This window comes from Pristiophorus japonicus, chromosome 1 (assembly GCF_044704955.1).
Source record: "Pristiophorus japonicus isolate sPriJap1 chromosome 1, sPriJap1.hap1, whole genome shotgun sequence".
Lineage (NCBI taxonomy): Eukaryota > Metazoa > Chordata > Chondrichthyes > Pristiophoridae > Pristiophorus > Pristiophorus japonicus.
The window spans coordinates 26,979,447-27,267,804 of NC_091977.1; positions in this window are offsets into that span (position 1 = coordinate 26,979,447).

Sequence of the window (288,358 nt, forward strand, 5' to 3'; positions counted from 1 at the left end):
CAGCTGAGTGGTCTCCTGGGCCTAGTAGGACTTGAGTTTTATTTTTTATTTATTGATGGTTGTGCTTTGTTTAGTGAGGAAAGTTTTGATGGGGGCGGGGGGAGTGCGGTGGAGGAGGAGAATTTTGATGGGGGGGGGGAAGAATTTTGATCGGGGGGGGAGTGTTTTGATGGGGTGGGGGAAGTTTTGATATGGGGGGGGGGGAGTTTTGATGGGGGTGAGGGGGTGCAGAAAGTTTTGATCCGGAGGGGGGAGAGTGTTTTGATGGCGGGGGGTGGGGGGACGGGTGATATTTGGATATTTTGAAAAAATTATGTAAATATGTTTGTCTCTTTACTTCTTTTATTTTTGTAGTTTAAGCTTCCACGAATGCTTCTGTTCTATAGTAAATTAACTTTGCGAAGTTTGTCAGTCCTGTACAGCTGTTTGATCCCTATTCACATTCTTTAGTCAAGTCACTAAGTACCTACCTGCGCTGATTTCTTAACTCTCCGCAAGGGTTTTCTGTGTGGCCACAAGTGGCCACATACGCTGGCCTAAGTTAGTTTGGAGCAACTATTAGCTGTCTAAACTTGCTTAAATAGCCAAAACAGGTGGCTGATAATGCTCCCTTTTGAGAAAAAAACTAAACTAAAAAAAATCCTAACTAACTCACTTACACTGGCGCAAATTAAATGTGCCGAATGGGGATTTTTAAGGCACTCCAGAAAATTCAAGTTGTTCCAAAAAAAACGGAGCAACTCCTGGGCAAATTTGGGCCCTATAAAGCTACAAAAGCAAACAAAAGAAAAAACAGCATTCTGCTGCAAGAACCGTTGTAACAACTTCATTCATAACCAAAAATTATTTACAGAAGTACTTTATGCATCTCAGGGCATGTGTTCAAGTTTTTTCCAACCCTTAATGGGTCTTCGCCAGTCATTTCCCTCCCCTCCCCTTCATCCCCCTCCCACGCCTGCTGCTCCTCCTCAATAAGGCCTGCAGCAAGGCTGCTTGAGGGCTGCTGTGTTAGTGGGGAAAGACAGTGCAAATGGCCAAGGAGGATGCCCTGGACTAACTCTGGGCCTAGAAGGCCTGGCTACAAACTGCTGCACTTTAGCATTGGCAGAAGTAGTCTCCGATGGCTCGGGTGTGGACCGCATAAGGTGCATGGTCTGAATCAGTAGTGGGATCCGGAATGCGGTCACCTTGAGGAAGGACAGGCCCTTCCACCTCTAGGGAACCACTGACACTCAAACAGGGCTGGGCCTCAGCGTCCGGAGAATGATGTGTCACCACAAATTGCTGGCCTGCTTCGGCACTGTCACTTCCCAGTTGGACAGTGAGGAAGACAGAGAGTATGGCAGCAGTCATCGACCACATTACATCACCAAGCTGCATTGTCGCTTGTGCCTGCGATGCGATTGATTCTGCAACGTCATCAAGGGCACTCACCACACACTCTGGCATGCCACTGTCGCTGCTGGAGGCCACCTGCCTCTGTGAGTGGTTAAGCATGGCCTTGCTGGAGTCAGGAGAGACAGGGACAATACGTGAGGCAACCTCCGCAACACTCACAGCAGGTTTGTTGATGCTCTCGGGGATCCTAACCAATGCACCCATGAGCTCGCGGTGTGGGTTCTCTGTGTGTTTTCACTGGACATTGCTACCAAGTCCAGGTCCTCGATTGCCTGTACTTCAGCAGGACTTCTGTGCTGACTCAGTCTCCGGAGAGCTGTCCTGCGAGCTTCCCCTCCAGGTCAGCATTGCCGTAGGCCACTGGGGCCAGGAGCTTCAGAGCCATCCAAGCCCGGGAAATCGGCCTCTTCCCCAAATGTTGTCTCTGCTTGAGCTTGTGACTGCTGGGCTCTGTGGTTCAGGCTGCAGACCTTCATCACCTCCCTCATCGTCTCCACCGTGCCCAGATATAAAAACATAAGAACATAAGAATTAGGAACAGGAGTAGACCATCTAGCCCCTCGAGCCTGCTCCGCCACTCAACAAGATCATGGCTGATCTGGTCATGGACTCAGCTCCACTTACTCGCCCGCTCCCCATAACCCTTAATTCCCTTATTGGTTAAAAATCTATCCATCTGTGATTTGAATACATTCAATGAGCTAGCCTCAACTGCTTCCCTGGGCAGAGAATTCCACAGATTCACAACCCTCTGGGAGAAGAAATTCCTTCTCAACTCGGTTTTAAATTGGCTCTCCCGTATTTTGAGGCTGTGCCCCCTAGTTCTAGTCTCCCCGACCAGTGGAAACAACCTCTCTGCCTCTATCTTGTCTATCCCTTTCATTATTTTAAATGTTTCTATAAGATCACCCATCATCCTTCTGAACTCCAACGAGTAAAGACCCAATCGACTCAATCTATCATCATAAGGTAACCCCCTCAACTCCGGAATCAGCCTAGTGAATCGTCTCTGTACCCCCTCCAAAGCTAATATATCCTTCCTTAAGTAAGGTGACCAAAACTGCACACAGTACTTCAGGTGCGGCCTCACCAATACCCTGTACAGTTGCAGCAGGACCTCCCTGCTTTTGTACTCCATCCCTCTCGCAATGAAGGCCAATATTCCATTCGCCTTCCTGATTACCTGCTGCACCTGTAAACAAACTTTTTGGGATTCATGCACAAGGACCCCCAGGTCCCTCTGCACCGCAGCATGTTGTAATTTCTCCCCATTCAAATAATATTCCCTTTTACTGTTTTTTTTTCCCAAGGTGGATGACCTCACCTTTTCCGACATTGTATTCCATCTGCCAAACCTTAGACCATTCGCTTAACCTATTTAAATCTCTTTGCAGCCTCTCTGTGTCCTCTACACAACCCGCTTTCCCACTAATCTTTGTGTCATCTGCAAATTTTGTTACATTACACTCTGTCCCCTCTTCCAGGTCATCCATGTATATTGTAAACAGTTGTGGTCCCAGCACCGATCCCTGTGGCACACCACTAACCACCGATTTCCAACCCGAAAAGGACCCATTTATTCCAACTCTCTGCTTTCTGTTAGCAAGCCAATTCTCTATCTATGCTAATACATTTCCTCTGACTCCATGTACCTTTATCTTCTGCAGTACCCTTTTGTGTGGCACCTGATCGAATGCCTTTTGGAAATCTAAATACACCACATCCATCGGTACACCTCTATCCACCATGCTCATTATATCCTCAAAGAATACCAATAAATTAGTTAAACATGATTTCCCCTTCATGAATCCATGTTGCGTCTGCTTGATTGCACTATTCCTATCTAGATGTCCCGCTATTTCTTCCTTAATGATAGCTTCAAGCATTTTCCCTACTACAGATGTTAAACTAAACGGTCTGTAGTTACCTGCCTTTTGTCTGCCCCCTTTTTTAAACAGAGGCGTTATATTAGCTGCTTTCCAATCCAATGGTACCTCCCCAGAGTCCAGAGAATTTTGGTACATTATAACAAATGCATCTGCTATATCTTCCGCATTTCATTAGGACCAGGGGACTTGTCTACCTTGAGAACCATTAGCCTGTCCAGCACTACCCCAGTAGTGATAGTGATTGTCTCAAGGTCCTCCCTTCCCACATTCCCGTGACCAGCAATTTTTGGCATGGTTTTTGTGTCTTCCACTGTGAAGACCGAAGCAAAATAATTGTTTAAGGTCTTAGCCATTTCCACATTTCCCATTATTAAATCCCCCTTCTCATCTTCTAAGGGATCAACATTTACTTTAGTCACTCTTTTCCATTTTATATAATCGGTAAAAACTTTTGCTATCTGTTTTTATGTTTTGCGCAAGTTTACTTTCGTAATCTATCTTTCCTTTCTTTATTGCTTTCTTAGTCATTCTTTGCTGTCATTTAAAATTTTCCCAATCTTCTAGTTTCCCACTAACCTTGGCCACCTTATACGCATTGGTTTTTAATTTGATACTCTCCTTTATTTCCTTGGTTATCCACGGCTGGTATTCCCTTCTCTTACCGTCCTTCTTTTTCACTGGAATATATTTTTGTTGAGCACTATGAAAGAGCTCCTTAAAAGTCCTCCACTGTTCCTCAATTGTGCCACCGTTTAGTCTGTGTTTCCAGTCTACTTTAGCCAACTCTGCCCTCATCCCACTGTAGTCCCCTTTGTTTAAGCATAGTACGCTCGTTTGAGACGTTACTTCCTCACCCTCAATCTGTATTACAAATTCAACCATACTGTGATCACTCATTCCGAGAGGATCTTTTACGAGGAGTTTGTTTATTATTCCTGTCTCATTACACAGGACCAGATCTAAGATAGCTTGCTCCCTTGTAGGTTCTGTAACATACTGTTCTAAGAACCAATCCCGTATGCATTCTATGAATTCCTCCTCAAGGCTAGCCCGTGCGATTTGATTTGACCAATCGTTATGTAGGTTAAAATCCCCAATGATTACTGCCGTTCCTTTTTTCACATGCCTCCATTATTCCCTTGATTATTGTCCGCCCCCCCTTGAAGTTATTATTAGGGGGCCTATAAACTACGCCCACCAGTGACTTTTTCCCCTTACTATCTCTAATCTCCACCCACAATGATTCAACATTTTGTTCATTAGAGCCAATATCGTCTCTCACAACTGCCCTGATATCATCCTTTATTAACAGAGCTACCCCACCTCCTTTCCCTTCTTGTCTATCTTTCCGAATTTTCAGATACCCCTGTATGTTTAATTCCCAGTCTTGGCCACCCTGCAACCACGTTTCTGTAATGGCCACCAAATCATACCCATTTGTAATGATTCATGCCGTCAACTCATTTACTTTGTTTCAAATGCTGCGTGCGTTTAGGTAAAGTGTTTTAATACTAGTTTTTAAACCATGATTTTTAGTTTTGTCCCCTCCTGCAGCCCCTTTATATTCATACATATTGTCCCTTCCTATCACCTTGTGGTTTACACTTACCCCAATGCTACTCTGCTCTGTTGCCTCCTGCCTTTTGCATTCTTTCTTGGGGTTCTGTTCATCTGAGCTCTCACCCACTCTAACTAGCTCAGAGCCCTCTCCTGGGTTCCCATACCCCTGCCAAGCTAGTTTAAAGCCCTCCCAACCACACTATCAAAACCACCCGCGAGAACATTGGTCCCGTCTCTGTTGAGGTGTAACCTGTCCGACTTGTACAGGTCCCACCTACCCTAGAAGCGGTCGCAATTGTTCAGGAAACTAAAGCCCTCCCTCCTACACCAATGCTCTTGCCACGTATTTATCTGACTAGCCTTCCTATTTCTACCCTCACTAGTACGTGGCACTGGCATTAATCCCGAGATTACCACCTTTGAGGTCCTGGCCTTCAATCTTACTCCTAGCTCCCTAAACTCAGCTTTCAGGACCTCACCCCTCTTTCTACCTATGTCGTTGGTACTAATGTGAACCACAACCACTGGCTGTTCTCCTTCCCTCCCCAGAATGCCCTTCAGTCGCTCAGTGACATCATTGACCCTTGCACCAGGGAGGCAACACACCATCCTGATGTCACTTTTGCTGCCGCAGAAGCGCCTATCTGCTCCCCTAACTATTGAATCTCCTATCACTATAGCCCTTCCCGTCTTCTTCCTCCCCCCCTGTGCAGCTGAGCCACCCACGGTGCTGTGGACTTGGCCCTGGCTGCACTCCCCAGAGGCATCACCACCCTCACCAGTAATCAAAATAGAGCACCGGTTGGAGAGCGGGATAGCCTCAGGGGACTCCTGCACTACCTGCCTTGCCATACTCTTGTCTGCGACGGTCACCCTATCCTCCTGTACCCTTTTAATCTGTGGGATGACCAACGCCTGAAACGAGCTATCCACATACCTCTCATTCTCTAGGAAGCTCCTCAGTGCCTCCAGTCCTCGCTCAAGCTCCGAGACTCGCCGCTCGAGTTGGAGGAGCTGGAGACACTTCCTGCACATGTCGTCATCCCTGTTGCGGGAAGCATATAGATAAGCATAATCTGTTGCCTGCCCCCTTTTAAGTCAAACAAGGACTACTGGTCTCCCGCTACCATCATGTCAGAACCTACTTCCGACCAATCTTTGGGGGCCGAACCTAGTCATCGGGTTGATCCTTGAATGGGTCTGTCTAATGAGTGTGCATCGGTGATTACATGCACCGGTAAATGATTTTGCATCCTCCCTGTGGCAATTTGGGTTAGTATGAGGGTTATCGATTGATCCAATCGTTTATCTGTCCCAGAGGGCTTGGATTCATCCCTCGGGAGGTATCTATACATTGCAACATGGTTCGGTGCTGGTCTGGGTCTGCTGCAGTCTTTTGTTAGGTGGCCTACCTTCTTACATTTAAAGCACTGTCCCTTAAAGGGGTAGTTTCGAGATCCCTCCTCCATTGACACTGGTTTATTTGCAAGGGGTGGTGACTTCCCCATTAACTGGTCTTTTACCATCTCCCAGGCTCTTTGAGCGTTGGTCTCTATATCTGTCCACTGATTGGAGGGCCTCATGGCTATTCCCAGGGTGGTTTTAATTAAAGGGTGGAGTTGGGTTAGGAACATCGATTTAAATTGTTCCTGATTCTTTCTACTGTAGCATTTGCGGATGCCTGGTTCTGCGTACGTTGATAGATATCGTACAGTCGATTACTGAAGGCTCTCGGGGTCTCTTCTAGGCGCTGCTTAGTCTGATTAATCAGAGCCACCAAGTTCAAGTTTTGGATTCCTAAATGGTTTAGGTCAAACTTAATCCTACTCACCCAATAGTAGTTGTGGGAACTTAGACCAGGGTGCGGGGAGGGGAGCTGAATCACAGGACCGTAACCTGGATTAGACATACTCAGCGGCTGGCGGACCTGACATGTCTCCCCTGGACCCCGTGCCAGCCCGCTTCTGTCCCGGGCCGAAGGGACTCTGCACCGGGCCCCGGGCCAAAAGGACTCTGCACCAGCGGAGCCCATCAAGGGCTGAAAGGACTCCATACCTGCCTATACCTGTCCCTGTGGTCGCACACCAGGTGTTCATCGTGCTGACAGATTCGGGGGATGTCGAACCGGCCGAAGGGACTCTGTGGACGTCGAACTGGCTGAAGGGACTCCGAGGCCAGCGTTCAACCGGCCGAAGGGATTTCTGGCCGGCGCTCAACCCAACGTCTCATACTCCCAAACAACTTTTAATTAATTTTTAAACTTTTAATCAACTTTTAAACTTATTAAACAATTTGGGAGAACTTTTAAAACTTACATTTTAGATTCTTAATCGTAATACTTTTAAATATCCATTATTAATCTAACTCTTTTGACTTTTTAACAACTTTTAGAAACTTTTTAAATTGGGGAAACTTTAATAATCTATTATTGATTTCCATCTTAGGCTTTTTAATAACTCTTAGAAACTTTTGAAACAAACTGAAAATCTTTATCAACCTTTAACTTTTAAAATAACTTTGGAAGTCACCTTCCTAATTCCTGCCCCCCGAACCAAGCCTCGGGCCATCTACCATCAATGGCGCTACTCGGCGCTGAGCTTGCGGCCAACACTTCGCCATAGGCAATTAGGCTTATAGAGCTGTGCCTGGTCTCCAGTTATCTTGGATCCCCTTGCCACTGAACCAAGACCTTGTTCAGCTAAGCCTGTGTGGTTGCCGGTGAGCAGCGCCCACCCCACGTTAAAAGCACTCACGCACAGGCATCTTCCACTTCGTCAGTATGAAATTCAGGACCTGGAATGTCAGGACCCTCATGGACAGTCCCAACAGCAACAGGCCGGAACGCCGCACTGCGATAGTTGCCCGGGAACTCAGACGTTTTGACATTGACTTCGCCGCCCGAAGCGAGACCCGACGGGCAGGGGAAGGCCAGTTGAAGGAACATGGTGGAGGTTACACCTTCTTCTGGAAAGGGAAACCAGAGGCAGAATGGCGCCTTTGCCGTCAAGAATGAGCTGGTCGACCGCCTCAAAGACTCCCCCTGTGGGGTTAACGAACGCCTCATGACTCTTTGTATTACCCTATCCCGGAACCTATGCGCCACAGTCATCAGTGCGTACGCCCCTACACTTGATGCAGCGGATGAGGCTAAAGGGGGCTTTTACTCCAACCTCGAGACATCCTTGTCCCTCATCCCCACGGGTGACAAATTGATCCTCCTGGGTGATTTTAATGCCAGGGTGAGCAAAGACACAGCCCTCTGGGGAGGTGTGATTGGCAGAGAGTGGGTAGGGAAAGCCAACTCCAGTGGTACCCTACCCCTGACAAAATGTCTAGAACATGAACTCCTTATCACCAACACGCCAGAGGGACAAATACAAGGCATTGTGGCAACACCCTCGCCCTAAACACTGGCACCTGCTTGACTATGTCATCGTCCGAGCCAGTGATCGCAAGGATGTGCGCATCACCCGCGCCATGACAGGAGCCGACGACTGCTGGACAGACCACCGCCTAATCCGATCCATCAACATTAACATTGCCCCAAAGCAGAGGGGACAGCAGAAGCAGTTCCGCAAAAAAGTTAATGCCGGGGCACTTAAAGAGCCCTATACAGCCAGCGCCTCATAGCCAATCTGGCGTGCCTTGATGACCCTGAGATGCTGAATCCCCATAGCGCTTGGTCTGCCCTCCAGGCCTCTATAACCAGTGCCTGTGAACTGGTCACTCAACCAGAAAACATCAGGACTGGTTTGATGAAAATGATCAGGAGATCGAAGAACTAATAGCTCATAAGCGCAAAGCATTTCTGAGCTTCAAGCAACCACCCAACTCGGGAGCTGCAAAACAACATTACAGACGGCTCAAGGCTCAGGTTCAACAAAAAACCCGGGACATAAAGACCAGATGGTGGATGGAGAAAGCACAAGAGATACAACAACTGGTCGACAGCCATGATATACGAGGATTCTTCACTGCAATCAAGGCCACCTGCGGGTCCAAACTCCCAAGGCCCCATCCCACTCCTGGCCAAGAATGGGGAAACACTCATCAAGGACACCGAGGTTGTCAGGGCCCGATGGAAGGAGCACTTTGAAGATCTCCTCAATTGAGACTCTGCCTTTGACTCGAGTGTTCTCAACTCCATCCCGCAGCATGCGATCCGCCACCAACTCAGTGAAACTCCAACGTTGCACGAGATAGGCAAAGCCATAAAACAGCTGAAGATTAACAAAGCTACGGGTGCGGATGGAAACCCTGCTGAGGCGCTAAAGTATGGCAGAGAGGGCTGTTGGCGCGGATACATGACCTCATCTCTCTCATCTGGAGGGAGGAGAGCATGCCAGGAGATCTCAGAGACGCAGTTATTGTGACCATTTTTTAAAATGGGACAAGTCCAACTGCGGCAATTACAGGGGAATCTCCCTGCTATCAGCCACTGGGAAAGTTGTTGCGAGAGTTCTCCTCAATCGACTTCTCTCTGTGGCTGAGGAGCTTCTCCAGGAATCATAATGCGGATTTCGTCCCCTACGGGACACAACAGACATGATCCTTGCAGCGCGATAGCTGCAGGAAAAATGCAGAGAGCAGCGCCAGCCCTTATACATGGCCTTTTTCGATCTTACAAAGGCCTTTGACACTGTCAACCGTGAGGGTCTATGTAGCATTCTCCTCCGTTTCAGATGCCCCCAAAAGTTTGTCAACATCCTTCGCCTGCTTCATGACTACATTCCCTCGACGAATGTCTGCCCACCTGTAACAGGGTCTGTGGCTCTCGTATCGGACTGTTCAGCCATCAAAGAACTCACTTAAGGAGTGGAAGCAAGTCTTCCTCGATTCCGAGGGACTGCCTATGATGATGATGGTGGTTTAGGATCCCGTTCATGAGTGCATCGGCCGCTGCGGCAGGCTGGAGGACTGCTTCTGGCAGATTACATTTTAGGGAAGTGGAACAGGCCAAGAAGAGGATTCATGTTAAGTCTCTCTCTTCCAACTCGGGGTGACCCCTCCTGAAATTTGCCCATCTCCTATTAACTTCCAGTGGGTCATCCCCATCATTAATAGGCCCCAACTCGTGGCACAAGATATGGGGCGTGTGTCAGTATGGTTACTGGTGATGCGACCGTGCGCATTACGTCGTAAAGAAGTGGTTACTACGGCTACAGTTGGCTCTTATGTCTCCAAGGTATCCCATTCTACACCACTCTCCTGGGATTATACTGACTGCCTTCCTCTTCCCAATCTGTCTCCCCCTACTCCCCTTCTGCTGTCTGTGTTATGGCTCCCTGTGTTACTGCAGATACCAGGGCCTGCTGCTCCCCTAACTTACTTTTTAGCCTCGCTATTTCTAGTTGGCACTGGGAGTGATCTGCCTCCCTATGTGGCTTCTTAATTACTTCCCTTAATGTGTCTCTAGCATCTTCTACCTCTTGCTGGAGCCTCAAGTTTTCCAATTTATATTTTTTTAGCTCTAATTTGTTTTCATTTGCTTCAACAACGGCTGCTGTGGCATTTAAGTTTGAGAGACTTTGTTGTTGTAGCAATGAAGCTGCCTGTTCGGCCCCTCTTTCTAATTGCTTAATACTGTGGTTTCATTGATCAATTTCCTGTCTTAAATGCTGTATTTCTCCCTCTTTTAACTGCTTCACAATTTGGAGACCTTCTTCCTTTTGTTGTTTTATACCTTCAATCTCTCTTTCTTTTAGTTGAATCTCTTTTACTTGCAATTCTGTCAAATCTTGTATCACTTTGGCGTCCTGTCTCATTAATTCGTCAGTTCTCCGGGCACAATAAAATGTGCAGAATTCCACGAGACTGCAATTTACCCTGTTTATGGTAGCTCCGGCTTCAGTCCATTGAGCTGTGTTGGGATGTCTGTTTGGAGGCCTGAAACTCACCTACTAACTTTAAATGGGTCTGGAGCCTCAAAACGATTGAGGCCTCTTCACCGCCAGAATGGGCATCTGATGAGAGTGCTCTGCCGGTTGGTCACCCAAAAGTCAAAATCTTCCCCACTGTGTGGAGAAACCTATATCATATAATCGTGCAGCACAGAAAGAGGCCATTTGACCCATCATGCCAGTGCCGGCTCTTTGAACGAGCAATCTAATTACTCCCACTCCCCCTGTTCTTTCCACACAGGCCTGCATTTTTTTTTTTTCCTTTTCAGATATATATCCAATTCCCTTTTGAAAGTTATTATTAAATCGGCTTCCATCATCCTTTCCAGTAGTACGTTGCAGATCATACAACTAGCTGCGTAAAAAAGTTCACCTCATCTCCACCGTGCCCCCCCCGCCCCACCCCACCCCCATCCCTCCCTCCTACCCCGGTTCTTTTGCCAATTATCTTAAATCTGTGTCCTCTGGTTACCGACCCTCCTGCCAGTAGAAAATATTTCTACCTACCTCCTCTGCCCTATATCCCACTGCACTCTCGTAAACTATGTCAGTGCACCAACATTATACATTGCAACGCAGCCAGCGATTGCATCAGTATTGACAGACAAGTCACTTATTTTGGCTGATTAAAGCTGTACCATATTTAGGAACAATGGCAAATGAATTCCTTAGGATCACATAGAGAAGGGAAACTACAAAGTGTCAGTCAAGAAATCTAGAACTCTCTTCCCCCAACAAGCCGTCGAGGCTGGCAGTCAATTGAAAATTTCAAAACTGGGAGATTGATAGATTTTTGTAAGGCAAGGGTATTAACAATTACAGAACCAAGGTGGGTCGATGGAGTTCAGATATCAGTCAGCTATGATCTAATTAAATGGCGGAACAAGCTTGAAGGGCTGAATGGCTGAATGGCCTATGCCAGATAAAACAAGGGCAGATGAAACTCAATGCGGAGAGAAGTGTAAAGTATTGTACACAGGAGGAAAAATGAGCAGGTGTTCAAATAACTGAGGATAAATTTCAAAAAAAGTTATCTCAGTGCTTAATCAGCAATCAAAAAAGTAAATAGGACACTAAACTATATAGCCAAAATAGGAGGAAGTCATAGCGAAACTAAACAGTGTTCTGGTCAGACCGTATATAGCAACAATAGCTTGCATTTAAATAGTGCCTTTAATGTAGTAAAATGTCCCCAGGTGCTTCAGAGGAGTGTTATCAGACAACATTTGACAGATGACCAAAAGCTTGTTCAAAGAAGTAGGTTTTAAGGAGTGACTCAAAGAAGCAGAGAGAGGTAGAGAGGAGGAGAGATTCAGAGAGGGAATTTCAGAAATTAGGACCTCACCAGGTGAAGACAAAACCACCAATGGTAGAGCGAAGGAAATCGAAGATGCACAAGATGCCAGAATTGGAGGAGCCCAGAGATCTCAGAGGGCTCGAAGAGGTTATAGAGATAGGAAGGATTTAAACACACTGATGAGATTTTTAAAATTGAGGCTTTGGTGGCCTGGGAGCCAATGTCAGTTAGCGAGCGCAGGGGCGATGGGTGAACGGGACTTGGTGCGAGTTAGGACATAGGCTGCAGTTTTGGATGAGAAGTTTATGGAGGCTGGCCAGTAGAGCATTGAAATAGTTGAGTCTGGAGGTGACAAAGGCATGGATGAGAGTTTCAGCAGCTGATGGGCGGAGGTGGGCGATGTTATGGAGGTGGAAGTGGGAAGACTTGGTAAGATGGTAAACATTTTGGAAAAAATAGATCGAGAACAAACATTTCAAGTTAAACCATAACAGGGGAAAAAGCTCAAATGATGTCAGGAGATTCTTCACACACAGAATGATTATGTTGAGGAATGCTCTACCCTGGCTGGCAAAAGTCTAGTATAAATTATGAAGCGAGTTGGATACTATGGTGCTGGAATACATCTGGATGGATGAGCTAGCATCGACCTGCTTGTTATTTAAATGCAGAAAGATTGCAAAGTGCCGCAGTACAGCATGAAACACAAAAGGTTAGTATGGAGGTACAGCAAGTGATCAGGAAGGCCAATGGAATCTTGGCCTTTATTGCAAAGGGGATGGAGTATAAAAGCAGGAAAGTCTTGCTACAATTATATAAGGTATTGGTGAGGCCACACCTGAAATACTGCGTGCAGTTTTGGTTTCCATATTTAAGAAAGGATATGCTTGCTTTGGAGGCAGTTCAGAGAAGGCTCACTAGGTTGATTCCGGGGATGAGGGGGTTGACTTATGAGGAAAGGTTGAGTAGGTTGGGCCTCTACTCATTGGAATTCAGAAGAATGAGAGGTGATCTTATCGAAATATATAAGATTATGAGGCGGCTTGACAAAGTGAATGCAGAGAGGATGTTTCCACTGATGGGGGAGACTAGAACTAGAGGGCATGATCTTCGAATAAGGGGTCACCCATTTAAAACGGAGATGAGGAGAAATTTCTTCTCTCAGAGGATTGTTAATCTGTGGAATTCGCTGCCTCAGAGAGCTGTGGAAGCTGGGACATTGAATAAATTTAAGAAAGAAATAGACAGTTTCTTAAACGATAAGGAGATAAAGTTTTATGGGGAGTGGGCGGGGAAGTGGAGCTGAGTCCATGATCAGATCAGCCATGATCTTATTGAATGGCGGAGCAGGCTCGAGGGGCCGTATGGCCTACTCCTGCTCCTATTTCTTATGTTCTTATGTACTTATATAAAAAAATGGAATACCTTCAGTTTCTTAAAACATATATGGTAAAACATACAGGCACCGATATTTACGGGGCGTGAAAATGGCCAAAGAAGCCGGTAAGACCGGGGACGCAGAGATCCTGTCGAACCAAACAGCAGGACCCCATTATCATATGTTACCTCTGTTTCCCATCCGGCAGCCAACCAAATAAACAGCCGGGCCGGTGGGTGGGAATGACAGTGGCAGGCGGCCGCTGCCGAGGACCCTTGGGGATGGTCCATCGTGATTGGGAGGGGGAAGATCCCAGGAGCAGGAGGGGCGGGGGGAGAGAGGCTGGGATTGAGATGGGGAGAGGGGTTGAGATCAGGAGGCGGAGTGGGGGAGGGGAGAAGCCAGGATTGGGAATGGGTGGAGAGAGGCTGAGATCAGGAGGGGGGCGGGGGGGGGGGGAGAGAGCCCATGATCTGGAGGGATGGTGGGAAAAATGCCATGATTGGAGGGGCTGGAGGGGAAAGGAGGTTGGGGCAGGCCATAGGCTTCCTTGAGAGGCGATGGGGGAGCAATTCTGCTCATCCTGGCCCACGAGGAGTGCTGAAAGAGGCTCTTACCTTGTGCAGCCATCAGCTCCCACCTCCCTTTCACTGCCGGATTTCCAGATCCCTGGGAAACCCGTGGAGCATCAGTGAATTTTAAATCGGAAGTTTGATTTAAATATGTTAATTAAGCGTCCCAGCTTTCCACGGTGGGACACCTGGGTGTCCTGATATCTGCCGTGGTAAAAAGGCAGTGGGCCTGTGCACGGTGGGTTGGGTTTATGTTCCCCGTATTTAACTCTTTAACCATCCCTCTCCCCCACCCCCATCCCTCTCTCTCTAATCATGGGATGGTTAATATCGAGGCCAAGATATATACTCTATAACGGCAGAGCTAACCAGGCTAGAAGGGCCAAGGATATTAGTGAGGGTGATTGATGGGAAATGAAGCAGAGCCCGAGTTGGGTGCTGCAGTAAAGTCTCTCCTAGCCCAAATATGGAGAGTGTCTGTATAATATCTGGGTTTCATCCAGCGTTACTATCATCAATACGAGATCTCAAACCCAGATTAATTATCTGTGCAATTTATTCCATCTTGGTAGCTTTGTAAACTTTGTGCCAAACTAATAGCAGCAGCTTTGTCAGAAGATTAAAATGACAAACAAAAAGCATACAGTATTATGTTCTTTAATTAATATTACTTATTAAAAAATACTATGGTAAATATGGATTTGCAATTACTCCTTCAAAAAATAATATTTCACTATTGCCTTCAGACGTTTGGAGGGTCTGACTTAAACCCGCAACCTCTACCACCTAGAAGGACAAGGGCAGCAGGCGCATGGGAACACCATCACTTCCAAGTTCTCCTCCAAGTCACGCACCATCCTGACTTGGAAGTATATCGCCGTTCCTTCATCGTTGCTGGGTCAAAACCTTGAAACTCCCTCCCTAACAGCACTATGGGAAACCTTCACTATGTATGGAGTGCGTGTAATGTGGCAACATGCTTGAGGTAAAAGAGCAGGAAAGAGAATTTGGGTGAATCCTTGCTCAAACTGTTAGTTTAACATTCACAGTGGTCAAGAAAGCAAATATAATGTTGGGCTGTTTATCTCATCTGTTGGGCTCATCGCCACCTTCTCAAGGGCAATTAGGGATGGGCAATAAATGCTGGCCTTGCCGGTGATGCCCACATTCCAAAACTGAACACAATATTACAAGTGTGGTCTCACTGAAGCCCAACATAACTTCAACATCATCTCCTTCGACTTTTCGGTCACTGCCTAGATAAATAACCCAACATTATATTTGCTTTCTTGACCACTGTGAATGTTAAACTGACAGTTTGAGCAAGGTATTCACCCAAATCTCATTCCTGCTCTTTTACCTCAAGCATATTGCCATATTACACGCACTCCACACGCTCACTTATTCTTAGTGTCATCACTTTACAATTGTCAGGGTTGAATTCGAACTTCTACATCTGTGTCCATTGACTAGCCAGTCCAGATCATTTGGAACATCTTGCATTGGTTAGCGAACGTTGGGCACTACACCAGTTAATTGGTCAGATATGACCGGTCCCTTCTGAACCAATGCTGGGTCCTTTTTTTCAGATCCTGTCATTCTAACAATCCTTCTTAAATACTTGCCCCATAATCAAGCTAAGGCTCAAAGATCTATAATTCGAGGGTTAAACCTGCCTCTCTTTTGGTAAAAGAGGAATTCGGGCTGGATTTTCGGTTCTGCTCAGTTTGAGATGGTAATGGCGGTGGGGCGGTAAAGTTTGCGCCCGGGAACAGTTTGCACCTCATTCAGCAAAATTCATCAGCTGGGCCCTGAGTGTAGGGCAGAGCGCTAAGGGAGGCATTGCACACCTCTCTCGCTCTCTCGGGGCACTAGGCTAGCTGAGCAAGTGAAACTCCGAGTTAAACAGCCGGCCTCGGAGCGCTCTAAGAGAGACCTGTGGGATAAAAAAAAAACTGAAAAAAACCCACCAAAAACATTCCCAATGAATAACTGACGCCACCATAACATAAATCGCCAAAAAAATAAAATAAAAAACAGTCACACTTACCTGAGGTTGACATTACTTACCTCACTGCTGCCGCTATAGCTCGGAACGCCCGCTTTTACAGGCGGTCCCAGCAGGGCGCACTACGGATTGGGCGGCAGACAAAAATCAAGCTGGTGTCACAACCAGTTGCATTACACACCGGCTCGCTTCTTCCAGGCGGTAATGCTCCACGCCTCGTCGAAATCGGCACTGAAAGTCTTGGCGGGGCCCTGGAAGTTGGCCGCCCGCCTGGAAGTGTTTACTGCTGCCATTGTCGCCCCTCCGGGGCGCTAACAGGGGCAACAGAAGACCAAAACTCCAGCCCAAAGGGTAACATTTGTCACTTTCCAATCAATTGGGATGTTATTCAATCCCAATGCGCTTCGAAAAGGGATTTGCAATCTCCTCAGTCAACTCCACCCGCACTGTTGGGTGGGAATCGTCAGTGACCAGAGCCTTGGGGCTTCCTAATCTTTTCTAATATACCTTCCCTTGTGATACCCAGAGTTTGCACTGGAAACAAGCTGGCTGGAGGGAGACTTTATTGAGTCGTTCAAGATTTTCATGGGGTGCAGATAAACCACAGCTGATTGTTTGACAGAGTCGCAAACCCAGTCAATGGGGACAGAGATTCGAGATCAGAAGAGGGAAGGTGAGGAGGTTGTTCATATTCAACTCCTCCACATGGAGGATGGTGAATGTTTGGAACAGACTGCCAAGGGAAACGGATAGTGTCAATAAATTTGAGAGAGAACTGGATTATATTGGGGAGAGAAGCAATTGAGGGACGTGAAATTAATTTGGGGGAACTTTTGGACCGGCCAAATGGCCTTTTCTGGTCCTGTACATTCTTACTTTTCTAAATTAAAGGAGGAAATAATTTTGGAGTTGCAGAAAAATGAAGAGCAAACTCTCCTTCCGTTGTCCATATCGCAGTGTTTTATTTTCCTGCTCATGTCTCTGTAGACTTGACCTAGGTAAGAATTCCTCTGAGTCACAATGTGTAGCAAATTCATAAAAGGTGTTTGAGTACATTTGTTATTTCAGGCAAAATATTTTCTTTTTGAAGGGCCTGCAATTACAATCGGGCACCAGAGATTAAATTGGGTACTGTTGCGAGTTCATTTGAGGCAAGGCCCCAGAAGATTAACAGACAAAGGTTGTTGATCCTGGTCATAGTTCTTTGGCCTGGCAAGGGTCTCGAGAACTCATGTGGAGCAGCTACCGGCTGCTACACTTTACTGTGATAGATTGGGAAGGGCATCTCTGAAATGCTCTTGAGTGGCCCACCTGAGCCACTCAAGTATCTCTACAAGTGGGGACAGGGTGGTCATGAAACGTGCTGCACTGAGCTGAGGGGAACCATGGAACTTTTGGACCTAGAGTGTTCATTATTTCAGTGGGAATAGCAAACCGGGGCCAATCTTCATAAACATGGTTTCCTTGGTTGCCCATGTGTCACTCATATGACCCTCGGAAAATTCTCAGTGAAGAAATATTTGGTTCTTTTAAATATTGTAAAATCAGAAGTGTTGTGAATCAATAATATTTCACCTGGTATCAAATTGGATTTTCGGATAAATTTATCGAGATACTGTATTAGCTTTCCGGTGATTGCGATAGCAATGACCACAATTAGTGATATAAATTGGTAGCAGAAGTGTCCCATAGGTACCATTTACAAGTAGTGCTGGAAGGGGTACAGTAGCATAGTGGTTATGTTACTAGACTAATAATCCAGAGATGTGAGTTAAAATCCTACCACAGCAGCTGGGTGAAATTCAGTTCATTAAATACACTGTGGGAGTACCTTCACCACGAGGACTGCAGCGGTTCAAGAAGGGGGCTCACCACCACTTTCTCAAGGGCAATTAGGGATGGGCAATAAACTCTGACCTTGCCCATGACACCCACATCCGGTGAATTAATACATTTTTAAAAATCATGTGAGGCTAAAAGTGCCATTTGACTGCGTTGCTGTAATTCCTTTCAAATGGTGCAAAAATACTGAAATCTGTGTCTGAAATAAGCCGCAGAATCCCATCAAAAGACTTCTATTGGATCTTCTTTCTCTTTACTCAGTTTGTCCAGTATGAAGAACAAGGGGTTGACAGGATGTGAGAACAGAGTGGGTTAATGCGATCAGGAATATTTGCTCACATGGAGTGTAAAAGCGGACACGGACTGTATTGGATTGAATGTCCATCTGTAACTTCGAAGTATTTCCCAGTTTCAGAAGGCTGATATGGGAATTTTTCCCAGTATTGCCTCACTGAAATTCTCGCCAAGGGAAAGCTGCTGTATGTTCCTTTGAGGCCTTAGGGAAGGCCCCAGAAGATTGACAGACAAAGGTTGTTGAGCCTGGTCGTAGTTCGAGATTTTTCATATTTGCGAGAACTGATTTTGTGAAGTATGCCAGTGAAGCTCTGTGCTTCCTGAGGGAATGCTTTTAATTTTATGTTGCCACTGAGATTTTTTAATTTGACATTTGAAAAGTATAGCGCAAATATGTAAGCTGAGAAAACCCACTCTGTGTAATTACTGGATGAATGTTTAACATGTTCACATGTAATTACTTTGCTATCATAAGACAAATATTAGCTTACTTAAAATAAATTGCTTAATCTTTCTGCCAAAATAGCAAAGTAGTTTCGTATGGTTCCTATTCATACAGCAATATGTTAGTGTAATTTCTCTGCTTAGCTTGATTCCATTTCAAAACACCATCCTTGTGCAATCGTTTCTGTCATGTATTCAACCAGCATTGTAACCCATGTATAAACTGACCTAAGTTGTACACTGTGAGAACACTGACCACTAGGTGGTGAACTTGTGGGAGACACTCCTAACCTAGACCTTCAGATATAAAAGGGGAAGCTCCACCCACTTCCATCACAAATAAAGGGCAGGTCACAGACTGACCTTCTCTCAAGCATGGGCCTCGTGTGCATTTATACTGTATAGTAAGGACGTATCAGTTTCCAGAACTTCCCTTGCAGTCGTGGCTCAGTGGTGACAACAACAACTTGTTTTTATATAACGCCTTTAACATAGTGAAAGGTCCCAAGGTGCTTCACAGGAGTATTATGAGATAAAAAATTTGACACCGAGCCACATAAGGAGAAATTAGGGCAGGTGACCAAAAGCTTGGTCAAAGAGGTAAGTTTTAAGGAGCACCTTGAAGGAGGAAAGAGAGGTAGAGAGATGGAGAGGCTTAGGGAGGGAGTTCCAGAGCTTGGGGCCTAGACAACAGAAGGTACGGCCACCAGTGGTTGAGCGATGGTAATCAGGGATGCTCAAGGGGGAAGTATTAGAGGAGCGCAGACATATCGGGGGGTTGTGGGGCTGGAGGGGATTGCAGAGATAGGAAGGAGCGAGGCCATGGAGGGATTTGAAAATAAGGATGAGAATTTTGAAAGCGAGGTGTTGTTTAACCAGAAGCCAATGTAGGTCAGCGAGCACAGAGGTGATGGGTGAGTGGGACTTGGTGCGAGTTAGCTGTTAAGGTGAGTGGAGCTGTAGGTTTTTCTAGGTGGATGAGATAAAATGGGCTGAATGGCCTGCCTCGTTTATCTTGGTCTTGTGATTAAAAAACGCAAGTGAAAAAAGAAAAGAAAGACTTGCATTTATACAGCGCCTTTCACGACCACCGAACAACCCTAAGTACTTTACAGCCAACTAAGTGCCTTTGAGCTTTACTCACTGATGTAATGTAGGAAATGCGGCAGCCAATTTGCTCACAGCAAGCTCCCACAAACAAAAATGTGATAATGACCAGATAATCTGTTTTTTGTGATGTTGATTGAGGGATAAATATTGGCCCAGGAAACTGGGGATAACTCCCCTCCTCTTCTTCGATATAGTGCCGTAGTATTATCTTTTACATCCACCTGAGGGAGCAGGCGGTGCCTGTGAAATTGTGCAGAGGAGGCTGAGGCCGAGTCACACCCGTTTGCTGTAAGTGATATAATTTATCCAAAGACATTTATTACTCAATTAAAGGTTTTAAAATGTTGGTGGGTTTATTTATCTCTGTGTATTTACTTTAAATGGGTTAACGACTTTATTAAAGTAGCCCACAGATAAAATTAAGTCCTCGAGGCAGTTTAATGTGATGTAATTGTGTCAGCCATGGCTCAGTGGGTGGCACTCTTGCATCTGAGTCAGAATGGTTGTAGGTTCAAGCCCCACTCCAGAGACTTCACCACGTAATTTCGGTTGGCACTCCAGTGAAGTACTGAGGGGAGTGCTGCACTGTCAGAGGTGCTGTATTTCGGAAGAGATGTTAAACCATAGGTCTCACCCGCGCTCTCGGCTCAAGTGGCACTATTTGATAGAAGAGCAAGGGAGTTCTCCCGATGTTCTGGTCAAGATTAATCTCTCAACCAGCCCCAGTAAAGCAACTTAATTTGTCATTCATAGCATTGCATCGGATATACGGCACAGAAACAGGCCATTCGGCCCAACCAGTCCATGCCGACGTTTATACTCCACTCGAGCCTCCTTCCGTCTTTCCTCATCTAAATCTATCAGCATAACCCTCTATTCCATTCTCCCTCATATGCTTGTCTAGCCTCCCCTTAAATGCATCTATACTATTCGCTTCAACCACTCCCTGTGGTAGCGAGTTCCACATTTTCACCACTCTCTGGTAAAGAATTTTCTGCTGAATTCCCTATATGATTTCTAGGTGGCTATCTTATATTGATGGCCTCTAGTTATGCTCCTCCCCACAAGTGGAAACACTCTCTCTGTATCCATTCTATCAAAACCTTTCATAATTTTAAAGACTTCTTTTCAGTCACCCTTCAGCTTTCTCTTTTCAAGAGAGAAGAGACCCAGCCTGCTCATTCTTTCCTGATATGTATACCCTCGCATTTCTGGTATCATCCTTGTAAATCTTCTCTGCGCCCTCTCCAGTGCCTCTATCTCCTTTTTCTAATATGATGACCATGGTTGCTTGTGTGACCTGGCTGTGCGGAATTTGGCTGATGCGTTTCCCTACATTACAACAGTGGCTACATTTCAAAAGTATTTTATGGGCTGCAAAGCGCTTTGGGAGGGCCTCCTCTTTCACCCAAGTCATTGATAAATATGGTGAAAAGCTGGGGCCTCAGTACAGATCCCCGGAGAACACCGCTTGTCACATCCTACCAATCAGAGCACCTAAACTTTATCCCTACTCTCAGTCTCTGACCTCCCAAACGATTTCCATTCCATTCCGCAAGGTCGCTTCAAATTCCGTGCACTTTTTTGCCAGTAATGTCTGGGTAGCACATTATCAAATGCCTGCTGGAAGTCCGTATAGATAGCATATATATCGACGGGGCCCAGGTGCAGCGGAGGAGCGGGAAGGTCGGGGCGGATGAGCGGTGAGAGATCGTGGCGGTAGTGCGGCGAATGTTTGTGGTGGAGGAGTGGCGAGAGATCGTGGCGGAGGTGTGGCAAATGCGGCTACAAAGCCCAGAAGAGCCGAGGGCCCAGGGGCAGCACAGGCCAGCCCACACTGCAATGTGTGCGCTCACTGGGTCCATGCAGCGAAGCAGGTCTCCAGTCGTCCTGGTTAACCCTTGCCACTGGATAAAGGCCTACCTTTGTCAAGCCCGTGTGGTGGCTGATGTGCAACGGTCACCACACATTAAAAAAAATCCACACACAGGCATCTTCCACCCTTCAATTGGAGTTCAGGACTGGAATATCAGGTCCTTCATTGAAACATCTGTGAACTCATGTGGATGCAAGATATCCTTGTTTGAAGGACTGCCTATGATGATAGATAGCATCCATAGACACTCCATTATCCAACATGTCAGTGAGTTCCTCAAAAAATTAATCTAGATTAGTCAAACATGATTTACCATTCACAAATCCACGCTGACTCTCTCTGATCAGCTTAAATGTGTCCAGGTGCTCAAACAGTCCGTCCCTACTCACATATTCTAGTAATTTCCCCCCGCAATTAATTAGTTTGTAAGGCTAGACAGGTCATCTGGAGTTTTGCTCAGTTGTCCTTGGGTTTAGGCAGCAGTTTGACAGAACTTTGACTCAGGAGATTAAGTAAATTGAGCAGAGTAAGACTGGCCAAATAGCACAAGTCCCCGTGGAAGGAAAGGGCTTGACGATCCAAAATTGTCTTTTCTCGTTCTGTATTTTCTTATTAATATCCCATTCGCTTTTGAGTAATGCCACAGAGACCGCGCACCACTAACATTGACGGTTACTATGAAAGCACAGAATTTGTGACAATTTGCAACTTTTTCCGCAAGGCAATGGGAGTTGCAACTGTTTAGAAAAAGAATTCAAATTGCCCTCAAGAGGAACCAAAATGCTAATTCTGAAGTAATTTCTTTCATTACATCATTCTCTCCTCTCTGTTTATTGTGAAGTTTCCTTAGCTGTTTCCTTATAGTCCAGGAGTCTCAATTCTCTTATTCAGGTTAAGGTTAGCCAGTTGCCATGGTAACCATTTCCCCTCCCCATCAAAGTTTATGTACATATGAAGTAATCGAAGACGCGTTGGGGTGAAATTATTCTGTGCATTAGAGCTACTGCTCACTTGTCATTTTCCGTTTTTAATGCTCCAAGAGGGGAGCGTTGCCCATATCGTGGGGTATATTGAAGATTTAAGTGTATTGTGCTTCTCTTCTCTATGCTCAAATCCCTCCATGGTCTCACCCCTCCCTATCTCTGTAACCTCCCCCAGCCCTACAACCCTCCGAGATCCTTGTATTCCTCTAATTCTGGCCTCTTTGCATCCCCCGATTCCCTTTGCCTCACCATTGGTGCCCGAGCCTTCAGCTGCCTAGGCCCGAAGCTCTGAAATGTCCTCCCTAAACCTCTACACCTCTCTCCCTCTCTCTCCTCCTTTAAGTCGCACCTTAAAACTTACCTCTTTGACCAAGCATTTGGTCACCTGTTCTGATGTCTCTTTATGTGACTTGGGGTAAAGTTTAGTTTGATAACGCTCCTGTGAAGCACCTTGGGACGTTTTACTATGTTAAAGGCGCTTTATAAATACATGTTGGTGTGAAAAGCGTTTTATAAATGCAAGTTGATTTTGCTAATGTGAGCACTGCATGCTTCTGACAGCTAAAGGACTCCTCTGGGAGCACAAAGTCGCATAATTAATCCTTCGGTGTGCATTAATGAATACTAATTTGATGTGGTAACATTACTGGAGTATTAGTACTTTTTTTTCCACATTCCTAAAACTCATTCCCAGGCCAGAACCGGATTATTGCATGTTAATATACAAATTTGACATAGGATTTTTCTTTCTTATTAAGGGACTGTTATGCACAAATTAATGGTGCACCTGCAAATTTGCCTATTATCCTTCTCACATGAATGCTGTCCACTATGATGTCCTGACCAATATTTTTTCCTCAACTAACATAACAAAAACAGATTATGTGGCCATTATCACATTGCTGTTTGTGGAAGCTTGCTGTGCGCAAATTGGCGACTGCATTTCCTACATTACAACAGTGACTACAGTCCCAAAAGTACTTCATTGGCTGTAAAGCGCTTTGAGGTCACCGGTGCTTGTGAAAGGTGCTATATAAATAATAGCACCTTTCTTTTTTTCTTCTTTCTATAAAGGTTGCGTTAAAATAGCAGGGAGATTCGGCAGGGATCCTGTATGGAGAAGAATGGAAGACTTTGTAAAGCATTGCTTAGATTTATTAAATACACAGCGGTATGTTGCGGGAGAAGGAAGAGGAGGAGGAGGGTGACTGGTAACAAAAGACTATGAAAACCTGAGCCATCAGGAAGATAACTACCAAGATTCACTGCTACCTGAGTCAGTGTGTCTGCTACTGGCAACAATGCTTTGACATCGCCAAGGGGCAGTTTATGAAGAGACTATGCTTCAGCCAGGAAGCCATATCCTGAAGCCAGGCTAACAACTTATGATCAACCTCAGCGCTGCACTTGCTGGTGGTGAAAAAAAATCATCAGAGGCATTCAATGTTTTTTGCTCCTTCCAGGCAATGGGATGAGTCTCGGTAAGCATCAGCCATCCACAGGTCACAAAAGACATGTCTTAACCTGCTGGTGAATACATTTAAACCAGCCCCCATAGGCAGTAGCAAACAGGGCAGGCCAATAGACATTTCTGAAAGGTGTGGTTTCAGGTGCGAATTAACTGCACACATGTGGTCCTTCAACCACTTGTGCAATATCTCACGCCAATTATCAACAGCAAAGTTTACCACTCGATGAGTATCCAAATGGTTTCTGATCACTGCCAATGAATTTTGCATATTAATGCACGGTTTCCAGGAAGTGTCTATGATGTCTATGGGCAGGCTAGAGGTCCACTTCATGGGAGGAGGAGAGGTCAGAATGGCCGCTGCCATTGCACGCACCATGTGTTCACCAGGGGCTCTGCAGTTGAGTGGAACTAGCGGCCAGAGGGAGGCCAGAACGATGCCAGAGGAAGGAAGGAAGGGCAGGCCGTCGCCGGAGGGATGGAGGCCCGAATATCGCCGGAGGGATGAAGGCCCGAATATCGTCGGAGAGATGAAAGCTTGAATATCGCCAGAGGGATGGAGGCTCGAATATCGCCGGAGGGATGGAGACCCGAACATCAGGAGCTGAAGCCTGTGAGAGGGAAGCATTACCTCAAATCTCTCACCCCCACTTTCCATGCCTCAAATCTTTCACCCGCATTCTCCACGCCTCGAATCTCTCACCATCTCACCGAAGGGCGCTACTCAGCACCGAGCTTAAGGCTCGCATCCCACCGTGGGCAACTAGGCTCATACAGTAAAGCCTGATCTCCAGTCATCTTGGACCCATTTGCCACTGGACCAAGACCTTGCTCTACTTAGCCTGTGTAGTAGCCGGTGTGCAACGGCCATCCCACATTAAAAGAACTCACGCACAGGCATCTTCCATCCTTCAAAATGAAGTTCGGGACCTGGAACGTCAGGACCCTCATGGACAACCCCAATAGCGACGTTGCATCACCATCATTGCCCGGGAACTCAGATGCTTCGACGTCGGCATTGCCGCCCTAAGTGAGACCCGGCGGGCAGGAGAAGGCCAGCTCAAAGAACAAGGTGGTGGTTACACCTTCTTCTGGAAAGGCAAACCAGACGAAGAATGCCGGCTCCGTGGAGTTTACTTCGCCATCAAGAATGAGCTGGTCGACCGCCTCAGAGACTCCTACTGTGGGATAAGTGAATGTCTCATGACTTTCCGGTTCACCCTAGCCTGGAACCAGTGCGCCACAGTCATCAGTGCGTATGCCCCAACACTCGACGTAACAGATGAGACCAAAGAAGAATTTTACTCCAGCCTTGAACAATCCCTGTCCCGAGTCCCTACGGACGACAAGCTGATCCTCGGCGACTTCAACACCAGAGTCGGTAAGGACACAGACCTCTGGGGAGGCATGATCGGCAGAGAGGGGGTAGGAAAAACCAACTCCAGCGGAACCCTGCTCCTGACAAAATGCCTAGAGCACGACCTTGTCATCACCATCACCTTGTTCTGCCAGAGAGACAAGTACAAGGCATCATGGCAACACCCTCGCTCCAAGCAATGGCATTTGCTCAACTACGTCACTGTCCCAGCGAGAGATCGCAAGGACGTGCGCATCACCCGCGCCATGACAGGAACCGATGAATGCTGGACGGACCACCGCCTAATCCGTTCCATCATTAACAGCAATATAGCCTCAAAGCAGTGATGGCAACAAAAACAATGCTGCAGAAAACTCAATGCTGCGGCACTCACAGACCCAGTTCAGAAAGCCTTATGCAGTCAGCGCCTCATTGCCAACCTGGCGACCCTCGATGACCCTGAGACGCAGAGCGCCCACAGCACCTGGTTTGCCTTCAAGGCCACCCATAACCAGTGCCTGCGAGACTCGCTCGATCACTCAACCAGGAAACACCAAGACTGGTTTGATGAGAATGTCCAAGAGATCCAAGAGCTGATAAGCTGCAAGCACAAGGCATTTCTGAACTTAACTAACTCGGGAGCAGCAAAGCAGCTCTACAGACAGCTGAAGGCCGAGATCCAACAAAAGACCAACGGCCTAAAGAATAGATGGTGGGTGGAGAAAGCACAGGAGATCCAGCAGCTGGCCGACAGCCATGATGTGCGAGGATTCTTCACCGCAGTCAAGTCCACCTACGGCCCAAGCACCCAAGACCCCACCCCACTGCTGGCTAAGAATGGGGAGACACTCATCAAGGACACCGATGCAGTCACAGCCCGCTGAAAGGAGCACTTTGAAGATCTCCTTAACTGAGACATTGCCTTCAACACGAGTGTCCTCAACTCCATCCCGCAGCATGCTACCCGTCACCATCTTAGCAAAACCCCAGTCCTGCATGAGGTAGAAAAGGCCATCCGTCAGCTCAAGATCAATATCATCATCATAGGCAGTCCCTTGAAATCGAGGAAGACTTGTTTCCATTCTAAAAGTGAGTTCTTCGGTCCAATATGGGAATTACAGTCTTTGTCACGGTGGGACAGACAGTCATTGAAGGAAAGGATGGGTGGGGAGTCTGGTTTGCCACACGCTCCTTCCGCTGCCTCCGCTTGTTTTCTACATGCTCTCGGCGATGAGACTCGAGGTGCTCAGCTCCCTCCTGGATGCTCTTCCTCCACTTAGGGTGATCTTTGGCCATGGACTCCGTCCAACAGTTGTCAGCTCCTGTCATGGCGCATGGCGCGGACATCCTTGCGATCCCTGGCTCAGACGATGATCTAGTCGAGCAGGTGGTAGTGTTTGGAGTGAGGGTGTTGCCACGATGTCTTGTATTTGTCCCTCTGGTGGAATAGGGTGTTGGTGATGAGGAGTTCGTGTTCTAGATATTTTGTCAGGAGTGGGGTACCACTGGAGTTAGCATTCCTTGCCCTCTCTCTGCCATTCACGCCCCCAGAGGGCTGTGTCTTTGCTGACCCTGGCATTAAAGTCACCTAGGAGGATCAATTTGTCGCCCGTGGGGACGCGGGACAGGGATGTCTCGAGGTTGGAATAAAAACTCTCCTTAGCCTCATCCGTTGCATCGAGTGTTGGGGTGCACACACTGATGACTGTGGCACATTGGTTCCGGGATAGGTAAGGCGAAGAGTCATGAGGCGTTCATTAACCCTGCAGGGGGAGTCTTTGAGGTGGTCGATCAGTTCATTTTTGATGGCGAAGCGGACTCCATGAAGGTGGCGTTCGTCCTCTGGTTTTCCTTTCCAGAAAAAGGTGTAACCTCCACCATGTTCCTTGAGCTGGCCTTCCCCTGCCTGCCGGGTCTCGCTTAGGGCAGCGATGTCAATGTCAAAACGTCTAAGTTCCTGGGCAACTATGATGGTGCGGCGTTCCGGCCTGTCGCTGTTGGAATTGTCCATGAGGGTCCTGACGTTCCAGGTTCTGAACTTCATATTGACGAAGTGGAAGATGCCTGTGCGTGAGTTCTTTTAACGTGGGATGGCCGCTGCACACCGGCAACCACACGGGCTTAGCTGAGCTCGGTCTTGGTCCAGTGGCAAGGGGGTCCAAGACGACTGGAGACCAGGCACTGCTGTATAAGTCCTAATTGCCTACGGCAAGATGTTGGCCACAAGCTCGGCGCCGATTAGTGCCATTGTTGGTAGATGCCCCGAGGCTTGGTTGGAGGGCAGGCATTAGGAAGGTCAGCTGTCTGCTGGGGTTCCAAGGGATGTTTTGGGAAGTTTCTTCCAAGGTTAAAAATTTCCCCAGAGGTTTCCAAGTTTTTGGCCGTCCACAGCTTGCCCGTCAAATTCGACTGGGGCCCGGGGGCCTTGAAATCGTGGTCGTTTCTTTGCTGCTGGAACGGGCGGCTGTCCAATAGTCAAAATGTGCAAAACGAGTTCTCAGTATTGTTTTCAAACACCGCCCCCAGTGCCAACAAGTGACTAAAATGGTGAATGTTCAAAGCGTCTTCTTAAAGGTTGACAATTCTCTTCATTAGACTGACCCATAAATACAGCGATCTGCCGAGTAACCTGTTGCTGCAGAAGTTAATTTATTGATGTAAAATGATGATTAACGTGTAACAACAAGCAATTCCTAAGTGGGTGCAGTTTACTGATCGGCGATGATCCATGAGAAAGTCCATTAGTTCCTGTCAGCAGTTAGTGCGCACATGTTTTGGGAACAAGTAGTCCAGGGCTTGGAATTGCAATTTCTCTGGTTTCAATTAGCAATAACTTAGAGGACATTAACTGGCCGCCATTAGAATAACTAGTTACAGAATAAATAGTTACCCAGCTACATGTGTGAGCTGATAAAAAAAAACTGGCAACTAAATTGAGAAAGAAGTGCTCATCTTTTTAAAAAATAACTTTAGGGTTGAAAGTTACTGATTAGCACAAGGAGAGTATATTAGATTACATATATGGCACAGAAATAGGCCATTTGTCCCAACCAGTTCATGCCGGCATTTATGCTCCACTCGAGCCTCCTCCCATCTTTCCTCATCTAAATCTATCAGCCTCTATTCCCTTCTCCCTCATATGCTTGTCTAGCCTCCTCTTAAATGCATCTACACTATTTGCTTCAACCACTCCCTGTGGTAGTGAGTTCCACATTCTCACCACTCTCTGGGTAAAGAAGTTTCTTCTGAATTCTCTATTGGATTTCTGGGTGACTATCTTAGATTGATAGCCTCTAGTTATGCTCTTCCTCACAAGTGGATCCACTCTCTCGGTACCTATATCAAAACCTTTCATAATTTTAAAGACCTCTATTAGGTCACCCCTCAGCCTTTACTTTTCAAGAGAAAATAGATCCAGCCTGTTCATCCTTTCCTGATACGTAAACCCTCGCATTTCTGGTATCATCCTTGTAAATCTTCTCTGCACTCTCTCCAGTGCCTCTATATCCTTAATGTAATATGACGACCAGAACTGTGGTCTAACCAAGGTTCGATACAGGTCTAGCATAACTTCATTACTTTTCAATTTTATCCCTCAAGAAATAAACCCTAGTCTTTAGTTTACTTTTTTTTATGGCCTTATGTGAGATTGATTAATGTGATGCCCTCTAGCAACATCTATATCTATCTCCAGTTAAAATGAACTGGCAGTCCTGATAGCTTTGATTACGCGATCATTCTGCTCTTTTAGCACCAGGAGGGAAGATTTCCGCTGATAATTCTGTGTTAGCAATGTCAGTAGCAAGACTCATTGGGAGATGAGTTTCTGACCCCCAGGACTTCTCCATCACTAAGGCTGCCTAAATGTACCTCTGTAATATCACCCATCGCCACCCCAGCCTCAGTCCATCTGTTGGCTGAAACTTTCATCCTTGCTTTTGTTACCTCCACACTCGACTATTCCAAAGCACCTCTGGCCGGCCTCCCACCGACCACCCTCCATAACCCTAAGCCCTTATCCAAAACTCTATTGCCCATGTCTGAAGTGGCACCAATTCCTGTTCACCCATCATCACTGTGCTCGCTGACCTACATTGGCTCCAGGTCCACCAACGCTTCAGATTTAAAATTCTCACCTTCATGCTGAAACCCCTCCATGGCCTCACCCCTCCCTAACTCTGTAACTTCCTCTGACCCTACAACCCTCCTAGATCTCTGTGTTCCTCCAACTCTGGCCTCTTGTGCATCCTCCACTTCCATGGTTCCACCATTGGCGGCTGTGCCTTCTGCCATATAGATCCTAAGCTCTGGAATTCCCGACCTAAACCTTTCCGCCTCTATCTCCTCCTTTAAGACGTTCCCTAAAACCTACCTCATTGACCAAGCTTTTGGTTACTTGTCTTAATGTATCCTTCTTTGGCTCGATGTCAATTTTGATCTGATTGTGCTCTTGTGAAGTGCCTTAGGACATTTTACTATGTTAAAGGTGCTATATAAATGCATGTTGCTGTACATTCGGAATTTGCAGCACACTTGTAAAAGCATTTAGGGTTAATGTGCGAGCGATTACGCTACAAACAGCAATCAGAGGAAATACTCTCATTGTGATTACAATGCCCATGGCGCTCACCTTCCAACAAGTGTTAATAAGTAACCATCTTTACAGTGCTGCGCTTTGGTGACGCCTTTCAGTCTTGACTATCTGTCAGCTATCCTCAGTGGGCAGCACTCTTGCCTCTGAGTCAGAGGGTTGTGGGTTCAAGCCCCACTCCAGAGACTTGAGCACAAACTCCAGGCTGACATTTCAGTGCAATACTAGGGGAGCACTGCACTGTCGGAAGTGCTGCCTTTCATTAGAGACATTACACCGAGGTCCCATCTTCCCTCTCAGGTCCCACGGGATCTTTTATGTTCACCAGAGAGGGAAGATGGGACCTCGGTGTAATGTCTCTAATGAAAGGCAGCACTTCCGACAGTGCTGCCTTTAAGACGATCAGGGGAGTGCTCCCTGGCGTACTGACCAATATTTATCCCTCAATCAACATAACAAAAAGAGATTGTCTGCTCGTTACCTTGGGCTGAATTTTAACACCCAAAAGCCGGTGCATTGGAGTCAGGTCAGATGTTAAAATATTACAAATCTGAAACCTGACCCCAATCTACCTCCAACCCGCCCACTTCTGGGTTTTACCAAAGTGGGTTTTGTAGCTTCATTATGCATGTTAGGAGGTGGGTTGACAATTTAAATATTTTATCAGGCTGACAGCCTCTGATTTAACCTGCTTTGCAGGTTCTGCAGTGGCCGGCTGGATTTCCCAGGCCTCAGGAAACCCGGCAGCTGAAGAGAGGCGAGGACAACTTTGTGGAGAAGATACATGCCTTTACAGCCAGGTCGAGGCCATGCTTCCCCCTGTTCTCCCAAGCTTACCACCAAGCAGAACACTCCCATACAAAGACCCCTGGGATCGGACTGCCCAGCTCCCACCCTCCCCACCCGCCTTCGCGGACAGGGGATTGGACCGCCCTGGTGTTGGGGATTGGCCCCCCTCCCGGAGTTGGGGATCGGACACCCCCCCCCCTTGGGATCGGACCATCCCTGCGTCGTGGATCAAACCTACCTGCTCCTGCAGCCTGCTCCGACTGGGAGCCAAGTCTGTCAATCAGGCATTCGGGGAAATATGGACTTCCGGGTCTCCCGTCCAAAACTCCACCTCCCCTGCTTACGTAACCTTCCCCTGTTAATATCCAGGTCCTTATTGGTGTTTGTGGGAGCTTGCTGTGAGCAAATTGGCTGCTGTGTTTCCTACATTTCAAAAGTACTTTGGGACATCCTGAGGTCAAGAACGGCGCTATATAAATGCAAGTCCTACTTTTCTTTTTTCTTTGCATTTGAGGGTAATAATTCCACAGCACCACAGCGTCGCTGGACTGCCACCCGCCGCTTTGATCCCACCATAACCCAGCCCCAGGTCTGAAGGACGCAGTCATTTAAATTATAGGGATGGGTTGCTTGTGCCTGTAATATCGCGATAGGGAGCTCACCCCACCGGCCAGTCAGAATGTCCTGCCGCTCCCACATTGTGTACAAGAGGCCTATCGGACTGGCGGCTGAAGGCAGATGGAGGTTATACTGAAGATGCTCCAGCTCTGGCAAGCGCTGAATCGAATGGTAATTGATTTTTCTGCCATCAATTACTGTTCGATTCCTCAGTGGTTAGTGGGCCCACTTGAGATCCAGAATGTCACCTATGCCGACTCTCAGCTGGGACTATCTGAGGTCTATCTGGTGGGATTCCTGCAATAGATCACATGCCCCTTCAGAGATGGCACCAAATTGGTCCTGGGATGTCGGTGGCATGGGCAGAAGAAGCGTCTGACTAATCCCGCCCACCACCACCGCCCTTGGTTCAAATGAGCTAATATTTTGCAAATGGGTCGGACACTCAACAGATTTTTCTCCTATCTAGATAATGCAATTTCTACCTTCTGTAAATTACAAGGGACATTTACTTCCGGCTTGTATGATATTCCTCTGTGCGCTCTCTGTTTTTAGGCAGGTGTTAATCCATTTAAAATAACCCTAACCCTAACCCTAAATCCAAGGAATTTCCATTGCGACATTAACCTGGAAAGTAGAGTAAGATCCAACGTTCGGAAACGTAATGGACCAATGCCTGTGTGATGAGTGGGACATAGCCATGAGGGAAGGGGTGCTTTGTGACAATTAACTCCTGCTTTCTCCCTTCTATATAACACAAAATAAAAACAAAATAGAAAAAATATTGAATAGAAAAAGTTCTCCGCTCTTCTCTTAAATGGGGTTTTAATCAGGTCCCAGGAACAACGCCTCATCTCTAGCCACCACACGCCCCCCTCCATTGAGCAGGGGATGAGTTTGCCTGCCTCGTTCTGCTTGCATCACACTTCCTGCGTGTAGATCGCAGAGCCGCATCAAGACTACACAGCAGTTGTCCAGGCAAGTTGTCCAGCCTGCGAGGTGAGAAAAGTAAAAGAAAAAGAGACTTGGATTTATATAGCGCTTTTCACAACCACCGGATGTCTCAAAGAGCTTTTCAGCCAATGAAGTGCTTTTGGAGTGTAGCCACTGTTGTACTGTGGGAAATCCAGCAGCCAATTTGCACACAGCAAGCTCTCACAAACAGCAATGTGATAACGAGCAGATAATCTGTTTTTGTTATGTTGATTGAGGGATAAATATTGGCCCAGGACACCAGGGATAACTCCCCTGCTCTTCTTTGAAATAGTGCCATGGGATCTTTTACATCCACCTGAGAAAGCAGACAGGGCCTTGGTTTAATGCCTCATCCAAAAGACAGCGCCTCCGACAGTGCAGCACTCCCTCAGCACTGCACTGGAGTTTCAGCCTAGATTTATGTGCTCAAGTTCCTGGAGTTGGACCTGAACCTTCTGATGCAGAGGAGAGTGTGCTACCCACTGAGCCACAGCTGACACTATAATTATAAGATACTTTCATTATGTATTTCAAATTGATAGATCATTAGTGGTAAACTAATATTAATGTCAAATGAGATGGAAAAAAATTATACTTCATTTTGTAAAGAACTTAATCTAAATTTACAGATTTGAAAGTTGTTACATACATAATGAAGCTACAAAAAAATACATAATGAGATACGTTCAATGATTAACACTTAATAGTATATAACAGTATATAGCAGCAACTTGCCAAGGCTTCTTTGGCAGCACCTCCCAAACCTGCGACCTCAACCACCTAGAGAGAAAATAGCAGCAGGCGCATGGGAACACCATCAACTCCATTTTCCCTTCCAAGTCACACACCATCCTAACATGGAAATATATCGCCGTTCCTTCATCGTCGCTGGGTCAAAATCCTGGAACTCCCTCCCTAACAGCACTGTGGGAGTACCTTCACCACACGTACTATGGCGGTTCAAGAAGGCGGCTCACCACCACCTTCTCAAGGGCAATTAGGGATGGGCAATAAATGCTGGACTTGCCAGCGATGCATGCATCCCGTGAACGAATAAAAAACAATCAGTGACTAGGAACCTGTTATATATGAAGCTTTCTGACTTTACTTAAGATGAACTGAAGAATGTAAAGTGATCAATCTTCAGAATAATGTAAATACTAGCCTGCTCTTAATAACATTAAAGGTGTGTTGATAGCAATAGCCAAAAGCTCTTGCTTAGAACCAAGCTCTCCCATTTCCATACCCAAGATGGTAGTGGAATGCATGAGTGCCAAGATATTTTAAACGTTGGGAAGCTGTGGTCTTCATCATTTTGTTTGCAGATGGTTTTAAACTTTTAAAAACCTGTGTCATTGTAAAGACTGTCAAAGTCACGTTCTGTCACCACCTCAGATCGAACCCAAACTGTGGCTGTTAGATTTTTCTGTTCACTTTAAAAAAAAAATGAATGAATGTTTAAAGGAAGCAAACTCTGGCAAAGAGTGCATAGGACACAGGCAAAACTTTCAGGATGGTTAAGGATTAAGAATCTATTTTTTCTGCTGAGTAGTGAACAATTGAAACAATTTTGTGCTCAAGTCTCTGGAGTGGGTTCAAGTCCCACTGTACAGTTGTAGCTGGACTTCTCTGCTTTTATACTCTCTCCCCCTTGCAATAAAGGCCAACATTCCATTTATCTTCCTGATTACTTGCTGTACCTGCATACTAACTTTTTGTGTTTCATGCACAAGGATCCCCAGATCCCTCTGCACTGCAGCACTTTGCAATTGTTCTCCATTTAAATTATAATTTGCTTTTCTATTTTTCCTGTCAAAGTGGATAACCTCACATTTTCCCACATTATAATTCATCTGCCACATTTTTGCCCACTCACTTAGCCTAGATTATCTATTGAGAAGAGAAATTTTGAGTTGTAAACGTATTAACAGATTTTATTAGGAGGTATAAGAGATTGCTTAGTGTTCCAAATGAATGGGTCAACAAGTTGTAATAGGGGTCTCCATTATAGAATAATCATACATGGGCTGTGCATGGATTGTGCTTGATGGTCCGATTGGAGTTTGTGTTTTTATGCTCTCAACTGATTTTATGCTCATCATCATCATGGAATCGAGGAAGACTTGCTTCCACTCTAAACATGAGTCCTTAGGTGGCTGAACAGTCTAATATGAGAACCACAGTCCCTGTCACAGGTGGGGCAGATAGTCATTGAGGGAAAGGGTGGGTGGGACAGGTTTGCCGCACGCTCTTTCCGCTGCCTGCGCTTGATTTTTGCTGCTCTCGGCGATGAGAATCGAGGTGCTCAGCGCCCTCCCGGATGCACTTTCTCCACTTAGAGCGGTCTTTGGCCAGGGTCTCCCAGGTGTCAGTGGGGATGTTGCATTTTATCAGGGAGGCTTTGAGGGTGTCCTTGTAATGTTTCCTCTGCCCACCTTTGGCTCGTTTGCCATGAAGGAGTTCCAAGTAGAGTGCTTGCTTTGGGAGTCTTGTGTCTGGCATGCGAACAGTGTGACCTGCCCAGCTGAACTGATCAAGTGTGGTCAGTGCTTCAAGGGATGTTGGCCTGGTCGAGGACACTAACGTTGGTCTGTCTGTCCTCCCAGGGGATTTGTGGATCTTGCGGAGACATCGTTGTGGTTTTTCTCCAGTGACTTGAGGTGTCTATTGTACATTGTCCATGTCTCTGAGCCATACAGGAGGGCGGGTATTACTGCAGCTCTGTAGACCATGAGCTTAGTGGCAGATTTGAGGGCCTGGTCTTTGAACACTCGTTTCCAAATGGCGCACTGAAGGCGGTGTTGAATCTCATCATCAATGTCTACTCTTGTTCTTTATGCTATCAAGGTGCTGGATGTACAGTTTATTTGTATTCAATGGTTATTATCAAGCACTACCTGCTCAGATCATGCAAACATAGGAATTTCTAAATGAAAAAATATCAAGATCCATCTAGTTCGTTCAGCCGTGACTGAGAGGATAGCACTGTCGAAGGTTCAATCTTAGGGATGAGATGTTAAACCGAGGCCCCATCTGACCTCTCAGGTGGATGTAAAAGATCCCATGGCACTCTTTTGAAGAAGAACAGGGGCATTCTCCCTGGTGTCCTGGCCAATATTTAACCCTCAACCAACATCTCTTACAAAACAGATTATCTGGTCATTATCACATTGCTGTTTGTGGGAGCTTGCTGTGCACAAATTGGTTGCTGCGTTCCCTACATTACTTCATTGGCTGTAAATCACTTTGGGATGTCCTGAGTTTGTGAAAGGCGTTGTAGAAATGCAAGACTTTCTTTTTTCTTTTTACCATCGGGGTAGTCGCATGATACAACAAATATATGTATTTTATAATGTGTCTGGATATCAAAGGATCCTACAAGCAGTCTCATTTTTGAGAGGCAAGAGGGGAAATGATAGAGATTCAAACAAGTAAAGAGTTCTTCTCAATTCTGGTATTTGGTTCCCTACCCCTGTTATTGGGAAATTATACATTATAACATGATGTGATATACATGAGTGTTTTTCTTTATATGCTGATATATGACCATTTTGACCCTTGAACAGAAACTCAACTGGTCAACACATGAATGCTATAGAGGCTGGGTATTCTGCAGCAAGTGGCTCACCTCCTGACTCCCCAAAGCATTTCCACCAACTACAAGGCACAAGTCAAGATTGTGATGGAATATTCTCCACTTGCCTAAATGAGTGCAGCTACAGCAACACCAGACATTGGTCAGCATCCAAGACAAAGCAGACCACTTCATCGTCAGGAAATCCGCCACCTTAAGCATCCATTCCCATCACCACTGGTATGCTCTGGTGTCCTATCCACTCTTGCCAAGGCTTCCTCGATGGCACCTCTCAAACCCATAACCACCACCACCCAAAAGGTCCAGGGCAACAGCTGCATAGAAACACTATCTCTTCCAAGTTCCCCTCTAAGGTCACACACCATCCTGACTTGGACACATATCGGCATTCCTTCAGCGTTGCTGGGTCACAATCCTGGCACTCCTCAGCTGAAGGCACTGTGGGAGTACCTTCACCACACGGACTGTGGGCGGTTCAAGAAGAAAGTTCACCACCACCTTCTCAAGGGCAACTAGGGATGGCCCATTATAGACTTTCTTGTAAATATTGTGTACATTGTTTTAACTTTTAGTATTTGTTGATCTTTTTTGTGCTCCACAGTAGTATTTAATTGTAAATATAGATATTAGTTGCTTTAAGAAAGAACTTGCATTTTATGACTTCAGGACATCCCATAGTGCTCAACAGCCAAAAGTATAGTCATTGTTATGATGTAAGGAAACGCAGCAGCCGATTTGTGCACACATACAGCAATGAGATAAGTGAACAGATACGGTGTTGATTGAGGGAGAAATATGGGCCAAGATTATGCTACTCTTCTTCAAATAGGACCAAGGGGTTGTTTACATCCACCTGAGAGGGCAAATAAGTGTATGGTTTAAAACGTCCTCCAAAGGCCAGCATCTCCGACTGAAGTGTCTGTTTAGATTATAAGCTCAAGTCTCTGGAGTGGGACTTGAAACCAGAACACAGTTCATTCAAAGGCAAGAATGCAACCACTGAGCCAAAGCTGACATCAGATCCTGAGGCCCTTGATCTGTGTTGTAATATCAATCAATTTGAGGAGCACTCAGTGGTGTAATGTAAGATTACATTTTGACAGGGTATATACTGAGAGGCTGACTGGAGAGTCTAGAACTTAGGGGACACAGTCTCAGGATAAGGGATCGGCCATTTAGGACCGAGATGAGGAGACATTTCTTCCACTCAGAGGGTTGTGAATGATTGCAATTCTCTACCCCAAAGGGTTATGGATGCTTAGTCATTGAGTATATTTAAGGTTGAGATCCATAGATTTTTGGACTCTAAAGGACTCAAGGGATATGTGGATTAGTTGGGAAAATGAAGTTGAGGTCAAAGATCAGCCATGATCTCATTGAATGGTGGTCAGGATTGAGCGGCTGTATGGCCTACTCTTGCTCCTAATTCTTATGTTCTTATGTTTTGGAGAAGGTTAAAGGAAGTCATGGAATGTTAAAGAGGTTAATTCCTGAATTCATGTTTGCTGCATAATGTGATTGCCCGAGGCTGCCACCAAGTGTTGTAAAAAAACAATCTGAATTTTCAATTTTCCGTGAGGAATAGTGTTGCCAACTCCAAAGGGCTGCCCTGGACTCTCCAGGAAGTCACAATGAATGCTGCGAGCATTAAAAAACATAAGGGCATTAAACAAAATTGTGTGTGTTATTACCCGCCAATTTCCTTTGAACACTTTTGTTTATTAGATATAAATATATTGATGGTGGGGTGGGGTGGGGTGGGATGTTGGCAGGAAAGGCTGCTTGACTGGGCGGGGTGGTTGGGGGTGCTAGGTAATGTGACGAAACTTCCGGGAACATGTCCGACCAGAATTGGCGACCCCAGTGAAGAGGTATGAAATGTTGACTGTAAGAGAACATGGTAATCACAGCTTTTCCTCTGGAAAGCTCGAAGTAAAACCACGGGGTAGAAATTGGACCTCGTTGGAAGCATTTTAGGGCAAGAGAAGGCCCGGTTTTGGGGACCGAAGGCCTGTGCCCCCAGGATGTCTGAAAATCATTGGTTGAAAGTCTGAAAGTCCTTGTCAGTTGCCTAAAACAAGCATTCGGTTCCTTACATGTGTAAATGAGATGGCCTAGTGCCTGTGTTGCTGGTGTGTATGCAACACCATGTAACCAGCATTCTACCGCCACCAGAGGGAGCATCTGTTAGAGTCCCAAGGGATCCCAGCATCCCTTGGGAGCACTGCATATAAACAGGCCTCCCATGCTGTGCCAGCACTCTGGAGTAAGAATAAAGAGACTGTCACACTTGCTCAAGTCTACAGTACTTAATCACATTGCTTTATTTAAGATATAACAACTGGCGACGAGTAATAGATAACGAACCATCACGCGAAAATGCAGAGAACTGTTGGTATCCTGGAGAAATTCTCAGAAGGTGACGATTGGGAAGCCTTCGTGGAGCGACTCGACCAATACTTCGTGGCCAACGAGCTGGAAGGGAATGAGAATGCTGACAAACGAAAAGCGATCCTCCTCACCGACTGCGGGGCAACAACCTATGACCTCATGAAGAATCTTCTTGCTCTGGTGAAACCAACAACTAAATCGTATGAAGAACTGTGTACGCTGATCCGGGAGCACCTAAATCCGAAGGAGAGCATTCTGATGGCAAGATATCGATTTTATACATGTCAACGATCTGAAGGCCAGGAAGTGGCGAGCTACGTCGCTGAATGAAGGCGCCTTGCCGGACATTGCGAATTTGATGGATTCCTGGAGCAAATGCTAAGAGACTTTTTTGTGCTTGGCATTAGCCATGCGGTTATCCTTCGCAAACTATTGACTGTTGAAACACCGAATCTAAGCAAAGCCATAACGATAGCCCAGGCATTTATGTCCACCAGCAATAACACCAAACAAATTTTGCAGCATAAAGATGCATCGGCAAGTACTGTACACAAAGTAATGTCATTTTCAGGCAGGAATGCATATGGCAGAACATACACGCCTGCAGCTGCACGATCTCAGATGACTCAGAGTCCGCCATCAAGTGTGAATGTGAGGCAATTAACACCTAGTTGGCGCCGCGGATCATCGAGCCCATCAATGCCGCTTCAAACACTATGTGTGCAAAGGCTGTGGAACAATGGGACACCTCCAGCGAATGTGCAGACGAGCTGCAAACCCTGCAAACCACCACGCTGCAGAGGAAGACCGATCCATGGCGGATCAAACTGAACTAGAGTTTCGAACTGATGAGACAGAAGTGTACGGGGTACACACCTTCACCACGAAATGTCCACCGATCATGTTAAAAGTTGAACTGAATGGAATTCCAGTATCCATGGAATTGGACACGGGTGTGAGTCAGTCTATCATGAGCAAAAAGGCCTTCGAGAGGCTGTGGTGCAACAAGGCACAAAGGCCTAAGCTGAGCCCAATTCATACCAAGCTGAGAACTTATACTAAAGAGTTGATCCTTATAATTGGCAGTGCAGCTGTAAAAGTCTCCTATGATGGAGCGGTGCACGAACTACCACTATGGATTGTACCAGGAGATGGCCCCACACTGTTCGGCAGCAGCTGGCTGGGAAAATCCGCTGGATCTGGGACGACATCCGAGCGCTTTTGTCCATCGTCGCCGCCTCAGGTGCCCAGGTTTTGAGCAAGTTCCCGTTGTTGTTTGAGCCAGGGATCGGAAATTCCTCTTGGGCAAAGGTGCAGATCCACTTGGTTCCCGGTTCATGACCCTTCCACCACAAGGCACATGCGGTGCCATACATGATGCGAGAGAAAGTGGAGATCGAGCTGGACAGGCTGCAACGAGAAGGCATCATTGCGCCGGCTGAGTTCAACGAGTGGGCCAGTCCAATTGTTCCAGTTCTCAAGGGCGATGGCACAGCCAGAATTTGTGGGGACTATAAAGTAACGATTAACCATTTTTCGCTGCAGGACCAGTACCCGCTACCCAAGGCAGACGACCTATTTGTGACGTTGGCAGAAGGGAAGACGTTCACCAAGTTGGACCTGACCTTGGCCTACATGACGCAGGAGCTGGTGGAATCTTCAAAAGGCCTCACCTGCATCAACATGCACAAAGGTCTGTTCATCTACAATAGATGCCCGTTTGGAATTCGATCGGCCGCGGCTACTTTTCAAAGGAACATGGAGAGTCTGCTAAAGTCGGTTCTGCGCACCGTGGTTTTCCAGGACGACATATTGATCACAGGTTGGGACACCATCGAACACTTGCAGAACCTGGAAGAGGTTCTAAGTCGGCTAAATCGTGTATGACTCAGGTTGAAAAGCTCGAAGTGTGTTTTCCTGGAGCCAAAGGTCGAGTTCTTAGGGAGAAGAATCGCGGCAGACGGCATCAGACGAAGGAATGCGCCAAGACCACAGAATGGAACGGAGCTGCGGTCGTTCCTGGGACTCCTCAATTATTTTGGTAATTTCCTACCCAGGTTAAGCACCTTGCTAGAACCTCTACATGTGTTGCTATGCAAGGGAGTTGACTGGGTATGAGGGAAATCACAAGAAACTGCTTTTGAGAAAGCCAGAAATCTGTTATGTTCCAACAAACTGCTTGTTCTGTTTGACCCATGTAAATGTTTAGTGCTAGCTTGCGATGCGTCTTCATAGGGGGTCGGGTGTGTGTTACAACAAGCAAACGAATTGGGAACATTGCAACCGGTCGCCTATGCATCCAGGAGCTTGTCCAAGGCCGAAAGGGCCTCCAACATGATTGAGAAAGAAGCTCTGGCATGCCTTTACGGGGTGAAAAAAATGCACCAGTATCTGTTTGAGCTTAAGTTCGAGTTAGAAACTGACCATAAGCCGCTCATATCGCTATTCTCAGAGAGCAAAGGTGTTAATACCAATGCCTCTGCTCACATCCAAAGATGGGCACTCATGCTGTATGCATATAACTATGTAATTCAGCACAGGCCAGGCACAGAGAACTGCGCTGATGCTCTCAGTCGGCTACCATTGTCCACCACCGGGGTGGAAATGGCACAGCCTGCAGACTTGCTCTTGGTGATGGCTGCATTTGAAAATGAAAAGTCACCCGTTATGGCCCACCAGATCAGGACCTGGACCAGACAGGATCCTTTACTGTCACTTGTAAAAAACTGTGTCCACCATGGGAGCTAGTCCAGCATCCCAGCGGAGATGCACAAAGAGATCAAGCCGTTCCAGCGGCACAAAGTCGAAATGTCCATACAGGTGGACTGTCTTTTGTGGGGTAATCATGTGGTTTTGCCTAAAAAAGGCAGGGAAATGTTCAGACGCAACCTACACAGTACCCACCCAGGCATAGTAATGATGAAAGCTATAGCCAGATCCCATGTGTGGTGGCCCGGCATTGACTTGCGTGTGCCAATGCAACACTTGCTCTCAACTGAGCAATGCACCCAGGGAGGCACCGCTAAGTTTGTGGTCATGGTCCTCCAAACCGTGGTCTAGGATCCACAGTGACTTTGCTGGCCCGTTTCTAGGCAAAATATTTTTGGTTGTTGTGGATGCTTATTCAAAATGGATTGAGTATGTAATAATGTCTGTAAGCACGTCCACTGCCACCATCGAAAGCCTATGAGCCATGTTTGCCACGCACGGCCTGCTTGATGTCCTTGTCAGTGACAATGGGCCGTGCTTCACCAGCGCTGAATTCAAGGAATTCATGACCCGCAATGGGATCAAGCACGTCACATCTGCCCCGTTTAAGCTCGCATCCAACAGCGGGGCAGAACAGACAGTCCAAACCATCAAGCAAAGCTTGAAACGTGTGTTGGAAGGCTCCCTGCAGACCCGCCTGTCCCGAGTCCTGCTCAGCTACCATACAAGACCCCACTAGCTCACCGGGATTCCCCCTGCCGAACTGCTCATGAAAAGGGTACTCAAAACAAGGCTCTCTCTAGTCCACCCTGATCGCCATGATCATGTCGAGGACAGGCGGCATCAACAAAGCATGTACCATGATCATGCAAATTTGTCACGCGATATTGAAGTCACTGACCCTGTATTTGCACTCAACTATGGACATGGTCCCAAATGGCTTGCTGGCACTGTCGTAGCTAAAAAAGGGAGTAGGATGTTTGAGGTCAAACTTGCAAATGGACTAACTTGCAGAAAGCATTTGGACCAAACCAAACTGCGATTCACAGACAGCCACGAGCAACCTGAAGAGGACACCACCAACTTCGACCCTCCGTTACACATACAAGTGGCAACCGACATTACGGTTGACCACGAAGCTGAACCCATCAACCCCAGCAGCCCAGCAAGGCCAGCTGTGCAGCAGCCCAGCGAAGGCCCAACCAACTCACCTGCACCTGCGTTTGTACCGAGACGATCGACTAGTGAGCGAAAAGCCCCAGATCGTCTCACTCTGTAAATAAGTGTACTATTGACTTTTGGGGGAAGTGATGTTACGTATGCAACACCTTGTAACCAGCATTCTACCGCCACCAGAGGGCGCATTTGTTGGAGTCCCAAGGGATCCCAGCATCCCTTGGGAGCACTACATATAAGCAGGCCTCCCATGCTGTGCCAGCACTCTGGAGTCAGAATAAAGAGACTAAGGTCACACTTGCTCAAGTCTACAGTACTCAGTCACATTGCTTTATTTGAGCTATAACAATTGCCTCTTCCCCCCCTCCCCCACCATCCATTCCGGATTCTTCTGCAGCCAATGAAGCCCAAGCAGTAGCCGACAATGTAAGATTTAAAAACAATTTTCAAAAACAACCTTTAAAAAACATTGCCGTGGATCCAGAAGGAGTAGGAGTCCTCTCCCGACTCCACTGTATTCAGAGCAGTCATGATCTTATTGAATGATGGAGCAGACTCAAGGGGCCAAATGGCCTACTCCTGCTCCTATTTCCTAAGTTCTTATGCATCCCGACCCTGCCCCACCTCTTATCCCCTCCCCCGCAAACTGCTGCTCCACCACCCTCTCCCAGGACTTACCTTAAGGCTGCCCCCCCCCCAGTGAGGAAAGCGGGCCCAATAAAGTGGGTCAATAACCAGAGGTCACAGATTTAAAATCATTGGCAAATGCTCTAGAGGGGGCGATGAGAATTTTTTTTTATCACGCAGAGAGTTGTCGGGATCTGGGACGTTCTATCTGAAAAGCTGGTGGAAGCTGATTCCATAAATATTTTTTAAAAGAGATTTGAACAGAAACTTGAGGATGAGGGATTTACAGGGTTCGGGCCTATACTGGTGCCTGGTTAAGCAACGCCTCGATTTCAAAATTCTCATCCTTGTTTATAAATCAATCCATAGCCTTGCCCCTCCCTATCTCTGTAATCTCCTCCAGCCCCCAAGATGTCTGCATTCCTCAAATTCTGCCCACTTGAGCATCCCTGATTATAATCGCTCAACTATTGAAGGCCATATCTTCAGCTGCCTGGGCCCTAAGCCCTGGAACTCCCTCCCTAAATTTCTACGCCATTCCCCCTCTCTTTCTTCTTTTAAGATGCTCCTTAAAATCTATCTCTTTGACCCATCTGCCGTAATTTCTTATGTGGCTCGGTGTCAAATTTATTTGCTTTGTCTTATAACACTCCAGTGAAGCGTCTTGGGATGTTTTACTATGTTAAAGGCGCTATATAAATGCAAGTTGATGTTGTTGATTCTCCAATAATCATTTCTTCAAATGGGCGAGCTGCATGTGGAGGTGTGACCGGTGATGAAGGGTCGCCTAATCAATATTAATGAGGCCCAGTTTCAAGCTGGCTTCAGGCCTCATTTCAATCATTTATACCAGTGCCTGTTCTGAATTAAAAGGTCAAAAATTATTTAAAACTCCGAATGTTCCTTTCCATGGAAATGTTTAGTAAAATGCGAAAGATCTATACTGTCATGTTTGTAACCTTCACATAACTGTAAGCTTTATGTAACAACACTGTACACTGTATACCCTAACCCTAACCCTAACCCTGAGAAATGCACACCTTGACCACAGGGGGTGAACTTGTGGGAGACACTCCTCACCTGGTCATCCAGGTATATAAAGGGAGGTCCCACCGAGGGTCAGGTCTTCTTGGTCTGGGAATAAAGGTTCAGGTCATGTAGTGACCTTGTCTGCAGTACATGCCTCGTGTGATTCTACAGTAAGGTGTAAGGACACTACATTTGGCGATGAGGAACGGGAATCAACGACCCACGAGGATGGCCACCGGTAGCACAGAGGAACGGTACTGTGTTGGTGAGGACTGGGACGATTTCATTGAGAGGCTCCAGCAGAGCTTTGTCACGAAGGACTGACTGGGAGAGGAAGTGGCTGACAAGCGGAGGCCGAATCTACTGACCAGCTGTGGATCCAAGACGTATGCGCTGATGAAAGACTTGCTCGCACCCGAGAAACCAGCGGACAAGTCCTTTGAAAAGCTCAGCACACTGATCGGTGAGCACCTCAAACCGGCGAGCAGTATACACATGGCTCGGCACCGGTTCTATACACACCGGCGTCGGGAGGGATAAAGCATATCGGACTTCGTTGTGGACCTTCGGCGTTTGGCCAGCCTCTGTAAATTCACAGACGCCTGCAGGGGGGAGATGTTAAGGGATTTCTTCATTGAGGGCATTGGTCATGCCGGGATTTGCCGGAAGCTTATTGAGACCAAGGACTTGACTTTGGAAAGGGCAGCGTGGATAGCTCAGACCTTCATGGCAGGGGAAGAGGAGACCAAGATAATTTAGACGTGCAGCCCTGGTTCCAACGTGGCAATGGACCAGGGAGTTCACATTGTAAACGCGACTCAGAACCCCGCAGGCAGGCAAGGGCAATTCGATACCGTCCAGCCAGCAACAGACTCTCGGGTGGGCCAGCAACAGAGACAATGGCAAGGGGATCGGCAATTCATGCCATCACAAGGGACAATGCATCCCGGGATGGGACCATTGACACTCACCAATAGAGTGCTCAGGAATCAAAGAGACAATCAGAGAGGAATGCCTGGTAACAGTTCCTTTGTTCACAACAATCTCAGCTCATGCTGGAGGTGTGGTGGCAGACATGTTGCGAAAACCTGTAGGTTTCAACAATTTATCTGTAGAAACTGTAACTTCAGTGGACATTTGGCCAGAATGTGCAGAAAGCCCGTAGCGAGGCTAGTTTACGAGGCAGAGGAACCAGGCGAGCGGTCTGCAAGGTAGGTTGATGCTTGGGGCAAAGCTATGGACGCTAAAGTCCAGCAGGTTCATGTGGCAAACATCCACAGCTCATATACCAAAACGCCACCTATGATGATGAAAGTCCTATTAAATGGCATCCCGGTACACATGGAGCTTGACACAGGAGCCAGCCAGTCACTTATGAGTGCCCAACAATTTGAAAAACTATGGCTACTCAAAGCTAACAGGCCCAAACTGGAACGTATTGACATGCAGTTACGGACGTACACCAGAGAGATCATCCCAGTGCTAGGCAGTGCAAACTTGGTGGTCACACACAATGGATCAGAGAACCGGATTATCCCGGGGAATGGTCCCGCGCTCTTGGGGAGGAGCTGGTTAGCCGAGATGAACTGGAAATGGGGGAATGTGCACGCCATTTTATCTGTGGAGTGAAGTTCATGCTCACAGGTCCTACAGAAATTCGAGTCACTTTTTCAACCAGGTGTCGGGACTTTTAAGGGCACCAAAGTAGTGATACACATCACCCCGGATGCCAGACCAGTGCACCACAAAGCCAGAGCCATGCCGTATGTGATGCGTGAGAGAATTAAGAGTGAGTTGGACAGGCTGCTAAGAGAGGGCATAATTTCGCTTGTTGAATTCAGTGACTGGGCAAGCCCCATCGCTCCTGTCCTTAAAGCGGATGGCTCGGTCAGGATTTGTGGCGACTACAAGGCCACCATCAACCGAGTGTCGCTACAGGACCAATACCTGCTTCCAAGAGCGGAGGATCTTTTTGCCACGCTGGCCGGTGGCAAGCTGTTCACCAAGTTGGACCTCACTTCAGCCTACATGACTCAGGAACTGGCTGAAGAATCCAAGCTTCTGACCACCATCACTACGCACAAGGGGCTATTTGTTTACAATAGGTGTCCGTTTGGCATTCATTCAGCGGCTGCTATCTTCCAGAGGAACATGGAAAGCTTGGTTAAATCCATCCCTGGAACAATCATATTCCAAGCTGACATCCTAATCACGGGTCGAGACACCGAGGAACACCTCCACAATCTGGAGGAGGTACCTGGGCCGGGTAGGCTTGCGACTAAAGAAGTCCAAGTGTGTGTTTTTGGCCCCAGAGGTCAAGATTTTGGGCAGGAGGGTTGCCGCAGATGGGATCCGACCTGTCGAATCCAAAACGGAGGCGATCCGTTGTGTGCCCAGGCCCTGCAACACATCGGAGTTGCGGTCATTCCTCTTGAACTACTTCGGGAACTTTCTGTCGAACTTAAGCACATTGTTGGAGCTGCTACATGTGCTCCTGCGTAAGAGTTGTGAATGGTTTTGGGGGGACTGTCAAGAATGGGCTTTCAATCGGGTGCGGAACCTGCTTTGTTCTAACAAGCTGTTGACCTTGTACAACCCCTGTAAGAAACTGGTTTTAACGTGTGATGCGTCATTCTATGGGGTTGGGTGCGTGTTGCAGCAGAGTAATGATGAGGGCCAACTCCAACCTGTGGCTTATGCCTCCAGGTCGCTCTCCCAGGCAGAACGGGCTTATGGGATGGTTGAAAAGGAAGCACTCGCATGTGTCTACGGGGTGAAAAAGATGCACCAGTACCTTTTCGGCAGAAGGTTCGAGTTAGAAATGGACCACAAGCCGTTAACATCCCTGTTGTCCGACAGTAAGGCTGTCAATGCCAATGCGTCAGCTCACTTACAACGGTGGGCCCTCATGCTGGCTGCGTATGACTACCCCATACGGCACTGGCCAGGCACCGAAAATTGCACTGACGCGCTTAGCAGGCTCCCACTGGCAACCACTGAGGGGGCGTCGGAGCAAAGTGTGGAGATGATCATGGCCGTTGAGCCTTTCGACACCGCAGGCTCCCCCATCACCACCCGCCAGATCAAAATCTGGACCAACAGAGATCCCCTCCTATCCCTGATAAAGAAATGTGTCCTGACTGGGGATTGGGTGCCCGCACACGGAGCGTGCCCCGAGGAGGTCAGACCGTTTCACAGATGGATGGATGAGCTCTACATCCAAGCCGACTGCCTACTATGGGGCAGCTGCTTAGTCATACCCCAGAAAGGAAGGGAAGCATTCATCAGGGAACTCCACAGCGAGCACCCAGGCATTGTGCTAATGAAGGCCATTGCCCGGTCATATGTATGGTGGCTGGGAATTGACTCAGACCTGGAACACTGTGTTCGCAGGTGTACGACGTGCGCTCAGCTGGGAAATGCCCCCAGGGAGGCCCCACTCAGCCCGTGGCCCTGGCCCACCAGGCCATGGTCACGTATTCACGTAAACTCCACGGGCCAGTTCATGGGAAAAATGTTCCTGATCTTTGTCGATGCATACTCGAAATGGACCGAGTGCATCATATTGAATTCGTGCACGACATCCACCACTGTGGAGAGTCTGTGTACGGTCTTTGCGACCCACAGTTTGCCGGATATCCTGGTTAGCGACAGTGGCCCGTGTTTCACTAGCTATGAATTCCAGGAGTTTATGTCGGGTAATGGTATCAAACACGTCAGGACAGCACCGTTCAAGCCGGCTTCCAATGGCCAGGCGGAACGTGCGGTTCAAATCATAAAACAGGGCATGCTCCGGATTCAAGGACCCTCCCTTCAGTACCGCCTATCGGTCCCGCCCGCAGTCGCTCACGGCAGTCCCGCCCGCGGAACTACTCATGAAATGCATGCTTAAAACGTGGCTGACCCTCATTCATCCAGCCCTGTCAGACATTGTTGAGGGCAAGCACCAGTCCCAAATCGAGTGCCATGATTGCAACTCAGTGGGGAGATGCATAGAAATCGATGACCCTGTATTCATTCTCAATCATGCTTTGGGACCCAAGTGGCTTGAGGGTACTGTAATTGGCAAATAGGGGAATAGGGTCATAGTGGTCAGACTTAACAATGGGCAGATATGCCGCAAACATCTGGACCAAGTAAACAAAAGGTTCAGCATGGACACTGAGGAACCTGAGGAAGATCATGAGATGTTACTCACACCACTGCCAGTGAACGAGCAACAAGGACATTCACCAGCATGCACAGTCCCTGCAGCCAGCCCAGACAGGCCGGAATCACCTCAGGCGACAGAGACACATGCCAAGGCTCAACCACCACAGTACAAAAGCTATAAATGCTAGAATCTGAGAAAAAACAGAAAATGCTGGAAATACTTGCTTCCATGACGAAAAGGGATGAGTTCACAGGTGTTTCAATGAAGGACCTAATATTCCAGGTCCCGAACTACATCTTGAAGGATGGAAGATGCCTGAGCGTGGATTTTTTTAACATGTGGTGGCCGTTGCACACCTGCCACCACACAGGCTTGACAAAGCTTGGTCTTGGTCCAGTGGCAAGGATTAACCAAGACGACTGGAGACCAGCTCTGCTGCACGGACCTAGTTCGCACACATATATCACAGTGTGGGCTGGCCCGTGCTGCCCCTGGGTCCTCGCCTCTTCTGGGCCCCGAAGTCTTGCCTCTCCTGGGCCCCGATCACATCCCTCTACGAACTCTTGCCACTCCTACGGCCCAACCTCGCCACTCCTGCTGCACCTGGCCGCTTTGCAATCAGCCGTCGCCCTCCTGCAGCAGCACGCGCTGCTCCCTGTAGTGGCATGCTGCCGAACACTGCTCCCTCTAATGGCCCCGGCCTGCTGATGGTCTTGCAGGCTGGGACTGTGCCGATTTCTGGGCTGGGCCACCGCATGCTGCTCCCTCTAATGGCCCTGGCCTGCTGATGGTCTTGCAGGCTGGGACTGTGCCGATTTCTGGGCTGGGCCACCGCATGCTGCTCCCTCTAATGGCCCTGGCCTGCTGATGGTCTTGCAGGCTGGGACTGTGCCGATTTCTGGGCTGGGCCACCGCATGCTGCTCCCTCTAATGGTCGCGGCCATTACAGGATACAGGAAAGCTGTGATTGCACTGGTGAGGTTACAGAGGAGATTTACGAAGATGTTGCAAGGACTGGGAGAATTTTAGCTTTGAGGAAAGATTGGATAGGCTGGGTTTGTTTTCTTTGAAACAGTGGAGGCTGAGGGGGGACTTCATAGAATCAATAGAATCCTAGAAAATTATGACACAGAAGAAGGCCCATCTTGTCTGAGTGAGGTGTATAAAATTATGAGGGTCGTAGATAGAATGGATAAGAAGGACCTATTTTCCTTAACAGAAGGGTCAACAGCCCAGGGGCATAGATTCAATGTAATTGTTGGAAGGATTTTGTGGGAGTTGAGAAGAACTTTTTCACCCAGAGGGTGATGGGGGTCTGTAACTCATTGTTTGAAAGGGTGGTAGAGACAGAAACCCTCACCACATTTAAAAAGTACTTGGATGTGCACTTGAAGTGCTGTAACCTACAGGGCTACGGACCTAGAGCTTGACAGTGGGATTAGGCTGGATAGCTCTTTTTCAGCCGGCAGCGATACGATTGGCTGAATGACGTCATTCTGTGCCATAAATATCTATGATTCTGCGAGTCTACTGAAAACTTATGACTGTGGGTTAACGATGTAGAAACACTTAATTTGCTTGTCTGAAAATTCTCTTGCTATTCTAGAGAAGTGGTTAATCTGCTTGAAACAAATGGGTTAACATCTCAATTAAAATATAATTATCCTAAGCATGAATAACTTATACTGATGCAGCATTTTACTTTACGCCACATGGTCAATTATTTTGATGGGCGGCGACTGTTCTTGATACGCAGGCAAAAGTGGCAGCCATTTTACACAGTGCATGGTCCCACAACAGCAATAAACTAATTACAGATTCATCAATTTTTGGAAGTGTTGGAATGCTGACCAGGACAATGGGATCCTTAATGTCCACATGAACAGATGGGATCACCATTTAGCACCTCATCCAAAAGGATGGCAACAATCCCAGACCATTCTTAAAGCAACATTACCAATACACTGGCTGTTAATGGTTAACGTGGAGCATATACAGCAGACATCTCAAATCGCTGGAGAAATACCACTAACGATGTCTCTGCAAGATCCTGCAAATCCCCTGGGAGGACAGACACACCAACATCAGTGTTCTCGATCAGGCCAACATCCCCAGCATTGAAGCACTGACCACGCTCGACCAGCTCTGTTCGGCGGGTCACATTGTTTGCATGCCCAACACAAGACTCCCAAAGCAAGAGCTCTACTCAGAACTCCTACACAGCAAGCGAGCACAGGTGGGCAGGGGAAATGTTTCAAGGACATCCTCAAAGCTTCCTTGAGAAAGTGCCACATCCCCATCGACACCTGGGAGTCCATGGCCAAAGACCACCCTAAGTGGAGGAAGAGCATCAGGGAGGGCGTTGAGCACCTCGAGTCTCGTCGCCGAGAGTGTGCAGAAAACAAGCGCAGGCAGCGGAAGGAGCGTGCGGCAAACCAGACTTCCCACCCGCCCTTTCCTTCAACGACTGTCTATCCCATCTATGACAGAGACTGTAATGCAGTCACCTGAGAACTCACTTTTAGAGTGGAAGCAAGTCTTCCTCAATTTCGAGGGACTGCTATGATGATGTTTGTTATGTTCAGAATAACTCCACAAGCTGTAAGCTCAACATGCTGTAAGCTCAAACTGTTGTGACCTTGGTCTCTTTAATGTAACTTCAAAGTGAGGAAGGAGCATGGTAGACTGCCTTTTATACCTGCTTGCCCGGGGTGTGCAGGTGACCCTTGGGGTTCCCACAGGTGCGCCCCCTGGTGGCAAGTCTTACACATTGGTAAAGCTTACATACATAACAATGTTAATGGTTGTTGTATTCATAGCTTCTCACCTCTCTTGGAGAACAGTGTGAAGTAGTGGAAGGATTCGCAGGCTGATCAACAGTCTGACAGGCCATGACGTGAATGCTCTTTCCTTGGCCGTGACCACCTTTATACCAGCTTGTGGAGCGATTAGTCCTATATGTGGCGCAAGAGTTTTATAGCCTCCCACATCCTGTACGATGAGGAGGAAGGCCACCCACACTCACCGGATGCGAATACCATTGGAAAGAGACCCAGAGGGGAGATGAGGAGAAATTTTTCACTCAAAGAGTTGTCCGGATCTGGAACGCTCTCCCTGAAAAGGAGGTGGAAGGTGATTCCACAAATAAATTTAAAAGGGAGTTGGTCAGGTGCTCGAGGATGAGGATTTGCAGGGTTACGGGCAAAAAGCGGGGATGTGGAACTAAGCATGACTGCTCTATCAAAGGGCTAGCACAGGCATGAAGGGACGAATGGCCTCCTTCTGTGCTGTAAGTTTCTATGATTCTTGGAGAATAGGCAACTGGATATCAACCCATAATTCAGAGGCGGAACTCTGGTCTCAACTCATCGGGACCCTGCACTTTCTGACTCAGAAGCGGGAATGTTACCAATAAGCCAAAGTATTGCTCCAATATTAAAGTTAAAACATCTTTCCTTTCCGCTTTCTCTGGTGTCCATACATTATCTGAAGAGCAAGGACATGGGATTAGAGTAATTATCTCCAGTTGATGAACTAGCACCAGCATTGGTGTTATGGTTCGAATGGCTTCCACCTATAAAGCTGAGAGGGCAGGCAATTTATCCATATAAGGAAGGAATATAACTTTAGCTCCACAGTTTATCAAAGAAAGACTTGGATTTATATAGCGCCTTTCACGGCCACCAGATGTCTCAAAGGGCTTTACAGTCAATGAAGTGGAGTGTAGTCACTGTTGCAATGTGGGAAACACAGTAGCCAATTTGTGCACAAGCAAGCTTCCACAAGCAGCAATGTGATAATGACAAGATAATCTGTTTTTGTTATGTTGATTGAGGGATAAATATTGGCCAGAACACCGGGGTTAACTCCCCTGCTCTCCTTTGAAATAGTGCCATGCGATAAGTTACGTCGATTTGAGAGAGCAGACGGGGCCTCGGTTTAATGTCTCATCTGAAAGACGGCACCTCCAGCAGTGCAGCACTCCCTCAGCACTGTACTGAAGTGCCAGCCGAGATTGTTTTGTGCTCAAGTCCCTGGAGTGGGACTTGAACCCACAGCCTTCTGACTCAGAGGCGAGAGTGCTATCAAGGGACAAAGGAGCATACATTTTCATGTGTGTTAATGTTTCTCTCTGTCGCCGTAGGGCACTTTTAGTGGTAGTGCTGCTTTTTGTACAATTGCTGCATTTCCCATAGTTGACTTTTAACACAAAAGCAAAATACTGCCGATGCTGGAATCTGAAATAAAAGCAGAAAATGCTGGAAATCTCAGTGGCACTGACTTTTAACACACTGAGGAACTTAGAACAAGCAGACCACTGGATTCCTTGAGGTCCTTTTTCTACCAGCTCCGCGGTGTCAAGTGCAGTTTTACTTTCGGCTGGCTATTAATATGTGCGCTGAGACAAGTACTGTAGTGCTCTACTAAGAGAAATATATCCTTCCTATCTACTCTGACGAGGACCCTCATGACTTTATACACTCAATTAAGTCTCCCCTCAGCCTCCTCTGTTCCAAAGAAAACAACCCTAGCTTCTCTAAATTGTCCGACATCCAGTTCTGGATGAACAGAAATTTCCTCCAACTAATTATTGGAAAGACCAAAGCCATTGGCCCACCACAAACTCCGTTCCACATATCCACGCCATCACTAAACCCGCCTATTTCTACATTCAGAAAGTCACCTGACTCTGTCCTTGCTTCAGCTCATCTACTGTTGAAACCCTCATCCATGCCTTTGATACCTCCAGACTTGACTAGTCCAATACACTCCTGGCAGCATTCCACGTTCTACCCTCCTTAAACTTGAGATCATCCAAAACTCTGCTGCCCGTGTCCTAACTCGCACCATGTCTTGTTCACCCATCACCCCTGTAATAAACAGGGGTCAGAAGAGCCGAGGGCCCAGGGGCAGCACGGGCCAGCCCATGCTGCAATATGTGTGCGCTCTAGGTTTGTGCAGCAGAGCAGGTCTCCAGTTGTCCTAGTTAACCCTTGTCACTGGATAAAGGCCTAGCTCTGTCAAGCCCGTGTGGTGGCTGATGTGCAACGGTCACCACACGTTAAAAAAATCCACGCACAGGCACCTTCCACCCCTTCAATTGGCGTTCAGGACTGGAATATCGGGTCCTTCATTGAAACATCTGTGAACTCATGTGGAAGCAAGTCATCCTCGTTCGAGGGACCGCCTATGGTGATGAATGTAGTTGCTGCTTTTTACAGCAGCAGGCAATCTGAGCTGCTGCCCAATGAAGTGTGAGGTCAAGCTGAAATGGCAATGGGCTAACATTAAGGTCACTTCTTGACATTTTAACTCTCCATTTTGTGAGTAGAATTTAAGAAATAATGCAATAAGACTTGCAGGATGCCTTACTTTATGTTAAAAAAGAGAAATATCTAGTCTAATCAGGCTGATTATATGCTGACCTGGTGCCAGAAATGTATATGCAAAATCCCTACCAACTAGCAATTAAACTCAACTTGCCCTCAAGATGTGTTTACTGACAACATTATACTTAGTAACCTTAAAGGGACAGGCCACTTAAATACAGCTCCACCTTTGGGTAGGATAAGGCATTGTGTTAAATAAGACATAGATATTAAAAAAAGAAGACTTGCATTTATACAGCAACTTGCACGATTACCAGACCTCCCAAAGCACTTTACAGCCAATGGAGTACTTTTTGAAGTGTTGACACTGTTGTAATGTAGGAAATGCAGCAGCCAATTTGTGCACAGCAAGCTCCCACAAATAGCAATGTGATAATGACCAGATAATTTGTTTTTTTGTTATGTTGATTGAGGGATAAATAATGGCCAGGATATCAGGAATGACTCCTCTGCTCTTCTTCGAAATAGCGGCGTGGTATCTTTTAGGTCCACCTGAGAGAGCAGACAGGGCCTTAGTTTATCGTCTGAAAGATGGCACCTCTGACATTGCAGCACTCCTTCAGCACTGCACTGGAGTCTCAGCCTAGATTTTTGACTCAAGTCTCTAGAGTAGGACTTGGACCCATGATCCATTCTGAATCACAGCGGGGGGGTGCTCCCAACTGAGCCATGGCTGATTCCTGTAATTATGAAACCGTCTCATCTGACATACCATCAGCAGAGCAATGTGTTATCATAGAACTATACAGCAGAAAGAGGCCATTCGGCCCATTGTGCATGTGCCGACTCTTTGAAAGAGCTATCCAATTAGTCCCACTCCGCTGCACGTTCCCCATAGCCCTGCAAATTTTTCATTTTTCAAGTATTTATCCTTTTGCCTTTTGAAAGTTACAGTATTATTTAAATGGTGATGGCTTGGGAAGTGTTGATGTACAGAGGGACCTGGGTATCCTTGTACACCAGTCATTGAAAGCAAACATGCAGGTGCAGCAAGCAGTTAGGAAGGCAAATGGTTTGTTGGCCTTCATTGCAAGAGGATTTGAGTACAGGAGCAAGGATGTCTTCCTACAGTTATACAGGGCCTTGGTGAGACCATACCTGGAGTATTGTGTGCAGTTTTGGACTCCTTACCGAAGAAAGGATATACTTGCCATAGAAGGAGTGCAGCGAAGGTTTACCAGAATGATTCCTGAGATGGCAGGACTGTCGTATAAGGAGAGATTTGGTCAACTAGGACTGTATTCATCAGAGTTTAGAAGATTGAGAGGGGATCTCATTGATCAGTCAGTAACTTTGAACACTGTTCTTGTCAATTTAAGGGTATCTAAGGGTTAAGTCATGGCAGGAGAGCTCGGTCACGTGATATGCTCCTCCTGTACCATGTGGGAACTCAGGGACGACACCAGTGTCCCTGACGACTACATTTGCGGGAAGTGTATCCGCCTCCAGCTCCTGACGGACCGCGTTGCGGAGTTGGAGCTGAGGGTGGATTCACTCTGGAGCATCCACGATGCTGAGAATGACATGAGTAGCACATGTAGCGAGTTGGTCTTATCGCAGGTGAAGGGTCCACAGCCAGATAGGGAATGGAAGACCAGCAGGAAGAGCACTGCAAGGAAGGTAGTGCAGGGGTCCCCTGCGGTCATCCCCCTGCAAAACAGATACACCGTTTTGAGTACTGTTGAGGGGGATGACTCATCAGGGGAGGGCAGCAGCAGCCAAGTTTATGGCACCGTGGCTGGTTCTGTTGCACAGGAGGGCAGGAAAAATAGTGGGAGAGCGATAGTGATAGGGGATTCAATTGTGAGGGGAATAGATAGGTGTTTCTGTGGCCGCAATCGAGACTCCAGGATGGTATGTTGCCTCCCTGGTGCAAGGGTCAAGGATGTCTCGGAGCGGGTGCAGGACATTCTAAAAAGGGAGGGAGAACAGCCAGTTGTCGTGGTGCACATTGGTACCAGTGACATAGGTAAAAAAAGGGATGAGGTCCTACAAAACGAATTTAAGGAGCTAGGAGCTAAATTAAAAAGTAGGACCTCAAAAGTAGTAATCTCGGGATTGCTACCAGTGCCACGTGCTAGTCAGAGTAGGAATCGCAGGATAGCGCAGATGAATACGTGGCTTGAGCAGTGGTGCAGCAGGGAGGGATTCAAATTCCTGGGGCATTGGAACCTGTTCTGGGGGAGGTGGGACCAGTACAAACCGGACGGTCTGCACCTGGGCAGGACCGGAACCAATGTCCTTGGGGGAGTGTTTGCTAGTGCTGTTGGGGAGGAGTTAAACTAATATGGCAGGGGTTGGGAACCAATGCGGGGAGACAGCGGGAAACAAAAAGGAGACAAAAGTAAAAGACAGAAAGGAGATGAGGAAAAGTGGAGGGCAGAGAAACCCAAGGCATAGAACAAAAAGGGCCACTGTACAGCAAAATTCTAAAAGGACGAAGGGTGTTAAAAAAACAAGCCTGAAGGCTTTGTGTCTGAATGCAAGGAGTATCTGTAATAAGGTGGATGAATTAACTGTGCAAATAGATGTTAACAAATATGATGTGATCGGGATTACGGAGACGTGGCTCCAGGATGATCAGGGCTGGGAACTCAACATCTAGTGGTATTCAACATTCAGGAAGGATAGAATAAAAGGAAAAGGAGGTGGGGTAGCATTGCTGGCTAAAGAGGAGATTAATGCAATAGTTAGGAAGGACATTAGCTTGGATGATGTGGAATCTATATGGGTAGAGCTGCAGAACACCAAAGGGCAAAAAACATGAGTGGGAGTTGTGTACAGACCTCCAAACAGTAGTAGTGATGTTGGGGAGGGCATCAAACAGGAAATTAGGGGTGCATGCAATAAAGGTGCAGCAGTTATAATGGGTGACTTTAATATGCACATAGATTGGGCTAACCAAACTGGAAGCAATACGGTAGAGGAGGATTTCCTGGAGTGCATAAGGGATGGTTTTCGAGACCAATATGTCGAGGAACAAACTAGGGGGGAGGCCATCTTAGATTGGGTGTTGTGTAATGAGAGAGGATTAATTAGCAATCTCGTTGTGCGAGGCCCCTTGGGGAAGAGTGACCATAATATGGTGGAATTCTGCATTAGGATGGAGAATGAAACAGTTAATTTAGAGACCATGGTCCAGAAATTAAAGAAGGGTAACTTTGAAGGTATGAGGTGTGAATTGGCTAGGATAGATTGGCGAATGATACTTAAGGGGTTGACTGTGGATGGGCAATGGCAGACATTTAGAGACCGCATGGATGAACTACAACAATTGTACATTCCTGTCTGGCGTAAAAATAAAAAAGAGAAGGTGGCTCAACCATGGCTATCAAGGGAAATCAGGGATAGTATTAAAGCCAAAGAAGTGGCATACAAATTGGCCAGAAATAGCAGCGAACCCGGGGACTGGGAGAAATTTAGAACTCAGCAGAGGAGGACAAAGGGTTTGATTAGGGCAGAGAAAATGGAGTACGAGAAGAAGCTTGCAGGGAACATTAAGACGGATTTCAAAAGTTTCTATAGATATGTAAAGAGAAAAAGGTTAGTAAAGACAAACGTAGGTCTCCTGCAGTCAGAATCAGGTGAAGTCATAACGGGGAACAAAGAAATGGCAGACCAATTGAACAAGTACTTTGGTTCGGTATTCACTAAGGAGGACACAAACAACCTTCCGGATATAAAAGGGGTCAGAGGGTCTAGTAAGGAGGAGGAACTGAGGGAAATCCTTATTAGTCAGGAAATTGTGTTGGGGAAATTGATGGGATTGAAGGCCAATAAATCCTCAGGACCTGATGGACTGCATCCCAGAGTACTTAAGGAGGTGGCCTTGGAAATAGCGGATGCATTGACAGTCATTTTCCAACATTCCATTGACTCTGGATCAGTTCCTATCGAGTGGAGGGTAGCCAATGTAACCCCACTTTTTAAAAAATGAGGCAGAGAGAAAACCTGACATTGGTAGTGGGTAAAATGATGGAATCAATTATTAAGGATGTCATAGCAGCGCATTTGGAAAGAGGTGACATGATAGGTCCAAGTCAGCATGGATTTGTGAAAGGGAAATCATGCTTGACAAATCTTCTGGAATTTTCTGAGGATGTTTCCAGTAGAGTGGACAAGGGAGAACCAGTTGATGTGGTATATTTGGACTTTCAGAAGGCTTTGGACAAGGTCCCACACAAGAGATTAATGTGCAAAGTTAAAGCACATGGGATTGGGGGTAGTGTGCTGACATGGATTGAGAACTGGTTGTCAGACAGGAAGCAAAGAGTAGGAGTAAATGGGGACTTTTCAGAATGGCAGGCAGTGACTAGTGGGGTACCGCAAGGTTCTGTGCTGGGGCCTCAGCTGTTTACACTGTAAATTAATGATTTAGACAAGGGGATTAAATGTAGTATCTCCAAATTTGCGGATGACACTAAGTTGGGTGGCAGTGTGAGCTGCGAGGAGGATGCTATGAGACTGCAGAGTGACTTGGATAGGTTAGGTGAGTGGGCAAATGCATGGCAGATGAAGTATAATGTGGATAAATGTGAGGTTATCCACTTTGGTGGTAAAAACAGAGAGACAGACTATTATCTGAATGGTGACAGATTAGGAAAAGGAGAGGTGCAACGAGACCTGGGTGTCATGGTACATCAGTCATTGAAGGTTGGCATGCAGGTACAGCAGGCGGTTAAGAAAGCAAATGTCATGTTGGCCTTCATAGCGAGGGGATTTGAGTACAGAGGCAGGGAGGTGTTGCTACAGTTGTATAGGGCCTTGGTGAGGCCACACCTGGAGTATTGTGTACAGTTTTGGTCTCCTAACTTGAGGAAGGACATTCTTGCTATTGAGGGAGTGCAGCGAAGGTTCACCAGACTGATTCCCGGGATGGTGGGACTGACCTATCAAGAAAGACTGGATCAACTGGGCTTGTATTCACTGGAGTTCAGAAGAATGAGAGGGGACCTCATACAAACGTTTAAAATTCTGATGGGTTTAGACAGGTTGGATGCAGGAAGAATGTTCCCAATGTTGGGGAAGTCCAGAACCAGGGGTCACAGTCTAAGGATAAGGGGTAAGCCATTTAGGACCGAGATGAGGAGAAACTTCTTCACCCAGAGAGTGGTGAACCTGTGGAATTCTCTACCACAGAAAGTAGTTGAGGCCAATTCACTAAATATATTCAAAAGTGAGTTAGATGAAGTCCTTACTACTAGGGGGTTCAAGGGGTATGGCGAGAAAGCAGGAATGGGGTACTGAATTTGCATGTTCAGCCATGAACTCATTGAATGGCGGTGCAGGCTAGAAGGGCCGAATGGCCTACTCCTGCACCTATTTTCTATGTTTCTATGTTTCTATGAAAGGTATAAAATTCTGACTGGGTTGGATAGACTGGATGTGGGGAGGATGTTTCCCCTGGCTGGGAAATCTAGAATAAGGGGTCAGGATATGGGGTAGGAAATTTAGGACTGAGATGAAGAGAAATGTTTTCACTTAGAGGGTGGTGAACCTGTGGAATTCTCTACCACAGAAGGCTGTGGAGGCCAAGTCACTGAATATATTTAAGAGGGAGATAGATATTTTTCTAGAAACAAAAGACATCAAGGGGTATGGGGAAAAAGTGGGAATATGGTGTTGAGATAGATAATCAGCCATGATCATATTGAATGGCAGTGCAGACTCAAGGGGCCGAATGGCTCTTATTTTCTATGTTTCTCTGAATCTGCTTCCAACATCCTTGCAGATAGTGCATTCCAGATCACAACAACTCGCTGTGTAAAATGAATTCTCCTCATTTTCCCCCTGGCTTTTTTGTCAATCACCTTAAATCTGTGTCCACTGGTTACCGACCCTCCTGTCAGTGGAAACAGTCATTTGTAGTACCTACAAGTCATTTAAATTGCTTTCCCCCATGGAAATAAGAATGTATTTTAGTAACAATCCTTATTGGAGCAGGAATGCAATAGCTATTTTCGCCCACAGCTATTCCAGGAAAGCACAGCCTGACATTGCTACAGGTACAGCAGTGTTAGTGTCAGGTTCAGTCAGGATCCCTCTTTGACTACACAGTCACCCAATAATGGTACTTCTGCAATTAAGAGAGCACATAGTAATGGGATACATGGAATCGTAGGAATTAACAACACAGAAGGTCATTTGGCCTGTGCTCGTGCTAATTCTTCATCCAGAGCGACCTATATAATCCCATTATCTTTCCCTACTGGGTCCTTTTCAAATACTTATTCCCTTTTAAACGATATATCTCTGCCTCAATAGCCCCCTGTGGTAAAGCATTCATTGTACCAATAATCCTCGGTGTGACAAAAATGTTCTAACCTCCTTCTTTATTCCTCTAGTGATAATCCCGAGTCTAAAAAGAAAATGAAAGACTTGCATTTCTATAGCACCTTTCACAATTCCAGGATGTCCAAAAGTGCTTTACGGCCAATTAAGTGCTTTTGGAGTGTCGTCACTGTTGCAATGTAGGAAACACGGCAGATAATTTGTGTGCAGCATGCTCTCACAAACAGCAGTGTGATAATGACCAGATAATCTGTTTTTGTTATGCTGCGTGAGGGATAAATATTGGCCAGGGATAACTCCTCTGCTCTTCTTCAAAATATAGCCATGGGAACTTTTAGATCCAGAGCGCAGTCAGGGCCTCAGTTTAATGTCTCATCCGAAAGTCATCATCATAGGCAGTCCCTCGGGATCGAGGAAGACTTGCTTCCACTCCTGAAGTTGAGTTTTTTGGTGGCTGAGCAGTCCAATACGAGAGCCACACACTCTGTCACAGGTGGGACAGATAGTCGTTGAGGGAAGTGGTGGGTGGGACAGATTTGCCGCACGCTCTTTCCGCTGCCTGCGCTTGATTTCTGCATGCTCTCGGCATTGAGACTCGAGGTGCTCAGCGTCCTCTCGGATGCACTTTCTCCACTTAGGGCGGTCTTGGGCCAGGGACTCCCGGGTGTCAGTGGGGATGTTGCACTTTATCAGGGAGGTTTTGAGGGTGTCCTTGTAACGTTTCCGCTGCCCACTTTTGGCTCGTTTGCCGTGAAGGAGCTCCGAGTAGAGCACTTGATTCGGGAGTCTCGTGTCTGACATGCGGACTATGTGGCCTGCCCAGCGGAGCTGATCGAGTGGGGATGCTGGGGATGTTAGCCTGAATGAGGACGCTGATGTTGGTGCGCCTGTCCTCCCAGGGGATTTGTAGGATCTTGCGAAGACATCGGTTGGTGACATTTCTCCAGCAACTTGAGGTGTCTACTGTATATGGTCCATGTCTCTGAGAGCGGGTATTACTACAACCCTGTAGACCAGGAGCTTGGTGGCAGACAGCACCTCTGACAACCAGAACTCAGTCAGAAGTGTCAGCCTAGATTGGCTGATAACTTCAGGAACCTGTCAGATGACCTGTTCCCTCTTTATTGTTGTAAACAGCAGTGGCTGCATTACCACAGTAGTCCACTGTTTGGAGCTATATATATTACAACTTATGAAGGATATATTGTCCTTGGAGGGAGTGCAAGCCATTTTAGAGCCTGTGTGCTTGTGAGGTCGTACAGAAGACTTCAGGTGTGGTCTAACTTGGGATTTGTAAGATTGCAGCTGTATCCTTCCACTGCATTGGAATGAATTTTAGAATTTATATTAATATTATAAATTTTCCTTATATTATTTCTTATCCCAGATGTCCCAGATTTATCATAATGATACCTGGAGTCCAAGGGTTAAGTTACGAGGCGAGATTACACATACTAGGGTTATATTCTCTAGAATTTAGACGGTTAAGGGGTGATTTGATCGAGTTTTCAAAGTATTAAGGGGAATTGATAGGATAGACAAAGAAAAATGATTTTCACTGGTTGGGGATAATGTGTCTCTACTTATTTATAGAATAACTCCACGAGACCTAGTGCTGTGCTTGAACTGCTGTGACCTCAGTCTCTTTATTCAAACTGAAGAGTGAGCAGCAATGTGGTGACCAGCCTTTTTATACAGCTGCTTCCTGGGCCTCCCACAGTTGCACCCTCTAGTGGTACCAGAATAGTATGTACAGAGTATACATATATGACAACATTCACCCCCTCCCCCAAAGTCTTTGATGCGAATTAGTTATAGGTTGAGGTGATCCGGTACTCTGCACTCCCTGGTTGATCGTCTGATTGTCACTTCTGGCATGGGTGAGTTGGTCGGGCCACTGCTGTCTTGCAGCGCTGTTGGTCTGATTGGACTGTTGGAGATGGTGGGATCATCCTCGTAGTTGGCAGCTAGGTCTGTTGCTGATTGGATGTGTGTAGGTGGATCGCTGAAGGTAAGGTCCTCTCCCGGTAGTTCCTGGTTACCTGTAAATTGTAATTTGGTCTGGTCTATGCTTTCTGCAAGTTTGTCCGTTAAGCAGTTTGACAAAAAACATTCTATTCCCCTCCTTGCCAGCGACGCATTTGGGGCCATGACCATGATTCAGCCCAACACCGGATCGTTTACATTGATGTCGCGTGATACAGCCGCGCGATCATGGTACATGTTTTGCCGATAACGCCTGGTTTCCACCTGATCGTTGAGGTCAGGGTGGACTAAGGAGAGGCTGGTTTTGAGTGCACATTTCATCAGTAACTCCGCAGGGGAGACCCCGGTAAGCGAGTGGGGTCGTGTCCTGTAATTGATCACCACCCGGGATAGGCGGGTTTGTAAGGAGCCTTCCGTGACGTGTTTCAAGCTCTGCTTTATGGTTTGGACTGCCCGCTCCGCTTGGCCGTTGGATGCGGGCATGAATGGGGTAGACCTTACATGCTTGATGTCACTGCGGGTCATGAATTCATTGAATTCCGAGCTGGTGAAACACGGACCATTGTCGCTGACCAGAATGTCGGGCAAGCCATGGGTGGCGAACATGCCCTGAGGCTTTAAATGTTGGTGGTGGACGTGCTGGATGCCATTATTACACATTCGATCCACTTAGAGTAGGCGTCCACTACAACGAAGAACATTTTTCCTAGAAAGGGGCCCACATAATCTACGTGGATTCTGGACCATGGTTTTGAGGGCCAGGACCGCAGACTAAGTGGAGCCTCCCTGGGGGGATTGCTCAATTGTGAGCAAGTATTACACTGGCGCACGCATGACTCCAAGTCCGAGTCAATGCTGGGCCACCAGACGTGGGACCTGACGATAGCCTTCATCATGACTATGCCTGGGTGGGCACTGTGTAGGTCGCGTATGAAGGTTGCCCTACCTTTTTTTGGCAGGACGATGCGGTTGCCCCATAAGAGGCAATCTGATTCGATGGACGTCTTTACAACGGTGAAACGGCTTTATCTCGTCTTGCATTTCTCTTGGGACCGCTGACCAGCCCCCATTAAGGACGCAACTTTTTACAAGAGATAACTCAGGGTCCTGGTTGGTCCAGGTCCTGATCTGGCGGGCCGTCACGGGCGACCCTTCGTTTTCGAAGACATCCATGACAAGGCACAGGTCCTGCGGGCTGTGCCATTTCCACCCTGGTGGTGGGCAATGGTAGCCAGCTGAGGGTATCGGCTCAGTCCTCAGCGCCTGGCCTGTGGCGGATCATATAATCGTAGGCCGACAGTGTTAGTGCCCATCATTGGATTCGCGACGAAGCATTGGTGTTTATGCCTTTGCTTTCCGAAAACAGTGAGATTAAGGGCTCGTGGTCGGTTTCTAATTCAAACCTGAGTCCGAACAAATACTGGTGCATTTTTTTTAACTCCATAGACACAGGCCAAAGCCTCCTTCTCGACCATACTGTAGGCTCTTTTGGCCTTGGATAGACTTCTAGACGCATATGCAACCGGTTGGAGTTTGCCCGCTACATTTGCTTGCTGTAAAACACACCCGACACTGTACGACGACGCGTCACATGCTAAAACTAGACGTTTGCTTGGGTCATGCAATACAAGCAACTTGTTCGATCACAGCAAGTTTCTGGCCTTTTTGAAGACGGCCTCTTGATTTTGACCCAAAACCCAGTCGTCTCTCTTGCGTAGCAACTTGTGCAACAGTTCCAGCAAGGTGCTCAACCCTGGAAGAAAGTTACTGAAATAGTTGAGGAGTCCCAGAAACGAGCACAGCTCCGTCACATTTCGTGGTCTGGGTGCATTCTTGATGGCCTCTGACTTCGAGTCCGTGGGCCTGATGCCGTCTGCCGCAATCTTCTTCCCCAGGAATTCTACCTCTGGTGCCAGGAAGACACACTTGGATCGTTTCAACCGCAGTCAGACTCTGTTTAGTCGACTTAAAACCTCTTGCAGTGTTCGGTGGTGTTGCGACCAGTGATTAGGATGTCATCCTGAAATACAGTGGTGCGTGGAACCGATTTCAACAGACTCTCCATGTTCCTTTGGAAGATGGCTGCAGCCGAGCGGATCCCGAATGGGCACCTGTGATACAAAAACAGATCCTTGTGTGCGTTAATGCATGTTAATTTTTTTGCGACTCAGCCAGCTCCTGGGTCATGTAAGCGGAGGTTAGATCCAGCTTGGTGAATGCCTTTCCCACTGTTAATGTTGCAAAGAGATCATCGGCTTTGGGTAGCGGGTACTGTTCCTGTAATGAAACTCGGTTGATCGTTACCTTGTAGTCGCCGCAGATTCTGACCGTGCCATCACTCTTAAGTAGCGGAACAATCGGGCTGGCCCACTTGTTGAATTTGACTGGTGATATGAATCCCTCGCGTTGAAGTCTGTCCAATTCAATCTCCACTTTCTCCCTCATCATGTAAGGGACCGCTCGAGCCTTTTGATGAACAGGCTGTGCCTCGGGGCCCAAGTGGATCTGCACTTTGGTGCCTGTGAATTTGCCGATGCCTGCTTCAAATAGGGATGGGAACTTGCTCAGCACTTGAGCACAGGAAGCATCGTCCACTGAAGATAGTGCTTTGATGTCTTCCCAGTTCCACCGAATCTTCCCCATCCAGCTTCCACCAAGCAGCGTTGGCCCGTCGCCTGGTACAACCCACAGTGGCAATTCGTGTATCTCTTCATCATAGGATACCTTTATGTTCGTACTGCTGATAACTGGATCAATTCCTTGGTGTAAGTGCGCAGCTTTGTCTGAATCGGGCTCAGCTTGGGTCTTTGTTCTTTGTTGCCCCACAGCCTTGCAAATGCCTTCTGGCTCATAAGTGACTGACTCCATGGAAATAGGAATGCCATTTATCTTGACTTTCATCATCATGGGGGGACTTTTGATAGTGAAGGTGTGCACCCTGTGCACTGCTTCCTCGGGCTGAGTCGCCTCTCTAGCTTGTACTTTGTGATCCTTGCAGGATCGGAAACCTTCTGCCGACTCCTCTGCCACATTTTGAGTCACAGTTCTTCTGCACATTCGCTGTGGTTGACCCTTTTGGCCGCAGCCTTTGCACACATCGTGTCTGAATCGACACAGACGGGCCCAATGGTTACCCCCGCAATGCCGGCATGTTAAACGATTTACATTTACACCCCTTGGCGGTCTCTGAGTCGGACTAATTCTTTGATCAACAGTTATTTTTTGCACAGTACTTGCCAGTGAGTTTTGATTCTGGGAGAACCTCAACGTTGAGGTTGTGAATGCCTAGCTTAAAGTGATGGTCCACTTCACGTCCTGTCCCGTCGTGAAAATGTCCCGCAAAACATTGTTGAGGAGTTCGCCAAATGCGCACAGTTCCGCGAGCCTTCGTAGGTCTGCGACATATTCCGTTAAATCCTGGCCAGCGAAACCCGAGTAAAGGCATCACCCTCTGTAAACTTTTCTAAACTACCAACGGCAGCCATCTCTGTGTGTAAGTCCGTGATCTGTTCTCGTCGCCAGTTAATGGGTCTCTACTTATCTGTAGAATAACTCCACGAGGCCTAGTGCTGTGCTTGAACTGCTGTGACCTCAGTCTCTTTATTCAAACTGCAGAGTGAGCAGCAATGTGGTGACCAGCCTTTTTATACAGCTGTTGCCTGGGCCTCCCACAGTTGCACCCTCTAGTGGTACCAGCATTGTTTACATATATGACAGAAGAGTCCAAGATTAGGGGCGCATCGACCAAAAATTAGAGCCAGGCCTTTCAGAAGTGAAGTTAGGAAACACTTCTAGAAAAAACGCAAAGGAAACACGCTGGCGCAGACACAATGGGCCGAAATGGCTTCCTTCTGCACTGTAAATCTCTATGTTTCTATGATGGTAGACATTTGGAAGTCTCTTCTGCAAATGGCAGTTGATGTGAGGTCAATTATTAATTTTAAATCTGAGATTGATAGATTTTGTTAACCAAAGGTATTAATGGATATGGGGCAAAGGCAGGTATATGGGGTTAGGTCACAGATCAGCCATGATCTCATTGAATGGCGGAACAGGCTTGATGTCTAAATGGCCTACTCCTGTGCCTATGTTCCTCTCTGCTCCCCTTGGAGATACAATTCCAGCTGTGTACAAAATAAGGGTATAATTATCAGAAAAGATAATCTGATCACAGTGAGATTGGGACATGTTTTCAGGTGGTATTAAGACCCCCTGCTACTCTGCCTTGCCGAGTAGTAATAAGTGGATGGGAAGAAAAGTCATTGCTGGAGATGCTCTGGCTACAGTCAGACAGATAAGAATGAAACCAAGTGAAGCCAGGTCTACTGAGAAGCACAATGAGGAGATGCATTGGCTGAACGTGTCAAAGGCTGAAGAGAGGTCGAGGAGGACGAGGAGGTCGAGGAGGACGAGGAGGGATAGTCCACTGCAGTCGCAGTCAAAGGGGATATATCGCCTATTTTGGCACAAAATGGAAACTGGCGAGCATTTTTCAGAAACTTATCGCTGAGCGTTACTTTACCCATGTGGTTAACGGCGAGAAAAAATATTACTGTCCGCCCACTTTTTTTGGTTAGGGTCATTTCAGACCCGTGTCAGGGGAGCAAACCTGATCGGAAAGATTCAAGCGGAGTTGCGGAAAAGATGGCCACAGTTCTGGGAGGTGGCAGCACTTTCAAGGGCCTGGGAGAGGAAAGGAAGATTGGGAACAGGGTAGTCGTTTGTAAGGGCAGAGGGGTTAAGAGCTGTTTTTTTTAAATTAAAGAACGGGTAGATTATAACGGATTTAAAAGGAGTTACAATAGCTGAGGAGAGGGGAGCATTTACCATGTCAGCTCGCAAGGGGCTCATGAAGGGGATTTGGAGAGTCAGCAGTTTCATTGGAATAGGGTCAAGAGGGCATGAGATGGATCTCATGGATAAGTTGAGCTCGAAGAGGGCTCGAGAGAGAGGAGATGAGAGAAATAAAAGAAAGATGTGGATTCAGGGTTAGGGCAGAGGGGAGCCCGTGGGGTAAGCAGCACCCCACGGATGATCTGAATCTTGGCAACAAAGAAGTCCATGAACTCCTCGCACTTGTTATTGGAGGTGAGGGCGGAGTGGGTAGGCTTAAGAAGATGGTCGGTCCTGGATTTGCTCCCCAGGCTGATCCCGGAGCAGTGAGCAGTTTTGACAGAGTAGAGTGAAGCCCGATAGCTTGTTTTGCCAGATCTAGTGACAATGACTCCAACAACAACTTGTATTTATATAGCATCTTTAATGTGCTTCACAGGAGTGTTATGAGATTTTAATAAATTGACAGTGAATAAGTAGAAATTAGCGCAGGTGACCAAAAGCTTGGTCAAATAGGTAGGGCTAGAACCTCCACTGTTTTTGCCTGCTTAACGCCCTCTTAACGCCCATTTTACCGCTGAAATGACGTATAACGCCCATATATCGCCCATTTTGGCACAAAATGGAAACTGGCGGGCATTTTTCAGAAACTTATCGGTGAGTTACTTTCCCCATATGGTTAACGGCGAGAAAAAATATTACCGCTCGCCCACTTTATTTGAGCGGAATCAGCAGGATGTGCGAATTCAACGCCCATAATTCCGCACGGAATTAACGGCGAGATTCAATATTATCGCCCGCCCACTGTTTTTTGTCGTAAAGAGCATATTTATCCAAACTAGTGGTCATGGACATCATCCATCGTCAATTTCACCAATTCGCACACATTTCGCCCACAATATCACCTGCTCAAAAAACCGCCCACAAAAAGTGGAACTAACCGGAACGAATCACAGTGTTATGGACGCCATATTGTAGATCACATGTCGCGTCCTTTAAAAGGCTGCTGTGCTTCAATCTCGGCGGAGTCTGCAGATCGTTGGAGTTGAAGTGAACATCTCTACAAACATCTTGATCATACTGTGACCGATTGGAATTGAAGAGATGTGCTCGTCGGAACATTCCTTGTTTGCGTGCAATCGGTGGCAGGCAGAGAGCTACTGCAATGGGGCCTGTCCTTTCTCACCCTCTCTTGGTCACCAAATACATGCAGCAGACTTGACATCGCCGAAGGAATGCTGCACTGCATTATGTGCCCAATGTACAAAGTGACAGACAGATGAGGAGGACCAGCCGTTACACCCTCCGCAAGTACAAGGAGAAGCATTCTTACCTCGACTTGCCTGATACCACCTGTCTTCAGAGACTGCACTTCCACAAGGAGGTTATCACTGAGGTATGCCAGCTGATAAGGACAAACCTGCAACCTGCCAGCACCATCAGAACGGCACTGCCCATCGAGGTCAATGTCACTGCGGCACTGTCGTTCTATGCCTCGGGTTCTTTTCAGGCCACAGCTGCCGACATTTGCAGACTTTCTCAGCATGCCACACATCGCTGCATTAGACAGGTCACTGAAGCCCTGTACGCATGCAAGAGGGACTTGATCAGCTTCCCTATGACCAGGGAGGCACAGAGTGAGAGGGCTCTCGGTTTCTCCAGAATTGAAAACTTCCCCAACGTGCAGGGAGCAATAGACTGTACGCACATCGCGATGTGGGCACCTTTTCAGGATGCTGGGGTTTTCAGGAAGCGCAAGGAATTCCACTCCCTGAATGTCCAGCTGGTTGTCGACCACCAGCAAATTATACTGGCAGTGAATGCTCAATTTCCGGACAGCATCCATGATGCTCACATCCTGCGTGAGAACACTGTATCTGATTTGTTTAACATTGAGCTACAAGGTCAATGCTGGATGCTTGGGGACAAAGGATATGGCCTCGCCACTGGCTGATGAACCCCTGCGTGACACCCACACCGAGGTCGAGAGGCGATACAACAAGAGCCACAGAGCAACTTGCAATATCGTGGAGAAAAGCATTGGAGTGCTAAAGCAACACTTCAGATGCCTGGACCACTCAGGAGGCGAGCTCCAATACCACCCTGAGCAGGTAGTTCAATTTGTGGTGGTGTGCTCCATGCTGCACAACTTGGCTATCAGGACGGGACAATAATTGTCTGATGAGTCTGACAGTCCACCTCACCCCTCCCTATCTCTGCAATCACCTCCAGCCCCACAAGCGCCCCCCCCCGCACCCCGAGATATCTGCACTCCTCTAATTCTGCCCTCTTCACATCCCTGATTATAATCGCTCAAACATCGGTGGCCGTGCCTTCTGTTGCCTAGGCCCTAAGCTCTGGAACTCCCTGCCTAAACCTCTCTGCCCCACTACCTCTCTTTCCTCCTTCAAGATGCTCCTTAAACCCTGCGGGCTAGAACTACCACTTTTGAGCTTATCGCCCAAAAATGGGCATTATTTCCGGTGTGGGCGTTAAAAAAGGTTTTTCAGATCGCCGGCTTCTCACCCAGTCTCAAAGCAACTAGTTTACATTTTTGAAAATGAGCATTACCACGAGCGATATCAAATGGGCGGTAGCATTAAATTTTTCTGACCTTCTGCCGTAAAATGTGGCCGTCCTTAGCAATGGCATGGCAACGCTCGATTCCCGCGATTCAGGAGGTCAAGGGTCACCATGAGACGCGCAGAAGAGGAGACAGAGCGAGAGGGAGCTCAGAGGCACTGAAAGCGTGTGTGGCTGTGGTGTGTGCTTGTTTGGCTGTTGTGAGAGGAATGACGGAGACTCACCAGCAGCAAAAAGCCCACTAAGAACATAGTTGGCACCGAATCTTTGTCCAACAAATAACATGTAAAATGGAAGGGATGGAGGAGGCCCTGGAGCTGGTAGTCAGGAACACTGGTGGCAGAGGGCTCCCAGTGGTCCCGAAGGTGACCCCAAGGTGCCGCACCCCCATTGCCAACCACACATGAGAGCCAGCAGCAACATCTTGCTTATGTTTCGGAGCACGTTCCCACCTCAGGACCGTCCTCTCCCGTATCCGTCCAAACAGCGCTTCGACCATTACCCCCTGCCGCCCCCCCCCAATGAAGCATTGCCTGAGGGCCTCCTCGGCCAGGCAGCTTGGAGTCAGGAGGGTAAGGGGAAGGGGTAGAGGTGGGGGCGGGGGGAAGAGTTGGTTTGTACAAAAATACTGATGATTTCAGACTAATGTTCGCTTTAAATGTTTTTTATTGAGCTGGAGGGATTTGAAAATAAGAATAAGAATTGTGAAATCGAGGCGTTGCTGAACCTAATAATAATATTGGTGGTAGTGTGCCAGATACCCTCATTTCTGATCATTGTAAATAAAAATTTACAATGGGTTCATTTAAATTACATTGTGTGTCTATCCGGGGGTTCCGATGATCTGCTGAATTTACGGCGCTCGATCGAGAGGAGGCCCCAGGAAATATCCGGCGGCAGTATTTCACCATTATTACTTTCTCAGCGTTGTCAAGCCTAAAGTATTATGGACTCATGAATGAACAGGGCTGTGTGTGGCCCGATCTCATTAAGGCTGCAATTGCCTTTGGGTGGGTTTGGGGGAGTGGTGGGGGGGAGCGCCGGGGGCGGACAGTGGTAGGGGTGGGGGATCTAAGTCCAAGGGAAACGATAATAATTCTGTCCTCCATTTAAATAACAGTACGGCAGTACTATGCAACCTGGTGCGAAGAAATATGACAATTTCATTCTGCAGTTCAGCGCCATGTTCTGTGTCGAATTGGGCCCTGGGGTTACCCTGGGCTGCTCTCCCACCTGGTGCAGTGTTTACAATAAGCACACTGTGCAGCCGAGTTATATTGTTCCAAAGTGCATCTCTGCGCGCCCCCCCCCCCCCACCTCCCACCACCACCTTATTGCTGGCAGCATGGGGCTCCGCTCAGTCCTTTAATCCGTCGGGTACTTGCTGTGTTTGTTTACAGTCTCCCGCTGTTCTGCGCCTTGCTTGATTTGTATCCGAGAACGTATAAATCCACCTTCAAAGGCAGCATGGGAGGCAGGTTCGCAGTTGAGGGAGCGTGGGCTGGTGTTGGAGGGGAGTGTGTGGGAAGGGGCGATGGAGGGGGTTGGGGCGGGGAGTGGGGGAGTGGGCTGTGGAAGAGAGAAGATACTGTTAAAAAAACATCCACAAAGGGCATACTTCTTAACACCAGCGCCTTGCTGTAATGTTCTTTTGGTGTTAATTACAGCAAAGGTTTGGGATGTTAATTGCCCACAGTAATGTAGTAAAATACCACTGGGTGTTAAAACTCACTGCCTGCCCGGAGGTTAGTTATGTCAGGCAGGCTGATACAGCTCTGCCGGTCCATCTATTACCCTCCAAGACTGTAGGAAAACACACAGATTAATAATAAGTTGTTAAAAATATTACTGTGTGTAAAAAAAAGTCTTATTTTGGAAACCAGCATGGTCCAGGTGTTACCCAACTGTGTATCTGGCTGTTGTAGATTAGCTGAACGGTATTTAAAACTGCAGTGTTTCTTTTCTTAGGACTTTTATATGCCTTAATTGAAAGGTGCACTGAAAAAAAAGCGTACATTACCCCCTCTCGTTCTTGAATCAAAAGCTTTTTTTTTTGAAGTGTTGTGGCAGGGAGCTTTGCCTGCCAAACCTCCGGATTTTTTTTTTTACTGGGCTGGTCTCTTAATATTTTAACCATTTTTTCCAGTATTGGAGACAGGATCGCTACCCCACATCCCTTCCCCCCATCGACCTCCCTTCTCTCCAGTAGTATTTATTTTTCGATATTGCCAATTTCAGAATGATAAATTTAGTGAAACCGAATCCAATCAGAAATGGGAAGTTCTGGGAAGGCACAGCAGGTCTAACGGCATCTGAAAAGAGAAAAGAATGGGCCGAGCGTTCCACGCTGGACATTTCGTCTGAACTTCCATCAGTTCTGCCGAAGACTCCAGCGTCCGAAACGTTAACCTGCCTTTCTTCTTTTCCCAGCCTGCCGTGTCGTTAACCGGAATTTGCTGGTTTTATTTCGGATTTCCAACCTTCACCAATTTTATTTTCTCTATTGACCATCGGCATCGACTTTGTTTTTGGTAGGTGAGAACGAGCCAAGTTCTCAGCTTGCCCCGATGTTTAGATCGGTGCAGTAAAAGCATATTGAGAACATTTCATCCCCTGTTGGCACCAAGCCCACGTTTCTTGATTGATGCTCTATGGAAACTAGTGTGGTTTCCACTCTGGTGAACACGTGTCGTGTAAACACATGACACCTGGATCGTATTGTTGTAAACGTCATCCTTCTCCTTCCCCCTGCTCCTCCTCCCCACCCGCCTCCACCCCATCTCTCCCCACCCCCCTCCACCCCATCTCTCCCCATCGGGAATTTGTATCAGGGTGAAAATGCTGTCTGGGTAGTGTAAACTCGGCCTGAATCAGTTCCAGCTCATGCTTTTGATGTAACCCAGCGTACATCCAGGCAAGAAGGGATTGCGATGTTAGCAACTCTGCAGGGCAGGGTGTCAAAGTACAGGTGCTATCGGAGGTGTGAATGCTGTAAGCCTTGTCTACAGTGGCAATCTTATATTGGATTCACCCAACGAAAGTAAGACGTGCTTTTGTATAAGATTGAGAGGAGATTTGATAGAGTTGTTCAAAATCATGAAGTGTCTGGACAGAGAAACTGTTCCCATTGGCAGAAGGGTCAAGAACCAGAGGACACAGATTTAAGGTGATTGGAAAAAGAACCAAAGGCGACGTAAGAAAAAACCTTTTTTACACAGCGAGTGTTAAAGTTCTGGAATGCACTGACTGCAAGGGTGGTGGAGGCAGACTCAATTTTATCTTTCGAATGGAGTTGGATAAGTATCTGAAGGAAAAATAAATTGCAGGGCTAAGGGGAAAGGACAGGGGGAGTGGGACTAGCTGAGAGTCGGCACGGACTCGACGGGCCGAATGGACTTTTTCCGAGCTGTAACCATTCTATGATTCTATGATATACTACCTTTCATGACCTCGGGATGACCCAAAGCACTTACCAGCCATTGCAGTGTTGTTTTTGCAGTGCAGTCACTGTTGTATTGTAGGGAAACACAGCAGCCAGTTTGCACACAGCAAGCTCCCACAACCATCAATGTGATAATGATTAGATAATCTGTTTTTGTTATGTTGAATGAGGATAAATATTGGCCAGGACACCGGGGATAACAACCCTGCTCTTCTTCAAAATAGTGCCATGTTGCCTACACTCCCAAAATTGGACTGGAATCCCCGGAGTTGAAGGTTCTCCAGGATACCGCTGCGAGCAAACCTGGAGAAAAACCTTAGAGGGCATTAAAAAAAATTGACGTGTATCTTTCATTCTTTCAGTCAAGTAAGATCCAATCGGGTAATGAAGAGTATTTTCACTTTCCAATTGGTCTGGGGAGGCGGGGCTCCGCAAGGAATGGTCTGCTCATAATGCTCCGACCATCATGGAATGGGGCAGGCTTAATGGACCAACTGGTAAACATAGTGAGAAAGGAAGTATTAAGGGGTTTAGCATATTTGAAATCCTCAGGCCCAGATGAAATATATCCCAGGCAGTTACAAGAAGCAAGAGAGGAAATGGTGGAGGCTCTCTGGCTACTGGTGTGATGACAGAGAATTGTAGGAATGCTAATGTACTGTTGTTTAAAAAGGGAGAAAGGGATAGACTGAGCAATTACAGGCCAGTCAGCCTAAACTCGGTGGTGGGTAAATTATTGGAAACAATTCTGAGGGCTAGTATTAATCATCATTTAGAGAGGCACAGATTAATCAAGGACAGTCAGCATGGCTTTGTTAAGGGAAGGTCGTGTTTGACTAACTTGATTGCATTTTTTGAGGAGGTAACAAGGTTGGTCGATGAGGGTAGCACGTTTTATGTAGTCGACATGGATTTTAGAAAGGCTGCTCACAAGGTTCCACGTGCAGACTGGTCAGAAAAGTAAAAGTCCATGGGATCCAAGGCAAAGTGGAAGGTTGGATACAAAATTGGCCCATTGGCAGGGAGCAAAGGGTAATGGCTGAGGGGTATTTTTGTGACTGGAAGGCTGTTTCCAGTAGAGTTCAGCAGGGCTCAGTGCTAGGTCCCTTGCTTTTTGTGGTACATGTCAATGATTTGGACTTCAATGTAGGGGGCATGATTAAGAAGTTTGCAGACGATACAAAAATTGGTTGTGTGGTTGATAATGAAGAAGAAAACTGCAGACTGCAGGAAGATGTCAATGAACTGGTTTGGTGGGCAGAAAAGTGGCAAATCGAATTTAAACCAGAGAAGTGTGAGGTAATGTATTTGGGGAGGGCTAACAAGGCAAGGGAATACAGGTGGAGTGTCTGAAGTCGGGACCGAGGCCGTTCCAGATTTCGGGTATTTCCTTATTTCGGGCCATCTTTCTGATGACCCGAATCTGGAAACTTCTGGGCCGAGGTAAGGGAGGGTCGGCAGTGGAGCGGCGGGGGGGGGGGGGGGGGGTGGCGCAGCGGGGGGGGGGGGGGTTTGCAGGGGGGGCGGTAGTGCAGTGGGTTGGCGATGGAGCGGGTCGGCGGAACGGGTTTTATTGTTCAATTCTTTTTCAGCAATTTTGTAGGTAAAGGTTTTGTGAATGTTTTGTGAATTTTTTTCTTTATCTTTTAGACTTTTGTTGGATGTTTTCTCCCCTCTCTAGTGCCAAAATATCTGGACTTCGGAACATTTCTCGGATTCCGGATGAGCCCGGTGTCCAGATTCCGGAACATTCCGAATTTCGGAACTCCGGATTTCGGATGCTCAACCTGTACACATTAACTGGTAGGACACTGAGAAGTGTAAAGGAACAAAGGAACCTTGGAGTGCTTGTCTGCAGATCCCAGAAGTTAGCGGGACAGGTGGATACGGTGGTTAAGAAGGCATACGGAATGCTTGCCTTTATTAGCCGAGGCTTGGAATACAAGAGCAGGGAGGTTATGCTTGAACTGTACAAAACGCTATTTAACCACAGCTAGAATACTGCGGACACTTTGGGTCACCACATTACAGGAAAGATGTGATTGTACAAGAGAGCATACAAAAGAGATTTACGAAGATGTTGCCAGGACTGGAGCAATTTAGCTATGAGGAAAGATTGGATAGACTGAGGTTGTTATCGGTGAAGCAAAGTAAGCTGAGGGGGAGACTTATCAGGGGTCTAGATAGAGGGGATAGGGAGGACCTAATTCCCTTAGCAGAGAGGCCAATAACCAGGGGGCATAGATTTAAAGGATTAGAGGGCAGTTGAGGAGAACTTTTTTCACCCAGAGGGTGGTGGAGGTCTGCAACTCACTGCCTGAAAGGATGGTAGAGGGAAAGACCCTCATCACATTTAAAAAGTACTTGGATATGCACTTGAAGTGTCAGAACCTACAGGGCTACGGATCAAGAGCTGGAGAATGGGATTCGGCTGGATAGCTCTTTTCCGACCAGCACAGTCACGATGGGCCGAATGGCCTCTTTCTATGATTCTATGGTCTTAAACTGCCCATCAGTATTGATTGATCGTGTGTCATGTATGTATATTTAAAATCACTTTATTGTCGTGCTACACTGCTGGGGTTATAAGTTTGGCCATGAGTGAGTCGATCAGAATGCCGAAAGCTTCGGTAGCGGAACGTACGGTTGTGATCCAAGACTAGCAACTAGGTCATGCGTTGAAATCCGACCACTGTGTCGTGCGAAATTGAATTCAATCAATGTGGTTATAGGACACCAGAAAAAACAACCATGATTGCTGCCAGATTGTCATTGAAAGCTCACCTCAATCACCAAGTTCCTTCCTTAAGGGAAGCGAATGTGTCATCACCAGCTGGTCTGGTCTACACGAGACTGCAGTCCTACAATACGCAGCTGAGTCTTAATACCCTGAGGGCAACTCGGGATGGACAATCTGCGCTGCCTGTTACCAGTGTCACCATGTTACAAGAAGAAATAGCCAAGAGTTTTCCTACTCGTCAGCACACTGGCACATGTGACAGGCTCATCAATATGCCTGCTACTCCAACCAATCAGAAGTAGGCATAAGAAATAAGAGCTGCAGTCGGCCATACGGTCCCTCGAGCCTGCTCCGCCATTCAATAAGATCATGGCTGATCTTCCACCTCAACTCCACCTTCCCGCACTATCCCCATATCTCTTCATTCCCTTACAGTACAAAAATCTATCTATCTCAGCCTTGAATACACTCAACGACTCAGCATCCATTGCCCTCTGGGGTGGAGAATTCCAAAGATTCACAACCTTCTGAGTCAAACAATTTCTTCTCATCTCAGTATTAAATGGCCTACCCCATATCCTGAGACTATGTCCCACAGTTCTAGACTCTCCCGCCAGGAGAAACAGCCTCTCAGCATCTACATTAAGAAGAGTACATTAAGGTAAATGCTGCTGCATTCATATGATGTGTTCTCATTTCGAAAGTTCCCAAAACACTTTCACTCAATTCATCGCTTTTGTTATATGGGTAAACATGGCAGTCACTCTACAACAGCCACATGCTACAAACTGCGATGAAAACCAAAAGTCAGTCGAGCAGTTTTATTGGGAACAGTAGCACCAAGGTTACATAGAAACATAGAAAGTAGGTGCAGGAGTAGGCCATTCGGCCCTTCGAGCCTGCACCACCATTCAATCATCATCTCAGTACCCCTTTCCTGCTTTCTCTCCGTACACCTTGATCCCTTTAGCCATAAGGGCCATATCTAACTCCCTCTTGAATATATCCAACGAACTGGCATCAACAACTCTCTGCGGTAGAGAATTCCACAGGTTAACAACTCTCTGAGTGAAGAGGTTTCTCCTCATCTCAGTCCTAAATGGCTTATCCTTAGACTGTGTCCCCTGGTTCCGGACATTCCCAACATTGGGAACATTCCTCCAGCATCTAACCTGTCCAGTCCCGACAGTATTTTATATATTTTATGAGATCTCCTATCATTCTTCTAAACTCCAGTGAATACAGGCCCGGTCGATCCAGTCTCTCCTCATATGTCAGTCCTGCCATCCCGGGAATCAGTCTGGTGAACGTTTGCTGCACTCCCTCAATAGCAAGAACATCCTTCCTCAGATTAGGAGACCAAAACTAATACAATATTCCGGGTGAGGCCTCCTTGTACAACTGTAGTAAGACCTCCCTGCTCCTGTACTCAAATCCCCTGGCTATGAAGGCCAACATGCCATTTGCCTTCTTCACCGCCTGCTGTACCAGCATGCCAAATTTCAATGACTGATGTACCATGAGACCCAGGTCTCATTGCACCTCCCCTTTTCCTAATCTGCCGCCATTCGGATAATATTCTGCCCTCGTGCTTTTGCCACCAAAGTGGATAACCTCACATTTATCCACATTATACTGCATCTGCCATGCATTTGTCCACTCATCTAACCTGTCCAAGTCACCCTGCAGCCTCTTAGCATCCTCCTCAGAGATCACACTGCCACCCAGCTTACTGTCATCTGCAAACTTGGAGATATTAAACTCAAATCCTTCATCTAAATCATTGATGTATATTGTAAATAACTGGGGTCCCAGCACTGAGCCCTGTGGCACTCCACTAGTCACTGCCTGCCATTCTGAAAAGGATCCGTTTATATCGACTCTCTGCTTCCTGTCTGCCAAACAGTTCTCTACCTACGTCAATACATTAGCCCCAATATCATGTGCTTTAATTTTGCACAGCAATCCCTTGTGTGGGACTTTGTCAAAAGTTCCCTTTTGAAAGTCCAAATACACCACATCCACTGGTTCTCCCCTGTCCACTCTACTAGTTACATCCTCAAAAAATTTTAGAAGATTTGTCAAGCATGATTTCCCTTTCATAAATCCATGCTGACTTGGACCGATCCCATCACTGCTTTCCAAATGCGCTGCTATTTCATCTTTAATAACTGATTCCAACAATTTCCCCACTACTGATGTCAGGCTAACTGGTCTATAATTAGAGGTTTTCTCTCTCCCTCCTTTATTAAAAAGTGGTGTTACATTAGTTACCCTCCAGACCATAGGAACTGATCCAGAGTTGATAGACTGCTGGAAAATGATCACCAATGCATCCACTATTTCTAAGGCCACTTCCTTAAGTACTCTGGGATGCAGACTATCAGGCCCTGGGGATTTATCGGCCTTCAATCCCATCAATTTCCCTAACACAATTTCCTGACTAATAAGGATTTCCTTCAGTTCGTCCTTCTCACGAGACCCTCTGTCCCCTAGTATTTCGGAAGGTTATTTGTGTCTTCCTTTGTGACAACAGAACCAAAGTATTTGTTCAATTGGTCTGCCATTTCTTTGTTCCCCATTATAAATTCACCTGAATCTGACTGCAAGGGACCTACGTTATTCTTCACTAATCTTTTTCTCTTTGCATATCTATAGAAGCTTTTGCAGTCAGTTTTTATGTTCCCAGCAAGCTTCCTCTCATACTCTATTTTCCCGTCCTAATTAATCCCTTTGTCCTCCTCTGCTGAATTCTAAATTTCTCCCAGTCCTCAAGTTTGCTGCTTTTTCTGGCCAAATTATATGCCTCTTCCTTGGATTTAATACTATTCTTAATTTCCCTTGTTAGCCACGGTTGAGCCACCTTTCACATTTTATTTTTACTCCAGACCTGGATGTACAATTGTTGAAGTTCAACCATGTGATCTTTAAATGTTTGCCATTGCCTATCCGCCATCAACCCTTTAAATATCATTTGCCAGTCTATTCTAGCCAGTTCACATCTCATACCATCGAAGTTACCTTTCTCTAAGTTCAGGACCATAGTCTCTGAATTAACTGTGTCACTCTCCATCTTATTGCCATATTATGGTAAATCAGGGGAAGTCATAACGGGGAACAAGAAATGGCAGACCAATTGAACAAGTACTTTGGTTCGGTATTCACTGAGGAGGACACAAACAACCTTCCGGATATAAAAGGGGTGGGATGGTCTAGTAAGGAGGAGGAACTGAGGGAAATCCTTATTAGTCGGGAAATTGTGTTGGGGAAATTGATAGGATTGAAGGCCGATAAATCCCCAGGGCCTGATGGACTGCATCCCAGAGTACTTAAGGAGGTGGCCTTGGAAATAGTGGATGCATTGACAGTCATTTTCCAACATTCCATTGACTCTGGATCAGTTCCTATGGAGTGGAGGGTAGCCAATGTAACCCCACTTTTTAAAAAAGGAGGGAGAGAGATAACAGGGAATTATAGACCGGTCAGCCTGACATCGGTAGTGGGTAAAATGATGGAATCAATTATTAAGGATGTCATAGCAGTGCATTTGGAAAGAGGTAATATGATAGGTCCAAGTCAGCATGGATTTGTGAAAGGGAAATCATGCTTGACAAATCTTCTGGAATTTTTTGAGGATGTTTCCAGTAGAGTGGACAAGGGAGAACCAGTTGATGTGGTATATTTGGACTTTCAGAAGGCTTTCGACAAGGTCCCACACAAGAGATTAATGTGCAAAGTTAAAGCACATGGGATTGGGGGTAGTGTGCTGACATGGATTGAGAACTGGTTGTCAGACAGGAAGCAAAGAGTAGGAGTAAATGGGGACTTTTCAGAATGGCAGGCAGTGACTAGTGGGGTACTGCAAGGTTCTGTGCTGGGGCCCCAGCTGTTTACACTGTACATTAATGATTTAGACGAGGGGATTAAATGTAATATCTCCAAATTTGCGGATGACACTAAGTTGGGTGGCAGTGTGAGCTGCGAGGAGGATGCTATGAGGCTGCAGAGCGACTTGGATAGGTTAGGTGAGTGGGCAAATGCATGGCAGATGAAGTATAATGTGGATAAATGTGAGGTTATCCACTTTGGTGGTAAAAACAGAGAGACAGACTATTATCTGAATGGTGACAGATTAGGAAAAGGAGAGGTGCAAAGAGACCTGGGTGTCATGGTACATCAGTCATTGAAGGTTGGCATGCAGGTACAGCAGGCAGTTAAGAAAGCAAATGGCATGTTGGCCTTCATAGCGAGGGGATTTGAGTACAGGGGCAGGGAGGTGTTGCTACAATTGTACAGGGCCTTGGTGAGGCCACACCTGGAGTATTGTGTACAGTTTTGGTCTCCTAACCTGAGGAAGGACATTCTTGCTATTGAGGGAGTGCAGCGAAGGTTCACCAGACTGATTCCCGGGATGGTGGGACTGACCTATCAAGAAAGACTGGATCAACTGGGCTTGTATTCACTGGAGTTCAGAAGAATGAGAGGGGACCTCATAGAAACGTTTAAAATTCTGACGGGGTTAGACAGGTTAGATGCAGGAAGAATGTTCCCAATGTTGGGGAAGTCCAGAACCAGGGGACACAGTCTAAGGATAAGGGGGAAGCCATTTAGGACTGAGATGAGGAGGAATTTCTTCACCCAGAGAGTGGTGAACCTGTGGAATTCTCTACCACAGAAAGTTGTTGAGGCCAATTCACTAAATATATTCAAAAATGAGTTAGATGAAGTCCTTACTACTAGGGGAATCAAGGGGTATGGTGAGAAAGCAGGAATGGGGTACTGAAGTTGCATGTTCAGCCATGAACTCATTGAATGGCGGTGCAGGCTAGAAGGGCCGAATGGCCTACTCCTGCACCTATTTTCTATGTTTCTATGTTTCTATGTTTCCACAAGGAGCCTTGATTGCTAATTGGTCCTTTCTAATTACACATCACCCAGTCTAGGATGGCCAGCCCTCTAGTTGGTTCCTCGACATATTTGTCTAGAAAACCATCCCTAATACACACCAGGAAATCCTTCTCCACCGTATTGCTACCAGTTTGGTTAGCCCAATCTATATGTAGATTAAAGTCACCCATGATAACTGCTGCATCTTTATTGCATGCATCCCTAATTTCTTGTTTGATGCTGTTCCCAACCTCACTACTACTGTTTGGTGGTCTGCACACAACTCCCACTAGCGTTTTTTGCCCTTTGGTATTCCGCAGCTCTACCCATACAGATTCCACATCATCCAAGCTAATGTCCTTCCTTACTATTGCGCTAATTTCCTCTTTAACCAGCAACGCTACCCCACCGCCTTTTCCTTTCTGTCTATCCTTCCTGAATGTTGAATACCCCTGGATGTTGAGTTCTTGGTCACCGTAGACCCATGTCTCCGTAATGCCAATTATATCATATTTGTTAATAGCTGCCTGTGCAGTTATATTACTGGACTAGTAATTCTAGCAGGCTTGGACTGATGATCTGGAGACAGGAGTTCAAATCCCACCACTTGCAGCTGGGGGAATTTAAATTCAGTTAATTGAAGAAAAATCTGGAATGAAAGGCTGTTATCAGTAATGGTGACCATGTAACTACCAGACTGTTGTAAAAACCCATCTGGTTCACTAATGTCCTTTTGGGAAGGAAATCTGCCATCCTTACCCGGTCTGGCCGATATTTGACTCCAGACCCACAGCAATGTGGTTGACTCTTTATTGCTCCTCTGAAACAAGCCACTCATTTCAAGAAGGTGGCTCACCATCAGTTTCTCAAGGGTAATTAGGGATGGGCAATAAATGCTGGCCCTGCCATTGATGCCCACATCCTGAGAACGATTAAAAAAAAATTCCTTTGTATTGGTCCTTAGTTGGAATGTTGTCCAGGATACTGGGAGAATGGCATCTCCCCTCCCCCCATCCCCATGACTCACCTGAAGTCTTACTTTACACAATGCTTTTTGAAAACTTCTCTTATTAAAATAGATCATAGATCTATACCCGCTGAACATCAACCTTTCTTTTCATGACGAGTGTTCAGTTCAAATGAAGAATTCTGATATCCACAGGAGGGGACTCACGGCACCTAATGAAAGCTGTGCATTCTGTGCGACTAATGCCTCCTCTCCACAGGAGGTGTTGCCCTTTACAAACAGTGGGAGTCACTTCAACAACAACTTGTATTTATTTAGCGCCTTTAACGTAGTAAAACATCCCAAGCAGCTTCGCAGCAGTGTTATAAGACAAAACAAATACATTGGACACCAAGCCACATAAGAAGAAATTACGGCAGACAACCAAAAGCTTGGTCAAATAGGTAGGTTTTAAGGAGCGTCTTAAAAGAGGAAAAAGAGCTAGAGAGGTGGAGAGGTTCAGGGAGGAAGTTCCAGAGCTTAGGGCCCAGGCAGCTAAAGGCGTGGCCACTGTTGGTTGAGCGATTATAATCAGGGATGCTCGAGAGGGCAGCATTTGAGGAGTGCAGACATCTCATGGAGTTGTGAGGCTGAAAGAGATTACAGAGATAGAGAGGGGGTGAGTCCATGGAGGGATTTGTAAACAAGGATGAGAATTTGTAAACAACTTCATAGAATCATAGAATGATGATGATGATGATCATCATCATAGGTAGTCCCTCGAAATCGAGGAAGACTTGCTTCCACACTAAAAGTGAGTTCTCAGGTGACTGTACCATCCAATATGGGAATTACAGTCTCTGTCGCAGGTGGGACAGACAGTGTTTGAAGGAAGGGGATGGCGGGGAGTCTGGTTTGCCGCACGCTCCTTCCGCTGCCTGCGCTTGATTTCTGCATGCTCTCAGCGATGAGACTCGAGGTGCTCAGCGCTCTCGTGGATGCTCTTCCTCCACTTAGGGCAGTCTTGGGCAAGGGATTCCCAGGTGCCGGTGGGGATGTTGCATTTTATCAAGGAGGCTTTCCACATGGTTCATAGAATGATACAGCACAGACGGAGGTCTTTTCGCCTCTCTTGCCTGTGGCGGGTCTTTGAAAGAACAATCCAATTAGTTCCACTCCCCTTGCTCTTGCCCCATAGCTTGTTGTGTCAGCTGTGGGTAGGTAGCACACTCGCCTCTGAGTCAGAAGGTTGTGGGTTCAAGTCCCACTCCAGGGACTTGAGCACATAAATCTAGGCTGAAACTCCAGTGCAGTACTGAGGGAGTGCAGCACTGTCGGAGGTCCTGTCTTTCGGATGAGACATTAAACCGAGGCCCCGTCTGCTCTCTCACGTGGATGTAAAAGATCCCATGCCACCATTTCGAAGAAGAGCAGGGGAGTTATCCCCGGTGTCCTAACCAATATTTATCCCTCAATCAACATAACAAAAACAGATTATCTGGTCATTATCACATTGTTGTTTGTGGGAGTTTGCTGTGCGCAAGTTGTTTGCCGTGTTTCCCACATTACAACAGGGACTACACTACAAAAGAACTTCATTGGCTGTAAAGTGCTTTGAGACGTCCTGAGGTCATGAAAGGGGCTATATAAATGTATGTCTTTCTTTCTTTCTTTCTTTCTTTCTTTCTTTCTTTCTTTCTTTCTTTCTTTCTCTTTCTTTCTTTCTTTCTTTCTTTCTTTCTTTCTTTCTTTCTCTTTCTTTCTTTCTTTCTTTCTTTCTTTCTTTCTTTCTTTCTTTCTTTCTTTCTTTCTTTCTTTCTTCCCTTCAAGTATTTATACAATTTCCTTTGGAAAGTTACTAATGAATCAGCTTCCCTTTCAGGCAGTGCATTGCAGATCAAACAAAAGAAGAGAAAGACTTGCATTTATATAGTGTCTTTCACAACAGTCACTCTGTGTAAAAACAACTCTTTGCGTAAAAAAAATATCCTCAGCACACCTCTGGCTCTTTTGCCAATGATTTAAATCTGAGTCCTTGGGTTACCAACCCTTCTGCCAGTGGAAACTGTTTCTCCTTATTTACTTTGTCAAAACCCCTCATGATTTAAAATTTTAAATGAGATAAATTAGCTGCTTTAACTTCTGTTGCAGCAATATACTTACAGTGTTGACATTGGGTCTTGCGAGGTTAATGCCACATCTATGTTCTTCGTGGCTCAGTCTGATGTTGCGCAATCTGAGCACGTACAGCTCCTTGTACAACGGACTGCATTGTGTATTCTAGATGGGTCTTAGTGGAAATTATTCCACTCAATTAACAGGTGACTCGTTAAAGCTAATTCCGCCATCCAATTCTCCGAGCAGGAAGTGGAACTCACCGGGAATGCATCGCAGGAAGTTGTGGGTGTGTAGACCATGATTTTCCATTTATTCATTTCAATGAATCATAGAATCATATGGCTCAGAAGGCGGCCATTCGGCTTGTCCTGCCTGTGCCGGCTCTTTTTAAGAGCGCTCGAAATAGTCGCGCTCCCCTGCTCTCTCTGCATAACCCTGCAAGTTTTTCCCTTTCAAGTCTATATCCAATTTCCTTTTGAAAGTTATTATTGAATCTACCTCCATCACCCTTTCAGGCAGTTCATTCCACATCATGACAACTTGCTGCGTGAACAAAATTATCCTCGTCTCTCTTCTGGTTCAATTTGCCAACTATCCATTAAATCATGGTCCTCTGGTTAATGACCCTTCCATCAGTGGGAACAGTTTCTTCCTAATTACACTACCAAAACCCTTCAAGATTGTGATCACCTCTATTAAATCTCCTCATCTCTACTCTAAGGGGAACAATCCCAACGTCTCTCATCTCTCCGCATAACTGAAGTCCCTCAGCCCTGGTACCATTCTGTTAAATCTCCTTTACATCCTCTCCAAGGCCTTGAGAATCGTTAACCCCATATTAGTACTCAGAGAGTTCCAGTATACACACTTATCCATAAGTGTCTTGTTGCATCCATTACTTTAAAAGCATATAGTGAGTGCCCCTTGCAGATAGAAACATAGAAGGGCCATTCGGCCCTTCCAGCCTGCACCACCATTCAATAAGATCATGGCTGATCATTCACCTCAGTACCCCTTTCCTGCTTTCTCTCCATAACCCTTGATCCCTTTAGCCGTAAGGGCCACATCTAACTCCCTCTTAAATATATCTAACGAACTGGCATCAACAGCTTTCTGTGGTAGAGAATTCCACAGGCTCACCACTCTCTGGGTGAAGAAGTTTCTCCTCATCTCGGTCCTAAATGGCTTACCCTTTATCCTTAGACTGTGACTCCTGGTTCTGGACTCCCCCAACATCGGGAACATTCTTCCTGCATCTAACCTGTCCAGTCCCGTCAGAATTTTATATGTTTCTATGATATCCCCTCTCATTCTTCTAAACTCCAGTGAATGCAGGCCCAGTCGATCCAGTCTCTCCTCATACGTCGGTAGATGAGAGAGGACCAGCATTAAGAGTACTGAGCAGTTCTACCTTTCCTAGGGCATCCTTGATACTGGTGGGGATGGAGTGGGAGGGGTGGGTGGAGTGGGGTGAGGGCGGGGGGGAGGGGCGCAGTGGGTGGGAGGGGGGATGGTGGCATGAGGAAGCATGCATCTGGCAATGGTCTGATTGGGCTTTGTTCAGACCATGGGCTGCATCATTACGTTCAGATTGCCTGAGGACTGTCAATTCATTGCTCAAGTGCTAACAACAACAACAACAACAACAACAGCGGAAGAGTTTTATAGCCTCCCACAACCCGCACGATGAGGAGGAGGGCCACCCACACTTGGCGGGTGTGAATACTGACAACAACAATGACTTGTAATTATACAAGCACCTTTAACATTGTGAAATACCCCAAGACGCTTCACAGGAGTATTATGAGATAAAAGATTTGACACCGAGCCGCATAAGTAGAAATTAGCGCAGTTGAGGTAGGTTTGAAGGAGCGTCTTAAAGGAAGAAACAGAGGTAGAGAGGCGGAGAGGTTTAAGCTGCACGTTCCAGAGCTTGGGGCCTAGGCAACGGAAGGCAAGGCCACCAATGGTTGAGTGATTATAAACAGGAATGCTCAAGAGGGCAGAATTAGAGGAGGGCAGACATCTCGGTGGGGTTGTGGGGCTGGAGGAGATTACAGAGATAGGGAGGGGTGATTTGAAAACAGGGATGAGAATTTTGAAATCGAGGCATTGCTTAACCGGAAGCCAATGTATGTCAGCGAGCACAAGGGTGATGATGGGTGAACTGGAGGTAGGGTACAGACAGCCGAGTTTTGGATCACCTCTAGTTTAGATCTGATTACACTGCGATTCAACCAACTTAAAACATGGGGGCTGAATGTGTGGTGCAGACACGACCTGACAGGGCCTGCTGCTCTTTGGGTGATGTGCGCACCTGTGGTGCTTGCTGTTGACCCTGTGCCATGATGCGTGGGCAGCTAATGTAAAAAAATACTCAGCGCTCGCAGTGCACAGCCATGGGAACACCATAGGGATCCAAGCACAGAAAGCGGAAGGAACGCACGACAAATCAAGTCCCCCGCCCACCTAATATGTCCTTACTATTCAGTACAAATGCACACGAGGCCCATACTTGAGAGAAGGTCACTCTGTGACCAGTAACCTTTATTAGCCAGCACTGAAGTAATGAAGGTGGGTGGAGCTTCCCCTTTTATACCTGAAAGTCCAGGTTAGGGGTGTCTCCCACAAGTTCACCACCTAGTGGTCAGTGTTCTCACGGTGTACAACTTAGGTCAGTTTATGCATGGGTTACAATGACAGTTGAATACATGACATCACCTCCTCCGAAAGTCTTATTGGGATCACAGGTTAAGTCTCTCTATTGGTTTACGCTCCCTTGTAGAGCGCCTGAGTTGGGGCTTCGGTTGTTGGGCGCTGGCCTGAATGTCTGCTGTTTGCGGTGCCTCAGGCCTGTCCGGACTGCCCACAGTGACTGGGCTCTCCTCCACTTGCTTCCGGTGTTCGGTCACCTGTGGTGGAGTAAACTCTACATCGTGTTCTTCCTCTGCTTCTTCTATGGGGTTGCTGAACCTCCTTTTTGTTTGATCCATGTGTTAGCAGCAGATTTGTCCATTGATAAGTTTAACGACCAGAATCCTATTTCCCTCTTTAGCAATCACAGTGCCTGCGAGCCATTTGGGCCCTGCAGCATAGTTGAGGACAAAGACAGGGTCATTGACATCAATAAATCGCGCCCTCGCGTTCCCGTCATGGTAGTCACATTGTGACTGGCGCCTGCTCTCGACAATTTCTTTCATGGTCGGGTGTATAAGGGATAACCTGGTTTTGAGCATCATTTTCATTAGCAGCTCTGCGGGTGGAACCCCTATGAGCGAGTGTGGTCAGGATCTATTGGCCAACAGGAGGCGTGATAAGCGGCTTTGTAGGGAACCCCCTTGGATTCTGAGCATCCCCTGTTTGATTATCTGCACTGCTCGTTCCGCCTGGCCGTTTGAGGCTGGCTTGAACGGTGCCGTTCTGACATGGTTGATACCATTTCCTGCCATGAAGTCCTGGAATTCAATGCTTGTAAAGCACGGGCCATTATCGCTGAGCAAGATGTCCGGTAGACCATGGGCGTTGAACATTGCCCGTAGACTTTCTATCGTGGCAGAGGATGTGCTTGAATTGAGAATGTCACACTCGATCCATTTGTAGAAGGCGTCTACTACAACCAAAAACATTTTTCCCATGAAAGGACCTGCGTAGTCCACATGGATGAGTGACCATGGCTTGGCGGGCCAGGACCAGGGGCTAAGGGGACTTCCCTGGGTGCATTGCCCAGCTGGGCACACGTGTTGCAGCTGCGAACACAAAGTTCCAGGTCTGCATCTATCCCTGGCCACCAAACGTGTGACCTGGCAATTGCCTTCATCGTGACAATGCCCGGGTGCTCATTGTGGAGTTCTCAGATGAACACCTCTCTGCCCATCTGGGGCATGACTACTCGGTTTTCCCATAGCAGGCAATTGGCCTGAATCGAGAGTTCATCCTTGCACCTGTGAAACGGTTGAAATTCCTCAGGGCATGCCCCGTACGTGGCTGCCCAGTCCCCATTCAGGACACATTTCTTGACTAAAAACAGTAGCGGGTCTCTATTTGTCCAGACTTTGATCTGATGGGCTGTCACGGGTGAGCCTTCGCTTTCGAAAGCTTCAATAGCCATGACCATCTCAGCAGCATGCTCGGTTGCCCTCTCGGTGGTGGCTAGTGGGAGCCTGCTGAGTGCATCGGCACAGTTTTCAGTGCCGGGTCTGTGCCGAATTGTATAGTCATCGGCGGCGAACGTGAGTGCCCACCTCTGTATGCGGGCCGATGCATTTACATTTATGGCCTTGTTGTCAGCCAAAAGGGATGTTAGGGGTTTGTGATTGGCTGTAACTGACCCTTGGCATTAACATGCTGCAACACACACCCGACCCCATAGAACGACGCATCTCACGTTAAAGCAAGTTTCTTACATGGGTCATATAGCATTATCAGATTGTTGGAGCATAACAAATTGCGTGCTCTATCAAAAGCCCTTTCCTGGCTGTCCCCCTAGACCCATTCGGGATCTTTGCGTAGGAGCACGTGTAGCGGCTCTAACGGCGTGCTCAATTTGGAAAGAAAGTTAGCAAAATAGTTCAGGAGCCCCAGGAATGAACGCAGCTCCATCGTGTTACGGGGTTTGGGTGCTCTCTGGATCGCTTCAGTTTTGGACACAGTAGGGCTGATCCCGTCTGCTGCTACCCTCATCCCCAGAAATTCTACCTCTGGAGCTAGGAAGACGCACTTTGCCTTTTTCAGTCGCAGCCCTACCCGGTCCAGCCTGCGTAGCACCTCCTCCAGGTTGTGGAGGGGTTCTTCAGTATCGCAACCCGTGATGAGGATGTTGTCTTGAAAAACCACTGTCCTTGGAATCGACTTGAGGAGGCTTTCCATGTTTCGTTGAATGATCGCAGCGGCCGAGCGAATCCCGAACGGACATCTGTTCTACTCAAACAACCCCTTGTGTGCCGTGATGGTGGTCAGCTTCTTTGACTCACTCGCTAACTCCTGGGTCATGTAAGCTGAGGTCAGGTCCAATTTTGAAAATAATTTGCCACCGGATAGCGTCGCAAAGAGGTCCTCCGCTCTCGGTAGCGGGTACTGGTCTTGGAGTGACACCCGATTGATGGTGGTCTTGTAATCGCCACATATCCTGACCGACCCATCTGCCTTGAGCACCGGCACAATCGGGCTCGCCCAGTCACTGAATTCGACTGGCAAGATGATGCCTTCCCTCAGCAGGCGGTCCAATTCGCCTTCTATCTTTTCCTGCATCACGTACGGCACCGCTCTGGCCTTGTGGTGTACTGGCCTGGCGTCCGGGTTTATGTGAATCACTACCCTGGCCCCCATGAAAGTGTCAATGCTGGGTTGAAATAATGAGTCAAATTTTTCCAGGATCTGTGAGCATGATACTCGCTCCACAGAAGAAATTGCATTGACATCGCCCCATTTCCAGTTCATGACAGCAAGCCAACTCCTCCCCAGCAGTGTGGGACCATCCTCCGGGACAATCCAGTGTTCTCCGAATCTTTGTGAGTCACGACTAATGTGGCGCTGCCTAGCACCGGAATGATCTCCTTTGTATATGCCCGTAGCTGTGCGTCAATCGGCAATAATTTTGGCCTCCTGGCCTTGGACGCCCACAACTTGTCGAACAGTTTGATACTCATCAGGGACTGGCTGGCCCCCGTGTCTAGCTCCATTGATACTAGAATGCTATTGAGGAGCACTTTCATCATTATCGGTGGCGTCCTGGTGTATGAACTGTATATGTGCTCCACATGAACTCGCTGAACTTCAGCTTCCAGCAATTTCCCTCAGTGTCCATTTAGCCTCGTAGGGCTTACATCGGGCCCGTCCTCCTTGTACATCAACCTGGCTGCAGGCTTCCTGCACATACATGCCAAGTGACTGCTGAAGTTGCAGTTTCTGCAGATACCTGATACTGATATTGCTGATACCTGCAAGCTCTGGCTGTGTGTTTGCCTCCTCACCTCCAACATGAGCTATTGTTGGAAACAAAAGGTCCATTACCAGTCGATCATCTCTGACTGTCTCTGTAACTGTCCTTAAGCGCACCATTGACAGGTGTTGAAGACCCCATTACTGGCCGCATTGTCCCTTGCGATGGCATGAATCACCGTTCAGAACATAAGAACATAAGAACATAAGAATTAGGAACAGGAGTAGGCCATCTAGCCCCTCGAGCCTGCTCTGCCATTCAACAAGATCATGGCTGATCTTGCCGTGGACTCAGCTCCACTTACCCGCCCGCTCCCCATAACCTTTAATTCCCTTATTGGTTAAAAATCTATCTATCTGTGATTTGAATACATTTAATGAGCTCGCCTCAACTGCTTCCCTGGGCAGAGAATTCCACAGATTCACAACCCTCTGGGAGAAGAAATTACTTCTCAACTTGGTTTTAAATTGGTTCCCCCGTATTTTGAGGCTGTGCCCCCTAGTTCTAATCTCCCCGACTAGTGGAAACAACCTCTCTGTTGCAATCTATCCCTTGCATTATTTTAAATGTTTCTATAAGAGCATCCCTCATCCTTCTGAACTCCAACGAGTAAAGACCCAGTCTACTCAATCTATCATCATAAGGTAACCCCCTCATCTCCGGAATCAGCCTCGTGAATCGTCTCTGTACCCCCTCCAAAGCTAGTACATCCTTCCTTAAAGTAAGGTGACCAAAACTGCACGCAGTACTCCAGGTGCGGCCTCACCAATACCCTATACAGTTGCAGCAGGACCTCCCTGCTTTTGTACTCCATCCCTCTCGCAACGAAGGCCAACATTCCATTCGCCTTCCTGATTACCTGCTGCACCTGCAAACTAACTTTTTGGGATTCGTGCACAAGGACCCCCAGGTCCCTTTGCACCGCAGCATGTTGTAATTTCTCCCCATTCAAATAATATTCCCTTTTACTGTTTTTTTTTCCAAGGTGGATGACCTCACATTTTCTGACATTGTATTCTATCTGCCAAACCTTAGCCCATGCGCTTAACCTATTTAAATCTCTTTGCAGCCTCTCTGTGTCCTCTGCACAACCCGCTTTCCCACTAATCTTTGTGTCATCTGCAAATTTTGTTACACTACACTTTGTCCCCTCTTGCAGGTCATCTATGTATATTGTAAACAGTTCGCCATTGTCTCTGTTGAATTCCCCCTTTGGGTTCGACTACATGCTCGGGCATGTCCGATTGCCCCTGTCTGCCTGGAGAACTGTGTGCCGCGTTAACAATGTTGACTCCCTGTCCATTTGCGGCATTTAAGCCAAGATTTTTGTCAAACATCATTCTGGTCTCTTCCTCCCCTGAGATAAATGTCTGGGCCATCAAAGCCGCAGTTTCCAGGGTCAAGTCTTTGGTCTCAGTCAGTTTCCTGAAAACCCCAGCGTGCCCGATGCCCTCAATAAAAAAGTCTTGCAGCATCTCCGCTCTGCATGCATATGGGAACTTACATAGGCTCGCCAGTCGCCGGAGGTCTGCCACGAAGTCTGAAACGCTTTGCCCTTCTCACCGCCAGTGCGTATAAAACCGGTGTCTCGCATTTGCATGCTGCTCGCCGGTTTAAAGTGTATCCCGATCAACTTACTGAACTCTTCAAAAGTCTTGTCCGTCGGCTTCTCTGGCGCTAGAAGGTCCTTCATCAGGGAGTACGTCCTGGATCCACAAACCGTCAGGAGATGAGCCCTGCGTTTGTCGACCGAATCCTGTCCCAGCCATTCCTTAGTGACAAAATGTTGCTGTAGTCTCTCAATAAAATCATCCCAATCATCACCAACAAAGTACCTCTCGTCTGTGCTGCTAGTGGCCATGCTCGCGTGGTTTAAATCCCAGATTCTCATCGCCAATAATACAGTACAAATATACAGTACAAATGCACACGAGGCCCATACTTAAGAGAAGGTCACTTTGTGACCAGTAACCTTTATTAGCCAGCACTGAAGTGCAGAAGGTGGGTGGAGCTTCCCCTTTTCAACCTGAAAGTCTAGGTTAGGGGTGTCTCCCACAAGTTCACCACCTAGTGGTCAGTGTTCTCACGGTGTCAGTTTATACATGGGTTACAATGACAGTTGAATACATGACACCACCCATCCCTCCAACCACCATCTGCCCCAGCTGTGACAGAGACAGTGGGTCCCGTATTGGTCTCATCAGTCACCTTAGAACTGATTGTAGTGTGGAAGCAAGTCATCCGCGATTTCAGGGGACTGCCTCAGAAGAAGATGATAGGGAGCCAGGATCATGTTATCTGCTGCCGACAGCTTGCGGAAGGACCTTTGGTCACCCTAAAAAAACAACTTGCATTTATAAAGCACCTTTGACGTAGTAAAACGTCTCAAAGTGCTTCACAGGAGCGTAATAAAACAAACGTTGACACCGACACTGATGCTTATGTAGATACACGGGCAGGTGACCAAAAACCTGGTCAAAGAGGTAGGTTTTGAGTAGCATCTTAAGGCAGTCGGAGAGGCGGAGCAACAGTGTCGGAGCGGCCTATAAAGGCCCAGCAGGAGTCCAGGGATCGGTGGCAGTCGGAGAGGCGGAGCAGCAGTGTCGGAGTGGCCTATAAAGGCCCAGCAGGAGTCCGGGGATCGGCGGCAGTCGGAGAGGCGGAGCAGCAGTGTTGGAGCGGCCTATAAAGGCCCAGGAGGAGTCCGGGGATCGGCGGCAGTCGGAGAGGTGGAGCAGCAGTGTCGGAGCGGCCTATAAAGGCCCAGCAGAAGTCCGGGGATCGGCGGCAGTTGGAGAGGCGGAGCTGCAGCGTCGGAGCGGCCTATAAAGGCCCAGCAGGAGTCCGGGGATCAGCGGCAGTCGGAGAGGTGGAGCAGCAGTGTCGGAGCGGCCTATAAAGGCCCAGCAGGAGTCCGGGGATCGGCGGCAGTTGGAGAGGCGGAGCTGCAGCGTCGGAGCGGCCTATAAAGGCCCAGCAGGAGTCCGGGGATCGGCGGCAGTCGGAGAGGCAGAGCAGCAGTGTCGGAGCGGCCTATAAAGGCCCAGCAGTGCAGCTGCAGCAGGGCAGAAGGCAAAAAGAAGTAGAAAGAAATCGAAAGGTGACTTCACAGCCAACGGGTAAGTGATTGGTTGGTGATTGGTGAGTAGTTTTTCTTTTTCTTTTCTATATCAGTCAGTAACCTTTAGCATTGTTGTTGCCAATTTAAGTTTATCTAGGGGTTAAGTCATCGCAGGACAGCTCGGACACGTGTTATGCTCCTCCTGTACTATGTGAGAAATCAGGGACGCTTCCGGTGTCCCTGATGACTACGTGTGCAGGAAGTGTATCCGGCTGCAGTTCCCGACGGACCACATTGCGGCACTGGAGCTGTGGTGGATTCACTCTGGAGCATGCACAATGCTGAGAATGACGTGAATAGCACGTTTACTGAGCAGGAAAATGTTACTCAGACAGATAGGGAATGGATGACCAACAGGAAGGAAAGTAGTCCAGGGGTGCCCTGCGGTCATCCCCCTGCAAAACAGATTCACCGCTTTGGGTATTGTTGAGGGGTGACTCATCAGGGGAGGGCAGCAGCAGCCAAGTCCATGGCACGGTGGGTGGCTCTGCTGCACAGGAGGGCAGGAAAAAGAGTGGGAGAGCTACAGTGGTAGTGGATTCAATTGTAAAGGGATTAGATAGACATTTCTGCGGCCGCAACTGAGACTCCAGGATGGTATGTTGCCTCCCTGGTGCAAGGATCAAGGATGTCTCGGAGCGAGTGCAGGGCATTCTGAAAAGGGAGGGTGAACAGCCAGTTGTCGTGGTGCATACAGGTACCAACGATATAGGTAAAAAAAGGGATGAGGTCCGACAAGACGGATTTAGGAAGATAGGAGCTAAATTAAAAAGTAGGACTTCAAAAGTAGTAATCTCAGGATTGCTACCAGAGCCACGTGCTAGTCAGAGTAGGAATCTTAGGATAGCTCAGATGAATACGTGGCTTGAAGAGTGGTGCAGCAGGGAGGGATTCAAATTCCTGGGACATTGGAACCGGTTCTTGGGGAGGTGGGACTAGTACAAACCGAATGGTCTGCACCTGGGCATGACCGGAACCAATGTCCTAGGGGGAGTGTTTGCTAGTGCTGTTGGGGAGGAGTTAAACTAATATGGCAGGGGGATGGGAACCAATGCAGGGAGACAGAGGGAAATAAAATGGGGGCAGAAGCAAAAGATAGAAAGAAGAAAAGTAAAAGTGGAAGGCAGAGAAACCTAAGGCAAAAAGCAAAAAGGGCCACATTACAGCAAAATTCTAAAGGGGCAAAGTGTGTTAGAAAGACAAGCCTGAAGGCTCTGTGCCTCAATGCGAGGTGTATTCGGAATAAGGTGGACGAATTAACTGCGCAGATAGCAGTTAACGGCTTTGATATAATTGGCATCACGGAGACATGGCTCCAGGGTGACTAAGGCTGGGAACTCAAGATCCAAGGGTTTTCAACATTTAGGAAGGATAGACAGAAAGGAAAAGGAGGCGGGGTGGCATTGCTGGTTAAAGAGGAAATTAATGCAATCGTAAGAAAGGACATTAGCTTGGATGATGTGAAATTGGTATGGGTGGAGCTGCGGAATACCAAGGGGCAGAAAACGCTAGTGGGAGTTGTGTACAGACCACCAAACAGTAGTAGTAAGGTTGGGGACAGCATCAAACAAGAAATAAGGGATGCATGCAATAAAGGTACAGCAGTTATCATGGGTGACTTTAATCTACATATTGATTGGGCTAACCAAACTGGTAGCAATGCGGTGGAGGAGGATTTCCTGGAGTGTATTAGGGATGGTTTCCAAAGCAATATGTCGATGAACCAACCAGGGAGTTGGCCATCCTAGACTGGGTGATGTGTAATGAGAAAGGACTAATTAGCAATCTTGGTGTGCGAGACCCCTCGGGGAAGAGTGACCATAATATGGTAGAATTCTTTATTAGGATGGAGAGTGACACAGTTAATTCAGAAACTAGGGTCCTGAACTTAAGGAAAGGTAACTTTGATGGTTTGAGGCGTGAATTAGCTAGAGTAGACTGGCAAATGATACTGACGAAGGGTTGACGGTGGATAGGCAATGGCAAACATTTAAAGATCACATGGATGAACTTCAGCAATTGTACATCCCTTTCTGGAGTAAAAATAAAACGGGGATGGTGGCTCAACCGTAACTAACAAGGGAAATTAAGGATAGTGTTAAATCCAAGGAAGAGGCATATAAATTGGCCAGACAAAGCAGCAAACTTGAGGACTGGGAGAAATTTAGAATTCAGCAGAGGAGGACAAAGGGTTTAATTAAGAGGGGGAAAATAGAGTACGAGAAGAAGCTTGCCGGGAACATAAAAACTGACAGCAAAAGCTTCTATAAATATGTGAAGAGAAAAAGATTAGTGAAGACAAATGTAGGTCCCTTGCAGTCGGATTCAGGTGAATTTATAATGGGGAACAAAGAAATGGCAGACCAATTGAATAAATACTTTGGTTCTGTCTTCTTGAAGGAAGACACAAATAACCTTCCGAAAGTACTAGGGGACCGAGGGTCTAGTGAGAAGGAGGAACTGAAGGATATCCTTATTAGGCGGGAAATTGTGTTAGGGAAATTGATAGGATTGAAGGCCGATAAATCCCCGGGGCCTGATAGGCTGCATCCCGGAGTACTTAAGGAAGTGGCCTTAGAAATAGTCAATGCTTTGGTGATCATTTTCCAATAGTCTATCGACTCGGGATAGTTCCTATGGACTGATGGGTAACTAATGTAACACCACTTTTTAAAAAGGGAGGGAGAGAGAAAGCGGGTAATTATACACCGGTTAGCCTGACATCAGTGGTGTGGAAAATGTTGGAATCAATTTATTAAGGATGAAATAGCAGCGTATTTGGAAAGCTGTGACATGATCGGTCCAAGTCAGCATGGATTTATGAAGGGGAAATCATGCTTGACAAATCTTCTGGAATTTTTTGAGGATGTAACTAGTAGAGTGGACAAGGGAAAACCAGTGGATGTGGTGTATTTGGACTTTCAAAAGGCTTTTGACAAGGTCCCACACAAGAGATTGGTGTGCAAACTCAAAGCACATGGTATCACGGGTAATATACTGATGCAGATAGAGAACTGGTTGGCAGACAGGAAGCAGAGAGTTGGGATAAATGGGTCCTTTTCAGAATGCCAGGCAGTGACTAGTGGAGTGCTGCAGGGCTCAGTGCTGGGACCCCAGCTCTTTACAATATACATCAATGATTTGGATGAACGAATTGAGTGTAATATCTCCAAGTTTGCAGATGACACTAAACTGGGTGGCGGTGTGAGCTGTGAGGGGGACGCTAAAAGGCTGCAGGGTGACTTAGACAGATTAGGTGAGTGGGCAAATGCATGGCAGATGCAGTATAATGTGGATAAATGTGAGGTTATCCACTTTGGCGGCAAAAACGCGAAGACAGAATATTATCTGAATGGTGGAAGATTAGGAAAAGGGGAGGTGCAATGAGACCTGGGTGTCATGGTTCATCATTCATTGAAAGTTGGCATACAGGTACAGCAGGCGGTGAAGAAGTCAAATGGTATGTTGGCCTTCATAGCTAGGAGATTTGAGTATAGGAGCAGGGAGGTCTTACTACAGTTGTACGGGACCTTGGTGAGACCTCACCTGGAATATTGTGTTCAATTTTGGTCTCCTAATCTGAGGAAGGACATTCTTGCTATTGAGGGAGTGCAGCTAAGGTTCACCAGACTGATTCCCGGGATGGCCAGACTGACAAATGAGGAGAGACTGGATCAACTGGGCCTTTATACATTGGAGTTTAGAAGAATGAGAGGGAATCTCATAGAAGCATACAATGTTCTGACGGGACAGGACAGGTTAGATGTGGGTAGATTGTTCCCGATGTTGGGGAAGTCCAGAACCAGGGGACACAGTATTAGGATAAGGGGTAGGACATTTAGGACTGAGATGAGGGGAAACTTCTTCACTCAGAGAGTTGTTAAACTGTGGAATTCCCTGCCGCAGAGAGTTGTTGATGCCAGTTCATTGGATATATTCAAGAGGGAGTTGGATATGGCCCTTATGGCTAAAGTGATCAAGGGGTATGGAGAGAATGCAGGAAAGTGGTACTGAGGGAATGATCTTATCAAATGGTGGTGTAGGCTCGAAGGGCCGAATGGCCTACTCCTGCACCTATTTTCTATGTTTCTATGTTTCTATGTTTCTATGTTAAAGGAGGAGAGAGAAGCAGCTTAGGGAGGGAATTCCATAGTTCACGGCAGTTGAAGGCACAGCTGCCAAGATTTGAGCGATTACAATCAGGGATGTTCAAGAGACCAGAATTAGAGGAGCGCAGATATCTCAGGGGGCTGTGGGGCTGGAGGAGATTACAGAGATGGGGAAGGGCGAAGCCATGGAGGGATTTGAAAATAAGGATGAGAATTTTAAAATCGAGGCGTTGTTTAACCGGCATTTATTGCCCACCCCGAATTGCTATTGAGAAGGTGGTGGTGAGGCGTCTTCTTGAACCACTGCAATCCTTGTGGTGAAGGTACTCCCACAGTGCTGTTAGGGAGGGAGTTCCAGGATTGTGACCCAGAGACGATGAAGGAATAGCGATATATATAAGTCGGGATGGTGTGCGACATGGAGGGGAACTTGCAGGTGGTGGTGTTCCCATGTGCCTACTGCCCTTGTCCTCTTAGCTGGTAGAGGTCGCAGGTTCGAAAAGTCTCCCCCATGAAATCTCATGGACAGAGCCTATTTAACAGGAACTGCCTCCGTGTTACCCATTTCATCGAGACTCTGACCATTTCTAGGCTCTACCAGCGCGATATGGGACAATCCCCTCATGTGATTTCCGCCTCACTCACCAGCAATAACTGTTACAGAAGCGCCCTTCACAGACCTTAGGCCTAGAATTAACATACACAAGGGGCCCAATACCTGTTTTTGGCAGCTGCTTGGGATACCTAAAAAAATATGCCCCACGAGTGCAGCAGTGGGCCCAATACCTGTGCAGATTGGGCACAGGCCCTTCCAATGCTAAATTGGTATGTTTTGCACCCATTTTACACCCCCAAAAAATGGGCAAAATGACAACAAATTGGGGGGATAGTATGACACCAGAGATTTGAAAATAAGGATGAGAATTTTAAAATGGAGGCGTTGCTTAACCGGCATCATTTATTGCACATCCCTCCATAGCCTCGCCCCTCCCGAAATGAAACCAAATTGGGCGGGGGGGGGGAATAGTAAATGCTGAAGAGGACTGCAACAAATTACAAGACGACACAAATAACCTTGCCAAATGGGCATACGATTGGCATATGAATTCCAATACAGATAAGTGTGCGGTATTACATTTTGGTAAGAAAAATAAGGAAGTCACATATTACTTGGAGAATAAGAATGTAAATGGGGTAGAGGAGCAAAGGGATCTGGGAGTAAAATGCACTAATCCCTAAGAGTAGAAATGCAGGTTAATAAGGCCATAAAAAAGCAAACCAAGGGTTTATTTCTAGAGGGATAGAATTGAAAAGCAGAGAAATTTTGCTAAGCCTGTATCGAACCTTGATTAGAACACACTTGGAGTACTGTGTAGTTCTGGTTGCCATATTATAAAAATGATACAGAGGCACTGGAGAGGGTGCAGAGAAGATTTACAAGGATGATACCAGATGCAAAGTTATCCCCATCAGGAAATGAGGCTTGGTCTCTTTTCTCTTGAAAAGAGAAGGGAGATGGGAGAACTAATAGAGGTCTTTAAAATTATGACAGGGTGTGATGGAGTAAATACACAGAGAGAGTGTGGGGAAGAGTAAAACTAGAGGCCATTAATATAAGATGGTCACCAAGCAGTCAAATAGGGAATTGAGAAGAAACTTCTTTATCAAGGATCTATCCTTGGCCCCCTCCTATTTCTCATCTATATGCTGCCCCTTGGCGATATCATCCGAAAACACGGAGTCAGTTTCTACATGTATGCTAATGACACCCAGCTCTACCTCTCCACCACTTTTTTCGACCCCTCCATTGTCTCTAAATTGTCAAACTCCTTGTCCGACATCCAGTACTGGATGAGCAGAAATTTTCTCCAATTAAATATTGGGAAGACCAAAGCCATTGTCTTTGGTCCCTGCCACAAACTGCGTTCCCTAACCACTGACTCCATCCCTCTCTCTGGCATCTATCTGAGGCTAGACCAGACTGTTCGCAACCTAGGTACCATATTTGACCCTGAAATGAGCTTCCGGCCACATATTCGCGGCATAAATAAAACGGCCTATTTCCACCTCCGTAACATTGCCTGCCTCTACAACTGCTTCGACTCATCTGCTGCTGAAACCCTCATCCATGTCTTTGTTTCCTTTAGACTGGACTACTCCAGCACACTCCTGGCTGTCTTCCCACATTCAACCCAACATAAACTTGTGGTCATCCAAAACTCAGCAGCCCATGTCCTAACTCACACCAAGTCCCGATCACCCATCACCCCTGTGCTCGCTCACCTACATTGGCTCCCAGTAAGCAATGCCTTGATTTCAAAATTCTCATCCTTGTTTACAAATCCCTCCATGGCCTTGCCCCTTCCTATCTCTGTAATCTCTTTCAGCCTCACAATCCTACGAGATGTCTGTATTCCTCAAATTCTGCCCGCTTGAGCATCCCTGATTATAACTGCTCAACACTCGTTGGCCTTGCCTTCAGCTGTTAAGGCGTCAAGCTCTGGAACCCCCTCCCCCCCACCCCCACCCCGCAAAACCTCTCTGCCTCTCTACCTCTCTTTTCTCCTTTAAGACGCAACTTAAAATCTACCTCTTTGACTCTGGTAGTAGAAAGAAAGAACAATTTGCATTTATATAGCACCTTTCATGGCCACTGGACATCTCAAAGCGCTTTACAGCCAATTAAGTACCTTTGGAGTGTAATCACTGTTGTAATGTTGGAAATGCGGCAGCCAATTTATGCATAGCAAGCTCCCACAAACAGCAATGTAACAATGAACAGACAATCACTTTTTGTTATGTTGATTGAGGGATAAATATTAGCCAGGACACTGGGGATAACTCCCCTGCTCTTCTTTGAAGTAGTGTCATGGGATCTTTTACATCCACCTGAGAGGCCAGACATCTCAGTTTAACATCTCATCCGAAAGACGGCACCTCCAACAGTGCAGCGCTCCCTCAGTACTTCACTGGAATGTCAGCCTAGATTTATGTGGTCAAGTCTCTGGAGTGCGATTTGAACCCACAACCTTCCGACTCAGAGGCGAGGGTGCTGCCCACTGAGCCACAGTTGGCACTCTGACAGAGAGAAGTAGGAGGAAAGAATTTCAGAAAGCTGGACAGGGAAAGATCAGTCAGGTGAATAGGTGGGTGGATGGAGCAAGATCTTCAGGATAGAAGAACCGGCCTTGAAGGAGAGCCGGGGAAGACGGTCAGGTCAGCTGGGAAAACGATAAGATGAAAAGTGGTCTCGAGCGATGCAGGTATGATTGCAGGATGGGCTGCATCTCGTACGTGACTGGGCCACGTCTGCACGACGAATTCAGAGAGCCGCTGGTGGGAAATTGTTCCAGTGGAGAGATAAACCATTGCTTTTCAGGGCACATATGTGGTATCATTTCCAACAAATCACTGATCACAAGTCATTTTCCATCTTGTACTACATGATTAAGTGGAATTGATAAGTTGTTCCCGCAGGGACTCCTGAGAGAAGTAAACCACTGTTCATGTGTGGTGTAAATTAGTCTATGTACATTATGTGCATAATTTTACTGCTCTTTCAAGCACTCCATGCGTTCGTGGAAAATATTAGCTCTATTTATAAATGCACATCGGATGTGAAAGCTGTTTTCCACTCAGTTACACCTTCATCTGCACAATTAAAAGTACAGGTAGTAAAACAAACTCTCCCCAGGTTCCTCCAAGCCCATATTTTAGGAATTAGTCCGCATTACGCATAGATGAAAATCTGTTAACAGCCTTCAGCTGTGAGTGTCGGCTGGATTTAGCCTCACTTTACACCCAGCATTTGCCCTTTCTCTCTGGCCGCGAGGTATAATCGGTACTTTGTAAACTATTTATCGGCACTGCGGAAAAAAAATCACAGCACGGAGACGGTCCCTAGCATGGGGTACATTGCCATGCAATTACATGCGAGGAGTTGACTTTGTTGGGGCTTTCATCTTTGTTGCTTGCTAAGCACATGTGGCTGGTCCTGATGCCGAATAATTGCCCTTAATTCCCGAGACCCACTGCAGGGTGCAAGCTTGCTGAGGTGTCAGACTGAGAAGTTAGCAATAAAGAGGAACTGCCACTCAGAGAGAAGAAGGAAAATAAAGTAACTGTTGGCTTGGTCTCCTTCCCCAAGGAAGGACATACTTGCCTTAGGCGGCAGTGTAACGAAGTTTCACTCGATTGTTTCTTGGGATGAGAGCGTTGTCCTATGAGGAGAGATTGAGTAGATTGGGTCTATACTCTCTGGAGTTTAGAAGAATGAGAGGTGATCTCATTGAAATGTATAACATTCTTAGAGGTCTTAACAGGGTAGATGCTGAGTGGTTTCTGTTTTTCTAATCCTACCAAGGTGAGGTTATTCACTTTGGTAGGAAGAATAGAAAAACTGAATATTTTTTAAATGTAGAGTAACTATCAAATATTGGTGTTCAGAGAGATTTTGGTATCCTTGTGCAGGAAACACAGAGCATTGGCATGCATCAGAACATAAGAACATAAGAATTAGGAACAGGAGTAGGCCATCTAGCCCCTCGAGCCTGCTCCGCCATTCAGCATGATCATGGCTGATCTGGCCGTGGACTCAGCTCCACTTACCCGCCCGCTCCCCGTAACCCTTAATTCCCTTATTGGTTAAAAATCTATCTATCTGTGACTTGAATACATTCAATGAGCTAGCCTCAACTGCTTCCTTGGGCAGAGAATTCCACAGATTCACAACCCTCTGGGAGAAGAAATTCCTTCTCAACTCGGTTTTAAATTGGCTCCCCCATATTTTGAGGCTGTGCCCCCTAGTTCTAGTCTCCCCGACCAGTGGAAACAACCTCTCTGCCTCGATCTTGTCTATCCCTTTCATTATTTTAAGTGTTTTTATAAGATCACCCCTCATCCTTCTGAATTCCAACGAGTAAAGATCCAGTCTACTCAATCTATCATCATAAGGTAACCCCCTCATCTCTGGAATCAGCCTAGTGAATCGTCTCTGTACCCTCTCCAAAGCTAGTATATCCTTCCTTAAGTAAGGTGACCAAAACTGCACGCAGTACTCCAGGTGCGGCCTCACCAATACCTTGTACAGTTGCAGCAGGACCTCCCTGCTTTTGTACTCCATCCCTCTCGCAATGAAGGCCAACATTCCATTTGCCTTCCTGATTACCTGCTGCACCTGCAAACTAACTTTTTGGGATTCATGCACAAGGACCCCCAGGTCCCTCTGCACCGCAGCATGTTGCAATTTCTCCTCATTCAAATAATATTCCCTTTTACTGTTTTTTTTTCCAAGGTGGATGATCTCACATTTTCCGACATTGTATTCCATCTGCCAAACCTTAGCCCATTCGCTAAACATATCTAAATCTCTTTGCAGCCTCTCTGTGTCCTCTACACAACCTGCTTTCCCACTAATCTTTGTGTCATCTGTAAATTTGGTCACACTACACTCTGTCCCCTCTTCCAAGTCATCTATGTATATTGTATACAGTTGTGGTCCCAGCACCGATCCTTGTGGCACATCACTAACCACCGATTTCGAACCCGAAAAGGATCCATTTATCCCGATTCTCTGCTTTCTATTCGCCAGCCAATTCTTTATCCATGCTGATACATTTCCTCTGACTCCGCGTACCTTTATCTTCTGCAGTAACCTTTTGTGTGGCACCTTATCGAATGCCTTTTGGAAATCTAAATACACCACATCCATCGGTACACCTCTATCCACCATGCTCGTTATATCCTCAAAAAATTCCAGTAAATTAGTTAAACATGATTTCCCCTTCATGAATCCATGTTGCGTCTGCTTGATTGCACTATTCCTATCTAGATGTCCCGCTATTTCTTCCTTAATGATAGCTTCAAGCATTTTCCCCACTACAGATGTTAAACTAACCGGCCTATAGTTACCTGCCTTTTGTCTGCCCCCTTTTTTAAACAGAGGCATTACATTAGCTGCTTTCCAATCCGCTGGTACCTCCCCTGAGTCCAGAGAATTTTGGTAGATTATAACGAATGCATCTGCTATAACTTCTGCCATCTCTTTTAATACCCTGGGATGCATTTCATCAGGTCCAGGGGACTTGTCTACCTTGAGTCCCATTAGCCTGTCCAGCACTACCCCCCTCGTGATAGTGATTGTCTCAAGGTCCTCCCTTCCCACATTCCCGTGACCAGCAATTTTTGGCATGGTTTTTGTGTCTTCCACTGTGAAGACCGAAGCAAAATAATTGTTTAAGGGCTCAGCCATTTTCACATTTCCCATTATTAAATCCCTCTTCTCATCTTCTCAGGGACCAACATTTACTTTAGTCACTCTTTTCCGTTTTATATATCGGTACAAGCTTTTCCTATTTGTTTTTATGTTTTGCGCAAGTTTACTTTCGTAATCTATCTTTCCTTTCTTTATTGCTTTCTTAGTCATTCTTTGCTGTCGTTTAAAATTTTCCCAATCTTCTAGTTTCCCACTAACCTTGGCCACCTTATACATGCATTGATTTTTAATTTGATACTCTCCTTTATTTCCTTGGTTATCCACGGCTGGTTATCCCTTCTCTTACCGCCCTTCTTTTTCACTGGAATATATTTTTGTTGAGCACTATGAAAGAGCTCCTTAAAAGTCCTCCACTGTTCCTCAATTGTGTCACCGTTTAGTCTGTGTTTCCAGTCTACTTTAGCCAACTCTGCCCTCATCCCACTGTCGTCCCCTTTGTATGCTCGTTTGAGACACTACTTCCTCACCCTCAATCTGTATTCCAAATTCAACCATATTGTGATCACTCATTCCGAGAGGATCTTTTACTAGGAGACTGTTTATTATTCCTGTCTCATTACACAGGACCAGATCTAAGATAGCTTGCTCCCTTGTAGGTTCTGTAACATACTGTTCTAAGAAACAATCCCGTGTGCATTCTATGAATTCCTCCTCAAGGCTACCCCGTGCGATTTGATTTGACCAATCGATATGTAGGTTAAAATCCCCCATGATTACTGCCGTTCCTTTTTCACATGCCTCCATTATTCCTGTGATTGCAGGTACAGCAAGTAATGCAGAAGGCAAATGGCATGTTGGCCTTTATTGCAAAGGGGTTGGAGTACAAGAGTAAGGAAGTCTTACTACAATTGTATAGGGTGGTGAGACCACACCTGGAGTATTGTGCACAGTTTTGGTCTCCTTATCTAAGGAAGGATATACTTGCCTTGGAGGCAGTTCAACAGAGGTTCACTAGACTATTCCCTGGGATGAGAGGATTTTCCCATGAGGAGAGATTGAGTAGATATGGTTTGGAGTTTAGAAGAATGAGAGGAGATCTTATTAAAACATATAAGATTCTGAGGGGAATTGACAGGCTAGAGACAGAGAGAGTGTTTCCCATAGTTGGAGAGTCTAGAGAGTGGTGAAAATGTGAATAGCATAGATGCGTTTAAAAGGATGCTAGCTAAGCATATGAGGGAGAAGGGAATGGAGAGTTATGCTGATAGAGTTAGACGAGGGTTAGATGGAGGTTAAGGGGAGATTTAATGGTGGTGTTCAAAAACATGGGGGGGTTTGATAGAGTAGGTAGGGAAAAACAGTTTCCAGTGTCAGGAGGGTCGGTAACCAGAGGACAAAGATTTAAAATATTAGCAAAAAAGCCAAGGGTGAGAGAAGGAGAAATTATGTTAGTCAATGTGTTGTTAAGATCTGGAATGCACTGCATGAAAGAGTGATGGAAACAGATTCAATAATAACTTTCTAAAGGGTATTGGATACACACCTAAAAAGGAAAGATTTGCAGGGCTATGGGGAATGAGCAGGGGAGTGGGACTATTTGGAAAGCTCTTTCAGAATGCTGGCAACAACAACAACAACTTGTATTTATATAGCGTCTTTAATGGAGTAAAACACCCCAAAGCACTTCACAGGAGTATTATGAGACAAAAAATTTGACACCGAGTCATATAAGGAGAAATTAGGGCAGGTGACCAAAAGCTTGGTCAAAGAGGTAGGTTTTAAGGAGCATCTTAAAGGTGGAAAGAGAGGTAAAGAGGCGGAGAGGTTTAGGCAGAGAATTCCAAAGTTTAGGGCCCAGGCAACAGAAGGCACGACCACCAATGGTTGAGCGATTATAATCAGGGAAGCTCAAATGGGCAGAATTAGAGGAGCGCAGATATGTCAGGAGATTGTGGGGCTGAAGGAGATTACAGAAAAAGGGAGGGACAAGGCCATGGAGGGATTTTAAAATAGGAATGAGAATTTTAAAATTGAAGTATTGTTTAACCGAGAGTCAATGTAGGTCAGCGAGCAGAGGGGTGATAGGTGAACGGGACTTGGTGCGAGTTTAGGACACGGGCAGCCGAGTTTTGGATCACCTCCAGTTTCATAGGGTAGAATGTGGGAGGCCAGTCAGGAGTGCGTTGGGATAGTCAAGTCTAGAGATAATAAAGGCATGGATGAGGGTTTCAGCAACGGATGAGCTGAGGCAAGGGCGGACATGGGCGATGTTACAGAGGTGGAAATAAGGGGTTTATGCCATGGATATTAGGTTGGAAGCTCATTTCAGAGTCAAATATGGCACGAAGGTTGCGAACAGTCTGGTTCAGCCTCACACACACGTTAGGGAGAGGGATGGAGTCAGTGGCTAGGGAACAGACTTTGTGACAGAGACCGAAAACTATTCGGTCTTCTCAATATTTAATTGGAGAAAATTTCTACTCATCCAGAACTGGATGCGGACAAGCAGCACAGGCACAATGAGATGAATGGCCTCCTTCTGTGCTGTATGATTCTATGAGTCTATAAGAAATAGGTGAATTGATCCCATTATAAATAAAAATGCAAGGCTCCACGAGGGACGCAGGCACTGGCCAAATGATACACACAGATGAGTAAGGCCATTGGGCCCATTTTAGCTCATCCAGCCAGAAAGAACACACAGAAAGCCTCCTTCACAGCTTCTAATCGTGTCCTAAATGATTCTGAGATTTTCACCTCCACCAGTCTGCCTGGAAGTCGGTTGCATGGGCTGATTACATTTTGTATGAAGAACTCGCAGATATCAATCCGAAATTTGCCATTTACTAATTTGAACCTGTGTCTGCCTGTCACACACTCGTAACATCACCTGAAGTAGTTCTCTCTTTCCCTTTCCATTTGCTGGCCTTCATACCTCCAGATGATGCCCTTCCAGTTGCCTCCTTTCAAGTACGGAAAACCCACGTTTCTCCTGTCTTTCCTCATGATTCAGACCTCTAAAATTAGTATTCTGTGCTGTGGCTGTTGTCAGGATGGTTGAGTGGTCCTAGACGCCAGACTCAAGGACTGTAATCCTTACCTTAATTTGATTAAAAGTTTTTGTTAAAGTTTTAAATTGTTAATTTGTGGGTTCTAGTGCCCTTGCAAAAAGGAGGCATTTGATTTAAGTTTCAGCTAAAATAGTTGTGGCTGTTTTCTGAATTGCCTCCAGGGCTCTCCCTTGCATCTGGGTGACCAGAAGTGGACATAATGGGGCAAACGGAGTTGAGGTATAGTTCAGCTATGATCTAACTGAATGAAGGAGCAGGCTCGAGGGGCTGTCTTACATAGAATTACACAGCATATGCAACACAGAAACAGGCCATTCGGCCCAACCAGTCCAGGCTGGCGTTTATGCTCCACTCGAGAGTGTCTATTCAGTGAACATATGAGCTGCAGAGAAGATGCGGAGAGGATGTTTCCACTGATGGAGGAGACTCGAACTAGAGGGCATGATCTTAGAATAAGGAGCCGCCAATTTAAAACAGAGATGAGAAGAAATTTCTTCTCTCAGACGGTTATGAATCTGTGGAATTCGCTGCCTCCGAGAGCTGTGGAAGCTGGGACATTGAATAAATTTAAGACAGAAATAGACGGTTTCTTAATCGATAAGGGGATAAGGGGTTATGGGGAGCGGGCAGGGAAGTGGAGCTGAGTCCATGATCAGATTAGCCATGATCGTATTGAATGGCGGAGCAGGCTCGAGGGGCCGAATGGCCTACTCCTGCTCCTGTTTCTTTTGTTCTTATGTTCTTATGTTCTTATGAGCTATTTGAACTAATTAGCAATTATTAAAGGAAAATAAGTGACATCCTTGTCTCACTTCATGTAAGATTATTGACAGTGTTACAGGTAAGCATTTACATTAAATGGCCATTAAGCATCATTGAACTGCAACGTCTCTATTTGTGGCTGGGGACGATGAGAGAAATTAGATTAATCATGAATACAAATGTAACTTAATGAACATCTTATTCATTAGATGCAGAAATCTTAAAGACCCCATGGCAGTTCAGACCGAATTAATAAAAAAATCATAATATTTTATTTAATTCTCTGTGCAATAGTGCCCATCAGCTAGGTACACAGCGCTCTGTTTAACTAATTGGTTCGATATATGTATATAATCTGGCAGCTATCCCAATGTCCCACTTGGGAGGAAGTGATATACATAGATATCATTCATTCGGTTCTCCTGTGAATTATGTGCTCTTTCTTCCATATGGGATGCTTCAGTATGTCAGGGGAATTCCTCTGAACTGAATGGGTTCATGTCACAAAAGGTGATGGGGGGGAAAATTGCGGTCGGAGGCTTACTTCGTACCAACGCCTCCGACCCGAAAAAAACCTACGAAAGTACCTGGAGGATCGTAGGTTTCTGGTCGGAGGCCAAGATTCGCTGCACAGCACACGGGGAGATGTATTTCACATACGTATGCACATGCTGAAGTTACATGGGCCTGGACCACCAATCACTATGCAGTATTCTCAATGATAAAAATGGGAGCTCTGTTTGTACGGGCTCCCATTACTAGCAATGAGAAAATCCCCTAAAACACCGAAACACAGCATAATAAATAAATAAAACAACTCACATAGTTAAAATTAATTGAAATTAAATATAATTAACTTTTAGAAAAAATATATACTTTTTTGGAATTTTTTTAAAATGTGTTTTAATAGGGTTAAAAATAAACTTACCTTAATGGACAGGGTTTTTAAAAAAAAAATGGGTGATTAAATTAAATTTTTACATGTTTCAGCCTGATGCACTGGGAAATGTGTGTTTTACATGATATAGGAAAATTAATGTATTTACCAGAATAGGAAAGATTACATACATTGGGATCGAAATTCTAACACCACCCATTAACGCTGAAGAGGGACGGCTAAACATAAAAACATAGAAAATAGGTGCAGGAGTAGGCCATTCGGCCCTTCGAGCCTGCACCGCCATTTAATGCGTTCATGGCTAAACATGCAACTTCAGTACCCCATTCCTGCTTTCTCGCCATACCCCTAATAGCCATAACAGGCTAATACTTACCATCAGCGGTGACCGGGTTCCTCGGCTTACACTGTGGGGGCGGCGCCAAGACAAACCGCTGCGTGCTCTGCCGCCACCCACGTGGTGATGTCATCGAGCATGTAATGCCCCCTTGCCGCCATGGCTGTGAAATTGGGTAAGTACGGTGGCCTTACCGGCAGGCGCTCGTACAGCCTGGAAAAGCTGGCTGGACATCGGGGGTCCTGGGGAGGTAGCGTCCAGAGATCGAGGTAAGTGGTTATGTTTATTTTTCTTTAGCATTTATGCATTAATGGGACCAGTGAGGGAAATTGTCAGAAGTTTTTTTTCCATTTTTCCTTTTCATCTCGCATGCCGGCAGCCGACCGTCAGGAAATTCGGTCGGCTTCCTGAGATGCTGCTCCATTGGCACCGGAGGGTGAGTGTGCAATGCCACTTTTAGTGCTGCTCTCTCATCTTTGGGTGGGAAAACTGAATTTTGCAGTTTGAGGCGGTACCCATCGCCTGGCGTTAAAATCAGCACCCAGCCGGTGACACTGCCTCAAAAGGCATTGGAACGGAATTTTGACCCCATTGAATGTTAGAGAGCTATCTAGAGGTGTCACCCGTGGGACAGTGGGTAGCACTCTCAGCTTCTGAGTCAGAAGGTCAGTGGGTTCAGGTCCAGCGAGTTGAGCACATAATTCAGCCTGAAACTCCACTGCTGCAATGTTGGAGGTGCTGTCTTTTGGATGCGATGTTAAACCGAGGCCCCATCTGCCCTCTCAGGTGGATGTAAATGATCCCATGGCACTATTCAAAGAAGAACAAGGGAATTTTCCCCAGCATCCTGGCCCATATTTATCCCTCAATCAGCATCACTAAAAACAGATGGTCTGGTCATTACCTCATTGCTGTTTGTGGGAGCTTGCTTGTGCGCAAATTGGTTGCTGTGTTTCCTGCATTACACCAGTGACTACACTTCAAAAAGTACTTCATTGACTGTAAAGCGTTTGGGACGTCCTGAGGTATTGGAAGGCGCTATATAAATGCAATGTCTTTCCTTCTTTTGAACCATTTGAGGTTTGTACTCACATTTCTTTCCAAAATATTTCTTAAAAAAGACATATATATTTATTTTTAAAAGTAAGTTGTCTAACTCAGCCAGTCCAGTTTCACTTGACGGCAGTCCTAGGTCAGGAACAACAGCAGCCCATCTTATCTGTCACTAGACTACGGGACATCTGGGCAATGGGGTCACGCTACCGTTGCATGGAAATGCGCAGCTGCACATGGAGACAGCCTGTAAATAATAAAAACAAATAGTTTAATGAATTTCATTATATGTTTTTATTTGCCAGGTTGCTAGTGGTAGAATCATCATTAAACACTATAAAGCAAAACAGACGCGCAGGACACATGCTTGTTAAATGCATATGCGCTCGGTGCTGGATCTGCTGCCATCGGCTTGGAAAGAGGAAAACGCTTGAGGAGGATATTTTACACTTCATCGAGGAAAGAGTTTTACGTTATTGCAAAGCCAAGGTTCAAGGGTCAAGAAACCACCAAGGTTGAAAACAATAAAAGAGGAAGCAGAGTAAATCAGGAAGTAATGGACAGGTTAATTTGGCCAGCAGGAAAACGGTCCATAGGATTCAAGCTGTCGGGAAGCTGCTCATGAGGCAGCGATATCACCATTTAGGAACTAACTTTCAAGACACATGTTCTCATTCAAGAGGCAGTAATGGGGGCTATTCTAGGTGTTTCTAGATAGATAGGCTAAGACCTCGACCGCCCTGTAGGACAAAGGCAGCAGGCGCATGGGAACGCCATCACCTGCAAGTTCCCCTCCAAGTCGCACATCATCCTGACTTGGCAATACATTGCTGTTCCTTCATCGTCACTGGGTCAAAATCCTGGAACTCCCTCCCTAATAGCACTGTGGGAGCACCTTGACCGGAATTGTAAACATTTGAACATAAGAAATAGGAGCAGGATTTGGCCATTCGGCCCCTCGAGCCTGCTCCGCCATTCAATAAGATCATGGCTGATCTTCCACATCAACGCCACTTTCCTGCACTATCCCCATATCCCTTGATTCCCTTAATATCCAAAAATCTATCGATCTCTGTCTTGAATATACTCAACGACTGAGCTTCTATAGCTCTCTGGGATCCAGAATTCCAAAGATTCACCACCCTCTGAGTGAAGAAGTTTCTCCTCATCTCAAATATAAATGTAAGTTATTTATTTGTTGTTGTTTCTGGTTTGTTATGGTTTCTGATAGAGCCTCACAAGCCGATTTGTTAAAACAAAAATTCTCCTGCTCTCTGTCCTAAATCTCTCACATTTGATCGTACATCTATGTCCCCTTAGTCTAGACGCCCTCAACCATTTGGAAACAGCCTGTTTCTGTTCAATCCATCTGATCCCGTCATAATTTTAAACACAGGTCTCCAACCCCCTTTTTCCTGAATGTGTGCTCGGGTAACGGTCTTCCCCAGCGGCAAAGTTCAGGAAAACCAGTCCCATTATATTTTTACTCTTAGACGGATGCCAGTGCACCTTCTCTGTGCAAAAAACTCCGGAAAGAATATATTGCTGTGCTTTTATACAAAAATGGCTCGTGACTGCAAAGCTCCTATTTGCACGCACACACACACACACACACACACTCACAATCAGTTTTATTTTTATACACAGGAAAGCTGGAGGCAGTGAAAGAAAGACTTGCATTTATATAGCATCGAATCACATCTAAAGCGATTCACCACCGCCTTCTCGAGGGCAATTAGGGATGGGCAATAAATGCTGGCCTTGCCAGTGGCGCCCACATCCCGGAATGAATAAAATAAAAAATCTCTTTGCCCCTTTCAGAGTGCTTCACACGCAATGAGCTACTTTGAAGTACAGTGTCTGCCATGCAGGCAAACCTGGCAAACATTTTGCCCACAGAAAGTTCCCACAGACAGAGACAAAATGCATGTCCAGTTAATCTGTTTTTGGTGATATTAGTTATAGAGTATAATCACAGAATCATATAAGCACAGAAGGAGGTCACTCGGCCCATCATGCCTGTGCCGGCTCTTTGAAAGAGAAATCTAATTAGTTGTACCCTCCCGCTCTTTCCCCACAGCCCCGCAAATTTTTCCTTTTCAAGTATAGATCCAATTCTCTTTATAAAGTTACTATTGAATCTGCTTCCACCACATTTTCAGTCAATGTATAGGAATTCAGCCCCTCGAGCCTGTTTTGCGATTCAATGAGAACATGGCTGATCTGTATCTTAACTCCATCCATCTGCTTTGGCTCCATATCCTTTTATACCTTCGGCGAGCAAAAGTCTATCGATCACCAATTTAACATTATTGATTGAGCTAGCATCTACTGTTTTTTGTGGGAGAGGGTTCCTCAACATGTAGAAGTGTTTCCTAACTTCACTCCTGAATGGCCAGGCTCTGATTTTAAGGTTATGGCCCCTTGTCCGAGACTCCCCCCACCAGAAAGAAAAGTTTATCTCGATCCACCCTAACAATTCCTATCAAAATCCTAAAAACCTCAATTATTAAATCTCTCTTAACCTTCTATATTCCATGGAATGCAAGCCGAGTTTATGTGATCTCTCCTCATAATGTAACCCTTGGAGCCCGGGTAACATTCTGGTGAATCTGCACTACACTCCTTCAAGACCAATATATCCTGTCTAAGGTGCGGTGCCCAGAATTGTACATGTTACTCCAGATGAGGTCTAACCAAGGCTTTGTATAGCTGCAGCAAAACCTCCTCTCCTTTATATTCAAGCCCTCTAGTTATAAAGGCAAACATTCCATCAGCCATTTTCATTATTATCGAGGACCCACAGTACAACCTGAAGGATCAAACCTTCCTTGCAAACAGTGGACAACCATCAACCGTCTCAGATGTCATGGCAGATGCTGCCACTTTCTCCATAAGAACATAAGAACACAAGAAATAGGAGCAGAAGTAGACCATTTGGCCCCTCGAGCCTGCTCCGCCATTCAATAAGATCATGGCTGATCTGATCATGGACTCAGCTCCACTTCCCTGCCCGCTCCCCTTAACCCTTTACTTCCTTATTGCTCAAAAATCTGTCTATCTCCACCTTAAATATATTCAATGACCCAGCCTCCACAGCTCTCTGAGGCAGAGAATTCCACAGATTTACAACCCTCTGAGAGAAGAAATTTCTCCTCATCTCAGTTTTATTCTGAGCCCCTTATTCTTCATAGATGGAAGATTAAAGCGTCCCCATCATGCGTGTGACTGTGGAGCTTCTAATCAGACCCTGGAGCACATCAATGAGCACTGCCCTCAGATATCCACACTGTTAAACCAGAAGCTTTGGCTGGATATCTGACTTAGACGTTGACATTTCATTTGTTTTGCTACTACCATATGAAAGAAGGGTTATTTTTTGTATCTGACCACTATATTTTAGTGATCTGTGTACATGGACCCCTAAATCTCTGGATCTCCACGATTCTTAGTTTCTCACCATTTAAATCATACTCAGATCTATCCTTTCTTGGTCCAAAACGAATGACCTCACACTTACCGATGTGGAAATCCATCTGCCACAGTTTTTCCCACTCACTTAATCAAGATTCCGGATCATAACAACTCACTGTGTAAAAAAAATTCTCCTCATTATCCCCGTGGCTCTTTTGCCAGTTAACGTAAATCTGTGTCATCTGGTTACTAACCCTTCTGCTAATGTAAACAGTTTCTCCCTATCTACTCTCTCAAAACACCTCACAATTCTGAACACCTCTATTAAATCTCCCTGAGCCTTCTCTGTTGTAAGGAGAACAATCCCAGCTTCTTTAGTTGAGGAAGAAATGTTGATCTGGACACTGGGCGATCTCTCTGCTGTCCTTTAAATAGTGACAGTGAATCATTCATATCAACCTGAAACGGTGGAACAGGGCCTCGGTTTAACATCTCAATTTCAGGATGGTACCTCCAACAATACAGTACTGCAGCAGAGTGTCAGACGATTTTATGCTCTCAGATCCTGAAAGGCAGTGGGCGCTTTGAACCCACAACCGTCTGGCTCACAGCAAAGAGTGCTACTACCTGAGCCAAATTGACAAATGTCTTTATCAAAGAATAACGAATGTCTTTGCTTATGGGTTACCCTGTAGTTCAAGCAGAAGAGTTTTGACCTTACCACCCAGAGGGTCATGGGTTCAAATCTTTGGCTTGACTGACATTCAAACTTGATTACTTTCCTTTGGGTGAGATTTACCAGGTGGAGTATGGCATAACAGCGGAAGGCTTCGTATGGGGGGGGAGGGTAGGGAGAACGTAGAAAGCAGAAGCCAGCAATGACGCATCCTCTTATTCTCCCCCAGAGAATCAGTTTTCATATTGAACAATCAGTGCATTGAGTTATTGAAAACTTCAGTTCACTATTTCAACTGCAGAAGGATGTTTGGAATCAAGAGGTAACGGTGGATCCTAGCACACCCCGCCCCTCCCCTACCGCCCCCCCCAAAATAAAACATAAACTTAGAAATGAATGAGCATTTATAGGTGCTTCTGTAGTACAGTAACTGGCACTAATGTCAGCTGTGGCTCAGTGGGTAGCACATTCACCTCTGAGTCCAAAGGTTGTGGATTCAAGTCCCACTCCTTTGGACTTGAACACAAAAATCTAGGCTGGCACTCCAATGCAGTGCTGATGGAGTGCCTTTCATGATCACCAGACATCCCAAAGCACCTTACTACTAGGGGGATCAAGGGGTATGGCGAGAAAGCAGGAATGGGGTACTGAAGTTGCATGTTCAGCCATGAACTCATTGAATGGCGGTGCACCCTCGAAGGGCAGAATGGCCTATTCCTGCACCTATTTTCTATGTTTCGATGTTTCTACACCCAATTAAGTATTTTTGAAGTGTATTCACTTTGTAATGTAGGAAATGTGGCAACCAATTTGCGCACAGCAAGCTCCCACAAACAGCAATATGATAATGACCAGATAATCCATTTGTATGTTGATTGAGGGATAAATATTGGCCAGGACACTGTGGATAACTGACCTGCTCTTCTTCGAAATAGTGCCATGAGAACTTTTACGTCCACCTGAGAGAGTAGACGGGGGCCTCGGTTTAACATTTCATCCAAAAGACAGCACTTCTGACAGTGCAGCACTCCCTCTGTACTGCACTGGAGTGTCAGTCTAGATTTTTGTGCTTAGTTCTCTGATGTGGGACTTGAACTCACAGCCTCCTGACTCAGAGGTGAGGGTGCTGCCAACTGAATCTCCTTCTGTGGCTCGGTGTCCACATTTTGTTTGATAATTCTCCCGTAAAACAACGCGGGATGGTTTACTGCATTAAAGGCACTTTGTAAATGGGAATATTTGTGTATCACTGCGAATGTGAAAAGGTTGAATTAATTGTGCATTGATCAAAGAATTCGTTGGTATTGCGAGACAATACAAATTAGAAGTTTGTTCCCACATTACAACAGTGATTACGCTTCAAAAGTACTTCATTGGCTGTAAAGTGCTTTGAGATGTCTGCTGGTCGTAAAAGGTGCTATATAAATGCAAGTCTTCCTTTCTTTTTTACTTCAGTAGTTCTCAGTTTTTCCACAACTAATTAAAATACAAAGTAAAGCTTTAAAGTTATTCAAAATGTCACATTTGTAATGGCGGCAGCAGTAGAGACTGTTCATGTAGTGAGGCAAAAGCAGCAACAGATGAATTAATGCATGTGTGTGTGTGTCTGTGTCTGTGTTGGTAATCTGTCTGCATGTAAGATATAAGTTGAGCTTTGAAACGTAGCAGGCCGGTGTTGAAAGATGCATGCAGAAAGAACTGACAGCGATGAAGCATAGTCTTCAGCAACCAGAGAGAGAAAAACGGGGAGGGGAGAGTGAGAGGAGAGAGAGGGTGAGCAAAACAGATCTGAAGCGACCAACCTTACTTTTAGGATTGGCACCAGTCCCACTTACAAAGTTGTAACAAGGTCAGTCTTTTATAGTAGATATAAAACCATGGAATGAATCTAAACATTTTAGAAACATTGTATACTCAACAGGTATTAAAGAACCATTGAAAAATTAAGGGTTTGACATATTTATTTTTCCTCAAATAAGTTCCAGAGTCACTATTATAACTGAATGAAGGCTCAAAAGACCTACTTATTCTCACTGAGAAAAGGTAAAAACTTCAACACTCAGCCGTGGCTCAGTGGGCAGCACTCTCGCCTCTGAGTCTGAAGGTTGTGGGTTTAAGTCCCACTCCTGAGACTTGAGCACATAAATCTAGGCTGACACTCCAGTGCTGCACTGCCAGAGGTGCTGTCTTTTGCATGGGAAGTTAAACTGAGGTGGACATAAAAAAATCCCATGGCGCTATTTTGAAGAAGAACAGGGGGAATTATCCTTGGTGTCCTGGGCCAATATTTATTACTCAATCAACATAACTAAACTGCAGATGATCTGGTCATTACCACATTGCTGTTTGTGGGAGCTTGCTCTGCGCAGATTGGTTACTGCGTTTCCTACAATACAAGTGACTGCGCTTTAAAAGTACTTCATTGGCTGGAAAACGCTTTGGGACTCCTGAGGTCGTGAAAGGCACTATAGAAATGCAACTTTTTCCTACCATTGCCTCCTGATTTACCTGACAACCTCCACAGGCTGGAATTTCAGGCTTCTGCCGTCCCTGTTAGCGCCCCAAAGGGGCGGCAATGGCGGCGGTAAGCACTTCCGGGTGGGCAGCCAGCTTCCAGCACCCCGCCGGAACTTCTGGTGCCGGTTTTGACAGGGCTGGGAGTATTACCGCCCGGAAGAGGCGAACTGGTGTGCAACGCCCCTGGTTGCGACACCAGCTCGATTTTTTCCTGCCGCCCGACCCTTAGCGCTCCGAAGGGCGCCCCCTACTGGGGGCGCCTGTGAAAGCGGGCGGTCCGAGCTGTAGTGGCCAGTGAGTAAGTAATGTCGACCTCTGGTAAGTGCGATTGATTTTTATTTTATTTTTGATGTGATTTATGTTGTAGAGGCGTGAGATATTTATTGGGGATGTTTTTGGTGATTCTTTTTCTGTTTATTTTTGGCACTTTCTTACAGCGCTCCGAGGCCGGCTGTTTAGCTCGGGATTTTCGCTTGCTCAGCCAGCTTAGTGCCCTGAGAGATTTGTGTGACGCCTCCCTTAGCGCTCCGCCCCACACTCAGGGCCCAGTTGCTGAATTTTGCTGACTGAGGCGCAAACTATTCCCGGGCACAAACTTTACCGCCCCGCCGCCATTACCGCCCCGAAATCAGCAGAACCGAAAATCCAGCTCCAGGTTTGTACAGATATAGTGTTGAACTTCTGTGGATTTTTGCCATTTAATAGTAGTGAGAGTTTGTGCTACAAATACTTGTGCACCTGGAAGAACATAGGTCCAAGTCCAACTTTGGGGACCGGAAGGCATGACCTGATATTGACATCCCAGGAGCTGCATCTTTCTCTCATGCGCCACCTCAAATACATTCAGCCGAAGGGAACCGAAGAAGCAGGGATCGAGTGAGGATGTGCCACCTTCCTGGCGGATACGTAAGCAGAAGGCTGCCCATGGCTTCGGCATCAGGGGACCCAGATCTCCAAGATACTCACCTAATAAAGAAGGATGCAGCAGGAACATCACACCTTTGGCTACCTGAGGAAGAGAGTGTTCGGAGATCAGGCCCTCAAATCTGGCACCAAGTTCATGGTCTACAGGGCTGTAGTGCTACCCGCCCTCCTGTATGGCTCAGAGACGTGGACCATGTACAGTAGACACCTCAAATCGCTGGAGAAATACCACCAATGATGTCTCCGCAAGATCCTGCAAATCCCCTGGGAGGACAGACGCACTGACGTTAGTGTCCTCGATCAGGCCAACATCCCCAGCATCGAGGCATTGACCACACTTGACCAGCTCCGTTGGGCGGGCCACATTGCTCGCATGCCTTACACAAGGCTCCCAAAGCAAGCGCTCTACTCGGAACTCTGACACGGCAAGCGAGCTCCAGGTGGGCAGAGAAAACGTTTCAAGGACACCCTCAAAGCCTCCTTGATAAAGTGCAACATCCCCACCGGCACCTGGGAGTCCCTGGCCAAAGATCGCCCTAAGTGGAGGAAGAGCATCCGGAAGGGCGCTGAGCACCTCGAGTCTCATCGTCGAGAGCATGCAGAAAACAAATGCAGGCAGTGGAAGGAGGTTGCGGCAAACCAGACTCCCCACCCACCCTTTCCTTCAACCACTGCCTGTCCCACCTGTGACAGAGACTGTAATTCCCGAATTGGACTGTTTAGTCACCTGAGAATTCATTTTTGGAGTGGAAGCAAGTCTTCGTTGATTTCGAGGGACTGCCTATGATGATAATGACACCTACTTGGAGGCACTGAGGAAAGTGACCAGAGATGTGTAACACCTGACAGCAGTGGCTCTGGAGTCAACTGCTTTGACTGGCAGGAACATCAGGGAAGACGTTTCTTCATTGGAGTGTGTCGGAGCTTCATTCACATCCACGACTGTCCCCTAGCTAACAAGAACCAGAGACCATTTGGTCCTTTTACTTTCATGGAAGCACAGACTGCAGCTTTGCTACCTGTATCCTAACTTGCACCAAGTCCTGTCCACCTATCACCCCTGTGTTCGCTGACCTACATTGTTTCCGGTCCGGCAACACATCGATTTTAAAATACTCATCCTCATGTTCAAATCCTTCCATGGCCTCACCCCTCCCTATCTCTGTCACCTCCTCCGGCCCCACAACCCTCCATGATCTCTGCCCTCCTCTAATTCTGGCCACTTTTGCATCTTCGATTTTCATCACTTCACCATTGGTAGCCGCGCCTTCAGCTGCCGAGGCCCTAAGCTCTGGAATTCCCTCCCCAAATCTCTCCCCCTTTCTCCCTCTCTCTCCTCCTTTAAGATGCTCCTTAAAAGTTACCTCTTTGACCAAGCTTTTGGTCACCTGTCCGAATAACAGTTTATATGGCTTGTGTCAAATTTTGTTTGATAACATAGAAACATAGAAAATAGGTGCAGGTGTAGGCCCTTTGAGCCTGCACCGCCATTCAGTAAGATCATTGCTGATCATTCTATCAGTATCTCTTTCCTGCTTTCTCTCCATACCCCTTGATCCCCTTAGCCGTAAGGGCCATATCTAACTCCCTCTTGAATATATCCAATGAACTGGCATCAACAACTCTCTGCGGCAGGGAATTCTATAGGTTAACAATATCTGAGTGAAGAAGTTTTTCCTCATCTCCGTCCTAAATGGCCTACCCCTTATCCTAAGACTATGTCCCCTGGTTCTGGACTTCCCCAACATCGGGAACATTCTTCCCGCATCTAACCTGTCCAGTCCCGTCAGAATCTTATACGTTTCTATGAGATTCCCTCTCATCCTTCTAAACTCCAGTGAATAAAGGCCCAGTTGATCCAGTCTCTCCTCATATGACAGCCCAGCCATCCCTGGAATCAGTCCAGTGAACCTTCACTGCACTCCCTCAATAGCAAGAACATCCTTCCTCAGATTAGGAGACCAAAACTGAACACAATATTCCAGGTGAGGCCTCACTAAGGCCCTGTACAACTGCATTAAGACCTCCCTGCTCCTATACTCAAATCCCCTAGCTATGAAGGCCAACATACCATTTGCCTTCTTCACCGCCTGCTGTACCTGTATGCCAACTTTCAATGACTGATGAACCATGACACCCAGGTCTCGTTGCACCTCCCCTTTTCCTAATCTGTCGCCATCCAGATAATATTCTGCCTTCGTGTTTTTGCCCCCAAAATGGATAACCTCACATTTATCCACATTATACTGCATCTGCCATGCATTTGCCCACTCACCTAACCCGTCCAAGTCACCCTGCAGCCTTTTAGTGTCCTCCTCACAACTCACACCACCACCGAGTTTACTGTTATCCGCAAACTTGGAGATGATACACTTAATTCCTTCATCTAAATCGTTAATGTATATTGTAAAGAGCTGGGGTCCCAGCACTGAGCCCTGTGGCACTCCACTATTCACTTCCTGCCATTCTGAAAAGGGCCTGTTTATCCCGACTCTCTGCTTCCTGTCTGCCAACCAGTTCTCTATCCACGTCAGTATATTACCCCCAATACCATGCGCTTTGATTTTGCACACCAATCTCTTGTGCGGGACCGTGTCAAAAGCCTTTTGAAAGTCCAAATACACCACATCCACTGGTTCTTACTTGTGCACTCTGCTAGTTACATCCTCAAAAAATTCCAGAAGATTCGTCAAGCATGTTTTCCCGTTCATAAATCCATGCTGAATTGGTCCAATCCTGTCACTGCTTTCCAAATGCGTTGCTATTTCATCCTTAATGATTGATTCCAGCTTTTTCCCCACTACTGATGATAGGCTAACCGGTCTATAATTACCCATTTTCTCTCTCCCTCCTTTTTTAAAAAGTGGTGTTACATTAGCTACCCTCCAGTCCATAGGAACCGATCCAGATTCGATAGACTATTGGAAAATGATCACCAATGCATTCACTATTTCTAGGGCTACTTCCTTGAGTATGCTGGGATGCAGACCATCAGGCCCTGGGGATTTATCGGCCTTCAATCCCACCAATTTCCCGAACACAATTTCCCGCCTGATAAGGATATCCTTCAGTTCCTCCTTCTCACTCGACCTACTGTCCCCTAGTACATTTGGAAGGTTATTTGTGTATTCCTTCGTGAAGACAGAACCGAAGTATTTGTTCAATTGTTCTGCCATTTCTTTGTTCCCCATTATAAATTCACCTGAGTCCGACTGCAAGGGACTTACGTTTGTCTGCACTAATCTTTTTCTCTTCACATATTTATAGAAGCTTTTGCAGTCAGTTTTTATGTTCCCTGCAAGCTTCCTTTCGTACTCTATTTTTCCCCTCTTAATTAAACCCTTAGTCTTCCTCTGTTGAATTCTAAATTTCTCCCAGTCCTCAGGTTTGTTGCTTTTTCCAGCCAAATTATATGCGTCTTCCTTGGCTTTAACACTATCCTTAATTTCCCTTGTTAGCCACGGTTGAGCCACCTTCCCCGTTTTATTTTTACTCCAGACAGGGATGTACAATTGCTGAAGTTCACCCATGCTCCTGTGAAGTGCCTTACTCCGTTAAAGGTGCTACATCATAGAAATTTACAGCACGGAAGGAGGCCATTTTGGCCCATCATGTCTGAATGCAGGTTGTTGTTGTAATGGTCAGATTAGCCAACATCTTTGTACTGGTTTTCAGTCACGGGAAGCACTAGAACACTGTTATGTATGCAACCTTATGTGACCAGGATTCTACCGCCACCAGAGGGCATATCTGTTGGAATTCCAAAGGATCCCAGCATCCCTTGGGAGCACTCTATGTAAGCAGGCCTCCCATGCTGTACCAACACTCTGGACTTAGAATAAAGAGACTAAGGTCACACTTACTCACGTCTATAGTACTCAATCACATTACTTTATTACGGACATAACAAATACGTTAAAGGAGAGCACTTTAGACACTCAGGGAAAGCACAGTATGAGGCATGAGTAGGATGATTCACATACACCTTTGAGTTCCTTGTAATAAAGGAGATGGTGCACTTAGTTCTTGCTCAGTTATCTGTAGAAAATATTGCTATACCGGAAACATAGAAACATAGAAACATAGAAAATAGGTGCAGGAGCAGGCCATTCAGCCCTTCTAGCCTGCACCGCCATTCAATGAGTTCATGGCTGAACATGAAACTTCAGTACCCCCTTCCTGCTTTCTCGCCATAACCCTTGATCCCCCGAGTAGTAAGGACTTCATCTAACTCCCTTTTGAATATATTTAGTGAATTGGCCTCAACTACTTTCTGTGGTAGAGAATTCCACAGGTTCACCACTCTCTGGGTGAAGAAGGATGCACTTATGCCGTGCTCAGTAATTCATTCATATTATTTAAACTGCCAAGTGATGTCCAGCAGAAGGGGTCTGATGTGATGGGACTGCAGCAGAAACTACCAATATAGGACAGACCCCATCCCAGAATTCATCCCCAAACATGATGGTTTATGCTCAGACACTTGCCAAAAAAAAAATCGCAAGTGAATTTGGGACTTAAGCATTCACAAACTGTATGGGTCAGAAAATATATCCCGTCATTTGCTATTTTTAAACCTTGGGCCTTGTCAAATGGGCTGCAATGATCTGTTGGGGAATTTTGTGAAAAGTTTGTTCCTATGTGCTTCTTTTGAGGCAATGGTAAATATTAATTGATTAAATACAATGCAATAGAAAATGTACTGTCATCAATTCGACATTGCAGCAGTGACTACCATTCCAAAGTACTTCATTGGCTGTGAAGCACTTTGTGATATCACTGTTCCATCTTACAAAGACACGGAGGCTCAAGTGGAATAATATGGTGAAATTGGTGGATGAAATGAAATGAAGAGGGTTCTTTGTTCATTCCCTGAGCCTGCTTCATGGGTTCATTTGCTTCATGGGTTCTTTACTTAAGAATGTTTTGCAACACATTGCTATTAAGAACTAGTTGGTTTATTAACAAAGGTTTAACAATCACACTGCACATTACCAGCTCATCCACTAGGCTCACAACTGTGTACCTCATCGTGGATGACCTAGGCCCAACTGACTGGGGTTTTATTGCGTCTTGTGAACATCACGAGCCTGGCTAAGCCACTCACAATTCAATAGCTCTACAAACCTGTGCATACATTACAGAGCCCATTATTAAGTTTACTAAATAACTGGGCGAATGAAAAAACTGGGGGTGAAATTCGGCCCTGGTGGAGGCACCAAGTGTTACCACCCATTTTACGCCTCATGACAAAGTTAAATTGAAGCCCCCACTCTATCGGGAATGTAGGGATCTAGGGCTCATCTATGAGAGTAATTTCAAAATTAGAAACCAGAACTATCTAAAGTAACAAAAAAAAGTCATGAAGAATGCAAGCTTTTTTGTTCTCTTTCTTGAGATACATGCAAATTAATAGGAATAATAATTTAAACTTTATTTTAATCCATTAGGCTCCATAACGTGCACCTAACAAACCCATGAAGGCAAATTTAAAAAAAAATGTGCACTCCTAATGTAAATAGATCCAAAACCAATTTAATTTGGATTGGCGGTGATTCAAAAGAAGCCAGAAGCACAATCTTCTCTCTTTTGTTTAAAAAGCTCAAAAACTAAGCGGTTGGATAAAAAACAATTTCCGGCTTTGGAATAATCAACATCTCGAAAACCAAATGTTTTCTATCAGCAAGAGATTTGATGATGACAATATGCCCATGGTGATAATACTCAGAAGGTCACTCAACCTATTGAACTTGACAATCACTTTAAGCATTTGTGTAGTATTTTCGCTAAAGGTTTGACGACTGAAGCAAGTGATTTGCAATGGCTGTGTCATAGAATTGCATAGAATTTCACAGCACAGAAACAGACCATTTGGCCCAACTGGTCTGCGCTGGTGTTTATGCTCCACACGAGTCTCCTCCCACCCTACTTCATCTAACCCTATCAGCATATCCTTCTATTCCTTTCTCCCACATGTGTTTATCTAGCTTCCCCTTAAATGCATCAATGCTATTCGCCTCAACTATTCCCTGTGGTAGCAAGTTTGACATTCTAACCACTCTCTGGGTAAACAAGTTTCTCCTGAATTCCTAATTGAATTTATTAGTGACCATCTTATATTTATGTTCCCTAATTTTAGACTCCCCTCAAGTGAAAACATCTTCTCTACTTCTACCGTATCAAACACCGTCATAATGTTATATATCTCTGTTGGTCACCCCACAGCCTTCTCTTTTCTAGAGAAAAGTGCTCCAACCTGTCATGCCACTGCCATGTTTTTAAAGCTAAAAACCATTTTGCACAGAGTTTGCATTGCTTTTTTTCTGTAAAATGGGCCTCTTCTCGATCAGCCAATGGTTTTGGCCTGCCTGCTGTACATCTATGGAGTGTTGAGCAATCAAATCCGGTGAACCTATCTTAACTTGAAGTGTTTCAGAATTTAAATTACACAAGAGGATAAGTTGCCCTTTCGGAATCTGTTCTTTCCGCGTGTAATGTATTTGCTTTGTGGGATCTTGTTTAAGAATTCATAGCAACACATTGCTATTAAGAACTAGTTGGTTTATTAACAGTGGTTTAACAATCACAGTACACATTACCAGTTCATCCACTAGACTCACAACTGCATACCTCATCGTGGATGACAGCGACTCAACTGACTGGGGTTTTATTGCGTCTTGTGAACATCACGTGATTGACTAAGCCACTCACAATGCAACAGCTCTACAAACCTGTGAATATCCTCACAGATGCATACATTACACCGTGCACCTCTTGGAAGACCTCAAACTGGAGTCAATATTAAAATGAGTCAGCTGTTCTCTCTGTCACAAGAGTTTGGATAGATAGGAAAGGTAAGCTGCCCAACGATACCTGGCTCTCATTCATTGGGCCATCCTTGAACATGTCTGTGAGCTCGAATTTACAACTGCAATTCAGAATTGGTCCCAGGCTGAATGAGACCCACAACAATTAAAATGGAACATTTACTGCTTTTTTATGTCTAATCACCCAGTGACAGGCTGCTAAACTTATCTTAGGAAAGTTAGCAGTAGTAATTAATGCTGGGAATAAGTTTAAGAAAAGACATGGATTGATATAGAAACATAGAAATTAGGTACAGGAGCAGGCCATTCGGCCCTTCGAGCCTGCACCGTCATTCAATAAGATCATGGCTGATCATTCAACCTCAGTACCCCTTTCCTGCTTTCTCTCCATACCCCTTGATCCCCTTGGCCATAAGGACCATATCTAACTCCCTTTTGAATATATCTAATGAACTGGCCTCAAAAACTTACTTCGGTAGAGAATTCCACAGGTTAACAAATCTCTGAGTGAAGAAGTTTCTCCTCATCTCGATCCTAAATGGCTTACCCCTTATTCTTAGACTGTGACCCCTGTTTCTGGAACTCCTCAGCAATGGGAACATTCTTCCTGCCTCTAACATGTCCAATCTCATCAGAATTTTATACGTTTCTATGAGATCTCCTCTCATTCTTCTAAACTCCAGTGGATACAAGCCCAGTTGATCCAGTTTCTCCTCATATGTCAGTCCTGCCATCCCGGGAATCAGTCTGGTGAACCTTCGCTGCACTCCTTCAATAGCAAGAATGTCCTTCCTCAGATTAGGAGACCAAAACTGAACACAATATTCCAGGTGTGGCCTCACCAAGGCTCTGTACAACTGCAGTAAGATCTCCCTGCTCCTATACTCAAATCCCCAAGCTATGAAGGCCAACAAGCCATTTGCCTCCTTTACCGCCTGCTGTACCTGCATGCCAAACTTCAATGACTGATGTACCATGACACCCAGGTCTCGTTGCACCTCCCATTTTCCTAATCTGTCACTATTCAGATAATTTTCTGTCTTCCTGTTTTTGCCACCAAAGTGGATAACCTCACATTTATCCACATTATACCGCATCTGCCATGCATTTGCCCACTCACCTAACCTGTCCAAGTTACCCTGCAGTCTCTTAGCATCCTCCTCACAGCTCACACCGCCATCCAGCTTAGTGTCATCCGCAAACTTGGAGATATTACATTCAATTCCTTCATTTAAAATCATTGATGTATATTGTAAATAGCTGGGGTCCCAGCACTGAACCCTGCGGCACCCCACTGGTCACTGCCTGCCATTCTGAAAAGGACCCATTTATTCCGACACTGTGCTTCCTGTCTGCCAACCAGTTCTCTATCCACATCAATACAATACCCCCAATACCATGTGCTTTAATTTTGCACACTAATCTCTTGTGTGGGACCTTGTCAAAAGCCTTTTGAAAATCCAAATACACCACATCCACTGGTTCTCCCTTGTCCACTCTACTAGTTACATCCTCAAAAAATTCTAGAAGATTTGTCAAGCATGATTTCCCTTTCATCAATCCATGCTGACTTGGACTGATCCTGTCACTGCTTTCCAAATGTGCTGCTATTTCATCTTTAATAATTGATTCCAACATTTTCCCCACACTGATGTCAGGCTAACCGGTCGATAATTCCCTGTTTTCTCTCTCCCTCACTTTTTAAAAAGTGGTGTTACGTTAATTACCCTCCAGTCCATAGGAACTGATCCAGAGTCAATAGAATGTTGGAAAATGATCACCAATGCATCCACTATTTCTAGGGCCATTTCCTTAAGTAATGTGGGATGCAGACTATCAGGCCCTGGGGATTTATCGGCCTTCAATCCCATCAATTTCCCTAACACAATTTCCTGACTAATAAGGATTTCCTTCAGTTCTTCCTTTTCGCTAGACCCTTGAACCCCTAGTATTTCCAGAAGGTTATTTGTGTCTTCCTTAGTGCCTTTCATGACCACTGGACATCTCAAAGTGCTTTACAGCCAATAAAGTACTTTTAAAGTGTTGTCACTTTTGTAATGTAGGAAATGCAGCAGTCAATTTGAGCACAGCAAACTCCCACAAACAGCAATGTGATAATGACCAGATAATCGGTTTTTTGTTGGATAAATATTGGCCAAGACACCAGGGATAACTCCCCTGCTCTTCTTTGAAAATAGTGCTTTGAGATCTTTTACATCTACCGGAGAGAACGGACAGGGGCCTCGGTTTATCGTCTCATCTGAAAAACAGCACCTCCAACAGGGCAACACTCCCTCAGCACTGCCCTGTCAGCTCAGATTTTTTGCACTACAGGTTCCTGGAGCAAGACTTGAACCCACAATCTTCTGATTCAGAGGCAAGAGCACGACCCACTGAGCCACAGCTAACACAAGTTAAGCACATAACAGTTAGCAATAGTAATTAATGCTGGGCACAGATTAAACCACTCTCGTGTTTATTTATTGATTTTAAAAACAATTATACACTGATTCAAATGTAACCATAGTTCAAAACCTAATCTGAGGAATTTATGAATAGAAATGTACAAAAAGTGGAGTCTCTTGTTACTTTTTCATCAGCAAGAAAATTAATTATAAAAATAAAACTACTGGATAATTTGCTCAGAGAGGTAACAGGGGCTGTGATTCAGCGAGATTGCAAACTGATTACGAGTTTATCTCGTTTTCAAATATGTTTGTTATTCAGCCTTACAGTTGCATAAACAAAACACTGATAAAATAGAATTAGCCACCGAGATTACAGCATAATTAGCTTGGGGATCTTGAAGAAGAATGTAAACTGCCGAGCCGGCCGAGTTAACTTTTTTGCTGTTTACTATAGCCCAGCTGTGATGATCTCAAAGCATTGCCTCCAGATGCAAACAGCTGCTGAGCTATTAATGGCAACCATTAGGGCCGAGCTTCAGAATACATGATCAGCCACTTGTCACAAGACCGCCGTGGAAGATTCCAAATGGCATTGAACTTTGCCAAAGCACTCTCGTCACAGTCCTGGGGCGTCCTGGAAAAGCCATTTGTGAATCTCAAAAACAAACCTAGATTCTTTGGAAATTTTTGGGAACGTAAGGAATTAAGGGATATGGGGATAGTGCGGGAAGGTAGAGTTGAGGTAGAAGATCAGTCGTGATCTTGTTGAATTGTGGAGCAGGCTCGAGGGGCCAAATGGCCTACTCCTGCATCTATTTCTTATGTTCTTATGTTCTTAATCTTACAGCACAAATGGAGGCCATTCAGCCCATCGTACCCATCGTGCTCTTTGAAAGAGCTATCTAATTAGTCTCAATGGCCCTGCTCGTTCCCCATAGTCCTGAAAATTTCTCCTTTTCAAGTATTTATGCAGTATCCTTTTGAAAGTTACTGTTGAATCTGTTTCTACTACCCTTTAAGGCAGTGTATTCCAGACCAGAACAACTCAATGTGTAAAAATATTTCACGTCATCGCTCCTCTGGTTCCATGCTTTGTAATAATTGTATCAACCCCCTGATTTGAATCATGGTTTTCTTTCCAACAATAGTTGCCCATGAAATGTTGTACCTCCAGTTGATATGAAGGATGGGCTGGTGTTTGGGTGGCTTGTTCTATGCTTGGCAATGAATGCTGGTGCATTCTTGTTAAATAATCATGACAACATTCATAAAATGAGCTGCATTTATATAGCATCTTTTGTGACTTCAGGATATCCCAAAGGGCTTTCCAACCAATGAAGTACTTTTGAGGTGTAGCCATTGTTGTAATGTGGGAATTGCAACAGTCAATGTTATACACATTCAGTTCTCACGAACAACAATCTAATAATGACTGGATAATCTGTTTTAGTGATGTCGGTTGAGGGATAAATATTGGCAGGATTCCCCTGCAATTCTTTGAAATAGTGCCATGGGATCTTTTACATCCACCTGTGAGTGCCTGAGTTTAACCTCTCATCCAAAATACAGCACCTCCGACTGTATAGCTTTCGCTCAGCACTGCACTTAAGCATCAGCCTAGATTTTATGCTCAAGTCTCTGGAGTGGCACTTGGAACCCACAGCCTTCTGACTCAGCAGTGAGAGCGCTACCCACTGAGCCAAGGCTGACTCTTACAACACAGCAAGAGGCCATTCGGCCCATCGTGCCTATTTCAGCTCTTTGAAAGAGTCAATCAGTCCTACTCTCACCTCCACCACCCCGCTGCCCCACCGCCCCCCCCTCCCGCACCAGCTCTTCCCCATAGCCCTGCAATTTTGTTTTCTTTTTCAAGAATATATCCAATTCCCTTTTGAAAGTGATTATTCAATTTATTTCCACCGCCCTTTCAGGAAATGCATTCCAGGAAGAATGAGCCAGAAATTGTGCTCCCCGTGGGCACGTATGAAGTGCGCACTCGCCCGTGGGATTCCCGCAAGTTCCGGGTTTAGGTATGTGAGGCGCGTGTTCCTAAACCAAGCACTTGTGATCTGCCCAAAAAATCTCTTGACAAATCGCATGCATGCGAAGTAAAAGGGCCTCCGTGGGCGGAGAGTTGGACTATTTGCACAACTCCTACCCAGTGAATGTCCTTCAAACTCTTGCAGGCTTGCTTTTACAGGCTTAAGAGTTTTAAAAAATAGAAAACTAAAATATTATCACTTATTTATACATTAAAAACCCTGTCCATTAAGGTAAGTTTATTTTTAGACCTGTTAAAACATGTGAAAAAAATCATAAAAATAAATTTTTGTATAAAATATTAAATTAATTTTAAATATGCAATGTGCTTTAAAAATGTATTTTCAGTGTTTGTGCGTTTTCCCCAAACATACCTATAGCAGCTCCGTACATACGGAGCTCACAGAAGGATGAATGGGGATCCTCCTACTCTGATAGGTTGGCCCGACCCACGTGATCCTAGAGATCCGTACCAAACCTGTACGATCCTGGGATACGCGGGCCCCTTCGCTGGCCTTCGCGTAGAGCCCCAGGACCGCAAGTCTCCGAACCTCCGGGACCACCAGGTACTTTCAGAGAAATCATCACGATCGGAGGCATCCGCCCTGTGGGAAGCCTCCGACCACAATCTCTGGGCCTGTGCCTCTCATCTCCCCCCTCCCCGCTGGGTCTTTTGCCAATGACCTCGAATCTGTGTCCTCTGGTTACCGACTTACCCGCCAGTGGAAACTGTTTTTTTCGCCTTTCTTCTCCGTAAATTTTTTTTGTGTACGGCAGCTGGAAAGGATTTTTTTTGGGGGGGGAGTGGGTATTCCTACCTGCACGTAAAGGTTTTGTGAGAGAGAGGGAAAAAAAGCTTGCATTTTATGAAGGACTGGAACATATGTTGCCGGGTTTCTGTAACCCAGACACATCGGCAGCAAGAATACAGTCAAACCTGTAAAACATTTTGTGCCTGAGGATGAAGATTTGAGGGATTGGGAGCCAGACTTTGCTTCTAGCTAGCATCAGAGAAGCCTTACCAGATGCTAAGCATTACATCAACGAGGGGTTATTAATGATAGTGGTTAAAAACCGGCACAGGGTGATAGTTACAATGTGACAGGTTCTTCTGCAATAAGCAATGGCACAGCATTCCACCGTCTCACATCAGCAAAGATATTCCAACCTCACGATTTTTCATATATCTTTACGCAATTCTTGATCAGAACGCCTCACTTAAGGGGCACTGCCTTTAGGAATAAGTGTCTGCTGAGCTCACAGTTACAGTCAAGTTAACAATACAATGATTTGAATTGTGCCAAAGTGATGATGCACAATAACGGGAATGTTGTGGCTCAGTGGGTAGCAATCTCGTCTCTAAGCCAGAAGTTGGTGGGTTCATGTCCCACTCCATGAGACTTGAGCACAGAAATCCAGGCTGACACTCCATTGCAGTGCTGAGGGAGTGCCATCTTTCGGGTGAGACGTTAAACCGAGGTCCCGTCTGCTCCCTCAGGTGGACGTAAAAGATCCCATGGCACTATTTTGAAAAAGTGTAGTGGAGTTATCCCTGTTGTCCTGGCCAATATGTATCGCTCAACCCAACATCATTAAAACAGATTACCTGGTCATTGTCACATTGCTGTTTGTGGGAGCTTGCAGTATGCCATTTGGCTGCCGTGTTTGCCACATTACAACAGTGACTACGTCCAAAAATAAAAGTACTTAATTGGCTGTAAAGTGCTTTGGGACATCCGGTGGTCGTGAGGGGCGCTATATAAATGCAAGTCTTTCTTTTTTTATTGTCTTCCTCTCCAAAAATAAAAAACATAATAATATCGGTTTCCACGCAGAACGTTCTTTAAACAGCGCACTGCTCATGCAAGCTGTGGTCACAAGGTTTCCATTTCAGGACTATTTCGGGATAGATCTGCTACTGCAGACTGCGGCTCATTAACAAAGAATGTATGTACCTATTAACCTGATGAAAATCTCGCGCAGTAACTGCTTTCCATTACGAGCCGGTAACAGTATTATGCATTCTCATGCTGCAAAAAGCCTAATGCAATACAAAGCTTACCTTACGACTCCACAACTATGAGCTGCAAGTTCAGAAAGAAAGATTCTTTGTGTGAAGCACCAGCCGGGCTCTATCCCTGGGCTGGATTTAAGAAATAAAAAGCCAACAGGCTTGGCTAAAACACAGCTAATATCCGGCATTTCGAAGAGACATGAGGAATCAATGGGCTCAATTTTCCCCAGGAGTTGCTGTTTTTTTTTGGAGTAGGATGCTTTTTCTGGCCTAACTTAAAAATCCCCAGTTTTCCCAATCAATTTGCACCAGCGTAACTCACTTAGTTATGTTTTTTTTAGGTTAGTATTTTTTTCTCAAAAGGGGACGTCACCATTTCTAGTTACTCCATTTCTACTTAGGCCAGCGTATGTGGCCACTTGAGAAAACCCTTGCGGAGAGTTAAAGAAATCGGCGCAGGTAAGTACATCGGAGGCCACTCGGCCTGGGCTAGGGGCGGGAAGTGGAGAGGACGTGGACCTGAACCAACCAAGCCTAGGGAACAGACTTGTGAAACCATCCTTCTTTCGCACAATTAAAATAAGAAGAAATAAAAAATTAAAGTCCGGCCTTCAGCACCAAACTGCAATTCAGCTTTCTGCACTCGGCCCGGGAAAGCAGCGGGCCGGTGCGGGAGGTCACTCGGCCTGGGCTAGGGGTGGTAGAACGCCCCGGCAGGCAGCAGAACTCAGAGATCGCACCGGCAGGCAGGAGAGCTCACAGGTTACCATGGCAACCCGATTTTTTGGCACAGATCAAGGCTCCACCCACCTTGGGTTAGGCCACGCCAAAATGAAGAGATCCTAAGGGGAAACTTACAACACTTTTTTTTGGCGTACTTGGGCAACAAAAATCAGGCGTAACTCTTCAAGTGCACTAAAAAAATGCTTTGGGGAAAATTGAGCCCATTGTGTGTAGTTGAAAATTATATTCTGCCAATGGCACTAAATTCAGATTTGAAAATGATGCCCTAAATAGGATTCTGATTTTTTTTTTTCCTAATCCTAGAATCATAAAATCATAGAATAGTACAGCACAGAAAGAGACCATTCAGCCCATTGAGTTTGCGCCGGCTCTTTCGAAGTGCAATCCAGTTAGTCCCGCTCCCTCACTCTTTCCACGTATCTCTGCAATTTCTCCTTCAAGTATTTATCCAATTCACTTTAGAAGGCTACTATAGAATCTATATTTAGCACCCTCGACCAGCTCCGTTGGGTGGGCCACATTGTCTGCATGCCTGACACAAGACTCCCAAAGCAAGTGCTCTACTCGGAACTCTGACACGGCAAGCGAGCTCCAGGTGGGCAGAGGAAACATTTAAAGGACACCCTCAAAGCCTCCTTGATAAAGTGCAACATCCCCACCGACACTTGGGAGTCCCTGGCCAAAGACCACCCTAAGTGGAGGAAGAGCATCCGGGAGGGCGCTGAACAACTCGAGTCTCGTCGCCGAGAGCATGCAGAAAGCAAGCACAGGCAGCGGAAGGAGCGTGTGACAAACCAGACTCACCAACCACCCTTTCCTTCAACCACTGTCTGTCCCACCTGTGACAGGGACTGTAATTCCCGTATTGGACTGTTCAGTCACCTGAGAACTCACCTTTAGAGTGGAAGCATCGTCCTCGATTTCGAGGGACTGCCTATGATATCGATTTACCACCCTATCAGGCAGTGTGTTCCAAATCCTAACCACTTGTTGCATAAAAAAGTTGTTTCTGGTTCTTTTGCCAATCACCTTAAATCTGTGCCCTCTGGTTATCGACCCTTCAGCGATAGGAAACAGTTTCTCTCTATCTACTCTGTCTAAACCCTTCATGATTTTAAACATAGAAACATAGAAAATAGGAGTTGTAGGCCATTCGGCCCTTCGAGCCTGCACCACCATTCAATATGATCATGGCTGATTCTCTATCTCAACACCACATTCCCGCTTTTCCCCCATACCCCTTGATGCCTTTTGTTTCTAGAAATCTATCTATCTCCCTCTTAAGTATATTCAGTGGCTCGGCCTCCACAGCCTTCTGTGGTAGAGAATTCCACAGGTTCATCACCCTCTAAGTGAAAACATTTCTCCTCATCTCGGTCCTAAATTTGCTGCCCCATATCCTGAGATTGTGACCCCTTGTTCTAGACTTCCCAGCCAGGGGAAACATCCTCCCCGCATCCACTATCAAACCTGCTCTTAGCTCCTCTACTCCATCAACATTATACCGTTGCAATGTTTAAATATACAATTTTCAGATGAAATCTTTTTTAATAAAAAATAATGGTTGCATCATCCAAGCTGATTCAAACCAAACTGATTGTATAAGTTTCAGCAGATTGCCATTTCTGTCAGAATCCGATTTTCCAGGTGAATATTGAGCTTTTCAAAATTTCGGGGGAAAATATTTAAATATGCATATTTTGCACCAAAAAAAAATCCTGATTCAATAGTTAAAGTCGGATTCAATTTTTGCAATTGAAAATTACTTGCTTGCACAGCTAACCAGCACTCAGATACAAATTCGTAATCTCTTTTGTTTACAATTGCAGAATTGAAAAGCCCCAAAAATATTTACAATGTATTGTTTAATTTGTTGAGTACTGGGGCTCTTGAGTTTAGCTTTGCTGCTTCAAGACCAGAAGATGACACTGGGTGAGGTTTAATACAGGTTTACTGCTACCGACTGCACTGGGAAGAGCCAATCATCCCGCGCCCCCCCCCCCCTCCATCTGTTTGCATGGCAACAAACAGACGGGGAGACTCCTAATTCGGGAGTTCTGACTCCCTCACCATACGAATAGCACCTATTACAACCTGAGAACACACACTACGGAAAAGTGGAGAGCAGATGCAATCGTATCAAATGCAAGCCTGCTGATGAAATGTCATGGTAGAAATCTATTCAATGTTATTTTCAAAATGTACTATTCAAAGAAGAACAGGGTTGTCCTCCCCGGTGTCCTGGTCAATATTTAGCCCTCAATCAATGTCACTAAAACCGATTATCTGGTCATTATCACATTGGTGTTTGTGGGAGCTTGTTGTGTGCAAATTGCCACGTTTCAAACATTGCAACTGTCATGTATGTAACCATCATACAACGGTAATCTTCATGTAACTGTAACCTTCATGCAACTCCTGTACACTGTACTTATACCCTAGAAATGCACACCCTGACCACAGGGGGCGAACTTCTGGGAGACACTCCTCACCTGGGTTTCCAGGTAAAAAAGGGGAGGTCCCACCCAGGGTCAGCACTCCTTGGTCCCGGGAATAAAGGTTAAGGTCATGTAGTGACCGTGTCTACAGTACATGCCACGTGTGAGTTTGTAATACGGAGCAGGGACACCACAGCAACAGTGACTATTATCCAAAAATACTTCAATGGCCGTAAAGCATGCCGGAACATCCTGAGGTTGTGAAAGGCGCTATAGAAATGCAAGTCTTTCTTTTATTATTTACTGCGCTTTGCGATAACAGTGTTATGCATGTTGGGCTGGATATGACCCTCTGTCAAATGCTTCTTTTGTTAGTTTGTAGCTCAATGACCTAAAATAAGTTGGGGGTTTTTTAAATTGTCTTCATGAAAAAGTGGCAAATTGTTTTTTATGTGCTTGGAGAGTGGAACAACCCAAAAAAAGTTGTTGTGATAACATAATGTACAGCTTTTTAAAATTTGTTCCTGGGATGTGGGTGTCGCTGGTAAGGCCAGCATTTATTGCCCATCCCTAATTGCCCTTGAGAAGGTGGTGGTGAGCCGCCTTCTTGAACCACTGCAGTCCGTGTGGTGAAGGTGCTCCCACAGTGCTGTTAGGGAGGAAGTTCTAGGATTTTGACCCAGCGACGATGAAGGAACGGTGATATATTTCCAAGTCAGGATGGTGTGTGACTTGGAAGGGAACGTGCAGGTGATGGTGTTCCCATGAGCCTGCTGCCCTTGTCCTTCTAGGTGGTAGAGGTCGTGGATTTGTGAGGTGCTGTCGAAGAAGCCGAAGAAGCTGATGCAATGATGTGTTTTAATGCAACTTACATTCTCTTCTCCTGTGCTTGTAAGTACATGGGTAAAGGCTTATTCAACACCTTTTAACGAAGAATCTCTGAAATTGGCTTGACATAAAACCAGAAGATGTTTAAAAGAATATAGAACATTATAGAGTCAACATTTTCTGTTTAAAATAATTTCAATTTATTTACAACAAGAAACTGTGACTAAAAGTTGAGGCCTACGTAGAATCATAGAACTTGCAGCACAGAAGAAGGCCATTCGGCTCACTCTGCTTGTGCCAGTGCATCTTCAACTGGAGCTATCTACTTAATCCCATTATCACACATACACAATTCTTACAAGGCTAGACAGGGTAGATGCAAGGAGGCTGTTTCCCCTGACTGGGGAGTCACAGTCTCAGGATAAGTGGTTGGCCATTTTGGACTGTGATGAAGAGAAATTTCCTAACTCAGAGGATGGTGAATCTTTGGAATTCTCTACCCCGGAGGTCTGTGGGTGCTCAGTGATTGAGTGTATTCAAAACAGAGTTCGATATATTTTTTCGACTCTAAGGGAATCAAGGGATATGGGGATAGTGCGGGAAGGTGGAGTTGAGGTAGAAGATCAGTCATGATCATATTGAATGGTGGAGCAGGCTCCAGGAGCAGAATGGCCCACTCCTGCTCCTAATCCTTATGTTCTTATATTAACACAAGGCAAAATACTGCAGCTGCTGGGAATAATCCTATTTCCTGTGACTCGGTGTCAAATTTTGACTGATTGTGCAGCTATGAAAGGCCTTGAGATGTTTTTTAATAACGTTAATAACTTTTATTATTATAATGCCTTTAACGTAGTAAGATGCCCCAAGGCGCTTCACAACACATTAGATATTGACCATTGAGGGAAAGAGAGAAAAAGCGGAAGTGTAAAAAGAGGCTAAACGCTCGGGTCTGAAGCGGCAGCCAAAATGTTCACGCAGATAGACACAGGCGAAAAAACGAAAAAAAGAAATTTAAATTACATTGCAAATAATACAAAAAGAAGTATACAATAGTAAAATCAGTATAATAAAGATTATAATTAAACAAAATTAAATAATATATGCAATAATTATAAATTAAATTGAAATTGGAAAATCAGCAATTGTAGCAAATTAAATCAATTAGCTTTCTTTAAAATTAATTCCCTGTCCAGTGATTCAATCAATATGGAAGAACCAATTACCGTCCTCCATCTTTGTGATGTCATAATTTTATTGCTTTTTATTTCTCACTTTGTCCCCTTGACAGGTCTGTTGAGGCTCCAGGCTCGAGCTGCCTCCAGCTGCTCCAGGCTCGTGCTGTTCACATCACTATATAAATGCATGTTGTTGTTAAACAGGTCTTCTCAATGTAACTACTGTACCTTGGACGTTTCAGGCGAGATACTCTGGGGTATATTTCCTGACCAGCACTGGTCCCACACGAGCACTTGACAAAATCATAAGCCAGTTGAAAAATATGGCAGTTCATTTTCAACCTTGACACCTGGCCAGTAATCCGGCCAAGCGGGTCGCCCTTCAGTTATAGGACTCGTCCAATTTACATCCTGTTGATGTCAATGGGATGAGATCTGCTCCCCCGCATTGCCACCCAGCTGCCGAAATTAGAATGATAGAATCATAGAATGGTTACAGCATGGAAGGAGACTATTTGGCCCGTCGAACCCGTGCTGGCGCTCTGCAAGAGCACTTCAGCTTGTCTCACTCCCATGCCCTTTCCCCATAGCCCTGCAAAAAATTTCTTTCAGGTACTTATCCAAAAGATTCGAAATTCATAGCAGGTCAGCAAGCATGATAACATTGGAACACAGGAAGAGGTCATGCAGCTTATTAAAAGTGTAGATGTAGAGAAGATGTTTCCACTTGTGGGGGGGGCAACCAACACTAGGGGCCATAAATTTAAGATAGTCACTAAAAAATCCAATAAAGAATTCAGGCCAAATTTCTTTACTCAGAAATTGCTTCAAATGTGGAACTTGTTACCACAAGGAGTAGTTGTGGTGAACAGTATGGATGCCTTTAAAAGAAAGCTAGATGAGGGAGAAAGGAATAGAAGCGTATGTTGATAGAGTGAGATGAAGAGGGGTGGGAGGAGGCACATGTGGAGCATAAACACTGACATGGACCAATTGGGCCAAATCTGCATTGTAAATTTTATGCAAGTATCAACCCCTACGCCAACATTTTCTTTCTTGTATTAATCGTCGAGGGTTAAATCCACCCATTCTCCTTCAGACGCTTGATAAATTGATAGATTTTTGATCGGAAAGGGTATTAAGGGTTACAGAGCCAAGGCGGGTGATGGAGTTAAGATACAGATCAGCCATGTCCTAATTGCATGGTGGAACAGGCTGGAGCTTCTGATGGACTGTTCCTATGTTCCAATGTTCTGATGCTTGATGACCTGCTATGAATTCCAAACCTTTTCGCTGCACTTTCCTTTTATTTCAGGTTCCCACCATTCATGTGTTTTTCCTTATACTTTAACTATATGATTGCCCTCTGTTGGAGTGCAGCTTGGGAATATACATTCTGGAACAGCTTTAAACAGCATCATTATTCTTTCATGTGAAAATTCCTCAGGAAGGTTAAATCAAATCGAAGAATGCCAAGCCTTTAAGGAATTGCTGACGAGTTCTCAAAAGTCAACCTAAATCATTACCGAGCCTCAAGATCCACCGAGTTAACGGTGGACAGTTAGCGCAGTCTGAAACTCCTCCATTTGGTTCCAGGAAAATCCGGCGTGCTGTGCTGGGAACTGCCAGGCTTGTGTGCAGTTGAAAAATCGTACTTCACTTTGGATCCTTCTCTGGTCTTCTGCCAAAAACATAAGTTTCTTTACTGGGATTAAGTGAAGTAAATCACGCTGAACAGCTTCGAGGTCAGGTTGGCATGCAGGCAGAGTAGACGATGTTACATGTTTAGTTTTACAGATGGCAATCTTTGTATCTTCCATGTAAGATGAATGTGGAAACTGAGTGCAGTGGGGAATGCATGGTTCAGGTATATTAAGCTGCATTAAAGGCACTCTATAAATACAAGTTGTTGTTGCTTCAATGACACAGGATCTGAGTGAACTTGTACAGATCATTGACATGTCTAATAGTTTGCAGTTTTGCAATGTCTCTTTGAAGGCATTCTCTTCATTCCTAATTTTGAAAACTTTAGACACTCTAAACAAAATCACAAGTACGACAACAACAACTTGCATTCATATAGTGCCTCAAAGTGCTTCACAGGACAGTTATCAGACGAAAAAGAAAGAAAGAAAGACTTGGATTCATATAGCACCTTTCACAACCACCGGACGTCTCAAAGCGCTTTACAGTCAATGCAGTACTTTTGGAGTGTAGTCACTGTTGTAATGTGGGAAACACAGCAGCCAATTTGCGCATAAGCAAGCTCCCACGTACAGCAATGTGATAATGACCAGATAATCTGTTTTTGTTATGTTGATTGAAGGACAACTATCGGCCAGGACACTAGGGATACCTCTCCTGCTTTTCTTCGGAATAGTGCCATACGATCTTTTACTTCCACTTGAGAGAGCAGATGGGGCCTCGGATAAATGGACCCAAATTTGCCCAGTTTTTGCTCCATTTTTTTTGGAGCAACTTGATTTTTTTGGAGTATCTTAAAAATCGCAATTCTGCCAATTTAATTTGCACCAGTGTAAGTGAGTTAGTTAGGATTTTTTTTTGTTTAGTTTTTTTTTTCAAAAGGGGTGTTACCAGCCACCTACGCCTGTTTTGGCCATTTAAGCAATTTTGGACAGCTAATAGTTGCTCCAAACTAACTTAGGCCAGCGTATGTGGCCACGTGTGGCCCACACAGAAAACCCTTGCGGAGAGTTAAGAAATCAACGCAGGTAGGTACATTCTAAAGCACCAAGCACTAAACAAAGCACAATAATAAGCATTCAATAACAAATAAAAAATACAAGGAAGCTGAGAGGACCTGCACCTAGCACCAAGACTTACAAAGCACTAAACAAATCACAAAAAGTAATAAGCAATTAATTAACAAATAAAAAAATAGAAGGAACCCTGCACCTAAAGCATCAAGACCAAAATAATAAGCAATCAATCAATCAATAACAAATAAAAACAAAGTAACCTTGTCCAAACTATTCCTACACAGTCCCTTTCAGTACCTTCAATAGCATTCTTTTGCTGGCTCCTACTTTATTCTATCCAATGGCATATAAATACTCAGCGCAATGTATAGACCAAGTATAGTGCACTTACTCCATCCATTGTGTGGCCTTGTGAACATTGCCAGCATGATTTGTCTCAATGCTTTCCATTTGTTTCAGACATTGGACACCTAACCTAACCCAATCTACTTCTTCTAAACTGATTCCCTTGTGGAAAACATTAGCATACTAACCAGCTGCAGGGTTTCACTGACAACCTGCTGGGGTTCTGGTTCTCTCAGACCTCCTTTTACTGGTGTGGCTGGATAAGGCAGCGGGCCGCCGATAAGGAAGCCCATTCGGCCAGGGCTAGGGACGGCATGCTTCAGGCCCCTCCCACACAGCCTGCAGCGCACACTCATAGATTCTGGGGGCGAGGAGCTACTGCGCATGAGCGCACACTCTAGCGCGTATGTACAGAGGTCCTGCCACTGTTTTCAGCGCTGGGAACTGGCTCCGCCCCCCACTGCTTTTGCCACGCCACGCTAAGGCATATGACGGTCCATGGAGTGGGGAGAATAGCAAGTTACATTTTCAGCGCCGTTTTTGGAGTACAAAGTTGCCGCACCTCAGGCAAGTGCGCCGTTTTAACCGGAGGGCCAAATTTTAGCCCAACGTCTCATCCGAAAGACGTTATCAGACGAGCATAATAAGGAGATCCTGGTCAAAGAGCAGGTTTTAAGGACTATCTTAAAGGCAAAGAAAGAGAGATAGAGAGATGGAAAGGTTTTGAGAGGGAATCCCAGAATTTAGGGCCTAGACAACTAGGCCGCCAATACAGGAGCGATGAAAATCGGGGATCGCAAGAGGCCAGAATTGATGGAGCACAGAGATCTCGGTGGGTTGTAGGGCTGGAGGAGGTTACAGAGATAGGGAGGGGCGAGACCATGAAGGGATTTGAACACAAGGATGAGAATTTTAAAATTGATGCATTGCTGGGCCGAGAGCCAATGTAGGTCAGCGAGCACAGGGTAATGGGTGAATGAGACTTGGTGTGAGTCAGAATACAGGCAGCAGAGCTTTGGATGAGCACTCTAAAATAATTAGCTGTTTTGATTTTATCGAGGTCCAGATCATGGGGTGTGCAATGGATTGTAGAGAACAAGCGAATGTGATACTCTCAATCATTGTTTAAGGTCTCTATTCTGTGTCTAGCTCACTAGATGCCAATCACGGCAGTATGTAATGAAGCAATGAGACGATAGTTTCAGAGAACCTTTTTAAGTACTAAACTCCTTCTGGATCTCGCAGCATATAAACATTGTTCATCATGTGATTGGTGCGTTCCCTCTGGAATTCTCCGTCTGGGCCAAGTTCGCTGAACAGCCTGAGCATGTTAGTGAAAACATATCGTACAACTGGGCTGAATGAATTGCCCAGAAACCGTTGGTAATTGTTTCACAGTCACTTTGAAAAAGGCCTTCAATCACCCCAGTGTCATATGGGGCTGGATTTTCGGTATTGGCGATTTCGGGGCGTTAATCACGGTGGGGCAGTACTTACAGCGCCTGGAAAAAGTTTGCGCCTCTGTCCGGAAAAGTCGGCCGAAACTGAGGTTCAGTGATCGGGGGCGCAAAATCAGGTGTTACACACCTGTGCTTGGTCGCCCCAACCGAAAACCGCGGCACAAAAAAGCTCTAAACTTTGCGCATGCGCAGACGCGCTCGACCCTTCCCGAGCCCCGGCGAAAGTTTAGGGCTCGCCAATTATACATTGCCGCATGTCCAGATCCACTGGCCCAGTTTGTACAGAGCGGGAGACATGGTGCAGCAGGAGGGACGCCAGAGAGCACGTACACTTCTCTGCAATGGCCGCTGAGCCCTCAGTTCAGGCCATTGAGAGGAGGTGGCCTGCACTGCATCTGGTGGGAGGAAGGAGGCCTGCGCCAAGGGTCTTCAGGAGGATTTGAAGGGAGATAGTGCTGGAGGTGTCAGCGGCAGACACAGTGGCTAGAACTGTCACCCAATGCCAGAAGAAGTTTAATGACCTTACATTTATGCACCCCTGTCGTGGTTGCAAGATCAATGTATCACACAATGTAAAGTCTTTGATGGAGCTGCCCCTTCTCTATGAGTTCCAGGTCATGGTGTGGGTTGTTGAAGCCATCTGAAAGCTAGAGGCTCAGTTCAGTAGCCATGCCCTGCGCATTCAGGCAGCATGGACCCTCTTGTCCTCGAATCATTCTCACCCCTCCTTGCACTAGCCTTCGACTCTTGATATGTGTTGCCCAAACGTCACCCTGAGCTGCAATCCTACCTGAGCTCTCACCTCCTCCCAGTCTTTTCACATGCTCAGTCCGCAGCCACGCAGATTACAATGCAAACGTTTGCACTTTTAGAAAGTAGCAGCGGACCAGAGGTGGAGAGCCTGATGTGCAGGACCTCACGGAGGTGGAGCAGCAAGTGTCGGCCCCCATGGGCACCCCAGTTCGCGTGGTGGCCGGCGGCAAGACTGAGCCCCCTACAGGTAGCGATGGTATATGAATGGCTTTTGCGATTGATGTGAATTCCTTGACCCCTAATATCAAGTGGTCTGCCTCTTTACATATAGATGTCCAATGCCACCTTCCTCTTATCAGCCTGCCCCTTCCCCCACCGCTAAACACATGTCTGTTGCTTTGTGCTTACAGATGACTAGCCAGAAGCGCAGCAGCCTTCCCGTGAGCCGTCGGCATCTGGGGACACGGTAATTGATGAGGGAGGGGACGACAGTGTGCTCCCTGAGCATGAGACCCCATCAGTCCCACTGAATGGGGACACAACATCGGGCTACAACATCTCGTTTGAGGGGTTTGATGACTCTGAAACTCCTGGCCCCAGTGGCGTACAGCAATGCCAAGTGAGAGGAGAAGCTCAGAGATCAGCTCCCCAGAGGGTGAGTTGGAACAGTCGTCCTGTTCAGAGACAGGCAGACGTGGACCTGGACTTGGTGTCTATGTCCAGGGAGACCATGCAATTGCACTGTGACCTCATGGGTCCAACGAGTTAACGGTGAACAATAAGTGCACTTGTTGTGACTGTGTGCATCTCAGGAGTCCAACGACCCCACCCTTGGCCGCTTACAGAGGTAGATAGGCTCCAGCAGCGATAGTGGTGTCCCAGAAGGGATGGCGCATGCCATGGATGACGTGGTAGCATCGATCGAATCGCAGGCACAAGCCACGCTCCAGCTCGCTGATGCCATGCGATCACTGACTGCTGCCGCCCTCCCTGTGTTCCCCACAGTCCGACGGGGAAGTGACGGTGCCGAAGCAAGCCAGCAAGTTGTGGTCACACATCGTGCTCTGGATGCTGAGGCTCCTCCCTGTGTGAGTAGCAGTGGTCCCCTGGAAATGGAAGGTGCTGTCCTTCCTCAAGATGTCAACATTCCGGCTCCCACCACTGCCACTCCGACCTTACACCGAACGCGATCCACACCTGAGCCATCGCAGACTGCTGTTGCTGATGCTGAGGAGGCGGAGTCCACAGCCTGGTCTTCCAGGCCCAGAGCTGGTCCAAGGTGTCCTGGTAGGCCACCTGTAGTCCGGCTCACACACACTCAGCAGCTCTCAAGCAGCCTTGCTGCAGGCACTGAGGCCTCATTGAGGAGGAACAGCAGGTGTGGGAGTACGTAAAGGTGAGTGGGGGAGGGAAAGGTCAGGCCACGTCTGATTAAGACTAGCAACATGTTGGGGACATAAACTTAGAATTGTTAATCAGGCCTGTATCTAGTTAAGTTACACTGCTGCACTTCAATGTGGTTGAGTGCATTGCAACAGGATGTTGTATTTCGATTGGTTATTTGGGAGGGGGGTGTTTGTTTGTTTGAGTAAAATGTTACTTTGACTGTTTGCCATTGGTGTCTTGTGTAACATTATAAACTTAATCAGAGATGTTCAATATGGTGGCACATAGCGTGGGCAGTATTAGCTGCATCCCTCAGCTTCCCCCATTCAAGAGAACCGATCCATTATAAGCTGCTGATGTGTGGCTCTTGATCTGGCATCGCCATCGCCCGTGGAAGGTGCTCCACCTGGTGTGGATGGCCATTCGGGGCTTTGCCAGGCTCCTGTTCCTCATCCTCCTCCTCCTGAGGTGGGCTTGCAATTCCAACTGGCAATGCCTGGCTCCTCATGATGGCCAAGTTGGGTAGCATGCAGCACACCACAATGAATTACGAGACCTGCTGAGGTGAGTATTGAAGGTTGCCTCCAGAGCGGTCCAGGCATCGAAAACTTTGCTTCAGCACACCTATTGTCTGTTCGATGATGCTGTGGGTGGCCGCATGGCTCTCATTGTAGCGCTGCTCCACTTGTGTGGTGAGGTTGCAATGGGGAGTCATTAGCCAGTTGGCTAGGCCGCATCCTTGGTCCCTGAGCAGCCAGCCACGCCGTTCTCACGTTGGCAGAAACAATCGTGAGACAGTGCTCCCACGCAGGATGAAAGCATCATGTACGTTGCCAGGATAGCGGCATTCCTTGCAAGGATCCGCTACATGTGGTCGCACACCAACTGCGTGTTAAGGGAGTGGTGTCCCTTTTGGTTTTTGAAGACCTCTGCATTGCGTAATGGTGCGCACAAGGCCATGTTTGCAGACGACACTAAGCTGGGTGGCAGTGTGAGCAGTGAGGGGGACGCTAAGAGGCTGCAGAGTGACTTGGATAGGTTAGGTGAGTGGGCAAATGCATGGCAGATGCAATATATTGTGGATAAATGTGAGGTTATCCACTTTGGTGGCAAAAGCAGGAAGGCAGAATATTATCTGAATGACAACAGATTAGGAAGAGGGGAGGTGCAACGAGACCTGGGTGTCATGGTACATTAGTCATTGAAAGTTGGCATGCAGGTACAGCAGGCGGTGAAGAAGGTAAATGGCTTGTTGGCCTTCATAGCGAGGGGATTTATGTATAGGAGCAGGGAGGTCTTACTGCAGTTGTACATGGCCTTGGCGAGGCCTCACCTGGAATATTGTGTTCAGTTTTGGTCTCCTGATCTGAGGAAGGATGTTCTTGCTATTGAGGGAGTGCAGCGAAGGTTCACCAGACTGATTCCCGGGATGGCAGGACTGACATATGAGGAGAGACTGGATCAACTGGACCTGTAGTCACTGGAGTTTAGAAGAATGAGAGGGGATCTCATAGAAACATATAAAATTCTGACGGGATTGGACAGGTTCGAGGCAGGAAGAATGTTCCCTATACTGGGGAAGTCCAGAACCAGGGGTCACAGTCTAAGGATAAGGTGTAAGCCATTTAGGACTGAGATGAGGAGAACCTTCTTCACTCAGAGAGTTGTTAACCTGTGGAGTTCTCCACTGCAGAAAGTTGTTGAGGCCAGTTCGTTAGATATATTCAAGCGGGAGTTAGATATGGCCCTTACGGCTAAAGGGATCAAGGGGTATGGAGAGAAAGCAGGAAAGGGGTACTGAGATGAATGATCAACCATGATCTTATTGAATGGAGGTGCAGGTTCGAAGGGCCGAATGGCCTACTCCTGCATCTATTTTCTATGTTTCTATATTTCTATGTGCATGCAGTCAGTGGCTCCTTGAACCCTCTGGAAGCCTGCAATCCTGCCAAACCCACATGCCCACTGATTCTGGCTCTCCCTGCTCATTGGGAATATTATGAAGTCCATTCTGCGGCCGTAGAGACACTCTATTACGTGGTGAATGCAGTGATGTGCAGTGTATTGAGAGATGCTGCAAGTGTCCCTGCTGCAGCCTGGAAGGAGCCGGAGGCATAGAAGGCCAGCGCCATAGTGACCTTCACTGCGACGGGCAGCGCAGTCTCGGTGCCAATGTGAGGCTTCAGGTCTGCCTGTAGGAGATGGCATATCTCTGTCATCCCTTTGTTTCAGAAGTGCAGCCTTCTCACACACTACTCCTCAGAGGGCTGGAGGTATGAGCGTTGTTGCCTGTAAACTGGGGGTAAGGCCTCCTGTCCAGACGTCTTCGGCTTCTCCACCTCCATGGGTCGACATGGCCAAGAGCCCTTCTATCTTGACACCGCCTAGCAATAGCATGGGGCATGATACGCTGGCGAACTAGTAATGCCCCCATTAAATTATTTCACTGAAGTTGTAAGGACACAGTAATGGCAGATAAATCTGCAGCTTTAAAGTCTGCGCTTCACGCAGAGTGCTGTGCGCAAACGTTGCAGTCAATGTGACCTACGATTTAGGATCCTGCTCCCTCAATTTAAACACACGGCAAATACCGCCTACTCGACCGTGGGACCGGCTGGTTTTTCAGGCATCACTTGGGGCGGACGTTATATGTGGCATTAACACCAAATTTTGCAACCGGGGCGCTAGCAGGCAGCTGAGGTCATGATCTGAATAAAACTACAGGGCGAGGCAGTAAGTATATGCGCCGCTGGAAACCCTAAGTCGAATTTCCCGGCCAGGCGGTAAGTATTTAGACACCCTTTACTGCCCCTCCGGGTTGCTAACAGAAGCAAAAGCCAAACAAAAATCTAGCCCAATGTGTTGCAAATACACAAATATGTTCAATAATTGCATAGTTATTTATTATCAAATTACCTCAAGTCCCACTCCAGTGCAATGCTGCGAGAATGAAGGTGCTGTCCCTCGGATGAGCCTTTAACCTATCCACCTGCCCGTTCCTACAGTTCCAGTTGATGTGAAAGATCCCATGGCACCACATGAAGAAAAGCAAGGAAGTTTACCAATGTCCAAGCCATAATTACCGGAACAGATGAACTGCTCATTCGTCCAGTCGACGTTAATGGGCTCTTGCTCTCTGTAATTTGGCTGTTGCTTTTGCCAGCATGGCAACAGTCGCTGCACTTCAAAGTCATCCATTGTCTGTGAAATGTTTTGGGGTGCTTCCAGAGATGCCACTATCTTCCTTTCAGGCAAATCTGTGTCAGCTGTGGCTCAGTGGGTAGCATGCTCACCTCTGAGTCAGAAGGTTGTGGGTTCATAGAAACACAGAAATATAGAAAGTAGGTGCAGGAGTAGGCCATTCGGCCCTTCGAGCCTGTACCACCATTCAATATGATCATGGCTGATCATGCAACTTCAGTACCCCATTACTGCTTTCTCTCCATACCCCTTGATCCCTTTAGCCATAAGGGCCACATCTAACTCCCTTTTGAATATATCTAACGAACTGGCCTCAACAACTTTCTGTGGTAGAGAATTCCACAGGTTCACAATTCTCTGAGTGAAGAAGTTTTTCCTCATCTCGGTCCTAAATGGCTTACCCTTATCCTTAGATTGTGACCCCTGGTTCTAAACTTCCTCAACATCGGGAACATTCTTCCTGCATCTAACCTGTCCAATCCCGTCAGAATTATATCTATTTCAATGAGATCCCCTCTCGATCCAGTCTTTCTTCATATGTCAGTTCTGCCATCCTGGGAATCAGTCTGGTGAACCTTCGCTGCACTCCCTCAATAGCAAGAATGTCCTTCCTCAGATTAGAAGGCCAAAACTATACACGATATTCAAGGTGTGGCCTCACCAAGGCCCTGTACAACTGCAGTAAGACCTCCCAGCTCCTATACTCAATTCCTCTCGCTATGAAGGCCGACTCCAGGATCCAACTCCAGGGACATAAGTGCATAAATCTAGGCTGACACTCCAGTGCCGTGCTGAGGGAGTGCTGCACTGTCGAAGATGCCGTCTTTTGGCTGAAATGTTAAACCAAGACCCCAACTGCCCTCTCAGATGGACATAAAAGATCCCATGGCACTATTTTGAAGAAGAGCAGGGGCATTATCCCCGGTGTCCTGGCCAATATTTATCCCTGAATCAACAGAACAAAAACAGATTATCTGGTCATAATCACATTGCTGTTTGTGGGTGCATACTGTGTGGAAATTGGCTGCCGTGTTTCCCATATTACAACAGTGACTACACTCCCAAAGTACATCATTAGCTGTAAAGCGCTTTGAGATATCTGGTGGTCATGAAAGATGCTATATAAATGCAATTGAGCAGGTGGCGCCTATACTCATTAGCGTTTAGAAGAATGAGAGGTGATCTTATTGAAATGTATAAGATTCTGAAGGGGCTTGACAGGGTAGATGCAGAGAGGATGTTTCCCCTCGTGGGAAATCTAGAAGTCGGGGGCATAATTTCAAAATAAGGAGTCGGCAATTTAAAATGGAAATGAGGAGGAATTTCTTCTCTCAGAGGGTCGTAAATCTGTGGAATTCTCTGCCCCAGAGAGCTGTGGAGGCTGTGTCATTGAACACATTTAAGGTGAAGATAGACAGATTTTTGAATGATAAGGGAGTCAAGCGTTTTGGGGAGCGGGTGGGGAAGTAGAGTTGAGGCCAAGATCAGATCAGACATGATGTTATTGAATGGCGGAGCAGGCTCGAGGGGACAAATGGCTTACTCCTGCTCCCATTTCTTATGTTTCGAAGTCTTTCTTTCTTTAAAACTGCAACCAAATCTATTTTTATTTAGATCATCGCACGGAATTGTTCCACAGGGGAGGAATATATTTCAGATGAGCATCGTCGTTGTTGTTAATAGCAGTCATTAACAATGATAAAAAGTGGTTGCAGATGTGTTTCAGATTCTAGTCTCTTGAATCTAGGGGAGAGGGATAAACTCAACAACTGCAAGCCAGTCAGTCTAACATCGGTGCTGGGTGTCATATACATATGCTTGGCTTTACTAGCCACTAGGTGGCGCCACTGTTGGAGGTTATTGGGCTGTGTGCACGTGTGTCCGGCCCAGGTATAAAAGGCCAGAGATCTTGTAATGTCATCACTTTTGGCCCGAATAAAGTAGAGCCAGGTTTGTCCTGTTCGGAGTTTACAGTATTCAGTCTATTGAGTTATTGCATACACAACATTTGGCGACGAGGTAACAAGAATCTTCGCATGCAAAAATGAGCACAATTGGAATTCTGGAGCGATTTGTGGAGGGAGAAGATTGGGCAGACTTTGTAGCCTGTTTGAACCAGTACTTCGTGGCCAACAACATGGAGAAAGAGGCAGACGCAGTTCGGCACCGGGCGATCCTCTTCACGGTTTGCAGTCCGAAAATCTATTGACTCATAAAGAATTTCCTCTCGCCCTTAAGTCCAATGGGCAAGGACTATGAAACAGGTGCCCTTTTGGAATTCGCTCGGCTGCAGCCATATTTCAGAGGAACACGGAGAGTCTACTGAAGTCCGTCCCCAGAACCATCGTGTTCCAAGATGACATACTGGTCACAGGTCCTGACTCCGCCAAACATCTGAACAACCTGGAAGAGGTTCTACATCGTCGGGACAAAGTGGGACTCAGATTGAATCGCTCGAAGTGCGTCTTCATGGCACCGGAAGTCAAATTCCTGGGGAGGAAAATTGCTGCTGACGGTATCAGGCCTACAGACTCGAAAATCAAGGCCATCAAAAATGCACCCAAGCCACAGAATGTGATGGAGCTGCACTCGTTCCTTGGTCAACTCAACTATTCGGTAATTTCTTAACTAGATTGTGCACCTTATTAGAGCCACTGCATATGCTGCTAAGAAAAGGCAACAACTGGGTTTAGGGTGCATCTCAAGATAGAGCTTTTGAGAAAACTACTAATCTTCTTTGCTCTAACAAGCTGTTGGTACATTATGATCCGTGTAAGCATCTAGTATTGGCCTGTGATGCTTTGTTAAATGGAGTTGGTTCCGTGCTCCAACAAGCTAATGAGTAGGGCAAATTACAACCTGTTGCATATTCTTCAAAAAGTTTGTCAAAGGCGGAAAGAGCCTACAACATGGTAGAGAAAGAAGCACTAGCCTTTGTATATGGGGTTAAAAATATGCATCAGTACCTGTTTGGTCTTCGGTTTGAACTGGAAACTGGAAACTGTGAACTGGAAACAGATCACAAGCCACTCATTTCATTGTTTTCAGAAAACAAAGATATCAATACCAATGCATCATCCCGCATCCAGAGGTGGGCACTGACATTATCTGCCAATGATTATGTCATTTGCCATTGGCCTGGCACTGAGAATTGTGCTGATGCACTGAGCCGTCTGCCATTGCCCACACCGGAGGTGGAAACGCCACAACCTGCAGACCTACTGTTAGTCATGGATACTTTTGAAAGTGAAGGAACCCCTGTCATGGCCCAACAAGTTAAGACCTGGATCAGCCAGGACTCGATATTATCGGTTGTGAAATGTTGTATCCTTAATGGTGATTGGTCTGCCATATCCAAGCAAATATGTGAGGAGACCAAACCTTACAACCGTCGCAAAGACGAACTATCCATTCAATCAGAGTGGGGTAATCGTGTTTGCAGGTCCCTTCCTGTGAAAGATGTTCTTAGTTGTGGTGGATGCTTATTCCAAGTGGATAGTATTATATATGCATATTATAGATATACTCTCTGTGTAGTCACTACATAGTTGAATAAGATGGAGATTTGTTTACCCAAGGTACCATCAATAAGGTTCACACTGTATACACTATGCTGGCACCTCAAGAGGGCACAACAGGTGGAGGCCCAAGGGTCACCTGCACACCACAGGTACCCAGGTATAAAAGGGAGTCCACCATGTGATAGTCCATTTAATATAACTCCAGAGTGAGGCTAAGGTCATTACTGTTCAAGTGCAATACTTTGCCTTGTGGAATCATTATCAGAGCATCCAAAGTCATAACAATTGGCGACGAGATTATGGAATTTTACGTGGCTTGAGCAGTGGTGCAGCAGGGAGGGATTCAAATTCCTGGGGCATTGGAACCGGTTCTGGGGGAGGTGGGACCAGTACAAACCGGACGGTCTGCACCTAGGCAGGACCGGAACCAATGTCCTAGGGAGAGTGTTTGCTAGTGCTGTTGGGGAGGAGTTAAACTAATATGGCAGGGGGATGGGAACCAATGCAGGGAGACAGGGAAACAAAAAGGAGACAAAAGCAAAAGACAGAAAGGAGATGAGGAAAAGTGGAGAGCAGAGAAACCCAAGGCAAAGAACAAAAAGGGCCACTGTACAGCAAAATTCTAAAAGGACAAAGGGTGTTAAAAAAACAAGCCTGAAGGCTTTGTGCCTTAATGCAAGGAGTATCCGTAATAAGGTGGATGAATTAACTGTGCAAATAGATGTTAACAAATATGATGTGATTGGGATTACGGAGACGTGGCTCCAGGATGATCAGGGCTGGGAACTCAACATCCAGAGGTATTCAACATTCAGGAAGGATAGAATAAAAGGAAGAGGAGGTGGGGTAGCATTGCTGGTTAAGGAGGAGATTAATGCAATAGTTAGGAAGGACATTAGCTTGGATGATGTGGAATCTATATGGGTAGAGCTGCAGAACACCAAAGGGCAAAAAACGTTAGTGGGAGTTGTGTACAGACCTCCAAACAGTAGTAGTGATATTGGGGAGGGCATCAAACAGGAAATTAGGGGTGCATGCAATAAAGGTTCAGCAGTTATAATGGATGACTTTAATATGCACATAGATTCAAACTGGAAGCAATACGGTAGAGGAGGATTTCCTGGAGTGCATAAGGGATGGTTTTCTAGACCAATATGTCGAGGAACCAACGAGGGGGAGGCCATCTTAGACTGGGTGTTGTGTAATGAGAGAGGATTAATTAGCAATCTCGTTGTGCAAGGCCCCTTGGGGAAGAGTGACCATAATATGGTGGAATTCTGCATTAGGATGGAGAATGAAACAGTTAATTTAGAGACCATGGTCCAGAACTTAAAGAAGGGTAACTTTGAAGGTGTGAGGCATGAATTGGCTAGGATAGATTGGCGAATGATACTTAAGGGGTTGACTGTGGATGGGCAATGGCAGACATTTAGAGACCGCATGGATGAACGACAACAATTGTACATTCCTGATTGGCGTAAAAATAAAAAAGGGAAGGTGGCTCAACCGTGGCTATCAAGGGAAATCAGGGATAGTATTAAAGCCAAGGAAGTGGCATACAAATTGGCCAGAAATAGCAGCGAACCCGGGGACTGGGAGAAATTTAGAACTCAGCAGAGGAGGACAAAGGGTTTGATTGGGGCAGGGAAAATGGAGTACGAGAAGAAGCTTGCAGGGAACATTAAGACGGATTGCAAAAGTTTCTATAGATATGTAAAGAGAAAAAGGTTAGTAAAGACAAACGTAGGTCCCCTGCAGTCAGAATCAGGGGAAGTCATAACGGGGAACAAAGAAATGGCGGACCAATTGAACAAATACTTTGGTTCGGTATTCACTAAGGAGGACACAAACAACCTTCCGGATATAAAAGGGGTCAGAGGGTCAAGTAAGGAGGAGGAACTGAGGGAAATCCTTATTAGTCGGGAAATTGTGTTGGGGAAAATGATGGGATTGAAGGCCGATAAATCCCCAAGGCCTGATGGACTGCATCCCAGAGTACTTAAGAAGGTGGCCTTGGAAATAGCGGATGCATTGACAGTCATTTTCCAACATTCCATTGACTCTGGATCAGTTCCTATGGAGTGGAGGATAGCCAATGTAACCCCACTTTTTAAAAAAGGAGGGAGAGAGAAAACAGGGAATTACAGACCGGTCAGCCTGACATCGGTAGTGGGTAACATGATGGAATCAATTATTAAGGATGTCATAGCAGTGCATTTGGAAAGAGGTGGCATGATAGGTCCAAGTCAGCATAGATTTGTGAAAGGGAAATCATGCTTGACAAATCTTCTGGAATTTTTTGAGGATGTTTCCAGTAGAGTGGACAAAGGAGAACCAGTTGATGTGGTATATTTGGACTTTCAGAAGGCTTTCGACAAGGTCCCACACAAGAGATTAATGTGCAAAGTTAAAGCACATGGGATTGGGGGTAGTGTGCTGACATGGATTGAGAACTGGCTGTCAGACAGGAAGCAAAGAGTAGGAGTAAATGGGGACTTTTCAAAATGGCAGGCTGTGACTAGTGGGTTACCACAAGGTTCTGTGCTGGGGCCTCAGCTGTTTACACTGTACATTAATGATTTAGACGAGGGGATTAAATGTAGTATCTCCAAATTTGTGGATGACACTAAGTTGGGCGGCAGTGTGAACTGTGAGGAGGATGCTATGAGGCTGCAGAGCGACTTGGATAGGTTAGGTGAGTGGGCAAATGCATGGCAGATGAAGTATAATGTGGATAAATGTGAGGTTATCCACTTTGGTGGTAAAAACAGAGACAGACTATTATCTGAATGGTGACAGATTAGGAAAAGGGGAGGTACAATGAGACCTGGGTGTCATGGTACATCAGTCATTGAAAGTTGGCATGCAGGTACTGCAGGCGGTTAAGAAAGCAAATGGCATGTTGGCCTTCATAGCGAGGGGATTTGAGTACAGGGGCAGGGAGGTGTTGCTACAGTTGTACAGGGCCTTGGTGAGGCCACACCTGGAGTATTGTGTACAGTTTTGGTCTCCTAACCTGAGGAAGGACATTCTTGCTATTGAGGAAGTGCAGCGAAGGTTCACCAGACTGATTCCCGGGATGGCGGGACTGACCTATCAAGAAAGACTGGATCAACTGGGCTTGTATTCACTGGAGTTCAGAAGAATGAGAGGGGACCTCATAGAAACGTTTAAAATTCTGATGGGGTTAGACAGGTTAGATGCAGGAAGAATGTTCCCATTGTTGGGGCAGTCCAGAACCAGAGGACACAGTCTAAGGATAAGGGGTAAGCCATTTAGGACCGAGATGAGGAGAAACTTCTTCACCAAGAGAGTGGTGAACCTGTGGAATTCTCTACCACAGAAAGTTGTTGAGGCCAATTCACTAAATATATTCAAAAAGGAGTTCGATGAAGTCCTTACTACTAGGGGGATCAAGGGGTATGGCGAGAAAGCAGGAATGGGGTACTGAAGTTGCATGTTCAGCCATGAACTCATTGAATGGCGTAGCAGGCTAGAAGGGCCGAATGGCCTACTCCTGCACCTATTCTCTATGTTTCTATGTTTCTATGAAAATGGCTAACTTTGGTACGTTGCAGCAGTTCACCGATGAGGATGATTGGGATGCCTTTGTGGAGAAGCTTGACCATTTCTTCACAGCAAACGACCTGGCAGACGATAATCCAGCCACATTGGCTGATAAGCGCAGAGCTGTCCTGCTCGCCAGTTGTTGGCCCACCGTCTATGGTCTCGTCAGGGACTTGCTGGCACCAATGAAGACAACAACCAACACGTACCAGGAGCTTGTAACGCTGATCCAAGAACAACTCAAGCCCAAAGAGAGCATCCTCACAGCCAGACAGCGGTTTTACACCCACCGACGGCCCAAAGGCCAGGAAATTGCAAAATATGCTACAGACCTCAGGAGGCTGGCGGCACCGTGTGATTTTGCCGAACACCTCACCGAATCGTTGCGGGATATCTTTGTCATCGGAATCGGCCACGAGTGCCTTCTTCACAGGCTACTAGCTGCGGATACCACAGTCACACTGCAGAAAGCCATCACCATGAGCCAGGCATTTATGTCCGTGACCTATGGCTCGAGGTGGATGACTCATCCTCAGGACTCAAACCCGGCAAGTACTGTACGCAGACTGGCACCTTTTAGAGGCTGGACTATCGAACGTGAATCTCCTCAGGGAGAGAGACCAGACCTCCAAGTCCCTTAACTCAGAGTTCGCCGAGGATGGCTAATCGGTTAGTACCATGCTAGCGTTACGGAGGAAATCACCGGGTTCACCAGTACCGTTTTAAGGACTGTGTGTGCAAAGGGTGCAGCACAAAGGGCCACCTCCAGCGAATGTGTAAAAGAAATAGGACTCACCGTGATGATAAAGAGTCTGCAGAGGGCCATGAATCCAGCGCGGATTATGAAGAAGTGGTCAGAGAGGCAGCTCAGCCCCACGATGAGGTGTACGGAATGTTTACCTGCACCACCGAATGTTCCCCGTTGAGGATGGAAGTTGAGATAAACGGTGCTCCAGTCTTCATGGAGGTAGACACGGGGGAGAGCCAGTCAGTAATGAATCAAGAAGCCTTTGAGAGGCTGTGGGACAATCAAACTGAATGACCCGAGTTGGCCCCAGTTCAAGCAAAGCTGCTCACCTACACCAAGGAACTCATCCCAGTCGTTGGTAGTGCGGATGTAAAGGTACTCCATGATGGCGCGGTGCACAAGTTACCACTGTGGATTGTTGCAGGTGATGGACCAACACTACTCGGAAGAAGGTGGATGGAGAAGGTCCATTGGAGCTGGGAAGATTTCATCCCTCCAGCGATCGACGTCCTCTGTGCTCAGAGCAAAGCAAGCCCTTGCCTGAGGTTGGATCTGGCACCAGAGAGCAGACCAGCACAGCACCCGAGGCTCAGACCGCTCAGCACGACTGCGTGGAGATGATTCAGCTGAGACGACCCGAACGCACCTTCCAGGCTCCAGTGGCAGGACTCCGGAGGAAGAAAATCAGAACCAAAGGTGACTTCCCAGCTTCGGTGGCAGAACCCGGGGAGAAGAGGTTCACAGCAGTCGACATCGTGGATGGAAGAAAGATGGCGCCCAAACCACGAGGTGAAGCGCTGAAGGAAAAGATGGCGGTGGCCAGACCACGAGGTGCAGCGCTGATGGAGCAACACGTGGTACCAAGCGAAGTAGAGGATTGGGGTAAAGATAGCAAAGCTCTCTTAAAGGAGGCCAGCAACCCACCACACTTAAAGGGACAGTCCCACATTCTCACACAATGTAATAACAACTGTGAGCTAAATGTACAGCTTGTAATTGATGATCAGAGTTTTATACATGTAATAAGCAAAGAAAAGTCGGGCGATTGCGATCGGAGCTTCAGTTTAACTACAATAAGTAACGAAACGTTGTGCGATGCAGGATTTCAATTGTATTCTGATTATGTAGCGGGCAAACACCCATCGGAAGCACACAGGTCCAGCGGGCTATCCCATGCTGTAGCATCCATCCCTGGACCAGGGAGATGCACCACGGAATGTGGACACAAGCAGCTAAAATAGACAAGCTGCAGAGCAAGCGATCTCAGGAGGGCAACGGCACCGGTCTCGATACCCTGTCCTTGATCGGCTCCATCTCTCAGGCACCCAATGGCACCAACCGCCACGAGCCTGAAAGAGCAAACTGCACTAAGGCGCAGCCCTGAGACCCCATCGCCGCCAAGGCTATGCCCGGGAGCGAGGGGTCACCCGCCAGGATCCCAAACCAAATAACGCCCAGCAAGTGAGTTAGCAGTTCCCTGTGCACTGCTAGACGACTGCTCCTGTGGGAGCAGCAGCGACCCGGAGCGTAAGGAGAGAACAGGAAGATCACAGGCACCTGTGAACCTGCCCGACGCTAGGAGCAACGGCAAAGGCCCCGAGAGCCGGCAACTCGAGCCAACCGGGTTCCCACTGCCAGCACCAGGCAATGCGCCATCACCAGGCTGCCTGGACACCATCCAGCAGCTCTGGAACTAGCTTGTCCTCATGCACCGGTGCTGACCCCAGCACTGATCCCAAAGATGTACCATCAATGTATCTCACCAGTCAAATGTACTTGCCTCACAACTGTACCACAAATGCAATGATGTAAATGCAAATTTCCTTTTCTGAACGTGAATGTATATGAATGTATATGAATGTGATGAGCCACCGGCATGATCTACATGTGGGGGGGGAAATGGATGCATGTAGCCATGGACACACACATGGATCACACCCATAACCCACTGAAGTCCCACTGCATCATCGAACCATCCCAACTAGTAACAATTACCCAACATTGTGGCAATAAGGACTTGGGGGTTAACAGGGAGAGGGCCAAGCCAAAGCACAGCCAAGGTGCAAGCACTATTGGCACTTAAGTCTGGGAAGAGCCAAGCCAGAGCACATAGTGCAAAGGTATTGGCACAAAAGACTTGGGGGAGAGTGATGTTATATATGCATACTATAGATATACTCTCTGTGTAGTCACTGTATAGTTGCATAAGCTGGAGACTTGTTCACCAGAGGTACCATCAACAAGGTTCACACTGTATGCACGATGCTGGCACCACCAGAGGGTGCAACTGGTGGAGGCCCAGGGGTCACCTGTACACCAGGTAGAAAAGGGAGTCCACCATGTGATATCCTCACTCTGGAGTTATATTAAATGGACTGAGGTCACTACTGTTCAAGTGTAATACTTGGCCTCATGGAGTAATTATCAAAGTATCTAAAGACATAACAGATAGAGTGTACAATTATGTCATCTAGCACATCCACAGCAACAATTGAGAGCCTTCATGTCATGTTTGCTAAGCATGGTCTTCCTGACACCATTGTAAGTGAGAACGGATCTTGCTTCACCAGTATGGTGTTTCAAGAGTTCATGAAACTCAATGGTATCAAACATGTGAGGTCAGCACCATTCAAACCCGCGTCCAATGGACAAGCAGAGTGTGCGGTCCAAACCATCAAGCGGAGTATGAAACTGCAAACTTGCTTGTCACACATATTGCTTAGTTACAGGACAAGACCCCATATGCTTACCGGGGTTTCCCCTGCTGAACTATTGATGAAGAGAGGTCTCAAGACCAGGCTCTCTCTTGTCCACCCTGACTTGAATAATCATGTCGAATACAGACGTCGAAGTCAGCAAGGGTATCATGATCGCGCTACTGTGTCATGCGAATTTCTATCAATGATCCTGTGTATGTAATGAATTATGGTCAAGGTCCCAAATGGATCGCCGGTATTGTTATAGCCAAGAGGGTAACAGAGTGTTTATCGTTAAGCTCATGAATGGGCAAACATGCAGAAAACGTGTCGATCAGATAAAGCTGTGGCACACGGATGAACTGGAACAGTCTGAGGAAGACACAATCAGTGACCAACCAACCTACCCTCAGTCATCAGAGGACTCCGCTGTCATCAATGAATCTGAACTTTCAATCACTGACATGGTCAATGAATTTGGACTTTAAATTCCTGACATGGTCATTGTCACTCCCATCAGATCGTCTACCCAGCCCCCAGTCATAACAGACTCAGAACGCTCGCCCAAGGTTGGAGTTGAACTGAGACGTTCAATTCGGGAGTGGAAAGCCCCGGACCGTCTCAATTTGTAAAAAGACCGTTACAATATCTTAAAGGGCGATATTTTCATGTATCTTGGGTCTGCTAGCCACCAGGTGGCGCCACTGTCGGAGATCATTGGGCTGTGCGCATGTGTACGCGGCCCAGGTATAAAAAGCCAGCCATCTTTTAATGTCATCACTTTGGGCCCGAATAAATTAGAGCCAGATTTGTACCTGTTCGGAGTTTACAGTATTCAGTCCATTGAGTTATTGCACAACACTGGGGATACTTTTGGAGACAATAATATGGGGCCAGATTAACTAGTCTTTGGAAAAATATGGGGTAATAAAGAAAAGTCAGCATGGATTTGTTAAAGGAAAATCGTGTTTGACTGACTTGATTGAATTCTTGGATGACATAATGGAGAATGTTGATGAAGCTAATAGGGTTGATGTTATTATGTATGTGGACTTTCAAAAGGCGTTTGACAAAGTACCCCGTAATTATTAGCAAAAATAAAGCCCATGGGATTAAAGGGACAGTGGCAATGTGGATTAAAAATTAGTTAAGGGATAGAAAGCAGAGAGTAGTGGTGAATGGTTATTTTTTCAGCCTGGAGGGAAGTGTACAGTGGTGTTCCCCTAGTTTTTAGACAGTGTGGGCCAACATTACCAAAACTGACCATAGTTTGCTGGAAAATTGGCACTCTCAGTCAGTTGGCCTAGTGTAGTAAATGGAAAAACATTGTTTACTACAGGAGGGTTAGTCCTCTGAGATTATGGCTAGACTGCATTAATGGGGAAGAATAAAGAAAGCCGAAAAAAGAGAGACTTGCATTTATATAGCGCCTTTCTCAACCTCAGGACATTCCAAAGTGCTTTACAGCCAATAAAGTACTGTTGGAGTACAGTCATAAAATCATAGAATCATATAAATTTACAGCACGACAGGAGGCCGTTTTGGCCCATCGTGTCCGCGCCGGCTGATCAAGAGCTGTCCAGCCTAATCCCACTTTCCAGCTCTTGGTCTAAAAATGAGTTCTTAGATGACTGAACAGTCCAATACAGGAATTATAGTCTCTGTCATAGGTGGGACAGAGAGTCTTTGAATGAAAGGGTGGTTGGGACTGGTTTGCCGCACACTCCTTCTGCTGCCTGCGCTTGGCTTCTGCATGGTCTTGGCGATGAGACTCGAGGTGCTCAGCGCCCTTCCAGATGCTCTTCCTTCAACTAGGGCGCTCTTTGGCCCGGGACTCCCAGGTGTCGGTGAGGATGTTGTACTTTAGGAAGCAGGTTTTGTGGGTGTCCCTGTAATGTTTCCTCTGCCCACCTGGGACTCGCTTGCCATGTAGGAGTTCCAAGTAGAGCGCTTGCTTTGGGAGTCTTGTGTAAGGCATGCGAGCAATGTGGCCCGCCCAACGGAGCTGGTCAAGTGTGGTCAGTGCCTCGATGCTGGGGACGTTGGCCTGATCGAGGACACTAACGTTGGTGCATCTGTCCTCCCAGGGGATTTGCAGGATCTTGCGGAGACATCATAGGTGGATTTCTCCAGCGATTTGTGGTGTCTGCTGTATACAGTCCACATCTCTGAGCCCTGAGCCATACAGGAGGGTGGGTATCACTACAGCCCTGTAGACCATGAGCTTGGTGGCAGATTTGAGGTCCTGGTCTTCAAACACACTTTTCCTCAGTGCACTGGACGTGGTGTAGAATCTTGTTGTTGATGTCTGCCCTTGCAGATAATAGGCTCCTGAGGTATGGAAAGTGGTCCACGTTGCCCAGGGCCATGCTGTGGATCTTGATGACTGAGGGGCAGTGTTGTGTGGCGGGGACAGGCTGGTGAAGGACCTTTGTCTTACGGATGTTTAGTGTAAAGCCCATGCTTTCATATGCCTCAGTGAAGATGTTGATTATAACTTGGAGTTCAGTCTCTGAATGTGCGTAGACGCAAGCATCGTCCACGTACTGTAGCTTGACGACAGAGGTTGGGACGGTCTTGGTTCTGACCTGGAGATGGCGAAGGTTGAACAGGTTCCTTCTGGTTCTGTAGTTTAATTCCACTCCAGCGGGGAGCTTGTTGAGTGTGAAGTGGAGCATTGTAGCAAGGAAGATCGAGAAGTGGGTTGGCGTGATGACGCAGCCCCGGTTGACCCTTGTCCGGACGTGGATTGGGTCTCTAATGGATCTGCTGGTCAGGATCACGGCTTGCATGTCATCGTGGAGCAGGCAGAGGATGGTGACGAACTTTTGGGGGCAGCCGAAACGGAGGAGGACGCTCCATAGTCCCTTAGGGTGAGCAGTGTTAAAGTCCTTTGTAAGGTCAAAGAAGGCCATGTACAAGAGTTGTTGCTGTTCTCTGCATTTTTCTTGCAGCTGTCGCGCTGTAAAAATCATGTCCGTGGTACCCTGGAGAGTACGACATCTGCACTGTGACTCTGGAAGAAACTCCTCAGCCACAGGGAGAAGACGGTTGAGGAGGACTCTAATGATGACTTTCCCAGTGGTTGATAACAGGAATATCCCTCTGTAGTTGCCGCAGTTGGACTTGGTCCCCTTTTTTAAAGATGGTCATGATTACTGCATCTCTGAGATATCCCGGCATGCTCTCCTCCTTCCAAATGAGATAGATGAGGTCATGCATTCGTGCCAATAGTGCCTCTCTGCCATATTTTAGTGTCTCAGCGGGGATTCTATCCGCTCCCGTTGCCTTGTTGTTCTTGAGCTGGCGGATGGCCTTTTCTACCTTGTGCAGGGCTGGGGTTTTGCTGAGATGGTGGCAGGTAGCATGCTGCGGGATGGAGTCGAGGACACTCGAGTCAAAGGTAGCGTCTCGGTTAAGGAGATCTTCGAAGTGCTCCTTCCAGTGTGTCCTGACTTCCTTTGTGTCCTTGATGAGTGTCTCCCCGTTCTTGGCCAGCAGTGGGGTGGGGCTTTGGATGTTTGGGCTGAAGGTGGCCTTGACTGCGGTGAAGAATCCTCACACATCATGGCTGTCGGCCAGCTGCTGAATCTCCTGTGCTTTCTCCACCCATCATCTATTCTTTAGGTCACGGGTTTTTTGTTGGACCTCGGCCTTAAGCTGTCTGTAATGCTGTTTTGCTGCTCTTGAGTTGGGTTGTTGTTTCAGGTACAGAAATGCCCTGCGCTTGCAATTTATTAGCTCTTGGATCTCCTGGTCATTCTCATCAAACCAGTCCTGGTGTTTCCTGGTTGAATGACTGAGCGTTTCTTCGCAGGCATTGATTATGAAGGTCTCGAAGGCAGATCAAGTGCTGTGGGCATTCTGTGTCTCAGGGTCACCAAGGGACGCCAGGTTAGCAGTGAGGCACTAGCTGTATAGGGCTCTCTTAGCTGGGTCTTTAGTGCCCGGTATTGACTTTTTTGCGGCACTGCTTCTGCTGCCATCGCCACTTTGGGGCTACCACAAAAAGCAAGGGACCCAGCACTGAGCCCTGTGGAACCCCACTAGATACAGCATTCCAGTCATAAAAACATTCATCAACCATTGCCCTTTGCTTTCTGCCTCCAAGCCAATTTTGGATCCAACTTGCCACTTTGCCCTGGATGCTATGGGCTTTTACTTTCGTGACCAGTCTACCATGTGGCTTTGCTAAAATCCATATACACTACATCATATGGACTGCCCTCATCGACTCTCCTGGTTACCTCCTCGAAAAATTCAATCAAGTTAGTCAAACACGACCTTCCCTTATCAAATCCATGCTGACTGTCCTTGATTAATTCATGTCTTTCCAAATGAAGATTGATCCTGTCCCTCAGGAATTTTTCCAATAATTTTCCCACCACCGAGGTTAGGGTAACTGGTCTGTAATTATTCGGTCTATCGCTTTCTCCCTTTTAAAAAAAAGGTACAACATTAGCAGCCCTCTGGCACCACACCTGTAGAAGAGGATTGGAAAATAGTCACTATTATAATGTAGGAAACACAACAGCCAATTTGCACACAGCAAGCTCCCACAAACAGCAATGTGATAATGACCAGACTTATTCTATAGCTCCCCAACATTTGACATCCTGTATCTTAACGAGCACAAAACTCACCCCAAATAAAGAACATAAGAAAAAGGAACAGGAGTAAGACATTTGGTCCCTCGAGCCTGCTCCGCCATTCAATAAGATCATAGCTAATCTGATCATGGGCTCAGCTCCACTTCCCTGCCCGCTCCCCTTAACCCTTTACTCCCTTATCGGATGATTTAAAGCTTAAATTTTGTTGGTGAAGGATTCAGCCAGCCGACAGAGAGACTTTGGAAGTTTCTGTCTTTGGAAAAAAGCTACAAAATCCGAGGTAAAATACAGCACACGGTGTGAATAGCTAGAGATTAAAATGGCAGGTGTAATCGGACATTTGGGGGAATATAGACACGACCGGGAACATTTTAAACCATATGTGGATCGGCTAGAAATGCATTTCACTGCAAATAACATAATTGAAGTTACAGACAATGCAGTCCAGAACCGGGCTGTGTTGGAATGTAAGAAAGCGATCTTCTTATCGCAGGCGGGTCCAGCATTATACAAAACCCTTGTAAATCTGCTTGTGCCTGACGAGCCAAAGGACACAACGCTTAAAGAGATTTTAATGAATTTGGAACAGCACTATAACCCCAAACCGTTAGAAATTGCTGAAAGCTATTGTTTCGGGATTCAGAATCAAAAGGCTGATGAAAGTATCAGTGATTACATCGTTGCATTAAAAAAGCTATCGATGCACTGTAATTTTGGAAATTTTCAAAACCGAGCATTACAGGATCATTTTGTTTGTGGGGTGAAAAATTATGCCATCAGAAGGAAGTTAATGATGACAGATGACTTAATTACGATCGTCAGTCAACCGAGGTAAATCACCTGCAGGTTCAAAGTAAAACACGGTGGGGGCCCAAAGTCTCAGAAACTAGAAATTCTAACAGAGCATCGAAGTCATGCTATTGGTGCCTGGGACAACACATTGCTCAAAGTTGTCCATACGTGAAGGCAGAGTGTTCCTTCTGCAGAAAGATTGGGCATCTTGCGAAGGCATGCCGACTGAAGGGTAAACCAGTTTTTAAAGCCACGGGTTCAGTGTTCAAAGCTATGAGTAGAAATCCCAAGAAACTACATAGCATGGAAGAACAACAACAGGACGAGGGAAAATGTTAGGGTTACACTTCATCAGGAGCACGAGGTTAATGGACAGCGATTCGGAAAGCATCAAAATTCACAAAAATGTGGGATTCAAGGTACCAATGGAAATTGACACGGGTGCATCTGTGAGTGGAGTACCGGAGTCACTAAACCGCGACAAATTGCGTGTTTTCCAACTGGAGAAATCCAAGATAGAGCTGCGAGACTACTCGGGAGAGAAAATTCCTGTGGTAGGTCGTATCACCGTACCGGTGAAATATAAAGATCAATTTCAGAACTTGCCTCTAATAGTAGTGAAAGGAGACAAGCCTGTCTTACTAGGGAGAAATTGGTTGAGCTCACTGAAGCTGGATTGGAGTAAGATTTTCTGTGTGGAAGCGAGATTTTCATCAACGGATGAGGTTATCAAGAAGTATCCGAAGGTGTTCTGCGAAATGAGCAGTCCGATCCAAGGCTTCAAGGCGAGTGTCAGGGTACAGAAGGACGCTAGATCAGTTTACTAGAAGCCACGTTTCGTACCATATGCACTCAAGGAGAAAGTTGAGCAAGAACTCAAAAGACTAGAGACTGAGAACATTATTTGTAAGATAGATCGATGTAATTGGGATACACCCATTGTTGTTGTACCTAAGTCCGATGGTAAGGTAAGATTCTGTGGTGATTATAAAGTAACCATAAACCAGGTTCTAGAGGGTAATGTCCCCAATACATTGCCGAATATGAAAGATTTGTTCACAACACTGACAGGTGGACAGATCTTCTCAAAACTGGATCTTACGAATGCCTACTTACAGCTTGAACTAGATGAGGAGTCCACGTCATGTTTGACTATAAATACTCATCTAGGCCGAAATCAATTTAATAGGCTACCTTTTGGAGTGTCTTCCGCCCCTGCCATGTTCCAAGGGGTGATGAACCAGATTGTGCAAGGTATTGAAGGGGTAGTATGTTACTTGAATGACATACTCATTACAGCACCAAATAGGCAAATTCATAATAATATATTGAATGAAGTCCTCAAACAGCTAGAGAAGCACAGAGTACAAATGTCTGCTCGTAAGTGCGAGTTATTTAAAAACTTAGTGGAGTACTTGGGGTACAGAGTAGACAAAGATGGTTTACATCCAACCATGGAAAAATTGAACGCGATCAGAAATGTACCCACTCCCAGGAATGTCACTGAACTTTGTTCATTCTTGGGTCTTTTGAACTATTATGGGAAGCCCCTACCAAATTTGGCTACAGTATGACATCCACTGAATGAACTTTTGAAAAAACAGGTCTATTGAAAGTGGTCAAAAGAATGCGATACAGCATTCAAGGAGTGTAAAAGCAAATGGTTAGAGAGCACCAAGTTAGTTCATTAGAACATATCTAAGGAGATTAAGCTAGCATGTGATGCCTCTCCGTATGGAATTGGGGCAGTGATCTCTCATGTATCACATAGTGGGGAGGAGAGACCAATTGCTTTTGCTTCACGCACTCTCAGTGCCAGTAAGAGTAATTATGCGCAAATTGAAAGGGAAGCTTTGGCATTAATTTTTGGGGTCAAGAAGTTTCACAAATACTTGTATGGTCATAAGTTTACCATCGTTACGGACCATAAGCCCCGAACAGCAATCCTCCATCCAAAGTCCCCAGTTCCAACATTAGCTGCAGCCCGAATGCAGAGATGGGCTTTGATTTTGTCAGCATATAGATATGATATTGAATACAGACAATCAGCTGTTCACAGTATTGCTGATGCAATGTCTAGATTGCCTTCCCCATCACAAGTTACACCCGATAGGGAAGAAGTGTTTTATTTTTCATGCATTGATGAACTGCCAGTCACAGCTGAAGAGATTGGTAGAGCAACCAAACGTGACCCAGTGATGTCAAAGGTGTATGAGTATATTGCAAATGAATGGCCAAACCAGGTAACAGACAAAGATACACATCCATTCTTCATTCGTAGGAATGAAATATCAGTTGATAAAGATTGTATCATGTGGGGTGCAAGAGTGGTTATACCAAATAAATTCAGGCCGAAATTATTAGAAGACCTCCATTACCAGCACCTGGGAATGTGTTTGACCAAGAGTTTTGCACGCAGTTATTTATGGTGGCCAGGTTTTGATAAAGATATAGAGTACATCGTAAGTCAGTGTATGACATGTCAATCGGTAAGCAAGCAACCACCATCAGTATCGTTACAGCCATGGAAATGGCCTTCCAGGGTGTGGCAAAGGCTACATATTGATTTTGCTGAGTTCAAAGGACAATTGTTCATTGTGATTGATAGCTATTCGAAGTGGGTTGAGGTGTTTCCAATGTGGAAAATAACAACAAGTGAAACATTGGACATTTTACGAAGATTATTTTCTTCATTTGGCCTCCCAGAAGAGATTGTTTCGGATAATGGACCACAATTTTGTTCAGAAGAATTTGCACAATTCATGAGCAAAAATGGAGTGAAACATATCAAGGTTCCACCATACCATCCTGCTTCGAATGGTACAGCAGAGCGCACTGTACAAATTGTAAAACGTGCCCTCATAAAACAAATGTTAGATCCAAATCCAAGGAAATGACTGTTGTCATTGGATCACAAATTGGCTAATTTTTTGATTACATATCGAAATACTGAAGCAGATTTGTTTCTCAAACGACAGCTACGAACCAGATTCTCGTTGTTAAAGCCAAATTTGGCACATTCCGTCCACAATTAAGACGGAAAGAGAATCATGATAGAGGTAGAGTAAAAGAGAGAAGTGTGAAATTAAACCAGAAGGTGAGAATGAAGAACCATCACCATAAATGGTTAAAGTGGTTACCAGGAAGTGTGTGAAGATATGTGGCCCTCGTACATATTTGGTAAAGATGTTTGATAATGGACAGGTTAGGGTTGTTCATATTGATCATATTTTACCTACAGATATGGAAGGAGTTGAAGGTGGGAATGATTCAATTATTTCTGACTCATCAGATAGTTTTGATACACCAGTAGCAAATATTAAATCCAATGTATTGGAAACAAATCCAGGAGAGAATCAGAATGAAAGTCTGAGTTCGAGTCAGGAAAACAAAGAGCCTGAAGTTAGAGTGAGTTCAAGTGAAAATCAAGGAAATTCCGTGGAGGAAAATGTTCCTCAGGATGAGCCTCGAATGAGTTTAGATTCGACACCATGTTTGGAAGGTTCTGTTCGAGAGCGAAGGTATCCTCTTCGAAATAGAAAACAAGTGGTAAAGTTAAATTTGCAAATATGGAAAAAAAAATAAGTTTATATCCTGTGTTATGCATAAAAATGAAAGTTATGTATGATGTTTGTTATGATGGTTTCTTCATTAAGGAGGTAGAAATGTAATGTCTGTAAGCTTGTAATGTTTGTAGCTCCACACTGTGGATGTGGATGTATTGTGTACTGCAACTGCATAGTTAATAATAAACAGAACCTGGCAGATTCTGGCTGCTTCCGAGAGAGCTGACTGCCATGTTGGAAGCTGTGTGTGCTGTGCTCTGTGAATATATCACATTTATGATCAGCAATATCTCTATAGGCACTTGGTGGGGGGCTCTCTTGGCTGCTTTCAACCTGCATCTATTTTCTCGAGACTTTGGATGTGCCCTAACGAAGATAAAGATAGTATAAAAAGGGTGGCAGCGAGTCAGCCACAACTGGGAATAAAAATGTGGAGAGAGGTAAAATGGGCTGCTGACTTGTTATCGCCCATTTTACACTAGCGATCGCACAAAGTCAAGATCTAACCTCAATGTGTGCATCGGTATCAAGCGAAAATCTCAACCTGTGCATGTTTCTCAGTAGTTTGGTCTGGAGGCTTTAAAGAACAGAACATAAGAATTAGGAACAGGAGTAGGCCATCTAGCCCCTCGAGCCTGCTCCACCATTCAACAAGATCATGACTGATCTGGCCGTGGACTCAACTCCACTTACCCGCCCGCTCCCCATAACCCTTAATTCCCTTATTAGTTAAAAATCTATCTATCTGTGACTTGAATACATTCAATGAGCTAGCCTCAACTGCTTCCTTGGGCAGAGAATTCCACAGATTCACAACCCTCTGGGAGAAGAAATTCCTTCTCAACTCGGTTTTAAATTGGCTCCCCCGTATTTTGAGGCTGTGTCCCCTGGTTCGAGTCTCTCCGACCAGTGGAAACAACCTCTCTGCCTCTATCTTGTCTATCGATTTCATTATTTTAAATGTTTCTATAAGATCACCCCTCATCCCCTCATAAAGACTGCTCACGGCTGTTCATGGCTCAGAGAAGCATATAAAATTCTGACGGGACTGGACAGGTTAGATGCAGAAAGAATGTTCCCGATGTTGGGGAAGTCCAGAACCAGGGAACACAGTCTAAGGATAAGGGGTAAGCCATATAGGACCGAGATGAGGAGAAACTTTTTCACCCAGAGAATTGTGAACCTCTGGAATTCTCTGCCACAGAAAGTTGTTGAGTCCAGTTCATTGGACATATTCAAAAGGGAGTTAGATGTGGCCCTTACGGCTAAAGGAATCAGAGGGTATGGAGAGAAAGCTGGGGTGGGGTACTGAGGTTGAATGATCAGCCATGATCATGTCGCATGGCGGTGCAGGCTCGAAGGGCCGAATGGCCTGCTCCTGCACCTATTTTCTATGTTACTATGTTCCTATGCCTGCCAGGCACCCAGCTGACAATATAAAAGGGCACGCGCTCCAACAGGAGTTGAGGACACCCCTGTGCTGCAGCTTGAATGGTTGCCAGGCTGTGTACCTTTCTCATTGGTAAAGCAGTTTCGATTATTTCCACACAAGCATTAAGATTGCTGCATTATTAAGGATTAAGATTGCTGCATTCGAATGGCTGTTTCCAACAATGATCAATTAAAGCAGTCCTGGGGACATGTTGCCTGGACAGACTGGCACAGAAGGGAACGAGCCAGATCCCATGACATCATGTTCCAGGGAATTCATGTCAAACTGCTTCAAAGTTGAATGCCCTGTGTGCTGGAAAGGATGGCGCTGGACAGTGATTAAACAAAAGGGGAAAAAAAATTTCATTTATATAGTGCCTTTCTTGACCTCAGGATGTTGCAAATTGTTTTACAGCCGATGAAATACTTTTTGGAGTGTAGGCACCGTTGTAATGTAGGAAACGTAGCAGCCAATTTGCACACAGCAAGGGCCGACACGCAGCAGTGTGATAATGACTGGATAAACTGTTTTAGTGCAGTTGTTTGAGGGATAAATATTGGCCAGGACACTGGGGCTAATTTCCCTGATCTTTTTCGAAATAGTGCCATGGGATCTTGTACATCCCCCTGAGAGAGCAGACGGGCCCTCAGTTTAATGTCTCATCTGAAAGACAGCACCTCCGACAGAGCAGCACTCCCTCAGTACTGTGCTGGAGTCTCGACCTTGATTTTGTGTTTTGAAGTGAGACTATGAACCCACAAACTTCAGACAGAGGAGAGAGTGCTACCCACTGAGCCACAGCTGACACAGAAATCACGCGACAAAAGTCTGGGCTTACATTAGAACGTCAACACAAACGTCTTCAGGGAACACAGCTTGGTTTTGTTTCTAGAGTCTTAATTAATTCCTTAGAGTTTTCCTTTAGCACCCACAGCCAAATTGATGTAATGAATGCAACTCCCTGGGTCAGTGATTGGGTCTCTGTTGATATTTATTTGGTACTTTCACAGTGTGGCTTAATAACGTCTCAATGCTAATTTCACCCACTGATATCATCAGCAGAATCTGTCTAAAGAGGCAAAATAAGTCAAGCAAGACAACTGAATTGCAGTTAACTTTGGCTCTTTGTAACCTATTTCCCACCCCAGTGCAGTGAATACAGTATGTGTAGCACTGAGAAACATAGAAACATCGAAATTAGGTCCAGAAGTAGGCCAATCGGCCATTCGAGCCTGTACCACCGATCAATTATCATTCCCTCAGTATCCCTTTCCTGCTTTCTCTCCATACCCCTTCATCCCCTAAGCCGTAAGGACCATATCTTACACCCTCTTGAATATATCCAATGAACTGGCATCAACAACTCTGCGGCAGGGAATTCCACAGGTTAACAACTCTCTGAGTGAAGAAGTTTCTCCTCATCTCAGTCCTAAATGGCCTACCCTTTATCCTTTGAGTGTGACCCCTGGTTCTGGACTTCCCCAACATCGGAAACATTCTACCTGCATTGAATCTGTCCCGTTCCGTCAGAATCTTATATGTTTCAATGAGATCCCCCCTTATTCTTCTAAACTCCAATGTATAAAGGCCCAGTTGATCCAACCTCTCCTCGTATGTCAGTCCTGCCATCCCGGGAATCAGTCTGGTGAACCTTCACTGCACTCCCTCAATAGCAAGAACATCCTTCCCCAGATTAGGAGACCAAAACTGAACACAATATTCCAGGTGAGGCCTCACTAAGGCCCTGTACAACTGCAGTAAGACCTCCCTGCTCCTATATTCAAATCCCCTAGCTATGAAGACCAACATACCAGTTGCCTTCTTCACCGCCTGCTGTACCTGTATGCCAACTTTCAATGACTGATGAACCATGACACCCAGGTCTCGTTGCACCTCCCGTTTTCCTAATCTGCCGCCATTCAGATAATATTATGTTTCGCGTTTTTGCCCCCAAAGTGGATAAACTCACATTTATCCACATTATACTGCATCTGCCATGCATTTGCCCACTCACCTAACCTGTCCAAGTCACCCTGCAGCCTCCTAGCATCCCCCTCACAGCTCACACCGCCACCCAGTTTAGTGTCATCTGCAAACTTGGAGATATTACACTCAATTCCTTCATCCAAATCATTGATGTATATTGTAAATAGCTGGGGTCCCAGCACTGAACCCGTGGCACCCCACTAGTCACTGCCTGCCATTCTGAAAAGGACCCATTTATTCCGACTCTCTGCTTCCTGTCCGCCAACGAGTTCTCTATCCATGTGCTTTAATTTTGCACACCAATCTCTTGTGTGGGACCTTGTCAAAAGCCTTTTGAAAGTCCAAATACACCACATCCACTGGATCTCCCTTGTCCACTCTACTAGTTACAGCCTCAAAAAATTCTTGAAGATTTGTCAAGCATAATTTCCCCTTCATAAATCCATGCTGACTTGTCACGGCTTTCCAAATGTGCTGCTATTTCATCCTTAATAATGGATTCCAACATTTTCCCCACTACTGATGTCAGGCTAATCGGTCGATAATTACCCGCTTTCTCTATCCCTGGCTTTTTAAAAAGTGGTGTTACATTAGCTGCCCTCCAGTCCATTGGAACTAATCCAGTGTCGATAGACTGTTGGAAAATGATCACCAATGCATCCACTATTTCTAGGGCCACTTCCTTAAGTACACTAGAATGCAGGCTATCAAGCCCCGGGGATTTATTGGCCTTCAATCCCATCAATTTCCCTAACACAATTTCCTGACTAATAAGGATTTCCTTCAGTTCCTCCTTCTCACTCGACTCTCGGTCCCCTAGTACTTCCGGAAGGTTATTTGTGTCTTCCTTCGTGAAGACAGAACCAAAGTATTTGTTCAATTGGTCTGCCATTTCTTTGTTCCCCATTATAAATTCACCTGAATCTGACTGCAAGGGACCTACGTTTGTCTTCACTAATCTTTTTCTCTTCACATATCTGTAGAAGCTTTTGCAGTCAGTTTTTATGTTCCCGGCAAGCTTCTTCTCGTACTCTATTTTCCCCCTCTTAATTAAAATCTTTGTTCTCCTCTGCTGAATTCTAAATTTCTCCCAGTCCTCAGGTTTGTTGCTTATTCTGGCCAATTCATACGCCTCTTCCTTGGATTTAACACTATCCTTAATTTCCCTTGTTAGCCATGGTTGAGCCACCTTCCCCGTTTTATTTTTACTCCAGACGGATGTACAATTGCTGAAGTTCATCCATGTGATCTTTAAATGTTTGCCATTGCCTATCGACCGTCAACCCTTTAAGTATCATTTGCCAATCTATTCTAGTCAATTCACGCCTCAAACCATCGAGGCGTGAATTGCCTTTCCTTAAGTTCCGGACCCTAGTTTCTGAATTAACTGTGTCACTCTCCATCTTAATAAAGAATTCTACCATGTTATGATCACTCTTCCCCAAGGGGCCTCCCATAACTAGATTGCTAATTAGTCCCTTCTCATTACACATCACCCAGTCTAGGATGGTCAGATCCCTAGTTGGTTCCTCGACATTTTGGTCTAGAAAACCATCCCTAATACACTCCAGGAAATCCTCCTCCACAGCATTGCTATCAGTTTGGTTAGCCCAATCAATATGTAGATTAAAATCACCCATGATAACTGCTGTATCTTTATTGCATGCATCCCTTATTTCTTGTTTGATGCTGTCCCCAACTTTACTACTATTGTTTGGTGGTCTGTACAGAACTCCCACTAGTGTTTTCTGCCCCTTGGTATTCCGTAGCTCCACCCATACCGATTCCACATTATCCAAGCTAATGTCCCTCCTTACTATTGCATTAATTTCCTCTTTAACCACCAATGCCACCCGGCTTCCTTTTCCTTTCTGTCTATCCTTCCTAAATGTTGAATACCCCTGCATCTTGAGTTCCCAGCCTTGGTCACCCTGGGACCATGTCTCCGTGATGCCAATTACATCATACCTGTTAACTGCTATCTGCGCAGTTAGTTCATCCACCTTATTCCGAATACTCCTCTCATTGAGGCATAGAGCCTTCAGGCTTGTCTTTCTAACACTCTTTGCCCCTTTAGTATTTTGATGTAATGTGGCCCTTTTTGCTTTTTGCCTTAGGTTTCTCTGTCCTCCACTTTTATTTTTCTTCTTTCTATCTTTTGCTTCTGCCCCCATTCTACTTCCCTCTGTCTCCCTGCATAGGTTCCCATCCCCCTGCCATATTAGTTTAACTCCTCCCCAACAGCACTAGCAAACACTCCCCCTAGGACATTGGTTCCAGCCCTGCCTAGGTGCAGACCGTCTGGTTTGTACTGGTCCCACCTCCCCCAGAACTGGTTTCAATGTCTCAGGAATTTGAATCCCTCCCTTCTGCACCATTCCTCAAGCCACATATTCATCTGAGCTAACCTGCGATTCCTACTCTGACTAGCACGTGGCACTGGTAGCAATCCTGAGATTACTACTTTTGAGGTCCTACTTTTTAATTTAGCTCCTAGCTCCCTAAATTCGTCTTGTAGGACCTCATCACATTTTTTCCTTTATCGTTGGTACCTATATGCACCACGACAACTGGCTGTTCACCCTCCCTTTTCAGAATGCTCTGCACCCAATCTGAGACATCCTTGACCCTTGCACCAGGGAGGCAACATACCATCCTGGAGTCTCAGTTGCGGCTGCAGAAACGTCTATCTATTCTATTTATAATTGAATCCCTATCACTATAGCTCTCCCACTCCTTTTCCTGCCCTCCTGTGCAGCAGAGCCACCCACGGTGCCATGAACTTGGCTGCTGCTGCCCTCCCCTGATGAGTCATCCCCCTCAACCATACCCAAAGCGGTGTATCTGTTTTGAGGTGTGCAAACTTTGAAGATCTCTGGCTCCCAGGAGGATCAGTGCTGCCTTTACTGATTTCCACCACAATGGGACTGTAGAGGTGCTACAAGCAGTATTAGCATCCATAGCAGTCTGGGCATTGGAAAACCGACCACTGGTTCTTGCTCTTGATTGTTACAACAACAACATTTAACTCCCTAGATTTTGTGTTTTGTAGTGGGACTTGAAAGCACAACCTTCTGACTCTGAAATTGCACCTTCGACATCGTAAAACGTCCCAAGGCGCAGGAGCATTAGCAGACAATATTTTTACACTGAGCCACATGTAGAGCAGTCTCTGTATTTAATGAAGGATCATCGTCATCATCAGCAGTCCCTTGGAATTGAGGAAGACTTGCTTCCACTCCTAAAGTGAGTTCTTTGGTGGCTGAACAGTCCAACACGAGAGTCACAGATCCTGTCACAGGTGGTAGAGACATTCGCTGGGGGAAGAGGGGCAGTGGGACTGATTTGCCGCTCGCTCCTTCTGCTGCCTGCGCCTGACCTCTTCACGCTCGCGGCGTTGAGATTCGAAGAGCTCAACGCCCTCCCGGATGCACTTTCTCCACCTAGGGCTGTCTTCGGCCAGGGACTCCCAGGTGTCAGTGGTGATGTCGCACTTTACCAGGGAGGCTTTGAGGGTGTCCTTGTAACGTTTCTGCTGCCCACCTTTGGCTCGTTTGCCGTGAAGGAGCTCCGAGTAGAGCAATTGCTTAGGGAGTCTCGTGTCCAGCATGCGAACTATGTGGCCTGCCCAGCGAAGCTGATTGAGTGTGGTCAGTGCTTCAATGCTGGGGATGTTAGCCTGGGCGAGGACACTGATGCTGATGAGCCTGTCCTCCCAGGGGATTTGCAGGATCTTGCGGCGACATCGTTGGTGATATATCTCTTGCAACTTGAGGTGTCTTCTGTACATCATCCATGCCTTTGATCGATACAAGAGGGCGGGTATTACTACAGCCCTGTCGACCATGAGCTTGCTGGTAGATTTGAGGGCCTGGTCTTCGAACACTCTTTTCCTCAGGCAATCTTTGAAGGATATACTTGCTTTGGAGGCTGTTCAGCGAAGGTTCACGAGGTTGATTCCGGAGATTCCAGTTGACTTATGAGGATAGGTTGAGTCGGTTGGGCCTATACTGGTTGGAGTTCAGAAGAATGAGAGGTGCTCTTATTGAAACTTATGATAATGAGGGGGCTCGACAAAGTGGATGCAGAGAGGATATTTCCACTCATAGGTGAAACTAAAACTGGGGAACATAGTCTTAAAATAAGGAATCACGCATTTAAAACTGAGATGAGGAGAAATTTTTTCTCTCGGTGGGTTGTAAATCTATGGAATTCTCTGCCCCAGAGAGCTGTGGAGGCTGGGTCATTGAATATACTTAAGACAGAGATAGACAGATTTTTGAGTGATAAGGGAATAAAGGGTTATGGGGAGCGGGCAGGGAAGTGGAGCTGAGTCCATGATCAGATCAGCCATGATCTTATTGAATGGCGGAGCAGGCTCGAGGAGCCAAATTCCTGCACTTATTTCTTATGTTCTTATGTGACAGGGTTTAAGCAGCGCCTTAAAGGATTGGTGGAGAAGAGGAGAGGACTAAAGAGGGAATTCCAGAGCTTAGAGTGCAGACAGCAGAATGTACGACTACCAATGGTGGGGTGCAGGAAGTGGCGAGAGGCCAGAGTTGGAGGAGCGCAGATATCTCGGAGAGTTGTGGGGCTGGAAGAGGTTACAGAGATTGGGAGGGGAGAGGCCGTGGAGGGATTTGTACACGAGGATGAGAATTTGCAGCATTGTTGGATCGGGAGCCAAAGTAGGTCAGCTCTTACAGGGGTGATGGGTGATGTCACCTGCGATCTCTTTTTGTAAGAATAATGGGTGATGTCGGCTGCACTGAAGAGTGGGCTTGGGTGCAACAGCTCCCATGGTTGAAGATCTCACTGGCTTTCAACTACTCACGGCCAAAGACTGGCTGCGTTGGCGCACTGGAGGCGGTGTTGAACCTCATCGCCGATGTCTGCCTTTGCTGATAATAGGTTCCCAAGGTGTGGAAAGTGGTCCACGTTTTCCAGGGCCACTGTGTGGCAGGGTCAGGTTGGTGAAGGACCTTTGTCTTACGGATGTTTAGTGTAAGGCCCATGCTTTCGTATGCCTCAGTGAAGATGTTGACTATAACTTGGAGTTCAGTCTCTTGTCCTCGTACTGTAGCTCGACGACAGAGGTTGGGACGGTCTTGGATCTGGCCTGGAGAGACGACGAAGATTGAACAGGTTCCCACTGATTCTGTAGTTTAGTTCCACTCCAGCGGAGAGCTTGTTGAGTGTGAGGTGGAGCATTGCAGCAAGGAAGATGGAGAAGAGAGTTGGCGCGATGACGTAGCTCTGCTTGACCCCGGTCCGGACGTGGATTGGGTCTGTGGTGGATCCATTGGTCAGTATCACGGCTTGCATGTCATCGTGGAGCAGGCGGAGGATGGCAACAAACTTTTGGGAGCAGCCAAAATGGAGGAGGACGCTCCATAGTCCCTCGCGGTTAACAGTGTTGCATCCTTTGTAAGGTCAAAGAAGGCCATGTACAAGGATTGGTGCTGTTCCCTGCATTTCTCTTGCAGTTGTTGCGCCATAAAGATCATGTCTGGTGACAGATTAGGAAAAGGGGAGGTGCAAAGAGACCTGGGTGTCGTGGTACATCAGTCATTGAAGGTTGGCATGCAGGTGCAGCAGGCGGTTAAGAAAGCAAATGGCATGTTGGCCTTCATAGCAAGGGGATTTGAGTACAGGGGCAGGGAGGTGTTGCTACAGTTGTACAGGGCATTGGTGAGGCCACACCTGGAGTATTGTGTACAGTTTTGGTCTCCTAACCTGAGGAAGAACATTCTTGCTATTGAGGGAGTGCAGCGAAGGTTCACCAGACTGATTCCCGGGATGGCGGGACTGACCTATCAAGAAAGACTGGATCAACTGGGCTTGTATTCACTGGAGTTCAGAAGAATGAGAGGGAACCTCATAGAAACATTTAAAATTCTGACGGGGTTAGACAGGTTAGATGCAGGAAGAATGTTCCCAATGTTGGGGAAGTCCAGAACCAGAGGTCACAGTCTAAGGATAAGGGGTAAGCCATTTAGGACCGAGATGCGGAGGAACTTCTTCACCCAGAGAGTGGTGAACCTGTGGAATTCTCTACCACAGAAAGTTGTTGAGGCCAATTCACTAAATATATTCAAAAAGGAGTTAGATGAGGTCCTTACTACTAGGGGGATCAAGGGGTATGGCGAGAAAGCAGGAATGGGGTACTGAAGTTGAATGTTCAGCCATGAACTCATTGAATGGCAGTGCAGGCTAGAAGGGCCGAATGGCCTACTCCTGCACCTATTTTCTATGTTTCTATGTTTCTATGTTTCTATGTATCCCGTAGTGGACGGAATCCGTACTCCGGGAGAGCTTCTCAGCCACAGAGAGAATAGGGTTGAGGAGGATTCTAGCGATGACCTTCCCAGTGGCTGATAACATGGAGAATCCTCTGTTGTTGCCGCAGTGAGACTCGTCCCCTTTTTTAAAGATGGTCACAATTACTACATCTCTGAGATCCTCCAGCATGCTCTCCTACTTCCATATGAGAGAGATGAGGTCATGCATTTGTGTCAATAGTGCCTCTCCGCCATACCTTAGTGTCTCAGCAGGGATTCCATCCGCTCCCGTTGCCTTGTTGTTCTTGAGCTGATGGAGGGACTTTTCTACCTCGTGCAGGGCTGGGGTTTTGCTGAGATGGTGGCGGGAAGCATGCTGCGGGATGGAGTCAAGGACACTCGAGTCAAAGGCAGAATCTCAGTTAAGGAGATCTTCAAAGTGTTCCTTCCAGTGAGTCCTGACTGCCTCGGTGTCCTTAATGAATGTCTCCCCATTCTTGGCCAGCAGTGGGGTGGGGCCTTGGGTGCTTGGACAGTAGGTGGACTTGACTGTGGTGAAGAATCCTCACACATCATGGCTGTCGGCCAGCTGCTGAATCTCCTGTGCTTTCTCCACCCACCGTCTATTCCTTAGGTCGGGGATTTTTTGTTGGACCTCGGCCTTAAGCTGTCTGTAAAGCTGCTTTGCTGCTCCCGAGTTGGGTTGTTATTTTAGGTTTAGAAATGCCCTGCGCTTGCGATTTATTAGCTCTTGGATCTCCTGGTCATTCTCATCAAACCAGTCCTGATGTTTCCTGGTTGAGTGACCGAGCGTCTCTTCGCAGGCATTTCAAAATGCTTCAGGGTTAAACTGTTCGTGACCCAGTCACTGGGTGAAAACGGTGCGTTTCGACAATGGAAGTCCAGCCTGCATTTCTCTGTGGCTCTTGTCAGCGGAGAAATGACACAGGACCCTTCCCTAACCACAAGCTCCATTCAGCTATCAGCAGACACTCCATCACCGTGCGAGTCACTAGACTAAACAGCCCGAGCCAACTGAACCACTTTTCGCAAAGCGAAGCTGCCAATCAGGCAGTCATTGCCACCAGGGAATTGGTTAAAGGGATTTGGGGTGTTTATTTAGTGAAAGGTTTGTTTACCCCCAAACAAACCACTAAACCAAATTAACATAGCTGTGTCCTCATAAAAGAAACCAGATATTCTGCTTGTGGGAACAAACAGCCCAATACAGTAGGCTGGTTTTTGACTAAATGGTGTCAGGTCGGTTTCAAGAACCATTTCAATTCAATTCAAATTATCGCATGTCGCGGCACTGCTTTTATTTATTCCACAATTACTCTGCAGATAAACGGTTCTTCTTCTTACAGCCAAAAGAGGAGTTCCTGTAATTAGAAGCTAAAAGGTAAAAGGATTAATCAATGAGAAAAATGTCCATAAAAATAACAAGAAAAGAAAGACATGCATTTCTATAGCGCCTTTCAAGACCACCAGAATTCCCAAAGCGTTTTACTGCCAATGAAATACTGTTCTTTTGAAGTGTAGTCACTGTCTCCACAAGATCCTACAGATCCCTTAGGAGGATAGATGCACCAACGTCAGTATTCTCGATCAGGCCAACATCCCCCAGCATCGAAGCACTGACCACACTCGAGTAGCTCTGTTGGGCGGGCCACATTGTCCGAATGCCCGACACAAGACTCCCAAAGCAAGCGCTCTCCTCAGAACTCCTACACGGCCAGCGATCCCCAGGTGGGCAGAGGAAACGTTTCAAGGACACCCTCAAAGCCTCCTTGATAAAGTGCAACATCCCCACCGACACCTGGGAGTCCCTGGTCAAAGACCGCCGTAAGTGGAGAAAGTGCATCCGGGGGGGGCACTGAGCACCTCGAGTCTCGTCGTTGATAGCATGCAGAAAGCGCAGGCAGCGGAAGGAGCATGCTGCAAACCAGGCTCCCCACCCACCCTTTCCTTCAACCACTGTCTGTCCTACCTGTGACAGAGACTGTAATTCGTGTATTGGACTGTTCAGTCACCTGAGAACTCACTTTGGGAGTGGAAGCAGGTCTTCCTGGATTTCAAGGGCCTGCCCATGATGATGAGTCACTGTTGTAAAGTAGGAAGTATGGGAGCCAATTTGCGCATAGCAAGGTTCCATAAAGAACAATGTGATAATGACTAGCTAATCTGTTTTAGTGATTTTGATTGAAAGAAAGAAAGACTTGCAATTATATGGCATCTTTCATGACCACTGGATGACCCAAGGCCCTTTACAGGCAATGAAGTACTATTTTTTGAAGTGTTGCCATTGTTGTAATGTAGGAATCTCATCCAAAAGTCAGCACCACCGACAGTGCAGCACTGGAGTGTCAGTCTAGATTTTTGTGCTCAAATCTCTGGAGTGGGATTTGAACCCACTACCTTCTGACTCAGACGCAAGAGTGCTACCCACTGAGCCACAGCTGACACTATAGCCAGAAAGATAAATAAAAAATAATTCTGGTGCAATACGAGGTATTCTTTTTGCGGTTGGTATTAAGGCAGGTTGTCGATGCAGAATGGAGAGAATCTTGTTTTGCATGTGGCCCATGCTCTACCTGGTTCAATGATTCTGCCTAATGCTGATACTGGGCACCCAATATAGGCAGACATAAGAACATAAGAACATAAAACATAGGAGCAGGAGTGAGGGTTAGGCGATACGGCTCCTTGAGCCTGCTCTGCCATTTAATGCGATCTTGGCTGATCCGATCATGGACTCAGGTCCACTTCACTGCCCGCTGCCCATAACCCCTTATTACCTTGTAGAAAGTAACCCCAGGTCCTGCTATACTGCAGCACTTTGCAATCTTTCTCCATTTAAATAATAACTTGTTCTTTAATTTTTTCTGCCAAAGTGCATGACCTCACACTTTCCAACATTATACTCCATCTGTCAAATTTTTGCCCACTCACTTAGCCTATGTCCTTTTGCAGATTTTTTGTGTCCTCCTCACACATTACTTTTCCTCCCATCTTTGTATCGTCAGCAAACTTGGCTATGTTACACTCAGTCCCTTCTTCCAAATCATTAATATAGATTGTAAATAGTTGGGGTCCCAGCACTGATTCCTGTGGCACCTCATTAGTTATTGGTTGCCAACCCGAGAATGAACCATTTATCCCGACTCTCTGTTTTCTGTTAGTTAGCCAATCCTCTATCCATGCTAATAGATTATCCCCAACCCCATGAACTTTTACCTTGTGCAGTAATCTTTTATGTGGCACCTTGTCAAATGCCTTCTGGAAGTCCAAATACATCACATCCAGTGGTTCCCCTTTATCCACCCTGTTCGTTACATCCTCAAAGTATTCCAGCAAATTTGTCAAACATGACTTCCCCTTCATAAGGGGTAAGCCATTTAGGATCGAGATGAGGAGAAACTTCTTCACCCAGAGAGTGGTGAACCTGTGGAATTCTCTACCACAGAAAGTTGTTGAGGCCAATTCACTAAATATATTAAAAAAGGAGTTAGATGAAGTCCTTACTACTAGGGGGATCAAGGGGTATGGCGAGAAAGCAGGAATGGGGTACTGAAGTTGCATGTTCAGCCATGAACTCATTGAATGATGGTGCAGGCTCAAAGGGCCGAATGGCCTACTCCTGCTCCTACTTTCTATGTTTTTATGTTTCATAAATCCATGCTGACTCTGCCTAACCAAATTATGCTTTTACAAATGTCCTGCTATTACTTCTTTAATAATGGACTCCAACATTTTACCAACCACAGATATTAGGCTAACTGGTCTATAGTTTCCTGCTTTTTGTCTGCCTCCTTTTTTAAATAGGGGCATTACATTTGCAGTTTTCCAATCTGCTGGGACCGCCCCAGAATCTAGGAAATTTTGGTAAATTACAACCAGTGCAACCACTATCCCTGCCGCTACTTCTCTTAAGAACCTAGGATGCAAGCCATCAGGTCCAGGAGATTTATCATGATTGCAGCAGGTAGGTAGGTTGCAACCTCATGACCTGACTCATCCCTCATTCCTCAATTGCCATTAAGCCGAATAGCCCTGGTTCAATGCAGAGTATAGAAGACCTTGTCAGGGGCAGCACCAGGCACTCCTGAGAATAAGGTACCAACCTAGAGACGTTAATACACAGAAGCCTGCTCAACACCAAAGGCGGCAGGCGATAGACAGAGTAGAACCACAACTTGCTGTATCCAGTTGAGAATGGTTGTGGGCAAGCAGGCAGTTAACAGGAGGAGGAGGCTTATATGAGCATCCCCTTCACAACTGTGTTGGAGCTCAGCATGGAAGTGGAAGAGACGAGGCTGAAAAGTTTGTAAGTATCTTCAGCCAAAGGTATCGACTGGGAAATCCTACTTGGCCTTCTCCTGAATTGCCCAGTTAATATATGTCAGTGCACAGCTAATTTGGTTCACTTCGGGGGTCACTAGGGGTCACAGTCTCAGAATAAAGGGTTGGCCATTTAGGACTGAGGTGAGGAGAAAGATCTTCACTCAGAGGGTGGTGAATCTTTGGAATTCTCTACACCAGAGCACTGTGGAGGCTCAGTCTTTGAGTATATTCAAGGCAGAGATCGATAGATTTTTGAATATTAAGGGAAGCAAGGGATATGGGGATAGTGCAAGGAAGTGTTGAGGTAGAAGATCAGCCATGATCTTATTCAATAGTGGAGCAGGATCGAGGGGCTGAATGGCCTACTCCTGCTCCTAATTCTTATGTTCTTATGTTCGTGTGACACTAATAAGCAGATTGGTTACAACAAAGGCTATGGGCCCTGACAACATGGGCTGTGCATCACAGCATGTGACTTTCCAAGTGTGACTGTGGCTGCCAGCTATCCAACAATGTGGAAAATTATCCAGGTATATCTTAGCCACAAAAAATAGGACAAATCTAAACTGGCCAATTACCACTCTATCAGTGTCCTCCCAATCATTGTAGAATGATGGATAATGTCATTGATAGGGCCATCATGCAACACCAATAACCTGCTTGTCTATGCTCAGTTTGGGTTCCACCAGAACCACTTGGCTTCAGATCTTTCCACAGCCTTGATTCAGAAATGGATGCAAGAGCTGAATGTCAGAGATTCAACCAAATATGGCACCAAGGAGCCCCAGCTAAACTGTCAATGTGGATCAAACAGAAAACACTCCAATAGCTGGAGTCATACCAATGGAAGATAGTCGTGGTTGTCCCAGGCTGAACTCCGGGACACTGCTGCCAGAATTCCTCAGGGAAGCATCCTTGGCCAAACCATCTTCACCTACTTCAACAATGACTTTCCCTGCATCACATGGTCAAGAGCGGGACAGTTCACGAATGATTTTACAGTTTCCAATTCCATTCACAACCTCTTCATTAATGAAGCAGCCAATGTCAGTCTTCAGCAGCACCTGGCTTAGGTGGACACGTAGCAGGTAACATTCTCACCAGGTAATGATCATCTCGAACAAGAGGAAGTGTAGCCAATTAAATATTAAACAGATAGGATTCTTGTAGGTTTAAGCAGAGACAAACACACAAGCTAGCTTAGTTAATTGAACAGCTAGTAAAAACTGGTTCCCAAAACAGGCCAGTGGTGAGTCAGCTAGGAACAGTATCAAAAGAGGGGGCTTGGTGCAGTGGCAGATCAGAGTGCAAAGGCAAGAATTTGGTAAGTGGGGAGAGTTTGGACAAGTGGGAGCAGGAGGTGTTGCTTTGTCTTGTTTTCCCCACCAGTGCTGACTCCCTGACCTGGGAGGAAAAGAAAACAAAGTGTGATGTCACAGCAAGAGGTTTGGGGATGTTGGATGTTGCAGCTGCAGCAGGGAGAGAAGGCAAAAAAGTAGTCAAAAAGAAATCAAAAGGTGATGTCACAGCCAAGGGGGTAAGTGATTGGCTGGTGATTGGTGAGTAGTTTTTTCTTTTTCTTTAGCAGTAAGTAACCTTTAGCATTATTGTTGCCAAATTAAGTTAATCTAGGGGTTAAATCATGGCAGGAGAACTCGGACACATGTTATGCTCCTCCTGAACGAAGTGGGAAGTCAGGGACGCTTCTGGTGTCCCTGACGACTACATATGCGGGGAGTGTATCCGGCTGCAGCTCATGACAGCCCGCATTGTGGCACTGGAGCTGTGGGTGGATTCACTCTGGAGCATCCATGATGCTGAGAATGATGTGAATAGCACATTTAGTGAGTTGGTCTTACCATAGGTAAAGGTTACACAGCCAGATCGGGGATGGGTGACCAACAGGAAGAGCAGTGGAAGGAAGGTAGTGCAGGGGTCCACTGCGGTCATTCCTCTGCAAAACAGATACACGGCTTTGGGTACTGTTGAGGGGGATGACTCATCAGGGGAGGACAGCAGCAGTCAAGTCCATGACACCGTGGGTGGCTCTGCTGCACAGGAGGGCAGGAAAAAGAGTGGGAGAGCTATTGTGATAGGGGATTCAATTGTTAGGGGAATAGATAGATGTTTCTGCGGCTGCAACCGAGACTCCAGGATGGTATTTTGCCTCCCTGGTGCAAGGGTCAAGGATGGCTTGGAGCGGGTGCAGTACATTTTGAAGGGGGAGGGTAAACAGCCAGTAGTCGTGGTGCATATAGGTACCAACGATATCGGTAAAAAACGGGATGAAGTCCTACAAGACGAATTTAGGGAGATAGGAGCTAAATTAAAAAGTAATCTCAGGATTGCTACCAGTACCACGTGCTAGTCAGAGTAAGAATCGCAGGATAGCTCAGATGAATACATGGCTTGAGGCGTGGTGCAGAAGGGAGGGATTCAAATTCCTAGGACATTGAAATTGGTTCTGGGGGAAGTGGGACCAGTACAAACCGGATGTCTGTACCTGGGCAGGACTGGAACCAATGGCCTAGGGGGAGTGTTTGCTAGTGCTGTTGGGGAGGGGTTAAACTAATATGGCAGGGGGATGGGAACCTATGTAGGGAGACAGAGGGAAGTAGAATGGGGGCAGAAGCAAAAGATAGAAAGAAGAAAAGTAAAAGTGGAGGGCAGAGAAACCGAAGAGAAAAGAGCAAAAAGGGCCACATTACAGCAAAATCCTAAAGGGCAAAGGGTGTTAAAAAGGCAAGCCTGAAGGCTCTGTGCCTCAATGCGAGGAGCATTCAGAATAAGGTGGATGAATTCACTGCGCAGATAGCAGTTAATGGATATGATGTAATTGGCATCACGGAGACATGGCTCCAGGGTGACCAAGGCTGGGAACTCAACATCCAGGGGTATTCAACATTTAGGAAGGATAGACAGAAAGACAAGGAGGTGGGGTGGCCTTGCTAGTTAAAGAGGAAATTAATGCAATAGTAAGGAAGGACATTGGCTTGGATTATGTGGAATCTGTATGGGTGGAGCTACGGAATACCAAAGGGCAGAAAACACTAGTGGGAGTTGTGTACAGACCACCAAAAAGTAGTAATGAGGATGGGGACAGCATCAAACAAAAAATTAGAGATGAGTGCAATAAAGGTATAGCAGTTATCATGGGTGACTTTAATCGACATATTGACTGGGCTAACCAAACTGGTAGCAATGCGGTGGAGGAGGATTTCCTGGAGTGTATTTGTGATGGTTTTCTAAACCAATATGTTGATGAACCAACTAGAGGGCTGGCCATCCTAGACTGGGTGATGAGAAAGGACTAATTAACAATCTTGTTGCGCGAGGCACCTTGGGGAAGAGTAACCATATTTTTGGTAGAATTCTTTATTAAGATGGAGACTGACACAGTTAATTCAGAGACTAGGGTCCTGAACTTGGGGAAAAGAAACTTCGATGGTATGAGACGTGAATTGGCTAGAATAGACTGGTGAATGATACTTAAAGGATTGACAGTGGATAGGCAATGGCGAACATTTAAATATCACATGGATGAACTTCAACAATTGTACATCCCTGTCTGGAGTAAAAATAAAACAGGGAAGGTGGCTCAACCGTGGCTAACAAGGGATATTAAGGATAGTGTTAAATCCAAGGAAGAGGCAAATAAATTGGCCAGAAAAAGCAGCAAACCTGAGGACTGGGAGAAATTTAGAATTCAGAAGAGGAGGACAAAGGGTTTAATTAGGAGGGGGAAAATACAGTATGAGAGGAAGCTTGCTGGAAACATAAAAACTGACTTCAATAGCTTCTATAGATATGTGAAGAGAAAAAAATTAGTGAAGACAAACGTAGGTCCCTTGCAGTCAGAATCAAGTGAATTTATAATGGAGAACAAAGAAATGGCGGACCAGTTGAACAAATACTTTGGTTCTGTCTTCACGAAGGAAGACACAAATAACCTTTCGGAAATACTAGGGGATCGAGAGTCTAGTGAGAAGGAGGAACTGAAGGAAATTCTTATTAGTCAGGAAATTGTGTTAGGGAAATTGATGGAATTGAAGGCCGATAACTCCTTAGGGCCTGATAGTCAGCATCCCAGAGTACTTAAGGAAGTGGCCATAGAAATAGTGGATGCATTGGTGATCATTTTCCAGCAGTCTATCGACTCTGGATCAGTTCCTATGGACTGGAGGGTATCTAATGTAACACCACTGTTTAAAAAAGGAGGGAGAGAGAAAACGGGTAATTATAGACCGGTTAGCCTGACATCAGTAGTGGGAAAAATGTTGGAATCAACTATTAAAGATGAAATAGCAACGCATTTGGAAAGCAGTGACAGGATCGGTCCAAGTCAGCATGGATATATGAAGGGGAAATCATGCTTGACAAATCTTCTGGAATTTTTTGAGCATGTAACTAATAGAGTGGACAAGGGAGAACCAGTGGATGTGGTGTATTTGGACTTTCAAGAGGCTTTTGACAAGGTCCCACACAAGCGATTGGTGTGCAAAATCAAAGCACATGATATTGGGGATAATATACTGATGTGGATAGAGAACTGGTTGGCAGACAGGAAGCAGAGAGTCGGCATAAACGGGTCCTTTTCATAATGGCAGGCAGTAACTAGTGGAGTGCCGCAGGGCTCAGTGCTGGGACCCCAGCTCTTCACAATATACATTAATGATTTAGATGAAGGAATTGAGGGTAATATCTCCAAGTTTGCAGCTGACACTAAACTGGGTGGCGGTGTGAGCTGTGAGGAGGATGCTAAAAGGCTGCAGGGTGACTTGGACAGGTTAGATGAGTGGGCAAATGCATGGCAGATGCAGTATAATGTGGATAAATGTGAGTTATCCACTTTGGGGCAAAAATACGAAGGCAGAATATGATCTGAATGGCGGCAGATTAGGAAAGGGGGAAGTGCAACGAGACCTGGTGTCTTGGTTCATCAGTCATTGAAAGTTGGCATGCAGGTACAGCAGGCGGTGAAGAAGGCAAATGGTATGTTGGCCTTCATAGCTAGGGGATTTGAGTGTAGGAGCAGGGAGGTCTTATTGCAGTTGTACAGGGCCTTGGTGAGGCCTCACCTGGAATATTGTGTTGCGTTTTGGTCTCCTAATCTGAGGAAGGACGTTCTTGCTATTGAGGGAGTGCAGCCAAGGTTCACCAAACTGATTTCCGGGATGGCGGGACTGACATATGCGGAGACACTGGATCAACTGGACCTTTATTCACTGGAGTTTAGAAGGATGAGAGGGGATCTCATAGAAACATATAAGATTCTGATGGGACTGGACAGGTTAGATGCGGGAAGAATGTTCCCGATGATGGGGAAGTCCAGAACCAGGGGACACAGTCTAAGGATAAGGGGTAGGCCATTTAGGACTGAGATGAGGAGAAACTTCTTCACTCAGAGAGTTATTAACCTCTGGGATTCCCTACCGCAGAGAGTTGTTGATGCCAGTTCATTGGATATATTCAAGAGGGAGTTAGATATGGCCCTTACGGCTAAAGGGATCAAGGGGTATGGAGAGAAAGTAAGAAAGGGGTACTGAGGGAATGATCAGCCATGATCTTATTGAATGGTGGTGCAGGCTCGAATGGTCAAATGGCCTACTCCTGCACCTATTTTCTATGTTTCTATGTTTCTATGTTTCATTTCCCTGACCTTCAGTGGCATCACCACCACCATCTTGGGGTTCGCTATTGACCAGAAATGTAATTGAACCAGCCATGTCAATACCTTGGTAAGATCAAGATAGAGACTCTGGGGCTGAAATTCAGGGTCTCAAAGAGACCCATTAAAGCCTGTTTGCAGCGGCTTTAAATAACTGAATGTCCACCGCATTGGGGTCAACAGGCCGACCTGATCAAAATTTAGGTTGGGGATTTTTTAGCCTGGACTCCATCTCATCCAAGTAGATGCTCTGCCAAATTAAAATAACATAAATACTTACCTATCCACTTTCAGCTCAATCCATCGATTCCCCGCGCATGGTGCCCTTAAAGGGGAGGGCCCACTGCCGCGGCCGCAATGGAAACATTTTTGCCGGTCGACTTGCCAATTGGCCGGCAAAATACTTTCCCCAGGTTCTGTCGGGCCGCCAACAGCCGAAGCCCTTTCTGGCGGCCCAGTGGCCAAAGTTAAAAAGTGTTCAAATCTCTCCCCTTTAACGGAGGGGACAGAGCGTGGTGATGCAATCGCACTATGACGTCACCACGTTGATTAACAGCGGCGGACGGTCCAACCGTCCAATTTTCAGCCAGTCAGCCTGGCTTTGAGTCTAAGGCCTGCCCCATTATGATCCATTTCCTGTAGGACTTTGAAAAAAATTTAAAGTCCTGAAAATGGATCTACTCACCACCAAGAATTCTAGCGGTGAGTAACCGCTAAAAAATCATAGGTGAACCAGCTTTCTGGTGCACCTGAATTTCGTCCGCTAAGTGTTCTATGAAGAGTGGCTCAATGCTTGTCCTCTCAAAGCCTCTCCACCATCATTATCAGAAGTGTGATGAATACTCACCACTGATTTGAATGGGTGCTGGCTCAAAACACTCAAGTACTCAACACCTTCAATGACAGAACAGTCTGCTTGACTGAGACTCCTGTCGTAAGACTCACCAAGGTTACTTTCACGACATCAACCTTTTCTGCCACCTCAATCACTGAGAAGACAAGATCAGCAATGTTCTGTGAAGACCAGCCCCTCCGAGTTCCCCTGCAAGTCACCCGCCATCCTGACTTGGATAGACGTTGTCGTTCCTGCATCAGTGCTGGTTGAATATCCTGGAAGTCCCTAACTAACACCACTGTGAGAGCCCCATCACAAAAGGACTGCAGTGTTGCAAGGATGAAGCCCAGCACCATCTTCTCAGGGCATGTAGGTTTGGGCGATAAATGTGGTCTTGCCAGCGTTGTCCACATCTAAAGAACAGGTATAGTTTTAAAAAGCTCCAAATGGAACTCCCCTACTCCCATACTCACTGAGGTCAGCTAACACACCTCAGGTCAGGGTTCATACCTTGTGTCATGTATCTTACATTATTATATATAACTGTATCCTAACATGCTATACATGACTGTAATAAGATATGACCTGTAACCACCAGCATATCTTACCACCAGGGGTGCACTTGCAAGAGACAGGTATATAAAGACAGGTCTCAGGCAAGTGCAGCATTCCAGAGCTGTGAAATAAAGGTGCAGGTCCAGAGTGATCTTGACTTCACTACATGACTCGTGTGAATCTGTACTGAGGGGACAGGACTTTACATCTTGAACACCGCTTTGTATGCTTGGTACCATACTGGGCCATCCATTTATCCACTGAACCACCAGGAGAGCTCACGGGGTTTATATTTTGCATTGTAAAGTAATTTCACTCATATTAATTTTGCAACTGTTTCTGGAGAAATATTAATAAAGTAGAGGTAGTCCTTTGCGAGGAAAGTCCTCGCTTTTTGTTCCGTGGCCTGTTTTTTATTTAATCTTTTGGATCACTGCATAAGAACTGAAGGATTGAAGCTGATTCACTTACAAATCAGGACTTCCTGTTTCCAGTTGATCAATGGTAACATCACTAAGGTATGGAATACTTGAAATAGTTAGTTATGGCTTTAGATTATAAACATTTCAGCATTCCCAGGCTGAGAGGAATTTCAAAGCAGCTACACAGATTCTTAGCTCTCATACCAGAGTTGAAATAAGGTTGTAGGCCAAGAGTGGGTCAGACGGGGGGAGAGAGGGTCAGACGGGGGGGGGGGGTGGAGAGAGAGGGTCAGACAGGGGGGGAGAGAGAGGGTCAGACAGGGGGGGAGAGAGAGAGTCAGACGGGGGGGGGGAAGAGAGAGAGTCAGATGGGGGGGAAGAGAGAGAGTCAGACGGGGGGGGGGGAGAGAGAGAGTCTGATGGGGGGGGGGAGAGAGAGAGTCAGACGGGGGGGGAAAGAGAGAGAGTCAGACGGGGGGGAGGAGAGAGAGAGAGAGAGTCAGATGGGGGGGAGAGAAAGAGTCAGACGGGGGGGAGAGAGAGAGAGTCAGGCGGGGGGGAGAGAGAGAGAGAGTCAGACGGAGGGGGGGAGAGAGAGAGAGAGTCAGACAGGGGGGGGGAGAGAGAGAGAGAGAGTCAGACGGGGGGGAGGGGAGAGAGAAAGAGTCAGACGGGGGGGGGGAGAGAGAGAGAGAGAGTCAGATGGGGGGGAGAGAAAGAGTCAGACGGGGGGGAGAGAGAGAGAGTCAGACGGGGGGGAGAGAGAGAGAGTCAGACGGGGGGGGAGAGAGAGAGAGTCAGACGGGGGGGGGGAGAGAGAGAGTCAGATGGGGGGGGAGAGAGAGAGAGAGTCAGACGGGGGGGGGAGAGAGAGAGAGAGTCAGACGGAGGGGGGGAGAGAGAGAGAGAGTCAGACGGGGGGGGGGGGAGAGAGAGAGAGAGAGTCAGACGGGGGGGAGGGGAGAGAGAAAGAGTCAGACGGGGGGGGAGAGAGAGAGTCAGATGGGGGGGGGGGGAGAGAGAGAGTCAGACGGGGGGCAGAGAGAGAGTCAGACGGAGGTGTGATATATTCACAGAGCACAGCACGCCCAGCTTCTAACATGGCAGGCAGCTCTGTCGGAAGCCTCCGGTACAGCCTGGTTCTGTTTATTATTAACTATGCAGTTGCAGTACACAATACGTCCACATCCACAGTGTGGAGCTACAAACATTACAAGCTTACAGACATTATACTTCTCCCTCCTTAATGAAGAAATTATTAGAACAAACATCACACATAACTTTCATTTTTATATATAACACAGGATATAGACTTATTTTCTTTTTCCATATTTACAAATTTAACTTTACCACTTGTTTTCTGTTTCGAAGAGGATACCTTCGCTCTCGAACAGAATCTTCCAAACATGGTGTTGATTTCACACTCATTCGAGGCTCATCCTGAGGAACGTTTTCCTCCACGGAATTTCCTTGATTTTCATTTGAACTCACTCTAACTTCAGGCTCTTTGTTTTTCTGACTCGGACTCAGACTTTCATTCTGATTCTCTCCTGGATTTGTTTCCAGTACATTGGATTTAATATTTGTTACTGGTGTATCAAAACTATCTGATGAGTCAGAAATAATTGAATCATTCCCACCTTCAACTCCTTCCATGTCTGTAGATAAAATATGATCAATGTGAACAAACCTAACCTGTCCATTATCAAACATCTTCACCAAATATGTGCAAGGACCACATATCTTCACCACTCTTCCTAGTAACCACTTTAACCATTTATGGTGAGGGTTCTTCACTCTCACCTTCTGGTTTAATTTTAAACTTCTCTCTTTTACTCTATCTCTATCATGATTCTCTTTCTGTCTTAATTGTGTCTCTTCTACGGACTGTGCCAAATTTGGTTTTAACAACAAGAATCTGGTTCGTGGCTGTCGTCTGAGAAACAACTCTGCTGGTGTTCTACTAGTAGTTGTGTGAAGAGTATTTCGATATGTAATCAAAAAATTAGCCAATTTGTGATCCAATGACAAATGTTGTTTCCTTGGATTTGGATCTAACATTTGTTTTATGAGCGTACGTTTTACAATTTTTACAGTGCGTTTTGCTGCACCACTTGAAGCAGGATGGTATGGTGGAACTTTGGATGTTTCACACCATTTTTGCTTGTGAATTGTGAAAATTCTTCTGAACGAAATTGTGGTCCATTATCCGAAACAATTTCTCATGGGAGGCCAAATGAAGAAAATAATCTTCGTAAAATGTCCAATGTTTTACTTGTTGTTATTTTCCACATTGGAAACACCTTGACCCACTTCGAATGGCTATCAATCACAATGAACAATTGTTGTCCTTCTAACTCAGCAAAATCAATATGTAGCCTTTGCCACACCCTGATAGGCCATTTCCATGGCTGTAATGGTACTGGTGGTGGTTGCTTGCTTTCTGATTGACATGTCGTACACTGACTCACAATGTACTCTATATCTTTATCAAGACCTGGCCACCATGAATAACTGCATGCAAAACTCTTGGTCAAGCACGTTCCCAGATGCTGGTCATGGAGGTCCCCTAATAATTTCGACCTGAATTTATTTGGTATACCACTCTTGCACCCCACATGATACAATCTTTATCGACTGATAATTCATTCCTATGAATGAAGAATGGATGTATATCTTTGTCTGTTACTTGGTTTGGCCATCCATTTGCAATATACTCATACACCTTTGACATCACTGGGTCACGTTTGGTTGCTCTACCAATCTCTTCAGCTGTGACTGGCTTTTCACCAATGTATGAAAAATAAAACACTTCTTCCCTATCGGGTGTAACTTGTGATGGGGAAGGCAATCTAGACATTGCATCAGCATTACTGTGAACAGCTGATTGTCTATATTCAATATCATATCTATATGCTGACAAAATCAAAGCCCATCTCTGCATTCGGGCTGCAGCTAATGTTGGAACTGGGGACTTTGGATGGAGGATTGCTGTTCGGGGCTTATGGTCCGTAACGATGGTAAACTTATGACCATGCAAGTATTTGAAAAACTTCTTGACCCCAAAAATTAATGCCAAAGCTTCTCTTTCAATTTGCGCATAATTACTCTCACTGACACTGAGAGTGCTTAAGCAAAAGCAATTGGTCTCTCCTCCCCACTACTTAATACATGAGAGATCACTGCCCCAATTGCATACGGAGAGGCATCACATGCTAGCTTAATCTCCTTAGATATGTCATAATGAACTAACATGGTGCTCTCTAACAATTTGCTTTTACACTCCTTGAATGCTGTATCACATTCTTTTGACCACTTCCAATGGACCTGTTTTTTCAAAAGTTCATTCAATGGATGTCATACTGTAGCCAAATTTGCGAGGAACTTCCCATAATAGTTCAAAAGACCCAAGATGAACAAAGTTCAGTGACATTCCTGGGAGTGGGTGCATTTCGAATTGCATCCAGCTTTCCCACGGTTGGATGTAAACCATCTTTGTCTACTCTGTACCCTAAGTACTCCACTGAGTTTTTAAATAACTCACACTTACGAGCAGACACTCATACTCTGTGCTTCTCTAACTGTTTGAGGACTTCATTCAATATGTTATTATGAATTTGCCTATTTGGTTCTGAAATTAGTATGTCATCCAAATAACATACTACCCCTTCAATACCTTGCAAAATCCGGTTCATCACCCCTTGGAATATGGCAGGGATGGAAGACACTCCAAATGGTAGCCTATTAAATTGATATAGGCCTAGATGAGTATTTATAGTCAAACATGACTTGGACTCCTCATCTAGTTCAAACTGTAAGTAGGCATTCGTAAGATCCAGTTTTGAGAAGATCTGACCACCTGTCAGTGTTGTGAACAAATCTTCTACATTCGGCAATGTATTGGGGACATTACCCTCTAAAACCTGGTTTACGGTTACTTTATAATCACCACAGAATCTTACCTTACCATCGGACTTAGGTACAACAACAATGGATGTAGCCCAATTACATCGATTTATCTTACAAATAACGTTCTCAGTCTCTAGTCTTTTGAGTTCTTGCTCAACTTTCTCCTTGAGTGCATATGGTACAGAACGTGGCTTGTAGTAAACCGACCTAGCGTCCTTCTGTGCCCTGACACTTGCCTTGAAGCCTTGGATCGGACTGCCCGTTTCGCAGAACACCTTCGGATACTTCTTGATAACCTTATCCGTTGATGTAAATCTCACTTCCACACAGAAAATCTCACTCCAATCCAGCTTCAGTGAGCTCAACCAATTTCTTCCTAGTAAGGCAGACTTGTCTCCTTTCACTACTATTAGAGGCAAGTTCTGAAATTGATCTTTATATTTCACCGGTACGGTGATACGACCTACCACAGGAAATTTCTCTCCCAAGTACCCTCGCAGCTCTATCTTGGATTTCTCCAGTTGGAAATCACGCAATTTGTCGAGGTACAGCGACTCCGGTACTACACTCACGGATGCACCCATGTCGATTTCCATTGGTATCTTGAATCCCGCAACATCTATGTGGATTTTGATGCTTTCTGAATCGCTGTCCATTAACCTCGTGCTCCTGATGATGTGTAACTCTAACATCGCCATGTCCTGTTGTTGTTCTTCCATGCTATGTAGTCTCTGGGGATTTCTACTCATAGCTTTGAACGCAGGACTCGTGGCTTTGAAAACTGATTTACCCTTCAGTCGACATACCTTCGCAAGATGCCCAGTCTTTCTGCAGAAGAAACACTCTGCCTTCACTTATGGACAACTTTGAGCAATGTGTTGTCCCAGGCACCTATAGTATGACTTCGACGCTCTGTCAGAATTTCCAGTTTCTGAGATTTTGGGCCCCCATTGTCTTTTACTTTGAACCTGCAGTTGATTTACTTCGGTTGACTGACGACCGTAATTATTATTTAATTCTCGGTAATATAGTTCAGCCATGCCCATTGACCTCGATGTCTGACAAGCGATCTCAAAAGACAAGTCATCTGTCGTCAATAACTTCCTTCTGATCGGATCATTTTTCACCCCACAAACAAAGCGATCCCGTAATGCTCGGTTTTGAAAGTTTTCAAAATTACAGTGCATCGATAGCTTTTTTAATGCTATGATGTAATTACTGATACTTCATCAGTCTTTTGATTCCGAATCCCAAAACGATAGTTTTCATCAAATTCTAATGGTTTGGAGTTATAGTACTGCTCCAGCTTAGTTAAAATCTCTTTAACCATTGTGCCCTTTGGCTCGTCAGGCACAAGCAGATTTACAAAGGTTTCGTACAATGTTGGACCTGCCTCCGATAAGAAGATCGCTCTCTTACATTACAACACAGCCCGGTTCTGGACTGCATTGTCTGGAACTTCGATTATGTTATTTGCAGTGAAATACATTTCTAGCCGATCTATATAAGCTTTAAAACGTTCCCGGTCATGTCTATGTTCACCCAAATGTCCCATTACACCTGCCATTTTAAGCTCCAGCTGTTCACACCATGTGCTGTATTTTACCTCGGATTTTTGTAGCTTTTTCCAAAGACAGAAACTTCCAAAGTCTCTCTGTCGGCTGGCTGAATCGTTCACCAACAAAATTTAAGCTTTAAATCATCCGAAAAATCCCATCTCATCGCCAAATGTGATATATTCACAGAGCACAGCACACACAGCTCCTAACATGGCAGGCAGCTGTCGGAAGCCCCCGGAACAGCCTGGTTCTGTTTATTATTAACTTTGCAGTTGCAATACACAATACGTCCACATCCACCACGTGGAGCTACAAACATTACAAGCTTACAGACATTGCAAGAGGGCGAGAGATTCAGCTGGGAGGCCGGGAGGGTGGAGGAGAGAGATTCAGACAGGGGGAGAGAGATTCAGACAGGGGGAGAGAGATTCAGACAGAGGGAGAGAGATTCAGACAGGGGGAGAGAGATTCAGACAGGGAGATAGAGATTCAGACAGAGGGAGAGAGATTCAGACAAGGGGAGAGAGATTCAGACAAGGGGAGAGAGATTCAGACGGGTGGGGGGGAGATTCAGACGGAGGGAGAGAGATTCAGACAGAGGGAGAGAGAGTCAGACAGGGGGAGAGTCGGGCCGGAGTAAGGCTTTAAGGGACCTAAGGCTAATAGACGGGAAAGGCCTATATATGTACTATATATTGCATACAATTCATAAAATCATCAAATAAATATAATTGTATATTTATCCAAATTTAATAACTAACAAAAATCAAAGCTTTGTACATTTAAAAAATGCATACAATTCAAAGAGAGATTGATTTCTTCCTGGCATTAAACTGTGCTATCAAACAAAAAATTCTCTGAATACATATTTTCAAACAAAGACAGGTAAGTTACTGGCCTTGACTGTGGCAAAAAAATTGTAAAAATCAAAGCTATGTACATTAAAAAAAAACATAGCAAAAACAGCATACAGTTCAAACAGAGATTCTTTCTTCCTTGCTTAAACTGCGAAATCAAACAAAATATTCTCTGAATACTTCTCTTCAAAGACTGGTTTCTTCCTGGCCTTAGCTGTGGCAAAGTCGTGAATAATATCATCAAAATTTAAAGACCTGACAATTTCACTCTCAATGCTCAACAGAGACAAAGCAGCGAGATGCTCCTGATTCATAGTCAATCGTAAGATATTTTTTATCTTTTTGAGAAGAGAGAAGGAACGTTCTCCACTACAATTAGTGGCCATTAATGACAAATACAGCCGTAATTCAGCTTCTACATTTGAGAAACATTCCAACACATTGGATTCAATGATTACATGGTATATCCAAATAGACCTACTCTCATCCTCCTTTCTGGCTATATTTGAGAAGGTTGAAAATTCAACAAATTGGAGAAATTCTTTCGTAAAATCTACTGGGAGATGATCTGGATGTTTCTGATATAAGCGTCTGGCACCTTCACTGATCTGGGAGCTTGACATAATGGGGCTGAAATTCTCGCCTCACTGAAGTGCGGACGGACCCGGCGAGGCCTCGCAAAAGCCGCTTTTCGGAGCGAGATGCGCATGCGACGAAAACCGACTTTGCCGATCTGTCAAGATTTCTCTTGATAGATCCTCTGCATCCCCACATGAAGGACATTCGCACGGGTAAGATTGGGCTACTTGCTCAACTCATGTCTAGCGAATGACCATCAAACCTTACGCTCAGTGAAAGCAGACGCATAGCCTACTTTTACCAGTGTAAGAGTTTTAAAACATATAAAAGTTAAATTTAAAAACACCATTTTTAGGTTAAAACCCCTATCCATTAAGGTAAGTTTATTTTAAACATAGAAACATAGAAACATAGAAAATAGTTGCAGGAGTAGGCCATTCGACCCTTTGAGCCTGCACCACCATTCAATAAGATCATGGCTGATCATTCCCTCCGTACCCCTTTCCTGCTTTCTCTCCATACCCCTTGATCCCCTTTAGCCGTAAGGGCCATATCTAACTGCCTCTTGAATATATCCAATGAACTGGCATCAACAACTCTCTGCGGCAGGGAATTCCACAGGTTAACAACTCTCTGAGTGAAGAAGTTTCTCCTCATCTCAGTCCTAAATGATCTACCTCCTATCCTAAGACTATGTCCCCTGGTTCTGGACTTCCCCAACATCGAGAACATTCTTCCCGCATCTAACCTCTCCAGACCCGTCAGAATCTTATATGTTTCTATGAGATCCCCTCTCATCCTTCTAAACTCCAGTGAATAAAGGCCCAGTTGATCCAGTCTCTCCTCATATGACAGTCCAGGCATCCTGGGAATCAGTCTGGTGAACCTTCGCTGCACTCCCTCAATACCAAGAACGTCCTTCCTCAGATTAGGAGACCAAAACTGAACACAATATTCCAGGTGAGGCCTCACTAAGGTCCTGTACAACTTCAGTATGACATCCCTGCTCCTATACTCAACTCCCCTAGCTATGAAGGCCAACATACCATTTGCCTTCTTCACCATCTGGTTTCCTAATTTCACTCCTGAACGATCTGCTCTAATTTTTAGACTATGACCCCTAGTCCTAGAATCCCCAACCAGCGGAAATAGTTTCTCTCTATCTACCCTATCTGTTCCCCTTAATATCCTGAAAACTTTGATCAAATCACCCCTTAAACTTCTAAATTCTAGGGAATACAACCCCAGTTTGTGTAATCCCTCCTCGTAACTTAACCCTTGAAATCCGGGTATCATTCTGATAAACCTACGCTGCACTCCCTCCAAAGCCAATATATCCTTCCTAAGGTGTGATGCCCAGAACAGCTCACAGTGTTCCAGGTGTGGGCTAACCAGGGCTTTGTACAGCTGCAGCATAACGTACATCCCTTTGTATTCTAGTCCTCTAGGTATAAAGGCCAGAATTCCATTAGCCTTTTTGATTATTTTCTGTACATGTTCGTGACATTTTAATCATCTATGCACCTGGACCACCAAATCTCTTTGGACATCCATTGTTTTTAATCTTTTCACCACTTAGAAAGTTCTGTCCTTTTTAGGTCTAAAGTGGATGACCTCACATGACCTCATCCAAGAACTCACTGCAGAAAAATTCAAATGAAATTCTGTCTGTCTTCTTTGATATCAAAGGACAAATGATGACAAAGTTACTAACAAGTGGGGGGGGATTAAGCTCCATGAAACCTAATTTCGTGACATGAAGCATAATGCTATGTTGCCACCTGTCTAAGTATCATGAGATCTTCATGCACAGTGAAATATGTCCTTCTTAGTTCCCTCCTTTGAGCGTAGAAAGGATAATGGCGAATTGATCTTTTGGGATATAGTCTAGGTTTGCAGTCGTCAGAGAGACTAAAGTTGAGAATAGACTTTTCAGTTACCCTCTTAGGGGCCGAAATTCATCAACTCACTGCCCGCTGCCACCGACATTCCTCGTCAAGATCCGCCCAGTGCCACTTTGGAGGTGGTCTGGAGCGGGCGGGAGGGGAGAGCCGCCGGGAAGCGCTTGCTGATGTCAGCGGACGGCCGAGTGGCGCAACTGACCTCTCGCCTGCCGAGCTCCCAGATTCCTGCGGGGTGTCCGCTGCGAGGAGGATGGTCTGACCCGACGGTGAGTATGAGGAACCTGAAAAAAGGGTAAGTGAACATTTTTTTTAAAATTTGCAACAGCGACTTACCTGCATGGGGTCCCCTGGAGGTCTTCCGATAGTTTTTTTTATTTTTTGCCCCTGAATTATTTTTCCAGGTCTTTGACCCTCCATGGGCCCGATTCCATCCTCGGTGGCACTTGGGCGGCAAGCGCCTCTGCTGCCGAGAATGAGACCTCCTGCCTGTTGCCGCCCAGATTGGCGGCGTACATCGTCCATTTGCCACCCACCGACCTTCGAGGGGCCTCGTCGATGAATATCCCGCCCAAAGTACTCTCCGGTACCTCGGTGGCCATCGGCGGCACTTGGACGGGTGGAGGCCTTGATGAGAATCGGCCCCTTAATATGTTGACTCTGACAGCAGGAAGACCACTAAATACATTTGTTATGTAGTTAGCCAGAGTTGTTGTACACAACATGTGGAGGAGTCGAGCAGTTCCCTGACTTGCAAGCCAACAATTCACATGCATAAATGGGAGCTGAATTAAGGTTATTGTTAAGAAGCTGACAATATAATTATGTTGTAATGATCACAATTACGTTCACAAACAGCTTTGCGATTGTGAAGAAGGCTTTCTGGTATTGCTTCACTTGCCATTGTTTTCAGCCTCATTACACCAGTTCAAAGGTTATAGCACAGCACAACCTTGACTGCAACATTAAGGTCCTCTCGTCTTGCATATGGCTTCAGTTCATAAAGTTAAACTATGAGTATATTTTTTGATATCACTGCCAAGCATCTGTGACTATGACTGTAGCCATTGCCAAAGCCATGAAATGATTATGGTCAGACTGCTAATAAAGGCAAATATTTACTGATGGCTTCTTCAAGAGCATGCCACTTGAGTTGTATGCTAATTGAGAAAAAAACAAATAAACTAAAATACAAACTTGGAAATCACAAGCTCTTAGGACTAGTTGTTCTATCTAGGAAGAAGGAAATGTTCCTTCCCGCTGGGCTTAACATAAGATAGAGCGTATAACTTGGCTCGCCTGGAGGGAATAAATTGTCTCTCTTCCTCCAAACAAATAAAGAGGTTCATAATATTTTACCAGCCTCAAGAATTATATATTCCCTTTTTCTTAGTTTTGTGTGAAATAACTACTAGCTAGCTCGAGGGAACTACATGCTCCCATTGCAGACTCAATATGAACCAGAAGCACTAATGAACTTTTAGTTACTCTGGTTGTAGGAGATTACCTCTGCCAACATTGCTAACTAACGATGAACTGATTTAAAAGTAGCTCGGAATTAAAAAAAAAATTGTTCCTGGGATGTGGGCGTTGCTGGCAAGGCCAGCATATATTGCCCATCCCTAATTGCCTTTAACTGAGTGGCTCGCTGGGCCATTTCAGAGGGCAGTTAGAGTCAAGCACATTGCTTTGGGTCTGGAGTCACATATAGGCCAGACCAGGTAAGGACGGCAGATTTCCTTCCCTAAAGGACATTAGTGAACCAGATGGGTTTTTATGACAATCTGGTAGTTTCATGGTCACCATGACAGATACTAGTTTTTTATTCCAGATTTATTTTATTAACTGATTTTAAATTCTCCAGCTGTTGTGGTGGGATTTGAACTATTGTCCCTGGATCATTAGTCCAGGCCTCTGGAGTACTAGTTCAGTAACTTAACCACTTTTCTACAAAATGGAATGAAGGATATAGTTCTAGTCTTAAACTTACATTAGGAAAATACATGCTACCTGGACCCAAGTTGCTAATACTGCCCCTGTTCCCCTTTTCTTTGTCTGCCTTGCCAGACAGCTGCATCTGAAAGGATGCTTATTCTCAACTCCTCAGTAATGCACCCTGTAGCCAGCCACTAGGCGGTGCCAGATATATTTGATGTCAGTGTGCAAATTTAGAGACGTTCCCTAACACCAGCAAGTTCGGTGATAATGGTTGCAGTAGGACAACTGGTTAGATGTCGACTGGGCGAGCCAACCAGTCTGCAAGGTGGAATTTATAAGCTAGCGGTGAGCTCCTAAGTATTGTTGTGCATAAATATTGTTTTCAACAACAACAACAACTTGTATTTATGTAGCGCCTTTGATGTAGTAAAACATCCCAATACGCTTCACAGGAGTGTTATAAAACAAAACAAATAAATTTGATACCGAGCCATGTAAGAAGAAGCTTGGTCTAAGAGATAGGTTTTAAGGAGCGTCTTAAAGGAGGAAAGAGGGGTAGAGAGGCGGAGAGGTTTAGGCAGGGAGTTCTAGAGCTTAGGGCTCAGGCAGCTGAAGGCACGGCCACCAATGATTGAGCGATTATAATCAGGGATGCTCTAGAGGGCAGAATTTGAGGAGTGCAGATATCTCGGGGGGTTGTGAGGCTGGAGGAGATTACAGAGATAGGGAGGGTCAAGGCTATGGAGGGAGTTGTAAACAAGGATGAGAATTTTGAAATCGAGGCATTGCTTAATCGGTGTTGTTCAATCATAATAAATCAGCTTTACCTTTATAATATGATGCTGGGTTATTGGGAATCCAAACAACGTGACATAAGAATGACACAGTGTGGCCTTCCTTTGATGTTTGTCTCCTCTTGCTACAGCATTGCCAAGCCTCCAGGATTCTCCTAGTGTCTCCAGGAATTAAAGATTGATCTGCGAGACATTTCCCCTGGGAGAAAAATAATAGCGGCATTATGAAAAATAATTATTTGAACACTTTCATTTATAAGTTATGAAAATATTGTGAGCATTTGAGCATCAGCCATGGCTCAGAGTGGGTAGCACACTCGTCTCTGAGTCAGAAGGTTGTGGGTTCAAGTCTCACTGCAGGGACTTGAGCAAAAAATCTAGGTTGATGCTCCAGTGCAGTGCTGAGGGAGTGCTGCATTGTCGGAGGTGCCGTCTTTTGGATGAGACCTTAAACCGAGGCCCCGTCTGCTCTCTGAGATGGATGTAAAAGATCCCATGACACCATTTCAAAGAAGAATGGGGGAGTTATCCTAGGCGTCCTGGCCAATATTTATCCCTCAACCAACATCACTAAAACAGATTATCTGGTCATCATCATATTGCTGTTTGTGGGAGCTTTCTGTGCACAAATTGGCTGCCGTGTTTCCTACATTACAACAGTGACTACACTTCAAAAAAGTACTTAATTGGCTGTAAAGCACTTTGGGACATCTGAGATTGTGAAAGGCACTATATAAATGCAAATCTTTCTTCTTTATTAAATGGTGATCGGAGGTGGGAAGTCATGTGAGGAAACCTCCAGGGGTACGTCTAACCAAAGGTGGTAACCCTACCTTGCTACGAGACTCCTGTAGCCTTTACTTAGCACTTGCCCACTGGACGAAGCTCAAATCACCAACTGAATAGAACAACACTCGAACTTATAGCTGACCTTGTTTCATGGCCCTGTTGTTCTATATTTATATTTTAAATGCTTGATTTTTTTCCTCCCCTCAGTGGCAGTTCTGACCACGTTTGACTTTGATTTAGTCAGGGTCTGTACACCACAGTCATTTGTCAACTCTGGTATTTTGCGTGACAGTTTATTTAAATTTCACCATAATCTGGCAAGACTCATAGAGCACCACTAATTCAAAGGCAATGACAGTCAGGAAGAAAGGAAGTAAATCGTAATATTCTATATGTTCAGGATATACTTAGAGTCATTGCCATTACCATAGAATGTTATAAAGGTTGGAGCTCCATGGTCCAATCACCCTCTGGACCTGACCAGTGCCAGAACAGAATTTTCCGAAGCAGGGGAGATCACGCTGAGCCTTGGCTTACTGGTACCTGATGATTACGTCCGAGCTCCTGAACGCCTCTGCCATGCTCCGGCTACGAAACTCGGGCCTCACTCTCTCTCTCTGTGCTGGTTTGCTGCTCTTTTTTTTGAAAATCGTGTCTCCCCCCCCCGCGCCCCCCCCCCCTGCTTGTAGGGTGTTTTGTGGGACTCATGTCTCTATGACTCTCCCTTGAGTTGACCCGTGCTTTAAGACTCTCCAGTTCGGGTTGTTTCCCTTTGTACGGCAGGAGCTTTTGTCAATAGTTCCTGCCGAGCCCGTCGATTAGTGGGTAATCTCAGAGAGAGAGAGAGAGAGAGACCAAGGTCAGATAGGTCGTCTCCTATGCCCGATGCGCAGTGTCCCCAGCGGGATTACTGTGTAACCCGGTCGTGAGCGGATGCCACCTGATTGGTCTTCCGAATTATACCCCGAGCTACAAGCCCATCAATCCCCAAGTTGGGACCCAAGGAGTTACTATGGACAGGTTACAATTGACTCAGACAGAACAAAACAGTTCAGGTTGGCCATAGATCGATTCCTTTTATTATACTCACAAAACGACAACCCCTACTCCTCTCGCTTATGGCTTAAAGAGTAGGTGACTGTGGATACTAGCTTAAAACCTTAGACTAAATACCCACCCTGTCACTTACGCCGAACCAACCCGCTTCCCAGAATCTAAGCCTAGATAATGGAAATCCTTCTAACTAAACCCCTCTCCCGGTTTGGTCAGTGTAAAGTCCTTACGCAATACCACAAATCCACACGAGGCACATTCTATGGACAAGGTCACTCCATGACCTGAACCTTTATTCACAGGACCAAGAAGTGATGACCCTGCATGGGACCTCCCTTTATATACCTGGGTGACCAGGTGAGGAATGTCTCCCACAAGTTCACCCGCTGTGGTCAAGGTGTGCATTTCTTACATAAATACAGTATTGCAATGTTGATAAATAAAGGTTACATACATGATATCACCTCCCCCTCAACATCTTATTGGGATCATAGGTTAAGTCTCTCGGGTGGTCTGTGCTCTCTCACGGAGCGCCGCAGTTGAGGCTCTGGTTGTTGAGCCTTGGTATGCATGTCTGTCACCTGTGGTGATTCCGGCCTGTCTGGGCTGACCGCAGGGACTGTGCATGCTGCTGAATGTTCTTGTTGCTCATTCACCGATGGTGGTGTGAATACCATCTCATGATCTTCCTCAGGTTCCTTAGTGTCCATACTGAACCTTTTTTTTACTTGGTCCAGATGCTTGCGGCATATCTGCCCATTGTTAAGTTTAACCACTATGACCCAATTCCCCTCTTTGTCTATTGCAGTACCCTCGAGCCATTTGGGTCCCAAAGCGTGATTGAGAACAATTTCTATACATCTCCGCTTTGAATTTCGGTCATGGTACTCATTTTGGGACTGGCGCTTGACCTCAACAATGTCGGACAGGACTGGATGAATGAGGGACAGCTGAGTTTTGAGTGTTCGTTTCGTGAGTAGCTCCGCAGCGGGACCCCCGTGCGCGAGTGCGGTCGGGACCTATAGGCCAGCAGGAGGCGTGATAGGCAGAATTGAAGGGAGGGTCCTTGAATCCGGAGCATGCCTTGCTTTATGATTTGGACCGCACGTTCAGATAGTTCAAGAGTCCCAGAAATGGACGCAACTCCGATGTGTTGCAGGGCCTGGGCGCTCGTCGAATTGCCTCCGTTTTGGATTCGGTAGGCCGAATCCCGTCTGCAGCAACCCTCCTGCCCAGAAACTCGATCTCGGGAGCCAAAAACATACACTTAGACTTCTTGAGTCGCAGGCCTACCCGGTCCACCCGGTTGATAGTGGCCTTGTAGTCACCACAGATCCTGACCGAACCATCCGCTTTTAGGACGGGAACGATGGGGCTTGCCCAGTCGCTGAATTCAATGGGCGAGACAATGCCCTCTCTCAGCAACTGGTCCAACTCGCTCTCAATTTTCTCCTGCATCACATATGGCACAGCTCTGGCTTTGTGGTGCACTGGTCTGGCGTCTGGGGTGATGCGTATCACCACTTTGGTACCTTTGAACGTCCCGACGCCAGGTTGAAATAGTGACTCAAATTGCTGTAGGACCTGTGAGCATGAAATTCGCTCCACAGATGACATGGCATGTATATCCCCTCCATTTCCAGTTCATCGTAGGTTCCTTGCAGTCAGATTCAGGTGAATTTATAATGGGGAACAAAGAAATGGCAGACCAGTTGAACAAATACTTTGGTTCTGTCTTCACTAAGGAAGACACAAATAACCTTCCGGAAGTGCTCGGGGACCGAGGGTCTAGTGGGAAGGAAGAACTGAAGGATATCCTTATTAGGCGGGAAATTGTGTTAGGGAAATTGATGGGATTGAAGGCCGATAAATCCCCGGGGCCTGATAGTCTGCATCCCAGAGTACTTAAGGAAGTGGCCCTAGAAATAGTGGATGCACTGTTGATCATTTTCCAATAGCCTATCGACTCTGGATCAGTTCCTATGGACTGGAGGGTAGCTAATGTAACACCACTTTTTCAAAAAGGAAGGAGAGAGAAAATGGGTAATTATAGACCGGTTAGCCTAACATCAGTAGTGGGGAAAATGTTGGAATCAATTTATTAAAGATGAAATAACAACACATTTGGAAAGCAGTGACAGGATCGGTCCAAGTTATGAAAGGGAAATCATGCTTGAAAAATCTTCTGGAATTTTTTGAGGATGTAACTAGAAGAGTGGACAAGGGAGAACCAGTGGATGTGATGTATTTGGACTTTCAAAAGGCTTTTGACAAGGTCCCACACAAGAGATTGGTATGCAAAATTAAAGCACATGGTATTGGGGGTAATGTACTGACGTGGATAGAGAACTAGTTGGCAGACAGGGAGTAGAAAGTTGGGATAAACGGGTCCTTTTCAGAATGGCAGGCAGTGACTAGTGGAGTGCCGCAGGGCTCAGTGATGGGACCCCAGCTATTTACAATATACATTAATGATTTAGATGAAGGAATTGAGTGTAATATCTCCAAGTTTGCAGATGACACTAAACTGGATGGTGGTGTGAGCTGTGAGGAGGATGCTAAGAGGCTACAGGGTGACTTGGACAGGTTAGGTGAGTGGGCAAATGCTTGGCAGATGCAATATATTGTGGATAAATGTGAGGTTATCCACTTTGGGGGCAAAAACACGAAGGCAGAATATTATCTGAATGGCGGCAGATTAGGAAAAGGGGAGGTGCAACGAGACCTGGGTGTCATGGTACATCAGTCATTGAAAATTGGCATGCAGGTACAACAGGCGGTGAAGAAGGCAAATGGTATGTTGGCCTTCATAGCTAGGGGTTTTGAGTATAGGAGCAGGGAGGTCTTAATGCAGTTGTACAGGGCCTTGGTGAGGCCTCACCTGGAATATTGTGTTCAGTTTTGGTCTCCTAATCTGAGGAAGGACGTTCTTGCTATTGAGGGAGTGCAGCGAAGGTTCACCAAACTGATTCCCGGGATGGCTAGACTGACATATGAGGAGAGACTGGGCCTTTATTCACTGGAGTTTAGAAGGATCAGCGGGGATCTCATAGAAACATATAAAATTCTGACAGGACTGGACAGGTTAGATGCAGGAAGAATGTTCCCGATGTTGCGGAAGTCCAGAACCAGCGGACACAGTCTAAGGATAAGGGGTAAGCCATTTAGGACTGAGATGAGGATAAACTTCTTCACCCAGAGAGTTGTTAACCTGTGGAATTCCCTACCGCAGAGAATTGTTGATGCCAGTTCATTGGACATATTCAAGAGGGAGTTAGATGTGGCCCTTACGGCTAAAGGGATCAAGGGGTATGGAGAGAAAGCATGAAAGGGGTACTGAGGTGAATGATCAGCCATGATCTTATCGAATGTTGGTGCAGGCTCGAAAGGCCGAGTGGCCTACTCCTGCATCTATTTTCTATGTTTCTATGTTTCTATCTCAGCTAACCAGCTCCTCCCCGACAGCGCGGGACCATTGCCCGAGACAATCCAGAGCGGCAGCCGGTTCACCGATCCATTGTGTGTGACCGCCAACATTGCACTGCCTAGTACTGGAATGATTTCTTTGGTGTACGTCTGTAATTGCGTCTCAATGCGTTCTAATTTAGGTCTGCTAGCTTTGAGTGGCCACAGCTTTTTGAATTGTTGAACACTCATGAGTGACTGACTGGCCCCTGTGTCTAGCTCCATGCGTACAGGGATGCCGTGTAATAGGACTTTCATCATCATAGGTGGTGTTTTGTTATATGAGCTGTGAATAGAAACATAGAAACATAGAAAATAGGTGCAGGAGTAGGCCATTCGGCCCTTCTAGCCTGCACCGCCATTCAATGAGTTCATGGCTGAACATTCAACTTCAGTACCCCATTCCTGCTTTCTCGCCATACCCCTTGATCCCCCTAGCAGTAAGGACCTCATCTAACTCCTTTTTGAATATATTTAGTGAATTGGCCTCAACAACTTTCTGTGGTAGAGAATTCCACAGGTTCACCACTCTCTGGGTGAAGAAGTTCCTCCGCATCTCGGTCCTAAATGGCTTACCCCTTATCCTTAGACTGTGACCCCTGGTTCTGGACTTCCCCAACATTGGGAACATTCTTCCTGCATCTAACCTGTCTAACCCCGTCAGAATTTTATATGTTTCTATGAGGTCCCCTCTCATTTCTGTAGATGAGCAGTTCTCGAAGGCTAACTGTTTGTTGAGTTCTTGACTGCTCCTTCATTGAAAGAGTCCAGAGGTGTTACTTTTGGCCTGCAAACTTCATTGTCCATCCAGACATCCCGGCCCCATGGACAAAAGGTGTTTTTCCACAAATCACACAAAGTTCAAAATGAAAAGGCCTTTGCCTTTCATGACATCAGCATTGAGACTGATCCCATGGCAATCCAAAAGACAGACAGCTCCTGCTAATACTTCACAGAAATCAAAAATCAGTCCTTTTAAAGTCCAAAAGTCCAAACTCCATTTTGAAACGCAGCCCATGTGCGTCTCCATTTTAAAAGGTTATAGATCCATTTCAAAATTCAAAAATCCTTCTGGCCCATACACACACTGATGTTGGCACCGGCCAAATCCTACAAGCTCCACACAGCTCAAAACAAGATGAAGGCGGCTGTCGGGTCCCGACCCCGAAGCTGGATCTGCGCGGTTTTTGTGCGCATGCGCAAATCTATTCAATCCAGTTGCAGGGCGTGACGCAGTTGGGACCAATGACCTGGAAGGTGACTGCACAGCATTTAGCCGTTGTCTACAATCGCTCTGCGCTGAACAGCATGGGAAACTGGGACGCCACCCACGCCGGGATTGCTGCCGAGAGTGAGGGGGGGGACTGGAGAGGTACAACCCGTAATATCATGCACATCCCAGGGGTACATCAATACCTTCTTATTATCTAACTATATATTCCAGCTTCTTAAAAAGTACGAAACAAAGTTATATTTTTATTCTGCAACATATTACAGATCATTTCTGGGGCAATTTTACTTTTACCGCTTGCCCGTGCCGAGCATGTACAAAACCACAACAAATGTTCAGCAGATGGCCCCTTTAATTACATAGAATTACACCAAACTTTCAGCAAAGTAACAGATCATTCAGCCCAACTGGTCCATGCCAACGTTTATATGCCACACGAGCCTTCTCCCATCCTGCTTCATCGTATCCTATCAGCATATCCTTCTATTCCTTTCTCCCTCATATACGTATCTAGCTTCCCTTTACATTACAACAGCGACTACATTTCAAAAGTACTTCATTGGCTGTAAAGCACTTTGAGACGACCGGTGGTTGTAAAAGGCGCTATATAAATGCAAGTCCTTCTTTCTTTTAAAAGGCATCTCTGCTATTCGTCTCAACTACTCCATGTGGTAGCAAGTTCCACATTCTCACCATGCTCTGGGCAAAGAAGTTTCTCCTGATTTCCTTATTGGATTTATTAGTGACCATCTTATATTTATGGCCCCTGGTTTTGGACTCCCCCACAAGTGGAAACATCAATTTTATTGAACCCATTTAACAAAAACTGGAGAGAAAAACCATGGCAGTGTGAGTTGAAGTAGGGTGAGATTCTCACATTTCCTTCCTTTTGTACCTTTTCTTCCAGGAAAGTTCCACTTAAAACTGATTAATAAACTGTTGTTGGGATAATGGTAAGCAGTTAGCCATTTGTAATGCGAGCCTAGAAAATATTATTGGCTACTTCACGAAGGCACTGTCCTGTTTAATTTAAACCTGCTAAATCTTCTGCTAAAATAGGAGCTGGTGCGATAATATCTACAGGTGTTAGGTGTTCAGTCCCAAATATTGCTGTAATTTCTGTTGTGAACTTAAAAAGGAACGAGAAGCTTGTTGTCAAACATGCCTTATGATTCCTCACAGTTCATAGAAACATAGAAAATAGGTGCAGGAGTAGGCCATTCGGCCCTTCGAACCTGCACCACCATTCAATATGATCATGGCTGATCATGCAACTTCAGTACACCATTCCTGCCTTCTCCCCATATCCCCTGATCCCTTTAGCCGTAAGGGCCACATCTAACTCCCTTTTAAATATATCTAACAAACTGCACTCAGCAACTTTCTGTGGTAGAGAATTCCACAGGTTCACAATTCTCTGAGTGAAGAAGTTTCTCCTCATCTCGGTCGTAAATGGCTTACCCTTTATCCTTAGACTGTGACCCTTGGTTCTGGACTTCCCCAACATCGAGAACACTCTTCCTACATCTAACCTGTTCAATCCCGTCAGAATTTTATATGTTTCTATGAGATCCCCTCTCATTCTTCTAAATTCCAGTGAAAATAAGCCTAGACGATCCAGTCTTTCTTCATATGTCAGTCCTGCCATCTCGGGAATCAGTCTGGTGAACCTTCGCTGCACTCCCTCGATAGCAAGAATGTCCTTCCTCAGATTAGGAGAACAAAACTGCACACAATATTCCAGGTGTGGTCTCACCAAGGCCCTGTACAACTACCAGTAAAACCTCCCTGCTCCTATACTCAAATCCCCTACCAATGAAGCCCAGCATGTCATTTGCCTTCTTTACTGTCTGCTGTACCTGTATGCCTACCTTCAATGACTGATGTACCATGACACCCAGGTCTCATTGCACCTCCCCTTTTATTAATCTGTCACCATTCAGATAATAATCTGCCTTCCTGTTTTTGCAACCAAAGTGGATAACCTCACACTTATCCACATTATACTGCATCTGCCATGCATTTGCCCACTCACCTAACCTGTCCAAGTTCCCCTGCAGCCTCCTAGCATCATCCTCGCAGCTCGCACTGCCACCCAGCTTAGTGTTATCTGCAAACTTGGAGATATTACATTCAATTCCTTCGTCTAAATCATTAATGTATATTGTAAATAGCAACTTGTATTTATACAGTGCCTTTAATGTAGTGAAACATCCCAGTGCTCTTCGCAGGAGTATTATAAGGTCCTCTCCAAGTCACACACCATTCTGACTTGGAAATATATCGCTGTTCCTTCATCGTCGCTGGGTCAAAATCCTGGAACTTCCTCCCTAACAGCACTGTGGGAGTACCTTCACCACACATACTCCAGCGGTTCAAGAAGGCGACTCACCATCACCTTCTCAAGGGCAATTAGGGATGGGCAATAAATGCTGGCCTTGCCAGTGACGCCCACATCCCAGGTACGAATAAAAAAATGAGGATTTCCCTCAGCTGTGATGCCCCTCTCCCCCCTGCCCATGTTTAAGTAGCCTACTGGCCTACTAAGGGTCACATGCAGATAAGGTACCAAAGGGTTAGCCACACCTCTGGAACAGTACCTCAGTGAGCAGTAGACTCCTTCAGGACTGGAGGGAAGGCGAAGCAGTGAGAAAAAGTTATTCCTTGAAGTAAGTAAAATTCTCACTCTGTTATATATGTCACTAAATGTATAAAACCTTAAATAACAACATGACTGATAAAAAAGGGCAAGCAGAGTAGGCTTTGCAAGAAAGGAAAGTAATCTTTTCTTGTTGTCATTTTTGCTACGGTTGGATGTTCCATCATTGTTGACTTCATCTTTTTCAGGTCCACTTCCGCCTTCTGCTAAAATGATCTGTTGTTTGAGAAGCTCTGTCTTATATCTGGAATTGGGAGTTAAATGTATTCCCAAAATTGCCCCTTTAAGTTTCACCCACAAGAAAAACTTCTCTGTGTAAAGAAGGTCCCACGCTCTCCAATACAGATATCATGCAGCATCTCAATATTAGTTGAATTTGCCTTTTCGTGTGACTTCCAACCCAGACTGGCTCAGAGCTTCGTGTGAAAGGTTTGTTCTTCTGATGCTCCGAATCGCACGTCCTTGAATCAGCTTGTCAGACTCAAGAACAGTCTCAAGGATCAATGGGGCAGGATCTTCAGGAACAAGTTTCCCGGCCATCTTTTTTGAGCATTCTGACGTTCTCACATTGCAAAGTCAGAGATGGCTGGAGCTTCGGTTTTATTAATAATGCTATTACTTACCAACCGACTGTCACTTAACAGTGACACATCAGCAAAATACATATTATGCCCTGATGATTGAAAGATTACACTAATAACCCATCCAGCATTGCTCAAGACACTATGACACCTTAGGGAGCTAGTAGTGGGGAAAATGCTTGAAGCTATCATTAAGGAAGAAATAGCGGGACATCCAGATAGGAATAGTGCAATCAAGCATACGCAACATGGATTCATGAAGGGGAAATCATGTTTAACTAATTTACTGGAATTCTTTGAGGATATAACGAGCATGGTGGACAGAGGTGTACCGATGGATGTGGTGTATTTAGATTTCCAAAAGGCATTCGATAAGGTGCCACACAAAAGGTTACTGCAGAAGATAAAGGTACGCAGAATCAGAGGAAATGTACTAGCATGGATAGAGAATTGGCTGGCTAACAAAAAGCAGAGAGTCGGGATAAATGGGTCCTTTTTGGGTTGGAAATCGTGGGTTAATGGTGTGCCACAGGGATCAGTGCTGGGACCACAACTGTTTATAATATACATCGATGACCTGGAAGAGGGGACAGAGTGTAGTGTAACAAAATTTGCAGATGACACAAAGATTAGTGGGAAAGTGGGTTGTGTAGAGGACACAGAGAGGCTGCAAAGAGATTTAGATAGGTTAAGCGAATGGGTTAAGGTTTGACAGATGGAATACAATGTCGGAAAATGTGAGGTCATCCACCTTGGGAAAAAAACAGTAAAAGGGAATATTATTTGAATGGGGAGAAATTACAACATGCTGCGGTGCAGAGAGACCTGGGGGTCCTTGTGCATGAATCCCAAAAAGTTAGTTTGGAGGTGCAGCAGGTAATCAGGAAGGCGAATGCAATGTTGGCCTTCATTGCAAGAGGGATGGAGTACAAAAGCAGGGAGGTCCTGCTGCAACTGTATAGGATATTGGTGAGGCCGCACCTGGAGTACTGCGTGCAGTTTTGGTCACCTTACTTAGGAAGGATATACTGGCTTTGGAGCGGGTACAGAGACGATTCACTAGGCTGATTCTGGAAATGAGAGGGTTACCTTATGATGATAGATTGAGTAGACTGGGTCTTTACTCGTTGGAGTTCAGAAGGATGAGGGGTGATCTTATAGAAACAGTTAAAATAATGAAAGGGATAGACAAGATAGAGGCAGAGAGATTGTTTCCACTGGTCGGAGAGACTAGAACTAGGGGGCACAGCCTCAAAATACGGGGGAGCCAATTTAAAACCAAGTTGAGAAGGAATTTCTTCTCCCAGAGGGTTGTGAATCTGTGGAATTCTCTGCCCAAGGAAGCAGTTGAGGCTAGCTCATTGAATGTATTCAAATCACAGATAGATAGATTTTTAACCAATAAGGGAATTAAGGGTTACGGGGAGCGGGCGGGTAAGTGGAGCTGATTCCACGGCCAGATCAGCCATGATCTTGTTGAATGGCGGAGCATGCTAGAGGGGCTAGATGGCCTACTCCTGTTCCTAATTCTTATGTTCTTATGTACGTGGAGGTCTTCTCTGCACCTGATGCACTGAGGGCGGGTGGGAGGCACCTTTGGCACTGGAAGCTAATGCACCTACTGTGTGCAAAGCTCATCCAGACCACAGACCCCATGCCAGTTAAGGGACCTGCCTATTATGTACTTGGTGCACCTGAGCAGCACTCCACTTGCTGAGCCCCTGTTTCTTGCCTCTTGAGCATCTCCAATTTCCATCGCTGCGCCATTGGTGGCCATGCCTTCAGCTACCTAGGCCCTTAGCTCTGGAGTTTTTCATTTTTATTTATTCGTTCATGGGATGTGGGTGTTGCTGGCCAGGCTAGCATTTATTGCCCATCCCTAATTTCCCTCGACACGGTGGTGCTGAGCTGCCTTCTCGAACCACTGCAGTTCATGTGGTGAAGGCACTCCCACAATGACTTTGTCATAGTGGTTTGGTACAACTGCATGCTCGCTAGACCATTTCAGAGGAGTCACACATATGCCAGACCGGGTAAGGACAGCAGATTTCCTTCCCTAAAGGATATTAGTGAACCAGTTGGGTCCTGCCTAAATCTCTCCGCCTCTCTGTCTCTCTCTCTCTCTCTCCTCCCTTAAGACCCTCCCTCTTTGACCAAGCTTTTGGTCACCTGTCATACTGGTGCTGGAATTTCGATGTCCCGGGTCCGTACGAAGTTTCTACGGACCCGGGAAGACATCGGAAAAGCCGGTTTTCAGCGCCGAACTTTTGGGGGCATCCGAAACGGAGGAGGACGTTCCATAGACCCTCGCAGTTGACAGTGTCAAAGGCCTTTGTAAGGTCGAAGAAGGCCAAGCTCATGGTCTACAGGGCTGTAGTAATACCTGCCCTCCTGTATGGTTCAGAGACATGCACCATGTACAGTAGACACCTCAAGTCGCTGGAGAAATACCACCAACGGTGTCTCCGCAAGATCCTGCAAATCCCCTGGGAGGCCAGACGCGCCAACGTTAGTGTCCTCGACCAGGCCAACATCACCAGCATTGAAGAACTGACCACACTCGATCAGCTCCGCTGGGCAGGCCACATTGTCCGCATGTCAGACACGAGACTCCCAAAGCAAGCGCTCTACTTGGAACTCCTTCACGGCAAACGAGCCAAAGGTGGGCAGAGGAAACGTTACAAGGACACCCTCAAAGCCTCCCTGATAAAGTGTAACATCCCCACTGACACCTGGGAGTCCCTGGCCAAAGACGGCCCTAAGTGGAGGAAGTGCATCCGGGAGAACACTGAGCACCTCGAGTCTCATCGCCGAGAGCATGCAGAAATCAAACGCAGGCAGCGGAAAGAGCGTGCGACAAACCAGTCCCACCCTCCCTTACCCTCAACGACTATCTGTCCCACCTGTGACAGGGACTGTGGCTCTCGTATTGGACTATTCAGCCACCTAAGGACTCATTTTAAGAGTGGAAGCAAGTCTTCCTCGACTCCGAGGGACTGCCTATGATGATGATACAATAATGTAACCTAGCAGAGGGTGTAACAGTAAATGCACCTGCGATCGTGACTGGATATTGTGCCCCCACGTACATTTTTCCAATCTTTCCGAAGGTGGACTGACATATTTTAGTGAGGTAAGGCCCACTACAAATCGTCAAACTGCTTTATTTTACAGGCAACAAGATTGTGCAGAATAACAGATATAATCAAATCCCATCTTGATTCGACGACCAACAGGACCCTCTGGATTGAGAAGAAAACGAAGAAAGACGCTACGTTAACCCTGTTATTAGGCTTGCTTCACATTTGCTGGTCAGCCTTCTGGTCCTAATGGCTCTGGGCTTGGGAAGTTAATTGTTTTGCTCACTTGGCCAAAATTCCTCCTTGGACCAAGCTGGCTGCCTGAATGTCTGAGTGTTTCTTTGTCTCGTTGTCGCAGGCAGTGGGCGGACTATCTTACTGACTCCTTCCCCAATCAGTAATTCTCCTGATAATTACAACAACTAGCTCTCTTCCCCCTCTTGGGGCCGGGGGTTTAAAAGAAACATCTCTCGCTATTCTCAACATTGGGAATATTTTTCCTGCATCTAACCTGTCTAAACCCGTCAGAATTTTAAACGTTTCTATGAGATCCCCTCTCATTCTTCTGAACTCCAGTGAATACAAGCCCAGTTGATCCAGTCTTTCTTGATGTCAGTCCCACCATCTCGGGAATCAGTCTGGTGAACCTTCGCTGCACTCCCTCAATAGCAACAATGTCCTTCCTCAAGTTAGGAGACCAAAACTATACACAATACTCCAGGTGTGCCCTCACCAAGGCCCTGTACAACTGTAATAACACCTCCCTGCCCCTGTACTCAAATCCCCTCGCTATGAAGGTCAACATGATATTTGCTTTCTTAACCGCCTGCTGTACCTGCATGCCAACCTTCAATGACTGATGTACCATGACACCCAGGTCTCGTTGCACCTCCCCTTTTCCTAATCTGTCACCATTCTGATAATAGTCTGACTCTCTGTTTTTACCACCAAAGTGGATAACCTCACATTTATCCACATTATACTTCATCTGCCATGCATTTGCCCACTCATCTAACCTATCCAAGTCACTCTGCAGCCTCATAGCATCCTCCTCGCAGCTTACACTGCCACCCAACTTAGTGTCATCCGCAAATTTGGAGATACTACATTTAATCCCCTCGTCTAAATCATGAGGCCCCAGCACAGAACCTTGCGGTACCCCACTAGTCACTGCCTGCCATTCTGAAAAGTACCCATTTACTCCTACTCTTTGCTTCCTGTCTGCCAACCAGTTCTCAATCCACGTCAGCACACTACCCCCAATCCTATGTGCTTTAACTTTGCACATTAATCTCTTGTGTGGGACCTTATCGAAAGCCTTCTGAAAGTTCAAATACACCACATCAACTGGTCCTCCCTTGTCCACTCTACTGGAAACATCCTCAAAAAATTCCAGAAGATTTGTCAAGCATGATTTCCCTTTCATAAATCCATGCTGACTTGGACCTATCATGTCACCTCTTTCCAAATGTGCTGCTATGACATCCTTAATAATTGATTCCATCATTTTACCCACTACCAATGTCAGACTGACCAGTCTATAATTCCCTGTTTTCTCTCTCCCTCCTTTTTTAAAAAGTGGGGCTACATTGGCTACCCTCCACTCCATAGGAACTGATCCAGAGTCTATGGAATGTTGGAAAATGACTGTCAATGCATCCGCTATTTCCAAGGTCACCTCCTTAAGTACTCTGGGATGCAGTCCATCAGGCCCTGGGAATTTATCGGCCTTCAAACCCATCAATTTCCCCAACACAATTTCCCGACTAATAAGGATTTTCCTCAGTTCCTCCTTCTTACTAGACCCTCTGACCCCTTTTATATCCGGAAGGTTGTTTGTGTCCTCCCTAGTGAATACCGAGCCAAAGTACTTGTTTAATTGGTCTGCCATTTCTTTGTTCCCCGTTATGACTTCCCCTGATTCTGACTGCAGGGGACCTACATTTGTCTTTACTAACCTTTTTCTCTTTACATATCTATAGAAGCTTTTGCAGTCCGTCTTAATGTTCCCTGCAAGCTTCCTCTCGTACTCTATTTTCCCTGCCCTAATCAAACCCTTTGTCCTCCTCTGCTGAGTTCTAAATTTCTCCCAGTCCCCGGGTTCGCTACTATTTCTGGCCAATTTGTATGCCACTTCCTTGGCTTTAATACTATCCCTGATTTCCCTTGATAGCCACGGTTGAGCCACCTTCCCTTTTTTATTTTTACGGCAGACAGGGATGTACAATTGTTTGTAGTTCATCCATGCGGGTCTCTAAATGTCTGCCATTGCCCATCCACTGTCAACCCCTTACGTATCATTCGCCAATCTATCCTAGCCAATTCACGCCTCATACCTTCAAAGTTACCCTTCTTTAAGTTCTGGACCATGGTCTCTGAATTAACTGTTTCATTCTCCATCCTAATGTAGAATACCACCATATTATGGTCCCTTTTCCCCAAGGGGCCTCGCACAATGAGATTGCCAATTAATCCTCTCTCATTACACAACACCCAGTCTAAGATGGCCTCCCCCCTAGTTGGTTCCTCGACATATTGGTCTCGAAAACCATCCCTTATGCATTCCAGGAAATCCTCCTCCATCGTATTGCTTCCAGTTTGGTTAGCCCAATCTGTATGCATAATAAAGTCACCCATGATAACTGCTGCACCTTTATTGCATGCACCCCTAATTTCCTGTTTGATGCCCTCCCCAACATCACTACTACTGTTTGGAGGTCTGTACACAACTCCCACTAACGTTTTTTGCCCTTTGGTGTTCTGCAGCTCTACCCATATAGATTCCACATCATCCAAGCTAATGTCCTTCCTAACTATTGCATTAGTCTCCTCTTTAACCAGCAATGCTACCCCACCTATTTTTCCTTTTATTCTATCCTTCCTGAATGTTGAATACCCTTGGATGTTGAGTTCCCAGCCCTGATCATCCTGGAGCCACATCTCTTTAATCCCAATCACATCATATCTGTTAACATCTATTTGCACAGTTAATTCATCCACTTTATTGCGGATACTCCTTGCATTAAGACACAAAGCCTTCAGGCTTGTTTTTTAACATCCTTTGTCCTTTTAGAATTATGATGTAGTGTGGCCCTTTTTGTTTCTTGCCTTTGTTTACTCGGCCTTCCACTATTGCTTTTTACCTTTCCACCATCTGTTTCTGACTCCATATTACTTCGCCCTGTCTCGCTGCATAGGTTCCCATCCCCCTGCCATATTAGTTTAAACACTCCTGAACTGCATTAGCAAATGTTACTCCCAGGACATCAGTTCCAGTCCTGCCCAAGTGCAAACCATCCCTTTTGTACAGGTCCCACTTCCCCCAGAACTGGTTCCAATGTCCCAGGAATTTGAATATGTCTTTAGCTGTTTGTTTGGACAGGTGATGCGAGCCCTTGAGAGAGAGAATCAATGGTTTAGGGATCTAGTTGGAAGCATTGTTGCGGTTGTCCGCTGTAAACTCCATTCGGGGTAACATACGTCACCTAAAATAGCTGTCACTTGTTACATAGCCCCTGGTTTACCCAGGGGATTTGTCTTTTTGCAGGTGATTACACTTTTCACCAAATGGTCTTTTTAGGTGACGATACATGAGCTGAGGTCACCCAGAGTGATCTCTGCATCACAAGAACTTATTTTGTTTTTACAAATACCATACGGACCACCCTTTGGGCTTGGAGGTTACGCAATCACAAGACCATTTGGAAGCGGGTTCAGTAGAACGCTTCTCATGCGGTCAGATATAATGACATGACCCATGACCTATTTATAGGAAAGCCAGGACCATTGTAAGCTCTGTGCCGTCAGGAATCTCTAGCCTGCAAGAAATTTCCGTTTGGCAGACTATTTTTTCTTTGATTCACTGACACTAAAGACATTGTTTAGTGGCACTGAGTGGATCCAGTCAGCTGTACTTTAAACACATTTTCATTGTAAAATATGCCCCACGGAAAATCTCAAGAGTGGAATCTTTCCCAGCACGTAAACAGCGTGCTGTAAACCCGGTGCACTTTTCCTTCTGTTGTTCTGTGGGGAAGCAAACGCCAAGGAGCACGCGTGCTACCGAGATGGTATCTGAACGCCATCAAAGGCACGGAACTATATCAAAGTGGAGGGGTATGCCAACAGTGCAAGCACGTTCAATTCATATTATCCTTCCATTTTAGTCTATCTCTGTAATCTTTTTCAGCCTCACAACGCCACAAGATGTCTGCGCTCCTCAAATTCTGTCCTCTTGAACATCCCTGATTATAACTGCTCAACCATGGGTGGCCGTGCCTACAGCTGTTTGGGCTCTAAGCTCTGGAACTCCCTCCCTAAACCTTTCCACCTCTCTGCCTCTCTTTCCTTCTTTAAGACGCTCCTTAAAACCTACCTCTTTGACCAAGCTTTTGGTCATCAGCAGTAATTTCTTCTTATGTGGCTCGGTGTCAAATTTATCTGTTTTGCCTTGTAAACTTTACTGTAAAGCGCCTTGGGACGTTATACTACGTTAAAGGCACTATATAAATACAAGTTATTATTATTATCAGAAGTGTCAGCTTTGGGCACCCCTTCTCCCCCACCCCCCAACCACCGCCCCCACCCATTCCCAAACCGCTCAAAGGCTCATTATCTGATGAGTGCTGCAGATAATAGTCAAGTAACCTATTGTGAGAGGAACGAGCTCGAATGAGTCATTTCCTCCCAGAAGTCAGATTGTTTTCAGTCTTGCTTTGCACCGAAAGCGGGTTATTGTTTTAAAAAACCATTGCATGCAAAGACGCATCGAAACCTTAGCCCGCTGTTATCGAATGGTTTGTTTTGGTTGTTTATTCCTTGTTGTTGTGTCTTAAGCATTATCAGTCCTGATAAAAGCGGTGTGAAAGAGGGGCATCTGCAGCTTCAGCACCGGCCACTGGCCTCCCCCCCCCCCCACCACCCCGGGTGGCTTGGAAATTCACAACAAAAGCACAGATAGATGTCCATGAGGAATCGCTGACTTTTGTAAGCAGTGCTGCCCCTCCCCTGCACTGGGGAATCGACTGCTGGAGTCACTATGGAGCCGGGTTTCTCCCAATCTATCAAACCTTATCAGGCTGCTTGACAGTTCAGAAGCGAAGCTGCGGGGTGATCTATGGACAGTTTGGTCGCTGGAGACTAGGGGCAGTTTTACCCCCTCAAAGGGCTTTAAGATGAGTTGTATTAAAGGCAGACAGTGAGGCTGCCTTCTTTCATGAGGCAGGAAAGATGGTTGGTCAGCTGCAGCATCCCAAACATTTAAGAATGTACTCCTGCCAGAATATTAGTGCCATTTAGGAAAGGAAATAATCAGAAAACTACATTGAAAGTGTAAATTAGACTTCAAGAAGACATAGTCAGGCTGGTGGAATGGACGGACATGTGACAGATGAAATTTAATGCAGAAAAGTGCAAAGTGATGCATTTTTGCAGGAAGAACGAGGAGAGGCAACATAAACTAAATGGTACAATTCAAAAGGGGGTACATGAACAAAGAGACCTGGGGCTATATGTGCACAAATCGTTGAAGGTGGGAGGCTAGGTTGAGAAAACGGTTTAAAAAGCTTACGGGATCCTGGGCTTCATATATAGTGGTATAGAGTACAAAAGCAAGGAAGTTATGATGAACCTTTATAAAACGCTGGTTTGGTCTCAATTGGAGTACTGTGTCCAAATCTGGGCACCGCACTTTAGGAAGAATGTGAAGGCCTTAGCGAGAGTGCTGAAAAGATTTACAAGAATGGTTCCAAGAATGAGGGACTTCAGTTACGTGGATAGACTGGAGAAGCTGGGGTTGTTCTCCTTAGAGCAGAGAAGTTTGAGAGGAAATTTAATAGAGGCGTTCAAAACCATGAGGGGTCTAGACAGAATAGATAGAGAGAAACTGTTCCCATTGGCAGAAGGGTTGAGAACCAGAGGACACAGATTTAAGGTGATTGGCAGAATAACCAAAGGCAACAAGAGTAAAACCTTTTTCACGCAGCGAGTGGTTAAGATCTGGAATTCATTGCCTGAAAAGGTGGTGGAGCCAGATACAATTGTGGCATTCAAAAGGAAATTGATTTGCATGCTACGTGGAAAGGCTAGGGGAGTCGGACGAGCTGAAGTGCTCTTGCAGAGAACCGGCAAGGGCCCGATGGGCCGAATTGCCTCCTTCTGTGCTGTAACCATTCTATGATTCTAAGTTGGGTCCTGTTGTGATGTTTATACAATAAGAAAATATATTTCTACATTACAACAGTGACTACACTTCAGAAAGTACTTCATTGGCTGTAAAGCGCTTTGGGATGGTCTGAGATCATGAAAGGTGCTATATAAATGCAAGTTCTTTTTTTTCATTGAAGAAACAGCACCAACTGAGTCCCAATTAGATAATAGTTTTGGGCCCATGAGTTGTATAGATATTATCAGTGTGTCCACCATTAATGTCACAATCAGCCTATGACCCTATAACACTGAGCAACAGGTTTCTATTCACAGGTTCCATTTACAGGATGATTTGTTCAAGGTTGTTGCTGTATGTATAAGGATCAGAAGATTGCAAGTTAATTACATAGAAACATAGAAACTTACAGTGCAGAAGGAGACCATTTCGGCCACCATGTCTGTGCCGGCTGACAAAGAGCCACACGGCCCTCGGTCAGCACCCTTGAAGGTTACATATAAATCTATGAACAATGAACAATGGCGGAAATATTACATATGAGAAAGGCCATTCGGCCCTTCAAAATTCACCCACCAGAAAGACCCTATAGTCCCTCGCCCTGCAGCATCCAATTGATTCTCCAATAGTTCCAGGATTTTTGACTCGGTGACTCTATCTGGGAATCCATTCGATGTGTTGGTCACTCTTTGTGTGAAGAAGACCTCTCTGATATCAGTGCTCCACTATTGTCAGCAAAGCCTTCAGTTGCCAAGGCCCTAAGCTCCCTCCCTAAACCTCTACACCTCTCTACCTCTCTCTCCTCCTTTTAGACACTCTTTCAATGCCAACCTTTTTGACCAAGCTTTTGTTCCTCTTTCCTAATATCTCCTTATGTGGCTCAGTGTCAACATTTGTTTTGACAACACTCCTGTGAAGTGCCTTGGGACATTTTATAATGCTAAATATGCTATATAAATGCAAGTTGTTGTCATAAAGTTACCTTTTACTTGTTTAAACCTGTGTCCATTTATCCTAGTCTTGAAATTTCAGTTAAACATTCTCAATCGACTTTTTCCATTCCCTTATAAAGAGCTGAATTTTGATTGAGTCCATTGCTAATTGTTTTACTGGTAAAGACATTGGGGGTAATTTTTAATTTGTGCAATAGTGTCAGCCGTGGCTCAGTGGGTAGCACCCTCGCCTCTGTGTCAGAAGGTTGTGGGTTCAACTTCTGCTCCAGAGACATAAGCACAAAAGTCTAGGCTGACACTCCAGTGCAGTGCTGAGGGAGTGCTGTACTGACAGAGGTGCTGTCTTTCGGGTTGAGACATTAAACCCCGAGGCCCCGTCTGCTCTCTCAGGTGGAAGTAAAAGATCACATGGCATTATTTCAATGAAGAGCAGGGGAGTTATCCCGATGTCCTGACCAATCATTATCCATCAATCAACATAACCAAAACAGATTACCTGGTCATTATCACTTTGCTGTTTGTGGGACCTTGCTGTGCGCAATTGGCTGCAGCGTTTCCTACACAATACCAGTGATTACACTTCAAATAGTCCTTCATTAGTAAAGCAGCTTGGGCTATCCTGAGGTCATGAAAGGCGCGATAGTATTGCAAGTTTTTCTTTCTTTAAAACGGGCGACAGTGAATTGGCAGTCCGTTATATGACTCTCACAATTTTCATTTGCATTGAAGAAATGTAAACCATTTGACGATTCGCTATCGTCCATTTCACACCATCAGACAGAATCAAATCTATCCTCCCCCCGCCGCCCATTGATTACTGTGCCATACAGACCCAGGCTGGCCCTAGGTTTGATCCCTGGTCTGTTACTCCTGGAGCCAAGACAGAACACTGGGCGTCTTCATTAAAAAGTAATAGGCTTATTGTGATAAAGCTAGGAATAAGCCCCAAGGAATATCGCAAGGCCAGTTGCACACATAGAAGCCGGTTCGTTCTGTAAGTGGGTGACATATCATTTGATTAGCTCCTGTTCACAAGTTGGATCCTGTGGTACTGAGTCGGTTGATCTCAACCACAGCAGCAGTTCTCCAGCATCAGTTGTAGCTCAGCTGGTAGCAATCTTACCTCTGAGTCAGAAAGTTGTGGGTTTAAATCCTCCTCCGAGAGATTTGAGCATAAAATCTAGGCTGACACTTCAGTGCAGTGCTGAGGGAGTGGTGCACTGTTGGAGGTGCTGGCCTTTGGGTGAGATGTTAAACCGAGGCCCCGTCTGCTCTCATCGGGTGAATGTAAAATATCCCATGGCACCATTTTGAAGAAGGACAGGGGAGTCATCCCCAGTGTCCTGGGCCAATATGTATCCCTCAATCAACTTAACAAAAACAGATTATCTAGCCATTGTCACATTGCGATTTGTGGGACCTTACTGTGCGCAAATTGGCTACAGTGTTTCCTACCATCATCATCATAGGCGGTCCTTTGAACGAGGATGACTTGCTTCCACACCAATAGGAATAAGTTCGCAGATGTTTCAATGAAGGACCCGGTATTCCAGTCCTGACCTCCAGGGGTGGAAGATGTCTGCATGTGGATTTTTTTAATGTGTGGTGACTGTTGCACATCAGGCACCACACGGGCATGACAGAACTTTATCCAGTGGCAAGGGTTAACCAGGATGACTGGAGACCTGCTCTGCTGCATGGACCTAGTGCGCACACATATTGCAGTGTGGCCCCAGGGCCCACGCCTCTTCTGGGCACCATATCTCATTTGCCGCACCTCCGCCACAAAACATTCGCCGCATCTCCGCCACGATCTCTCACCGCCCCTCCGCACCAAACATTTGCCGCACCTCCGCTGTGATCGCTTGCCGAATCTCAGCCACGATCCCTCACCGCTCCTCTGCCCCGATCATCCGTCGCATTTCTGCCTCGGTCTCTCGCTGCTTCTGTTTCCACTGATGGGGGAGACTAGAACTAGAGGGCATGATCTTAGAATAAGGGGCCTCCCATTTAAAACAGAGCTGAGGAGGAATTTCTTCTCTCAGAGGGTTGTAAATCTGTGGAATTCGCTGCCTCTGAGAACTGTGGAAGCTGGGATATTGAATAAATTTAAAACAGAAATAGACAGTTTCTTGAGTGATAAGGGGATAAGGGGTTATGGGGAGCGGGCAGGGAAGTGGAGCTGAGTCTATGGTCAGATCAGCCATGATCTTATTGAATGGTGGAGCAGGCTCGAGGGGCAGTTTGATCTACTCCTGTTCCTATTTCTCATGTTCTTATGTTCTTATGTTCTCTGCCTCAATCATCCGTCACACCTCCGCCCCAACCTTCCCACTCCTCTGCTGTACCTGGGCCCCGTGTTTCCTACATTACAACAGTGGCTACACTCCAAAAGTAAGTAAATTGGCTGTAAAGTGCTTTGGGATGTCCTGAGGTTGTGAAAGGAGCTGTAGAAATGCAAGTCTTTTTGTCTTTCTGTCTTTCTGGAAGAGTCCCGCTTAACCGCTTTCCGTTACACTCTTGCTACATGGGGCTATCCATGTTTGATCTGCCAAAGCAGCCATAGCCCCAATGTACTTAAAAGCTACTGTTTAAGCACAGGCACTCCAGTGTCAACCGTTCACCAACCTTTAAAGTCAATTGAACAATAGGGGAGAATGGAAGCAAAATCAAGAAGCACTTTTCACACAAAAGGTAGCAGAAATTTGGAACCCTCTAAAAGGCTGCGGATGCTGTGACAATTGGAGATTTCAAGAATGAGATCGATAGATTTTTGCGATGCAAGGGTATCAAGGGATATGGAGCGAAAGACAGGTAAATTAAGTTGAGGTGCAAATCAACCAGGATCTAATTGAATGGATAGTGAGCTGACGACAAAACAGAAAACAGAGAATAGGGGTTAAAGATGGTTACTCGCTTTTGCAAAAGATAGGAAGTGGTGTTGGTGCTGGGACCTCAGTTACATAAATGATTTGGACTCGGGAATCAGAAGTACAATTTCAAAATTTGCGGATGACACCAAACTGGGGATGTAGTCAATCCAGAGGAGGACTGCGACAAAATATAGGACGATATTAATAAATTTTCAGACTGGGCGCATAATTGGCAAATTAACTTCAATATAGATAAGTGTGAGGTAATACGTTTTGGTCGGAAGAATAAGGAGGCCACACACTCCTTGGAAAATAAGTTGTCTAAATGGGGTAGAGGAACAGACGGATCTGGGGGTACAGATAACAGAACACTAAAATTAGCGACACAGGTTTAATGAGGCCATAAAAAAATGAAAACCAAGCATTGACGTTTGTTTCTCGAAGGATAGAATTGAAAAGCAGAGATGTTATGTTGAACTTCTTTAGAACCTTGGTTGGACCACACTTGGAGTAAATTTGATCTCTGTATTAGAAAAATGATATAGAGGCACAGGAGAAGATGCAAAAAAGATTTACTCAAATGATAATGGATCTGAGAAGGTATACCTATCAGGAAAGACTGAACAGCCTGGAGCTCTTTTCTCCAGAAAAGAGAAGTCTGAGACGTGACCTGATAGAAGTCTTCAAGATTTTGAAAGCATTTGACAGGGTAGACGCAGAGAAGATGTTTCCACTTGCAGGTGAGACCAGAACTAGGGGCCACTGGAGAGATACCACCAACGCAAGATCCTGCAAATCCCCTGGGAGGATAGGCGCATCAATGTCAGTGTCCTCGCTCAGGCCAATATTTCCAGCATCGAAGCACTGACCACGCTCGATCAGCTCCGCTGGGCGGGCCACATTGTCTGCATGCCTGACACGAGACTCCCAAAACAAACGCTCTACTCGGAGCTCCGACATGACAAGCGAGCCCCAGGTGGGCAGAGGAAACATTTCAAGGACACCCTCAAAGCTTCTTTGATGTTACATCCCCACCGACAACTGGGAGTCCCTGGCCCAAGACCGCCCTAAGTGGAGGAAAGGCATCCAGGAAGGTGCTGAACATCTCGAGTCTCCTTCACCGAGAGCAAGCGTCGACAATGTAAGGAGCGCGCGGCAACCCAACCACCGTTTGCCCCACCTGTGACAGAGACTGTAGGTCCTGCATTGAACTCTTCAGTCACCTGAGAACTCAGTTCTAGTGTGGAAGCAAGTCATCCTCGATTCCGAGGGACTGCCTATGATGATGATGAGGGGCCATAAATATGATAGTCACTAATCAATCCACAGGGAATTCAGGATAAACTTCTTTACCCAGAGAGTGGTTAGAATGAGGAACTTGCTACCACAGTGAGGAGTTAAGACGAATACCATAAATGCTGTTAAGGGAAAGCTAGATAAGCACATGAGGGAGAAAGTAATAGAAGAAAATGTTGACAGGCTTAGATGGAGAAGGGTGGGAGGAGACTTGTGTGGAGCATAAATACCGGCATGGACCTGTTCGGCCGAATGGCCTGTTTCTGTGCTGTAAATACTTTGTAATACTTTGAATGGCAGAGCAGACCTGAGGGGCTGAATGGCCTCAGCCTATTCTTAATGTTCCTATGTTACTGTGGAATAAGGGATAGTAAGTTCTGAAGTAAGACTTGCTTCCCCAATGTTTTGTTCAATTTAATGCTTAAGATCACATGGTGGATAGTAATGTCAAAGCAATATGAAGCCTAGTATTATTATATTTTCCTGTGTCACAAATAGAGGTTTCGCTAATCATTTTTTAACAAAAATATGCAGTATACAAATAATGCAAACTGCTTTTCTTATTGTGGTATGTGCACAACATTAACATTCACTAAAGTGTCAGTTGTGGCTCAGTGGATAGCACACTTGCCTCTGAGACAGAAGGCTGTAGGTTCAAGTCCCACTCCAGAGACTTGAGCACATTTAAGCTGACACTCCAGTACAATGCTGCACTGTTGGAGGTGCTGCCTTTCAGGATGAGGCATTAACTGAGGCCCTGTCTTCCATCTCAGGTGGATGTAAAAGATCCCATGGCACTATTTTGAAGAAGAGCAAGGGAGTTATCCCTGGTGCCCTGGCTAATATTTATCTTTCAATCAACATAACAAAAACAGATTACCATTGCTGTGTGTGGGAGCTTGCTGAGTGCAAATTGGCTGCTGCATGTCCCACATTACAACAGTGACTACACTTTAAAAGTACTTCATTGGCTGTAAAGCGCTTTTAGACGTCTGGTGGTCGTGAAAGGTGCTATAGAAATGCTAGTCTTTCTTTCATCGGGAAATGTGCCTGCAACGAAGAGTTTGCTACTGGCACGATCCGACCGCCTTTAAAAAGAATAAGTAATCTGTAAATATTCAGGATGTTTTTTTTTGGCTAGCAATTGTCGTGGTTGTCAGGTTAAATCATAGGGCCAGGCCTGGATTAGATAGAGACAGGCTTATCATGAGCTGGGAAAACAGCACCACAGGACTGATAGCTCTGACATGGGGCCTTGTTTGAGAGCAATGACTCACTTCAGGGCAGCCCTAGATCCTTGGCCCTGTCCGCCATCCTCCAAACCAGCTATTAGCAGTCTAATGTTGAGGTTGCGTGCCTCTCACTGATTACTCTGGGAGTCGGGGCGGGGGGAGGGTTAACAGTGGGCATTCTTTGCTAATAGACATTCATCATCATTTATCAGTGGGCAGGATGCTTTTCCTAAGTGAAAGTGATTTAAATGGACCTTGGTTATTAGTTGATTTAATTTCCCCCCCCCTTCCCCCCCCCACCCGGTTGTTAGCAGACGATCCATTGACTCCGACGGGGTTTATTGTAAAGTGAAGAATTAATTGTTGGCATCACTTAGACCCACATTTGTCTGTTGATCCTGTGCCCTCTCCGTGAGTCATGGGCTGAATGTTACATAGCATTCTTTGCTCTCGAAGCTAAGCGCTTTGGAATGCACTTTCCACAAACCAAAATCAAAGCGTGATGTTCAGTGCAGAGGATGCAGCTCCAAACAACGGCCTTATTCTGCTGAAACCAGAAACAGGACAAGCAGCATTTAATTTAACCAGGCAAGGGAGCACATGTTTTGATTGTTCCGATGCGAGGGAGAGAAAAAAAAAATCAAACCATAAATTTCAGTCGGGACGGGACTGTCAAAGGGCCTCCCTATCCTTTGGGCAAACGGGTTGGGATCACAGTGCGGAGCGTCCGATTATTCCTTCAAAGTGAACTTTCCATGTCAACGAGGATTCATGAGGTCCTAAATTAAGGAAAATAAATGAAGCACTTGGTGGGGGGGTGGAATACACAGGGCACTAAAAGAAGCAAGATTCTTTTACAAGCAGGGTAAACGTAGCAATCATGCTTCTAAAGATAGGTGCAATTTGATGGTCCCTTCCAGGCAAAATAGACAATTATTGCCCAGACAACTAATCCCCTGTTTCTTTAGCCTAGAGACCCTGCCTGACCATCCAGTGTATAATGGCTCCGAATAATTGTAAATAGTCTTTTCTGTGGTACTATATCTCTGTCTCTTGGCTTTCAATTAATATACCAGACAGAAGATAGACAGCAACTCATTTTCATGAATACCCTTTTACATGGACCCATGACAATACACGGCACTGTTTTGAAAGGGAATAATGACCGACAGCACAAATTCATTGATCAAATGAAACTCCCTTTATCATATGAAATGAAGCATGGTGCAATTGTCCAAGTTCAACGGAGTACTTTATTAAACTGTAAACTAAAGGATTAGCGTGCGATGTACAGCCGAAATCAATATTTGTCTTGTTTTCAGTTGCAGCCATGGTGCTTTAACCCTTTTTTCTTCACAAAAAAAAGTAAATTCTGCAATGGAATGATTTTCAAAGTGAAAGCAAATTGCCATTCAGTCAGTCCCTTCCGTGTGGCCAATTCTAAGGATGGCATGTTGGGTGGCACAGTTGTCCGCCATCGTGCCATTCCTTATACCACAGTCTAAACTGGAGATGTGCAAACTAGGGTCCCTGAGCCCGAGCGATTTCAGATCTACACCTCTACAGTGAATGTATTTTTGTCCATTGTCAGCAGATTTCTGAATTTTTCTGCATTTATTGACTACCTAGCTGATTGGCCAGTACCGTGCTTGAGGTGGTTATTTTTTTTTTCAAAGAAGATTTAGCGCCCGGCGAGATGCCTTGCCAAATTGTGGCAAATTGGGCATTTTTGCCCCAGGAGTGAGGGTGGGGAGGTGGGGGCGCGGTAAATGAGGTGCTAATGGCCTCAGCTGGGCACTGCAGAGGTGCCATTCACAGCCACTTACAGAATTTCAGCTATAGAAACATAGAAACATAGAAAATAGGTGCAGGAGTAGGCCATTCGCCCCTTCTAGCCTGCACCGCCATTCAATGAGTTCATGGCTGAACATGCAACTTCAGTACCCCATTCCTGCTTTCTCGCCATACCCCTTGATCCCCCTAGTAGTAAGGACTTCATCGAACTCCCTTTTGAATATATTTAGTGAATTGGCCTCAACAACTTTCTGTGGTAGAGAATTCCATAGGTTCACCACCCTCTGGGTGAAGAAGTTTCTCCTCATCTCGGTCCTAAATGGCTTACCCCTTATCCTTAGACTGTGACCCCTGGTTCTGGACATCCCCAACATCGGGAACATTCTTCCTGCATCTAACCTGTCTAAACCCATCAGAATTTTAAACGTTTCTATGAGGTCCCCTCTCATTCTTCTGAACTCCAGTGAATACAAGCCCAGTTGATCCAGTCTTTCTTGACAGGTCAGTCCCACCATCCCGGGAATCAATCTGGTGAACCTTCGCTGCACTCCCTCAATAGCAAGAATGTCCTTCCTCAAGTTAGGAGACCAAAACTGTACACAATACTCCTGGTGTGGCCTCACCAAGGCCCTGTACAACTGTAGCAACACTTCCCTGCCCCTGTACTCAAATCCACTCGCTATGAAGGCCAACATGCCATTTGCTTTCTTAACCGCCTGCTGTACCTGCATGCCAACCTTCATGACTGATGTACCATGACACCCAGGTCTCGTTGCACCTCCCCTTTTCCTAATCTGTCACCATTCAGATAATAGTCTGTCTCTCTGTTTTTACCACCAAAGTGGATAACCTCACATTTATCCACATTATACTTCATCTGCCATGCATTTGCCCACTCACCTAACCTATCCAAGTCACTCTGCAGCCTCATAGCATCCTCTTCGCAGCTCACACTGCCACCCAATTTAGTGTCATCCGCAAATTTGGAGATACTACATTTAATTCCCTTGTCTAAATCATTAATGTACAGTGTAAACAGCTGGGGCCCCAGCACAGCACCTTGTGGTACCCCACTAGTCACTGCCTGCCATTCTGAAAAGTACCCATTTACTCCTAATCTTTGCTTCCTGTCTGATAACCAGTTCTCAATCCATGTCAGCACACTACCCCCAATCCCATGTGCTTTAACTTTGCACATTAATCTCTTGTGTGGGACCTTGTCGAAAGCCTTCTGAAAGTCCAAATATACCACATCAACTGGTTCTCCCTTGTCCACTCGACTGGAAACATCCTCAAAAAATTCCAGAAGATTTGTCAAGCATGATTTCCCTTTCACAAATCCATGCTGACTTGGACCTATCATGTCACCTCTTTCCAAATGCATCCTCATCCTCATCTCATGACTTGCCTACATTCACAGCTATTCAGCCACAGCAGGCATATCTTTCACATACATAGCTGGACTCTTATCCACACCAGTTCCTTTCTTTTGCAGGCCAAGATGGCACTTAAGAGATGGGAGCGTGCGGAAGACTGGCGGAGAGGCATATGACCTGCGACCCCTCTTTGACATTGAGGAGTGAGTGCTGCAGCTCATGGGCCCGCAGGTGGTGGGCACTGTGGCCGGAGAGACGTCAAACCCGCTCAGGGCAACAACGGTATCTTTATCCCCTCTCCTTCTCTCATACAAGTTCCGACCCCCCCGACACACCAGAATGCTTTATCACTTTCCAATCGCCTCTTCTTCTTTAAGAACATAAGAAGATAAGAATTAGGAGCAGGAGTAGACTTGAATGTATTCAAGTCACAGATAGATAGATTTTTAACCAATATGGGAATTAAGGGTTACAGGGAGCGGGCGGGTATGTGGAGCTGAGTCCACGGCCAGATCAGCCATGATCTTGTTGAATGGCGGAGCAGGCTCGAGGGGCTAGATGGCCTACTCCTGTTCCTAATTCTTATGTTCTTATGTTCTTATGTTCTAGACCAATTGGCCACTCAAGCCTGCAATGGGATCATGGCTGATCTGATCCTGGCCTCAGCTCCACTTCCCTGCCCACTCCCCATAACCCTTCACTCCCTTATTGCTCAAAAATCTGTCTATCTCCACCTTAAATATAGTCAATGTTCCAGCCTCCACAGCTCTGTAGGGTAGAGATTTCCAAAGATTTATGATTCTCTGAAAGATGAAATTCCTCCTCATTTCCCTTTTAAATGGGTGACCCCTTATTCTGAAACTATGCCCCCTACTTCTAGAATCCCCCCCAAAGGTTAACATCCTCTTCTGCATCCATCCTGTCAAGCCCACTCAGAATCTTATACGTTTCAATAAGATCACTTCAGCAGTCTGCTAAACTTCAATGAGTATAGGCCCAACCTGCTCAACCTTTCTTCATATCACAATGCCTTCATCTCGGGAATCAACGTTGTGAACCTGCTCTGAACTGCCTCCAATGCAAATATATCCCTCCTTAAATAAGGAGACCAAAACTGTAGTAATGAGAAAATTTGCCAATATGTGATCCAACGACAACTGCCGTTTCCTTGGATTTAGATCCAACATTTACTTGATGCGGGCACGTTATACAATTACGCTCTGCTGTACCATTTGAAGCAGGGTGGTATGGTGGAACCTTGGTACGTTTCACACCATCTGTGCTCATGAACTGTGTAAATTCTTCTGAACAAAATTGCAGCCCATTATCAGACACAATTTCTTTGGCGAAGAAAACAATTTTCACAAATTTTCAAGTGTTTTACTTGTTATTTTCCCCTGACACACAGCAGCCTTCCACCAGCCATACTGCAGCCACAGGGGACATACTGTGGAAGAGCACTAGATTAGTTAGAACAAAGGGTGATGTGCTCTACTCTGAACTCCTTCACAGCAAATGAGCCAAAGGTGGGCAGCGGAAACATTACAAGGACACCCTCAAAGCCTCCCTGATAAAGTGCGACATCCCCACTGACCTGGGGGTCCCTGGCCAAAGACCGCCCTAAGTGGAGGAAGTGCATCCGGGAGGGTGCTGAGCACCTCAAGTCTCGTCGCCGAGAACATGCAAAAATCAAGTGCAGGCAGCGGAAAAGAGCGTGCAGCAAACCAGTTCCACCCACCTCTTCCCTCAACGACTATCTGTCCCATCTGTGACAGAGTCTGTGGCTCTCTTGTTGGACTGTTCAGCCACCAAAGAACACACTTTAAGAGTGGAAGCAAGTTTTCCTCGATTCTGAGGGACTGCCTATAATGATATGATGATAAGGAAAGCACAAGGGTGATTAGTTAATACATTATGTAAGCCTTTGTTGTTATTATAACATAAATTTTGATTGGAATGTTAAATCATTGCAGTTTTGGGGCTTTGCTATGGAAGGCAAAATGGATGTGTTTATGGGTGCAACCAGAGGAATTGGGAAGTGGGATGGAATTCACTGGAACCGAAGTCTGAAGAGAAAGTTGTGCACCTCCCTTGCAGCAGTGCGAGGGCCTCACGGCCTCTGTCACTCCTGTTGCTGCTCCTGCTCCTCTTCCGTCTCCTCCTGACCTCCTCCTCCTCCTCCTACTCTTTTTCAGGGGTGTACCTGGTGGGCAATAGCTGTGTCTTCATGATGGCGAGGCTGTGCTGCATGCAACAGACGACGACAAATAGGGACACCCACTCAGACGAGTACTGGAGGACTCCTCCCGCGCTGTCAAGGCAACGGAACCATTGCTTGAGCACTCCGATGGTCTGCTCAATGATGTTCCGGGTGGCTACATGGTTCTCATTGTATGCTGGGCAATGACGCCAGCATCTGCACACACTAAGAGGCCGAACTCCAAGCCATCGTCAACACCTTCACCGAAGCATACGAGTGCATGGGCCTTACACTAAACATCCGTAAGACAAAGGTCCTCCACCAACCTACCCCCGCCACGTAGCACTGCTCCCCGATTATCAAAATCCACAACAAGGCCTTGAACATCGTGGACCATTTCCCATACCTTGGGAGCTACTGTCAACAAGAGCCGACGCCAATCACAATTTTCAACATTGCCTTCAGTGTGCCACTGCAGCCTTCAGTCACCTGAGGAAGTGAGTGTTTGAAGACCAGGACCTCAAACCCAACAGCAAGCTCATGGTCTACGTGATATCCGCCCACCTATAAGGCCTCAGAGACATGGACTATGTACAGCAGGCACCTCAAGGCACTGGAGAAATACCACCAGCGCTGCCTCCGCAAGATTCTGCAAATCCATTGGCAGGATAGGCGCACCAACATCAGCGTTCTCGCTCAGGCCAACATCCCCATCATCGAAGCAGTGACCACACTCGATCAACTCCATTGGGTGGGGCCACATCGTCCGCATGCCCGATACAAGATTCCCAAAACAAGCGCTCTACTCGGAGCTCTGACATGGCAAGCGAGCCCCAGGTGGGCAGAGGAAATGCTTCAAGGACACCCTCAAAGCCTCCTTGAAAAAGTGCAACATCCCCACTGACACTGGAAATCCTCAGACCAAGACTGCTCAAAGTGAAGGAAAAGCATCCGGGAAGGCGGCGAACATCTCGAGTCTCGACGCTGAGAGCAAGCTGAAGCCAAGCGTAATTTAGTGGAAGGAGCGCACGGCAACCCAAGCATCCCACCCACCCGTTCCTTCAACCATCGTCTGCCCCACCTGTGACAGAGACTGCAGAACCCGCAGAGGACTTATCAGCCACATGAGAACTCATTTTTAGTGTGGAAGCAAGTCATCTTCGATTCCGAGGGATTGCCCAAAAAGATGCTGCGAAAGGGAGTCATGAGCCAGGTGGATGGCAGATAGCCCTTATCTCTGAGCAGCCAGCCACAAGCTTCATTTAGGGGCTGGAAGAGAGCTGACACACTGGTCTGGCGCAGGCTGAAGACATTGTGGCTGCTGCCAGGATAGTGGGCACTGATGGTGAGTATTCTGTGTGTGTGGTTGCACACCAACTGCACATTCAGTGAGTGGTAGCCTTTGCGGTTACGGGAGATCTCAGGATTGTGATGCGGTGCCCTCAAAGCAACGTGGGTGCAGTCAATGCCACCCTGCACCATAGGAACATTAGAACATAAGAAATAGGAGCCGGAGTAGGCCATTTGGCCTCTCAAGCCTGCTCCGCCATTTACTAAGATCATGCTCTGATCTTGCGCTCAGCTCCACTTCCCTGCCCGCACCCATAACACAGAAACATAGAAACATAGAAAATAGGTGCAGGAGTAGGCCATTCGGCCCTTCGAACCTGCACCACCATTCAATAAGAATTGTGGAGGTGTTCTTCAATATCGTAACCCGTGATGAGGATGTTGTCCTGAAAAACCACCGTCTCTGGAATCACCTTGAGGAGGCTTTCCATATTTTGTTGGAAGATCGCGGCGGCCGAGCGAATCCTGAACGGACATCTGTTATATTCCAACAACCCCTTGTGTATCGTGATGGTTCTTTGACTCACTCGCCAGCTCCTGGGTCATGTAAGCTGAGGTCAGGTCCAATTTTGAAAAAAGTTTGCCACCAGATAGCGTCGCAAAGAGGACCTCCGCTCTCGGTAGCAGGTACTGGTCTTGGAGTGACACCCGATTGATGGTGGCTTTGTAATCACCACATATCCTGACCGACCCATCCGCCTTGAGCACCGGCACAATCGGGCTCGCCCAGTCACTGAATTCAACTGGCGAGATGATGCCTTCCCTCAGCAGGCGGTCCAATTCACCTTCAATCTTTTGCTGCACCGCTCTGGCCTTGTGGTGTACTGGCCTGGCGTCCGGGTTCATGTGAATCACTACCTTGGCCCCCATGAAAGTGCCAATGCCGGGTTGAAATAATGAGTCAAATTTGTCCAGGATCTGTGAGCATGATACTCGCTCCACAGAGGAAATTGCATTGACATCGCCCCATTTCCAGTTCATGACAGCAAGCCAACTCCTCCCCAGTAGTGCGGGACCGTCCCCGGGACAATCCAGAGTGGCAACCTGTTCTCCGAATCTTTGTGGGTCACGACTACCGTGGCGCTGCCTAGCACCGGAATGATCTCCTTTGTGTATGTCCATAGCTGTGTGTCAATCGGCGATAATTTTGGCCTCCTGGCCTTGGACGCCCACAACTTTTCGAACTGTTTGATACCCATCAGGGACTGGCTGGCCCCTGTGTCTAGCTCCATTGATACTGGGATGCCATTGAGGAGCACTTTCATCATTATCGGTGGCGTCCTGGTGTATGAGGGTAGCAGCAGACGGGATCAGCCCTACTGCGTCCAAGACGGAAGCGATCCAGAGAGCACCCAGACCCCGTAACACAACGGAGCTGCGTTCGTTCCTGGGGCTCCTGAACTATTTTGGTAACTTTCTTCCCAAATTGAGCACGCTGCTAGAGCCGCTACACGTGCTCCTATGCAAAGGTCGCAAATGGGTCTGGGCGAACAGCCAGGAAAGGGCTTTAAATAGGGCACGCAATTTGTTATGTTCCAACAATCTGTTAATGCTATATGACCCATGTAAGAAACTTGTGTTAACGTGCGATGCGTCGTCCTATGGTGTCGGCTGTGTGTTGCAGCATGTCAATGCCAAGGGTCAGTTACAGCCGGTAGCTTATGCCTCCAGGAGTCTGTCCCAGGCAGAAAGGGGCTATGGGATCGTAGAATAGGAGGTGCTCGCATGTGTATATGCGGTAAAGAAAATGCACCAGTACCTGTTTGGCAGGAAATTTGAGCTGGAGACAGATCACAAACCCCTAACGTCCCTTTTGGCCAACAACATGACCATAAATGCAAACGCATCGGCCCGCTTACAGAGGTGGGCACTCACGTTAGCCGCCTATGACTATACAATTCGGCACAGACCGGGCACCGAAAACTCCTACTAGCCACCACTGAGGGGGCTAGCGAGCATGCTGCTGAGATGGTCATGGCTGTTGAAGCTTTCGGAAGCGAAGGCTCACCTGTGACAGCCCGTCAGATTAAAGTCTGGACAAATAGAGACCCGCTATTGTCGCTAGTCAAGAAATGTGTCCTGAATGGGGACTAGGCAGCCACGTACAGGGCATGCCCTGAAGAATTGAAACCATTTCACAGACGCAGGGATGAACTCTCGATTCAGGCCGATTGCCTACTGTGGGGAAACCGTGTAGTCATGCCCCAGATGGACAGAGAGGTGTTCATCAGAGAACTCCACAATGAACACCCGGGCATTGTCATGATGAAGGCAATTGCCAGGTCACACGTTTGGTGGCCAGGGATAGAAGCAGATCTGGAACTTTGTGTCCTCAGGTGCAACACGTGTGCCCAGCTGGGCAATGCGCCCAGGGAAGCACCCCTGAGCCCCTGGCCATGGCCCGCCAAGCCTTGGTCATGCATCCATGTGGACTATGCAGGTCCTTCATGGGAAAAATGTTTTTGGTTGTCGTAGATGCCTTCTACAAATGGATCGAGTGTGACATTTTAAATTCAAGCATATCCTCTACCACGGTAGAAAGTCTACGGGCAATGTTCGCCGCCCACGGTCTACCGGACATCTTGGTCAGCGACAATGGCCCGTGCTTCACAAGTACTGAATTCCAGGACTTCATGGCAGGCAATGGAATTAACCATGTCAGAACAGCACCGTTCAAGCCAGCCTCAAACGGCCAGGCAGAACGAGCAGTGCAGATAAACAAACAGGGGATGCTCAGAATCCAAGGGTGTTCCCAACAAAGCCGCTTATCGTGCTTCCTGTTGGCCTACAGATCCTGACCACACTCGCTCACAGGGGTTCCACCTGCAGAGCTCCTAATGAAAAGGATGCTCAAAACCCGGTTATCCCTTATACACCCCACCATGAAATAAATTGTCGAGAGCAGGCACCAGTCACAATATCACTCCCATGACAGGAATGCGAGGGCGCGACGTATTGATGTAAATGACCCTGTTTTCGTCCTCAACTGCGCTGCAGGGCCCAAATGGCTCGCAGGCACTGTGGTTGCCAAAGAGGGAAATAGGATTTTGGTAGTTAAATTACCAATGGACAAATCTGCCGCAAACACGTGGATCAAACAAAAAGGAGGTTCAGCAACCCCATGGAAGAAGCAGAGGAAGAACACAATATAGAGTTCACTCCACCACAGGTGACTGAACACTGGAACCAAAGGGAGGAGAGCCCAGTCACTGTGGGCAGTCCGGATAGGCCTGAGGCACCGCAAACAGCAGACACTCAGGCCAGCGCCCAACAACCGGAGCCCCAACTCAGGCGCTCTACAAGAGAGCGTAAACCTCCAGAGAGGCTCAACCTTTGATCCCAATAAGACTTTGGGGGGGAGGTGATGTCATGTATTCAACCAGCATTGTAACCCATGTATAAACTGACCTAAGTTTCACACTGTGAGAACAATGACCACGAGGTGGTGAACTTGTGGGAGACACTCCTAACCTGGACCTTCAGGTACAAAAGGGGAAGCTCCACCCACTTTCATCACTTGAGTGCTAAGGAATAAAGGACAGGTCACAGACTGACCTTCTCTCAAGCATGGGCCTTGTGTGCATTTATACTGTATAGTAAGGATGTATCAAAGATCATGGCTGATCTTTCAGCTCAGTACCCCTTTCCTGCTTTCTCCCCGTACCCCTTGATCCCTTTAGCCGTAAGGGCCACATCTAACTCCCTCTTGAATATATCCAATGAACTGGCATCAACAAATCTCTGCAGTAGGGAATTCCACAGGTTAACAACTTTCTGAGTGAAGAAGTTTCTCCTCATCTCAGTCTTAAATGGTTTACCCCTTATCCTTAGACTGTGCCCCCTGGTTCTGGGCTTCCCCAACATTGGAAACATTCTTCCTGCATCTAACCTGTCCAGTCCCATCAGAAATGTATATGTTTCTATGAGATCCCCTCTCATCCTTCTAAACTGCAGTGAATAAAGGCCCAGTCGATCCAGTCTCTCCTCACATGTCAGACCAGCCATCCCGGGAATCAGTCTGGTGAACTTTCGCTGCACTCCCTCAATAGCAAGAACGTCCTTCCTCAGATTAGGAGACCAAAACTGAACACAATATTCCAGGTGAGGCCTCACCAAGGTCATGTACACTGCAGTAAGACCTCCCTGCTCCTATACTCAAAACCTGTAGCTATGAAGGCCAACATACCATTTGCCTTCTTCACCGCCTGCTGTACCTGCATGCCAACCTTCAACGACTGATGAACCATGACACCCAGGTCTCGTTGCACCTCCCCTTTTCCTAATCTGCTGCCATTCAGATAATATTCTGCCTTCATGTTTTTGCCCCCAAAATAGATAACCTCACATTTATCCACATTATACTGCATCTGCCATGCATTTGCCCACTCACCTAACCTGTCCAAGTCACCCTGCAGCCTCTTAGCATCCTTCTCACAGCTCACACCGCCACCCAGTTTAGTGCCATCTGCAACTTTGGAGATATTATACTCAATTCCATTATCTAAATCATTAATGTATATTGTAAATAGCTGGGGTCCCAGCACTGAGTTCTGCGGCACCTCACTAGTCACTGCCTACCATTCTGAAAAGGACCCATTTATCCAGACGCTCTGCTTCCTGTCTGCCAACCAGTTCTCTATCCACGTCAGTACATTACCCCCAATACCATGTGCTTTAATTTTGCACACCAATCTCTTGTGTGGGACGTTGTCAAAAGCCTTTTGAAAGTCCAAATACACCACATCCACTGGTTCTCCCTTGTCCACTCTACTAGTTACATCCTCAAAACGTTCTAGAAGATTTGTCAAGCATGAATTCCCTTTCATAAATCCATGCTGACTTGGACCGATCCTGTCACTGCTTTCCAAATGCGCTGTTATTTCATCTTTAATTATCGATTCCAACATTTTCCCCACTATTGATGTCAGGCTAATCGGTCTATAATTAGCCATTTTCTCTCTCCCTCCTTTTTTTAAAAGTGGTGTTACATTCGCTACCCTCCAGTCCATAGGAACTGATCCAGAGTCGATAGACTGTTGGAAAATGATTACCAATGCATCCACTATTTCTATGGCCAATTCCTTAAGCACTCTGGGATGCAGACCATCAGGCCCGGGGGATTTATCGGCCTTCAATCCCATCTATTTCTCTAACACAATTTCCCGCCTAATAAGGATATCCTTCAGTTTCTCCTTCTCACTAGACCCTCGGTCCTGTAGTACTTCCGGAAGGTTATTTGTGTCTTCCTTCGTGAAGACAGAACCAAAGTATTTGTTCAACTTTGTTCCCCATTATAAATTCACCTGAATCTGACTATCTGACTGCAAAGGACCTACGTTTGTCTTCACTAATCCTTTTCTCTTCACATACCTATAGAAGCTTTTGCAGTCAGCTTTTATGTTCCTGGCAAGCTTTCTCTCATACTCTATATCCCCCTCCTAATTAAACCCTTTGTCCTCCTCTGCTGAATTCTAAATTTCTCCCAGTCCTCAAGTTTGCTGCTTTTTCTGGCCAATTTATATGCTTCTTCCTTGGATTTAACACTATCCTTTATTTCCCTTGTTAGCCACAGTTGAACCACCTTCCACGTTTTATTTTTACTCCAGATAGGGATATACAATTGTTGAAGTTCATCCATGTGATCTTTAAATGTTTGCCGTTGTCTATCCACCGTTAACCCCTTAAGTATCATTTGCCAGTCTATTCTAGCCAATTCATGTCTCATACCATCGAAATTACCTTTCCTTAAGTTCAGGACCCTAGTCTCTGAAATAACTGTGTCACTCTCCATCTTAATAAGGAATTCTACCATATTATGGTCACTCTTCCCCAAGGGGCCTCGCACAACAAGATTGTTAATTAGTCCTTTCTCATTACACATCACCCAATCTAGGATGGCCAGCCCTCTAGTTGGTTCCTCAACATATTGGTCCAAAAAAACATTCCTAATGCATTCCAGGAAATCCTCCTCCATCGTATTGCGACCAGTTTTGTTAGCCCAATCTATATGTAGATTAAAGTCATCCATGATAACTGCTGTACCTTTATTGCATGCATCCCTAATTTCTTGTTTGATGCTGTCCCCAACCTCACTATTACTATCTGGTGGTCTGTACACTACTCCCACTAGCGGTTTCTGCCCTTTGGTATTCCATAGCTCCACCCATATAGATTCCACATCATCCAAGCTAATGTCCTTCCTTACTATTGTGTTAATTTCCTCTTTAACCAGCAACGCTACCCCACCTCCTTTTCCTTTCTGTCTATCCTTCCTGAATGTTGAATACCCCTGGATGTTGAGTTCCCAGCCCTGGTCACACTGGAGCCATGTCTCCGTGATGCCAATGATGTCATATTCATTAATTGCTGCCTGTGCAGTTAATTCGTCCACCTTATTACGAATACTCCTCGCATTGAGGCACAGAGCCTTGAGGCTTGTCTTTTTAACACATTTTTCCCTTTTAGAATTTTGCTGCAATGTGGCCCTTTTTGATTTTTGCCTTGGGTTTCTCTGCTCTCCACTTTTACTTTTCTTCTTTCTATGTTTTGCTTCTGCCCCCATTCTACTTCCCTCTGTATCCCTGCATAGGTTCCCATCCCCCTGCCATATTAGTTTAGCCCTCCCCAACAGCACTAGCAAACACTTCCCCTCGGACATTGGTTCCGGTCCTGCCCAGGTGCAGACCGTCCGGTTTGTACTGGTCCCACCTCCCCCAAAACCGGTTCCAATGTCCCAGGATTTGAATCCCTCCCTTCTGCACCACTCCTCAAGCCACGTATTCATCTGAGCTATCCCGAGATTCCTACTCTGACTAGCACGTGGCACTGGTAGCAATCCCGAGATTACTACGTTCGAGGTCCTACTTTTTAATTTAACTCCTAGCTTCCTAAATTCAGCTTGGAGGAACTCACCCCATTTTTTACCTATATCGTTGGTACCTATATGCGCCACGACTACTGGCTGTTCACCCTCCCTTTTCAAAATGTCCTGCACCCGCCCCAAGACATCCTTGACCCTTGCACCAGGGAGGCAACATACCATCCTGGAGTCTCGATTGCGGCCGCAGAAACGTCTATCTATTCCCCTTACAATCGAATCCCCTATCACTATAGCTCTCCCACTCTTTTTCCTCCCCTCCTGTGTAGCAGAGCCACCCACGGTGCCATGAACTTGGCTGCTGCTGCTCTCCCCTGATGAGTCATCCCCCTCAACAGTACCCAAAGCGGTGTATCTGTTTTGCAGGGGTAAAACCGCAGGGGATCCCTGCAATACCTTCCTTCCACTGCTCTTCCTATTGGTCACCCATCCCCTATCTGGCTGTGTATCCTTTGCCTGTGGTGTGGCCAACTCACTAAACGTGCTATTCACGTCATTCTCAGCATTATGGATGCTCCAGAGTAAATCCATCTGCAGCTCCAGTGCCGCAATGTGGCCTGTCAGTGCTGCAGGCGGATACACTTCCCGCACATATTGTCGTCAGGGAGGCTGGAAGTGTCCCTGAGTTCCCACATAGCACAGGAGGAGCAATACATGTGTCCTAGCTGTCCTCCCATCAATTAACCCCTAGATTAACTTAATTTGGCAACAACAATGACAAAAGATACCTACTGATAGGGAAAAGAAAAAGAAAAACTACTCACCAACCACCAGCCAATCACTTACCCCCTTGGCTGTGACGTCACCTTTCGATTTCTTTCGACTTCTTTGTTTACCTTCTGCCCCTGCAGCTGCACTGGCGGGCCTCTCGAGCTCCCTGAGCTCCTTGCTGACTGGCCTCTTGTCGACCTCCGACGATGCTGCTCCCCAGAATCCCACCTCTCGAACTCCCCGAGCTCCTTGCTGACTGGCCTCTTGTAGGTCTCCGACGACGCTGCTGCCCGGACTCCCGCCTCTCGAACTCCCCGAGCTCCTTGCTGACTGGCCTCTTGTCGACCTCCGACGATGCTGCTCCCCAGAATCCCGCCTCTCGAACTCCCCGAGCTCCTTGCTGACTGGCCCTCTACTCCCTAATCATTCAAAAATCTATCTATCTCTGCCTTAAATATATTCAATGACCCAGCCTCCACAGCTCTCTGGATCAGAGAATTCCACATATTTACAACCCTCTGAGAAAAGAAATTCCTCCTCATCACAGTTCTAAATAGGCAACCCCTTATTCTTAAACTATGCCACTTCGTTCTAGATTCCCCCTCGAGTGGAAACGTCCTCTCTGCATCTACCTTGTCGAGCCCTCTCGGTATCTTATATGTTCCATGGGGAAGCCCGCTATCTTGACAAAGCCAAATGCTTCTCTCTGCTCATGAGGAAGAAGATGTAGTCCCTCCTCCTTCTGTACAAAGCATCTGTGACCTTATGGATGGAGCAATGGATAGCAAACTGGGAGATGTTGGAGATGTCTGCTGCTGCTCCCTGGAAAGATAATTGGCATAGAAATTTAGCACGATGTTGGCCTTCACTGCCACTGAGAGCCGTCTTCACCCTGGTCTGAGGCTCGAGATATGGTTGCAGAAGATGACAGAGCTCTATGACCACATCCTTGCTAAAACGCAGCCTTTGCACACACTGCACCTCAGTGAAATTGATGTTGGAGAACTGCTGCCGGAATACCCGGTGAGAGTAAGGCCTCCTGTAGCCAGCCCTGTGGCGCCGTCTTCCTCTGGCTACATTTTGTTGTGTTTGTGGTGGTCTCTGGAAGTGTCAATATGTTCAGGTGGTTTCTGGGAGTGTGCAAATATTTGCAGGTGGGTGTTTGGAAGTGCGCCAGTACTTGCAGGTGGTCCCTGGGAATGTACTTTAGAGTGGAGGATGAAACAGACCGGATACAGGCCCAATATAAAGGTATTCCCGCATGGATTTGCTCAGCCAATAGAAACATATTTTCCTGGCAACAATCGGGACAAAAATTTTAAACAAACGCAATAGGAACAGAGGATTACATAGGATTACATAGGATATATAGTGCAGAAAAAGGCCATTCGGCCCAACCAGTCTAGGCCAGTGTTTATGCTCCACTCGAGCCTCCTCCCGTCTTTCCTCATCTAAATCTATCAGCATAACCCTCTATTCCCTTCTCCCTCATATGCTTGTCTAGCCTCCTCTTAAAAGCATCTATACTATTCGCTTCAACCACTCCTTGTGGTAGTGAGTCTACATTCTCACCATTCTTTGGATGAAAATTTTTCTTCTGAATTCCTTATTGGATTTCATGGTGACTATCTTATATTGATGGCCTCTAGTTATGCTCTTCCCCACAAGTGAATTAATTATCTCTGTATCTACTCTATCAAAACCTTTCATCATTTTAAAGACCTCTATTAGGTCACCCCTCAACCTTCTCTTTTCAAGAAAAAAGAGACCCAGCCTGTCCATCCTTTCCTGATAGGTAAACCCTCGCATTTCTGGTATCATCCTTGTAAATCTTCACTGCACCCTTTCCAGTGCCTCTATATCCTTTTTATAATATGGCGACCAGAACTGTATACAGTACTCTGGAAGTGTCGTCCAACCAAAGTTCGATACAGGTTTAGCATAACTTCCCTAATTTTCAATTCTATACCTACAAAAATAAACCCTAATGATTGGTTTGCTTTTTTTTATGGCCTTGCTAACCTGTGTCACAACTTTTAGTGATTTGTGTATTTGTACTCCGAGATCCCTTTGTTCCTCTACCCCACTTAGACTCGCACCCTCCCAGTAATAAGTGACCTCCCTATTCTTCCTACCAAAATGTAATACCTCACATTTATCTGAGTTAAACTTCATTTGCCAATTATATATATGTTCTGCAATTTTATTAATGTCCTCCTATAATTGGTTGCAGTCCTCCTCAGTATTGACTATTGGCGTCATCCGCAAATTTAGAAACTGTTTTTGATTCCAAAGTCTAAATCGTTACTATAAATTGTGAACAACAGTGGTCCCAGCACTGATCCTTGTGGAACACCACTAAACACCCTCTGCCACTGTGAATAACTACCCTTTATCCCAACTCTCTGCTTTCTGTCTTGAAGCTATCGATTCTGCTACTTGTCCCCTGACTCCGCATTCTCTGACATTGTCCATCAGTCTATTATGGGGTAACTTATCGAAGGCCTTTTGAAAATCTAGATAAATTACATCTACTGCATTACTAGTGTCCACTCTCTCTGTTACCTCTTCAAAAAAATTAAATGAGGAGCTGAAATTCCCCTGCTCTGCGCCTCCGGGTGCGTCATCAGCTTGCACAGCAACCCCTTATCACCTGCGGCGGAAATTGCCCAGCTCCTCGTGAGGCCGCCACGGTGGATGACTGCGTCAGCCTCAAGGGTCGCGAACCGGGACGGTCAACCATCATGGGGCGAACCTTGAAGGGGAGGTGCGCTGTGCCGCGCGCCACCATCTTTGTTTCCCCCCTCCCTTAACAGTCGGGCCGTTTGGCGCTCCTTTCACCGGGTTTGGGGCATAGCCCGGCATTCCGTCTCACTGACGGGCTGCGACCATGGCACACCTTAGCCCTAGTGGCCCAGCAGAGGCCTTCAAAAGGTCTGCAGAGTTTGCAGCCTTCCTCTTTAACAGAAGGGGATGGGTGTTGAAATACGTCAGCACTACATGGAGAAGCCCCCGAACCCGCCCCAAAGGGAAGTGGAGTGCGCGACATTGCACTCCATTTCCTGTGAGGGGCGGTAACCGGAATTCTCGCGGCCAGGGTGGGAATTTCGACCCCAGGGTTTTCTACCACTATTGCTGACGGGAAATATTCTATTTCCCACTGAGTGGAAAATCCAGCCTAGGTTTTTATTAACATAAAAAGCAGTTCCAGGCAGGAGAAGACCTTCAGTCCATCTCGCCCACCTGTCCTCGGTATTCACTTGGTGCACTTCTAATAAGCCTGAATCCCATTTGTTGTCAAGAATCTGTCCAGTTCATTCTTCAGGGTTTCTTATTCCACCACAGAGTAAAAATAAAACGGGGAGGGTGGCTCAACCGTGGCTAACAAGGGAAATTAAGGATACTGTTAAATCCAAGGAAGAGGCATATAAATTAGCCAGATAAAGCAGCAAATCTGAGGACTGGGAGAATTTAATGATACAGCAGAGGAGGACAAAGGGTTTAATTAGGAGGGCGAAATAGAATATGAGAGGAAGCTTGCTGGGAACATAAAAACTGACTGCAAAAGCTTCGATAGATATGTGAAGAGGAGATGATTAGTGAAAACAAACGTAGGTCCCTTGCAGTCAGATTCAGGTGAACTTATAATGGGAACAAAGAAACGGCGGACCAGTTGAACAAATACTTTGGTTCTGTCTTCACGAAGGAGGAGACACAAATAACCTTCCGGAAATACTAGGGGACCGAGGGTTAGTGAGAAGGAGGAACTGAAGGATAACCTTATTAGTTGGGAAATTGTGTTAGGGAAATTGATGGGATTGAAGGCCGATAAATCCCCGGGGCCTGATAGTCTGCATCCCAGAGTACTTAAGGAAGTAGCCCGAGAAATAGTGGATGCATTGGTGATCATTTTCCAACAGTCTATCGACTCTGGATCAGTTCCTATGGACTGGAGGGTAGCTAATGTAACACCACTTTTTAAGAAAGGAGGGAGAGATAATCGGTAATTATAGACCGGTTAGCCTGACATCAGTACTGGGAAAAATGTTGCTATCAATTATTAAAGATGAAATAGCAGCGCATTTGGAAAGCAGTGACAGGATCGGTCCAAGTCAGCATAGATTTATGAAAGGGAAATCCTGCTTGACAAATCTTCTAGAATGTTTTGAGGATGCAACTGGTAGAGTGGACAAGGGAGAACCAGTGGATTTGGTGTATTTGGACTTTCAAAACGCTTTTGACAAGGTCGCATACAAGAGATTTTAGCATGGATAGAGAATTGGCTGGCGAACAGAAAGCAGAGAGTCGGGATAAATGGGTCCTTTTCGGGTTGGAAATTGGTGGTTAGTGGGATGCCACAGGGATCGGTGCTGGGACCACAACTGTTTACAATATACATAGATGACCTGGAAGAGGGGACAGAGTGCAGTGTAACAAAATTTGCAGATGACACTAAGATTAGTGGGAAAGCAGATTGTGTAGAGGACACAGAGAGGCTGCAAAGAGATTTGGATAGGTTAAGCGAATGGGCTAAGGTTTGGCAGATGGAAGCAATGTCGGAAAGTGTGAGGTCATCCACCTTGGGAAAAAAAACAGTAAAAGGGAATATTATTTGAATGGGGAGAAATTACAACATGCTGATGTGCAGAGGGACCTGGGGGTCCTTGTGCATGAAACTCTTTTGAGTTTACCTGCAAAAACAAAAACATTAAAACCATGCCACCCGACCTGGGTAACACAGCAGACATTTTCAAGGCCCCCTTTTTTTTTTTTTTTTTTGGGGCGCTAAAATCAAATGTTTCCAGTGCCCCCTATAAAAGGGGAGGGGGACACTAAAAGCACCGGCAATGAAAACAAATTAAACTTTAAAACATAAAATCAAATTAAAATTTGGTTGCCGGGCGTGATGATGCACTCCAGTCCCTCCGGTGCCCACCTCTCGCGGAAGGCCGCGAGCGTACCGGTGGACACCGCGTGCTCCATCTCCAAGGACACCCTGGACCGGATGTAAGAGCGGAAGAGAGGCAGGCAGTCAGGTTGAACGACCCCCTCGACCGCCCGCTGCCTGGACCGGCTGATGGCACCCTTGGCCGTGCCCAGGAGCAGTCCTACGAGGAGGCCCTCGGACCTACCCGCTCCCCTCCGCACAGGGTGCCCAAAGATCAGGAGAGTGGGACTGAAGTGCAGCCAGAATTTCAGGAGCAGCCCCTTCAAATAATGGAACAGGGGCTGCAACCTTGTGCACTCAATAAAAACATGGAACACGGACTCCTCCAGACCGCAGAAATTGCAGGCGGCCTGGGAGTCCGTGAACCGGCTTAAAAATTTGTTGCACGGCACTGCTCCGTGCTGCACCCTCCAGGCCAAGTCCCCGATGAATAGTGGGAGGACCCCTGCGTAGAGTGCCCTCCATCGGGGACCCCCGCCTCCTCCGGACGGCAAGATGGTACGCCATGGCGTGTCCGGACGGCCGGCGAGGATGGCAAAGTTGAGGGTGTGCAGGAGCAGCCCGTACAGGAAACCCCTCCGCGCGGAACTGAAAGGCACGGAGGGGATTTCCCCGAGGCGGCTCAAGTTGTGAGGCGCCGGCCCCCGAGGGAGGTTCCAGGGTTTGGCGCCGATGAGGAATTCCGTCCGGACGGGGGTCAGTTCGGACGGGATCTCCCCACGTGCTTGAGCCTCCTCGATGCACCTAACGGAGTCAGGGCCCAGAGCTGTTTTTAGCGACTCGATGGCATCGGCCGCGTGGCGGACGTTGGCAGAATTTAGGCGCCGCGCCAGCGTGTCTGGCGCCATCCAGCCCGCTCCTCCACCATCGAGCAGGTCCCTGACCCTGGTCACCTCACCAGCCACAGCCCTCTCTTCCGACCGCCACATAAAACCTCGGCCGTGGAGGTACGGATTCCCGAGCAGCGGTTCCTGCAGGACGGCCGCCACTCCAGCCGGCGGAGAGCTGCGCTTGGTGGAGACTTTGTTCCAGACCCTGATGAGTTCCCTGTAAAAGACAGGCAGCTCCCGGAGGGCGGTCCTGGCACCCCCCAAGTTCACAAACAGGAGCTGCGTGTCATAATTGAGGTCGAGCTGCTGGCGGAAGAAATACCTCGCCAGAGCACACCACCTAGGAGGGGGCTCGACGTAAAGGTATCTCTGCAGGGTCTGAAGACGGAAAGTCGCGAGCTGGGCGCTGACGCACACCAACGACTGACCGCCCTCCTCAAGCGGGAGACTCAGGACCGCGGCAGAGACCCAGTGCTTCCTGTTGTTCCAGAAGAAGTCCACCAGCTTCTTCTGTATCTTGGCGACAAACGCAGGGGGAGGGGTCAAAGTGACCAGCCGGTACCACAACATTGCGGCCACCAGCTGGTTTATGACTAGCGCTCGACCCCTGTAGGACAGCACTCGGAGCAGTCCTGTCCAGCGCCCTAGGCGAGCGGCGACCTAGGCCTCCAGCTCCTGCCAGTTCGCCGGCCAGACTTCCTCGTCGGGGCTAAGGTAGACTCCCAGATAGAGGAGATAGGTCGTGCTCCAGGCAAAAGGCCTGAGCTCCTCCGGCAGGGAGTCCACCCGCCACTGACCCACCAGGAGTCCGGAACATTTCTCCCAGTTGATCCTGGCGGAGGACGCGGCCGAGTAAATCTCCTGGCACTCACGCATCCTCCGCAGGTCAGCGGGATCCTCTACCGCGAGGAGCACGTCATCGGCGTAAGCCGAGAGGACGACCTCCACGCCCGGCCATTGCAGAGCCAGTCCCGTCAACCTCGTCCGCAAGAGGCGCAGGAAAGGCTCCACGCAAACAGCATATAACTGGCCGGACATGGGGCATCCCTGGCGCACCCCTCTCCTAAAGCGAAGGGGCGCCGTCAAGGACCCGTTAACCTTAATCAGACACTCCGCGGCGGCGTACAAAAGTCGGATCCGGGCGACGAAATGCGTCCCAAACCCGAAAGCGCGCAGAGTTCCGAGCAGATAGTCGTGATCCACCCTGTCGAACGCCTTCTCTTGGTCGAGGGATAGGAAGGCGACCGACAGACCAGCCTCCTGGGAACAATGGATGAGGTCCCGGACCAGATGGATGTTATCGTGGAATGTCCGGCCCGGGACCGTGTAGGACTGGTCGGGGTGGATCATGTGGTCCAGCACGGCACCAAGGCGAGCAGACATCGCCCTGGCGAAGATTTTGTAGTCCGTGCTGAGGAGGGAGACCGGGCGCCAGTTCTTAAGGAGGCGGAGATCGCCCTTCTTAGGCAGCAGGACGATGACTGCCCTGCGCCACGAGAGGGGCATCTCCCCGGTCGCCAGACTTTCCCCCAGGACCCGCGCGTAGTCGCTCCCCAGGACGTCCCAGAACGCCCTGTGGAACTCCACGGTCAGCCCGTCCAGCCCCGGGGATTTTCCCCTCGAGAGCCGGGCGAGGGCACCGGTCAGCTCCGCCAGGCTTAGCGGAGCTTCCAGATTTTCGGCGCCCTCCGGGCTGACCTTCGGCAGGTCCTCCCACAAAACTCTACGCGCTTCCTCGCTGGACGGATCCGGAGAGAACAGAGCCCCGTAATATTCACGGACCCTGTTGTTGACGCCCTCCGGATCCGAGACGAGAGAGCCGTCGTCGGCCAGCAGCGTCAAGAGCTGCTTACGGACACTTTGCCTTTTTTCCAGCGAGTAGAAGAAGGGGGAGCCGCGGTCCAGATCCCGCAGGAACTGGATCCGCGACCTCACGAACGCGCCTCGGGACCCGACGAGCTGCAGGTCCTTCAGCGCGGCCTTCTTCGCTTCGTACACCGTCCGCAGGGCCGGGTCCTGGACGACTTGACCGAGACGGGCTTCCAGGTCGAGCACCTCCTTTTTCTAGGCGCCCGACTCTGGCCGCCCGCCTCTTGGTCGACCCCCTCGCGTACTCTTGACAGAAGACGCGGACGTGAGCCTTGCCCACGTCCCACCATAGCCTCAAGGAGGGGAAGCCCCCCTGCTTCCTTCTCCAGTCGGACCAGAATCGACGGAACGAGTCCTGGAACCGCACGTCCTCCAGCAGCCGGTTGTTAAAGTGCCAGTACGCGGACCCCGTCCTCGCGCGGAGCGAAGCGAGCTCCGCCCACACCAGGTGGTGGTCCGAACACGGCACCGGCCGCATGGAGGCCGCCGGGACGCAGGAAACGTACGCCCGAGACACGTAAAGGCGGTCGACTCTAGACCATCCAACTCCAGGCCTCACCCAAGTAAAGGCGCTGGAGTCGGGGTGGAGATTTCGCCAGACGTCCACCAAGTCGAAGGACCCGACCAGGTCCCTCAACTTCTCCATCGCCGTCATGCACTGCGGGGCACCGGAGCGGTCCCGCGCCTCGAGGGTGCAGTTAAAATCCCCCCCGAGGACAATGCAGTCGCCGACGTCGACGGAGCCAAGAAGAGCGGACACCTCTTCAAAGAAGCGCGTTTGCTGCGGGCCGGGATGAGGGGCGTACACGTTCACGAGATGGAGCGGCACGTCCCCCAGGCGAACCGTTACGTGCAGCAAGCGGCCTGGCACGGGCTCCTCGACCCCCAAGATCTCCGGCTGAAAATGCGGGCCCAGCAAGATGGCCACCCCTCTAGAAATGGCGGTGAGGTGGCTCATGCGGACCTCTCCTTGCCATTCCAGGAGCCACGTGGCTTCGTCTCCCGGAACGGTGTGGGTTTCTTGCAGGAAGCACACCGCATATTTCCCCTCCCGCAGGAGCGAAAAATTGTCAAATCTACAGCGTGCCCCTCTGCCGCCGTTGATGTTGAGGCTGGCTATGGTTATCTTCATGGCAAAAGCATAGTGCAACCTCTACCTTAACCTATTGTGGGGGAGGGAGCGGAGTCTTTTGTTGAACTGCGCTCCCTCCGCAGCCCAGCGAGGAGTCCCTCGAGCTCGCGCAGCTCAAGGTGTTGCGCCTTTGTCAAAGGCCCGCCCGCGGCCAAGGTTTTGACGGCGGCGCGGACGGACCCCTTGATCAGCTCTGGCTCGGACCATTTTTCCAGGGCCATTCGGGCTTGGTTGCAGCGACCCCGGCTCTGGGCCAAAAAGTCCCGGAGTTCCCTTGCAGGAATGAGGATGGTCTCGGCGGCGGCCGCGAGCAGATCCACCGCCTCGCTGGCGGTGGTCTCTAGGTCTTCAGCCGCGTCCCCCACCGAGTCCCCGTCCTCCTCCGGGAGGTGGCCGCCAGCAGCCGGCCCATCGACCGCACAAGGTACGGCAAATGAACCGGCCGCTCCAACCGGCCCTGGCTCTGCCCCGATCCCACCCTCAGGATCGTCGGCAGAGGAGTCCCCACTGGGCTCTTTTAAAAATGGTGCTGGGTCGGGAAATGACAGCGGAAGGGGTTCCCCCTCCGCCCCAGGAACTGGGGAACAAGGAGAGACCCGGCCATAGGAAATCCCCAGGCTCCCCAAGTGCACCAGCTCCAAAGTAAGGGGCGAGGGTGGGTGTTCCTCCCCCTCCCCGCTGCCACCCCCCGGCCCAGCATCTACAGTGTCATAAAAAACATTAATTTCATTTTCTGCCGGGTCGAGCGACTCCCGGGGGAAGTTGGGTATTGGCTGGGCGGGCTCAGGTTCGGCCTTTTCGGCCCCGCCCGCCTCAGTCCCCGGGACGCCCGGCCCGGCGGCAATGCATTCTTCCGCTGGCCCCACGCCCCCCACGACAGGCAGATCTTCCACTCCATCCCCAGGAGGCAGCGGCTGGGCAGCCTCGACTGCCTCACCCTCCGCGGGGACAGACTCCTCGCGCCTGCAGCGCAATTTGGGAGCGCTGGTGGGGGACGCGGGACACGCGGCGGGCACCGCCTCCTCCGCGGAGGGATGTTGTTCCCCCTCCGCCTCATTACGGCGGTGCCTCTTTTTGTTCCTGGGGGCGTGCGGAGGCAGGGAGACCTCCATGTCTGCCGAGGCCTCCCGCTCTGCCCCCCCCTTTTCCTTTCCTTTCCCGCGCCCGGGCCCCTCTGTGGTGTTATTCAAGGGCTCGGGCACGGGCTCGGGGCACCCCGCGCTCGCCGGTGACTGGGTTGGGCTGAGCGCTGTGGTCAAACTTTCCGGCGCACTGAGGGGACCCGCCTCTCGATGTCTCGTCTTCTTCCGCGCCTTCCTTCCGTTCGGACGCTCTCCCTCCCCACCGCCGGAGGCCCCGAAAAAAAAGGCCTCCGACGATGCCCGCGCACCTATGGCTCCCGGCACGCGGACGCAACTAGGGGGAGGGGTGGCGGCGGCGCCAGCCTTGGCCGCCTTCGGTGGTTTGGCGGGCTTGGAGGCGGGGCAGTTCTTGCGAATGTGCCCCACCTCTCTGCAGGCATGGCACCGCACGCCGTCCGACGTCCAGAAGACGCGGTAGGCAGTCCCCTCGTGCACCACATTAAAAGACCCCTCCGTCATCTCCTCCCGCGCCAGCCGGACAAAGAGCTGGCGGCGGAAGGAGAACACGTGGCGCAGGCTGCTCTCCCTGAGGCTGAGCGGTATGGGGTTGATCCCCGACCTTACCTCCCCCAGTTGGTGTAGGTGAGGGAGGAGGAGCCCAGCGGGAACAAAGGGCGGGACGTTCGATATGATGACCCTCTGCGCGGTGGCCTCGAGAGGGTCCACCGGCAGGAACGTCCCGCCCACCGTGAGCCCCTTTTCAAGGGCCAGGGACACCGCCCGCTCCGACCCCAGGAAGAAAACAGCCCTCCCAGACATCTTGGAGGCCGCGACAATGGCCGAGGGGCCGACTACCCCAGCCATCGCCCGCACGCACTCCTCAATGCTCATTGTGGGGTGAGTGTAGCTCTTGACCCCGTGTTTCCTGGTTATAAGTTGAAAAGGTGGCAGGGCAGCGGGTGGCGCAGGAGGTGCCGTGGAAGCGGTTGCCACCTGCGCATACGTCTTCGCTGGCCCTGCCACTGGCGTGGATGGGGTCGCCATCACGGGGTCCCTTTAAGGGCTACACCCACCCCAAAGTCACAGGCCTTAATGGTCTTGATTGGCCTCGTTTGATTTGACTGAGCAGAGGAGCCCTTAATGAGGCACACCTCTCCCCTAGTTGGCAATTGGGGAGGGGCCTTGCTCCCTCTGCTCAGTTGTCTCAATTGTTTGTTTGTTTTTTTTTAAATTGATTTGGGAGGAAAAGGGCTCTCAGAGAGAGAGGGGAGAATCAGAGTAACAGGGAAAGAGAGAGGGGGGTGGGAAGGGGGGGGCAACTGCGAGGGCAGGTCTCCCCTCGCAGCTGTGGGTGGGTGCACTCCCCAGATGGCAAAACACACAAGCACAGTCTTTGGGTTGGTCTTCAGGTGGGGGGAGAAGATGTCTTCACCTGGGGTAGCTAGAGCCACCAGGCACACATTCCTAACGATGTTAATTGGGTAAGTGAGAAAAATCTTCAGCCTGGTAGCTCCAGCTATCCCAGGCTAGGCAAATGTGGTGGGTGGGAGGGGTTCCAATTGTGGGGGGGGCCTAGTTGTAAGCACGGCCCCCACGCACACTTCCACACACACACACACCCCCCGCGATGTTCCGGGCCTCAGTGGTCTTCTTTCCTCCCCCCACCGATACAACAAAGTCTGTTTGGGAAATGCACCCACACCCACCTGTAGAAAGTGTAGAGTCTCCCTCCTTCCACACTGGATGTTGTTGGTTTTTACCCCTCTCTCCAACTCCTTGCAGAAATGGTAAAGTTGTTAAAAAGTTTTCTGTTCTCCTCCTCTCCCTCTGGGTAAAAGTTGGTGGTGAAGCCCCTTCCCTCCTTCTCTTCCTGGGCTGGTCTCAGGGCTCTCCAGGCAGGAGCTCAAGTTGATAGCAGCTCTCCTCACTGCTCACAGGTCCAACTGAGCAGGACACGCCTCCACTGCTCTACCATTGGTTCCTTGTGCATGAAACTCTTTTGAGTTTACCTGCGAAAACATAAAACATTAAACGGTGCCACCCGACCTGGGTGACACTCTAGACATTTACAAGGCCCTTTTTTTCCCCCCCCCCCCCCTTTTTTTTTGTGTTTTTCTTTTTTTTGGTTTTTTTTTGGGCACTAAAATCACAATTTTCCCCAGTGCCCCCTATAAAAGGGAAGGGGGACACTAAAAGCACCGGCAATTAAAACAAATTAAACTTTAAAACGTAAAATCAAATTAAAATTTGGTTGCCGGGCGTGATGATGCACTCCAGTCCCTCCGGTGCCCACCTCTCGCGGAAGGCCGCGAGCGTACCGGTGGACACCGCGTGCTCCATCTCCAAGGACACCCTGGACCGGATGTAAGAGCGGAAGAGAGGCAGGCAGTCAGGTTGAACGACCCCCTCGACCGCCCGCTGCCTGGACCGGCTGATGGCACCCTTGGCCGTGCCCAGGAGCAGTCCTACGAGGAGGCCTTCGGACCTACCTGCTCCCCTCCGCACAGGGTGCCCAAAGATCAGGAGAGTGGGACTGAAGTGCAGCCAGAATTTCAGGAGCAGCCCCTTCAAATAATGGAACAGGGGCTGCAACCTCGTGCACTCAATAAAAACATGGAACACGGACTCCTCCAGACCGCAGAAATTGCAGGCGGCCTGGGAGTCCGTGAACCAGCTTAAAAATTTATTGCACGGCACTGCTCCGTGCACCACCCTCCAGGCCAAGTCCCCGATGAATAGTGGGAGGACCCCTGCGTAGAGTGCCCTCCATCGGGGACCCCCGCCTCCTCCGGACGGCAAGATGGTACGCCATGGCGTGTCCGGACGGCCGGCGAGGATGGCAAAGTTGAGGGTGTGCAGGAGCAGCCCGTACAGGAAACCCCTCCGCTCGGAACTGAAAGGCACGGAGGGGATTTCCCCGAGGCGGCTCAAGTTGTGAGGCGCCGGCCCCCGAGGGAGGTTCCGGGGTTTGGCGCCGATGAGGAATTCCGTCCGGACGGGGGTCAGTTCGGACGGGATCTCTCCACGTGCTTGAGCCTCCTCGATGCACCTAACGGAGTCAGGGCCCAGAGCTGTTTTTAGCGACTCGATGGCATCGGCCGCGTGGCGGACGTTGGCAGAATTTAGGCGCCGCGCCAGCGTGTCTGGCACCATCCAGCCCGCTCCTCCGCCATCGAGCAGGTCCCTGACCCTGGTCACCTCACCAGCCACAGCCCTCTCTTCCGACCGCCACATAAAGCCTCGGCCGTGGAGGTACGGATTCCTGAGCAGCGGTTCCTGCAGGACGGCCGCCACTCCAGCCGGCGGAGAGCTGCGCTTGGTGGAGACTTTGTTCCAGACCCTGATGAGTTCCCTGTAAAAGACAGGCAGCTCCCGGAGGGCGATCCTGGCACCCCCCAAGTTCACAAACAGGAGCTGCGTGTCATAATTGAGGTCGAGCTGCTGGCGGAAGAAATACCTCGCCAGAGCACACCACCGAGGAGGGGGCTCGACGTAAAGGTATCTCTGCAGGGTCTGAAGACGGAAAGTCGCGAGCTGGGCGCTGACGCACACCAACGACTGACCGCCCTCCTCAAGCGGGAGACTCAGGACCGCGGCAGAGACCCAGTGCTTCCTGTTGTTCCAGAAGAAGTCCACCAGCTTCTTCTGTATCTTGGCGACAAACGCAGGGGGAGGGGTCAAAGTGACCAGCCGGTACCACAACATTGCGGCCACCAGCTGGTTTATGACTAGCGCTCGACCCCTGTAGGACAGCACTCGGAGCAGTCCTGTCCAGCGCCCTAGGCGAGCGGCGACCTTGGCCTCCAGCTCCTGCCAGTTCGCCGGCCAGGCTCCCTCGTCGGGGCTAAGGTAGACTCCCAGATAGAGGAGATGGGTCGTGCTCCAGGCAAAAGGCCTGAGCTCCTCCGGCAGGGAGTCCACCCGCCACTGACCCACCAGGAGTCCGGAACATTTCTCCCAGTTGATCCTGGCGGAGGACGCGGCCGAGTAAATCTCCTGGCACTCACGCATCCTCCGCAGGTCAGCGGGATCCTCTACCGCGAGGAGCACGTCATCGGCGTAAGCCGAGAGGACGACCTCCACGCCCGGCCCTTGCAGAGCCAGTCCCGTCAACCTCGTCCGCAAGAGGCGCAGGAAAGGCTCCACGCAAACGGCGTATCACTGGCCGGACATGGGGCATCCCTGGCGCACCCCTCTCCTAAAGCGAAGGGGCGCCGTCAAGGACCCGTTAACCTTAATCAGACACTCCGCGGCGGCGTACAAAAGTCGGATCCGGGCGACGAAATGCGTCCCGAACCCGAAAGCGCGCAGAGTTCCGAGCAGATAGTCGTGATCCACCCTGTCGAACGCCTTCTCTTGGTCGAGGGATAGGAAGGCGACCGACAGACCAGCCTCCTGGGAACAATGGATGAGGTCCCGGACCAGATGGATGTTATCGTGGATTGTCCGGCCCGGGACCGTGTAGGACTGGTCGGGGTGGATCATGTGGTCCAGCACGGCACCAAGGCGAGCAGACATCGCCCTGGCGAAGATTTTGTAGTCCGTGCTGAGGAGGGAGACCGGGCGCCAGTTCTTAAGGAGGCGGAGATCGCCCTTCTTAGGCAGCAGGACGATGACTGCCCTGCGCCAAGAGAGGGGCATCTCCCCGGTCGCCAGACTTTCCCCCAGGACCCGCGCGTAGTCGCTCCCCAGGACGTCCCAGAACGCCCTGTGGAACTCCACGGTCAGCCCGTCCAGCCCCGGGGATTTTCCCCTCGAGAGCCGGGCGAGGGCACCGGTCAGCTCCGCCAGGCTTAGCGGAGCTTCCAGATTTTCGGCGCCCTCCGGGCTGACCTTCGGCAGGTCCTCCCACAAAACTCTACGCGCTTCCTCGCTGGACGGAGCCGGAGAGAACAGAGCCCCGTAATATTCACGGACCCTGTTGTTGACGCCCTCCGGATCCGAGACGAGAGAGCCGTCGTCGGCCAGCAGCGTCAAGAGCTGCTTACGGACACTCTGCCTTTTTTCCAGCGAGTAGAAGAAGGGGGAGCCGCGGTCCAGATCCCGCAGGAACCGGATCCGCGACCTCACGAACGCGCCTCGGGACCCGACGAGCTGCAGGTCCTTCAGCGTGGCCTTTTTCGCTTCGTACACCGTCCGCAGGGCCGGGTCCTGGACGACTTGACCGAGACGGGCTTCCAGGTCGAGCACCTCTTTTTCTAGGCGCCCGACTCTGGCCGCCCGCCTCTTGGTCGACCCCCTCGCGTACTCTTGACAGAAGACGCGGACGTGAGCCTTGCCCACGTCCCACCATAGCCTCAAGGAGGGGAAGCCCCCCTGCTTCCTTCTCCAGTCGGACCAGAATCGACGGAACGAGTCCTGGAACCGCACGTCCTCCAGCAGCCGGTTGTTAAAGTGCCAGTACGCGGACCCCGTCCTCGCGCGGAGCGAAGCGAGCTCCGCCCACACCAGGTGGTGGTCCGAACACGGCACCGGCCGCATGGAGGCCGCCGGGACGCAGGAAACGTACGCCCGAGACACGTAAAGGCGGTCGACTCTAGACCATCCAACTCCAGGCCTCACCCAAGTAAAGGCGCTGGAGTCGGGGTGGAGATTTCGCCAGACATCCACCAAGTCGAAGGACCCGACCAGGTCCCTCAACTTCTCCATCGCCGTCATGCACTGCGGGGCACCGGAGCGGTCCCGCGCCTCGAGGGTGCAGTTAAAATCCCCCCCGAGGACAATGCAGTCGCCGACGTCGACGGAGCCAAGAAGAGCGGACACCTCTTCAAAGAAGCGCGTTTGCTGCGGGCCGGGCTGAGGGGCGTACATGTTCACGAGATGGAGCGGCACGTCCCCCAGGCGAACCGTTACGTGCAGCAAGCGGCCTGGCACGGGCTCCTCGACCCCCAAGATCTCCGGCTGAAAATGCGGGCCCAGCAAGATGGCCACCCCACTAGAAATGGCGGTGAGGTGGCTCATGCGGACCTCTCCTTGCCATTCCAGGAGCCACGTGGCTTCGTCTCCCGGAACGGTGTGGGTTTCTTGCAGGAAGCACACCGCATATTTCCCCTCCCGCAGGAGCGAAAAATTGTCAAATCTACGGCGTGCCCCTCTGCCGCCGTTGATGTTGAGGCTGGCTATGGTTATCTTCATGGCAAAAGCATAGTGCAACCTCTACCTTAACCTATTGTGGGGGAGGGAGCGGAGTCTTTTGTTGAACTCCGCTCCCTCCGCAGCCCAGCGAGGAGTCCCTCGATCTCGCGCAGCTCAAGGTGTTGCGCCTTTGTCAAAGGCCCGCCCGCGGCCAAGGTTTTGACGGCGGCGCGGACGGACCCATTGATCAGCTCTGGCTCGGACCATTTTTCCAGGGCCAGTCGGGCTTGGTTGCAGCGACCCCGGCTCTGGGCCAAAAAGTCCCGGAGTTCCCTTGCAGGAATGAGGATGGTCTCGGCGGCGGCCGCGAGCAGATCCACCGCCTCGCTGGCGGTGGTCTCTAGGTCTTCACCTGCGTCCCCCACCGAGTCCCCGTCCTCCTCCGGGAGGTGGCCGCCAGCAGCCGGCCCATCGACCGCACAAGGTACGGCAAATGAACCGGCCGCTCCAACCGGCCCTGGCTCTGCCCCGATCCCACCCCCAGGATCGTCGGCAGAGGAGTCCCCACTGGGCTCTTTTAAAAATGGTGCTGGGTCGGGAAATGACAGCGGAAGGGGTTCCCCCTCCACCCCAGGAACTGGGGAACAAGGAGAGACCCGGCCATAGGAAATCCCCAGGCTCCCCAAGTGCACCAGCTCCAAAGTAAGGGGCGAGGGTGGGTGTTCCTCCCCCTCCCCGCTGCCACCCTCCGGCCCAGCATCTACAGTTTCATTAAAATCAATAAATTGTGTTTCTGCCGGGTCGAGCGACTCCCGGGGGAAGTTGGGTATTGGCTGGGCGGGCTCAGGTTCGGCCTTTTCGGCCCCGCCCGCCTCAGTCCCCGGGACGCCCGGCCCGGCGGCAATGCATTCTTCCGCTGGCCCCACGCCCCCCACGACAGGCAGATCTTCCACTCCATCCCCAGGAGGCAGCGGCTGGGCAGCCTCGACTGTCTCACCCTCCCCGGGGACAGACTCTTCGCGCCTGCAGCGCAATTTGGGAGCGCTGGTGGGGGACGCGGGACACGCGGCGGGCACCGACTCCTCCGCGGAGGGATGTTGTTCCCCCTTCGCCTCATCGGAGCCGCGCCTCCTTTTGTTCCTGGGGGCGCGCGGAGGCAGGGAGACCCCCATGTCTGCCGAGGGCTCCCGCTCCGCCCCCCCCCTTTTCCTTTTCTTGCCCGCGCCTGGGCCCCTCTGTGGTGTTATTCAAGGGCCCGGGCACGGGCTCGGGGCACCCCGCGCTCGCCGGTGACTGGGTTGGGCTGAGCGCGGTGGTCACACTTACCGGCGCACTGTGGGGACCCGCCTCTAGATGTCTCGTCTTCTTCCGCACCTTCCTTCCGCTCGGACGCTCTCCCTCCCCCCCGCCGGAGGCCCCGAAAACAAAGGCCTCCGACGATGCCCGCGCACCTATGGCTCCCGGCACGCGGACGCAACTAGGGGGAGGGGTGGCGGCGGCGCCAGCCTTGGCCGCCTTTGGTGGTTTAGCGGCCTTGAAGGCGGGGCAGTTCTTGCGAATGTGCCCCACCTCCCTACAGGCATGGCACCGCACGCCGTCCGACGTCCAGAAGACGCGGTAGGCAGTCCCCTCGTGCACCACATTAAAAGACCCCTCCGTCGTCTCCTCCCGCGCCAGCCGGACAAAGAGCTGGCGGCGGAAGGAGAACACGTGGCGCAGGCTGCTCTCCCTGAGGCCGAGCGGTATGGGGTTGATCCCCGACCTTACCTCCCCCAGTTGTTGTAGGTGAGGGAGGAGGAGCCCAGCGGGAACAAAGGGCGGGACGTTCGATATGATGACCCTCTGCGCGGTGGCCTCGAGGGGATCCACCGGCAGGAACGTCCCGCCCACCGTGAGCCCCTTTTCAAGGGCCAGGGACACCGCCCGCTCCGACCCCAGGAAGAAAACAGCCTTCCCAGACATCTTGGAGGCCGCGACAATGGCCGAGGGGCCGACTACCCCAGCCATCGCCCGCACGCACTCCTCAATGCTCATTGTGGGGTGAGTGTAGCTCTTGACCCCGTGTTTTCTGGTCATTAATCTGAAAGGTCGCAGGGCAGCGGGTGGCGCAGGAGGTGCCGTGGAAGCGGTTGCCACCTGCGCATACATCTTCGCTGGCCCTGCCACCGGCGTGGATGGGGTCGCCATCACGGTGTCCCTTTAAGGGCCACACCCACCCCAAAGTCACAGGCGTTAATAGTCTTTAATGGCCTCGTATATTAACTGAGCAGAGGAGCCCTTAACGAGGCACCTCTCCCCTCGTTGGCAATTGGGGAGAGGCCTTGCTCCCTCTGCTCAGTTGTCTTAATTGTTTCTTTTTTTTAAAAATTGATTTGGGAGGAAAAGGGCTCTCAGAGAGAGAGGGGAGAATCAGAGTAACAGGGAAAGAGAGAGGGGGGTGGGAAGGGGGGGGGGAAACTGCGAGGGCAGGTCTCCCCTCGCAGCTGTGGGTGGGTGCACTCCCCAGATGGCAAAACACACAAGCACAGTCTTTGGGTTGGTCTTCAGGTGGGGGGAGAAGATGTCTTCACCTGGGGTAGCTAGAGCTACCAGGCACACACTCCTAACGATGTTAATTGGGTAAATGAGAAAAATCTTCAGCCTGGTAGCTCCAGCTATCCCAGGCTAGGCAAATGTGGGGGGTGGGGGGGGGGTTCCAATTGTGGGGGGGGCCTAGTTGTAAGCACGGCCCCCACGCACACTCCCACACACACACACACCCCCCGCGATGTTCCGGCCCTCAGTGGTCTTCTTTCCTCCCCCCACCGATACAACAAAGTCTGTTTTGGAAATGCACCCACACCCACCTGTAGAAAGTGTAGAGTCTCCCTCCTTCCACACTGGATGTTGTTGGTTTTTGCCCCTCTCTCCAACTCCTTGCAGAAATGGTAAAGTTGTTAAAAAGTTTTCTGTTCTCCTCCTCTCCCTCTGGGTAAAAGTTGGTGGTGAAGCCCCTTCCCTCCTTCTCTTCCTGGGCTGGTCTCAGGGCTCTCCAGGCAGGAGCTCAAGTTGATAGCAGCTCTCCTCACTGCTCACAGCTCCAACTGAGCAGGACACGCCTCCACTGCTCTACCATTGGTTCCTTGTGCATGAAACTCTTTTGAGTTTACCTGCAAAACATAAAAACATTAAACGGTGCCACCCGACCTGGGTGACACTCCAGACATTTACAAGGCCCTTTTTTTTTCCCCCCCCTTTTCTTGTGTTTTTTTTTGTGTTTTTCTTTTTTTTTTTTTGTTTTTTTTTGGGCACTAAAATCACAATTTTCCCCAGTGCCCCCTATAAAAGGGAAGGGGGACATTAAAAGCACCGGCAATTAAGACAAATTAAACTTAAAAAACGTAAAATCAAATTAAAATTTGGTTGCCGGGCGTGATGATGCACTCCAGTCCCTCCGGTGCCCACCTCTCGCGGAAGGCCGCGAGCGTACCGGTGGACACCGCGTGCTCCATCTCCAAGGACACCCTGGACCGGATGTAAGAGCGGAAGAGAGGCAGGCAGTCAGGTTGAACGACCCCCTCGACCGCCCGCTGCCTGGACCGGCTGATGGCACCCTTGGCCGTGCCCAGGAGCAGTCCTACGAGGAGGCCTTCGGACCTACCCGCTCCCCTCCGCACAGGGTGCCCAAAGATCAGGAGTGTGGGACTGAACTGCAGCCAGAATTTCAGGAGCAGCCCCTTCAAATAATGGAACAGGGGCTGCAACCTTGTGCACTCAATAAAAACATGGAACACGGACTCCTCCAGACCGCAGAAATTGCAGGCGGCCTGGGAGTCCGTGAACCGGCTTAAAAATTTATTGCACGGCACTGCTCCGTGCACCACCCTCCAGGCCAAGTCCCTGATGAATAGTGGGAGGACCCCTGCGTAGAGTGCCCTCCATCGGGGACCCCCGCCTCCTCCGGACGGCAAGATGGTACGCCATGGCGTGTCCGGACGGCCGGCGAGGATGGCAAAGTTGAGGGTGTGCAGGAGCAGCCCGTACAGGAAACCCCTCCGCGCGGAACTGAAAGGCACGGAGGGGATTTCCCCGAGGCGGCTCAAGTTGTGAGGCGCCGGCCCCCGAGGGAGGTTCCGGGGTTTGGCGCCGATGAGGAATTCCGTCCGGACGGGAGTCAGTTCGGACGGGATCTCCCCACGTGCTTGAGCCTCCTCGATACACCTAACGGAGTCAGGGCCCAGAGCTGTTTTTAGCGACTCGAATGGCATCGGCCGCGTGGCGGACGTTGGCAGAATTTAGGCGCCGCGCCAGCGTGTCTGGCGCCATCCAGCCCGCTCCTCCGCCATCGAGCAGGTCCCTGACCCTGGTCACCTCACCAGCCACAGCCCTCTCTTCCGACCGCCACATAAAGCCTCGGCCGTCGAGGTACGGATTCCCGAGCAGCGGTTCCTGCAGGACGGCCGTCACTCCAGCCGGCGGAGAGCTGCGCTTGGTGGAGACTTTGTTCCAGACCCTGATGAGTTCCCTGTAAAAGACAGGCAGCTCCCGGAGGGCGGTCCTGGCACCCCCCAAGTTCACAAACAGGAGCTGCGTGTCATAATTGAGGTCGAGCTGCTGGCGGAAGAAATACCTCGCCAGAGCACACCACCTAGGAGGGGGCTCGACGTAAAGGTACCTCTGCAGGGTCTGAAGACGGAAAGTCGCGAGCTGGGCGCTGACGCACACCAACGACTGACCGCCCTCCTCAAGCGGGAGACTCAGGACCGCGGCAGAGACCCAGTGCTTCCTGTTGTTCCAGAAGAAGTCCACCAGCTTCTTCTGTATCTTGGCGACAAACGCAGGGGGAGGGGTCAAAGTGACCAGCCGGTACCACAACATTGCGGCCACCAGCTGGTTTATGACTAGCGCTCGACCCCTGTAGGACAGCACTCGGAGCAGTCCTGTCCAGCGCCCTAGGCGAGCGGCGACCTTGGCCTCCAGCTCCTGCCAGTTCGCCGGCCAGGCTCCCTCGTCGGGGCTAAGGTAGACTCCCAGATAGAGGAGATGGGTCGTGCTCCAGGCAAAAGGCCTGAGCTCCTCCGGCAGGGAGTCCACCCGCCACTGACCCACCAGGAGTCCGGAACATTTCTCCCAGTTGATCCTGGCGGAGGACGCGGCCGAGTAAATCTCCTGGCACTCACGCATCCTCCGCAGGTCAGCAGGATCCTCTACCGCGAGGAGCACGTCATCGGCGTAAGCCGAGAGGACGACCTCCACGCCCGGCCCTTGCAGAGCCAGTCCCGTCAACCTCGTCCGCAAGAGGCGCAGGAAAGGCTCCACGCAAACGGCGTATAACTGGCCGGACATGGGGCATCCCTGGCGCACCCCTCTCCTAAAGCGAAGGGGCGCCGTCAAGGACCCGTTAACCTTAATCAGACACTCCGCGGCGGCGTACAAAAGTCGGATCCGGGCGACGAAATGCGTCCCGAACCCGAAAGCGCGCAGAGTTCCGAGCAGATAGTCGTGATCCACCCTGTCGAACGCCTTCTCTTGGTCGAGGGATAGGAAGGCGACCGACAGACCAGCCTCCTGGGAACAATGGATGAGGTCCCGGACCAGATGGATGTTATCGTGGATTGTCCGGCCCGGGACCGTGTAGGACTGGTCGGGGTGGATCATGTGGTCCAGCACGGCACCAAGGCGAGCAGACATCGCCCTGGCGAAGATTTTGTAGTCCGTGCTGAGGAAGGAGACCGGGCGCCAGTTCTTAAGGAGGCGGAGATCGCCCTTCTTAGGCAGCAGGACGATGACTGCCCTGCGCCAAGAGAGGGGCATCTCCCCGGTCGCCAGACTTTCCCCCAGGACCCGCGCGTAGTCGCTCCCCAGGACGTCCCAGAATGCCCTGTGGAACTCCACGGTCAGCCCGTCCAGCCCCGGGGATTTTCCCCTCGAGAGCTGGGCAAGGGCACCGGTCAGCTCCGCCAGGCTTAGCGGAGCTTCCAGATTTTTGGCGCCCTCCGGGCTGACCTTCGGCAGGTCCTCCCACAAAACTCTACGCGCTTCCTCGCTGGACGGATCCGGAGAGAACAGAGCCCCGTAATATTCACGGACCCTGTTGTTGACGCCCTCCGGATCCGAGACGAGAGAGCCGTCGTCGGCCAGCAGCGTCAAGAGCTGCTTACGGACACTCTGCCTTTTTTCCAGCGAGTAGAAGAAGGGGGAGCCGCGGTCCAGATCCCGCAGGAACCGGATCCGCGACCTCACGAACGCGCCTCGGGACCCGACGAGCTGCAGGTCCTTCAGCGCGGCCTTCTTCGCTTCGTACACCGTCCGCAGGGCCGGGTCCTGGACGACTTGACCGAGACGGGCTTCCAGGTCGAGCACCTCTTTTTCTAGGCGCCCGACTCTGGCCGCCCGCCTCTTGGTCGACCCCCTCGCGTACTCTTGACAGAAGACGCGGACGTGAGCCTTGCCCACGTCCCACCATAGCCTCAAGGAGGGGAAGCCCCCCTGCTTCCTTCTCCAGTCGGACCAGAATCGACGGAACGAGTCCTGGAACCGCACGTCCTCCAGCAGCCGGTTGTTAAAGTGCCAGTACGCGGACCCCGTCCTCGCGCGGAGCGAAGCGAGCTCCGCCCACGCCAGGTGGTGGTCCGAACACGGCACTGGCCGCATGGAAGCCGCCGGGACGCAGGAAACGTACGCCCGAGACACGTAAAGGCGGTCGACTCTAGACCATCCAACTCCAGGCCTCACCCAAGTAAAGGCGCTGGAGTCGGGGTGGAGATTTCGCCAGACGTCCACTAAGTCGAAGGACCCGACCAGGTCCCTCAACTTCTCCATCGCCGTCATGCACTGCGGGGCACCAGAGCGGTCCCGCGCCTCGAGGGTGCAGTTAAAATCCCCCCCGAGGACAATGCAGTCGCCGACGTCGACGGAGCCAAGAAGAGCGGACACCTCTTCAAAGAAGCGCGTTTGCTGCGGGCCGGGCTGAGGGGCGCACACGTTCACGAGATGGAGCGGCACGTTCCCCAGGCGAACCGTTACGTGCAGCAAGCGGCCTGGCACGGGCTCCTCGACCCCCAAGATCTCCGGCTGAAAATGCGGGCCCAGCAAGATGGCCACCCCACTAGAAATGGCGGTGAGCTGGCTCATGCGGACCTCTCCTTGCCATTCCAGGAGCCACGTGGCTTCGTCTCCCGGAACGGTGTGGGTTTCTTGCAGGAAGCACACCGCATATTTCCCCTCCCGCAGGAGCGAAAAATTGTCAAATCTACGGCGTGCCCCTCTGCCGCCGTTGATGTTGAGGCTGGCTATGGTTATCTTCATGGCAAAAGCATAGTGCAACCTCTACCTTAACCTATTGTGGGGGAGGGAGCGGAGTCTTTTGTTGAACTCCGCTCCCTCCGCAGCCCAGCGAGGAGTCCCTCGAGCTCGCGCAGCTCAAGGTGTTGCGCCTTTGTCAAAGGCCCGCCCGCGGCCAAAGTTTTGACGGCGGCGCGGACGGACCCCTTGATCAGCTCTGGCTCGGACCATTTTTCCAGGGCCAGTCGGGCTTGGTTGCAGCGACCAAGGCTCTGGGCCAAAAAGTCCCGGAGTTCCCTTGCAGGAATGAGGATGGTCTCGGCGGCGGCCGCGAGCAGATCCACCGCCTCGCTGGCGGTGGTCTCTAGGTCTTCACCCGCGTCCCCCACCGAGTCCCCGTCCTCCTCCGGGAGGTGGCCGCCAGCAGCCGGCCCATCGACCGCACAAGGTACGGCAAATGAACCGGCCGCTCCAACCGGCCCTGGCTCTGCCCCGATCCCACCCCCAGGATCGTCGGCAGAGGAGTCCCCACTGGGCTCTTTTAAAAATGGTGCTGGGTCGGGAAATGACAGCGGAAGGGGTTCCCCCTCCGCCCCAGGAACCGGGGAACAAGGAGAGACCCGGCCATAGGAAATCCCCAGGCTCCCCAAGTGCACCAGCTCCAAAGTAAGGGGCGAGGGTGTGTGTTCCTCCCCCTCCCCGCTGCCACCCTCCGGCCCAGCATCTACAGTGTCATTAAATTTCTTAATAGTTTGTATTTCTACCGGGTCGAGCGACTCCCGGGGGAAGTTGGGTATTGGCTGGGCGGGCTCAGGTTCGGCTTTTTCGGCCCCGCCCGCCTCAGTCCCCGGGACGCCCGGCCCGGCGGCTACGCATTCCTCCGCTGGCCCCACGCCCCCCACGACAGGCAGATCTTCCACGCCATCCCTGGGAGGCTGAGGCTGGGCAGCCTCGACTGTCTCACCCTCCCCGGGGACAGACTCTTCCCGCCTACGGCGCTGCTTGGGGGCGCTGGTGGGGGACGCGGGACACGCGGCGGGCACCGACTCCTCCGCGGAGGGATGTTGTTCCCCCTCCGCCTCAACGGAGCCGTGCCTCCTTTTGTTCCTGGGGGCGCGCGGAGTCTGGGAGACCTCCATGTCTGCCGAGGCCTCCCACTCCGCCCCCCCCTTTTCCTTTTCTTGCCCGCGCCCGGGCCCCTCTGTGGTGTTGTTCAAGGGCTCGAGCACGGGCTCGGGGCACCCCGCGCTCGCCGGTGACTGGGTTGGGCTGAGCGCGGTAAACAAATTGTCTGGCGCACCGAGGGGACCCGCCTCTAGATGTTTCTTCTTGTTCCGCGCCTTCTTTCCGCTTGGACGCTCTCCCTCCCCCCCGCCGGAGGCCCTGAAAACAAAGGCCTCCGACGATGCCTGCGCACCTACGGCTCCCGGCACGCGGACGCAACTAGGGGGAGGGGTGGCGGCGGCGCCAGCCTTGGCCGCCTTCGGTGGTTTGGCGGCCTTGGAGGCGGGGCAGTTCTTACGAACATGCCCCACCTCCCTGCAGGCATGGCACCGCACGCCGTCCGACGTCCAGAAGACGCGGTAGGCAGTCCCCTCGTGCACCACATTAAAGTGCCCTTCCGTCGTGTCCTCCCGCGCCAGCCGGACAAAGAGCTGGCGGCGGAAGGAGAACACGTGGCGCAGGCTGTTCTCCCTGAGGCCGAGCGGTATGGGGTTGATCCCCGACCTTACCTCCCCCAGTTGGTGTAGGTGAGGGAGGAGGAGCTCAGCGGGAACAAAGGGCGGGACGTTCGATATGATGACCCTCTGCACGGTGGCCTCGAGAGGGTCCACCGGCAGGAACGTCCCGCCCACCGTGAGCCCCTTTTCGAGGGCCAGGGACACCGCCCACTCCGACCCCAGGAAGAACACGGCCTTCCCAGACATCTTGGAGGCTGCGACAATGGCCGAGGGGCCGACTACCCCAGCCATCGCCCGCACGCACTCCTCAATGCTCATTGTGGGGTGAGTGTAGCTCTTGACCCCGTGTTTTTTAATGATTAATCTGAAAGGTGGCAGGGCAGCGGGTGGCGCAGGAGGTGCCGTGGAAGCGGTTGCCACCTGCGCATATGTCCTCGCTGGCCCTGCCACCGGCGTGGATGGGGTCGCCATCCCGGGGTCCCTTTAAGGGCTACACCCACCCCAAAGTCACAGGCCTTAATGGTCTTAATTGGCCTCGTTTGATTAGACTGAGCAGAGGAGCCCTTAATGAGGTACCTCTCCCCTAGTTGGCAATTGGGGAGGGGCCTTGCTCCCTCTGCTCAGTTGTCTTAATTGTTTTTTTTTAAATTAGGAAGAAAGGGCTCTCAGAGAGAGAGGGGAGAAACAGAGGGTAACGGAGAAAGAGAAAGAGAGAGGGGGGTGGGAAGGGGGGGTGGGCTGCAAGGGCAGGTCTCCCCTCGCAGCTGTGGGTGGGTGCACTCCCCAGATGGCAAAACACACAAGCACAGTCTTTGGGGTGGTCTTCAAGTCTTCAGGTGGGGGGAGAAGACGTCTTCACCTGGGGTAGCTAGAGCCACCAGGCACACACTCCTAACGATCTTTAATAGGGTGATTAATGAAAATCTTCAGCCTGGTAGCTCCAGCTATCCCAGGCTAGGCAAATGTGGGGGCGTGGGGGGGGGTTCCAATTGTGGGGGGGGGCCTAGTTGTAAGCACGGCCCCCACGCACACTACCACACACACACACACCCCCCGCGATGTTCCGGCCCTCAGTGGTCTTCTTTCCTCCCCCCACCGATACAACAAAGTCTGTTTGGGAAATGCACCCACACCCACCTGTAGAAAGTGTAGAGTCTCCCTCCTTCCACACTGGATGTTGTTGGTTTTTGCCCCTCTCTCCAACTCCTTGCAGAAATGGTAAAGTTGTTAAAAAGTTTTCTGTTCTCCTCCTCTCCCTCTGGGTAAAAGTTGGTGGTGAAGCCCCTTCCCTCCTTCTCTTCCTGGGCTGGTCTCAGGGCTCTCCAGGCAGGAGCTCAAGTTGATAGCAGCCCTCCTCACTGCTCACAGCTCCAACTGAGCAGGACACGCCTCCACTGCTCTACCATTGGTTCCTTGTGCATGAATCCCAAAAAGTTAGTTTGCAGGTGCAGCAGGTAATCAGGAAGGCGAATGGAATGTTGGCCTTCATTGCGAGAGAGATGGAGTACAAAAGCAGGGAGGTCCTGCTGCAACTGTACAGGGTATTGGTAAGGCCGCACCTGGAGTACTGCGTGCAGTTTTGGTCACCTTACTTAAGGAAGGATATACTGGCTTTGGAGGGGGTACAGAGACGATTCACTAGGCTGATTCCGGAGATGAGGGGGTTACCTTATGATGATAGATTGAGTAGACTGGGTCTTTACTCGTTGGAGTTCAGAAGGATGAGGGGTGATCTTATAGAAACATTTAAAATCATGAAAGGAATAGACAAGATAGATGCAGAGAGGTTGTTTCCACTGGTCGGGGAGACTAGAACTAGGGGGCACAGCCTCAAAATACGGGGGAGCCGATTTAAAACCGAGTTGAGAAGGAATTTCTTCTCCCAGAGGGTTGTGAATCTGTGGAATTCTCTGCCCAAGGAAGCAGTTGAGGCTAGCTCATTGAATGTATTCAAGTCACAGATAGATAGATTTTTAACCAATAAGCGAATTAAGGGTTATGGGGAGCGGGCGGGTAAGTGGAGCTGAGTCCACGGCCAGATCAGCCATGATCTTATTGAATGGCGGAGCAGGCTCGAGGGGCTAAATGGTCTACTCCTGTTCCTAATTCTTATGTTCTTATGTTCTTATGTTCTTATGTTCTCGATTGGTGTGCAAAATTAAAGCACATGGTATTGGGAGTAATGTACTGATGTGGATAGAAAACTGGTTGGCAGACAGGAAACAGAGAGTTAGGATAAACAGATCCTTTTCAGAATGGCAGGCAGTGACTAGTGGGGTGCCGCAGGGCTCAGTGCTGGGACCCCAGCTATTTACAATATACATTAATGATTTAGATGAAGCAATTGAGTGTAATATCTCCAAGTTTTCAGATGACACTAAACTGGGTGGCAGTGTGAGCTGTGAGGAGAACGCTAAGAGGCTGCAGGGTGACTCAGACAGTTTGGGTGAGTGGGCAAATGACTGGCAGATGCAGTATAATGTGGATAAATGTGAGGTCATCCACTTTGGGGGCAAAAACACGAAGGCAGAATATTATCTGAATGGCGGCAGATTAGGAAAAGAGGAGGTGCAATGAGACCTTGGTGTCATGGTACATTAGTCATTGAAAGTTGGCATGCAGGTACAGCAGGCGGTGAAGAAGGCAAATGATATGTTGGCCTTCATAGCAAGAGGATTTGAGTATAGTAGTAGGGAGGTCTTACTGCAGTTGTAGGGCCTTGGTGAGGCCTCACGTGGAATATTGTGTTCAGTTTTGGCCTCCTAACCTTAGGAAGGACATTCTTGCTATTGAGGGAGTGCAGCGAAGATTCACCAGACTGATTCCCGGGATGGCATGACTGAAATATGCGGAGAGACTGGATCGACTGGGCCTGTATTCACTGGAGTTTAGAAGGATGAGAGGGGATCTCATAGAAACATATAAAATTCTGACGGGACTGGACAGGTTAAATGCAGGAAGAATGTTCCCGATGTTGGGAAAGTCCAGAACCAGGGGACATAGTCTAAGGATAAGGGTTAAGCCATTTAGGACTGAGATGAGGAGAAACCTCTTCACTCAGAGAGTTGTTAACCTGTGGAATTCCCTACCACAGAGCTTTGTTGATGCCAGTTCATTGGATATATTCAAGAGGGAGTTAGATATGGCCCTTATGGCTAAAGGGATCAAGGGCTTTGGAGAGAAAGCAGGAAAGGGGTACTGAGGTGAATGATCAGCCATGATCTTATTGAATGTTGGTTCAGGCTCGAAGGGCCAAGTGGCCTACTCATGCACCTATTTTCTATGTTTCTGTGTTATCACCAATGCTGCTAATCTGTTCCACATACTCACCATCCTTTGAATTAAAAAAAAATTCTTCCCACATTTCGTATTTTCTTTTATTGTCCTTAATTTGTAATCGTGACCCCTTGTGCTTACATTCTGTACACGACAAAAATGTTTATTTAAAGAAAAAGAAAATCTTGTATTTATATAGTGCCTTTCACGAGCACCAGACATCCCAAAGTGCTTTACAAGCAATGAATTACCTTTTGAAGTGTAGTCACTGTTGTAATGTAGGAAACGCGGCTGCCAATTAGCCCACAAACCCCAATGTGATAATGACCAGATTCTCTCGTTTTTTTTTAGTGATATTGTTTGAGGGACAAATATCAGCCAGGATACCGGGGATAGCTCCCCTGCTCTGCTTCAAAATAGTGCCGTGGGGTCTTTTACGTCCACCTGAAAGAACAGAGGGGACCTCGGTTTAATGTTTCATCACAAGGCCGGATCCAATTTGTCCAAACCTGTCATCATTTTAAACACTTCGATCATATCCCCTCTCAGTCTTGTCTTATCAAGAGAGAAAAGTCCCAAGGTAGCCAATCTTTCCTCATACATCATTCCCTTAGGTTCTGAGGCCAACAATGTAGCTCCTCACCAGCCCTTCCAATAACTGAATATCCTTTTTGAATTAGGAAGACCAAAATATGGTTTGGAGCACAAACAGCACACACAAGGGACAAATACAGTTTTAAAATAATCTCTGTGGAGTTATAAATGATACCCCTTGCTATACATCCCAACATTCAACTTGACATGTTTTAATAGCCTAAGAACATTGTGCTGACGGCTTTAATGATCTGTCCACTAAAATTCCAAGATATCTATATTGCTTATAAACCTCAAATTAATTCTCATTTAGCATATAATCCACATCATCCTTCCCTCTATCAAATCTCATAACCTTACATTTCTCTGTATTAAATTTAGCTGCTATTTCTCTGCTCCCTGACCAAGCTTGTCAAGATCATTCTGAGTTTGTGCACAGTGATATTCATAATTGGTCACTGCTCCTACTTCGTATCATCTGCATATGTGGACATTTTGGGTTCAATTCCTCCCTATAAATCATTGTTGAAAATGCAAACAACAGCGGCCCCAATACTGAGTCTACATAAGAACATAAGAAATATAAGAAATAGGAGCAGGAGCAGGCCATTTGGCCCCTGCTCCGCCATTCAATAAGATCATGGCTGACCTGATCCTGGGCTCGACTCCACTTCCCCATCCTTTCCCCATTATTTTTGACTCCCTTATCACTCAAAAATCTGTCTATCTCCACCTTAAATATATTCAAAGACCCAGCCTCCACAGCTCTCCGGGACAGAGAATTCCATAGATTTATGACCCTCTGAGAAAAGAAATTCCTTCTCATCTCAGTTCTAAATAGGCTACCCTTTATTCTTAAACTATGCCCCCTAATTCTAGATTCCCCATGAGGGGAAACACCCTCTCTGCATCTACTTTGTCAAGCCCCCTCAGAATCTTATGTTTCAATAAGATCATCTCTCATTCTTCTAAACTCCAATGAGTGTCGGCTCAACCTGCTCAACCTTTCTTCATATGACAACCCCTTCATCTCAGGAATCAACCTCGTGAACCTTCTCTGAACTGTCTCCAATGCAAATATATCCTTCCTTAAATAAGGAGACCAAAACTGTCCACAGTACTCCAGATGCAGTCTCACTAACGCCCTCTACAGTTGTAGCAGGATTTCCTTACTTTTATACTCCATCCCCTTTGCAGTAAAGGCCAACTGCCTTCCATTTGCCTTCCTGATTACTTGCTGTATCTGCATGTTAACTTTTTGCATTTCATGTACAAGAACCCCCAGATCCCTCTGTGCTATAGCATTTTGTAATCGCTCCCTATTTAAATAATAATTTGCTTTTTTATTTTTCCTACCAAAGTCGAAGTTTTCCTACTGAAGTTTTCCTCCCACTTCACATTTTCCCACATTATTCTCCATCTGCCAAATTTTGACCCACTCACTGAACCTATCGATATCCCTTTGCAGATTCTTTGCGTCCTCCTCACAACTTGCTTTTCCACCTATCTTTGTATCATCAGCAAATTTTGCTACATTACACTCGGTCCCTTCGTCCAAGTCATCAATATAAATTGTAAATAGTTGAGGCCCCAGCACTGATCCCTGTGGCACCCCATTAGTTACAGTTTGCCAACCTGAAAATGACCCACTTATCCCAACTCTCTGTTTTCTGTCAGTCAGCCAATTCTCTATCCACACTAATATATTACCCCCAACCCAGTGAGCTCTTATCTTGTGCAGTAACCTTTTGTGTGGCACCTTATGGAAAGCTTTCTGGAAATCCAAATGCACGACATCCATTGATTCCCCATTATCCACTCTGCTTGTTACATCTTATTGGGGTAAAAAGAAGACTTCTCTTCTTCAAGGTGGACTTCCTGATATCGACACCTGCCCACCTGTATAGCGACCATGGAATCACTCAGATGAAACCTCGGTTCAACCGGCTTTATTCAAGCATGCAGGGGAAGAGTTCCGATGAACCCTTCCAAGAACAGAGGTTTCTACATCGACAGTTACACATTTTCTGAGGTGTGTGACCCTCCTACAAAACCACCGATTGGCCTACTGCTTATCAGCGAAGTTAAATTGATTCGTTGACCCTTATCAGACTGGCTCTGAATGGTTCTCCAATCTTTCCATCTTCCATCACCTGTCAGTCTTATAGAATGTGGTTGTTCAGTGGTGTCAACTTTGCCTCAGTTCCTCATGACATTTTGATTAACCTTGTTTCCCAGGGTGGTGCCTCCTTATCCCTCTCCCAAGAACTCTAGTCAAAACTACCAGTCAATACTATCGATGTTCCCCAAACAGCTTACTCTACTGCCCTTGGCAAGTGTTGTTCTGTACTCAATCTTCTGTCAGACTGTGCTAGGGTTCAATGCATTTACCAGCAAGCTTTGCTTTTTAGCTGTTCTCCATTTTAAATCACATTTGTAAGTGAGTTTTATAAGCGAGCTTTACATGCATATAAGCGAATGTCTACTTCCACTTTGGTGACAGTATTTTATCCCCTTACAATACTATACCCCCTAACATATCCTCAAAGAACTCCAGTAAATTTGTCAAACATGATTTCCTTTTCATAAAACCATGCTGACTCTGCTTGACTGTATTACGATTTTCTAAATGTCCTGCTACGACTTCCTTAATGATGGACTCCAGCATTTTCCTAATGACAGATGTTATGCTAACTGATCTATAGTTTCCTGCTTTCTGTCTCCCTCCTTAAATAGGGGTGTTACATTTGCAGTTTTCCAATCCGCTGGGACCTCTCCAGAAGTCAGGGAATTTTGGTAGATTACAACCAATGCATCCACTATCTCTGCAACCACCTCTCTAAAGACCCTTCGGTGCAATCCATCAGGTTCAGGGGACTTGTCCACCTTTAGTCCCATTAGTTTGCCTAGTACTTTATTTCTAGTGATAGTGATTGTTTTAAGTGTTCCCCCCACCACCCCCCCACCACAGCCAATAGCTCCTTGCTTGTCAATTATTGGTTTGTTTTTGTGTCCTTTACCATGAAGTCCAAAACAAAATATTTGTTCAAAGTCTCTGCCATTTCCCTGTTTCCCATTATTAATTCTCCAGTTTCTTCCTCTAAGGGACCAACATTTACTTCAGGTACTCTCTTCCTTTTTATATACCTGTAAAAGCTCTTACTGTCTGGTTTTATATTTCTTGCTAATTTACTCTCATATGCTATCTTAGAAACATAGAAATCTACAGTGCGGAAGGAGGCCATTCCGGCCCATCGTGTCCATGCCGGCCGACAAAGAGCCACACAGCCCTCAGTCAGCAGCCCTGAAGATTACGTATAAACCTATGACAATGAACAATGGCAGAAAGGTAAAGAGCACCCAGCCCAACCAGTCCACCCCACACAACTGCGACATCCCTTACACTGAAACATTCTACACTCCACCCCAACCGGAGTCATGTGATCTCCTGGGAGAGGCAAAAACCAGATAAAAACCCAGGCCAATTGGGGAAAAAAATCTGGGAAAATTCCTCTCTAGCCCATCCAGGCGATCGAAACTATTCCAGGAGATCACCCTGGCCGTATTCGTTTCCCTGCAGTACTTATCATCATACCTGCACCAGTCAACAAGAGGCTATCCAGTTTAATCCCAATTACCAGCTTTAGGTCTGTAACTGTGCACGTTACCGCACTTTAAGTGCCCATCCAACCACCTTTTAAATGTGGTGAGGGTTTCTGCATCCACCACCCTTCCAGGCAGTGACTTCCAGACCCTCACAACCTTCTTCGTGAAGATGCCCACCCTCAAATCCCTGCTGAACGTCCACCACCCACCTTAAAACTATGCCCCCTCGTAATAGACCCCTCCACCTCTGGAAATAAGCCCTTGCTACCCACTTCCTCTGTCCTCTTCTCTATCTTTATCATTTTTTTAGTTGTCCTTTGTTGGTTTCTAATAATTTCTGAATAAGGCCACATCAGTTTTAGCTCACAGTACTCAGTCTTGTGGTGTTCTTCCAGACCTAACAATTGGCGACGAGTATCAGATTAGGAACTTTCACGCGGTCATGGCTGCCATTGATATTTTAGAGAGATTTGTAGAGGGTGATGATTGGGAAGCCTTCGTTGAGCGTCTCGACCAGTACTTCGTGGCCAACGAGCTGGATGGGGACGATAAAGCGATCAAGCGCAAGGTGATTCTCCTCACCGTGTGTGAGTCCACAATATACGGCTTCATCAAGAATCTGCTAGCACTGGAGAAACCAGCAGAGAAGACATATACAGAGTTGTGTACACTGCTTCAGAACCACCCCAAGCCGAAGGAGAGAGTCTTAATGGCCAGGTATCGCTTCGACACGCACCACCGCTCCGAGGGCCAGGACGTGGCGGAGTTATGTCGCCAACCTGAGACGCCTTGCGGGAACTTGCAAATTTCCTGGATTTTTGGGGGAAATGCTGCGGGACTTTTTGGTACTTGGCATCGGCCATGAGGTCACTCTTCGTAAGCTGCTGTCCGCCAAATCCCTAGACCTGAGCAAGGCCATCACGATAGCCCAGGCATTCATATCCACAAGCGATAATACCAGATGAATATCTTCCCAGCATCGAAGTTCACCGGCAAGTACTGTGCATAAACTAAAGTCACTAGCAGGCAGAACTGCATATGGCAGGGTCTACACGTCTGAAGCTGCAAGACCTAGGATGACTCAGAGTCCGCGATCGGGCATGAATGCAAATCCATTAACACCATGTTGGCGCTGCGGGGGATAATCATCGAGCCCATCAATGTTGATTCAAGCACTATGTGTGTAAAGGCTGCGAAACAATGGGGCACCTCCAGCGAATGTGCAGGAGTGCTGCGACTCACCACATAGCAGAGTCAGCAGAGGATGATCGATCCGGCGCGGATCACGCAGAACAAACAAGTGAGGCAACTCAACCCGAGGAAGTAGTGTATGGGGTACACACCTTCACCACCAAGAGCCATCCTATTATGCTGAAAGTCAAATTGAAAGGTCTTCCGGTATCAATGGAGTTGGACACGGGGTTGATTCAGTCAATTATGAGCCAGAAGGCTTTTGAGAAACTGTGGGGCAACAATGCACAAAGGCCCAAACTGAGCCCGATTCAGACAAAGCTGTGCACCTACACCAAAGGGCTCATACCAGTCATTGGCAGTGCGGCAGTTACGGTATCGTATAATGGAGCTGTGCATGATTTATCTCTGTGGATTGTACCAGGCGATGGCCCAACGCTATTTGGCAGAAGCTGGCTAGGAAAGATTCGATGGAACTGGGATGACATCAAAGCATTATCTTCAGTGGATGATGCCTAGTGCGCCCAAGTGCTGAACAAGTTTCCATCGCTATTTGAACCAGGCATCGGCAACTTCACAGGCGCCAAGGTGCAGATCCATCTAGTCCCCAATGCAAAGCCCGTTCATCACAAGGCTCGAGTGGTTCTATATATGATGAAGGAGAAAGTCGAGTTCAAACTGGACAGACTTCAACGAGAAGAATCATATCGCCAGTCGAGTTCAACGAGTGGGCCAGTCTGATTGTTCCGGTGTTGAAAAGCGATGGCACGGTTAGAATCTGTGGAGACACAAATGGTAACGATCAACCGAGTCTAGTTACAAGGCCAGTACCTGCTACCCAAGGCGGATGACCTGTTCGCAATGTTAGCGGGGGGGGGGGGGGGGGCTAGTCGTTCACCAAGTTGGACCTAACCTCTGCCTACATGAAACAGGAACTGGCTGAATCTTCAAAAAGATTGACGTGCATCAACACAAACAAAAGACTGTTTATATACCACAGGTGCCCTTTTGGGATTCCCTTGGCTGTTGCCTTCTTCCAGAGGAACATGGAGAGTCTGCTGAAATTGGTTCCCCGCATCGTTGTGTTTCAAGACGACATCCTGGTCACCGGTTGTGACACTACCGAACACCTGCACAACCTGGAAGAGGTTCTAAGTCGACTAGACAGAGTGGGACTCAGGCTGAAACGCTCCAAGTGTGTTTTCCTGGTGCCAGAGGTCGAATTTTTGGGGAGAAAGATTGGGGCAGAAGGCATCAGACCCACGGATTCAAAGACAGAGGCCATCAAGAATGCACCCAGACCACAGAATGTGACAGAGCTGTGTTCGTTCCTGGGACTCCTCAACTATTTTGGTAACTTTCTACCTGGGTTAAGCACTTTGCTGGAACCGTTGCACATTTGCTACGTTTGGGTGACGACTGGGTTTAGGGTAAATCTCAAGAGACAGCCTTTGAGAAGGCCAGGAACTTACTGTGTTCTAATAAGGTACTTGTACTGTATGACCCGTGTAAACGATTAGTGCGAGCTTGTGATGCATCTTCGTACGGGGTCGGCTGTGTGATACAGCAAACCAATGTATTGAGCAAACTTCAATCGGTTGCATAAGCATCTAGAAGTCTGTCTAAGGCTGAAAGAGCCTACTGTATGGTCGAGAAAGAGGCATTAGCATGTGTATATGGAGTTAAGAAAATGTACCAATACTGATTTGGACTTCTGTTTGAGCTTGAAACTGAACACAAACTGCTCACATCGCTGTTTTCAGAAAGCAAAGGTATAAACACCAATGCTTCATCCCATATCCAAAGATGGGCACTAACACTGCTCGTGAGATCAGGACCTGGACCAGCCAGGATCCTGCGCTATCACTTGTAAAAAGTTGCGTCCTCAATGAGAGCTGGTCGGCTGTTCCCAGGGAAATACAGGATAAAATTAACCCGTTTCACCAACGCAAAGATGAAATGTCCATCTAGTCGGATTGTCTCTTATGGGGTAATTGCGTGGTTTTGCCAAAAAAAGGCAGGGAAACATTTATATATGACTTACACAATACTCATCCAGGCAGCCATGATGAAGGCTATAGCCAGGTCTCATGTTTGACGGCCCAACATTGACTCGGACTTAGAGTCATGCGTACACCAGTGCAACACATGCTCACAATTGAGCAATGCACCAAGGGAGGCTCCATTGAGTCCATGGCCCTCCAAACCGTGGTCCAGGATCCACATAAACTTTTCTGGCCCCTTTCTTGGAAAGATGTTTTTAGTTGTAGTGGACGCTTACTCTAAATGGATTGAATGCGTAATCATGTCATCCAGTACATCCACTGCCACCATTGAAAGCCTCCAGGCTATGTTCGCCACCCATGGCTTGCCCGACGTCCTTGTCAGTGACAATGGACCATGTTTCACCAGCTCGGAATTCAACGAGTTTATGACCCGCAATGGCATCAAGCATGTCAGGTCTGCCCCGTTTAAGCCTGCATCCAATGGTCAAGCGGAACGGGCAGTCCAAACTATCAAACAGAGCTTGAAACACGTGACGGAAGGCTCCTTGCAGACCCGCTTACCTCGGGTTCTGCTCAGCTACCAGACGCAACTCCACTCGCTCACTGAGGTTCCCCCTGCAGAATTGTTAATGAAGAGAGCACTCAAAACCAGACTCTCCCTAGTCCACCCGGATCTAAATGATCATGTGGAAACCCAGCGTCACCGACAAAACATGTACCACGATTGCGCAGCTGTATCGCGTGACATTGATGTTAACGACCCTGTGTTAATTATGGTCATGGTCCTAAATGGGTCGCTGGCACTGTCTTGGTCAAGTAGGGGAATAGAGTGTTTATAGTCAAACAATTGAATGGACAAATGTGCAGAAAACATTTGGATCAGACCAAACTGCGGTTCACCGACGACCAGGAACAACCTGAAGAGGACATCACCATCATCGATCCACCTACACCCACCATTCCCAACAGTCCTGTCAGACCAGCCACGCTGCAGTGCAGCAATGGTCCGAGCAACTCACCCATGCCAGAGTAACTCACCCATGCCAGAGTAACTCACCCATGCCAGAGTTTGAACTCAAATGATCAACCAGGGAGCGTAGGGCCCCGGATCGTCTCAACTTGTAAATAATTTGTATCAAAGACTTTGGGGGGGGAGTGATGTTATGTATGTAAACATTGTAACTGTGTAAGACTTGCCACCAGAGGGCGCAACTGTTGGAGGCCCAAGAGTCACCTGCACACCTCGTGCAAGGGAGTATAAAAGGTTATCTGCCATACTGCTTAGGCATTCTGCAGTTGTATTAAAGAGACTATGGCCACATCAGTTTTAGCTCACAGTACTCAGTCTTGTGGAGTTCTTCCATACCTAACAGAGATCACCTCTCATTCTTCTAAACTCCAGAGAGTGTAGGCCCATTCTACATAATCTCTCATCATAAGACAGCCCTCCCAGGAATCAATCTAGTGAACCTTCGTTGCACTGCCTCCAAAGCACGTTTATCCTTCCTTAGATAAGGAGACCAAAACTATGCACAGTACTCCAGGTCTGGTCTCACCAAGGCCCTGTACATTTGTAGTCAGGCTTGGAACCTCTACAGAAGCCTATTATGTGGGACATTTTCAAATGCCCACTTGAAATCCAGGTAGATAACATCCTTTGTCCCTCCCCTACCGACTAGCTCTGTCACCTCCCCAAAGAAATCTACTAATTTATTCAAGCATGACCTCCCACACTTAAAACTATACTAGCTGTCTCGGACTAACTCATGCTCTATCAAGATGCTTCCTTATATTATTCCTGATAATACTTACATATTCCCAACCGTGGAAGTATGGCTTGCAGGTCTATAATGGTTCATTCTTCTCCCCTTTTTTAAAGTGGAAAATCACATTTGTTATTTTTTAATCATCTAGGATTTGGCCTGAGTCCAGTGAACTTTGGTGGAGTTGAGGCCAAAGATCAGCCATGATCTTGTTGAGTGGCAGAGCAGGCTCGAAGTGCCGAATGGCCTACTCTGCTCCTATTTTTTATGTTCTTATGAACTTTGAAAATTATCTGCAAGTGGCCTCACAATCATTTGAATCAATTCCTCCAGAACCCTGGAATGAATGGTGTCAGAACCAGGAGTCTTAGCTACCTTGAAATTCAACAACTTCCCAGTATGTCCTTCCTTGTGATTTCATCATTTTTCAGTCTAGCTGTAACTGCAATTCTGTGAACACTGTTGAAAAGTAATGATTAAATACTTCAGAAATTTCTCTATCTTTGGACACCTCTTCCCCATTATGATTTCTAGCTAACGCCTCTTTACACCCTTTGTTTCACCCTGACGTACTTGAAGAATGCTTTATCATTCTGCTTTATCTTTCTAGCTATGTTTCTCTGGTCTCTTGAGCATTCCCAGTTTCCTTTGCCCCACCATTGGTGGCCATGCCTTCAGCTACCAAGGCCCTAAGCTCTGGAACTCCCTCCCTAAACCTATCCACTTCTCCGACCCGCCCCCCTCCTTTAAATCGCTCCTTAAAATCTACCTCTTTGACCAAGCTCTTGATCATCTGTCCTAATATCTCCTTATGTGGCTTGGTGTCAAGTCTTATCTGATAATGCTCCTGTGACGTGCCTTGGGACATTTTCCTCTTTGGATTGGGTTCAATTTCTTTTTAAGCAAAAGTTGCTTGCTTGCCCTTGGAGTAAGAAAGAAAGAAAAACTTGCATTTATATAGCGCCTTTCACGACCACGGGATGTCTCAAAATACTTTACAGCCAATGAAGTACTTTTGGAATGTCATCATCATCATAGGCGGTCCTGTCCCTCGAACGAGGATGACTTGCTTCCACATGAGTTCACAGATGTTTCAATGAAGGACCCGATATTCCAGTCCTGAATTCCAGGGGTGGAAGATGCCTGTGCGTGGATTTTTTTAACATATGCTGACCGTTGCACATCAGCCACCACACAGGCTTGACAGAGCTAGGCCTTTATCCAGTGGCAAGGGTTAACCACGATGACTGGAGTCCTGCTCTGCTGCAGTGTAGTCACCGTTGTAATGCTCGAGTATGCCCGAAATGATCATTTGTACCCTCATAGATAGTCTGCAAGACTTCTACGTTACGTTTTAATTAGGGTGAGTGATTTCTGTTAACGCTCAGCAATGGTTTTCAATGTCTCCGAGACTGTTGATACAGAATTGGTTTACTCGGGCAGACTGTTTTGAACTTGGTAAGTGTAGAAACTCATAGGATGTTCCATTGCCCCGTATCACTTGCCCCGACTATAATGCTTACTAATGAATGACAATAATTCCATAAATCACAGGAGTTTCACATGCAACAGAGACACATGGAGGGTTTGTGGCTGAGCATGTCTCTTGCAGAAAGTGCAATTAAACCCTATTTTAATTGTGCACAGGCTAGTAGTTATAAAGTATCAGAGGATCACTGTGGGGCTTAGTTCAGTCTGTCCCAAAGCCTAATTATTGATTTAATTGGCGGGTTTCTACATGGTTAATAATGCTGAACACCTGCAATTAATTCTCACTTCAAAACACAACTTTGCTCCAATAATACTGAAAATGGATTGTTTTTTTTAATTATTTTTTTTGCCATAAGCTGACAGCATTTTAATATACTATCAGAAGCAGGACATTTCTATTTACAATAACTGTGTGCACCAGCAATTTGCACAGGTAGGTTGGCAATTGCACCTTCGAGGGGCAAAAGAATCAAAAGAATTAAAAGACTTGCATTTATATAGTGCCTTCCATGACCCAAAGCGATTTACAGCCAATGAAGTACTTTTGGAGTTTAGTCATTGTTGTAATGTGGAAATGCAGCAGCCAATTTGCGCATAGCAAGCTCCCACAAACAGCAATGTGATAATGACCAGATAATCTTCTTTTAGTGATGTTGATTGAGGGATAAATATTGGCCAGGACACCGGTGATAACTCCCCTGCTCTTCTTCGAAATAGTGCCGTGGGAGCTCTTACGTCCACCTGAGCGAGCAGACGGGGCCTCAGTTTAACGTTTCATCTGAAAAACTGCACTTCTTACAGGACAGCTCTCCCTCAGCACTGCACTGAAGTGTCAGCCTAGATTTTTGTGCTTAAATCCCTCAATGTTTAACTTAAATATTCTTGTAAATTTTTTTTAGATGTTATAAAAATGGATTTCTAGCTGCAAATTTTTATTATCAACTATAACAAGTTGGATTCTTATAATGCCTGTAACGTAGGCAAACACCCCAAGGTGCTTCACAAGAGAGTAATCAGACAAAAATTAGCCTTAAGCCAAAGAAGGAGGCATGAGGATAGGTGACCATTGGCTTGGTCAAAGAGGTAGGTTTTAAGGAGAGTATTAAATGGAGATGAGAGAGGCGGAGAGGTTTAAGGGAGGGCAACTTGCATTTATACAGCACCTTTAAAGCTGTAAAATGCCCCAAGGCGCCTTACTGGAGCGTAATCAGTCAAAGTTTGACAAAAAGAAGGGACGAATGTACTTTCCTGAAGCAGATGTTGACAGAAAGATATCGAGCATCTCTTTATTCTCTGCAGCCTCTGCGGAAGAGGCTTATCTATTTCACTAGCACACCAACTATGGTACAAGAGGCCTGTTTTGCTGGTATTAATTAATTGTTATTTCGAGTGTTTATTATTAGAGCAATAACGTTATTATAGTGCAATTCAATTGGGCATGTTGGTACAACTGACAGAGCAGATACGAGCACACTTATTATACGTTTTCCAGTTATACTATAACAGGGACTGTGTTCTATAAAGCGACCTGACCATAGATCCTTTGAACAATACAGGTTCTCATTGTAATATTGATATATAAAATCAGCTTTTATAGATAGTTTTTTTTCAATGTTGTTGGGTGACATGAGCAAGGGCAGCACTTATTGCCCTTCCCTAGTTGTCCCGGAGGGCATTAAGAATCAGTCACGTGAGGTGGGTACGAGAGTCACATGTAGGAATGGCAGATTCCCTTCCTAGCAGTTCATGAAGAGGGCCCACCACGACCTTCTCAGGGCAACGAGGGATGGGCAATCGCCGGGCTAGACCGCGAAGCTCACATTAGGAGATTGAACGAAGAAACAACTCCTGCTTCTCAGTTGCCTATTCATAGAAATTTACAGCACGGAAGGAGGCCATTTCGGCCCAACGTGTTCGCGCCGGCCGACCAAGAGCTGTCCAGCATAATCCCACTTTCCAGCTCTTGGTTCGTAGCCCTGTAGGTTATGGCACTTTAAGTGCACATCCAAATATTTTTTAAATGTGGTTAGGCTTTCTGCCTTTACTACCCTTTTAGGCAGTGAGTTCCAGACCCCCACCACCCTCTGGGTGAAGACATTTTCCCTCATATCTCCTCTAAACCTCCCCCCAATTACTTTAAATCTATGTCCCCTGGTTGTTGAGCCCTCTGCCAAGGGAAACAGGTCCTTCCTATCCACTCTATCCAAGCCCCTCATAATTTTATGCACCTCAGCCTCCTCTGTTCCTGCAGTCAGAATCAGGGGAAGTCATAACGGGGAACAAAGAAATGGCGGACCAATTGAACAAGTACTTTGGTTCGGTATTCACGAAGGAGGACACGAACAACCTTCCGGTTATAAAAGGGGTCGGGGGGTCTAGTAAGGAGGAGGAACTGAGGGAAATCCTTATTAGCTGGGAAATTGTGTTGGGGAAATTGATGGGATTGAAGGCCGATAAATCCCCAGGGCCTGATGGACTGCATCCCAGAGTACTTAAGGAGGTGGCCTTGGAAATAGTGGATGCGTTGACAGTCATTTTCCAACATTCCATTGACTCTGGATCAGTTCCTATGGAGTGGAGGGTAGCCAATGTAACCCCACTTTTTAAAAAAGGAGGGAGAGAGAAAACAGGGAATTATAGACCGGTCAGCCTGACATCGGTAGTGGGTAAAATGATGGAATCAATTATTAAGGATGTCATAGCAGTGCATTTGGAAAGAGGTGACATGATAGGTCCAAGTCAGCATGGATTTGTGAAAGGGAAATCATGCTTGACAAATCTTCTGGAATTTTTTGAGGATGTTTCCAGTAGAGTGGATAAGGGAGAACCAGTTGATGTGGTATATTTGGACTTTCAGAAGGCGTTCGACAAGGTCCCACACAAGAGATTGATGTGCAAAGTTAGAGCACATGGGATTGGGGGTAGTGTACTGACATGGATTGAGAACTGGTTGTCAGACAGGAAGCAAAGAGTAGGAGTAAATGGGTACTTTTCAGAATGGCAGGCAGTGACTAGTGGGGTACCGCAAGGTTCTGTGCTGGGGCCCCAGCTGTTTACACTGTACATTAATGATTTAGATGAGGGGATTAAATGTAGTATCTCCAAATTTGCGGATGACACTAAGTTGGGTGGCAGTGTGAGCTGCGAGGAGGATGCTGTGAGGCTGCAGAGCGACTTGGATAGGTTAGGTGAGTGGGCAAATGCATGGCAGATGAAGTATAATGTGGATAAATGTGAGGTTATCCACTTTGGTGGTAAAAACAGAGAGACAGACTATTATCTGAATGGTGACAGATTAGGAAAAGGGGAGGTGCAAAGAGACCTGGGTGTCATGGTACATCAGTCATTGAAGGTTGGCATGCAGGTGCAGCAGGCGGTTAAGAAAGCAAATGGCATGTTGGCCTTCATAGCAAGGGGATTTGAGTACAGGGGCAGGGAGGTGTTGCTACAGTTGTACAGGGCATTGGTGAGGCCACACCTGGAGTATTGTGTACAGTTTTGGTCTCCTAACCTGAGGAAGGACATTCTTGCTATTGAGGGAGTGCAGCGAAGGTTCACCAGACTGATTCCCGGGATGGCGGGACTGACCTATCAAGAAAGACTGGATCAACTGGGCTTGTATTCACTGGAGTTCAGAAGAATGAGAGGGGACCTCATAGAAACATATAAAATTCTGACGGGGTTAGACAGGTTAGATGCAGTAAGAATGTTCCCAATGTTGGGGAAGTCCAGAACCAGGGGTCACAGTCTAAGGATAAGGGGTAAGCCATTTAGGACCGAGATGCGGAGGAACTTCTTCACCCAGAGAGTGGTGAACCTGTGGAATTCTCTACCACAGAAAGTTGTTGAGGCCAATTCACTAAATATATTCAAAAAGGAGTTAGATGAGGTCCTTACTGCTAGGGGGATCAAGGGGTATGGCGAGAAAGCAGGAATGGGGTACTGAAGTTGAATGTTCAGCCATGAACTCATTGAATGGCGGTGCAGGCTAGAAGGGCCGAATGGCCTACTCCTGCACCTATTTTCTATGTTTCTATGTTTCTAAAACAGACCCAGCATCTCCAATCTTTCCTCTTTGCCAAAATTCTCCAGCCCAGACAACATTTAACCACATTCTCTTCGGGATCAGGGTTGCTCCAGCACACACTTGGCCATCGAAGATTGGAGCCGAGACAGCCCCCTGTGTCAGACCTGCGAACCTTGATTTATGAGCCAGCCAGGTCTGCAGTATTCCAGGGCACGGCTGATAATTGACCAGCCAGTCTGGCTCATTAACAGGGCCTCATGGGTTAGATCTGTCACTGTGGGCTTAGATTCTTCTCACTTGTTTCCCAGATAACCCTGACAGAACTAATGCCCTAATGGATTACGATGGCGCTGACTGGATGAGCTCAACGCTGCTCTATACTGATAGTTTTAGCTGCCTCAACCTCTGCCGGAGCCCGTGTCAATGGACCCGCGCTGGTAACCGACAGAAAATGGGCGTCGTGATTGCAACGCAGGCACGCACAAAGGTGTCATCGCGGGCTCGTTGGAAACTGGGCCTCGGGTTTCACCTGCATAAAACTGGTGAGCTATGGAGGCCGATGTAGGGGCTTTAGGACAGTTGGCTGGTTAAACCGTGGGTAGATTCTGGGAAGGTGATGAGGCGAACCGGTTGGGGCGAGCGGCAGTCCGCATGCAGACCGCAGTATGTCTGTGAAGCCAAGAGGAACACCCCTGATTCCCCTGGCTCCACAGAAGTGAAAGTATAAAAATCTCACTTCCCTTTTTGTGAGCGGTCTCCGGTGGTTAGACCACGGTAGACCCGTAAAGGGCCTGCTCCACCCAGATCTCTCATGTTCTACCCAAACGAAATCCGGTAGAATGAGGTCTTGCCTCTCCCAGGAGATCACTTGGCTCCGGTTGTAGAGTGCTTTAGTGTAAAGGGTGTCGCAGTTACGTGGGGTGGACTGGTTGGGCTGGGTGCTCTTTACCTTTCTGCCATTGTTCATTGTTCATTGGTTTATATGTAACCTTCAGGGCTACTGACCGAGGGCCGTGCGTTTCTTTGTCGGCCGGCGTGGACACGATGGGCTGAAATGGCCTCCTTCTGCGCTGTAAATTTCTATGGGCCCAAGTTTCCACACGATAAAAAACGGGTTCCCCTCCGAGCTGGGCGCCCGTTTTTCGCGCCTAAAACGGTGCCTAAAAAAAAACGCGCTAATTTCGAGCGCCTTGCAGCTCCATGTCTGCCTGGCACGGCGTGCAGGGGGCGGAGCCTACCACTCGCGCTGATTTTGTAAGTGGGAGGGGGCGGGTACCATTTAAATTAGTTTTTTTTCCTGCCGGCAACCCTGCGCATGCGCGTTGGAGCGTTCGCGCACGCGCAGTGTGAAGGAAACATCGGCACTCGGCCATTTTTGTAGTTCATTGTAGCTGTTTAATTTTTGAACATTTTTTAATAAAATAACATTACCATCAGCACTGAGAAGGCTGCAGGAAGCTTCAGAAGTTGAGCAGCCATTCGCTGCGGTCGGGCGGTCAGTCGGGCGGGCCTGCACTCCCTCCCTCCCGCCCACCCACCGTCGGGAACGGCTTCCTCCTCCCCCCCTGCCGTCGGGAATGAACGAACGAACTTGTGAGGCTGGCTGAAGCACTTTCACACAGGTAGGAACATGGTTTATTTAATCTTTTCTTTGCTTATAAATTTTTATTCAGGTTGGATTTATTTGTATAATATTTGTAGAAGTATAAATAAGGATTTATTGTAGAATTTAATGACTTCCCTTCCCCCCACCCCCCACCTCGTTCCGGACGCCTAATTTGTAACCTGCGCCTGATTTTTTAATGTGTAGAACAGGTTTTTTCAGTTCTACAAAAATCTTCACTTGCTCCATTCTAAGTTAGTTTGGAGTACGTTTTCACTGTGGAAACTTTGAAATCAGGCGTCAGTGGCCGGACACGCCCCCTTTTGAAGAAAAAATTCTGTTCCAAAGTAGAACTGTTCTACCTGACTAGAACTGCAGAAAAAAAAATGTGGAGAATTGCGATTTCTAAGATAGTCCGTTCTCCATCAGTTGCTCCTAAAAATCAGGCGCAAATCATGTGGAAACTTGGGCCCTATGTTTCTATGTCCAATTTCTATCCCCATATGTCTAGGTTTTTGTGAACCTGCCCCCTATGCTCTCCTAATGTAGGAAAATGGGGCGTGTCCTCATGGAGAAAGAGTGCCCACTCCATTATTGGGCAAATAGAAACTTTACTTCCATAGATTTCTTAACTGTGGCTCAATGGTTAGCACTCTCGCCTCTGAGTTGGAAGGTTGCGGGTTCATGTCTAACGTGAACAGCATAATCCCAGCTGACGCTCCAGTGCAGTACTGAGGGAGTGCAGTAATGTCGGTGGGGCTGTCTTTAGGATGAAACGTTAAACTAAGTCCGCGTCTGCCCTCCCGGGTAGATTTGAAACGTCCCATGGCATTATTTTGAAGAAGAGCAGGGGAGTTCTCCCTGGTGTCCTGGCCAATAGTTATCCCTCAACTAAAATCACTAAAACAGATTATCACAATGCTGTTTCTGGGACTTTGCTGAGCAAAAATTGTCTGCCGTATTTCCTACATCACAACAGTGACTGCACTTCAAAAGTACTTAATTGGCTGTAAAGCACTTTGAGACATCCTGAGGTTGTGAAAGGCGCTATATAAATGCAAGTCTTTCTTTCTTAGTACCTCGGTGTGGAGACCCTTAAGCATAGAGGTGAGTTTTAATGTGCATCAGGCACCCAAATGCGAATCTTTCCATTCTCTTTTGAGTCCAACTATATCTGTCCTAATATCACACCAGCCTATTCCATCACATAGCCATGCCCTTCTGTGCCTGCCTCCTGATCCATTATCCAGGAACCTTTCCGGCCAGTTACAACTCCACGGTGGAAGATGCATGTGGAAATAATCAAAAATGCACGGAATTTGGACGTCAAGATAAAACAGCTCAATTTTCATCTCCCCAAGCTTTAATGGAAATATTATCGAGTGGCAAAGGCCTGACGACTTATCCGCCAGTCAGCAATTAAGAATTTTTTTCTTTTTTGGGGCAAGGGGAAGTTATTTTTATTCATTAAGGTGACAGATGTTAACCCTTTTAGGAATGCAACATTTTTCCTCGTAATACACCCAGTGTCAGCATCAAGCGCTTTCAGGTCAGCTAAAGTATAGGTTATATGGAGGGTTAAGCTCCTTGTGCATTAACCCGGCAACATGCCTTAACCCTAACCAACTGCACCAGCGCGTCATTTTCCATTTCCCAATGCTGCCTGTTCTTGTGGCCCCTCTCCGAACGAGATTGCCAAATTAGTGCCAATTATTGCTGAATTATGGGCAGTTTTATGCCGTAGACAAGGAACTGGAGATCCCCCCGCCCAGCCCCCCACTCCCGACTTTTAGCTCAAATTAAGAAAGTTTCATTCAACAAGTGTGGGGTGAAGTGACACAAACACACACACACACACACACACACACACACACACACACACAGATCCTCAGCTCAAGGACAGCGTTGAAGGCCACTCCACCACCTCTGTTCACCTCTAACAATGCATCAATTTGAAAAATGTGGAGCTTTAAGAAATATGTTGCGCATTATCTCGTAATTTGTCAAATATTTATCTCTCTACTCCACAGTGCCTCTGAGGTAAAATTGCTCTATTTAATATTATTTGGTAGACAGGCTGCATCGATTTTGGGTGAGTCCTTAAAGCTAAACACACAATAGAAAGCACTGCTCATTTCTACTGACGGATGTGAAAGATGCCCTTCACCATTGTCCCTCCCACCCCCCAACCACCACCATCACCACCCCCTCAAAAAAGGTTGCAGTCAGTAAAACTTTTTTCAGCCTTAGGAGATAAGTCTGCCTGAGAAAACACTGACAAACACTGCCAGACAGATAAAAATGTTCAACACTTGCCTGTTTCGTGTGATAGAAGGAATACTAATAGGGAGATCAGTCTCAGTACTATAGATCGAGCAGACGAGATGGGATAAGATTGACCTGTCGTATTATTTTTAAACAATTGGTGCTGAATTACAACGTTGAAGGATGACTTAGACAAAGTCTAAAGGTAGGACAGACTGGGAACCGGACCTTCAATCACTGCACTGTCGATTACACTGCACTAAAGTATCGGAGAACACAACCATCCAGAGTGCAGGTTAGAACTGATAAGACATTAAACCTGTAGTGTATGTCGGCACCTTTAGTAATGACTCCACGAGGCAGGGTATGATACTTAAACTGTGTAGAATGTAGTCCTTTATTTGCAGCTCCTGAGTGATGACAACAAGCTGTGAGTTCCCTTTTATACTGGGTTACCTGCTGTGTGCAGGCAACCCCTAGGTCTCCAGCAGCAGCACCCTCTGGTGTACCGGTAAGGTGTGTACAGTATAAGGGTGCATTCAATGTGGCATAACAGTGTTACAGGCATGCATACACAACAATACTCCCCCCTGTGCATTTTTCATATCCTAGTTGTCATGACCAGGGGAGGTGATCAGTGGTGGGCTATGGGAGGTTGTGGTGAGGGTTGTGTGGTTGCCAGGTGTGACCCCTGTGCTTGAGCCTGGCCCAGTACGTTTCCCCTCCCTCACACACAAACCAAGTGAGTGTCACTGTTGTGGGATCCCTCGGGGAGGTAGCCACGGCAGCAGTGGGTGGTGTGTATACACTGTGATGTGGGTAGTTGTGGGGTGGTGGGCAGGGCCACAAGACTGGGTGGGCTCCTTGTCCACCAATGTTCAGCCATGAACTCATTGAATGGCGGTGCAGGCTAGAAGGGCTGAATGGCCTGCTCCTGCACCTATTTTCTATGTTTCTAATTGGGATGAGGGTCAGGTCATCCCAGGGTTTTCTAGGGAAGCTGGAGGGTATTGGCCTCATGCTCCTGGTGTTGGCCCTGACAGCCAGGGGGTGTAGGGCTGGTCTGGTGCAGGTTTCCATTGGTGGTGGCTGGGGTGCCCATTGACCACTGTCCCTGTAGTGGTTCTGCTCCTACTGCCTGTGTGTGTGTCCTGCAAGGGGCATCACATTCGTTCCAAAGGTCCAGGTTACATGGTCAGGTAGCCTGGACCTGGGGGTCTCCCACAGGGGGATTCCATTGGCATTATCATGGTCCCTTTAGGACCCAATGTCCTTTGGCAGTGTCCTACCAGTATACATGACACCTTGGCTCTGATCGAGCCTGCATTATACATTCTAGCATTTGCATCACTTTTGGGTGTCCTGGTTTCAACAGACATGTTACATTAGGCATTTCACAATCTCTATATTACTGTTAAGCATAATAAACTTGTTCTTAACCTTACTGACACCTGCATTCATATCATTAGTCACATGAGTTAAACCAGCATCACAATTCATTGTTACATTGCATACATTTTCATACTTACACCCTTTAAGCGCATCTTTAGCTTTAAAGTCCGTGTACTCAAATAGTTGAAACTTCCCCTTTAAATTTCTTTGGTTATCGGTCTCCTTTAAGGGAGCCTTTAAATCCGATTGGCCGCTCGGTGTCATGTGATGCTCCTCCATGTTCACTGGTGGCATGGCGGCAGCCATCTTGATTACAAGTGTTTCTCCTTGTGCGGCTGGTGCTGCAGCCATTTCTTGCCGGCTACAATCCACAGGGGGAGTTTGTTCAATACGCCGCCCTGGGAGACCTGGACGTCTACACTGCCAACAATTTGGATTTTACCTTTGGTGTAGGTGAGCTGCTTTGCCTGGACAGGAGACAGTTTTGGCCGAGTGGCAGGATGCATCCAAATTTTTTCAAAGGTCATTTAGCTCATCACAGACTGGTTCGTCCCTGTGTCGATCTCCATGGAGACTGGGACCCCATTGATGTCCACTTCCATCATCCACGGAGAACTTCCAGTGGAGCAGGTAAAGATTCCATACTCTTCTTCCAGGGTTTGAGCAGCTTCATCTTCATGTGTGTCGGAGCCCCAGAGATCAGCCAACTCATCAGAGACGCGGTGAGTACAGCCTTTTAGAAACTTAGACATAGAAACATAGAAACATAGAAAATAGGTGCAGGAGTAGGCCATTCGGCCCTTCGAGCCTGCACCGCCAGTCAATGAGTTCATGGCTGAACATGCAACTTCAGTACCCCATTCCTGCTTTCTCGCCATACCCCTTGATCCCCCTAGTAGTAAGGACTATATCTAACTCCTTTTTGAATATATTTAGTGAATTGGCCTCAACAACTTTCTGTGGTAGAGAATTCCACAGGTTCACCACTCTCTGGGTGAAGAAGTTTCTTCTCATCTCAGTCCTAAATGACTTACCCCTTATCCTTAGACTGTGACCCCTGGTTCTGGACTTCCCCAACATTGAGAACATTCTTCCTGCATCTAACCTGTCTAAACCCATCAGAATTTTAAACGTTTCTATGAGATCCCCTTTCATTCTTCTGAACTCCAGTACAACAAGCCCAGTTGATCCAGTCTTTCTTGATATGTCAGTCCCGCCATCCCGGGAATCAGTCTGGTGAACCTTCGCTGCACTCCCTCAATAGCAAGAATGTCCTTCCTCAAGTTAGGAGACCAAAACTGTACACAATACTCCAGGTGTGGCCTCACCAAGGCCCTGTACAACTGTAGCAATACCTCCCTGCCCCTGTAATCAAATCCCCTCGCTATGAAGGCCAACATGCCATTTGCTTTCTTAACCGCCTGCTGTACCTGCATGCCAACCTTCAATGACTGATGTACCATGACACCCGGGTCTCGTTGCACCTCCCCTTTTCCTAATCTGTCACCATTCAGATAATAGTCTGTCTCTCTGTTTTTACCACCAAAGTGGATAACCTCACATTTATCCACATTATACTTCATCTGCCATGCATTTGCCCACTCACCTAACCTATCCAAGTCACTCTGCAGCCTCATAGCATCCTCCTCGCAGCTCACACTGCCACCCAACTTAGTGTCATCCGCAAATTTGGAGATACTACATTTAATCCCCTCATCTAAATCATTAATGTACAATGTAAACAGCTGGGGCCCCAGCACAGAACCTTTTCTGCACATTCTTTGAAGGTGCCCTTTCTCTTTGCAGCCTTTGCAGGCATAGTCTTTGTAGCGGCATTGGTGGGCCCTGTGGTTTCCCCCACGGCGCCATCACGGGGCCACCCGGCCCCATGTGGCGGACTCAGGGTTGCGGGACTCGGGGCAGCATTTCTGCCTTTAGAAGTATCCATGCGGTGCACTGCGCTCGCAGGTTTAGATCCTGGGTCAGTATTCGCCTGAAGTCGCTGGCCGAAACCTGGCTCACTTGAATTGCTTTCTGCAGGGTGACCGTGATGTCAGCCGAGAGCAATTTGTGTAGGAGGCCTTCGTGACTGATTCCGATGACAAATATGTCCCTTAGTGCTTCATTAAGGTGGTCGCCAAACTCACACGGTGTAGCTAGTCTTCTTAAGTGTGCAGCATACTTGGCAATTTCTTGGCCCTCAGGTCGCCGGTAAGTATAGAACCGGTGCCTGGCTGTGAGGATGCTTTCTTTCGGTTTTAGTTGTTCCTGTACGATTGTTACAAGTTGCTCATAGCTCTTGGTGGTTGTCTTCTCCGGGGCTAGTAAGTCCCTGACGTGACCGTAGATGGTGGGCCCACAACTGCTAAGCAGGATGGCCCTGCATTTGTTCAGTAATGTAGCTGGTGTGTCCCCGTCCAGGTCATTGGCTACAAAGAAGTGTTCCAATCTTTCCACAAAAGCATCCCAATCTTCCCCCTCTGTAAATTGCTGAAAGTTGCTGAGGTTCGACATGTTGAGTGTGTAGTTCGTGACCTCGTATTCCCGTCACCAGTTGTAGTGTATGTAGACACCTTTATTAATGACTCCACGAGGCAGGGTATGATACTTAAACTGTGTAGACTGTAGTCCTTTATTTGCAGCTCCTGAGTGACGGCAACAAGCTGTGAATTCCTTTTTATACTGGGTTACCTGCCGTGTGCAGGCAACCCCTAGGTCTCCAGCAGCAGCACCCTCTGGTATACCGGTAAGGTGTGTACAGTATAAGGGTACATTCAATGTGGCATAACAGTGTTACAGACATCACACAGTAAACAGGCATGCCTACACAACAAAACCGAGGCCTCGTCTGCCCTCTCAGGTGGACATAAAAGATCCCACGGCACTAATTCGAAGAAGAGCAGGGGAGTTATCCCCGGTGTCCTGGCCAATATTTATCCCTCAAGCAAAGTCACAAAAAAAAAAAGATTTTCTGCTGATTATCACATTGCTGTTTGTGAGAGCTTACTGAGCGCGAATTGGCTGCCGCATTTTCAACAGTGACTACACTTCAAAAAGTACTTAATTGGCTGTGAAGCGATATGGGACGTCCTGAGTTCGTGAAAGGCGCTATATAAATGCAAGTCTTTCCTTCTAGGATGCATAAATAACTTTGTTTTCTGTTTCTCGATATTTTATTGATAAATTTGTGGCTGTTAATTATATTTATTCACTGAAAGTGTTTTAGATTCTGTCCTTCCCCTGTTTCTGAATTTATTTTACAAAAAATATTTATTTTTGTTTCATTTTCCAGCAATGAAAAATAAATCCTAAAAAAAGAATTTGATGTTCGCAATAAAGCCTGAGCATTTGAGAATTACATATACTTTACAATCACTGGACTCCAAATAACAAAGAGCC